This window comes from Pteronotus mesoamericanus, unplaced genomic scaffold, assembly GCF_021234165.1.
Source record: "Pteronotus mesoamericanus isolate MK-2021 breed Mesoamerican mustached bat unplaced genomic scaffold, CSHL_Meso_final contig_116, whole genome shotgun sequence".
NCBI lineage: Eukaryota > Metazoa > Chordata > Mammalia > Chiroptera > Mormoopidae > Pteronotus > Pteronotus mesoamericanus.
In genome coordinates, this window is record NW_026555027.1 from 4,185,279 (window position 1) to 4,466,337 (window position 281,059).

The following is a 281,059-nucleotide window of genomic DNA, read 5'->3' on the forward strand; positions in this document are numbered from 1 at the left end:
AGGCGAGAGAGCCGGCCGCAGTTCCCTTCAGGACTGGCGCCGGAGGGAGCCCTGTAGCGGGAAATGAGGACACAGAGGCAGCCCGGCCAGGGGCCTGGGGCCCGGGTTCTCCACAGCCTCCCCCCCAGGCTCCCCCCGCCCACCACCTCTCCAGGCTGTGCTGTGCACACCTCTGCACAGCGATCAGAGTTCCCACGCCGTGGCTGACGTCGGGGAACACGCACGCCGTCTCCTGCTCCCACCCCCAGTCGAACATGTCACTGTCTGAGGCAAGATGAGAGGCAGAGACAACGAACGCACGCACGCACGAATGACCCCTGAGAGGTGGCAGCCTGTGGAATAGCCGGGTCGCACGCCTCCCTTAAGGGGTGTTCTAGGGGAGGGGGCTGTGGGTCGGAGGAGCGGGCCAGGGCGATGAGGCTGCAGAGAGGTTCGGGGGCTGGAGCTGGGACCAGCGATTCCAGCTCAAAGCACTGGGACGTGCCGCGGAAGGAAGGGGCAGGAAGGAATCGGGGCTTCCTTCAGTGCCAGGGCCATCCGAGGGCTGACCCTGGGCACCGTCAGCCTCCGGGGGAGGCCACAGTGAACTTGGAACCCGTCCCCTTGGAGGCAGGACCGCAGGCTCCTTGCTCTGTGGCAGGAAGAGCGAAACCACGATTTTCATTTGCATTTTCTCGCAAAGTGAAATCAAGTCCTCTTGCGTCCTGATGTCGTCCTGACGCCGTCGCTGCCTGGACGGGCCGGTGTCTGCACCGTCCAAATTGCGCATCCAGTGTGCCTGGCATCCGTCGGTGCCCGACCTGCCACGCACTCAGAGGAAGCTGAGCAGCCTCCCGAGTGGGCCGCCCTGCTTCCTGATTGTGCCTACGCCGAGCCCAGGCCACCAAGAGCCCTGGCCTGTTAGCAATGTCCGGTCCACCCAGCAGGCCACGTCTCAACACCGGCCACAAACTTCCGCCTACAGGACTCGGTGAAAACAGCAGAACTGTTAGGCCCTCCATGTGAACTGAAAACTAAACCATGCGTCTGTTCCTTCGCCCAGGAGCTGGCTCGGCACTGGTCACGGGAGGCCCAGTGCTCCAGGCCCTGCCCTCTCCTGTGAAGGCAGGGGATCCCGAACAATGTGGGCTTTGGTTTTTGTACTTTATAAAAACAGTATCATCAGCTCGACAACAACAAAAACAGATCATATTAAAAAATGGGCAGAAGACCAGAACAGACACTTTTCACAAGAAGACATGGGCGTGGCCAAGATGCTCACCGTCACCAGCTGTAAGGGAAAAGCAAATCAGAACCACAATGAGAGACACCTCACTCCTGCTACAGTGGCTATTATCAAGATGAGCAAGGACAAGTGCTGGGGAGGCGTGGAGGAGAGGGAACCCTCGTGCACTGCTGGTGACCCCAAGCTGGATCTCGCCACCCCCACCCTCCCGCACCTCACTTCCCAGCCACCAAGGGGTAAGGGGTGGGGAGCTGCCTCAGCGCGGGGCGGGGGGGGTGGTTCGCCCTTGGACACAGAGCGCTGGGTCTCCCACACTCTCCTAAATGATTAGCCTCCTGCTGTGGCCCCACAAAGAAAAGGGGAGACAGCCTGGGGTTTGGAGGTGGGGAAACGGGAAACCAGAGTTTACCCTAAACAAACAGAGACCACGTTCACATGCCAATACGAGGCTCTTAAAGGTTAAAAAAAAAATACATAACCCTTTAGATATTTTAAGAGAGCAAATAAGCGCCAGAATCTGTAATAACATGTATTTATACCCCTCCATAAAATGTTAAAATACAAGCCTGGTGAGTTGCTCTCTTTTCTGCGTCCAGAAAAATGCTAACCATTTAGTCCAGAAAGGAGAAAAGTGCCCAGACCTGTTTTAACAAAACAAACAGCTCGCTGAACTTCAGTGGAGTACCTTCTCCATCTGGTGGCGACTTACAGATTGTCCTTAACACACTGAAGGCCCTGGGTCCTTTGCGAGGAGGCTCTGAGTGAGTCCCCACATCATTTCCCAGCCGAGTCACAGGCCTGTCGGGGCTCCCAGTTCAGACCAGATTTGGGTAAAAGCATGAATTACCTATGGAATCACGAAGCCTGAGTAACTCCTAAGGGCGAACACTATTTTGACTTTGTTTAAAACTTTCCCAGAGGAGCTAACATTCTCCACATCCTTAGTTCTCAGAAATATTTTAAATGCACTATAGTGTTTCTTCTTGGGGGCAGAAAAAAGAGCGAGCGAGAAGGATGGGGAAGAGAAAAAATGGAAGCGAGGACAGGTCGTCAACATTCGGTGCCAAAGAAAAAGAAAACATGATTCTACTTAAAACATATATAGAGAGTCAAACTTAATGCTGTATAATCAGTGTCTCTCAGGAATCCTGAAAAACATCATCTAGAAAAATAAATAATGACTTTTTTAACTAAAACGATACATTTACTTATAAATAGAATTAATGCCCAATGTTGGGATACATCTAGATGACTCATGCTGACAAAAACATCTTTGTCCAATTATTTTTAATACAATGGTCTTGTGTCTTTATTCCTCAAATCTGTATTTTTTTAATTGTTTTTAAAGATTTTATTTATTTACTTTTAGAGAGGGGAAGAGAGGGAGAAGGAGGGGGAAACATCCATGTGTGGTTGCATTTCGTGCGCCCCCTGCTGGGGACCTGGCCCGCAACCCAGGCACATGCCCTACCCTGGGAGTCGAGCCGGTGACCCTTTGCTTCACAGGCTGGAGCTCAGTCCCCTGAGCCACACCCGCCAGGGCTATGCCTCAGATCTTTAAACTGGACTCTTCCCCTTCACAGTAAAGTCATGGCCAATTCTCTAACACATTTTCACCTGCTGTGTACCAGGCACAGGGGCGTGACAGCGAACAGGACATGTCCTTGCCCCCATGTGGCTCACACTCCGACGGGACAGGCAGGCTCCACATAAAGGGTGAAATAAGCACGACCTGCCCACCTTCACAGCTCTGTGTGGTGGGTCTGTTTATCCCCATTTCACGTGTAAGGAAACAGAGGCCCCGAGAGGCCGCACGCTCTGCCCAGGGACCCGTCCCAAGGACTGGAACCGCGCCCGCCTGCGAGGGCCAGGTCAGGGGGTTCCAGGCCGGGAGCACACCCGCCCACTTGCCGGCACTCGCCCCAAACCAGGAATTCTCCCAAACTCAACCCGAACATTCTGGGTGGAAAGAAATCATTCTTAAAAATTATAACCAATTCCTTTTCATGTATGTAGCCATTGACTCCCTTTCAATAAACATATAGTTATAAACCCTGAAAAAATTATAATTCTAATAAAACTGAAATTCAACAAAAAGAGGAACATCAAAATGACCATTGACAGATCCTGCGATTTCCCCACAGAGGGTAAAAAGTTAGGTCTAGGACAATGGATTTCATGGGGCCTCCCTCTCCCCCGTTTATTCAAAATTATGATGGAGGCCAATTACCGGAATTTTCAGGTGGCCAAATACAGCAATTGAAATGATTTTTCTTCTGTATCAAGAGTGTATTTTGCCAGGCCCAGTGATGCAGAACAGAGAAGGAGGAATGAAAAATTACAAAAGACACTTCACTTGAACAAGCGTAGTCAGTACTTCTACACATCATGTGGCTGTTGGACCAGTATCCTCATTCAAGACCACATCTAACACACCCGGATCTGCCGTCACGGAGGGGCCGCGCAATGCTCACTGCGCAGCGAAGGCCACCACGTGCAGCCGCTCCTGGCCGGCCCTTGTTTCCTCTGAAACACACTGTTTGCCTGGCACAAGCCAGGAGGCACAAGCACCTCCTACAGAAAATGTTGATATAAAGAAAATGGCCCAAGTGACCAGCGGTATTTATCCGAGTATCAGTTCTGCCACCTGCGCCACGTTTACCAAATAGGAGGGGAGGGTCCCTCCTTGTGTGAACTCAGCTTGAGTGGCCTGGATACCACCTCTTGTTCCCGTAAGTTGAAGGGTGCCTCTCGCCCCTTAACCAGAACGATGCTGAGTCAGATCATCTCTGAACCACAAGAACAAACGCTGTGCACTTGAACTCTGAGCAGCTCGCCAATGCTGCTCTCTGCCACCAGCGACAGAGAGCTCTACAGCCAAGATGTTCTGGGATCCCCTGGAACACGGCCCGACAGCCAGGAGCCCCTCCCCGGGGCAGGCGTCTGTTTGGGGTTATCACGTCTAATGGCTGGCGACACGAGTTGCCGATGGCTGAGGTCTGATTCCCTTTCTGCAGCCAAATCGTTGCTGCGTGTTCAAAACACCCTCTGGAACTGCCATCTGTGGGCACAGTCATGAGGCCCATTCATTCTGGGACAGACTTGGCTTCTATGGGCCTCAAAGAAAGAGGGCGATTAAAAAAATAAGCTCATAGGAGGACACAGTTGCAAAGGTAATAGTAGGAGTAAACTTGAAAGCTGCAGCTACTGTGGAGCCTGGAAAACCTTAAAATACAGTCACTGAACCATATTTTTAGCATGGGGATTTCTAAGATATCTTTTCACGAAGTCAACTTTTTCTCTCATGGGGACATTGCCATGTCACAGCGCTTATCACCATTATGATTAGTGAACGATCGACACAATTTTTTACGTAACATCAGTCTCCCTGGTTGCTCTATAACCCCCTCAGGGGAGGACCCAAGGCTAGTGAACCCCAGGGTATCAACTGGCACATAGTAGGGGCTCAAGAACGCGTCAGTGCTCTCTCTGCCATCGTCCTGAGGCTTGGGGAGCTCGTGAGCCACCTGCCTCAGAGGCGCTCTACTGCGTGTCCTAGTTTTGTTATTACACCAGTTATGCAAGATGTTTCAGGGCTGAAGGGTACGTGGGACCTCCCTGTACACTTTTGCTGCAGCTCCCTGTGAATCTATGATTATTCAAAGTCTGGGGTTTCACCTCCACGGAGGGGGCGGGTGGTTAGGCTTCCACCTCCAACCTCTCTCCCACGATGGCACGGGGGTCTCGGCTTCCTGGGTTCCGCCAGGGTGTCCTGCGTTTCCCCAGCTCTCCTTCCAATCATCTGGCATCCCGAACAACCTCACAGTGGCTAGAAGCTCACTGCTGTTTCCCCGCGGCCCTTGACAGAGCAGGTCATGTCATGCGACCGTGACCCTTCGGAGGCAGCCAGCCAGAATGCCAAGGACAGTGACAATCTTCCGGTAATGCGTCCCTTTCTGCCTTCTCCACCCAGAGGCCACCAAAACGTTATCACATGGGAGTAATTTCCAAGCACTCCCTCGGAAACCAAGTGCAGGGAGAGATGCCAGGTCGATGAGCCAGCCGTTCCCTCCAGATCGTTGCTGGACAGTAAAATCCAGTGCATGCGTGTCCAGGTTGCCAGCCGATGAACCACACATTTCAAGTATTATTTAGCCACACCCGTGGCAGCTCCATGCAACACAAAGAATCAGGCCACTGTGGGCTGCCAAGAGCCCTGGAAAACTGTACAAATTATATTAAAATCAACAGAAAGCCTTCCCATGTCACAACATTTGGGTAACTTCTCACCCCTCCCCGCTCCCCTCCAAAGCCACCACTGGCTGAAGTTCGTCACTTCTGGCTCCGATCACACAATCATAGTCAAGCGTTTAAACGAACCCCTGACCAGATATGAAGTAACTTCCCTGTGGGCCCAGGAACATGATCCCTCCCTGCTGGACTTGCAGGGAGAGCCAGGGTCCAGGGGCACAGCAGAAGCAGGAGGTCGCGCGCTCCTCAGAGAGTTAGCGGCTTCCCACACCAGCCCCGAGAGGAGCCCACTCTCGGTGGTTCTTCATCCTCCCAGGAATGTTCTCCAAGACAAAAAAAAATTCACGTCCACATCAGTCTCTGTGGGTTCAGCTTTCTAGCACCTGCTCAGACTCAATGCATCCCCTTCACTTGACCTTGCCGTAAAACAAGAGGGCAAGAGCATACATTCAAAGACAACACCATTGAGAACCTCTCCAAACAGTAAGGCTGGGCTACCAGGAAAGAGAAAAAGAATGAAAACCAATTTTCATTACCTCCCAGACAAAAGCGGTAGAGAGGGCAAAAGGGCTAGAGGAGAGAGAAGGGATCTTCGCTATGGAAGAGCTTTAACACGGCCGCCCATTCAAGACATCTCACTGCCGGGCAGTGAGTCCAGAGAGGGACAAGTGGCCCATCCTCTTGAGGGTTTTGTAGCCAAAAAGTCACATCCACGTGTATAGCCTTTTAAAATCTGTAAGGCCCTTTTGCAGACAGACACAGTCTCACAACCTTGAGCTATTATACCCACCCTGCAGGTGAGAAAGCCGAGACGCGGAGGGGTACAGGGCCAGCAGTAACCGTGGGATCAGCCCGCGGTTCAGGGGAGAGAGGAAAGAAGCAGGTGAGAATTACCGTGCTCTTCTTTGGAAAAAATATCAACTACGGCCCTGTCCCCGGAAAGGGGGCGTGGAGCGTTCATCTCCATCTTTGCGGAGGGCCTAGGACGGTGGAGACAGTACTTCAGAGAGTGACCTTCATTCTCCCTCTGACAATTCAAAGAGAAGAGCCCCTAAGCTGATAAAGTCTCATTTCAAAGGTGAATCATGAAACATTGTCTCCAGAAAGAAATCCACCCAGAAATGTGAGATGAGAGAGGTCGACACAAAGGACCCCAGCTGTTACTTGAATCGGTCTGTTGGGCCTCACATGGGACAGCTGCTGAAGTCAAAACATCAAAGGACTCGAGAGGCAGCAGCTCACCTTGAAGTGACTGGAATACGACCCGGCCGCAGATGGAGACAGGGCCCCCAAAGGCCAGGCCCACGGTAGCAGCACGAGGTCAAGTCCACCCCTCAAGCCCCAAGGCCGCCTTCTGTCTTGGCCAGGAGGAAAGGCAATCGGGGCCTCCGCCCCCCACCCGAGGCTCACGGAGAAGTCCCTGTCCCCCACTCATTAAACACAAATATTCACATCTGATGTTCACAGTGGGAACGGATGTGGCCTTGGGGGACAGAGCAGCAGGGACAGCGGCTGAAATGGTGCAGGGAAAGGGCCTCAATCCTGGGCGCTGACGGACTCTGCCGCCTCGGTCCCTCCTTCCCGGGTCACCACCGGGAATAAGAGCTCTGGCCTTGCCGCCCCCCAGAGCTGCGGAGCAAACCTGACCCCCGCCAGCGCCCTTCGAATGCATGAAGCCTAGTCCCATGACCTGGGGAAAGGAGTTCACGGTCGAGTTCAACCTACACTGGTCTTTGGATTCTTGGACGAGGGTTGCCTTTGCCTTTTCCCTGCTGGGCAATCTGTACCGAAGCTGGTGTCCCCATGGGCCATTGAGGAGGTCAGCACTCTGCTCATGCAATGGACGGAACCCTGCGGACAGCCCCTGGAGCTGGACCCACGTGACCGCACTTCACCTCCCATTAGAGAATTGGGAGGCTCAGCACCCTGGGCGGATGCTAAGAGGAGCAAAGAGTACACTCTCCAAGCGTTGGCATCTGAAACACATCATAGGACCAGGGTGAAGGGATGGGATTGGCGGCTCTGAAGAAGGCACAGCCACCCCAGCAGCCTGGCCCAGAGAGACCCCACGGAGCCCCCCCCGCCCCGCAGCTACCCCGGCTCTAGGGGAGAGAAGCGAACACCTGGCTCTCTCCAGGCGCTCCTCATCCACACCAGCAGGACACGGGGCCAGGGGCAGCCAGGACAGACTCACTGCCAATCAGGCTTTGGACTGTATTTCTTTCATTTTAATGCACCAGAAATTTTCTCAAAGTGAAATGACTTAGCCTCCCTCTACTTTCCCAGCTTCCTCTTCATAAGCTTTGCTCCAGGTTTCCCTTTTCACTCTGAACGTAGTAACAGGGTGGGCCCACTGTGTTCTCCTTTCGTGTGTGCTTTTTATTGCGGTAAAATACACATAATATAAAATTCGCTGTCTCCACCATTTTTACGTGCGCAGCTCAGTGGCGTTCAGTGCGGTCTCTCCATGGAGCAGCCGTCTCCACCATCCATCGTTACAACGTTTCCATCGTCTCAAACAGAAGGTCTGCACCCAGTAAGTGCTCACTCCCCCATCTCCCCTCCCCCGGCCGCCGGCACCCACCATTCCACTTTCTGCCTGTGTGGACTTGACTAGGGACCTCGGGTGAGTGGAGTCACACAGTACTGGCCCTTTGGTGACCATCTCGTTTCACTCAGTATAATGAAAGGTAACCTCGCTGTCCATTCATGTGTTGCGTCAGGGTTTCCTTCCTTCCTTCATGAGGCTGAATAATGGTCCAGAATATAAATATATCGCATTTTGTTTATCTATTCATTCACTGATAGACACATGGATGCGTCTGCCTTTTGGCTGTTGTGAATGATGCTACTACTAACACGGGCCGATAGGTTTCAGTTGGCGTTTGCTGCCCTTCCCCACAGATGCCCAGAGATAAACGGAAATGAACGGACCTTCTACTACGGTGACGTCACTGCCCAGGCCCAGAGAGCCTCGGGCCCAGGGGTCTGTCTCAGTGGCTTCCAACGTCCCCCTTCCAGTTCGGTGCCCATGTGAATGGGGGCGCATGTGAGAGTTGGGGTGTTTGTTCTTCAACAGCTTCGGCCTTTGGTGGGGGTTGGGTTTTGTGTGTTGTATCTCCACACCCCCCCCCCCCGTTCTGGACCCAGCATGCTTGAACTTGAGACAAGAAGACTGGAAGCCACCCTGAAAGGAGCAGGAGGAGGACAGGTAATCCGTGAAGAACACAAGGCTGTCCGCCGCCTCGTGTTGGAAGGGTTGCCCTCAGCTTATTGAAAACTCTGGGGCAATGGCAGAAATAATGACACACAGTGGCGATACTGCTCCCCACTTCAAGCAGCTTCTTCATGACAACTGGGACCCAGAAGAGCCCATCCTTGAGGTCCATAAAGAAGAGAAAGGCCTATCGACGTTGAGGTTTTGTGGTGAGCGGGGAGGAAGTCTCTCTAGAGTCTGCTGGTTCCACCTCACCCAGCTACTTTATCCCCACATGCTGTGGTTTGGGCTTCAAACAAGTTGAAAGATAAGCAAATGTCCTTCCTCCCAGGTTACACATGACTGCCCGCAGCCTGCGGTGTGGTTGGTGGTCGCCGGTGGCACAGGAGAAAGTCACAATTCCTATGCACTCAGCCACAGAACCCACACCAAGCTCAAACCAGAACTGAGGCAGGGCGTCCCGCCCAAAGACCAAAATCGAATCGGATTAAAAGGCGCGACAGCCCGCCTCTTTCAGCCACGGACCTTTTTGAAGTGGGAAATGCGAGAGTTAGAGAAATCAGACGGGTAACTCAAACCACGCAAAACACAACCAGTCATCCCAACAATGCCCTAACGCCACCAGAAAGAAGCGTTATAGAACGCATTGATTCAGTCTGTTCTGTCCGATACAGTCATCACTAGCCTCGTGCAGCGACTGAAGTTTAATTTTTAATTCATTAAAATGAAATAAAATTTACAATTCCGCTCCTCAGTCACACTAAGCACACATTACAAGGACTAGGCAGCCACACGTGGTCAGTGGCTGCCACAGCGGCCGCCACAGATACACACTATTTCCATCATCACAGAAAGTGCTACCCCACAGCGGGGGGCTCTACCCTGAGACAGGGAGGAAGACGGGCGTGTATGAAGCAATAAGGGGGTCGGTTGGTCGGCTGGTCAGCTGGTTGGTTGGTTGAATCCAGAGACCTGATTATCTACTATATCCCTCTCCCGGATGTGCCTGAGGTGCACTCAAACAGAAGGAATGTGCAGAGGACTTGATAAGAGAATCCGGGAGGACAGAGAGCCATGTCATTCCAGAAAAAGGTATTAAAACATACTAGGTGGGCCAAAAAACCCATTACATTTTTTCTATAAAATAAAAGACATATTTTTCATCTCAACCAATAACTTTACTGATTGGGATAGTCTAGGTATGTCGGCTGTCTCCCGCTATTTGCCTCTAGTGGGGAGAGGCCAGGGAAGCTGCCCAACATCTTCCAATACATAAGACAGCCCCACAGCAAAGATCTGGCCAAAATGTCAGTGGGACCGAGAAACTTCACAAACCACTTTTGACACATTCGATCAGTCACAGCACCTTCTCCATCACTGGACAAGTGTTTTATTTGTATGTATGTGTGCATTCCAGTTGCGTTTTTACCATTCTTGAAATAACAAAGCATAATACACCGAAAATGTTGTATATTTTCTTCCATCTTCAATATTAAAATGGCTGCACAAGAATTTACCAATTTTGATTTTTTTTTTAAATGCACACCGATATGACAGCTGTCATAATAAAATCTAATAAAATTGTTTCAAACGAAGTTAAAAACAGCTAGACACTACTGGAGCCATTGTAGGGGAAAAAACAGACAAAAGAACTTCTTGGCCAACCCAGTACACGCTCCATGGGTAATTGTCCCCGCTATTGTCACAGCTTGTGAGAGCGAGCCCTGGAACAGAAGTCTGTGTGGCGTCTCCCACTCATTCCAATAACCTGTCCTCCTGATTCCCTGGTGAAGCAATTTACGATCTCTCCACGTGGAAGGGAACAGGAGACCCCGCTCTCTATCCTTAACATACATCGATTGATTGGCCCTCTTCCTTCCATAATCGTTCATCATAGACTAAATAATATTTTTTATTTTAGGAATGTTCCGCACAAGCCTTTGCCCCAGGACCACGCCACCTTTGGACACAGCTCTGGAGCGTTGGAGAGTGTTTAGTCAAAGTTCTTTGCATAACACACAATAGAAACCAGCGTGGGCCACCTCCGTGAGAAAACAGACATGTGAGACGTGTCCTAGACTGTCTCCCAGCCCCTGAGGACCAGGGGCCTCCGAAGGACTTGGGGACCGGGTAGTCCTCTGCCCTCTCTGCCTCTCATCTCTGCTTCTCTTTGTCCAATTTCTCAATTCTCTACTCTTTTATGACCTTCATTCTGGCTTCACTTCTCACCTGGTGGAAGAGGGCCATCCCTCGGCTCCAATGAATATACGGCCAGAGACGGTTCTTGGGCTTTCATGGGTCCCTTGGTGCCCACCATTTCTGAGACCCGACTCCCAGTGCTCAGGAGCGTTCACAGGCCCAGTCTGTCTCTCAGTGGTTTAAATAAACGACGACAGCGCGTGCCAGCGGCAGCCACTGAGGTACGAGAGCATGGGGAGCACAGTCCTCAGAGGGAGGGGCGCGTCCACCTCTAGGCCATGCGATCGAGGGTGTAAGGGAAAAAGTGAAAGGCTAAGAAGCTAAAGGACCCTCTAATAGACAGAGCCCGATACCCAAAATACCCACAATACAGGGTGTTCATAAAGCGTGAGAACAGCCCTGGCTCGTGTGGCTCAGTGGATTGGGCGCTGGCCTGCAAACTGAAAGGTCACCAGTTCAGTTCCCAGTCAGGGCACAAGCCTGGGCTGCGGGCCAGGCCCCCAGCTGGGGGCTTGTGAAGGGCAACTGATCAATGCATCTTACCTCTCGCACATTGATGTTTCTCTCTCTCCCTCTCTCTTTCTCTTTCCCTTCCTCTCTCTCTACAAATGAATAAATAAAATCCTTTATGAAGTAAACTAGCGGAGGGATTGAGCAAAAATGAAACAGGACCCATGGGCATGGACAGCAGTGTGGGGGTTCCTCGGGGAGGTGGATTCTCAGAAATTGCTAGGAGCGTTGGTAAACCTGTGTGAGTCTGACTGAAAAGAGAGGGGCACAAATTAAAAGGATCAGGAATAAAAATGAAATAGTAACACAGATGCACAAATTAAAAAGACAGGAAATTATAAACAGTTCTTACCAATAATTTGAGAACTTAATCAAAATAGAGAAACACCTGGAAAAAATACTGTCAAAAATGACTATAGAAGAAACAGAAGACCAAAATGGTCCTATAAACATTTATAAAACTTAGTCATTAATTTAAAATCTTCCCTTCACTGAATGGTATGTAAGTGGGATTTGGCCTCTCCGCTTTTTATTGTGGAAAATGCCAAGCATATGCAAAAGTAAAAATAATAATAACAATTTCCTGCAAACAAAGGGTTTTGCAGGTAAGTTTTATCAAACACTCAAGAAAGAAGGATCCTAATCTCCATAAAATTTTTCCAATACTAGGAAACAGTGCCACTCATTTCTCTCATGCTAACATGTCATCTTGAGGACCAAAGTAAACAAGGGTGAGAGGAGAAAGGAACGTTAGGCCAGATGACGTGTACTGGGAACTGGGGCGTGTCCCCACAGAGGCTGAACTCCACGATGACTTTGCCCCTCAAGTAAAAGAAAAGCCATATTTTACATAAGTAGCTATACTATCATCCCTCCCATATTACATGGTGATTTATCTTAGTTCAACTGCATCGCTTCCATTAATACCTGGTGACTCCATGCTCTTAGAGGGTGGTGTTGTGCCCAGAGTGAGGGGTGAGGCCTGTCTTTCACCCGCCGCCCTGGCTCCCAGTGGCCCAGGGAGCACACGGGAACCCCTGGCTCAGGGGTTCCAGGCAGAAATCCCAAACAGTGTGAGCGGTGAGGTTGTAGGTGACCCCGAGGGCTTTGCTGCTGCTCAGCCGCCATCCCCAGGAGACTGGTCAGAAACGATGGGATCTGCACGAGGCCCACAGAGCAGCCGGGCGTAGCCGGCGGCAGCGCCCGGCCTTGGATCCCCTCCCATCAGGGCAGAAGCCCGCTCTTCACGGCCCCGCCCGCCAGGGTGTTAGATGGGAAATGTCCGCAGGCCAAGCTCTGGCCCCCTTGACTCCTGCGTCCCTCCTGCTAGCAGGGTGGCCTCCTTCGTGTCCTCAGCCCACCTGTACACGACCTCGCTGAGTGAGACCCATTTTTAACTTCAGGAACTGAAATAGTATGCAGTCGGCCATTTCTCACTTTCCAAGGCTACCCCACCATGAGCGCAGCCCCTGGAAGCCGGGCCGGGCACGGAGTGTTTGAGACTGTGAGAGTAACCCCCAGAGACTTCAAGGTAAGTTGGCTAACACCAGGCCAGACTAAGGGAAGGCGGTTTTACTTGTTTGAGGAGGTCGGGGTTTTTAAGGATTCTTTTTGGAGCAGCGGGGCCATTTTGATCAATAAAAGTGAATGAAGGTCTTCAATACATATTATCGATCAAACCAGCACTGGTCTTCTTGTGGTAGGAGAACGGAGATTCAGAGGTTCGCGCTCTTGAACTTCTCGTACCCTCTGGGAAGGGCCCCCCGACCCCGGGCCCAAGCCCGCACTCTGTGGTGCTGGGCGCACAGGTGGAAATCCACTGCCGTAGCCCACGACTCCCGCCGAACACACTGTTTGGGGCCACGCAGAAAGTCAGGAGGTTTATATAAACCAAGCTGTTTGCTGGCCAGTGAGAAAACTGTGGGAAGAAGGGTCTTCGATGTGTCTGAAGCTCACAGCTCCCCAGCGGCAGCAGCCTGCTAAGCAAGCCCAAGGCGCTCGACTCAGCAAAGCCTTGGCCTTTCCTCAGGTGAAGGAATGAAGAGAGTGGATTCTCCCGCACCCTCCTCCTCGCCCGGCGGAGCAGGACCAAGGAGTGGCCCAAACCTGCTCGTAGCCCAAGACTACTAGGTCCCATGCCCACTGCCGCCCCAGCCTGAGCCCCCTGGCCTGCTCCCCACCAAAGCTCTGCGTCCTGACCCCGTGTTCCCGACTAAGAGCCCAGCGGGCCGCGCCACACGCCTCCCCCGCGCGCTGGTGACTCCACTAAGTCAATGTTATTGATTTACACTCGGGAAGAAATGCCAGGACTAGTATTTAGATGTCAAAATAACTCCAAGAAGAGTACAAGGCTGTTTTGATCATTTGAAACAAAATCCCTGCCTCCTTTGAGATGGGGCTTTCAGACTCGGAGCCTCCCGAAATACCACGGCGATGCTCTACAGCTCAGGTTTCCGCTTCAAAGGCTGCACCGTGCGAAATTAAACGCAATTTCAAAAAGAACACACCGTTGTCCTACTTTGAGTTCCCTTCTCTTAAAAGCATGTTTTGACTAAGATTAATTTATAGCCCAGGGAGATTTGGGGAAGGGAAAAAGCCTTGAAATTGCAAGTAAAAATAACTAAGAAATCTGTTCACTTCTTAAATATCGAGTGTCGTTGTTTTGGGACCAGGACCAGATTTGCGCAGAGCTGCAGGTAAAGGGACCGACTGTGGGGTTTGCAGGATGCAGCTGACACTTCAGGGGAAAACGAGCTCACTGGACGCCCCGTGGTGGCGGGGCCCGGACGGAGGGAGCACGGGGCGCGTGCTCAGCCTCTAAGTGGCTCATCGAAGGGAGGGCGGTCCAGGAGGCAAAGGGGGGCAGAGAGGCCCCTTTACCTGGCCAGGGGCTGGGAGGCTAATCAGAAAACCCTCCTGCAACAGCTGAGAGGGCTCGGCCGGACAGCCTGGGGCTCTCGCGCCCGCCACAGGTTTCCATGGACCGCCCCCGTGCCGCGGATATGCTCATCTGCCGCCCTCGTACCTAAGATCTTTCCGTACTAGTTTACCATTTGTTTCCTTTTCTTAAAAAAATGTACCACCGTATGCTTTTATTTTTTTATGTTTTCTTTTTTTATGTTTTCTTTATACACATTAAGGAATCTCTTTGTTGGTCATTTATGTAACACTTGCTTTACCAAACCAGTACAGCTGATGACTCACCGAAGGAGCCCACAAGAGCCTATGGTTTCCCCACCCACCCGAGGGAGAAAAGCGTCGCTACGCGTACCAGCTTTTGTACATAGACACGTTGGTCCTTCCACGCCCAACGTCTGATTATTCAGACTCCCAGCCCTGGAGGGAAAGCTGGTGTCAGCAGGAGGGAGGACCAAGTGCCCGCTCTGTGCCTGTGGTCTGCAGGGCATTTCCTGAGATTTTGTCCCTGGCGCTGGCTTAACGAAACATCACAGTCTGAGTGGCTCACACAACAGACATTTATTTTCTCAGTTTTGGAAGCTGGCGGTCCAAGAACACGGTATCGGCAGGTTGGGCTTCCCTGAGGCCTCTCTCCTTGGCGTGTAGGGGCCGTCTTCTCCCTGTGTCCTCACGTGGCCTTTCCTCTGCGTGCACACAGCCCTCGTGTCTTCCTCTTCTAATAAGAAAACCAGGCTTGTTGGATTTGGGCCCCACCTTTCGTGATTTCACTTATTAGAGTTCTCCAAAGAAGCGGAACCAGTAAAATACATGCTGATGTGTAAGAGGAGGCGTAAGAACTGGCTCACGTGGTCAGGGGAGCCGAGAAGCCCCGCAGTCCAGGGGTCGCCACCCCCTGGGCCTGTTGGGGACCGGGTCACCCAGCAGGCGGTGAGCTGGAATGTAATGCGCTTGAATCATCCTGAAGCCATCCCTGCACCCTCTTCTGTGGAAAAACCGTCTTCCATGAAACCAGTCCCTGGTGCCAGAAATGTCGGGGACCGCCGCCGTAGTCCACCGTCTCCAAGCTGGAGAGCCAGCAGAGCCAGGGATAAAATTCAGTCCACGCACAAAGGCCTGGGCGCCAGGGGCTAACGATACAAGTCCCGGTCGGCGTCCAGAAGCCCGAGAACCAGAGGGCGCTGCCTCAGCTCAAGCAGGGAGAGGGAATTCACCCGTCCTCGGCATTTTTGGTCTAACGGGCCCTCAGTGAACAGAGGAGTCCTGCCCACACAGGGGAGGGCCCTCTGCTGTATCCAGGTCACAACGCAAATGCCAGTCTCTTCAGAAACGCTCTCGGGCACATCCAGAAATAATTTTTTACCAACTATCTGGGCAGCCCTTCGCCCAATCCAGTTAGTCGACCTGTGAAATTCACCATCACAGCCATTTAACCTTAATGATCTCCGGAAAGGCCCTATTTCCAAATACATCGGGATTAGGGCCGCAGCATAGGGATCTGTGGAGAACATAATGCAGTCCCTAACAGAGGAACACCTGAGGCATTAACAGAACCAAGTACGAAAACTGTAGAATGGTGGATGGAGTTTAAGGTATCCCTGTATTTCAACTTGACCCATAACTCCATCCACACACGAATACCATGGAATAAATCTTACCCCTGAAACAAATAAACTATAGACAGAATAAAAGCCCTGCCTTTGTGGGAAGCAATAGGTCCTATTTATAATCTCTAATTTTTTTTAGATATTTATTTATTTATTTATTTATTTATTTATTTATTTATTTATTTATTAGAGAAGGGAAGGGAGGGAGAAAGAGAGGGAGAGAAACATCAATGTGTGGTTGTGCCTCACGCGTCTCCTGCTGGGGATCTGGCCGGCAACCCAGCCCTGTGCCCTACACTAGAAGTCGAACCGGCAACCCTTTGGTTCAGAGGCCAGTGCTCAATCCACTGAGCCACACCAGCTGGAGCAATAATCTCTATTTTTAATGTAATAAGAAGGGGCTTTCACTCAGCCAGAAACCCTTGGACATCCACGTCAGAGCCAAGTGAGACAGCATGTCAAAATAGGTGCCTTAGACGCCACCTGTATTCGGCTTCTAACAGGGAAAAGAATGTTGTGGATTCAGCATTTAATAAGGAAGACTTTAATAAGGAAGACGAAGGCTTTTCAGTCCATGTCCTTCTGATCTGAGAAACTGCTGCTGTTAAACTGAAGGGAGGTTACTATTTCAATAAACAATGAGATACAGTCCAGAAGGCACTTAATCCGAGAGGTATAAAATCTACGCCACTCATCAAATAGGACCAGCCAAGGAGGAAATTACTGCTTCTGGCAAAAATTGCCGTTGGCCCATGGAACTTATTATTTTTCTTCATCAAGATGCATGACTACACAATTCCATAGGACTCACAGCTATCTGGCGTACACTGGCGACAACATAGCCAAGGGCGGTTTATAACATGAGATGCCTTAAAGGAAAGGTAAAGCCCTGGGAACAGCCTCAGGTTGTCAGAAGCAGCACCTTAAAACAGATACAAGCAAGCTCTGCACACAGGTGTTTGTGGCCCTCAGGACACTTCTCCTCGCTGCTCACGCCCCACCTCATCCCCGTGAAAATGTGCCAGGGCCCTCTTCACCTGGGCGGTACTGCAAGCGTACATGTCTCACTCCCTTTCCGGTCTTCGCTATTTCCTCCTTGTTTCCAGCATTTCCTTCCTTTCTTGTACATCCCACACCCACGCCACTTCACGTGACTGCATCCCCACCCGGTGCGCCCGGCCTCCCGGGGAAGCTTTCCCTTTGAACTTCCCAGCACTGGAGTCAGGGAGATGAAGGCCTGCTAACAATTATTTGCAAGGTGCAATGGTAGGGAAAAAGGAAGGAACAGTCCACAGAACACACTTCTTTGTAGTAAAGATGTTTGTGCGTTGATGACGTACAAGGTCCAGCAGAAGCCGGGCCCCTGCGTGTGGCGGGTCAGGTACGTGAATGTCTCGCACGAGAGGGACAGCAATTTGCACGTTTCACCTGAAATGTCCTAGGGTGTGCTTGAGTGCGATATTGTTATGGTATAGGATTACAGGCTTATGATTTTGTAATACAAGATTTTTATGCAATAAAAAAGGGGCGTTATTTGTGCCAGACCCTGTATTTTACTTATGGTACCTGATTCAACACCGAGATGGTTGCAAATGGCATCAAACTTGGGAAACGCTCTCTGCTAACACTCCAGAATCAGAAGGACAAAGGCCAAGTGCTTTCTGTTGGTGGCACCTCAGCTCTGAAGAACTTCCAAACAGAAACTACACTGTGCAATTTTTTTCCTCTGATTGCTGTTCCTAAATTATTAACCCAAAAAGCACAATATAAGGATGTTAGCTACCTTCCCTTGTTGCTAATTCAATAGTAAATTGTTTTTGCTTCAATAAGGAATATTTACAGTGATCCCTACAGAACATTACATTCATGAAGTGACGGAGGCGGCCTTAGCGCTTCCCTCCGATTAACTGAACTTGAGACAGAGCCCAGCTCGGAGGACAGAACCAGAGAATGTTCACATGGGAGGAGGAGGGGGAGGGGGAGACAGGGAGAGTGGAAGGGGGAGAGTAGGAGAGACAGAGAGAGGGAAGGGTGTGGGAGGGGAGAGGGGAACAGGGAGAAGGGGAGCCCCTTCAGGTCTCTCCCTCTGCTGATAAAAGCACTAATCCCATTACGGGGGCTCCATTCCCATGACCTCAAGTAAACCTAACCACTTCTCTAAGGCCCCAAACGGTCACACTGTGAGTAAGGCTTCGACACATGAATGCGGGGTAGACAAACATGCAGTCTGTAACAAGGAGCCGGCAGGAGTAGTGTTTTTCACGTGAGGATGCCCAGGACCGAGAGTTCTGGCCTGCCTTGTGCGTGTCAGGCTATGAAAGGGCCGCCTTCCAGGCTCCTCAGAGGCCAGCCCAGGGCCAGACATGTCCTCAAAAACAGAGCAGCCCCGACGCGTGGTCGTTCTGAAAGATGCCTTGAAGACCGGTTGTCCTGGACCACTTCTGTTCCCACGGGGCTGGGCCCCTGGGCTGACGGCCGGCAGGGTGACTCCCCAGGGAGGGACAATTGTCACGTCCCGGGGTAGGCACTGCCTGAGCCCAGGAAACAGGCGGCCAGTTCACTGTCACAGGCGAGGGCAGACCTGTAAACACGCCCCCTCCCGCCCAAAGCCGGTTTAGGAAAAGAAACAGAGAGGCTCTTGGAGCATGTTTCTCTTCAGGCTGCTGCCTAAAGGAGCCATTTAAATTCAATTAAATTGGGTTAAATTGAATTCAAAATTAAATTGGATGAGACGATACTAAGAGCCAGATTTTACCCAATAACCCATGAGGTGGGGTCAGGGGAAGATCGGGTCACACCGCCAAAGTGAAGCCATTCCTTTGTCCCTGCAGCGTGAGTTCCACCACCATCCCTGCGCAACAGCCAGCCCGGCTGCCAGCACGGTCCAGTTCAGCTCAGCTGCAGGCCGCAGAGCCGGGGCTCCGCCTGCCCCCGCTTACAGATGAGGAAGAGAGGCACAGGACAGGTGGACACTCGCCACGGTCACAGAACCAGTGAGAGGTGCGTCGGGACGCACACCCAGCGGGGGCCCCATCCAGAAGCCATGCCTGTAATTCATACCCCACATTCCCCACCCCCCCGTCAGAATACAGTTAAGCCAAAGCCCCAGGTAATCAGGACGCCCGTTCAGGCCAAAGGCAGACGCCCCACGAAGCTTTCACAGCAAAGCACCGAGGCACCACGCTCCACGGCAGGCGAGGCTGCGTGACTTCTCAGCGTCTCCGTCCAGGGACACAATCTGCTCTCGACTCTAAAAAAAAAAGAAAAGGAAAGAACGAAAGAAAGAACATAATAGCAGCACCAATAATTAAAGATGAGATGAGAACAATTAAGAGAAAAGGAAAGTTGGGAGAGGTTATCCTGTGAGAGCTGTATTTTTAGGGGAAGAGCAGAGGGAAGAACGATTTTTCTTCTCATGACTCTGGATCAAACTCTGAGGTTTGATTAAAGAAATGACCTTGAACCATGGCAGAGAATAATAAAAGACAATTTCCAGTAAGTGTGCTAGCTCGAATTAATGATTTACTTTTTATTTTTAAACTGAATTCAGTAGAGATTTACATGCATTAGGTTACAGTGATTAACATTGAAATTTGACCTTGAAATAATCTTTACATTGTAAATTCTTAATGATCAAAACAATGTTCTCAGTGATTAAAACATATTAGTAATTAATTATTAAAGAAGAATAATTGCAAATACATATTCCTAAAATCTCAAGGCTTTTAAACCATTTGTACAAATGACTGGACATTTCTTAAATTTGAAAAAAAAAAAAAAACTCCATCTGATTTCTCATTTTCATTGTGAATCCAATAACAACAACAATTAAGGTGCTTCTCAGCCTCCTTTTCTTACGAGCTAGAAATGCATGCCACTACCTTTGATCCCATCAAAGCCAAAGAAAATCTGTCACATTTTTTAAAATCCTCAAAACTTCTTGAGTGAGGGTGACAAAAGGTCAGCAGTTTTGATCATCACATTTCTTTTAAAAATCACTTTGTAAACAGTTTGGCGACACACAGCCAGGGCAGGATCCCAGAGCTGCAGCTAAGAGCTACTTTGGTTCCCAGAGCAGGAATAGAACAGGCGGGGCTGCCTCGCAAACTGGATTCACCTGAACAAGTTTTAATGAGTAATAACTTTCCAAAAAATAATTGCATCTCTCCCTGGCCAGGTGGCTCAGTTGGTTGGCACATTGTCCTATATACCAAAAGGTCACCAGTTCAATTCCTCGTCAGGAATTGACAGCTCACTAGTCTTCAGAGCCACTCACCTCGTCAGGAACTGACCAATACCTAGGTTGTAGATTCAATCCCTGGGTCAGGGAACATATGGAAGACAACCAGTCAATGTTTCCCTCTCTCTAATCAATAAAAGCATCCCTGGGTGAGGATTAAAAATATATTTTTTAAAAAATAGTTATATCTCGTGCTATTAAAAAAAAATCAACCAGATTTGGTCCCATTTGTTTTAGGCAATCTTTGGCGATGCCATGGCTCTCCTTAAGTCGGATGCACGCACCAGGGGTAGATTCCCTGTCAACAGAAGGAGCCGCGGGATGCACGCAAGCCAGGACGGACGGTGGCTTCCACTGGCTGTGGCCGTCCCCGGGCCAGCCCAGGACTCTCAGCTGCTCTGGCCGATTCCTGGGGAAGAAACAGAAGCACCCCCTACCCTCGCCCCAGTCCAGTCCCTTCTCATGGGTCCCCTTAGAAGTGACAGTGTTTAGTGAATAAAAAAGAAAGGGCAATTTTCTGGAGCATTTAATCTATGTAATTTCCTGGGTTGTCAAAACAATACTTTTCACAATTTACTCCATGTTGATCATTAACATGTTTTTCCCCCCAATATAAAGGAGTATTTGGAATGAAGTCTAGGAATGTTTTACTGCTGCATAACAAATTGCCACAAACTCAGTGACTTAAAGCAACACAAATTTATTGTTTCACAATTTCTATAGACCAAGAGTCCTGATCCATGACGTTTTAACTGAGTTCTTCACTCAGGGCTTCTGCTGTGAACAAATTGGTTGAGTCACCCCAAAATTCACATTAGAGTCCTAATCATCCATGGGGTGGGTCGTCTGGGCAGTGGGACCTTTGGGAGGTAATTTGGTTTAGAGGTGGTCATGAGGGTGGGCCCCCCAAAGAAAAGAGACCAGCGCTTTCTCTCCCTCGCCCACCGGGGGAGGCGCCAGAAGGCGGCTGTCTGAACACCAGGAAGAGAGCCCTCCCCAGGCACAGAACCCACCGGTACACCGAGCTTCCGCTTCCGAGATCCTGGGCACGAAAGATAAACGCTTGTTTTTAAGCCACCCAGTCTATAGTATTTTTGTGATAAAAGACTGAGCACAGACAGTCTCACAAGGCTGAACTCAACTTGTTAGCCAGGTGCATCCTTATTTGTGGAGCTGCCCTTCATTGTACCCACTTCTCGTGTGAGGGGCAAACGCGGTAACCCCTTGCAGATTTCTCCATGTCTGGGACAGCCTAAAGGACTGAGAACTTGCGCATGCAAAGCCCTCTCTGCTCTGTCCCGCTCGGTGACCTCTTTCCAGAAACTGCAGCTGTTGAAACCTGCCGCGGCTGTGCTCTGGCTGGGGAAGCCCTGCGTCTCCAGAAGGGAAGTGGTCCTGCTGATGAAGATCCGCCTTCGCACTACCCCAGCCAGCCACCAGGGGCGCACTAATACTTTGTCACTGACAAAAATGTAACAGGTCTGGTATAAAACTTAATTACATTACTCTTCTAATAACTTAGATTAGATTAAATGTCATCCCTGAAATAACGTCACTTCTGATGTGCTTCCTTGATTTAAAAAACAAACAAACAAACATGTCTTCGGTTCCAATGAAGGAGAGACAGTCACCTGTCCTATCAAGTGCAATCCAAAAGCCCTTGGGACAAGCTGTTGTACTGCCTGTCAGGTGTGGTTTTATAGTTTCTGTTACTTTCTGCTGGGTTTCACTCGGGATATATTTTCAATAAGACAGACATCAAGTTCTTTGCTTTTTCCCAATGTCTGTTTTATTGAAAATGTACCCCAAGTGAAATTGTTTAAAAAGAAGGTGACTATGTGAGGTGATGGATATGTTAATTAGCTTAATTAGCATAATGTATCCAAATCATCAAGTTGCACATCTTAAAGATGTACAATCCTTAGCTGTACATCCTGTTTAGCTGCCAATTACAGCTTGACACAGCGGGGGTAGGGAGCAGTGACATTCCAACCCCCGCCACAACGCGGCTGAACCTCAGAACCATTGTGCTAGTGAGGCAGACCAGGCACGAAAAGACAGCGCTACGTGATTCCACACGCATGAAATATCTAGGATGGACAAGTTACAGAGACAAAGGAGATTAGAGGTTAGCAGGTGCTGGGGAGAGGGGACGGGGAGTTCCTGTTTTGTGGGTACAGAATTCCTTTTTGGGGCAATGGAAAAGGTTTGGAAATAGATAGTGGTGATGGTTACACATTATACTCAGTGCCACTGAATGGTTTATGTGGCAAATTTTATGTTATGCATACTTTACCATAATAAAAAATAGTTTGCATTTTATAAAACTTTATTTATAAATCTAGGGTTGGCTCTAGTTTGCTGACCCCTGACCAAGAGTATTCTACAACACTGAAGGGCTGAAGGGAACTTATTGCTTATCACCCCAGAGCAACAGGTGCGAAGTGGTAAGTGCCTCCCACCAGGCCCGCGATCCTGCTGCTGGGCTGGCCGTTTCCTTGTAGGTACAAATGATACACACGTGGAACATGGAGGAAGGTCTGCTTACACTGGGTTGTGTGACCTTAAAAAGCCTCCACACTCCATCATGGACACAGTGCTGTGGACCTAAGAAAACACAAGCAGGGCCTCCTGGGAGACGCAGCCACCAGGCCCCACATCCCTCCCAGACACTTCCTGTCCGCTCCCCAGCCACGGTCTGGTCGGGTGCGTCTGCTGAGCTGGGGCCCTGAGGTCCTGCGTGGGGAAGCAGGCAGAGCACGTCACAACATGCATGTATGGCGGCCACCATCCCCAGGCGCAGTTCCATCCAGAGGAATACACGTCCTCCCGGAAAGGGACATGAAACGCGAAGCTCAAAGTCACAATGCAGCGCGTAATGACTTGCAAGCCAGCGCCAGTTTACAAGTCGACTAATAAAAATAAATCACTGTGGTGTTTTTAAAGGGACTTCTCCTGTGCCGCGGTCACTTCTCGAGCGTATGGTAAATGAACTGTGAAATGCTACTTCCTGCCCAGGAGGGGGTTCCCCTCAAATGTAAAGGGGTTATAAGGCTAAAAACTGCAGACACGCATCATGTCTGCAGAAATCATTTAAAAAGATCAAATGTAATATTTTCTTTCAACATGGACAACCGCTTTGAGATTTTCCATTCGGGCAGACTGCACACAGCCTCCAGCGCTCACCAGTTACTCCTGACAAACACCATTTGGGCCTGAGTGATGTTGTAAGTGAAATAAAACAGTGGGAGGAAAAAACCAGAACATGATAAAAGGCATTTTTCTTGGTCTGCTGAGAACTTACAGTAAGTTATCCATTCAGGAGGTAAGGCCTCACTTCCTGCCAAGGACGGACCCCATGTGATCTCGAGTTCGAAGGTGACTTTTGTTTGACAGTAATAGGATGAGAAGACAAAACTCAGCGTTCATGTCCTTTCAAAGGGAGTCAGCTCTCTTTTCCCCTCACAAAGGAAAAAAAAGTGTATATAAACAAAGGAAAGAACGCTGGGTGCCTTCCCCGCCTTCTGCACAAACCTGAACTAATGGGCGAGAATGATGCGTGAAATCGGCCTGGCCAGAGCCCCGGGCCGCCAGCGGCCCCGCCTGGCTCCGCCGGGAGCTGGGCGCACGTCAGAACCAGCTGTGGGAGCCGCGGCCATGGGACCGAACAGGCCCGGCCAGTGCTCGGGGCGCAGCCTCCAGCCTCCCCACGCCCCGACGCCTGGAAGTCTCCCCCTCCCCTGATGCCTCCCCGTCCCAGAGCCCCAGGTGGCCCAAGACACGACAAGCCAAGCGAAGTCCGTCCCCACCTCGAGACTCCAACAAAACCCATCCGTGCGTTTGGCCTCGGTGTTGCCAGCGTTGCGACAGCCCACGGGAACGCCACGTGGCACCAAGCCAACCAGGCTGTGCTCCGCGTCCAGGACTTTGGCCAAACGATCTTTGCAGCAAACGTTCTTGCCACAGAACTAATTGGCTGTAAGGCAGTTTTACCATTAAAAAAAAAAAATCAAAATACAAAAAAAGGGACACTTAAAGAGACATAATGAAGAGTGAAAAATATGAATAACAAAATTCAAAAGATTTTACTGTGAGACACAAACTATTTGCCCACATTGGAAATGTGTGCAGATTCACGACAACGCTGCGCAATGCCAGGCTTTGCCTGGTGGGCAGTACCCCAGCGCTTGCCTGCGTCCTGTGGGCGCTGTGGGCCTGCCTCTGCATCCTCACGGAGCCCCTGACCTTGCCTTCTCCTCCCCATATTGTGTGTTTCAAAATAAGAAACCAGTTCTTGGGACAAATCACCATCATCTGGAAGACACAACTATTTCTTAAGTCCACCACCACCACCACGTTGACTCATCACTGAGGAGCGGGGCTCTCAGGCAGGTGACCCCCAGGAAAAGAAGCGACGGCACTCGCCAGCCTCCTGAGGGACCCACTCCGGTGGCAGTGGCCTCCCCGATGGACTCCTGCCACTGGTGACCGGCAAAACGAGGAAGAGGGGCCCCACCGATCACCCACTGCCAGCACCTTGCTCCTGTTGTGTCAGAGACGCAGCTTCTACGTAAAGAGATGGGGTATCTCCTCTTTCACACAATTTCTGTCGTGTCCCTGTGAGTCACAGCTCCGCTGTGGGTACCGGCCCTGAATACGGAAGCACGACAATCAGCACTAGCTCCGTATCCGAGCCTAGACCCTCGTTAGCCCAGCCTGTGTCCCAAACCAGCAGCCGCCACAGGACAGCAATGCCAGTCAGAGAAAATCATCTGGAGGTTGCTCTGCTCTTCCAGTTAAAGGGGGAACCGTCGAAGCTGCAGTAGGAGCCTCCCCCAGGCCTCGCTAGCGCTCCATAGAGGAGATGCCAAAGAGAAAACACACTTCCACTCGAGGCGAAGCCGAACGTGTGTCGATGGCAAGAGGTGGAGGGGGTGTCCGGAGGGGGAACCGTGACAGCGGTGTCCCCGGCCTGCACGGCACGTGAGCCTGACCACAGGCCCATAACGGAGGCCTAAGAAAGCCCAGCAGACAAAAGAAATCGTCTAAAAGGAGGCCACCCGCGTCGCCACCGTGTGCTGTTATGCAAGCCGCCTCACACCCCCAGCCGTTTGGGATCTGGAGTCTGCCAGCCGATGGGGTGGTAGTCCAGGGACACCCTGGTGTTGCTGCCCCCACCATGAGGCTCTGTTCCTGAGCAAGGGGCTCCCTCCCACTCGCCACCGGATGCCCTAGGTCCTGATTCTAGAAGCACCTGGAAGACGGGGAGTCCCGGGAGCACATGTCCCCCGCCCCTCCCCCATCTTTGGGCGGGTGGCCACTTTAACTCCTCACAAGTGACCCTTCCTGTGTGCCTGTGTGTCGGGACCTTGCCCTGCCTGCTCCCAGTGAGGACGTAAAGCCTGCTACCTGGTGTGAGGCATCCTCTGCTCCTCAAAAAAAAAGACTACATGTCGGCATCGATTTATGGCCTGTGCACAGGTAGAGACAGGGCAAGTCCTGCATCGAATACACCACACCCCGCCAGGCCCCTTCACCTTGAACTAACGTTTACCTGCCTGCGTTTCCCACCCAGTGAGGTCCGACGGCCCACACGACAGCAGCAACACACGCGTTGTTTTTGCTTCGTCCAGGTCCTGCTGCCGTGAAAAAAGCCAGACCGCTGCCGGCTGCGGGCAAAGCGGCTGGTGCACGACGGCCCCCGCTCAGCGGTCCTCTGCCGCCATCAAGTGCACGAAGGTGGAAGTGTCTCCGGCCCGCGGCAAAGCCCACAGGCGCAGAGCTCCGCTGCGCATTTTTCAGGCCTCAACCCAAGCCCTGGGGACCCTTACAGGTGTGGCCTGTTTGGAAAGGAGACCCGGGAAAAGAACTAAAATGCACTGAGCACCTGTTGTGGTCTGACCACTCATTTAATGGCACTGGCTGAACCCAATGTTAAAGCATCGGAGCTTTGGGTTAATCTCTGCTCAACAATTACTGGGATAGCTTAACCCTGGGTAGCAGTCTAGCAACGTGCACTCTATCCCGCCTCCCAAAACCATTGTACTTGCAGCCCGTGGAAAACTGGAATGTTCCAGCTGAGAGAAGTTACAGCAGCCCGTTCCAAGAGCCCGGAAGCTCAGAAAGGGACTGTTGGCAGACCAGAGCCCCTGGGAGCTTCAGGACCGCCGCCATGCCGGCCCACCCCACAACACCTCAGTCAGAGCCTCCGGGGTGGGACCGCGGTACCAGCTGCCTCTGCATGTGACGGAGGAGACTCAGCGAGCGGCCCCCTTGCTCATCTCCCCCGCAGAAGCAATAGGCGACCACGCCGAACTGATGGCACTAGCGCAGGGACAGCTGTGGACCACAGCCAAGAGGCAGCAGAACCCCGCTGCACTCAAAGGCCGAGGGCGCCGCAGGAAAGCGCAGGAAGTACCTGTGTCTCCGGCTCCCAAGGGAAGGGCAGCGGGGCCAGGGCCGTCCTGGGGAGGAGGGCAGGGGAGCCCCGCAGCCTCGCCGCGGGCAGGCCCACAGCCCGGGCTGCCGCGGTCCCTCGTGGCCTCCACCAGCGCTGGCCCCGCGGACAGAGCTGCCCCGGGAACCCGCCTGGGCGCTGTGGGGCCCAGTGACATTGCTGTGCGAGGCTGCAGCACTGTCGTGTGGAGCCATAGGAGACTACGTCGGCCCCCTTCTCTCCTCCTGATGTCCCTGTTCCCTTTCATTCACATGTGACAGAAGAAGGTTGTTCTCCCTGTGAACCAACATGGTGGCATTCCCAGCAAAGCTCTGTGTTCACGTCATCCAACAAATCAGTGAGGTTTTGTGAGACTTTCCTCTTGGGGGCAGCATTAGCTGCCCAACGTCCATCTACCACACGACTGGGAGCTGCTGTTCACCAGCTGAGGAGCTACAGAAAAACTCCCTGCTTCCCGCAGCTTCCATGGATGGCTCCCCTGGGGCCGCCGTGGGGGTGGGGGGCTCAGCGAAAGCCATTGTCACAGAACTGCAGCTCTCATTTCCTAAAAAGTCATTACCAGTCCCCACCTTCAGGCAGAAGTACCTCAAGTGCCCCTGTCTGAGGAGGGCCTCTTCTCTTTTTAGCTTGAAAGACTTGCAACTGGAGGAATGCCTCAACTCACCCTTAACGTCCCTGTCTGTCCCCTCGGGCCATGTCAGTGTGGGAGGCTTACCACCCACAAATGCCGTGGTAACTGGATCCGTGCACGGGGTAGGTATGCTGGGAATCTGGGCGGAGGGCACAAAGCAGGAGGAAGATGGGAAATGGTGGTAACTTAGGGAATAAGGAAGAAAACTGCGTCGCTGGTATAAGGACGGCATGGGCGGTCCCTCTGCTGCGTAGAGGTGGGTTTTGCTGGCTCTCAGGGACAGGGCAGGCTGGGGGATGGGGGTGGCCTGTACACAGTGGCCTCCCTGCGGGTGGCCAGGCTTCTCTCAAGGAGCCTGACTGCACAGATACCCCAAGCACTGCCTGCACCCCGAAGTCTTACCTACTGTTTTCCAGGTAAACGTACAGCTAGACCTGTGGCGGATGACACGATTTCTCATTTGCCAATGTCTCTGAGTGGTCACTTTTTGTCACTGTCTATATTTTTCTAATCATTGGACAGCTAAGGCATAATTACTACATGGTCTGCAAAGTTGTTCGTGTGAAGGGGCTCTTTTTTGAAAGATATAAAGCAGCTTCAAGTAGGAATGAGCATATTTAGGTCCTAAGCGTCCGCTCATGGGAGACACGAAAAACATCCGGCGTGGCACAGGGCGCAGCGAACCACGGCCCGGGACCGGCCTCTGTCCATGAAGCTTTCCCGGGACACTGCCACGCAGTTCACTCACACGTCTGTGGCTGTTGTGCGGGATGGTTGGGACAAAGACTGTACAACCCAGAAAACTTAAACTATTTACTTTGTGACCCTCTCTAGGAAAAGTTTGTGAACCCCTGGTATATAGTGTATCACAAAATATACTGCAGCATTAAAAAAATAAAATCAATGTCAACTGTATATATGTACAGGACAAAATGTTAAAGATACAATAATGAAAGGTGGTTTTTTAAAAGATTTTATTTATTTACTTTTAGAGAGCAGAAGGGAGGGAAAGAGGGAGAGAAACATCCATGTGTGGTTGCATCTCATGCGCCCCCTACTGGGGACACCTGATCTGCAACCCAGGCACGTGCCCTGACTGGGAATCAAACCAGTGACCCTTTGCTTCACAAACGACAGCGTAATCCACTGAGCCACACCAGCAGGGTAGAAATGCTTTATTTCTAACACTGCCTGCCTTCTGAGGTTAGAGGGCCTCGTTCACTGGGAAGAATGGAAACCTGGCAGGGAAACAGGCCGGCTCCAGGCAACAGCAACATCTGCTCGGGGCAACCCCCACGCAGTCTGGGGCAGGACTGGCAGGCCCAGGCCCAGCCTAACGGCCCAGAGACTCCCTCCACTGCGCGCCAGCTGCACGCCTTACCAGGAGGGCCCTCGAGGCCAAAGCCCATCGAGGATTTTAGTGGGACTGCCTCCTCTTCCCGCCCTGGTTCTGAATAGGATACAAAACAGAAGAGTAAGGATTGAGATCGGAATGGGATGGCGGCTCTCAGTCGGCGCACCTGCACGAACCTGGGCCCCGGGCAGACACCCTGAGACCCGGCTGTGCTGGCCACAGCCAGGCTCCCCAGGTGGCGAGGCCGCGCAGGGCAGAGCCCAGGAATAACCTGGAAGACCTGCAGGGCCGGCTAGGCCTTCGTCCCCGGTCAGTGGTTGGATAAGCTCTGCTTCAGGGTACAAGACAGCAAGGGAACATTTAGGGGAAACGCCCTCCTCCTGGGAACCCCAACGTGTCCCCTGAACGCTCCCCCTACACCTCCCTCCCTGTGCCCATGTGCGAAGGGCACGTGGGCCGAGAAGCAGCGTCCATAGGGCGGAGGGGTGCGGCCCTGGCTTCCCAAACCAGGGACCGTCCGCCGCCGTCAGCACACGCTCCGGCCTTGCCCAGCAGGGAGCTGCACGCGGCACAGGCCGGCCAGGCTGCGCTGGCTGGCGGGGCTCCCACCACGCTTTCCATCGCGACATTCCCAGTGCGGGGCAAGGAGAGCGATGTCACCCCTCAGATGCCCCCGCAACAAGACCGTCAGAGTGCGACTGGAAGCAGCGTCACTCCCTGCACGTGCGGCGCCAGCTGAAAACCCTGACGACGGGCAGGGGACCGTGAACTCTGTCCCTACATGAGGACGGCACGGTGAGCTCTGGACACAGACCCACGGCACTGGGAGCAGCGGTTGCGCTGAGGGCACGTGAGCGGCCTGTGCACCCCACTGCGCACCGAGTGTGGAGCCGTAGACAGTTCGCCTCCTTCCCTGTGACGCGGGGGCACGGCAGGCTTCAGTACAGCCCTGCGCGCGAAGGCCTCGCGTGTTTGGCTAGTGTCCCGGTTTTATAGCAGACACGTACTTGCTCCTGTGGTAGGAGAGGTACCAGCTCTGGCCGCGCCCAACCCCCCAGCTGTCCTGAATGCAAGTGAACATCAATCCAGGTCCAGGGTCTCAGAAGCACTGTTCAGAGCACACTTGCTATAAAATGACACTCAGAGGCAGGTCAATGGCCTAAAATGCCATCACAATTGTTTTTTAAAAGAAAAAAGGTAGCAACTCGTAATTCCTCTCCACGGCCACTGAGCATGAGAATTTTTCCTCCAGACCCTCCCCGCGCCACCCTGAGGAGGGCAGAATAAAAGAGGAGCGAGCTCCCACCACACAGAGAGTGGTGAAGGGGCATCAGGGACGGGACTTAAACATGTCCTGGGAAACTGAATGGCAGGGCGGAGGTGGCCCCACGTTTCTGGGTGTAACAGTGGCTAATTAACGTTCCGTTCACTATGTCAGCCCGCGGTCCCTCTCATCATCTGGTTCCCTGGGTCTCCCAGAGCCGTGCGGCGGGGTGGTGAGTGGCGTCCCCTGGGCCTCTGCTGACCCCACCCCTCCCAGCCCCCGGGCCCCTCTGTTGAGTGGGGCGTGCGAGGCTGGAGCGCAGGGGAACCACCCTTCCAGCCCACGCTCTCAGGTTCTGCTGAGAAGTCAAGGGGGGAAATTCGAGGTGGTTTGCTCCGCTCAGAGCAGCTGAGCGTCAAGGCTGGAACCCAGGACTGTCCAGCAGTCCCCGTGCCAAAGCCACCCACCAGCGGGGCGCCCCAGCCCTGTGGTGCCAGAACACAAGCAGCACAACTTCTCACCCTTTCGCGGCTGCTGACTCAGAGCAGCAGCAGCAGCAGCTGGAACCCCAAGGAAGGGAGACCACCCACGGAGCCCGCTGACTCCAGCTCTGAGGCTCGGCTCTCATTCAGCTCTGCACCATCCTCAGGTTCCTTCCGTCAGGACTGCTGTTGATTTTGAGATTTTTAGCCACACCGTTAGGATGGCGCCTCCTTCCTCAGGGACAGAGTCCCAGAACCTGCCGCCCTGCCGCCCGGCCAACATCCTTCTCAGTCCCAGGAGCAGCCACCTCTCAATCCCACAAAGAAAGGAGAGGCAGAGGAGTGAGTACATCATTGTTTAATAGAAACCACCCGCTGAATGCACAAGATTCTATGTAAAGCAAACTTTACTGTAAAAACGATTAAGAAGCCACACCCCCCACCAGAGGCAAGCGATTGCCCCTCGGTGAGTCACAGCAGAGCTCCGTCTGCAGGCGGGTCAGGGTCTCGGCAGATGCCTGCAGAACCCTGAGCTCTTCATTCCACAGGGTTTCAGCCAAAGAGAGCTGGGTCATCAGAGCAGTTTCTTTATCTTTCATGTGAGAAACCTGGAAGTCATTTTTAAAATTTTTAATCGTAATAAAATGTGCATAACATGTACCACTTTGAGTGTTTTTAAATGTGCAATGCAGTAGCATTACGTTCACAGTGTTACGTAATCACGACCAGAACAGTTCGATCGATCGCGGCAACTCCGCCAAGGTACACACTGCACTTGCTCCCGCTGCCCCGCCCCGCCCCGCCCCGCCCCGCCCCCTCGGCAGTCAGTCTCCCCGTAATGTAATTCCACTGTTATGAGATGCCTGTCCTAGGTATCTCATAACAGTGGAATTACACAATGTTTGTCTTTTTTGCATTCTGGTTTATTTCACTTAGCACAATGTTGTCTTCAAGGTTCATTAAAATGTTTTAAATCCTAGTAATGTTTTCATTCAAATGAGCTTTCTCATTTAATTATAACATTTACTAAATAAAAAGAAAAGGGAAAAAGTACTTAAAAATCAATTACCAAGAATTCATGCAATAATTTCACCTATTAAAAGGTTCAAGGACTCATGGACACAGACAATAATGTGGTGATTCCGGGGGGAAGAGGGTGTGGTGGAATAGGCTATAAGAGGGATAAATGGTAATGGAAAAAAAATACACTAAAAGTTCACTTTTAAAAAAAAAGAATGAAATTGCCAAGAAAAAAATAATAATAAAAGATTCAGACACAATGTTAACAATCAAAAAACAGATTACATTGACGTTCCTTGAAATAAAGCAATAAACAACGCCCTAAGGTGTACCACCGCATCTGACAAGTCCAAAACAAGAAACTTCTTCATCAAAAGCCTTCTTTAAGAAAAAGATGCAAAATTGCAAAAACATACCTTCTGCAGCATAGCATTGGCCTCCTCTATGAAATGATAGCATATTTTCTGGGCGATGTCCAGACTCGCCTTCTCATTTGTATCTGAAATTATTTCGCCAAGAAGTACTTTTTTCCAGCATGGGCTAGAACCAAAATGTTTAATAAGATCATTTCAACAGGGTCTCAAAAAATAGAGACGACTTTCACACGGCTGTCCTAGCCTCCGGGAACCGCCCCGCGCCCCGCCCCGTGCAGCCCCTGCGCGGCAGCGGAGGAGGTCTGCAAGGAGGAGGAGCGGCCAAGACTAAGAAGCAGGGGCCTGGCTCCCTTATGATCACGCCACCCTGGGTCTGGCAGGTCAGAGAGCACGGCCACGTCCACCGGCCACGGGAACAGAGCGGGAGACAGAACAGGAAGGTGAGTCCACAGCTGAAAGGACTAAGAAGCCAAAAGGCGGATTCTTCCTTCTCTTCAAGCGACAGGCTTTCCCAAAAGGGAACGCGTTTCACAAAGTGAGAAGCCCTGGGGGGGAAAGCAGGGTCTGCAGTGGCAGCCCCTCCCCGTGCAGGGCGTCCAGTGCGGCTGCACCAGACGTCTGTGGGAGCTGGGGCTGGGGGCAGGCAAGCGTGCGGTCCCTGTTGGCAAGAGGGAGCCGCAGCGGGATTCCGGGCCAGGAGGCGGCAGAGTCAGCCACGGGCGCGGGGCAGAGGCACAGGCGGAGGGAGGGTGGAGGGGCAGAGTGTGCACGTGCAGAACCGCAAGTGGAGGCGGCCTAGGAAGGGAAAGGCAAGGTGACCGAGGCAACATCCAAGTGCGAGTAAACAGAAGGTGCTCATAAATGCAGCACCCTGATAAGCCACACAGGAAGTAGTCTCGGATGATGGTTGAAACTTCAGGAATAGTGACTTCTCGGGAAGGAAAGGGAAGAATAACCACAGGCAGGCACAGTACTTCACACAAAACCATTGGCCAATTTAATCCTCAGTTACCTGCAGAGAAAGCGCCACTATCCCCATGTGAGACACAAAGAAACCGCGAATGGGAAAGGGGAAGCGCTCACCCCCGGTGGCAAGCTGACCCAAGGCAGAGCCTCAACACCCACAGCCAGACGGGGAGAAGCAGCGCCAAGGGAGGAAGGCAGCCTCAGCGCGGCCTCTGGAAACACCGTTGTGCTGAATCTGAGGCTGGCTTGCCCGGGAAGGACATGCACCTTTCTCCAAGAAGGCGTAAAAGAAGCTTACGCAGGAACACCCAAGGTAAAGCAAAAGTCAGGCGAATGCACGGGGAGAACAAGACAAAGGAAGGAGAGCAGGGAGATGAGATGCAGCCGGGAGAAGCCGCACTTCCGAGGGAGCGCCAACCTGGGAGTTTCCAGCCAATGGGGAAGCGGGACACCTGCAGACACAGGGGTCGGTGTCTGTAAGGCAGGGCCCCAGCCTCTGCTGAGGGTAAACACAGCCATTTCTGGGGCGGCAGGCCGGGGAGTGACTTTTCTCCCCAGGTCCCCACAGAAGAAGAGGGAGCGACGTCACAGCACAAGAGGCGTCCAGGATGAGCGCCCCCACCTACAGGCAGGGCGCTGAGGCCCTTTCGGCATCATCTCGGCCAGCCCTCCCCACCGCTGGGGACGCTGTGCTGTCTCCGGGGGGGCCCCCACCCGCGGTCTCCCTCCGAGCGCCCCCTCCTCCTGGGCTGCAGGGGCTCCGCCCAGCGCGCACGGCCACGGAGCGCCGCGCTGGGGAAGGACCAGGAGCCTGGCCAGGACCCGTGTCCGCACCAGGGGCGCCTCGACCTGCCCCCGCGATGAAAACATCAGGCCTCTCCTTGGCCAGGGGTCTGGAGCTGCCCCCAGGGCAGAACTGGGTCAGGAGCTCCGCTGGCTCCTGGGAAGAACCCACCACCTCCTCAGACCCCTCGGGACGGCAGCAGTGCCCACACGTCTGGCGGGTTTGCCCTGAACAAGGGGCTGCGGCTGCCAGGGGAAACTTCTGAGCAGAGACCAAAAGCTCTCCGGAACATGTGCTCTGATTAGGATGCCAAAACCAGAACTCCAGAAACGGTGAGAACTGCAAAGTGAGACCCCCACCCCACGGGCGAGCGACGCAGGGCAGGGAGGCAGCAGCCCCGACAGACAGGACAGCCGGCATCCCGGGCGGGAGCCGCGGCTCGGGCCGGCGCGCAGGACTTACAGCTCGCCAGCTCGCAGACACAACAGCTTAAGGGCTGTGAGTAACCTCCACGACGGGCCATCCCATCCGAACGTCAGATTCCTGAAGTAGAGGAACAAGGACAGGCCGTCAGCTCAGTGCTCCACGACACCGACACCACGGCAAATGGCTGAAGGCCGAACACTTTTCCCAAGCAGCCCCGAGACTGGTAACCCACGACCTGGGTCACAAAGACAAGGGAGAAAGGCAAGTCTGCCAGTGCTTCCGCACAACGCCCGAGTAACAGACAATTCTCTCGTGTTAAAAAAGTAAAAAGCTGCTTTCCAATGTATTTGGTAAGTGGCTGAGATGGGATGGGGGGGTCCTAGCAGGAAGGCTGGCACCACAGGTGACAGCAAGATACAAGAGAAGAATCTGGATGAGCCCGGGGGCCCCCTGGTGGCTGCCCCCACGCTGGAGGGCCTCACACTGTGGCCGGGCTGCCGTAGCTTAGGTCTGTCTACAGAAGCAGCCCTGAAAGGCAGCGCCTCGAGCCCTGCCCACGCTGGCTGCGTGAGGGCGCCAGCCGCCCCCGTTCCAGGAGCCTGTGCCACGCCAGCGGGGGCGCGGGGGCCAGCTCGCCTCCCCACCCACTAGAGACGCGCTCGCACGGGGCCGCCCGTCAATACATGCAGGGCTCAGTCATGGGACAAGAGTTCCATGTTCCAAGCTGGTATCTCACGTCCCTGAAAAAGTTTCTGGACAAGTATCTTCCACTCCCGTGTGCCCCACAACGTCCAGCACATGTCACTGCACGCAGGACGTGCTCAGTAAATACCTACCTGTCCGCTGGTGAGACAAAAGGTCACTTGCCCCTACAGAAACCCTAGCCCTCAATTTTTTCATCAAAATGTCCGGATGGAACAATTCTGAGAGAGAGAAAAAAACTTACTCTATAAAGTCATGGTCCTTTAAAATGGAAATCTTTTTGTTCATCTGTTTATCTGTTGCTGGAAGATATTTAACAAGCACATCTACATAAAAAAAAAAAATCAGCCTGAGATTTAGGGTGTAATTGAGACAAAAATATAACCTTTCCTTCTCAGCTTACTTTCCCTCCCACTGGCAATCAAAACATAATGTGAACTGTTTTACCTAAATCACACCAAAAGAAAAAATGTACTCAAGTCCAACTCAATGAGACCGTTGTCAGCTCTAGAAGAGCCACAAGAACTCCAAGGTGGAGGACCACACTCCACGCCGGCTCACGCGCCCACCGAGCAAGGCGACCAGCAGACCGGGCAGCAGAGGCGCCGGCAGGGCTGCCGGGAATGTGCCCGCCGCGAGGGCAGGCCCTGCACATTCGCCAGAGGACGGCCACAGGGCTGGGTCCCCAAACGCCAGAACTCACAGTGGCCAGCTGCCCGTGGTCACAGTCGTAAGCGACTGAAAGTGAATATGCAAAAACTGACAAAGCTCCTTGGGGTAATAGAATCAGGAGAGATTTTTCTACTTTTAAATGCTCTTTTAAGATTTGCTTTTAGTTTTTAAACGCAGTGACACTTAATACGTAAATGTTGTTCACAAGTCAGCACTTCAGGGCCATCGACAGTGCAGCCGTTCGATAACCCGAGTCCGGTCTCCAAGCTGGTTTCCTGAGACTCGCGCATGGCCCCGGTCTCGCTTTTCTATTTCACTTCCATAAACAGCTTAACCATCCTGCCTTTAGGATGGGGCAGTATGACCACCCAAGATTCCATTTCCACTAGAACTTGTAGTAAAACCACCTCAAATTATGCACTTGGTAACTCGGGCCATTCCTTCCTGCCTACAGAGCTGTTCTCTGCTGCTTCAAGAGAAGGGGGGACAAATCGGCCTTCTATGTGCTGCTTTTCATACCGTATTTAGCATTTTCACAGCATACATTTAATAGCTAAATTATTACCTTAAAACATAGCCATATGGCTCTGGCTAGTGTGGCTCAGGGACCGAGCATCGGCCTGTGAACTGAAAGGTCACCAGTTCAATGCCCAGCCCAGGCACATTCCTGGGTTGCGGGCCAGGTCCCCAGTTATAGGTGTGTGAGATACAGCTGATCAATGTCTCTCTCACACATTGATGTTTCTCTCTCTCTCTTTCACCCTTCCTTTCCCTCTCTCTAGAAGTAAATAAAATCTTAAGGAAAAAAATGTAAAGCTTTAAAAAAAACAGTCATACCAATGATGACAGCTTAGTTAATAGGTCACAAGCTCAGTTGGTTAGAGCATCGACCCGATACACCAAGGCTGTGGGTTTGATCCCAGGTCAGGGGACCAATAAAAGGGAAAGAGAAATCAGTATTTCATTGCGGCACTAAACCCCAAAACAAGGACTGTGTAATATATTTATCTCTGTGATTAACATAGTGATTTAGATATAATAGGTGCTTAATAAATAGCTATTATTTGTTGCTTTCTAATCCTTTTCTATCTTTAGTGACAGTGAAATGTCTCAGTACAAAAATTTCCTTTGCTTTCCATCTGCCAATATATTTATTTCCTTAGCATGTTTCCTTTTCTTCCACTCTACTCCCTGACCTAATGCAATAAAACCCTTCTTGGTTCGTCTTATCGTCAGTGTCGATATTGCACCGTCAACTCACAAAACTGCCGCAGAACCCATGTGACAGGATCAACCAGATCAACCAAAGTGCACTTTGTTGTCTGCACTTCATCACTGCAATTGCACAGGGAGTAGAGTAAGGCCAGCCCTACCTAGGAGAATATAAACAATAGGCATTTTAAAGTTTGCCCTTTTTATTAAAACTTAAAATAACCCATCCCCAGGTGGGGAAAAAGTTTCTATCATCTTAGTGATCAGAAAACCCTGACCTTGTGCGACGCGCACACAGGCGTGCGGGTTGCCAGGGGCGACGAAGCCGTACTCCAGGAACAGCCGCTGGTTGTCGTGGGGGCCGTAGCAGATGAGCACCTCCTCGTGCTGCCTCCAGCGTGAGCCTGTTCGGATCTCGTAACAGCGAGTTTCCTCATTAAATGCCGCTTTCACCTATAAAGAACCATCTGGGTCAAGAGCTTTATAAAGCAGAAAAGAAAACTAAAAAGACTGAGTCACTGCCCTGATTTAAGCCAGGTGTCCCCCCAGACACTCGCCCCTGACTCGGCCGACACTGGGAACAGCACCGGTCCCCACTGCAGCGCCCCGCCCCCCCAGCCCGCACTCGCCTCCACTCACCCCCTGGGGGGAAGCGGTCCTGCCCGGGGTGCTGGGGGTGGGCAACCACGAGCCACCTGCCAACGGCCGGCGCTGGTCGGCGGGCTCTGGGGAAGGCCGGGAGAGGCCACGCAGGCTGCTCTCAGGAGCAGCCGCCAGCAGGGGCCGCCGGAGGCAGGCCTTGGAGTAAAGGCGGGTCCCAGTTCCCTGGGTTCCCCTGAGGAGACATGACTGGCTTGTCTGAGTAATTCCGAGCGCTGGGTGGGAGGCCAGACCTCGTAGGCTGAGGGCCGGGTGGGGGCAGCTAGTCTGGCTGACAGCAACTAGCCAGGTGGGGGCGCTGCCCGGTGAGGGCAGAGGACTCGCCGTCAGGCCTCCGAGGCCCTGCGAGGCCCAGAGAATTTCAAGTCGTACAATAGGTAGCCTAGGAGCGTGGTCCTATTGGGTGGTCCTATTGGTTGATCCTGTCACACCAGGTTCTGCGGCAATTTTGTAAGTTGACAGGCCTGGAGGAAGAGAACAAGCAGCCTGACCACTCCCCCACCCCTCACCCCCAGCGAGGAGCAGGCACAGGTCCCAGCGCGGTGCGGGGGAGCCACAGGCCGAATTCCTACCTTGAGCACCTGCAACAGATCGGGGCTGTGGTGTGGTGCTCCAGGCCACAGGCCAGCTGCCACGCACTGCAGGCCGGGAGTCGGCCGTCCGAGGCCCATCCGGGGCCCTTGGACCACACGCCCACAGGCTGCATATAACAGGCCGGACCCCCACACTCAGCTCTAAAGTTACCGGTCTGGGGCAGAAATGCACTAACGGCCCCACAAAAATAAAGTCACACCCACAGCGACGGAGTCCCTGGGCCGGCCTCCCATGGTCCTACACGCCCCCGGCATCATTTCACCGACCTCCACCCCAGAAACACCCTCCTCGTCCGGCCCCCTTTGCTCACGGCTGTCAAAGACACAGCTTTCCACAGGAGTGACAGGCAGACGGGTAAGGGGACTGTCCTGGCCTTGGAAAGCACGCGGAGGGCCCCCCGCGCTCTACTCCAGCAGCCAAGGGCTAACAGGGTCACGGGTCAGCCCAGGCGGCGTGGGGCATGAAGGGAACAGCTGAAGGGTCCCGGCCAGTGTGCCGCCACGGGCACCCTGGGTGGGTGACGGGGAGCCGACGCAAGGCACCCTCTGGCCTCGCGCAGGCCCTTGCCCAGCAGGCCACGGCAGAACCCTGACCCCTGTGCCGGGGGAGGGCTGCGGTCGGGGGTCTGCGACTGTCTCCCACAGCGGGGTGCGTTCATTTCCCAGACCCCTTTTCTGCACAAACACTTATCCACTCAATAAAGGCTTGGGGAGAGCCTACGACAGGCTGGCCCGAGCTGAGCCCTGAGGCCACACAGAGGAACGGGGCGAAGTCCCCGGCCTCCATGACTGCCGAGCTCAGGGGGGTGAGAAGTGAGCTCATCAGTGATCACAGCGAAGTTCAAGGCCACAGCGACACCCAGGGTAAAAGGGAATGGGCCGGGCGAGCAGGCCAGACTGCAGCGCCAGCTCCTGGAGGGCGGAAGGGGGACTGCGCTCCACAGGAGGGGCTGGGACGGGCGCCTGGTTAGGGCCGCCCTGTGGGTACAGCGCCGGCTGCCAGCCCGGAGAGCAGGGGGACCGGGCAAAGGACCGGGAAGCCAGGAGGGAAGGCGGGCCTGGGGGCAAAGGCAGGCGCATACCTGACGGCAGGCAGGGCCGCCTAAAGCCAGCTGCACCCTTCCCTGTGGTCACCTGCATTCTAGGTCCCAGGTTCTATATGTCAGAGTCCTCCTATCGCAGCAGAACGTGTGGGCCCCAGTCAAGGTCTCACCTGGACGGTGGGGCTGTGATTCAGCAGATCCAGGTATGGGGCCAGGGCACAGGTGTCTGGCTCCGCGGAAAAGCACGGCCTCCGCCCACGCTCCAGGTACACAGCCCTGGTGTTGACGGTGCCCCAGGCCCATAGGAAGGCGCTGTAGCTGAAGATGCTCTCCACGGGCACAGGGAACAGCGGCTGCAGGGAGGAGAAGAAGGCTCTGGAGGACGCAAACAACTCCTGCACATGCGCTCTCTGCTCCCTGGCCTTCGCCTTCAGAGGTCCTGGGAGAAGATCCACCACTTCCGGCTCCAAGCAAACGGGGCAGGTGTAGGCCTTCGGTAGAATCTCCAGGTAAGGCTTCCAGGGAGACCGATCCCCAGCATGCCTTTCTGCAACTAAGAAGGTGCACAGAGCCAGCAGAGGAGATGGAGGAGGCTGCCACCTTTCAAAATCGAAAGCCAGATTGAAGCAGTTACTCTACTGGAAGACACCGACCTCCTGGGGCGTGTTTGGCGCCCATAGGGCCAGGCCACAGCCACCCCTCGCCCTGCTTCCGTCCTGCCCCCGCGGGCGGGCCTTCCTTCCTCCAAGGGTCCTCTCCGGAGAGCACCCCAACCCAAGTCCTCCGAGCAAGTCACGTCGACACAAGGGTGGACTCACTAACCCGAGTCCCAGCTTGTTTGCAAGGGATTGCTTTTTGCAAAACATCTCTTTGCCCCCAGCTTGGTTCTCTGGTTTTAAAGCTTTTGGAGAAAGTCACTTGTTTCATTTGGATAATGACATAAAACTTGATGGAAGAAAAAACTGATGGAAAGACTCTAGACTTGCCTCATCCACTGGGTACCTGCAGCTATTTCAATTTTAATCCTAAAGTTACCATCTCTATTGCAAATTATACACTGCAGTGTTTTCATCTCTTCCCAATAAAAAGATCTCATGCCGCAAGAGTGTATTTAGAAAGTTTACATTAATCCTTCAAAGTCCAGATTCCTATATTACCATAGAGTCTACTCAAAATTTCAGAATGATACAGAAAATATTAATACTAGGAGCATCCTTGCCTCTACTCAGGCCAAAGATGATGCGGCGGGCCTCCTCCAAGGCAAAGTGGGGTGGGGGTAGGAGGACAGGTCCAGAGCTTAGCCTGGGTTAAGAAACAATACAATCTTTCAACCCTCATGACTTAGAAACCCGCCTGCTGGGGATCTCACGCACGCCGTCCTCAGAGAGTCCCCCAAACAAAGGCCCACTACAGCAAGTGCCAGAAAATGGTTCTCCACGCCAGTACTGGCCTCCTCTCTTCTAGGCTAAGTAAAACTAACTCTTTCACGATGTCAACAGCGCTTCAGAGTTGAAAGAGAACTCAAGCAAATACCATAGGGTAAAAATAAGAGTGATTAATATTTGTCAAGCTCTACTGTGATGGAGAACAGGCTCCTATGAGTCGAGGCCTCAGGGAGATTTACCTCCATTGCCCCATTTAATCTTTACTTTCTGTAAGTGACAGGTCAGGATGCAAACCCACCTCCCATGCAGCCTGTTAGAAAGCGTTCAAATGCAGTTTACAGTGAGCTAAGACAAAGCCTCAGCGGACAGAGTGGACCTTCCGCATCACTGCAGGTATCCGCTGTGCAGAGGAGCTGGGTCCTGTGAGCTCTGCCTTAGGTGACAGATCTGCCAACGCCATGGACTTGAAGGGAGAAGCAAGGGCACCAGGTAAGCATGGGTGTGGTCACTTACTTAGCGACGTATGGCCCTAAGTAGCTCCTAATCACTGTGTCCGTGGTGAGCAGGCAACTCTCAGGCAACGACACAATCACCTGTCCCTCCTTACCAAAAGAGAAAGTCAAGTTTAGCACGCCCGAGCTCTGGGGTTGGCCTGTGAGTGCGCATCTTGTCAAGGCCTCTTTCTACCATCCTCGCCCACGGGCCCAGAACCACCCACCCTCAGACCACCACGGGGCCCCCCAACGGACTGACCCCCACGCCCCTGAGCCAGCGGGCAGAGGCAAGGCGGCTCCCACGCAGGCCTTGCGACCCCGACGGGAATGAAAGTTCAACAGTGGGACTGACAGCCACCACTAGCCAACCTTTCACCAGAAGGGAATGTGGAAGCACCGGGCAACTCAAACCAAATTGTTCCTTCACCTTCTCAGGACCGGAAATCACGCTACCTTCAGGAAAGACAGGAGCCACGCAAACCCCCCACCCCCCACCCCTTGCAGCTCCTGTCTCCAGTGAGTACGCCCGGCCACGGCCTCCCCTCCACGTTGCCAGTGCCCCAGCTAAGGACAGGACCTCATCTTACTGCCTGCAAAAGTATAGCATTTCAGTTCCCCCCACGGAGACAGAAACAGGAAGAAAGATTAAGATGCCTGGTAACCCACACCAGGAACAAAGCACTCAGAAGCCAGGTGTAAGATCTTGCTTTCGTTATAGCTGGCACCAAAGTTAAAAATTTCAGCCAAAAATCATCTGGGTTCCATTTCTGTAAATCGAGGTGAAGCTGGATGACCACTGCCGTCCCTGTACCAATAGCCATGACTCTCTGATTTTTTAAGATTTTATTTGTTTACTTTTAGAGAGAGGGAAAGAGAGGGAGAGAAACATCCATGTGCAAGAGAGCCATCAATCAGTTGCCTCTCGCATGCCCCCAGCTGGGGACCTGGCCCACAACCCAGGCGTGTGCCCTGACTGGGAATCGAACCAGCGACCCTTCAATCCGCCCGCTGGTGCTCCGTCCACTGAGCCACGCCAGCCAGGGCGACTTTCTGATTTTTAAGAACCACTTGCTAAAATGTTCTATATCCTGACTGGGGTAAATATCATCATCATCAAAACTCATAAAACTAGATACTAAAATTTGGTGTATTTTACTATGTGTGAAATATATCTCAATTTCCAAAAAGTCTAATGAAAAAGTCGTATTTAAAAGTACATGTAGAGAAGCTGTCAATTATCATTTCATGATCTAAACAAAAATAACTTACAGTTACTGCTGGATACATGAGAGGTATGTTTCCCCTCCCCACATTCCACTGCAGAATGAATTACACCTCCACTCAAAAAACAGAAATATTACACAACAATGTGAACATTCTTAATAAGCTGCATACTGAAAATGGTTAAGATGATAAATTTTATGTTTTGTATATTTTGTCACAATTAAAAATTGTAAAATAATTAAAAATTTAAAATAGCATAGTAGAATTACAACATTTAGTTACCATTCTTGACAATAAACACATGTACATGGCTGGGTTTTATATACATTAAGAAACTAAAGCCCTGGCTGGTGTGGCTCAGTGGACTGAGCGCCAGCCTGTGAACCAAAGGGTCGCTGGTTCAATTCCCAGTCAGGGCACAGGCCTGGGTTGCGGGCCCAGTTCTCGGTGCGGGGTGTGCGAGAGGCAGCCACACATGGGTGTTTCTCTCCCTTTCTTTCTTCCTCCCTTCTCCTCTGTCTAAAAATAAATAAATAAAATATTTTAAAAAATAAAAAAAATTAAAATTAAATAATTTAAATAAAAATAATGAAAAATAAATTAAGGAATTAACATGCAGCTTTACAGAGAAGTATGTGAGAGGAGTCCTCTATCTAGCTCAGGAAGAGCTACACAGGCCTTGGCTCTCCCCCCTACAGCCCCCTACCCCCCAGGGTCGCCCAGCTCCTCGCTGTCCAGGGGAGGAAACAGACGCCAAGGGGGTGAGGAGCGAGCGCAGCACCTGGGGACCGGCTCGGAGCCCCCTCCTCCCCCACTCGCTCGCTCTACCCCCTCTACTGTGCAGGGTCCCTCCGAGGAGCACAGCCCTGCCCCGGTTGAAAGTACGACCCGACCTGTGAACGTGCCGTGGCAGAGACTGCTGGTTGCCGACGCCAACAAGCCTCTCTCCCGCCTCACTGAGGTATTTTTCACTCACCTGGGCACTGGCAGGCGCGACAGAGCTGGGATTTCCTTGGGGGAGGACAGCTGCCTGCCCTTCCTCGCCCCCTTGCTCGGCCCTGCTGCCCGGGCGCCGGGCACCCCAGGCCGGACCAGAGGATGCGGGGCCCCGCTACGGCCGCGCGCAGAGAGCGACAGAGAGCCCGGGCGCGTGGCCGCGGGTCGCCACCCCAGCCAGGGCTGCCTGCCCAGGCCTGCTCACCTGCGCGCAGAGTAAACTTCTCTGTTTACACGCTGTTACCTTGCATTTGTCTCTTGTATGAAGCAAACTAGGTTCTAACTGACAGAATTATATTAAAACATACCTATTAGGTAAAAAAATGCCTGTATGTCTGGAATATTTTTAATGCACTTGATTTAAACCACAAGAACAAAGCAGCAAAATCTACACTGGGTTCCGAGGAGAAGAGAAAAATTCTCACCTGCAGGGGCGTTTTGCTCATCAGCCCTCTTCCCGTATCTGGGAACACAAAGACAGAGAGCGGGTGAGCCACACGGCAGCTCCCAGGGCTCACAGGGGCCCTGGGAACAAAGACGTGGATGAACTTCACGGTTACACAGCGCTGAGGCTGGGCATCTCGTGTCCTCTGACCCCCCGGCCCCAGAGGCGACCCCGGAGAGCGTCCTGCCCTCCCTTCAGGTGCGTAGCCCTCAGCGGGCGAAGCAAGCTTCAGAGCGGAGACCTAGAGACGATGACTTCCTCCAGGTTTGCTGCTGGGCCGCTGACAGGCGCCTGCGAGCGGACCCCGCTCCCCCGGGGCCCACCAGCCTGGGGGCGGGGCGCCGCTCCTCACGCCCGCCCGGCCTCAGAGGCCGCAGGCCCCTTCTCCCAGGCCCCGCTTTCCCCGTAATGACTTGAGACCCCTTTGACTGACTGACCGGTAACACCCAGTCAGGCCCCTCAAAGCCTGTGGACTGCACCCTTCCCTCCTTGACCAGGCGCCCCGTTAGACTGGGTGCGCTCCTTCCCTGGGCGAGCTGGGGGGGTGGGCCCAGCGCCAGTGGCTCCCTGCAAGCCACGGCCGTCGCCAGAGCCATGACGGCTACAGGGCCTTCCACCTCCACCACCCAGAAGGTGAGCCCTGCCTGCCGACGGCTCCCCTGCTGCAAGTCAGGGGCGGCTTCTCTGGCAGGCACACGCTTGCCATGACCAGTGACTACTGCACGGGTCCAGAGTGCTCCTCTCTTCAAATTCATAGCTCTGGATGTTTTCTCTCAGCCAGGAGGGGACATAAATCGGCAGAGGTCAGCCTGCAGAACGAATGGGAGTTCCTGGTTCATGGGGGCAACCCCTGCCTCTCGTCCTCAGTCAGGGATCTGGCAGCTCTGATTTGCTGAGTCCTGGCTCATCCCCCCACCCTGAAGCAGCCCACCTACTCAGACACATGGTTTCAGCTTTAAAAATTTCTTCTGTGTGTCCCCTGGGGGAGGTGCTCATCCCTGTGGGCCAGAGCCCTTGCTGGGATCAATAACTAAGAAAACGACCCCCGTCCCCCCGCCCCCGGGAGCATCCTTAAAAGACTTATATGACAACATAAGTGGAAATGTATCGCCAAACATATACAGAGGTGGACAAAAGTAGAGTTACGTTTGTAATACACATCGACAATACAATAATCAGTAAGTAATAAGTATGAAGTGTGTGTTTTATGTACTCACGGCTGTAAACCTGTGTTTCCCACCCTGGATATGAACAGAACCTGGCCCGTGGGATAAATCTGGAAGACACTTCACTTGTGTTTCTACAATACAGTGTTTGAGGTCAGAAAAGAGATCACAATAAAACCTGCGCTCACTAAGGCAAGGTAGGGGGCGGCCACTCGGACCTCATCAAAGTAACGCTTGTCACAGTCTCCCACCGCCTCACAGTTCGCGCTGCCGCAAACCCGCCGGGGGCCTGCCTGCCTGCCGCCACCGGCGCCTGGGTGGTGAAGGGGACGCCGGGGTCAGCCCCGCAGCATAAAGCAGGTGGGAGACTGAAGGCTGAGTCCTGCTTGCGTCTCAGGATCCTCGCCTTGCCGCACCACAAACTAAGAATTAATTCCCCCCAATTCTGCAGATTTTGACAGAGTGCCATAACTGTTTCTTTCCACCATGCGCTGACGAAGAGCTGAAGGTGCATGAAGGACCTGGAGAAGGCGTTAAGAGACTGAAAGTCTGTGTCCCCCTTCCCCTCTGAACTCACATGGTGAACCCTAAGGTCACAGGACGCAGTCCTCGTAAATGGGCTTCTAAAAAGTGCCTTATAAAAACAGCCAGAGAGCGTCACCTGTGCTCCGCCCGCGGGAAGAGACAAGGAAAGGGTGGCCATTCGCAAACCAGGAATCAGCCTCACCAGACCCTGAATCTGCCTGCGCCACGATCCTGCGCTTCCCAGCCTCCAGAACCCTGAGAACCACGCTGCTGTTTAAGCCCCCCGCCTACGGTGGTTCGCTCAAGCTAGCCCGAGCCGACCAAGACAGAAGGTTCCTTGCACACAAAAACTGTAAGCTGTGGGCTCTGCTCACAGCCAAACCATTTTGCTTTAGCCCCTCCATGACTATGCATCTGCGGTGGGGAGGCCCCGAGAAACTTTTTCCTACTTTTAGAAACAGTAACTCTTCACTGCTCCCAATTAAAAACAGATTACTTATTTTTAGGCATTCCATTTAAACTGTATGTCAATTCCTGCTTGATAATTTTAAATCTATCCTTCTTAAGGCAAACTGGGTGCCCCTTGACACACCAAAATAGGAATGTTCTGTCACAGACCGACAAATATGATTCACCATCATCAAGAGAGGCCCAACAGAAACCGGCTCAAACAAGTATTTTAGCCCAAAGTCATCGTGTATGACTGACGCACAGGAGCCACTTCCAGCGCATCACCCAATTCAGCGAGGGGCCCACGTGGCAGATCGTTTACCTTAGGTGATGTATAAGGACGTGAATTTACTCACTGAAATAACCTAGCGGGTATTGGAATAATCATTTCGGTGGCTAAGGAGAGCGTTCGGAAGCACAGGATTTGAAAGTCTTGAATGTGCTGTCGGGTCACGCACCTGCCCCGACCTGTGGCGCGGACTCCGCCACAGCGGACCCACGGCCTTCAGAAGAGCATCGCGGTCCTCCCCCTGCATGGCCACCCCAAGCCCACTTGTGGGCAGAGCTGGGCAGCCCCGCGCACAGGCGCACAGCCACGCGAGCGGCCCGACTTCTGTAAGAGAATATTCCAGAAGAGAATGCTAATCCAGAGTCCGTGACAAGCTGCTCAGTTTCCGGAAAAGAATATTAATTCCACTTCCACCACCAGCTGCTCAAATCCAGAAGAGAAGAGTAATCCCCTCTACTCAGGCAGGGGACTGCGAAGCCTCAGCCAGAGGGCCCCTCCCCCAGCACCTGGGCAGCGGCCAGCCTCCCGGGGCCCCTGTCTCAAGTCCCGCGCCGGAGAACGGCATTCAGTCGGCGTTTGGAACCTCCCCTGCTCAGAAAACAACTTTGACCCCCCCTGAGCTAGGGGACAATCCCGCCAGCCTGCACAGTTTGAAAGGTCCGCGACACACTGTAAGTGAGCCGACAAGGACGCCAGTCCCCCAGTGAGGACGTTTCCCTCGAGCCTAAGCTCCAGGAACACCTGCACTTCCGCAGGGTAAGCAACCGAGGTTCACAGACACTAAGATTCAGGCCACTGCCCCGTGATGTGTCTAGGCTGCTGGAAAGGTGCGTCAAATCTGCGGCGCACCTCTGACAGGTGCGCAAGATTTTACAGTTGTGGCCTTTATGCATTAGCTTTATCCCTGCCTGCATCTCAGTTTTCTGTTTTCGTTTCCCTTCTTTACCTTTGCATTTTATTTCACCACTTTGGAATTCTTTCCCACAAGCCACTGTATTTTTAGAACAAGGAAAAGTATGTTAATCCACCTCCACAAATATCATAGCTACAAGGCAGGAGGCTTGACACATAATACAGGACGCGCCCCCGGAGAGAACACAGCCACCTGCAAGGCTCGCCCGTGCTTTTCTGCCACCTGTGCTCACAGGTCGCATGTGACAAAGGTCATGAGAACTAAAGGTCAGACTTACCTGGAAAACAAGCAGGTACTAAGTTTGTATCTTCAAACTTCCTATCTTTCAGCCACTTCTTGAGCGCTATAAATTCAGGCTTGTAGCTCTCATTCACTAACCAATGAGAAGAAAAAATCGTGATTAAAATCATTATTTAATCAGATCGCCATGAAAAAGAAAATCTCCAATGAACTGTCTCAGCGTTATCATAAAAGGGAGTAAGTTTTAAAATGTACAAACAATGTAAACTAAAAAGAAAAACCACATGATCATCTCAAAGAGGCAGGGAAAGCAACTGGTAAAATCTAACATTGTAATACCGTAACTTCTAGTTAGCCACGCACTTTCACAAACAGTAGGTCATTCAAACTGGGCTATGCTGAGTTCAAAATGAGGAAGCTATATACAAACATTGATACCTTGCTGGTAATTAGAGGTCAGGAGAGAGGTTAGGACTAAAAACAGACACTAGGAAGTCATCTCCAGGGAAGATACAGTTGAAGGAATGATAAATATATTTGTTCCCACAAGGGTTAGAAAGAACACAATGGTGCATTTACAAAGAGTACTCGCTGAGAAATACCCTCTGTGAACAGTGCCCATGTGTCCTTGAAGAAAGCTATGTGCATCTAATACCAAGTAACGAAAAAGCCCTTTTTTCAACACTGACCCCAAAAAAATCAAAACTGTACCTCCTCTTGATCCAGAACTTCTCAAGAGTTTTCGTCTTCTGATCCGGCTTGTTCTTCCTCTTCCCTTCTTCATACTGAAATCACAGTTTCTGTTTAGGTGCTCAATCTAAAATAAAAAGCATTTCCTTTGCCTTTTCTCCCAGCGTATCATAATCATTGTTCTTGGTACCTATAAAGATATAAATAGACGTTTTCCTTGGTAAACCATTTCTCTGAAGTGTTTTTGTATACAGGACCTTTATATTGAGAGCTAAATCATGATCGCTTGTGCAGGAATGGAATGCCCATTTTATGGGACACTCTACAACATCTTGAGGTCCCACTAAAACCTGAATCCTTATAACTGATTTGCTAATCATATGCTTTGGTGACTTACACATCTCCCTTTTAACCGACATTTACTAAGCACCAACCTAACTATACTTCTGAATAAACAGAAGTCATGAAGCCCCCACCAGCCAGGAAGTCTTGGAGAGGAAGAAACAAAAACAAACAAAACATGATCCTGAAGTAAATGTAATTAAATGGGATTTGCAATAGATCAGGAAGAGAATGAGAGCCAAGAAAGCAGACAAAACAAAGACATAAACATAAAATCTAAAATGACTACTAGAGTTTCCATGTTACTTCCTTAGAAACATAAAGTCCATTAAAAACAACCGCAGGAGTATTATGGAGCCGTTAACAGGGAGAAAATACATGCTAAGAGGTAAAAATGTCCAAGATATATTAAGTGGAAAAAAAAACGAAGTTGCAGAACATTACAAATTCAATGATCCCTTCTAGGTTTGCTTTTGAGCACATTATGTATGTTTATAAAACCAGAGGATTTAAGAAAAGATATTCAAAGATGTGCAAGGGGAGAGCGCTTTTACTATTCATTTTGTTTCCTCCTATTTTGTGATTTATATGAGTACATAAGTAACATACCATGAATATAATTCCTGTTTATGTACGTGCACCTGAACCACACAACTGTTTTTTTCAAATCCACTACCATGCCAGAGAGAAATGAGTAACAAGACAAGAGCTCCGGGCACTATTAACATCTCACTTTAGCCCTGGAAGGGTCACTGTTTCATCTTCCAAAAGGTGGCGAGCGGGCTCCCAGGGTCAGCCCGGCTGGGCCTCCCTACCCCCTCCCCGTGCTCGTCCGCTCTGGTGCCCAGCGCTGTGCCCGCACGCTGACCCCCGGCCAGCTGCGCGCGGGTCCCCGGTCCGGCGATCGAGCGCTACACGTGCAGCCAAGGTGACAGCCCGACCAACGGCACCGTCCTTCCTAGTCCGACCAGCACGTGAGCTGCCAGCAGGTCGCACCCCTACCCCACCCCCAACGCCTCCACGGCGGCTTCCTGCACCAACATTCGCCAAATGAACGATTTCCAGGCCTGACGGAAGTATGCGATACAAACTTAGTTCTCCTTCTTCCACCAAAAATTTTAAATGCAAGAAAAGCTCCAGCGGGCGCCTGCTCCCGTTACCCGGGCAACAGGAAGCCCCGGCGCGGCAGTGCTTCCGGCTCACCTCCGCGACGCGCGCCGGCTTCAGCATGGCGGCGGGGACAGCGGGCCCAAGGCAGGGGACAGCGGGAACAGCACCCCAAATGATGGCGAGTTAAAGAAACGGGCCGCAACAGCAGATGGAGAGGCTGGGAGCCGTCAGGACTGCCGGAGTCTTCTCTGACCGAAACCAAGTCCTCGGTTGCTGGCAGGAGTCGTCTCTTCGGCACGGGCTGCCGCCTGGCGCATGCGCAGTGAGTTCCGGATGCGCCAAAGACGTCCAAGCCAGCCGCGAAGGAGATACCCGGCCCGCCGACGAGGGGATGCTGCACTGTCAGGGGCCGGCCTGCGGAGTCATCCTCTGCGTACTAAAGGGGAGGAACCTCGCAGGCGCGCATCCCAGGCCGGACCCTGGGGCAGGCACCCACCCTTTGGTCCGCGGACCTCCGCCTAGGCCCGGAACCCTAGAGCCCTGGCAGCCGTACTTCCTGGCCCACCCCGACTTCCCCGCCAGCCTAGGCCCGACTCTTTGCTTGCGAGCCCCGCCTCACCGGCCTAGTCGTCCCAGGGTTAGCCTTGCGAGAGAATTCCCTGTCATTCAGGCAAATAGTTCTCCGTGCGAGATGGAGCTCAATTTCTGCGCCACCCACCCCACCTTGATTATAAGATATGCATAGAACTTGCTTCCAAAGAGTACAGTGCGATATGGAAACTGGGGGAAAGTGCCCTGTCCGGGTGGCTCACTTGGTTGGAGCGTCCTCCCCTACACCAGAAGGTTGGAGGAACCGGGTCAGGGCGCCCACCTAGTTTGCGGGTTCGATTTCCGGTCGAGGCTCTATGGCAGGCAGCCGATAGGTTTCTCTCAATCATGTCTCCCTCAACCCCTTGCTTTCGCTCTAAAATCAATAAACATATCCTCGGGTGAAGATTTTTTAAAAAGGAGAGAGTGAGGAAATGTAACCTTACAGTGGAGAAACCTGGCGAGCAAGGCGGCGGCCAGGTGATGAGGGTTAACTTCCTCAGTGAAATAAGTTGATAGGATGCCCGGGATGTAGGGAGGGGCTCTATTTCTGTGGTGGTCCTTTCCAAAACCTCATAACCCCAATTCTTCCTTGAGAAAAACATCAAACAAACCCATAAACACCTGATCACTACTAAAATCTGTCAAAGGTTGTGGAACACAAGTAAACTCTGTCATAAACCAAAGGAAACTAAGGAGAAAGACGGTTAACTGTAATGTGAAATTCTGCAGGGAATTTCGAATAGAAAAAGGATATTGGGGAAAACTAGTAAAATTGAAATAAAACATGAAGCTTAGTTATTACTACTGTTCCAATGATAGTTTCTTAGTTGTGACAAATGAACCACCACAGTGAGATGGTTAATAATAGGGAAATTTGATCAGGGGTATATTGGAATTCTCTGTACTACATTTGCAACTCTTCAACAAATCTATTCTAAAATTTGAAATGTATTGAAAAGAAAGGGGGGGTGGTTAGAAATAGATTATTCCAGACGTGGACCCAAGAGTCAGTGATGTCATCCCAGATCAAAGTTCTTTCTAATTTTTCACACAGCACCCTCCGTAGGGAGCTGGCTAGTCACGGTTTACTTTGCCTCCCCATGGTCTCAAGGTAGTTGGTGCAGCTCCACTCACCACGTTCTCACACAAATACATTCAAGACAAGAAGAAACGGGGCAGATAAAATGGGTATTTTCCTTTTATGAGGAAGGAAGGTCATACATACTCCCATTTTCTAGGTGGGAATCGACAAAGATTCCCTGACCAAACCTCCGTGAGATCTCAACCTCAGCCTACGCAATCTACAGACCGGGCGTGAATGGTTTCATCCACTCCAGCCCCTGCCTCCTCCACCTCCATTCAAAAATGTAAACAAGCGCTAACATAGATTCTAACAGCCCCAGGTCTGTTTCCCAAGGATGACTCCAGCCCTTAAAGAGCTCAAAGCAGCCGGAAGAATTTACTCTTCTAGGCAACACTCTATGCTTGCTGCCACTCCTTGGAACATTGACTAAAAAGGCTTACACTGCACTGTGAGAATCCTTGCTCTCTGCATTTGAGATACTCTGTATCTCCTACAACTCTGGAGTGTCTTTCTCAAGGACCTGAAAGCCATTCCTTTGAAATGTAGTTACCAGAAGGAATAGGGCCTCTGTCTCCCATCAGGAATTCAGCCATACAGCTGGGCTAATGAGCATTGACACTCATTAGGCATTTTTCACTTTCCTGGCTCTACTCAAGCCCCCCCTGATCCCCCTCCCTCCTCCCTCACCCTCCCTTTGAAGAGCCCAGTCACCTCTGTACAAATCCAAGTTCAGTTCAGTGGACCCTCTTCCCTAGTGCAGGAGTATATTACTGATTCGGGTCTGTTCTTACCACTTTACCTTCCTTTTTTTTTTCTTTTAGAGAGTGGGGAAGAGAGGGAGAGAAACATCAATGTGTGAGAGATACATCAATCGGTTGCCTCTCACATGCCCCCAAACTGGGGACCTGGCAAGCGACACAGGCATGTGCCGTGACAGGGAATCTTTCGGTTTGCAGGCTGGCGGTCAGTCCACTGAGCCACACCAGCAAGGGCCCTGCTAAGTAAATTGTTTGGAGTTAATTATCTACTAAGCAACTCAGCCACAATTTGACTCCCAGACTCCAACTCCATGTGCTACCCAGGTAGAAAGATTTACTGAATACTCTAAACAAAGTGTAAGGAGCAAAGCCAATGCCAAGTTGAGTTCTATGAGGTTGAATAGTCATGGGCAACAGAAGACCCTGAGAGTTTAATAGTTTATCATTTAACAATACTGTTTTCCCACATTTTTTTATTTTAAAGACACCATGGAACTCTTAAGACAAATGAAATAACTGCTTCGAACCAGTGAGTAGTAAACATGTGAGTTTATTCCACAATTTACCTGATGTGATGTGATAAAATTCTTGCTCTATAAAGCAGCCAGGGTGATCTCAGACTTAACTCTCACAACTGAAGGATTATCTTCTAAGTTAGCCATTAGCAGTAATAACAGGGATCTGGGCCTCCACTTTTATCTTTTTGTTTTATTTTGAAAGTTGTTCAGAACCCAGACAAGAGACTATGTATGGGGGCGGGGGGCGAAGGGGTTCAAACACATCATCAGGATGAAGACCCAGATTTGACAGAGGAAAAGAGATACAAAATGATCCAAGTGGAGCTTAACTCACTGGCTTTAAATTTTCAGTTTCCCATAGTCAAATCCATCAGTGTTTTCCTTTGTGATTGTTCCCTTGTTTACAATATCCTTTTCCCATATGGAAAAATACACACTTTAAGCTTTCTTAGACTTGTTTTATGGTTTTTAAGTAACAATAATTTTAAAAGTGAGAAAGCACTTTTTTCTCTCTTTAGAAATTAATTGGCATATGTTGTATCTCTTTTTTTTTTTCTTTCCAACCATTCATTACTCCCTTTCGTCAGTGCCATTTTTGGAATAATTCTTCCTTTCCCCCATTAATTGTTAATGCCACTTATATGCTAAATTCTTATTACTACAAGATATGTTATATGTTGTACTTTCTGGAGCATCTTGCCCTACTGACCTGCCAATTCTTGTGTTGCTGCCAGTACCAAAATAATCAACAAATCAGGCTGAAAACCGTGATTCGTCGCCCCCTTACAATATGCCCCTTGGAACAGCAGACCCCTCCATGTCCGTGGTCCCCCCCGCACCATGTGCTGTGGCTGAGCGGCCCTCTTAGTTTAATTCACATCCTTCTTTTTTTAAATTTTTTATTGATTTGAGAGAAACAGTGATTTGTTTTTCCACGTATTTATGCGTTCATTGGCTGATTCTCGTACGTGCCCTGACCAGGGATTAAACCCACAACCGTAATGTATTGCGACGACGCTCTAACCAGCGAGCCCCCTGTCCAGGGCCGTCCCAGCCCTTCCAGCACCGGCTCGCCCCGCCCACGGAAGAAAACAGCCCGTGGTGTGGGAGGAGCCCAGCAAGTCACAGACAGAGCACAAACTTGGATAAGGAAGTCCAAAACAAAGCTCTTAAATTATCCTGATTTAAAAATATATCCCAAAAGGTCCCATACTGTGTGACTCCATCTATGTCACATTTTGAAATAATACAACTTTAGAAATGGAGAACAGATCAGCGGTTGCCAGGATGTAGGGCTCGGGGTGGAAGGCAAGAGACAGCGTGTGTGGTTATAAAAGAGCAACAGGGGCGATGCTTGCGCTCATGGAAATGTTTTCTGCCTTGACTACAGTAGGGGACGTACAAACCTACACGTGATAAAGCTGTATAGCTCCGAATACACATAAGAACACACACAAGTACAAGTAAAACTGAGGAAATTCGAATGATTGGTGCCTGGATTGTTTGGATATCAATATTCTGATTGTGATATTGTACTATAGTTTTGCAAAATCTTACCGTTGAGCAAAAATGGGTGTAATGTAAGGAATCTCATTATTATTTGTTACTACTGCATGTGAATCTACAGTTATCTCAATAAAAAGTTTGTCAAAAAACCAAAGGGTCCACACCCTAATTATTGATTTTAGGTTTTTGAGCTGGTTGAACACCTGCCATGAAACTACGGCAAGCTTTCCGGCAGAGCTTCCTACTGCGACAGAAACGTTGGACATCCGCGCTGTCCAGCGCAGCGGCCGCACACATGTGACGTGTGAGCGCTGGAAGTGTAGCTAGTGCGGCTGAAGAACTGAATTCTGTTGTATTGTTTGGCTTAAAGTGACCACTTGTGGCTACCATAAGGGACAGCACGCAAAAGAAACTTGGTTTTATAGTCCCCTATTTCCTCTGTTGTAAGTACTAAATAGGAAGGAAGAAAATTAATTTCCTATCTCAACTAATTTTTGAACGTTCTGAGAATCCACTTCTGCACTTAAAAATGGAGATAACAAGATGCATCCTAGGTATTTTGAGTGTGAAAAATGGCTGCAAAGCTACCTGGCCCCTACACACCTGAGGACGTAGATCCAGGTAATTCTATGACCTTGCAAGTGTCGAGGGCGGTGACTTTCAACCTTCCTCATCTCAGGGCACACACGAACTAATTACCAGAATTCTGTGGCACACCAAAAAGTAGGTTTTTGCCATTATGACAAAAAAAATAGGTATAATTTTGATTCATTCACACTAGACAGCTATTGTTGTGTTGGCTGTTGTCATTTTTTTATTTGATAGTCTAACGACAATTGGTCAGTGCCCCTGACTACCGTATTTTGCCATGTGTAATGGGCACTTTTTGTGCTAATTTTTGAGGGGGAAAAAAAGGATGCACGTTATACCTGGGTAGTGCCTGAAATCTGTTCTTAGGTTTTGTAATTACTTGTTACATAAAGTTTCTTGTACCATGATATGTTCAAAAATAAATGATAAAATTCCTTTATAATACAAAAAACAAGTATCTAAATATAAATGACTGAATTTAAAAATACGAAAGACTTTTTTTTTCCTTAAAGTTTGGGCCAAAAACGTGGGTGCACGTTACACACGGCAAAATACAGGTAAATAGGTTGCCCCTTTTAAAGGTTCTTGCAGCACACCGGCTGAAAACCGCTGGTCCAGGGAAGTAATCCTGTGATGATTTAGCAAACATCGCCCACTGTCGGGTGAAAACCAGCCAAGGATAAGCCGGTAGCTTTGCTTTCACATACTTAGGAGACAGATCAACACACACGAGCCCGTCATACCTCCTAGCTATTCCACAGCTCCAGTTCCAGAGACTTTAGTTTTCGAGCTATATTTTTTAAAACATCGGGGGCGAAAAAGTCTGTACCAACGTTCCACTTCTTCAAGCACAACTGTGAGGGCTTGGTTAGGAAAATACGGAAAAAAAAAAGGCTTGGAAAACCGGGGCTCGCGGCGCAGCTGAACTGTAGTCACGCGACCCATCAGAATACTTCTCTGCTGACGGACAGCGGCCGGCAGCCAACCGCCTTAGACTTCAGCCCGCCCCTCTTGTAAACCTGCCAGGTAGCCCTTGTTTACATTGCAGGACCACGGGAGTCCACGCCCTGAGGGGCGGGGCCAGCGACTGCGCCTGCGCCTGCGCGCCTGGCTGGACGGCTCTGGGCGCCCTGCGCAGAGCGAGCGCCAGACACCCAGACGCCCAGACGCACGGAGGTGTCGTGCAAGCTGTGGGCTGCCCCACGCGGTTTGGCACCCGTGGCAGGATCCGCTCTCCACGCAAGTACTTCACGCGTTCCACACCGAGCCATGTCGTCCTACAGCCGCGTGGCGGTGGTCACCGGGGCCAACAAGGGCATCGGCTTCGCCATCACGCGGGACCTGTGCCGGCAGTTCTCGGGGGACGTGGTGCTCACGGCGCGGGACGTGGCGCGGGGCCAGGCAGCTGTGCAGCAGCTGCAGGCCGAGGGTCTGAGCCCGCGCTTCCACCAGCTGGACATCAACGACCTGCAGAGCATCCGCGTCCTGCGGGACTTCCTGCGCAAGGAATACGGGGGCCTGGACGTGCTGGTCAATAACGCGGGCATCGCCTTCAAGGGTAAGGGGCTGGGTGGTCGCAGGGGAGGAGTCACCCCGAGCACCTGCAGCCAGGGTTGGGCTGGATCTGTCGGGGAATCGGTGGGGCTTTTGATACCCATGGGGTGCAGAACGGCTCTCTAGGGAAGTAAGAGGGGGAGGGGACTGTTGATCAAAGTGCGAGAGAAACTTGAGTGCTTTCCGTCCAAACGGACCTTCGAACCTTCCCTTGGAAACCCTACTGTCTATTAACTCTACTCACCTTCTCTCCTTCAAGTTAATGACCCCACACCGTTTCACATTCAAGCAGAAGTGACCATGAAAACAAACTTTTTTGGTACCCGAGACATCTCCACAGAGCTCCTGCCTCTCATGAAACCCCAAGGTGAGTCTGAGGGTGAGCCCTCCCAGTCCCGTTTCCTCCAGGTCTCTCCGCTGTCACCACCTGCAATCTTTGTCTCTCTCGCTGGCGGAGAGAACGGTCCTTGGCATTGTGTGCTGAGAGGGTGCAAGAGGCCTGTGCCAACAGCTCTCCCGCCCCTGCATCCATGGCTGCGGCTGCCTGCGTCCACTTACCCGCCTGCTCCCACGCTGATCAAAGTCCAAGCGTGGAGAAAACTGCATGCAGTTCAGCCCCCAGAACTACCAGATTTTGCCGTGTACAATGCATGCCCCATGAATACTCTGCACTCCTGTTTTTGGCCCAGACTTTCAGGAAAAAAAGTCTTTCGTTTTAATTTTTTTAATGAATTTTAAATACATTTTTTTTGTTTATTTATATTTAGATACTTGCTTTTTGTATTAGAAAGAAATTTTAGCTTTTACTTTTGAACATATTACGGTCCAAGAAACTTTATGTAACAAGTAATTATAACACCTAAGAACAGATACAAGGTATTTCAGGCACTACCCATGTATAATGCGCATCCTATTTTTTCCCTCAAAAATTTGAGCAAAACCAGTCACATTATACCCGGCAAAATACGGTAATTTGTTTTTACCTCCCTCGATAAGAAGAGCAGCCTTCCAAACTGGATGTTGTCCATTCACCTCAGAACTGCTCTTTTTGGTCTATAGACAGCTGTTCAGAGCCCTGCCCAGGTGACCGAAAGATCCTCAGGTGTTCCCCAAAACAGTCTTTGGGGAAAAGGGGCTGTCTACGCCTGAACGCAATGAGCACCTCTGTATCGTCCCCTTAACGTGTTCTGTATAAACCATTTCCATTTTCTTACGGAACTTCAGGGCATGCAACGCCCTCGTTAAAACAGCTCTCTGACACCATCTGAGACGTGATGGGTAGGACAGGTTTCTAGGTTGTCTCATGTCCTTCACTCACAGAAGCCGTCTTCATTTATGCTCATAGCATGCTAGAAATTTCTCCAGTGGAAATTCCCTGGTCGAAAACCCCAGCAGATTTGGCAGCCAGCGTTCTCGTGCGTGCCTCTCTATGTAGCGATTTCTGCTGTGTTTCAGGAAGAGTTGTGAATGTGTCTAGCTTTGTGAGTCTCAGGTCTCTGAAAAACTGCAGCCCAGAACTGCAGCAGAAGTTCCGAAGTGACACCATCAGCGAGGAGGAGCTGGTGGGGCTCATGAACAAGTTTGTGGAAGATACAAAGAACGGGGTGCACCAGAAGGAGGGCTGGCCCAACACCGCCTATGGAGTCTCGAAAATTGGCGTCACGGTCCTGTCCAGAATCCACGCCAGGCACCTGAGCGAGCGCAGGAAGGGGGACAAGATCCTCCTGAATGCCTGCTGTCCAGGGTGGGTGAGGACCGACATGGCCGGTCCCAAAGCCACCAAGAGCCCGGAGGAGGGAGCAGAGACCCCTGTGTACTTGGCCCTTCTACCCTCGACAGCGGAGGGGCCTCATGGGCAGTTCGTTTCGGAGAAGGAGGTTCAGCCGTGGTGAGCCCCTCTCCTGGCTCCCTCCATAGGCCCCATTATGTGGTCTGTCCTGAGCTGACCAAAAGAACCTGTACGCTGTCACGTAATTTCTACCCAAAAAATATATCTCCGTAAAGCATTGTTTGGGCTGGCTACTAATCCTGCGAGTCTTGTGGTTTTTTTTCTGTGCTACAGGAGGACAAAGAGTGGAGTAGATGAGAATAATGAATCAAAACCAGCAGATGATTTAACTGTTCTCCCCATAGAGCCTTCGTGCACATTCCTTACACGCTAAAGCCGCTCAGAAATCTAACAGACCTAAAAGTTGAGTCAAGGAAGGGACTGCATGACTCAGGAGCCACAAACATTCTAGAAGGAGCCAGAGAGGGAATACTTGCAGCTTTGCAGGCCACAGTCTCTCTTGGAACTACTCAGATCTGCTGTTGCAGCTTGAAAGTAGCCACGGGCCATTTATAACCAGTGAGCAGGGTAGGGTTTTGTGTATCTCTCTAATACCTGTGACCGGGACCACACCAAAATGCAGGCTCTTGAAACAAACAGGGATTATGTAACCATGGTACGCAGGCCTTCAGTGGCTTAGCACAGAGTAAGAGTGTCATACACCCTCCCTCCCACTAGGGGGCGTACTGGGCATCAGCGGGAGGAGCCTTGCCCGCACGGGAAGTAAACACAGGATGGGTTTCTGTAGTAGAAAGGAGGGGGGTCTATTGTATGTCCTTAGAAGCAATGACCTTGTCTAAATATTGCATTGCATTTTAGGAAAAGCAACCATTCCCATTCTGCAGTGGGCAGTGGGCCCAAGCCCAAAACAATGACCCTGCACAACTCTTTTTCACCTTTTGGGGTTCCCAAAGTAGTTTCTTCAGTTCAGCAGCCATCCGTCTCCAGCCCTCGATTATCGGCGCCAACCAGAGTGTTGTGGGGGAGCGCCCCTCTCCACCCCCACCTGCTGCTGGGCGCAGCTGGGATCAAAGAGGGCTGTGTGTGCTGCTTGCGACCAAAGTACATCACGGGCATGGGATTGGTGACGGGCGTGAACCTGGCACATTCAGCCCCTCCCTGGAGGGAGGCACAAAGGCGGGCCTCTGTGTCCAGCAGTCACGGCCCTGGAAACCAGAATTCAGTCGTGTGCTGCTGCTCGCCGGGGTCACCACAGAGCAAGACAACACCTGCCAGCCCCCTTGGCCCCCAGCACTGTGCTCTCTGCTCAGATTCCCCCACGCCATCACCCAGCCTTGTCATTCTGCTCTCTTGTGCTGGCCACCGGAGCCAACAGGGGCATCGGCTTCACCGTTGTGCGGGGACCTGTTCCAGCAGTTTCGAGGAACGTGGTGCTCATGTCATGGGAGGAGGCACGGGGCCAGGTGGCCATGCAGCAGCTGCAGGCTGAGGGCCTGGGCCCACGCTTCCACCAGCTGGACGTCAACAATCTACAGAGCTTCAGAGCCCTGCCCAACTCCCTGCTCAAGGGGGTTGGGAATGCTCAACGTGCTAGTCAACAATGCGGGCCTCTTCCTCCCCATTAAGTGCCTGCCAGCTCAGAGAGGAGACAGTCTTCAGGAGGGGGACTGGCCGGGGGTCGGGGCTGCTGAGGCAGTGGCTTCTGGGATCTAGAACAGACCCCCTAGGAAGGATTGGAGGCCACAGGGACAGCAGAAACCTCAGCAGCTGGAAAGCCTTTCCAACCAGAGGGTCTTTGCATTTCCAGGATCAGATTCTTAGGGACACCCTCCAGAGTTTTGCACATTTTCTCTGATTGTACTTTAGAGCAGTTTGTTGAATGTTTAACTTACTTGGAAGAAAACAAACAAGAAATTGCAAAGCATGGCACACATTTGGCATGCTTTGCCTATCTTGAGCAGTACTGCTGTACAGCTCTGCAAAACAAACAAGCCGTGACTTTGACATTGGCACAACGCTGTGAACTACAGCCAGGCATTACTTCGAATTAACCAGCTTTTACTTGCAAAAAAATGTTTTATATAATTCTATGGGATTTTACCACATGAATATGATTTATTAACGCCACTCACCTTCTCCCCTGTAAGATGATGGTCACATACCGTTTCGTATTCAAGCAGAAGTGATGATAAAAACAAATTTTTGTGGTACCCGAGGCGACTGCACGGGCCTCCTGCGGTCATGAAACCCCGAGGTGAGTCAGGAGGAGCCGTGGCTGTGGAGCTTGTGGAACGACCTGGTCCTGCCTGTCTCCGACCGGGTCCCAGGCCCTGCTCCTGCTCCCTGCTCAGCTCCACGGCCTTCTGGTGTCTCTGCTGGACCTGGGCCCTTCGGCCACAGGACTCAGGTATACACTCGGCCCACCAGTCTCTGCACAGCTGGCTCTAGTTTTTAAATTTTTTTTTAATTGATTTGAGAGGAAGGAGAGAGGGAGAGAGACAGAGGCAGAGAGGAATGCAGATGTGTTGTTTCACTTCTTTATGCTTTAATTGGTTGATTCCTTTATGTGCCCTGACTGGGGATCAAACCTCCAACCTAAGGGGAAGATGCTCTAACCAACTGAGCTATCTGGCCAGGGCTACAAGAGGCTCTTCCTTACCCTCAGGCCATTGTTCAGAAGCTGCCTCAGAGAGACCAGTCACTGCCCGTGCCCCCAAGGATCGCATGCCGGGCACCCCCTCCCTCCCTCGGAGTGACCTTACTCAGGTTAGTGGGCATTCACTACCACCAATTCACTAGGGCCCTAAAATCTGCATCTGATCACATGGGCTTTCCTTTCTACTCTACTGACAGAGAATATTAAATACATCAGTTGGTTTCTAGATGCTAAACCAACCGTACATACCTGAAATAAATACCACTTGGTTTTTACAAGTTCAGGGGGTCCCCAAGACCACCCTCAGGTTCAATAACCATTATCAGGATTCAGACCTCAGGAAAGCTGTTACACTCCAAATGGCAGTGTATTCTATAGATGCGGATTGATTCAAATCAGCAGTGGGGACTCTCACTGGACAGGGCCCAGGAAAGGCCAGGCATGGAGCTCCAGTTGTCCTACCTCAGTGCAGTCCTGCAGACAATGTGGATTTATTCTAGCAAATATGTGAGATGATGACACAGTACTGGGAACCAGGACTCAATTTCAGGTGCTTTTGTTGAGAGTGGGTCACATAAACATGGCCCCCTGTTCCCTTGGCCGACCTTCCTCTTCAGCCTCTGCAGGGGTCCAGCTGATACCAGGTAGCCTCACCACAATCATGTTGTTAACATACATTGTAGAGCCTGGCCCTAAGCCCCCAAGTAAATGAGGAGAGTCTTATCAGGCAGGGCAGTCCAAGGGGTTCAAGATCACCCTCAGCAGCCCTGGGCAAAGGGCCAGACCTTGCCACAGGCCACCTCCTGGGTCTTCGCCAAGGCTCTCTTCCAGCACCAGGATCATTGAGCCTATTTAATACAGAATTTACATAACAGACACAACAATAGTACCAGACGTATGCCTAACATTTGGAGGAGCCAGTGTGGGGTGAGGAGAGATTGAAAGGAACAGCTAAGCCATTCTGTAAAGCCACTACACACATTTTCATGGTTTTGTCCTCATTTTATTCCCCTTGACCAACGGTTATTTATAAACTATTTTTTTGCAGAACTATTTAGTATTAAGAGATAGACCGAAGCATATCACAATATTAAGAGTTTATCTTAGAAAAACTCTATTTGAGTTGGGAAACACCAAACCAAAAGTAGTAATGCTCGACCTTCCAGGTGCTGGGAGCTCTTCTGCTATGTTCCTTCCAAGAGTTCTCCACTATCCCAGCTCTGCAGCACACTTCAGCTGTCTCTGGGGAGCTGCAGACCCTCCTAAGGGACCTCTTTGGGTCTCTTTCTTCCTGAGTATTCTCTGTCATCTCTGCTCACTCACTGTCCTCCAGAAAGTCCTTCAGGAGCAAAGTGCAGCCATTAACAAGGCTCGTAGGAATTCCTTCAAGAGAGGTGCAGAAGCTTTAGGAGAAAGTTTGAAGCTGGCAGAAGTTGGTTCATGAGGTTTAAGGAAAGCAGCTGTCTCCAGAACGTCAAAGCACCAAGTGAAGCAACAAGTGCTTGTGTCGAAGCTGCAGCAAGTTATCCAGAAAATTGGCAAAGATAATTCACAAAGGTGGTTACACTAAACAACAGATTTTCAGTGGAGATGAAACTACCTCACATTGGAAGAAGATGCCATCAAGGAGCTTCTTGGCTCAAGAGGAGAAGTCAATGCCTGGCTTCAAAGCTTCAAAGGACAGGCTGACTCTCTTATCAGGGGCTAAGGCAGCTGTGACTTTAAATTGCAGCCAATGCTCATGTATCATTCCAGGAATTCCAGGGCCCTTAAGAATTATGCTAAATCTTCTCTTTCTGTTGCTCTATTAATGGAAGAACAAAGTCTGGATGACAGTGCATCTGTTCACAAAATTGTTCCCTGAAATATGCTAAGTCCAATGCTGAGACCTACTGCTCAGGGGGAAAAAAAAATTCTTTCTTTCAAAGTATTACTGCTGACAGACAATGTACCTGGTCACCCAAGAGCTCTGACAGAGATGTACAACGAGATTAATGTTGTGGCTGCTAACAGAACGTCCACTCTGCAGCCCATGGATTAAGGAGTAATTTCAGCTTCCAAGCCTTATTATTAAAGAAATACATTTCATAAGGCTAGATAGAGCTGCCAAAGAGTGATTTCTCTGATGGATCTGGGCAAAGGATACTGAAAACCTTCTGGAAAGGATTCACCACTCTTGGTGCCATTAAAAACATTTGTGACTCATGGGAAGAGAGCAAAATAGCAACATTAACAAGAGCTTGGAAGAAGTTGATCCCAGCCCTCATGGATAACTTTGGGGGAGGGGGTTCAGGCTTCATTGGAGGAAGTAACTGCGGGTGTGGTGGAAATAGCACGAGAACTAGAATTAGAAGTGGAACCTGAAGATGTGACTTATTTGCTGCTATCTCATACATAAGCAAAGAAAACAGTTTTGTTTTTTGGTTTATGCAAATTTATTGAAAAAATAAATCAATCACTAGCAGAGCTATTAGTCAATCACCCATCCATTAACTTGCATCATTTATTCAGGGCTATATTAAACAGTGTGTTGGAAGACAGCCTAACTAATAGCTCCAAGCCTCCTAACAATTTAAATGAAATGACAGCTCTGCCACGTGGCTTAGTTCGCTGGAGCATTGTCCCATACACCAAAAGGTTGCGGGTTCGATTTCTGGTCAGGGCACACACCTAAGTTGTGGGTTCAGTCCCCAGTTGGGGCATATACAAAAGGCAATCAATCAGTCTCACCTCTCTCTTTCCTCGCCCCCTTCCCCTGTCTCTAAAATCAATGAACACATCCTGAGGTAAGGGTTTTTTTTCTTAATTTCAAAATACTTGAGACCCTACTTTGGAATACAAAGGGTGTTTGATTTCCAGTTTCCATTCTCGAACAAGAATAGGTCATTGCTTTATTGACATGAATGAAATACATCACATTTTCTGTTCTGTTGATGCTGTAAGTCCAATACCATCTCTCTAGCCACCTCAGTTATAAGTATAAAGGATATGAAGTTGCCTCAAGTCTCTAACAGTGGAAGGTTTAAACAAGAATGGATGCTGCTAGAACAATGCTGCTTCCTTTGAAGTGACCTGAGCATCTACCTCCCTCCCCCTCGGGTGGCCCTTCAGCATGTTAGAGCCATGAGGAATGGCTTTCGTCTCATAACCAAGTTAGAGTGAAGACTATGGCTACATAATACACGTGCTCCATTAAAAAAAAAAAAAAAAATTCTGGCCCAGGCTGGTGTAGCTCAGTGGATTGAGTGCTGGCCTGCAGACGGAAATGTCACTGGTCCAGTTCCCAGTCAGGTCACATGCCTGGGTTGCTGGCCAGGTCCCCAGTTGGGGGCATGAAAGAGGCAATCGATCAATGTATCTGTCACACATCAATGTTTCTCTCCTTCTCTTTCTCCCTCCCTTCCTGTCGCTCTAAAATAAATACATAAAATCTTTTAAAAAATTATTTTGAATTTCAGGCACCAGTTCTCCTGTAACTACAGTTTCTAAAAGCAGTTATTATCCAAAGCTGGAACAACTTAAGTCTTCATAGATGAGCATGTGAATGGAGGGAGGGAGGTAAAGAAAAAAATAAAACTAAAAAAAAGATGAAGTCTGATTGGGAAGCAGCTGCATAAAAAAAAGCAAAAAGGAACAATATACAGTTTATTCCAGATACAATGCAGGTTATTCTGACTTGGAGGTAGCAGCACACGGCACACTTCTGAGTCCATCCCTGAGATAGTCTGTGGTGCTGATTATCTGTCTGCTTCATAGCTCCGTGCATCTCAGCACCAGGGGGTCACCTGGGTTTGGGTCACATGGCAGTGAACAAATGGACAAAAGAACTTTAGAAATCGTTAAGGCAGGAGACCACTGTAATTTTAATATTTGGATGATAAATTCTTGTCCTAAGTACAACCTTTGGTGGTTTGAAGGGGCGGTCTGTAGGAAAATAAATTATCAAAAAACATACACAGGCTTAATATGTTCTCTGACTAGAGTGAAATTAAATTATTAGAGAAGTCAATAACAACAAGATACCTAAAAAATCCCAAAACAATTGGAAAATAAAAAAATATACATCTAAACACCCATGGTCAGAGAAGATATTAAAAAGTATTTTAAACTGATTGAAATTGAAACACAACATATCCATTTTTATGGGTTGCCACTAACTTAGTATTTAAAGGAAAATTAATAGCCCCTAATGCTTGTATAAGAAGAAAGATCTCAAATCAGTTACCTCAGGTTCCATGGTAAGAAACTAGAAAAAGCAAATAAAACCCAGTGAGAGCAAAAGAAAGGAAATAAAGATTAGAACAAAAATATAACATCACCAGAGAAAAATACCAATGAAACCAAAAGCCAGTGCCTTGAGACAAAGGAAAAGAAAGAAAAGAAAAAGAAATGGTAAACCTCTAGCCAGACAGATCAGGAAAAGAAAATATGAAAGACACAAATTACCAATATCAGGAATGAGAGTGTGGCGGCATTGCCACTATGAAATGGATTAATAAGAACATATGATGAACAACTTCATATCAACAGCGTCAACAACTTAGATGAAATACGCTAATTTCTTTTTTTGAAAAGCAGGAGTTAAGCTCAGTCAAGAAGAAATAAGAAATCTGAATAGCCCCACGTCTTCAAAATAGAGTTCCAAATAATCTGTAGGGGAAAAAATGGGGGTTGAGCCACAGTTGGGGACTGCCACACAGCAGGTACCTGCCTTCCTGACCTCCCCAGATGGAGAAGGTGGAGTCCAAGTGACAGAGGCCCACCGCCTGGCTCTCTCTTCTGGGAGGTGCTGAGTCATGGTGAGATCGAAGCTTTCCACAAACCTACCAGTCACCGTGAAACGCCCTCGGATCAAACACATTCAGATTACACTCAAGAAGGCGGGTCGGAAGCCCTTAATTGCCCATCCACACCTTGCCACACCTTTGGGAGTTCCTTTTCAGCTGACCTTTGTGGGTGCACAGATTTCACTGGGAGAAATATATATATATGTATGTCACCTTGGACAAACCTAAAATGCAGACACCTGGCACCCCTAGGAGTTATGTAAGGATCAAATTAAAAACATTCCAGTAAAAGGCTTAACGCACGGTAAGAGCTTCATAAGCATCCCCTCCCGCTTGGGGGCGCACAGGGAACCACAGAGCATCACACAGAGCAACGCGCCCTGCGCAGACCTGTAAATCTACCCATAGGACTTTTTGCTCTAATTCTCTCTTGAGTTTCTCTTAAGCAAGCAATGAGACCTGTGTCCCCAGGAGCTGTTATCATGTCTAAATAATTCCACTGCATTTTAAGGAAAACGCAAACATGCCCATCTCACAGAGGGTGTTGGGCGCATACCCATGAAAAACACTCAGCACTTGTTTTGCCCTGTTTGGGGTTCTCCTAAAATAGTTGCTTCAGTCCTACTGACAGAATCTCTAGACGCTATCGACCCATCACGGTCCGGTGTTGGGAGACGACCACCGCTCCACCCCTCCACCGACAGACTCGGCACGGCTTGACTCAGAGGAGTTTCCAGGAGGACACAGCGCGGGGAGGGGGCGGACCCGGGAATCGGGCGTTACGAAAGCCTCGGGAAAAGAAGGCCCCTCCTTGGAGGGAGGGACCGAGGCCGGAGCCTGACTGCCCAAAGTCACTGCACTGAATCCCAGAACTCAGTTCCGTGCGGCTTCTCAGACGGTGACCGGGTCTCCGTAGCGGGTACTCCCCGTGGCCTCCAGCTCCATCCCCTCCCCGCGCACGTGCCCCGCGCGCCTCCCACGCAGTCATGTCGTCCTGCAGCCGCGTGGCGGTGGTCACCGGGGCCAACAAGGGCATCGGCTTCGCCATCGCGCGGGACCTGTGCCGGCAGTTCTCGGGGGACGTGGTGCTCACGGCGCGGGACGCGGCGCGGGGCCAGGCAGCCGTGCAGCAGCTGCAGGCCGAGGGTCTGAGCCCGCGCTTCCACCAGCTGGACATCGACGACCTGCAGAGCATCCGCGTCCTGCGGGACTTCCTGCGCAAGGAGTACGGGGGCCTCAACGTGCTGATCAACAACGCGGGCATCGCCTTTAAGTGTAGGTGCGGGAGTGGGAGGTCCCTGGGTGCCCAAGGGCGCGGGGCTGCGAGCCGCAGGCGCCCCCGCCCATCCACCTTGAGAGATCGGAAGGGCAGCGTGCGCCCCTCGAGAAACCTTCAGCTCTAGCCTCCTGTAGCGGGTCCTCGCTACCCGGAGTTGCGGGAGAGGTTCGCTCGGCGCCAAACGGGCCGAGGCGCTGGGCACAACACGCCCCGCCCGCCGGCCCGCGGGCTGGCCGGCCTGTGCAAGCCCAGGGCCCTCGGCGAGCTGTCAGCTGCCGCGGTTTGCAACAAGTAAACCGCCTCGTGGGTGGGGGCCACGCCCTGCTTAGCTCATCAGCTTTCCATCTAAGGCAAGAAACATTTTCTCTGCGGAGGGTCTCCAAGCTCACTTTGGGCTTTCGCTTTCTTGAAAAGGCGCATTCACAGATGCCAGGAGCCATCTGCCCGGGACAGGAAATGAATCTCTGAGACCCGATTAGCGCGCACTTGCACGTTAGTGGACTGGAGACTTTGTTTAATGGAGAGCTTTGATAGGCTCTGGCTTAAAGGAAGCGGGCCTGTTCCCTCCCCCGGGGAACTTGTATTTGTTATCAAACATACAAGGGTGGTTTTAAGTAGCATCTTCCGAGACTTGGTGGGGGAGGGCGGAAATCAAGGTGACTACTTACTCTATTACTCAGTTAAGAAAGTTATGGTGCTGCTATGTGCTGAGGGTAAAAAGAAATAACAGTCCAGCCTAGCTCACAACCTCATGGAGAAGAGAAACCCAGAGGCAGAACCGAGTAAAACGAGCTATTGTGAAGCACGACTTTTCATCCCCTTGGCCTTGCGTCATTGTCACCATTGCTCTGCGCGCGCACCTTCCACTCAGTCTGCGGGCTTTGCGGGAGCGCGGGGGGAGGTGGCTGACACCCCCTGCAGCCCGTGGCTGACGGACTGGCTGGTGGATAAACACCCGGCTGCCGGGCTGCCATGGGGAACAAGGCGGGTGGGCGCTGGAAGCCTTGCCCCTCAAGGTGTGGGCCACGGCCAGCAGCAGTACCTGCAACCCTGGCCTCTCGCTGCGAGTCGCAGAACTTAAGGTTTTACCCCACGCCTGCTAAATCGGAATCTGCATTTTAACAGGGTCCAGGTGTCCCCTCTGCCCGTTCTAATTCGAGAAGCTGTGTTCCAAGCTGTGTTCCAAGCCGTGCTCCTAAGAGCGCAGACCAGTAGCCCTAGAGTTACCCGGGAACAATGCAAACTCTGGGGGTTGGGTCCAGAAAGCTGTCCTAACAGGCCTTGCATGTGATTCAGGAGTGTGATTGAAGTTTGAGAACCACCGACCTCTTGGTTTAAAAATTGTTGTAAAGTTACAACAATTTTTTTTCCCTTTTAATGAGAGGTAAGGCCCACTTTGACATATGAATTCCAGGGGGAAATGCCTGATTTTTTTTTCTTTGTTTTCTCCTCCTTTCCAAAGTTGACGATCCAACACCCTTTGACGTTCAAGCTGAGATAACGCTGAAGACAAACTTTTTTGCTACGAGAAATGTCTGCACTGAATTACTGCCGATGATAAAACCACACGGTGAGTCCAGCGTGTGGATTGTCGAGTTGCATCTGCTTCCCAAAGGAATCACCCAAGGGTGCTCTTTCTCTGTGGGGGAAACACGGAACATGGCTTTTTTTTTTTTTTTTGGATAGTGTATCTGACTCCTCACCCAGGCCTTTTAGGTGTAGCTTTAAAAGGTATGTATGGCACATGGCCAAGCTCTTGGGTCTCCCATGTCACAAGCCCAATCCTGGAACAATAAGGTATTGCAAGTCTTAAAAGTCCTCTTGCATTCTTGTGACCTCCGTGAGCCCTCCGCCAGCTCCCCAGGGTGACAGGGCCACACCCATGTGGGGCCACGTGGGGATAGTATCTGTTCTAGCCTTGTGATGACTTGCCCTGTGTTCCTTTCTTCTTGTGCCAAACTTTGGCGGATTCAGAACACCCACAAGAAAATTTTATCTTAGCTTTGCCAAGTATCATAGCCAATGAGGTTTATCCGAGGTGTGATTATAGCTAATTGAAAAATAAAAGGGAAATTTTATTTACTAGAAAATATCTTGCCAACATTCCAAAGTGTTCAATAAATCACTTGAATTACTTTTTCCACAAATATTTGTGGAGTGCCTACCATAACCCAGTTGTTACTCTGAGTGCTGGGTACACAATGGACGGGGACAGCCGTACCCTCCGAGCGCAGACTCTAGTGGGGGAAACTGTCATTAACAAAGAATCCAAAGTTTCCATTACAACTGTGTTGGATGGGGTTATGGGGGGGGCGGGAGAGAAGGCCTGCTTCCCTGAGGATTTTCTCTTCCCAGAAGTCAACTGTGATGCTAAGGGAAAACAGCTCTGTGGTTCTTATTACAAATGTGCTTTTTAAAATTTAACGTTTTGAATACAGATGATCCGTAGTGCAAAAATCTTAACATCTAAAAAGTTGCCGGTGAAGAGTTGTACCTGAACCACCCCCCCGACTCCACAACTTGCCCAACTCCCGTCTCCAGCCCCCACGGGTAATTCTCTTCGCTGGTTGCTCCCTGGGGCGGGACCCTGGAAACCCCGCAAGCAGAGCCGCAGGTGCTGCACACAGAAGGAAGCCTTGGGCACAGGTGCACAGAGCTGGTGAGGGCCCAGGGTTTAAATTCAAATCTAAGCAAGTCTAAATGCATTTTTCTTTTTTTTTTTTTTTACTTACACAAAAGGGCACATTAAGTGTGTTTGCCACCTTGTTTTCTTCATTCACTCCATCTTGGGCTCCTTCCTGATCAGGGCAGAGAGCTTTTTTACTGCTGCACAGGGTTTCATTGTAGGGATGTCTCTTAGCCAAGTACCAGGAAGCCTTCTCCCTGTGGATTTTAGAATCGTAGAATTATCTTGAAAGCCGCAAGCCGCAAGCTACTGGAGAAATTCCGTTCCGACACCTTCACTTTCAGAGAAGGAAATTGAGGCCCATAAAAGCAAACACAGCCGGGTGGCAACAGGGCTGGAAGCATCCAGGTTCCCTGACTACACTCGGCTGACTCGGTGGAACCAGGGTAATTAACTCTAGTGAAGCAAGGGTTGCAGCACCGAGTGATTGGAGATCCAGCCACTCGGAAAAAAAAGGGATCTGAGGAGGGCGGGGTGCAGGGATCAACCCGGGACAGATGAGGTGCTGTCTTTAATTCGCTCTGTAACAGCACTTCCCAAAGCTGACTCTCTGCTTTACAATACCTTGAGAACATTTGTCACTTTTCAATACACTTCACGTTTACCTGGAAGGCAAAATGCTGAATATTATTGCCTCTTGATTTGTAGGGAGTCGTTTTCTCCCTGGTTTAAAAGTCACCTTTTATCTAGGTTATAATACCACTTTGAACAAAGTTACTCAACTTCCTTATTTGTTCGATTCTGAGTAAATACGTTGAGCAAGTGTCAAGCCACTAGGGGGAGCCGCTTGTCCACTCTCTGGAAATAGGGTGGTGTTTCTGCACCTGTGCAGCCACCTGGCTCTGGGTGAAGGGTGGAGGGCGTGGGGCCGTGTGGGTGCGCCCGCCTCAGGGCGGACTGGATCCCAGTGGCTGCTGAGACTGTCACGGCTTGGCCTCGCCCAGAGGTGCATCCTCAGAGCAGGAAAGACACTTCTTCCTCATAGAAGGTTTTTTATTTCCATCAGAGGCATAGGGTAGCTCCAGCAACTTGTTTTTCTTTTCTATCTTTCCCTTTTAAATTTAATTCCCTGCAACAGCCAAGTGACGGAGAACAAAACTTTGGAAAATAATGAAGAATACAACATCTCCGATGTAGTGCTCCGGGCCAAAATATTGAAGTGGACCTAATCATGAAAACATCAGGCCAATCCAGATTGGGGGAAATACTGCAAAATAATAGCCTAAACTAGAATCTTCAAAAAGGTCAATTTCTCTAGAGAAAAGTAGGTTAGAGAGATACGTCAACGAATTGCAATCCATAATCTCATTGGAACCTGGATGAAAACAAAACAACCCTATAAAGGAAGACTACTGAGACAGTTGGGGACATTTGAGTCGGATTATACCTTAGATCAGTGATGTTCAATCCTTTCATCTCATACACACATAAACTAATTACTAAAATTCTGCAGCACACCAAAAAGTGTATTTTTTGCCAATCTGACCAAAAAAACTGGGTATAATTTTGATTGATTTACAAAAAAATAATAATACTAATTACCTACCTTTTTTGCTCCAAAGTGACTTTTTAAAATTTTTTCCTTTTTTTTTTTTTTTTTTTTTTATTGCATCCAGAGAGAGGGGAGGGAGGGAGAAAGAGGGAGAGAAGCATTGATGTAAAGGAGGAACTTTGATCAGGGGCCTCCTGCACGCAACCTGAGGACCAAACCTGCAACCCAGGCCTGTGCCCTGACGGAGGATCAAATCTGTAGCCTTTCGGTCTGCAGAACAACAGCCAACCAACTGAGCCACCCCAGCCAGGGCACTTGAAAATGACTTTTAAAAAAATCAGGTGTCTGTACTTGCATGTAAGGATTTCTGGTACCAAGAATTAACCAACCAGACACAACCTTATTAAGCAACATGACCAAAAGATGCAACTCTACTATCTGACCTATATATTTAAGCTTCAAGACAGGGCATTCCCACTGGATGGCTAGTGCTGTGTTGGCTGCTGTCATTTTTTTATTTGACAATCTAAGGGGAAAAAAGTCAGTGCCCCTGACTGAATAATTAGGTGTTGCATGTTTTAAAAATTCTTGCAGCACACCCGTTGAAAATCCCTGCTTCAGGCAATAGCGTTGTACCATGATAAATGTCTTAAGTGTGGCAAAATGTTAACAACTGGTAAACTTAGATGAAGGGTATATTGGTGTTTATTGACCTATTCTTGCAACTCCTCTGTAGGTCTCAAGTAAAAGCTAAAATTGGGAAGGACATATATATTACCAGATAGGGAGAGAGAAGTAATGAAGGAAGGAAGGAAAGAAAATACAGAGAGTTCTAGGTACCTGGGGGACCGGGGGTGCTCTTGTCCAGGGGCAGAATGAGTGACCCCCATACGGGGTCATGTACTTGTGGTGAATGCCACTCAGAACGGGAAATAAAACCCAGCTATCCTATTGGATGCAAAGGGTATGGATTCAGAAAAACTGTAAGAAAAGAATCCCCTTCAGTTGTTGTTTTTCTATATATTGGATGAAATGTATAAATTCAAATTCACATGTACACTACACTGGATTTTGGATTTCCACCCACACTCCAAATGGTTTTATAATTTGGGCCTGCATATGTGTGTTCATGCACAGAACTGTGTCTTTACTAGCTGTGAATTATTGCTACTATGAGCATTAACTCATTAATTACATTTAATTATTTATTAACAACCAGTTAAAATGTAAGGAAAATCAAAACCAGGGTAGAGAATCAGTGTGCTCCACGCGTGAAAGTATCCATTATTAAGGGTGGACAGGGGTCGTCTCCAGGGCCTGGCTTGAGGCTAGGAGATTGTGCAAACCCGACAGCGTTAAATTTCGGGGAGAAGGAGCTGTCTCTAGGAAAGCAGGTTTAGAAGCCTCTGGAGCATGTGGGAGGAGGGTGGGAGCGTTTTATAAACTACCTGGTGATCCTCCGGCAGACCTCCTCACCTAATGGGGAATCGCTGCTCTTTAGCCCCTGTTCCTGACGGAAAGGTGTTCTTCCCTTTACGAGAAGAGAAAAAATATGGAACACCACGGGTGCCTCCTAGGGTCACGGTCTGTAATTCGCAGGTGAACCTGCGCTGTGACTCAGTCGCCGTCCATTGTTGGCATAGTCCACCGACGACCCTTCTGTGACGTGCCTTCCTATCTTCTGTTGTTCTGTTTCAGGCAGAGTGGTGAATATCAGCAGCCTGCAGGGGTCCCGAGCGCTGGAAAACTGCAGCGAAGATCTGCAGGAGAAGTTCCGCTCTGACACTCTCACCGAGGAGGACCTGGTGGACCTCATGAAGAAGTTCGTGGAGGATGCCAGGAATGAAGTGCACGAGAGGGAAGGCTGGCCCGGCTCGGCTTACGGGGTGTCCAAGCTGGGGGTCACGGTCTTATCGAGGATCCTGGCCCGACGCCTGGATGAGAAGAGAAAGGCCGACAGGATCCTGCTGAATGCGTGCTGCCCTGGGTGGGTGAAGACCGACATGGCGGGCGATTACGGCTCTAGGACTGCGGAGGAGGGGGCTGAGACCCCTGTCTACTTGGCTCTCCTGCCCCCAGATGCCAACGAGCCTCACGGCCAGCTAGTCCGCGACAAAGTCGTCCAGACCTGGTGAATGCCTTCTTCGGTGCTTAATGCTCAATAAATGGAATGAGTGAATGAATTCTAGTGTCACCATCTGATGTGTTCCTGTCCCCCAGGGGTGTCAGTTAGGGTCGCCCAGGGAGAAGGGGGGTCTGGTCCAGGACTCGAGCTGGGTGATTTCGCCGAACCCAGACTCGAGCCTGAGAGGAGGAGCCAGTCCTGTGGTTGCCGCGTGTTAGAGGGCATCAGATTCAGCTGGGGGGCGTGTTGTGCCGTGGCCCGGAGCCAGGAACCAAGAATGGGCACTCCTCCCAGGTTCCGAGGGGCTGCTGCTGCTGCTGCTGCTTCTGAGAACCACGCGGAGCACCCTGGTCCAGCGAGAGCAAGAGGTCGCAGGCCCGTGTGTGGTGCCCGGCTGTCCTCTGCTGTCTCTCCACTGGTGACTCTGTGGGGAGGATGACTTAGCCTCTGTTGCCCTGTTAGCTCTGCACGCCTGCTTCGTCTTGCATTCTGTTGTATTATATTTGAGTGCATTTTAATGAGTTCATATCCTTATGAAATCTAACAGTATGTAGTTTGCAGGGCTCAGGAGGAATGTCTTTTTTTTTGCCTTCTCGCACGTCATTTCTCCCATAACAGATTTTCCTTTTAGGCTCTGCATTCCGTGTTCTTCCCAGATTGTCTGCAAGGTGGCCCCGCCACTTCTTTGATCTTGTTCCTGCGTGGGCCTCTTTGTCCAGACCGTCTCTTTGCTCTGACAGACGCAGGGGTAGCCTCCGAACTGGTTCTGCTTCTCTCTGGCCTATAGCCTGGGGTGGTTCTTCCGAGGCCTCCCCAGGGCCCATTCTGTAGCCTCTCTGACAACGGCAACTCTGTGTTCACTGCTTTCACATCAGATGCATTTTGCAACCCTCTCGCGGGTTCTGGGGGTACCCTGTAGAGAAAAGACTTGGAGACCAAAGGATCTTGCAAAGGAGAGGAAATACACTTGCGCAGAAAGTTTGCAAAGGAGTCCAGACCTAAGTGGGGGCGGCTAGCACAAATACAGCAGGGCACAATGGGCACCATGCGCAGGAGAGAAAGCCCACATTCACCCAGTGCGGGGTGGGCTGCTCACAGTGGGGAACCACAGCCCTGTCACTCGGTTATGACCACAAAGGGCACAGCTCCTGCAACCGCGTTGCAGAAGAAAGGGGTAACACTGTTTTCCATTTGAGAATGAGTAAAGTATGCAAATACTCAAGGTTTCATTTCTTGGGGGAACCAGGGCTACACAGGTGACCCCGTTATTTCTGGTCCACCACAGGGTGCAAGGTATTTATTTTTGCGGACTCCCCAGCTCACAATGGCAGCATGGCGAAATGCCAGGCTAGCTCTCTCAACGCATACTTCACTTTCCCGTCCCCTTCGGTCAGGGGGAAGTCTGAATCTCACCCAGCTTGAGTTTCACTTCCTCCAGCCTTCGCTAAATTGCCTGACTAAACCCAGCTTATGTTCGTCTCAGACCGTAGCTCCTAAAACATTTTAATGACTTCTTGCATGGCTCTAAAAACATTTCAATGGCTTTTGACACATTTCCTGAACCCCTTTTCCATTCTGGTCTTCCTCCACAGCAGCTTCCAGAGCCCTGCGTGATGGGTGATGGTACCACAGACGCCCTGCAGCACCCTCAGGCCAGCCTTTTGCAATCACAGACCAGAAGTGCACAAGGAAGCAACAGGCCAGTCCCTTGTTCCTTCTCTCCTTTCTGTGGCTCTAGCCAAAGCTCACCTTGACATTCTTGGACCAGCATGTAGCCCACTTAGAAAACTCTTCATTGTCAACTGCTGATCAGAATGGCATTTCTCATTTTTATGAAAAAGTCATAGTCCTTATTGGATGGTCTGCCCAGCAACGTCTTCCCAAGAGTTACCTCCTGCCCCCTGCCCCCTGCCTCTTTCCAAGTTTGCAGCAGCAGCAGCCACAAGGTAACTTTGCCCTGCTCGCCTCGAGCCAGCTGAAGGGACCAGGGAAAGCTCAGAGCTGCTACTGTGAGCAGCCCACCCTGCCCACATGGTCCAAGGAGCAGAGGGAGACAGGCATTGACAGAGAAGGAGGCATCAGACTCTCAGGAGAAGCAGTTACAGAGTGGCCCGCAGAGAGACGGCCCCTCCCCAGGGCGGCATCTCTCCCCAGCCTCAGCCCATTCCTGAGCTCCCTGGTTCTAAGACACACTCCAAGGTGCTCTGTATCCTTCAAAGGAATTTCCCTTTTTTTAAGCTGGTTTGAACTGGGCTCTTGTTCTTGCAACCAAGGGAATCTGACAAAAGTGCATGAAAAAAATGTTTCACGGTATGCGGTAGTGAAAAATAAATTAGGCTTGGAAGAAGGAAAAAAGAATCAGACATTGAGAACCCACAGCACACTAAGACTTTCTCGATACTGTTCTCCATAAGGTAGGTATGAACGTCATTTTTCTAATGAGGAAGGGAAAGCTTGCGAGGGTCAGTAGCCGGCCAGGGTCACAGAGCTAAGAGCTGTGCGCTGGCATCGCCTCCAGGTCTGTCTTGGTGCAGGGTTGCCTGGCTTTTCTTGGCACCTCACACTTGTCACACCCAGCTCCACCATCGTGAGTCCAGAACCAGTGGGCAACTCAGTATAAAAATGAAGGGAGGCGATACACTGAATGTGAGTGATTTGTAAGCCGTGTGGTTATTAGATCCCCAAATTATCCTCTATGTGAACTTTTCCGGAAAGTGGAAAATCGAAATATGGTTTAAAAGTGGCACATTTTAAATGGGTTATCCCATAAGATGTGTTTTTGTGGAGCCAGTGACTCCGTCCACATCAGATTCTCTGTGATACACTTTTCTAGGTTGACACATGTGTGGCGAGCCCGCAGGCAGTATCAACCTGGGGCCTGGCCTTGGCCTTCTCCCTCACCTACTGAACTGCAACAAGGACTGTGACAGACCAAGAAGCTTAACAGCGATGTAGTGTGGCAATAAGACCGGTGATTATGACGAGCCTGGCCAAGGTTTAGTTGTTCCTGCAAGTCACAAGCGGGCACAGGATCAAATACAGAGCAACGCAGGGCTTCTACCTAGATGGGTGGATTAGAATCGAGTTTAGAGAAGACAGGCTTAAAAGGTCACCAGTATCTGCACACAGAAGCTCAGCATGTGTCTACCTGGCCAATCTTTCTAATAGGTGGCCAGTCTGAGCCAGAGCCTCTTAGTCATTTCTGAGTTTTAATGCCTTGTCCGTGGTCAAAAGAAGTAAGAATTAAAGTTCTGATTTAAATTAAATCCGAAATGCTTTGAGTAGTTTGAGTATTATTATGCAAGGAATCTGATCTATTTACATGTCTTAAACAGATGAACATAACTAAGAAGACTTTTAAGTGTGACGAGACAACTTACCCCCAGAAACAGATTTCTTGTAGGAATAAACTTTCAGAGCTTAATGCTGTACTTTACTGTCAATCCTGGTTATAAATGGAGTTACTATTTTATGGGTTTAAAATACAGTTGAGCTTGAACAACAGAGTGAGGGGCATTGACCTCCCATACAATCGAAAATCCGACTATAGCTCCTACTTGAATTTGTCAGAGTTAATTTAAATTAACTTCCTACACACATGGAGTTCTTTGGAGATAGGTGACACAAATACAAGGCATGAATATTATTTTACATAAATGTATTAGGGCAAAGTTGTACCCGGTGGTTTTGACACAGACTGGTTCTCTTATTCAGTGGAGAGTATAAGCAGTTCTTTCATCTCTTATTAGTTCAACACAGTGTGGAGTGTGGCTAGGATTCGCAAAACCTCATTGTTTGTCAACTCTGTTTTTGTAAAAACAAAGTTTATCATGTCTTCATCAGGGAAGCAATTTTCATGAAATTAATTTTTTTTCTTGCTAACTGCTCAATCCTTTGGTTTTTCTCTGCTTCTCCTTTAAGATCATTCCCAAAGTTAACCATTATACATCTGGTAGATATACAAAGTTAACCATTATACATCTGGTAGATATACATCTGGGGCACTTGGTATATGCCAAATGGAGTTGGAGACAGCTAGGCCAGAGATCCAGCATCCCAAAGTATTAAAATATTCTAGGTGATTTGGGGGAGGTGATCGATCCCCTTGGGAATAGAACTGTTCTGTACAATTTATAGCGTTCGTGGTCTTCCCACTCCCACCTCACCCCCAAACTTTCATGACTGCCTTGCCTTCAGGAGCTTCAGATTAGATCTGAAAATTCCTAACGGAATTTAAGGGGTTAAATCGGTAGAGGCCCGCACAGAAATTACGAGGACAACCAACCGGTGGCACTGCTTTGGTTGGCTGGGAGCCCCAGCTGGTGCAACCCGGGTGCTCAGTTGAACTCCACCTGATGCCCATCCTTCGAGGTGCCTCTCGGCCTGCAGCTGTCAGACGAGGTAGGGTGGGTCTGAACTGGCCAAGTCCGAAAGCTCATGAAAATGACAGGAAGGGGTTACAGAGGCCCCGACTGAGACAGAGAGCACTTAACCAAGCTCATTTCAGAATTAATTCCTTCACCTCCTCTGATGTCGGAAAGGTGCGGCCTCTAGGGACGAGGCTTCTTAACCAGAGTCCCCAAGTCTCTGCGGTCCGCCTCCTTCCCGAGAGTTTGGGTGATGGGAAGGATGAGGTGATCCAGGAGCCATGGGCCCCACCGTTCCTGAGTCCCACGGTCCTCCTGTCTGTAACTCCAAAGCCCTTCCTCCGGCAGGCTAGTCCGATAACCGAGGTTCCCTTTCTTTGCCTGTGTCCGGAGAGTTCCAGACGCGAGGCGGAGCCACCACCCCGCCCACCAGTGCGAGGTCTTCCGGGATAGTCCCGCGGCGCGGGCTCAAGCTGACTGTCCTGGCAGATGGCGACATCCCTCCCCCTCGCCCCGGCAGGTAAGCTGTGGGAGTGAGCCCCGCTGTCAGCTAGCAGGACCCGCCCACTCACCATGAGAACCCGCCCCCACAGCTCCTCCGCAGCCGAGGTGCCGCCTCCTGATCCGCCCCCGGGTCAGAGGCCCGCCTTCGGACCCCGCCCCAAGCGTCCACGAGAGGCCCGCGGTTTTGCCGCAAGACCTAACGACCCCGGGCCTCTTTCTTTTGCCCAATCCCTGCACACCGAGGGCACTCCTTGGCCCCGCCCCCGCGCCGAGGACCCGCCTACCTGCCCCGCCCCCTTAGAGCCCGCCCTTAGTCCCGCCGCACGTACAGAGGATCCGCCTCGGCTCCGCCCCCGCGCGCGGAGGCTCCACCTCCCGGTACCGCCCCTACTCCTAGAGCTAAGGGCCAAGGGCTTGGGAGCGGCGCTTCCTCCGCCGTCCGGGCTCCGGGCTGCGCCGCAGCGGCAGCTCGCTCTTCCTGCCCGACGAGGCCGGCTCCTCCGCGCCGCCCGTGGGCGTGCCCCCAAGAAAGGCCGCTGCCGCTGTGGGTAAGTCGGACTCGCGTCCTCGGCCGCCGGTGGAGCCAGGGGAGCCGGGGCGTCTCCCGCGGGCCCGCGAGCGGCAAGGCGGCGCGGGCGTCCCTCCTCACGTTGCGCAGGGTTCCAGCGGCGCAGTGGGGGCGGCCCCGGAGTGTAGGTGGTTCTCGGGGCGCGACTTGCACCCGCACTGCTGCAGTGCGGGTCGGCTCCGGCGAGGCCGCGCGTGGGCGTGGGCTCGGGCTCAGGCTCCGGTGCGAGACCTCCGAGGGGCGGCCCTCGATGCTGGGAAGGGTCCTCTCCCTGTTCCCCCGGCTCCCGGCGGTGCGGGAAGTGCGGCCACGCCCTTGCGGGCATGGTGAGGCCTCCGGTCTGGCAGGTGGAGGTCAGGTGGGTCACGCCCGCCAGTCCCTCCCTTCGGCCTGCTGACCGCGGAGAAGCTGTGCCTTTGTTTGCTGTACGGTCTTAGTTGGGGAGGAGGGCTAGGGACCGAGACCTTGGCCCCTCTAAAACGAGGACTTCCCTATTAAGGGAAGACCCCAGAGCCTTCCCAGACTGTCCCCAGGAGAAGGGATCCGAGCCGCAGTGTGCGCGCGCTCTCCGCCTGGCCCCTGCGCCTTGCAGGATTGCCGGCTGTGGTTGGCGTGGGTGGCCCTTTAGCAGGTGTTTCCCTAACCTGGGACAGCTGCCCTACATTTAGGAAAACTTTGTAGGATTTTTTTTGTTGAGATGGAGGCTACCCCCGTCCATCCGCCCCCAGCTTGCTCCCATTAGTGTCTTTAAATTTACCACCATTTAATTACCACCCTGAAAGACCAAATTCAAAATGTGCCCTGGAGTTGGCTAAACCAGTTAACCAATTGCAGATGAGTGTTTGCTGTAGGCTAAGGGTCATTATCTGTTGATAAGTATTCATGCTCGTGGGAGGGTAGCTATCATTTTTCACTGTTCTCCTTTTCATCTAACTTCTCAGAAATGTATACATCTTTATAGGGAACTTCTTTTGGATCTGGCAGTCGATTTTTCCCTTGAACATGTTTTTCTAAGAAATTAAGAGTGGATAAGATGAGAGATTTTCTACTCACATTTTAGATTTTCAGGCATATATCTGGTCAGATGGTACTTGTTTAAGTGTGGACACTTGTGTATTTAACTGTTAGTTGGCTGGAGAATTCTGTCACTTTGTCTGAGCTACTGAGTCTTGCGTAGAAAAGTATTCAGGGCCAGTTGCAAAAACATTGTCAAAAGAGCTACTTAAGGGCTGAAGCTATCCATTCTACCTGCAGCATCATGTAGCGAAGGCTCTGTGGCACTGCATAGGCCTGAGCTGGAGTCCTGAGTCTGCCGGTCGTTGCTGTGTGACCGGGGCAGTTTTCTGGGGGGCCTGATTCCCAGCATCCTCACCGGGAGACCTGCCATACCTTCTCACAGGACTCGTGTGTGTTGCATGAGATAAATGCATGCGTAAATGATGGATTTACCACGTCCACCCAGGAGGACTTCTCAACTGTGCTGTTAGTGACACTGAATAGTCCTTTCTTCGTCCAGCCAAGCGTAACACTGACTGCTCCAGTTACCTGCCCTCACCTGGCCGACACCATCCTTGCCATGGGCAGAGATGCCCCTTTGCTGCCCACCGCCGAAGCACACACGTTACCAGTGACCAGGCTCTCTTCCTGCCAAGGAGCCACCTACACCTGTGGGCTTCGAGGACCCCCTGCTGGTAGTTGGGCTTCCTCTGGCCTTGCCTCTTACCAGCATCTCTCTGTCACTTCAGCTCACCCTCTGCCACTGTATGTGCCACATTAAACTGAAATTATGTATTTCCCCTTTCAGTTACACTATGAACTGAGAGTGGACCAGTCTTTTTCATGTTTCTTTTCCCAGTCCTTAGACAATTAATATAGAGAACAGACAGACTATGCTTGGACATTGCAGTGATTGAGAGATACTGGGATTTCAGACCGGGAAGTTTCCTGGGGCGGGGGGAAAGTTATGGACTATGTATTTGGGTATTTGGATGTACTGACTTTTTTTTTTTTTAAGATTTTATTTAATTTTAGACAGGGGACGTGTGGTAGAGAGAAACATCAGTGTGTGGCTGCCTCTCGAGTGCCCCCTACTGGGGACCTGGCCTGTAACCCAGGCATATGCCCTGACTGGGGGTCAAACTGGTGACCCTTTGGGTCTCAAGCCAGCATTCAATCCACTGAGCCACACCAGCCAGGGCTGGACACCAGCCAGAAGACGTACTGACTTCTTACTTGACAAAATAAACTACCATCTCTGTTTACCATCTTTAATATTTTCAAAGTGCGAAGGCTATTTCAGAAAAAGGGACAGGCCTTCCCCAGACTGAGTATGCAACCCTGTGGCATGGGTGTGTATGTGCATTGCACAGTCGTTTTGCAGACAGGCCCTGCATGTGCAAAGGCTCTGTGGCAGGATGAGTCAGCCTTAGGATGAGCAGAGTGCCTTGGAGGGAGAGGTGGGTGGAGCCTTGTAGGCCATAGGGTGAGTGGGGGAGGGGTTTAGATTTATTGTCAGCTTAATGGGAGTTTAAACAGGGGAGTTTAAATGTGGTGATATTTTTTGTTTAATTTACTGATTTTAGAGAGAGACAGAGAAACATCAATTTGTTGTTTCACTTATTGATGTATTCACTTGGTTGATAGTTTGTATGTGCCCTGACGGGAGCTTGAACCAGCAACCTTGGCCTATCAGGATGATGCTCTAACCATCTCAGCTACCTGGCCAGGGTATGTGTTTCACTGCACGAGAAGAGGCTTCTTGGAGCGCTGTGTGTAAGTGCCCTGGGGAGGGGCAGGGAGACTGAGCTACATTAGAATTAGGAGGCTGTGCACAGTGCGGCAGTCGGGAAGGAGAGCAAGCGAGGCCGCAGGATCTTTGGGAGAAGAGCCAGCCGGACTTGGGTTGAGTGTGACTGGTGAAGAGAAGGAAGATTCCAGAATGATGTGGGCAGCGGAATCACTTTCTGCAGAAAGGAAGACTGGAGAAGGAGTGTGCTGAGCAGATGGAATCAAGAGTAAAGGGTTTTTGCGTTGTTGTTTTTTTTAAGTAGTCTTATTGAGATGTAATTTACAGACCATAACATTCATTCAAGTATACAATTCAGTGATTTTTAGTAAATTTGCAGAGTTGTGCAACTATTGCCATGGCCAATTTTAGCACATTTCCATTTCCCTAAAAAGATCCCTTGCTTCTATTTGCAGTTACTCCCTGTTCTTACTGCCCACCCTCGGCAATCACTCATCTACTTGCCATCTCTGTAGATTCAGCTCTTCTGGGCATCTAATACAGATGGAATCAGGCATGGCCCTTGTGACTGGCTCCTTCCACTAAGTGTGTATTTTCCAGATTCATCCTTCCTGCAGCTTGTACCAGTACTTTGTTCTTTTCATTGCCGATTAGGAGATACGTTCTTTTGCCGTGGCCAGTATATGAATATGGCCAGACCACATGCTGAGGTAGAGCCAGAGAGTCTAATTTGCGATGTACTAAGTTTGAGACACCTGTGCCACATCCAGGTGGAGGGGGTCAGGTAGACATTTGCAGGAATCTGGACATCAGAGGGGGAGGTTTGAGTGGGTGTTACAAATTTGTGGATCGTTAGCATGAGGGTGATATTTGTAAGTTAAAGGGACGGGGAGACCACTGAGCATAAAGAATGAAAGAACAAGGACCCGAGGCTTGGTGTCGGGGTTGCCGACACTTCCACACCTTGTCCAGTATTTTTCAGAGTTGTAATTTGTTTGAATAGAGGGATGGGCTGACCTTCAGATTTTTTTTACAGGAAATATTTTTATTTCAAAAAGTGTGTATTGGAGGTACCCTAAAACCTTACAGGATTCTGGAGATAGATGTAAGCCTACAGAACAGACAAATAAATGCACAAATCTGCACCACCCTCTGGGGTTGCACCTGGTGCTGGGGACTGGAGGGTGTCCTGGGACTTTCCAGTCTCCGAAGTCATGAATACAGACTCCCTCATAGTCAGCATCAAATATTATCACAGATTTTTATAATGAAGGAGTAAAAGCAAAACGACATAAGCGTGCATGTGTATTGTGTATATTACAACATATAAATGACGGCTGTTCTCACAAAGTCAAGTTAGTTCAGGATTCCCTGATCTTTATTTCTTTTTGTCACATTGGGGATAAAAATAAAGGGAAGTGGTTGCTTTTGGAGTTGGGATTAGACTGTCTACATCTTGGGCTTTGTAATAGCTACAGTGGTTCATGTATAATGAATGCGTCTAGCCACAGGAAAAGATAAAAGAATTTGTCAAAGACTCTACAAGGGCAAGAAGGATAAAATGGTTGCATGGGTCGCGGTGTAACCACCCTCCGTCCCGGCCTTGCACTCTGGCCTAAAGCTGTCAGGCTGCACCTGGTGCGGGGGCCTCGTGGGCAGCGGGATTGAGTAACTGAACAGGCTGCTACACTCCTACGTCCTCATGTTTTCTAACTCCCCCCCCCCCGCCCCCGCCCCGCCAGATTTTCTTCTACAATATTTCCAGTCCTCTATTCTAGGCTAGTTGTAGAGGGTTGGACTGCCAAATGAGTTGTTTCCTTAGGTTTTATTAATACCCTACAGTGGGAGGGGCCATCTGCAATTGGTGATTCCCAGTTACCAATCGGCAGAGGTATGTAGTTAGCCGCTTTGTGAGGTTCGCCCCTAGAACTAGTTTTGTCAGTGAGGTGGAACCCTAGGTTTTTGCTTCTGCCTACCCTGTCCCTTGTCTCTCAGAACCCAGGAGGCCTGGATCTGTTTATCTTTAATCTACCACAGTGCTTGGCCTGGAAGCCTTGCTAAATATTTGAACTGGTTCGCCGCCTGGAGACTTTGTTGCAGAGTGTTTGCAGAGGATGCCTGTCCCCTAGCTCTGGGCTGGGCTTGACTTACTTCCTTGAACAGCTGCCTCATTTGTTTATTTTTGATTCGCTTTTAGATACTTTTTCTGTTGAAGAATGTAAGATGGATCCAGAAGAGCAGGAGCTGTTAAATGATTACCGATACAAAAATTACTCTTCGGTGATTGAAAAGGCTTTAAGGAATTTTGAGTCCTCCAGTGAATGGGCGGATCTTATCTCTTCCCTGGGCAAGCTCAACAAGGTATGTAGGCGGAGCGCATTTGGACGGTCTGGGAGCAGGGACACAGCCATACTGCTTTTTCTTAAGGGATTGTCTTATTATTCCACCACATGCTGATTATAGTAATTAGAAAATACAGGTAAGAAAAGCCACCCACAAATCTGTCACCCAGAGTTATGCGCTATTAGCCTAACAGCCTGCATACCTCCTTCCGGCTTTCTTCCTGCGCGTAGAGTTACAGTGTGGGGAAGCCGAACAGTCTTCTCCTCAGCAATAAAGCTGTCCAATCAGTTACTCAAAGATGAATTGTTCTTTATGTACTGCTTAGGATTTATATGCCTTTCTCTTCTTTGGTCTCCTCTTTGGACCATTTTACCGCTGATTGGTAACTCCTGGAAGAATAAAGGATGCAATAAATATTGAAATCTGCCCAGAAACTGTGTGTGTGTGTTTGGAAGAGGAAAGGGGCCAGGTCTAGGAAGACCACAGCTGCTCACCTGCGGGCTTGGCCTTCCCTGTGTCCTGTAGAGGAGACTGTTGTATTTTTCCATCCTGATAGAAAGGGGACGACACAGTCATGGCCAGGCACTCAGGTGGCCACCGTGACCGTGGGTTGAAGATACCTGGGCTCGAGGAGGCTGCGCCGGCTCTGTGGCTGTCTGGCCGGGACTCCTGGCCAGGACACCTGACTTTGGAGCCTCAGTGCCAGGCAGGAGCTCGGGGGCTGCTGGGCCCTACCCTGCAGCTCTTCAGTCCCCAGGTCATAAACGCGGGGGCCTTGAGCAAACCTTGCTGAAGAGAAGGAATTTCTCCATTGGCCTCTTCACGGACTAGGGCGGGGAGGGGAGAACGCCGCAGACTGACGGGACGCCAGAGAGCGGCTCTCCAACGGCACGCGGCTGTCAGGCGCAGACAGGCAGCTGCCCCACACAGGCGGCCGCTGGGAGCTGCGTGGTGTCTCGCAGAGCCTATCTGCCGCGCGTGGAGGTCCTGGCATGGGTGCTGGCTGGGATGGACAGAGGTCAGAGAAGGGCAAATGAGAGCCCGGAGTCTGGTTGCGGAGCTGTAACGGGGAATCCCCCAGCCGAGACACTCACTGTCCTGTCTGCACACGGTGGCTGCAGATGGTGGCTGGGGCGGGGGCAGGGAGAAGCACTGGGGTGGGATTTAGGCATATTCAGGTTCTTCTAGATGTTGCGCTGTTTCAGTACTTCACTCTCCTGGAATCTAAAAATAGCATACTCATTTGGGGAGGGCATGTGCTCATTATTTTTGTGTTGAGGTAAAATTCACCTAACATAAAATTTACCATTTAACCATTTAGAGCGTATCATTAACGGGATTTTCGTACATTTACAATGTTGTGAATCACCACTGTCTACTTCCAGAACATTCCACCATCCCACAAGGAAGCCCTTCCCACCCCGCCCCTGCCCCTGCCCACCACTGATGTACTTTCTGTGTCTGTGGACATTTCATATAAATGGAAGTATGCAAGGTGGCCTTTTGTGTCCGACATCTTTCATTCAGCATGTTTCAGGGTTCATCCATGCTGTTGTGAGATATATCAATACTTTCTTCATTTTTATGGCTGAATGACATTCCATTGTGAGGATAGACCATGGTTTGTTTATCCATTCATCTCATCGGGTGACCTTTGCATTTCCACCTTTAGGCTATTTAGTATTTCTGTGAACATTCGTACACAAGTTCTTGTGTGGACATCTCCCTCCTGCGTCCTGTTTGTGCCTCCAGTCCTGGTGCCGTGACCCAGTAGCGGATGGGAGCAGCCCCCTTGAAGAATTTGTGCAACATCGGAGCGAGGAAGGTGACACTGTCCCTGCCTCAGCCTGGCCTGTGATGGGTGACATTCAGAGAGGACATACTGTGTGCGCAGGACCTGACGTGCATTGGTTGCTGTGTCCCCCTCCCAGCCTGTCTCAGACGGAGCACCTTGTGCACCCTCATAGCCAGCAAGTGGCACAGGGCGGCTCCGACCCTGGCTGCCTGGCCCCCTTGAGCTTCCTCCTGTCGGCCTGCGCGGCTCACCTAAGGGCACAGGGCACGCCTCCTTGCTGTCAGGGTGCTGTGTTCATTATCCAAGTGAGGCAGGTGCCGTTATTAGCCCCGTTTTCCTGATGAAGATTAACTTGTCCAGTGTCACATGGCTGTGATTTTTATGGGGTGAATTGTGTGCTCAAAAAAAGGTTGAAGTCCTAACCCCCTCCCCCTCAAACGGGACCTTATCTGGACGTTGGCCCTTGACAGAGGTGATCAAGTTAAAATGAGGTCATTTAGGGTGGCTCCTAAGCCAGCGTGATTGGTGTCCTTACAAAACGGGGAAATGCGGACTCAGACATGCCTATGGGGCGGGCACCACGTGAGGGTGACGGCGGAGGTCGGGGTGATGCCATTATAAATCATGGAACCAGCGGCGGCCAGCTGACCACCAGGCGTGAGAGGAGCTGCCCGGAGCACCGCCCCCCTCACAGCCCCGGGAGGAACCGGCCCTGCCCCCACCTTGGTCTCGGACTTCCGGCCTCCGGACTTGGAGGCAGTAGTCTCCGCTGTGGTGCCTGGTGGGCGGTGCCCCGTGACAGCAGGCCCGGGAAACCGGCCTGGAGGGAGCCGGGCCGAGAGGGAGTCCCCGCTCTCAGGGAGCAGAGGCTTGGTGGCAGGAGACAGACAGCGAACAGAGGTGTGAGGTCGGGTGCAGAGGGCCAAGGGGAAAAGTAAGCCAGGGAAGTGGGGTAGCGAGCAGGGGGTGCTGGTGAGACAGAGAGGCTCTCTGATAACGTGACATTTGAGTCGAGGCAGGGATGCAGCGGGCGAGCTGTCAGGGAGGCCATCTGGGGCCTGGGCCCGTGTCCAAGGTACAGCGCGGGGAGGGTGTGGCTGGGCAGAGAGGTGACAGGACAGGAAGGAGGAGAGGTAGCCAGAGCCCAACACGGGTTGCACTGGGGGGGAGGGAAGCCCTGGAGCTCCCAGAAAGGTGTAGAGCAGGTGACTGCTGCCTTGCCTGTTAGTAAGAGAGCCCTGGGGGGTGGGGGCGAGCCTCCATCAGCGTTAAGGGGGCTGCCTCTGCGTTCAACCCTCTGGTTGGGGTTGATGGAGGAAAGAATTTCCTTAAGGCTTTGGTGACAGTTCAATTTCTTGGACTCATGCATGTACACAGATGTTCCATGAGTAAATTAGTGACGAGTTAGTAAATTATCTTTATAGTGCAAAAGACTATTGTCTACAGAGGCTGGGTCGAGGTGCCTTCTTGCTGGAGGAGGTGATTGCAGGTTGTCCAACATAATCCATAGACTGAACAGAAGGTTCACCGTGGCAAATGAGAACACTGAGCCCGGAGAGGTCTCCGTTTGTCAGATTGAGTACAGGTCCTAATTGTGTCACTTTTAAAACTTGCTAAACTTTCAGTGTCACTCCTAGAATTTTTCTGTATTAGAGAAGAGTTTATCTTTAATAGTTTTAGGTGGAACCACATGAATAGGGTCATATTTGCTTAATTGTGTATCTGAGACCTCAAGCCCCGCCTTTCACTGAGTGTTCTTAGATCAAGTGCATTTTGCGCCCTTATGAACCCAGTACTGTCCCAAGCCTGGACTGTAACTTCAATTACAGAAACAAAGGATAGTACAAGTGAATCAGCCCTGCACATTTAAAAACCTTCTCACTAAAGCTTCTTTTCAAAGAATGGCATTAAGATTCCTAAGTAAAACCCCTTTTTTGCTGCTTTTATGCAATACCCTACTGTTTTCACAGGAGATCAGAATGCAGGGGACAGGCACAGCACAGGCAATGGGAGGTCTTGGGTGTCACATTTCAGCTTCTAGAGCCACCTCTGGGTTACAGGCACCTCCTCTTTACAGCAGAGCCTCCTGAGCACCTTTCAGGCTCCCTGCGTTCTGGCACCGCGAGAAAAGGCAGGAGCCCAGCACTGCGGCGCGCGGCGCGCGGCAAGAGGCGTGAGTGAGCCCAGAGACCAGACCCGGTGACTAGTCCGGCCCTTTGCAGGTCGGCTCCAACACCTTGTCTACCAGAAAACTTGATGAACCTGAACTGGCTCCTGATTTTCACCCTGGCCCTAAGCAACTACTTGATCTGTTCAATAGTATTAGTTCAGATACAGCGTCGTCAGTTTGGGGTCTGTGTGAGTTTGCACAGCTGCCATGATGAAGTACCACAGACAGGTGACTTCAAGAAAGTCACTGGGTGGCTTGCTCACTGTTCTGGAGGCTGGAAGTCCGAGGTGAAGGCGTCAGCAGACTCTGTCTGCTGAGATCCCGCTTCCTGGTTCAGAGTGTTTGTGTCCTCTCCCCGGGGTCTCTCTCGTCAGGACACTCACCCTGTTCACGGGGGCTCCACCCTCACGACCTAGTCCCCTCCCTCTCGGAGGCCCCACCTCCGCATCTGTCACACTGAGGGACACAGATATTCCAACCACAGCACCAGGACCCTCTTGTGTCCCTTCCAGCTGCACCGCACAAACTTGGCACCAGCTTCCTGCTGGGGCTGTGTTGCGGGGTGCCTTTGGGGGGCTCACCCCTCCAGGGGGGGCTTTCCCGTGTGTCTCCTGGGACGGGTCCTTCCAGTCCTCTCACTGAGACGCAGCCCGAGCCACTGCCCCTGACCCCCTCCTGCCCCTTCCGGACCACACAGACAAGCAGGGGGCCTGCAGCGGGGCGGAGCTCCTCTCCCCCGTGGTGGCTGGTTCCATCTCGTCACCTCACGTTTAGGGTCCCGTCTGTCACAGTACACTATCTCAATTTGGAGCAGTTACTTCATTCATTTCCTGGCACCATTTCACTGCTGTCCGAGGTGGTGACCTTGAGGGTGGAAGCTGTCTGACGAGCGGGGTGTTAGGGACAATCTGGAAAGGTACAGGCTTTCGGGCCTTCTGGGCAGACCCCCACGGAAAGGTTGGTGTTGGCCGTCGCGGACCCTCGCCCTTGGGAACACAGTGACCTCGGGCCTCTGCAGCAGCTGGGGTGGGGGTAGGGGTGGAGGTCGTGCAAGGCCCCTGCGTTTCCACGGTGTCCTGCTTCTCTCGGCACCAGAACTTAGAAGGTGCAGCGAATGGGGTGTCCGTGGAGCTCTTGTTCCTCGTGGGTGGCATCCCAGCTACCGCCCTGCCCTCTTTTTGAGGGGTGATGTGCTGGGGCTCAGCAGCGTTCCTGCTTCACCCGGACCCCAGGAGGAGCTGAGGATGGGCCCAGGGTGTGGAGGCGCCCCCCTGCCAGCCGCGCAGGCCCGAGGCGACCGGTCCCTGGGGAGAGGGCCCCGCTCCGCTGAAAGCCATCGGGTGTGCACAGTAATTTGCGCGGGCAGAGCCCCTTTATGGCGCATGGGCGGAGGGGCGCTTCACAGTTCTCCCTCTCAGATCTGCTGGAGGAGCTGGCATAGGTTTGGACGGATGAAGTGTTTCTTCAGTAATCTGATGGCAAAGACTTGTCCAGCAAGACGAGGTTATGGGTAAGGGAAGGGACTTGGTGGTCCACTCACATTTTATGAATTTTGTCAGGAAAGTTACAAAGCTAGAAACGTGATGTCCAGCCGTGGTCAGGCAGGGGCTGTGGACTGAACTGAGTGTCACCCCACGTTCCTGTGCTGACGCACCAACCCCCAGTGTGACCGTGTCTGGCACACAGTAGGTTAGTGAGGGTGAATGAGGTCACAGGGGACAGCCCTAATCTGAGAGGACCGTGGCCCTGGGAGAGGGAGAGACAGGTCGGTCGCCCCTCCATGCCAGGACGCAGCGGGTGGGCGCCCATCTGTCAGCCAGCACCCTGACCTTGGACTCCCAGCCTCCAGAACCGTGAGAAATGTCTGCTGTGCAAGCCCCAGTCTGTGGTGCTTAGTTACTGCAGCCCAGGCAGACTACTACTCATCAGTTAAATCTGGCTGTTTTTAAAAAGGACGACTGGACAGAGAATGCCAATATTCAAGCTTTTAGTTGAGCCAAATGTAGATGCTTCTATTTATTTATATTTTTTAAATGGTCTTATTATTTTGTAGCTCTGTTGAGTAAACCCTGCACATATTTAAAGAGTATAATTCAATGGGTTTTGACCTGTATTTCCCATGAAACCATCACTGTGGGGACAGTAGCCATGTGCCCATCACCCCCAGAAGCTCCCCGGTGCCCTTCGTAGTCCCTCTCCCCCCGCACTCTCCCCAGGCAGCCGTTGAGCTGCTTTCTGTCACAACACATGAGTTTGCATTTTCTAAAACTTTGTGTAAACAGAGCGATGCAGTATGTGCTCTTTATCTCTCTGTCTCTCATCTGGTTTCTCTCACTCAGCAAAGCTGTTCTGAGAGTCATCCACGGTGCAGGTATTGACAGTTCACGTCCCTTTATTGCTGAGCGGGATTCCAGGGAGCACTCCGTTGGCCTGCCCGCCGCCCTGTCGGTGGGCGCTCACTGAACTCCAGCAGTCCCCCAGGGCCAGCAGCGCTGGTGCAGCCGTCTCTGTTCAGCCCGCCGGGACGTCGCCATGGCTTCTTGCCCCTCTTGCTTTTCCCAAATGACTCATGACTAGAGTGAGTTTGTGATTATGGTAAAGTTATTCTGGTCCTACAGAAATACAGCCCAAAGACAACCATAACGGCTTCGTTGTACGCCACAGCCCAGGATGGGCAGCGACCCTTCTCGGCGGGGAAGTGGCGGAGCGCAGGTGGGCACGCAGCAGCGTGGCGGCACTCCCGGTGCCGTCCTCCAGGCAGAGTGGGCTTACACTGTGGTCAACGCTCACGACAAACAGAGGGGGCGAGAAGGGCAGGTCGAACCGTTCATCTGGCACTCCGTCAGTCCCGTGTGCTGCGTGGGGACAGACAAGATCTGGAAGCTCTTCATTGTTGGACTGGTTTGCTAGGTTTTGATCATGCTAAGCAAAGTGCACATGAATGTTTTCTGCACATGGAGGTTTGTGTGAAGGTATATTGCCAGAGGAGGAGCTCCTGTGTCACCGGTTGTCACGGGGACCTTTGGACCTGTGACTCTGTGTGTGGACTTCATTTTGATCCACTAGCGTGTCTGCGTTGGTGCCGGAGCCGCGCTGTTGAAGCCGCTGTGTTTCCTGACGGCCTTCCCTGGCAGGACCAGGGTCTGAGCCCAGCCTAACCCTTGTCTGTTTCAGAATCTCCCTACCATTCCCAGCTTGCCTTCTTCCACGTTAACTGTGGAATCATTTGTAAAGTTCAGAAGACCTTTGGAAGTTGAGTGGTCTTAGGTGACAAGTGTTTTGGGAAGAAGTGTTGTACAGCTGGGCCCTCCCCCATAAAAATGTGGTAGTTCTCTTCGTTGATTAAAAAGTATTTGCTTATATCCCTAAGAATTTAATTGTTTTTCTTACATAAGTCTTCCTGTTCCTAAAATATATTAGATATTTTATACATGTATTTGTGCTGTTTTGGACAGGGTTGTTCTCTACACTACGTTACGACTGGTTGACATGGAGAAAGCCATCAATTTATGGGACTTGGAAACTGGCCATCTTTGTGAGTTTTTTTCCCAGGTTTTTCAGCTAATTCTTGATTTCTTCAGATAGACAGACATACCATCAGCCAATACTGAGTCTGTGTTTTTTCCTCATTTTACTAGCATTTTCTGGAACCGCTTAAATAATGATGATACTATCAGTGTCGTTGTTACAGTAGCATTACCTGCCGTAACAAGGAAGTCCAACAAAAATTCAGAGCCACCAGTAAGATTGCAGCTTATTTCTCTCTCGTCTCTCCGTTCAGCACAGTGTCCCGGACCGGGCAGTGCTCTTCTGTGTGGTCCTTCCACAGGCCCAGACCAGGGACTCCGCCATCTGCAACGTGTGGCCTTGCAGGTGGCTCCCTTCACAGGCAGAGGGGAGCATGCGGAGACCTTGATGGCACGTGTTACTTCCACTCCCGTGTCCCCACAGGAGAAAGCCATGCCCCGGCGGGCAGCCACGCCCAGCCACTCCACTTCCCACGGCAGGGTGGCCTGCCTGGGCCGCGGGGCTCCGGTCCCGCCCCGCCCCCGCCAGTGCCTGCCGATTTTAACAGGCATGCCTCTGGCGTGCCACCACTATCTCAGCCCTGCAGGCCCCATCGGGTTGCCTGGCTCCCGGTGCATCAGCTTTTTCCTTGTTTCCCAACCCCGACAGCTCCTCACCTCCATACAGCAAGAAACGTATGCCATCCATTTCAGCGCCTGACCATTTTGGAAAACGCTGAGTTGCTTTGTTCCAGGCAAGCAACACAGCCTGCCTTACCTGTCACTCATGTGCTTCCGGTGCCGAGCGGACGCAAGCCTGGCCCTCCCGGCGCCTGGAAGGTGTGCTGATGCGGGTGTGGAGGGGAGCAAGGATCGCCGAGCTTGGAAGCAGAGCACCGGGCTTTGGGCTCAGGGTCACTGCTTCTGTGTTTGGGGCAGGCATGCTGGCTGCCCACCCACCAGCCACCCACCCTTTTCTTGTCAGAAGGACCTTTATGTTGTGGGGCGAGAGGCCATGTGCTGCCGGGTGGTGGCCCCTGCGTCCCAGCCCCAGCATTAAGTAGGATTGTTCTGGGACCGAATCCTGTATATTTGGCTTCCCTTGGCAGGGATTGAGCTAGACTTGGGCACGTGGCCTTCTCTGACCTGTGAGCTGTGGCCAGCGGCTCCTGGGAAAGTTTTCCTCTGACACGGGACAGGAGAGGAATGGACACTGGGCCTCTCCCCTGCTCCCCGTTGTGTGCGGACTAAACGCCTGAATGGGTGGCAGACCCTGAGACCATCAGGGCAAAGGCCCGGCTTTCATCAGCTCACCGCTGGGCACAGAGAGGCCTGGGAAAGCTTGGGGTCCTCACAGGGGGCCGTTGGCCCCTCTCATGGACCAACATGCTGCTCTAGAGCAGGGCCGCTTGGCTTCTGTGATGGGGGGAGCGGGCGGAGGCTGGGCGCTGCCTGTGCACGGGAGGGTCTTCATCAGCATCCAGGCCTCTGTCCACTAGATGCCGGCCACCCCACCGCCATTGTAACATCCAGCAACATGGCTAGACATGGCCAGGCGGCCCTGCTCCAGACTTCTGGTTGTGAGTGACACATTTCATTCAGACTCGTACAACAGGATGGCCTGTTGTTACAGCTGGAAGCTCTGTAACTGAGCCAGCGATCCTGGACCACTGTGAACCCACTGGAGCCCGTTCCTTCTGAGCGCGGTGTGGGCACACTCGTTTCATGACAGTAAAAGCGCCTGTGTGTCCTTCAGAGGCGCAGGACATCCTGTGCTGACCTGTGCCGGCACCGTCAGCACGGTGCGGTCCTTGCTGGCGTCAGGCTTTTCTAGAGAGACTGCAGAGGGTTTTCTGTCTCCGTCCTGAGTACGGAAGCTTCCTGGTCTTTCTCGGGAGGTCGCGTTCTTTCAGCGCCCGCTCCATGCCAGCCACGCAACCTGCCTCCTGGTTCTCGGTGTCCCAGGCCATTTTACAGCTGCTGGTGTTGCAGAGAAGAGTGGCTTTGGGCTTGAGCTGACCTGGAGCGAGCCAGGCTTTCCCGCTGCAGCCACGGTCCTGTGTGCCTTGTCAGCGGCCCTGTGCCACCCGCCCTGGAAGCTCATGTACCTGCCTCTGTGCAGACAGCTGGTCTCGGGGGCAGGGGAGCAAAAGCGCAGGTCGGATGCAGGTCAGCCTGGGCAGGTGGTGCAGCCTGGAGGGGTGTGTTCTTGCCCCCAACCTGAGGCTGAGTTACTGTCGGTTCTAACTGACACTGGTCACAGTCTGGTGCCTGAGCCCTTGCCCCTGGGAGGACATGTCCTGAGCTCTAGCAGCCACTCTGAGCCCATCTTGCTCTAGTGTTGAGCATCGGGAAGGTCCACTCAGGACTGCAGAGAAGGCTGTTCTACCCAGGAAGTGATGACATTCAGTCTCATTTAGCCAGGACTGTTCTTCTGGGTGTGAACTTGCAAGAATGGTGAGGTCTATGGAGGAGTTTTGAAGAGTGTTTGAGATTTGTAATGAGAATCTGTCCCCAAGATGTTCTTTATTCTGTTCTGTCTCTGAATTTAACAAGTTGATTTCCAAAATAATAGGCTTTGGTTGGTTTATTAAATATATCACTTATACAAGAATTACAATTTGTTTAAGCAAAAGCAGAAAAATAACATATTTCCATACACTGTATCATTTAGGATCTTCATGGTACAACTGCTTTTATTAGATCTCTGGCTCGTGATTATAAATTTGGAAGTGTTTTGGTTTTCTCTGCACCGTGTGTGTTTCAGGGTTTAGCGTGCGCCCTGAAGCGTGCGTCTGCCCCCCAAAGTCATTTTCACGTGTTTTGCTGTGGAACTCAGTTGCCTTGACCTCTTCTTGCCCCCTCTTCCATCATTTCTGAGCCGGTCGGCCTGTGGCCCCCAAAAGAGGGTGATTCCCTTTTGGGAGCCCCTGGGACGTGCTCGTCACCTGTTGTTTTTCAAACCTGTAATCCTCCCGAGTCACTGCCACTTGACTCCTTTCATGAGGACGTGACTGACACTCAGACTTGCTTGAGGCCGCCCAGTTCCCCGTCCGGAGCCAGGCCGCTGCGAGGCCCACACGGGGGTCGGGGTGAGGGCGCGGATGTCAGGGAGCGCTGAGCGACTGCACCGCCGTCGGAAATGAATAAGCGGTAAGTCTGGGGACGTGGAAAGCATCGCAGCGGCCATCCGACGTTTCTGTGTGGCAGGACCGGGGACACGGGTGTCTGTGAGGGTGAGTGGCTTTTATGATGTCCGTGTTGTGATAAATTCAGAAGGGGGCAAAACGGAATGCTGTGCTGGCACCTGGACGCTGCGGGTGGTCCCTGGGGCCACCGTCACCGAGAGGCGGGGCCCCGGCGCACCCCTCGCGTGTGACCATGGGCGCAGTGTGCACGGGTGTGTCTGCTGCCGGCCATGACGCGCTGGGGAAGTGGCGGTGGGAGGGTGCTCGGCGGCGTTCAGCTCCATCCTGAGCCTGACCCACAGGACCGCGACGAGTGGGTGACGGCACTGCCCCGGCCCGGGTCCCGGTCCCGGTCCTGGTCCTGGTCCTGGTCCGGAGCCCACGCCCCTCACAGCAGCCCCTGCCATGGCCCTTCCCGGCTCTCGTGAGCAGGACCCGCAGATGCCCCTCCAGCCAAGCCAAGCGGCGACGCTGCTGCTGTAGGTGAGCCCAGGGAGCCGCCAGGCCAGGCCCGCGGCCCGGTTGTTCCTCCCAGGGTCGGGGATCAGGGGTCGGGGGTCGGGGAGCGCCACCGCCTGCTCTGGGCCGAGCCGGGCCGCTCCTGCCCCCTAGGCAGCGCTCTGTCAGGCCTCCCGCAGGCGCAGGCGGCGTAGCCTGGTGTTTGTCCAGAAAAGGGGCAGGTTAATACTCAGTGAGACAACAGGTAAAGCTGATTCTAAAGAAATAAAATACATTTCTGAAAGAAAAAAATGTGTTCCAAGGCACCTAACTAATGGAGAGGCCAGAGCCCGCCAGAGCTCCCTGCCAGGGGCTGCAGTGCTGGCTGGGACCCTGGGACATGGCCAGCGGAACCGCACTGAGAGTTGATGGATCAGGTGCCCTGCATGCAACACGCTGATGTTTCAGTGGGTGACGTTTTTGAGAAGGAAGCTCCATGTCTACTGAGGAGTTGAACAGGTGTTGATCCCCCAGGTAAACAGGAAGGGCCCCTGGCTGCCTGTGAAGCCCCAGTGCCCACGGTGCCTGCCTCTCCGGGGGCTCCGTTCACTCCCTGCCCCCCTCCCCCAAGCTGGCAAGGTGGCCGAGTCCTGGGGTTCATGTGAGGCGTGACACTTTGCCTTCGGAGCCTGGTCTACTTTAATATGGGAGGTTCTGGCCAGTCCTGCTTGTACTCAGCTTCGGTTCTGTTCCCATTCTCTCTGGAAGGGCACTGTTGGTGGCTCTTGGCAAAGACTTAATGAGCAGCCAAGCTGCTGCCACCTGGCCAGGCTTACTCACATAGCACTTCGCTGGGGGACACGAAACGAACATCCTTATGCAGCAGACCGACTCCCAGGAGGAAGGCGTGAGGCGGTTGACCACCTGCTCAATGAGAGACTTGCTCCTCTGTCTGCCGGCTGCTACCGTTTCCCCACAGGCAGGCGAGTTCCGGGCGCCCTGAGCTCCACGCGCTGCTCTGCTCTCTTCCAGGACTTGCCAGAGGAGACGTTTGAAATGGTGTCGGGCAGGCTTCAGCAGTTGAAGCTCAGGGTTTTTCCCACCCATATTATAAAATTGCCTTAAAAAATTTTTTTTAATTGTGATAAAATACACAGACAATATATTATCTTAACCATTTTAGGTAAAATATACATAACAAAATTTATCGAATCAGCATTTGAATCATTTTAAGGGTATTAAGTTACTTTTTGAGTCCACGGTCTACCCTTCTGGACTCTTTAACCGTGTTCTATATGTAGACCCGCTCTAAACCATGTTGTGGAGTCCAGGAGAGTCCAGAGCGTGTGATGCCCCAGTGACATCCAGTGACACGTGCGTTGTCCGGGTGGAGCAAATGAGACACTTCCTGGTCTCTGGTAAAGAGGCTCAGATGTGGTTCAGACCTTTTTTTTGCAAACTTTTATTTTGTATTTTATTATTTTGTTTTAAGGTTCACCTGCTGAGCCCATGAATACTATGAGGTTAAAAATGTTGTAATTATGTCTTAATTATAGCTCAAGAAATGCTTTTAAAATAATATAGTGCCTGAGTAAAATAAATAAGGAAGTTTAATTTCCCATTTGATTATAGTTTCTTCTTTCTGTTTATTAGCCCTTTAAAAAGTGATTTTGGAAATATGGCTGTGTTTTCCTTCCCAGTTCATTTGTTCCCCTGGAACATTTATTCTGTAGTGGTAGAAGAACATCATGTCTCTTTTTTATTTTTTATTTTTTTAGTATACATCATTTTTATTCAGTGGCCAGTCACTTTGGGTTTCTGGTTTCCTGAAAAACAACCCAAACAATGGAACTTCCCTGGAAGTACTCTGCTTTTCCCTCCAGAGAAGGGTCCTCCCAAAGCAAAGCCCAGGATGGAGGCTGGAGGGAGGGGGTGGGGCGGGCCCAGGCTGCACCCCTGAGCTGGGCCAGCTCCGGCTGTGGCCGCTCTGGGAGCACCTGGCAGGGGAGGCAGGTAACCAGGGGCTCCTGGGCACCAGGGGGTGGCACTCAGTTCAGGGTGGTTATTTTGCTAATGAAGGGTTAAAACTCAGACTCAGCGGAGGCCGAACAGAGTCCCTGGGCCCCTTCAGAATTTGCTAAAAGGAGCTCCATGTCTTAAGGTCAGGGAAGAGTTTTTACAGTCCAGTGTGCGAACAGCACTCAGGAGTTCGTGGTTCTTGCAGCTTACTGATGAGCGCAGCTGCATGAAACGCAGCGTTCACTTCTTTTTTCTGTTTTGGCGGTGGTAAGCTACACATCCTGTTTTTAGGTGTGCAGTTCAGTGGCATTCACATCATTGTGCAAACATCGCCACCATCCTGCGCTAGAACTTCTTCATTCTCCCAAACTGGAACTCCTTACCCAGGGGACACGCCCCCACCCCCTCTGCCCCAGCCCTGGCCCCCACGGTTCTGCTTTCTGTGTCTAGGGGTCCCACTGCCCGGGGACCGCACGTGAGTGGACTCACACAGCATTTGTCCTTTCGTGACTGGCTCACTCAGAGTAATGTCCTCAAGATTCGTCCCTGTTGTAGCAGGTGTCAGAACGCCCTTCTTCTCTCAGGCGGAGTCAGACCCCATTGTATGGACCGCATCTTGTTTATCCATTCATCCACCCCATTCCTCCATCGAGGGGCGCTTGGGCGGCCTCCCCTTTTCTGGCTGTTGTGATTAGCGCTGCAGGGAGTGCGCTGATGGTGAGCGGGGTTGCCGGAGCCCATGTAACTTGGTAAGCAGACCAGGTGTGTCCATTCTTGAGGAGCCGCTGCAGCGTGTTACGTGCCCACCCTCAGGGCCCCACACCCAGCTTCAGGGCCTCCCTGGCCTGGGCCGCTCTGAGGAGAACGTTTTCTTTTTCAAAAGCAGCAGCAGCCATGGGTGGCAGGCTCGACCCCCACCTCTCGGAGAGGGGGCAGCAGAACGCCCCCAGTTTCCTACCGAGAGTGTCTTTGGCAGCCCAGCGGGGGGCCGGCCACAGAGCCACCAATGTGCCCCTGCCCGGCACGTGAGCTCACTGCTCACAGATCGAGCGGCTTCAGAATCAAGAGTGTCTGGCTGAAGAACCACGTGGCTGGGCCAGCACACTGAGCTCGGAATTCCTAGCAGCCGGGGGGCGGGAATGAATCATGCGATAACTCTCATGCTCTTTGAAGTTGGCCCTAAAAATAAGATGTGTGTTAGCTGTCTGTGAGGCTAAAGGAAAGGTCTCACAAAGGCAGGCATTTGGGGAGCCAGGCTGGGGACGCGTGGTGGCCTTTACCACTGACCAGACCGGCTGGTTCCTCCTCTCTGGCCCGGCCCCTGAGCTTTGTTTGGCGCAGAGCAGAGGGTGACGGGGAAGAGAGCACCTTCCCTGACGGACCACCGGGTGGGCTGGGGCCCACGCAGGCTTGTTTCTGAGATGCTACTCAGCTCTGCTCCACAGGAGGGGGGTCGCTGGGACCCCCAACCCCACTGCCTGCCTGAATGTCACTGGCGGACCAGGAGCTCCGTCTGCGGGGGCCTGTTCCGGAAGTGCTTTGAGTCCTCTACATGGGAAGCTTTTTCTCCTGGCGAGTCCAACCTCCAGTCTTACAACTTGCAAAGTTTGTTTTTCTCTATTTTCTTTCACCCTCCCTTTCTCTCTCACTTTTTTAATCCTCCCCCAAGGACATGCTCATTCATTTCAGAGAAAGGGGAAGGGAGAGAGAGGGGGAGGAAGAGCGATGTGAGAGAGAAACATTGATCAGTTGCCTCCTGTACATGCCCCAACCAGGGACTGAACCTGCAACCCAGGTGTGTGTCCTGACTGGGAATTGAACCCATGACTTTTTGCTTTGTGGGACAGTGCTCGACCAACCGAGCCACACTGGCCAGGGCACAAAGTGTTGCTTCAGAAGCTTTCCACTAAGTACCACTTCTGGAGCTGGTGCCAGGAGCGGCACGTGTCATCCTTCTCACTGGCCCGGCGGACCTCGGTGCCACGTCCAAGTGCAGAAGGACCGGAAAGGAAATGGACCGTGGGCTCGAGGGAACCAGACGCTGCGAGTCCCAGGGGGGTGCTCACCACAGCGGGGGTCTCGATGTTTGCACCTCAGATGCCTTCGGAGCACACTGAGCGCCAGTGAGACGCGGGAGGGACTTGGCAAGCGGTCGTTCTTTCCTGACAAAGGACTGTGAGTTTCACTCTCCCGCTCCTGAATGACAGAGAAAGCCCGGGACCAGGGTCCCGGCAGGCCAGCCGCGTCTCGAAGTGGCTGTCTGCGCACCGTGTGTGCTGGACTGGCCGGGAGGCGACCTTGGTGATGCCGGTGGTGGGGATGTTGCTGTTGCGCCCGCTTTCCTCTAGGTGTGAAAATGCCTCCACGTGTGCACTGTTTCCTCTCCTTTCCCGGTTCACGTGCGCTCTGCCAGAACGGTCAGCTTGTCCTTGTTCGCCACTGCAGTGTGGGTTTTGGTCACCTCCTCCCTCCGTGGCTTGGTTTTGGAGTCTTTTGTACATAGCACATTTAAATATTTTGTTGGCTTTACCTTTGTTTTAAGATACTAGACTCTTACAAAATAACGTTGTAAAGTATTTCTTGATGACCTCTAGTTTATCTACTTTTTTAAGTGTGGTTTTATTGAATTTGAGGGTTCAGGTAGACTACAGGCTTCTGATGAAAACTATCCCTTTCCCTCTCTTCCCTTTACTTCCGACACAGCCTCAGTGTTTATTTTAGAGGTGGGTCATTTTGTTTGTTTATAAAAATAAAACTGTCGTGCCCTAAGACCAGCTGGTCCAGGGGCTGGCACTTCTGACTCTCGGACAGAGTGTACCTGGTGTTGCTGTGTCGGTGACTTCCTCCGGGTGGCCTGCCGCATGGTGGGCGCAGAGGGCTGCAGGCTCCCTCTGCAGGGTGGGACACAGGCCGGCTGCCGAGGGGCCCGCCCCTAGGTCTGACCTTTGGGCAGATGACGGCCAGGACAGCGTTGTACGTCGGGGACAGGTGTGCACGGGAGCCCAGTGGAGGGGACGCTGAATGTGGAGGCAGCCATTCTGCCTCCACACGGGGCACCGAGCCAGCCTCACGGGAGGAGAGTCAGCGGGACTCCTGTCTGGGAAGGGAGGCCGCTCCGGGGAGGGGTTGAGGGGGCAGCCAGGCGCCACGTGGGTCTGCGTTGTCGCGGAGGGTGAGTGAGGCAGGCAGGAGTCATGCTGTGGAGGCCTCTGAGAGGCTCTTTTAAGAAGCGTGGACTTCACCCTGCAGGCCTTCAGTAAATATTTGCGTGAGTTATGTCCACCATCTTGACCGACACTGGGTATTATAAGACTTGAGTCACGAGGCCCCGCCCAGCCATGGTGCCCGAGGCCTTGACAATCCGGTGACCGCTCCCACTGCCAGCAAGCAGGCAGCCAGGGATGCTTTAGCACAGACAAGGCCTGGTCCTGCCTGGGACACACAGCCCTGGGGCCAGCAGGGTTCTGTGTTCGAGCCGTGGACCCGACTGGTAAAACGCCAGGAGTCACAGCCCAGAAGTGTCCCACCCGTCTTTTCTGGGGTGACCCCCCCCGTCAGAGCCACCTGGCTGTGACAGGCAGTTCAGACCCTTCCCCTCGCTGGGCAACACCCAGGGGCTGCCAGGGTGCACAGTCTCCAGGGGGCGATGGTCGCCTCCCGCGCCCCTCCCGCCCCCCGGCGTGGTCTGCGGTGCACCTGCTCTGTGTAGACTGGGCTTCCCCAGGCGGGAGCACACCGCCCTCCCCCAGGCACGGTGCCCGTGTGGCCGAGAAGGTGGCCCGACGGTGACAGAGTCACTTTGAGGGAGACAGTTTTCCCTTGCTCTCGAGTCTGGAGCCTGCCTCAGGCCCAGCAGTGCTGGGGCGTCCCTGGCACCGTGTCCTGGAGCCTGGCTTGTGCCCCCCGGGCCCTCCCGTACAGTCCCCCGTCCTCCTGAGCTGCCTCGCCCCTTCAGCCACAGGGCCTGCTGGCATCTGCCGCTGCCACCCGACACCACCACCTCCCGCTCACGGGCCCTCTTCCTGTGTTCCAGGCGCTGCAGAGCAACCTGAGGTACTCCTTGCTGCCACGGCGGCGCGTCATCAGCAAGAGGCTGGCCCAGTGCCTGCACCCCGCCCTGCCCAGTGGCGTGCACCTGAAAGCCCTGGAAACCTACGAGATCATCTTTAAAATTGTGGGGACCAAATGGCTGGCCAAGGACTTGTTCCTGTACAGGTACCGCGGCGTCCCCAGTGTCCCTCTTCATAATCCAGGGGACCTGTGTCCCAGCTCCCAAGACCAGGAGGGGTAAACAGGCAGGGTTCAGAGGGCAGGGCTCTCGCGGGAGGCGACCTCCGCCCCCTGGAGACCTCCTGGAGCACGTCCTCCCTGATGACGGTGAAGGCCTGCTCTGCGCGAGCCGTGCATCGGCCGTGTCTCCTGTTTGTTTATTTTTTTTTAAGTTTTATTTATTAAAAGCCGTGTCAGGCCTGGCAGGCATCTACACATCTCCAGTTTACTTATTTATGTTTTATCTTTTATTATTTTCGTCCTCACCCAAGGTTATTTTTTCATTGTTTTGAGAGAGGGAGGGAGGGAAAGAGTGAAACATCGATTGGTTGCCCCCCACCTGCGCCCTGACTGGGGATGGAACCCACAACCTGAGCATGTACCCTGACCAGGGCTCGAACCCGTGACCTTTCGGTCTGTGGGATGACGCTCCAACTGACTGAGCCACCTGGCCGGGGCTGCATCTCCCAGGTGGCTGGCTGGCTGGCTGATCCCCTTGGGCTTCTGAGTAGGTGTCTCGCTCACGGCCCCTTCCCTCCTCCCCACAGCTGCGGGCTGTTTCCCCTGCTGGCGCACGCGGCCATGTCGGTGAGGCCTGTGCTGCTTGGCCTGTATGAGAAGTACTTCCTCCCGCTGCAGAAGCTGCTCCTGCCCAGCCTCCAGGCCTTCATCATCGGCCTGCTGCCAGGCCTGGAGGAGGGCTCGGAGATCTATGACAGGTGCGTCTCAGCCTGCGGATGGGCGGGGCCAGACGCTGGAGCCGCCGCCCTGCCTATGTGGCGGTGTGACAGCTTGGTCTTGGTGACTGTTCGTCCAGCAGGGTGTCTGCCCAGCCAGGGTTGTGGTTTATGGTGCACGGCCCATGTCCCTCTCTCGTCTCGGCGGAGCCGAGAAGCTCGTGGCAACGGCGGCTGAATGAGCTGCGTCTGTGCGAGGCACAGAGAGCGGCAGCCAGGACACGCGAGGAAGGATGGACTCGGTGGGCTTTGGGGTTTGGTTTTGTCTTCAGTTGTCAGTTGGTTTTGAATAGGAAAGATTCGCGTTCTGGGCTCTAAGCTCTACACACACATTTTAGAATTTCACAACCGAGATGGTACAAGTAATTCCTACTCAGTAGGAGGCTACGTTGCTGCTAACCCCAGTTATTTGCTCCTTACTTTGGTCTCCATTGCTTAACTTTTTAATACCTGTTAATATTTTCAGAGTAAAATGAGACTTAAAGCTGCGTTTATTTGATAAAGAAAACAAGCCGGTGCGCTCTGAGTGTTGACGAAGGGATAGTGTGTGTGGCGTTTGTGACAGTGGAGCCCTCTGCTGTGGATCAGCTCCGGTGGCCCATGTTCCGCGGAGCGTACCGTGGGAGTGTGCCGCTGTAAGGAAAGCAACGCAGGAGTGTGTGCACTGCGATTTGGGGCTGGCGTTTATCTTTGCGCTGGTTGTCCTGTGAGAGGGGTCCTAGGGAGAGAGGAGCGCTCGGGCTTCCCGGGCCTGTGGCCATAGGAATTTGCTGTAGGAATCTCATCCTGGCTCAGGACCACCCTGTCTGCGCAGGGGACACAGTGGCCCATCTGCCTGACTTACTGTGACTGCAGCCACTTTGCCCCAGGAGGCCTTTGCTGCATCGCACAGAGCTGGGCAAAGATAAGCTTTGTTAGCTCAGCCCTGGAAGATCAGGCGATGCCTTCAGCTGCTGAGCCATCCTGTGTGCTTCTCCTAAATGCTTGGCTGCTACTCAGGCCCCTTCGTCTGTGCTTATTTTCTGAGAAGATGAAACTGCGCATCATTTCCTACAAATATTTTATGAGACAAAAAGGCTCAGACTAGTTTTAAGGAGAACAGAATTCATTTCTAATACAAAAAGGGAGCAGACGTTTTGTCTGAAATGTTTTTGTACTTGCTGAACTGATCATTGAAAGGAAGCTGGAGACGATTGGGGTCATCATAAAAGGGAGAGTCGCAGACGTTCTGCGTGCCAGCTCATCAGGGCGCCAGGGACGCCAGGGCCGAGTGTCTTACCCGAGACTCGTGCCATTTTCACGGCACCTCCGTCTCTTTCCCCGTCTCGCAGCGGCAAGCTGCGATGCTCAGAGGTTCAGCCTGTGCGGGGGACGCAGCCAGGAGGCGGCGGGCACAGCTTAGACACCAGAAACCCAGGGAGGACACTACATGGCCACAGGCTGCTCCTTCTGTGACAGTTTTCTGTCTTCTGCGCAAATAGGAAGCATGTGAGGAATGGGCCGCTAAGGATTCTGGGTCAGGTCACTCATTAAGCGAAGTTGCTGAGGGATTTGCCTCTGCTTATTGGCAGATGCTCTCACCCTGCCACCAGCTTCATCCTCACTGTTGGCAGGGAAGGTGCTCTGGTCAGCGGCAGGTGCGCCCGAGCAAAGGAGCTCCTGGGTGTGGTCGGCGTGGGGAAAAGCAGGCCCCAACCTGCTGCTGACACTGCTGATGTGGTGTGGGAGAGACCTTGTTAAAGATAAGAGACAAGTGTGTCAGCCTCAGCAAGGGAGCTTCCCGGAGTGGGGGTCGCTGTACGGAGGTGCGGGGGGCGCCATGACAGGGGACACTGTCCCGGGCTTTCGGGAAATGGCAGTGGAGTAGGAGGCCCAGGTGGATTTCGTCCCCAGTGTTTCTGAAGTCAGATGTCACTTGGCACGTTTTCGGCTGGCTGTGCTCACGTTGGGAGCACCTTTGTCGTTATTAAAGTCTTCAGTCAGTCACATCTCCCTTTTTTTTTGACACATTAATGGCTCCCTGTGCTTCAAAGAAAGTGGCCACCCTGCTTGTCCCCTTTCTGGTGGGGGCCCCACCCTCCAGGAAAGTAGCCCAGCACCCAAGGCCAGGCCAGAGGCAGGGACGGATCTCGGGGTTGCCTGTCACACTGTGCCTCTTGGCCAAGAAGCTGTAACCCTCAGGATATGTGCATTTTAGCAAAGTCCATTTCAGTGACAGTGACAGAAAGACAAGAGATGGCCGCGGCTCAGCACGGGAGGAGGAAGGCGTTTCCCTGGCCAGGCAGCATGAGCTGGGCTGTCGGCGGAGCCCTCGCGGAGCAGCGCCGCAAGGCACGCACCGCAGGGAACCGCCCTTACACTCTGTCGCCGCTTGTCCGCAGGACGGACGCCCTGCTCCTGAGACTGTCCCTGGTGGTCGGCAGGGAGGTGTTCTATGCCGCCCTGTGGGGGGGCGTCCTGGCCAGCCCGTCCGTCCGCCTCCCCGCCTCGCTCTTCGTGGTGAGCCACATCAGCAGGGACGCGTCCGGCAAGGAGCAGAAGTGCATGCTGGGCACCGACCACCAGCTCACGGTGGGTGCCGCGCCCCACTGGGGCCATCGCCGGGGCTGGAAGGGGACGTGGCGTCTGAGCGTGTGACGTGAAGCTGCCGAGCCCGGCAAGGAGGCCAGGTCCCCACACACAGGGAGGTCCGGGATGTGCTGTTTGTTTTTAACACGTGCATCGCGATATTTATGCACCCAGGGAGTGCCCCCCAGGGCCCAGCTCTTGAGTGCAGGGCGCGCTGTCAGCGATGTGGAGAGCCTCGCGCGGGCCCTGCTGCTTCAGCCCAAGGCTCGTGTTCTCCCTCTGCCCAGCGCCACGCTGACCCCCGCCCTCCCTGGTGGTCCCTGCCCCGGTCCTGCCGCAGCTGCTGTTGCCCTCAAAACTGGATTGTTGGGGTGCCTCAGCTGCTCGTCCCCTGTTGCTGCTTCAAGGACAGCTCTCTTTCCTGGCAGGGATAGTGACAGGCCTTCTAATGACCTTAGAAACCTGGAACCTCATCTCTCCTCCCTAACACCATCTCTTTCGTGTTTGATGGCCTGCTGTCTGTCGCCACCTAGTGGGGCACCACACTCTGACCTTAAAATGGTGGAGACTGAATTCCCGTAGGGAAGTCTGCAGCCTGGTGTGAATTACTTACCCTCGAGTCCATGCCTCTTTGCAAAGCTGGGACGACAGACCCGCTTCTCGGGCCGCTGGGGACCCAGTGAGGGGGCCCATGAAAAGCACCTGCACAGGCGGCCCTCGCTCTCATCTCCCCTGCTGTCCCCTCCTCACCGTTTTCACGGCCCTGCCCCAATTCTTAAGTCCTCCTTCCAGGCCATGACGTACTTCTAAGTGGTTTCTCCTCTTTCCATTTCCCACCCATCCCCTCCCTTTCGATTTGTAAGAGATTTGCACATCTTTGCTCAAGTCTACACTGTGCCTGAAAAATACCTGGCTTCCTGTTGCCTCAAGTCCCACTCAGGAGTATTCTTAACAGTGTGCTCCCAGCCGTCCGAACACCTCGCCCTCCCCGTCAGGGCCCTGCACGCCCCTGCCCGGCCTCGGACCCTGGCCTCCGCCCCCGCCCCCTGGCCCCCGCCCCCGCCCCCCACCCGCCCTGCCCACCTGTCCTCCCCAGGGCCTCAGTGGAGGGCCTCCTTCCAGCCCAGCTCTCCACAGGACAAGGATCACGCCCCCTCTTCCTTGGAATTCTCATAGCTTCTCCTTGGCATGTGTCTCAGAGCTCTGTCACCTTGTCGTGCAGCCGTATCACACTCTCTGTCCCCAGACACTTGAACCAGGTACTGAATTGGTTGGGGGTCCCTGTGACCAAATGTCTTTGGAGTTTGAGTTTACCAAACATTTCTGTTGGAACCTAAAGACGTTCCTTTCTGGAATCATGGACTTTGAGGTCTCAGAACCCGCGCACCTGGCCCACAACCCTCCAGCTCTGAGCGGGACAGGCTGATCAGCTTCCCAGAGTCACACAGCCCCGAGCGTCAGTCTGGAACCCAGGCTTCTCATGTGTGTCCCTCACTGTTCTGTTCCTCATGGATTAGCACAGTGGCGTCAGGTTCCCTGGAAAAGCTGCTTTCGTTTTTGTAACTAGAAAGTAGCCTGCAAATGATATTAAATGTCTTGGGAATGAAACGTTTGCATTGTTTGTCATTTCTAGGTAAAGGCTTTGTGCGCATCGCTGTTAGACTCCAATGTTCTGGTGCAGAGAAATAACCTGGAAATCGTTCTCTTCTTCTTCCCATTCTACACCTGTCTGGTGAGTCCGTGGCGTTCTCATCACGGGGATGCCGCAGGTGCTTCCCGAGGAGGCGGGGAGGGCGGGCAGGACCTCTGGTGCTCGTCCCGGGAGGGGAGCAGCGCTCGTGGTCGCCGCTGGCTTTCAGCGCTGAAAGGTCCTCATTTGCTGCTGTGAGGGCGGTGAGGGCGTAGCAGAAACTGAATAGCTTCCGTCCCCGGGCACTGCGGAGAGCTGCCCTTCCCAGAGGAGGCTCTGGAGGCTGGCAGGAAGGGCCGCCTGTTGGAATGCTGGGGACTCACTTCACCGCCTCCTGTCCTCACAGGACCCCGGGGAGAGAGCCATCCCCCTGCGCAGAGCGGACCTCGTGCGGATTCTCTCCGCCGCCACCCAGACGCTGCTCAGGAGAGACATGTCTCTGAACAGGAGGCTTTACGCGTGGTTGCTAGGTACCGTGAGGCGCATGTCACCAAAGGCTGACGGGCAGCCTCTCGTGCTGCTGTTTGGCACGTGTTGTGATCTGGGTGGCACATTTCTGAGTCCTGGTGTGCAGCGACATCACACACTGCGTGGGGCGCGGGTCCGCTGGATTCTGCAGAACAACCGCGGCTTTGGTTGTTTCGCAGCTCTTATTTTAAAAACAGGGAAATAATAAATGAGATTTTTGAAATGCTAGCTCAGTTCCATCTTAAAAAGCTTTAAACAGCACAAAAAACTGTAGCTAGACCTTTACTCAAGCAGCAGCCCGTTGCTGCGGAGCAGTTTCTCGGGGGAAGGGCAGGTGAGAGGAACCCACAAACAGGGACTGCGTGCCAAGGAAGGCTCCCTGCGGGTGGGTGGGTGTGGCACCGTGGCATGTGGGTAACTTTGGGAGGGCGTGAGGACCAGGGCGTGTATCCTGTGAGCGTGTGTTTTGTGTTTTACTGCCTGCGAACTTGCAGGGAAGGAGCCCTTCTCTGTTGGTTGGAAGGCTTCCCAGGGCCAGAGTCGGGGAAGTCACGGGCTGAAAGGGAAGCACTTCCATGAACTTTATAAAATTCCACATGTGTGTACCTAAGAAAAGATGGTATACAAAGCAGTGGAGAAAGGAGCCTACAGCTTTTTTTTTGTTTTAAAGACTTAATCTTCCTAGAACAGTTTTAGGCTCATAGAAAAATACAGAGAAAGGTAGAGATTTCCCATGATAACCCCCTCTTCCTGCGCAGGCACAGCCTCCCCATCACCAGCACGTCCCCCCCCCTCCCGCCCCCCCCCCCGCCAGAGCAGGCCCCCTGTTCCAGCTGATGAACCCACACAAACATGTCTTGCCGCCCTCGTCCACGGTTGCCACTCGGGCTCTCTCTGTGCTGCCCTTTCTGTGGCCTGGACAGACGCGTGAGGGCGTGTGCCCCGCAGCCCAGCGTCCTGCGGAGGGGCTGCCCTGCCCCGGGCATCCCTGTGCTCCCCAGCTTTCTGTGACCCCCAGCGTCCAGATCTCACCACACCCAAGTCAGGAAGTCGTCTCACCCTTCCTTCCCTTTCTTCTCCGATTATGAACGTCTCAGAAGCCATTGCATGGAAGCTTATAAAGAATTTCAAGATGCATAGTGACAGGCTCTTTAAGCATTTTTATCAGAGGGATGATTTTGTTCAATGCACGGCTCGCTCTTGTGGGGCTGGTCTTGCTGTGCAGAGGGAGGACCCGGGACCCGACCTCAGAGTCGGCTCCGATCCCTCAGCCGCAGCCCCAGAGCCCCCAGCTTCACTCCTTGAACCAAGGGGTGCTGGTTGTTGCCCCGAGCACCTCCCAGACTTGCCCAGGACCAAAACAAGGGCAATAAGATGAGAACTGATTCCCCGTAATGCTGTGCAAGTAAACACTTGTCTTTTAAAATGATACTCATTCCATTAGATCCTGGTCATGACACCTGTCAGAGGCGATTGGGCTGAACTCTGGGGACAGTGGAATGGGCCTGGTCCTCGGCACCCTGCTGTCAGGGGCCCCTGTGCCCGCTGGGCCTGGCTTTGTTCTCTGCTGGGGGAGCGCCCTGTTAGAGAGAGCGCAGCCTGGGGCCTCCGCGCGGTCGATGCGCTCGCTCCGTGAGCACAGCTCTGCTCACAGCTCACGCGCCTGTCCCTTCCTAGGTTCGGACATCAAAGGAAATACCGTCGTGCCGGAATCGGAACTCTCGAATTCTTACGAAGACCAGTCCTCATATTTTTTTGAAAAATATTCTAAGGATCTTTTAGTTGAGGTAAAGCAGCATTTCCGGAAAGTCGGCCCCAGTTCTTGTCATGTGCTCCTCGAGCCCTGTCATGTGCCTCAGGGTGTTTTTCTGTGGGACCTCAGAGTAGACACCGGGCGTGTTCCCTGGGACACGGGTAGGAAAACCCTGCGCACCGGCTCAGTGCTGTGCACCCGGCTTTCCTTCTGTCCTGGGAGCAACCAGTACTGTCGCACTTCACTGTGTACAATATCCTAACATGTGGCTTTAAAAAAAACCAGGGCCTGGCCGAGCTGTTGCACCAGGAGTTCTCGGACGCCGACGTAGAAGAGCGCCATGCTGCGTACCTGAGGCCCTTCCGCATCCTCATCAGTCTGCTGGACAAGCCAGAAATAGGTACCGCCTGCAGCCCGGTCCCCACCGTGCGCCAAACGTGATGCCCATCTCAGGGAGTTAGGACACGCGAGGTGCAGGCAGCGTGTTACGTCAGTGTAATTGAATCTTTGGGATTTGAGAATCAAGAGGTACTTTGGTCCTGTCATGCGGTTCAGTGGTCCTGTCTGGGTTCCACTTAAAAGTTTTACTCACGAATTTTGAATGTTTTTGTTAGGAAAACACCCTTGAGCCTCTGCTGTGCGTGGCAGGGGTGCCCACAGAGCACGTGCAGTAGTGGCTTTGTAAGAACACTTCTTCAGTCTCATGTCAGACTTCAAATGAGCTTCGATTTCATTTCCTGAAAAATGTGGGCCCTCCTCCCCCTTTTGGCCTTTTGACCCTGGACAAGCCGTTCCTGCCAGGCCCCGCCTGGGCCTCAGTCTTCGCCTCAGTCAGAGGACGGGGGTGGATGGGACTCTGGCTCTACAGGGTCCCCTCTGACACTGGCGCTGTGAGCCCCGGCCAAGGAACGCGACCTCCTCTCTCCTTTGCTTCAGAGGGAAATGCTGCCGTTCCCGTCCACTCAGGACCTTCGTGTCTATCTGCTGGAACACCCTAACGGGGAAGAAAGCCCTCATGTCCCTGGGTTTCCGCCTTGAGGGCGTCGCCTGAGTGCTTGGGCGAGCCCAGCACTGGTGGCTGTTACCTTGTCCCTCTGGCCTCAGGAAGGAGACCTCTGCGGACTCACTGAGAGACGGGCGCGGCGCGTCTGCGGTGTGGCAGGGATGGTCCAGGCTCTTGGGGCATAAAGGAAGGAAAGCTTCTAGTCAGGGTAGAAGGACTGGAGACTCAGGTCCGGGTGCATTTTCACCACTGGGCATAGTGACGGCTGAGCCATGCCTTTGTGCAAAGTGATGTGCACACTTCATGTAATATCGTACCTCTAGGCCTCCAGCAACCCTCAGACGGGGTTCCTTACTAGACCCATTTCACAGATGGAAAGAGTGAGGTTGAACAAGGGTAAGTCTGTTGCCGAGGCCACCCAGGAGCTGGGATTAAAACTCCCTGAGTTTGGCCCCGGGGCCTGAGCTCCTTTGCCAAGACACTGGTGTTACCTGATGCCACTCAGATACGCTATTCCCACGACGATATTCGTGGGACACAAGTGAACTTGCGATGCGCGGCATGGTCAGGTCAAGCTGCCCCTGGCCAAGGTCAAGGCCTGGAGCCTGTGTCCCTGCAGCTCCGCCCTTAGGTGCTACGCACAGGCCTGCGTGCAGACATTCCTCCCCCACCGCCCTCAGCCAACCAGCAGTGGCTCCAGCAGCTCGTTCTCTTGGTTGGAGTGACTGCAGCTCTGGGAAGTCATGGCCATGGTGTAATCTGAAAAATGAAATGACTTATGAAACTGCACTGGGAGCTTGCAGTGTGACTGGGGGAAGTATCCAAAGAAAAAAAATGCACGTTAGTATTTTGGAGATGGCTGGCTTATGTCGGGGCTGTGCGCCTTGAGCCATGAGGTGTTGCTGCCCGCCCGGGCTCCGGGTCGTGTTTTCTGGAAGGGACAAATGGCAGGCTTCTGTCCGGTCATGCCGGCCTTTTAATTGGCTCTACGTGGTCATTTAGTTGTCCAAGGGAAGACACACTTGAGAGGCAGCGGCGTGGGCGGTGTAGAAGTAGAGGCGCGGGGCGGTGTCCAGCCCTGCCTGCCCTCCTGCTCCGAGGCCGGGTCGCCGCCTCACTCTGTCCCCTGCCTACGGGGCAGCCAGCTGGCCTCCGCCTGTGGGAAGGGCGTGGGGCTCTGCTGCTGCTGGTAAAAGACCGCATTAGTCTGCAGGTCGCTTTTTGCACAGACGTGTGGACGGAGCTTGCTTTTCCTCTGACCCAACCCTGCGTGCCCCGTTCTGGGTGCAGGGGTGAGAGCCCTTCCCACCCCGCCTGCTGGCTGTTGTCCGGGGATGGAAACGCCCAACTGCCGCACCGCTGCCTGAGCGGCCACAGTGCCCCTCCAGCACACGGCTGGCCCAGGTCCCGAGCCGCCTCCACGAGCCCTCCGCGCCATTTCTTTCGTGGCGCTCAAACTTGTGGTTAAGAGAACCCCGCTGTGTTTACACAGAGTCACGTCTCTGGCCAAGCAGTTTATGCAGAGCTCAAACACTGTGCACGCTTAACCAGTGTCGCCCCATAAAGTCAATAAAAACTCGAAAGTAAATAAATACAAGCTCAGGACAAGGACAAAACAAGACAGCGTGCGTAGACCCTGGCTGCACCCAGCAGAACCTGGCTTCGTTGCCTGACCTCCGTGCCAGTCCCTTCGCCGGTCCCCAGACCTGCGGTGTGTGTGGTGCCTGGTCACAGGGCTGCCGTGAGGGTTAGGTAATAGGCGTAAAATACTTAGGACAGTGTCCAGCACATAGTGAGCTCTACAGCGACACTGGCCGCTTTCAGGGATGTAGACCCCCCAGTTGGAGTTGTCACCGCACGACGTAAAGGTTCTATGTGTCTTAGGCGACGTGAGTTGTCTGTATAGTTAGAGACACTGTGCATTCAGATATGTGTTGTTTGTTGACTTAAAAACAGATTGTTTGTCTTTCTCTGGCTATGTTCTCTCGGACTGCAGGACCGCAGGTGGTTGGGAGCCTGTTTCTGGAAGTCATCCGGGCCTTCTATTCCTACTGCAAAGACGCTCTGGGCGCCGACCTTCAGCCTCGCTACACGCAGAGCGGGAACGCGTTGACCAGGTCTGGGTTTGCCTCTCCTGCCGCGGTCTTTCCCTGTTGTTTACTGTAAACTGTGAAGCCCTGGGACAGCAGAGGTGCAGGGTGGGTTATTTCAGCACGAACAGGCTGTTCCCTGCTGAATACCCTGAGGAGTTTAAAAGGCGTCTGAGCTGGTCTCTGTCCTAGCCTGGGAAGTGCAGACCACACTTACTGATCAAGTGTAAAAAGTTGTTCAGCAGGGGCAGCCGGGTCTAGTTTCCCCAAAGAGTGAGTTTCAGGGAGGAGGGCGGCGGGGACGGGTAAGGGCCGTGGACTCAGGGGACAGGGGTCTCAGGAAATGGGGGGGTGTGCCAGGGTAAGGGCACGGGCTCCGGGACCCTGAGGGCAGGGGTGGGGGGCTTGGGACACAGCGGAGCATGGACTTCAGGTGTCCCGGTCCCTCTCAGCCCTGGGTTTTGTTCTCTTTAAGACAGTACAGCCTCTTTCTTACCACTTTACTCTTGATATCATTTTCTTCTGTGTGAATTAGCATTGTGTATATAGAAGATGAATCATTTGGAAGATTTTACTGGTTCATTAATTTCAAATGTATGAAGAGTTCTTGGTGTTTGCTTTTTCTCCCTGAGGAGTTTATTGTTTTTCTGAATATGAAAACAGTAATACTCATTGTACAATATACCAGTATTTGAAGGTATCAAGAAAAGAAGATATTACTCATAATCCCACTGCCCTTCAGTGAAAAACATAAAACATTTTTTATTTCTTTCCAGACTTTAAATGCATATATGTATTTTCTACTTTAAAGATAGAATTATACTGTTTAGTTGCCTTTTTTTTTTTTTTTTAAATGCAAGTTGTGAGTAGCTCTACTGTCTTCTCCTGTGGGATATAATGGTTACCTTAGATTCCTTGCTAAGGATTTATCACTTAAGAAAATCTGACTGGCCATTCTCTTATTGATCAACTTTTAGGTGGTGCCCACTTTATTCAATATTCAATATTTTGAATGATCTTGCAGTGTTTTCCTTGTGCACACAGCTTTGTGTGCAAAGCTCTATGTAGGATAAATCCCTGAAGTAAATTTCCTGAGTCATAGAAGATGTACCATTTAAAAAGAAAAAAAATACAACATCTTGATTTTCATATTTTGTTGAGGATTTGGGAAGGATACACATTTAAATGTCAGCCAGACTTCCCTCTTGAAAGGTTGACCCATGTTGTTCCCCTAATAAAGTATATAAATACCTTTAGTTGAACTAAAGCTGGTTTTCTAGGTCATTCTTTTTACAACAGCATTGAGCTTATTTCTAAGAAAGTCTAGGATGACCTTGTGCATACCCTTTCCCACATGAGAACAGGGATGTTTTGTCTTTAGTCGAGTTTGTCAGTCTGTCTCGAGATGAACTGTAGGCGGTGAGTGACGCCGTGCTGCAGGCGTGTTCTCGTCACAGACGCCTTCCTGCACACCCTCTTCCTTCGCAGCGCCATAAAGGAAAACAGGAACGCCTCCGAGACGGTGAAAACGGTGAACCTGCTGATCACGTCCCTCAGCTCAGACTTTCTCTGGGATTACCTGACCAGGTGTTTCGAGGATTGCTTCCGGTGAGCAGCCAGGCTGGGGTGACAGACACGCAGGAAGGGCTGGGGTCAGATGCCACGGGCCTGGCGAAAGGTGAGCGGTCTCTGCTGCGCTCAGGCCCAGAAAGGGTTCAGTTACGCTTACAACAGAGTAAAACACATCGCCGTTAAGAAGGTTCACGTCGTCTTTGGAACTCTGGAGCTTCTTTATTTATTGAAGTCAAACTTCAGAAAATCCTCAGTATGGTTCCTCGTTCAGGATGAAATGTGCTTTCTTCACACTGTTTCCTGGAGGCTTGATCCAGGGAAGAAGCCTCTGTGTGGCTCTGACAGGGTAGAGCGTGTTGGAGATCATCAGTGTATGGCTGTCAGGTAAAGGCATTAATGCTTGAAGCTGCTGTAATCAGCTGTATGTCACTTGGAACCTGGTGAAGTCCCCCAGCTCAGAAGTCTGGTGGCGGCGTCCTCTGGGGAGTAGCGTGCTCCCTCCCAACCCTTGGCCCATCTGTCTTCCCGTCGATGAGGAGTAACACCGCCTCCCAAACGCTGCCTTGTCCTAGGTCCCACCGTGTAACTGCATGCTTGTCGCTCCCCGTTGGGATGCTCTATGCTGCGGCACTTTGGGTCCCAGCAGCGGTGATGGAAGCTTTGCTTAGTGTTTGTCTGGGCTGTCCTCTGGCCTGAGGGCCTTAGCATTCTCGTCGGCTGCTCAGGACAGCCCAGGGCGAGCCGGAGCGGGGAGCCCGGCCCAGACAGGCAGGAAGCACCCTGGCGGCACTGCCCAGCACACGAGCGGCAAGCCGGACGGGAGCCCTGGGAACGCCTGCTTCCTCCGCGGCGTGGGCCTTCGAGGCTGCGAGGGCCACACTGCTGTTGCTGCGGCTGCAGAAAACAACAAGGCCCCTGTGATACTGAATGCGTTGGCCAGCTTAGTTCCATTTCAGAGTGAGGAGCTGTGCTTTCTTTGGAAAAAAATGAACTGAAACATTTCAAGTGTAAGAAAGAACAGGGAATAACATCAGACACACATGCACCCGTTGCTGAAGTTACAGACAACACGTGGCCATTGCTTTTCAGGGTGGTGGTGTGGTGGTGTTTTCTTTTTGGTGGAATAAAATGTCGCTACCAAGATGCCGCCGACTCCCCGCCGTTGCAACACTTCTCCTCCCTCCCTCCCACCGCGGATCCGAGATTAGTGTCTGTCCTGCCCGTGGTGGTTCCTGTGCTTGTATTACTGTGTATAGTGTGATAAGGCCCGTTCTGCCTGTTGAAGTTTTATCTCAGCGGCGTCCAGCTGTGTATAACGCCGGCCCTGTGCTCTTTCGGGGGTTAACAGTCCTTGGGAGGTATATTGTAACAGACACAGAGGAGCCATCCATGCTGTGAACAGAGTTCCAAGGTTGTCTTGATGGCGGTACTGCCGTGGGGACATCTTTCCTGTCTCACTCGGATGCAGGCTTCTTCCGAGCAGCCACCTGGAAGCCAGGTCCCCAGGGTGCAGCCCTTCAGTCACCCTCGGGCTGCCATAGGCTCTAGTGTAACGAGGCCATAACTTACAGTGGAGAAAACACCTCGGGCCGCGCTGTCTGGGGGTAGCCAGTCGAACCCAGAGCTGCTCTGTTTGGAGAGCCGGTGTCCACTTGTCACTGACCAGTGTCACCCGCGGCCTGCTCTTTCCGAGCAGCGTGGAGCGCCCGTGCGGGGCGGGCAGCCCCGACAGCAGCGGGGGCACCTGCGCCGCCCCCGGGGTGTCACTGGGCGCGGGCCCCTGCGGCGCGTCGGCGGGGCTGCGGGCTGCGCCTGCTCCAGCCCGGCTCCCCCCAGGCACAGGCCCGCGCTCTGCGTCGGGGCCTGGAACGGTTGCCAGCGGCAGCGCTCCGGGCCTGCTGGCCTGCGTCCCACGTGGGCCCGTTCCGCCCTCACCTGGACTGACGAAGGTCACGTCAGAGCAAGCCCCCCTGGGGGACAGGCAGGTTCAGGACACTGTGGACACGTCTCTGTGTGAGGAGGTCGCGGGCACCAAAGCTTGACTGGAACTATCAGAGCCTTGAAAAAGAATACGTAGTTTTACTGAAAATTAGAGAAACGTGGGAAATTATTATGGGAGAAAGACCTGCTCTGTTTTCTTTCCCTGGGGACTTCTGGAGGCCAGCGAAGCGGGGTCCCGCCGCCGGGAGCAGCGTCAGCCCACCCCCGACGGTCTCGGAGCTGTGCACCCTCCTCGCGTTCCTGCTGGACGTCATCCCCTTGGTGAGGCCCTTGGCTGTGCAGGCCGGCTCGACGCTCCCTGGGATGATTTTATTCGCGCCCTGGGCCTGTCAGACAGACCTAAGCTCGCGAAGGAATAATGCGACATAAATACACTGCATGGTTTTAATGGTCCTCTCAGCACAGGAGACGTAGCTGGACGTCATGTCCTACGTGTTTCATGTCGTGTTGAAAAGGGGTTACAGTTGTGAGCCAGCTGGAAGTGGGCTGAGCTGACATTACCCGGACCAGGTGGGGGCCGGGCGCCCTCCTGTGCAGCAGCCGTTCAGGAGTGGGGGCAAATGTCCGTCCTCCTTGAAACCCCGTAGTGGGCCAGTTCTCTCAGAGCAAACCCATCTCCTTAAAGTGGAAATACATGTGGTGGTTATTTTCTATTAGAAAGGGTAAAGCCACTTGAAAGGAGAAAACAAAAGTCCAGTGATTTGTCCAGATCAAAAAGAAATACTTTGTTCTCTGACTCAGGAGCTGCCATGAGACCTCCTCATGCTCTGAAGACGCTGGGCTGTCTGAGCGGCCGACGTGAGGGCGCTTTGCCCCGTGACTGTGCACCGCACCACGCTCATCTGTGTCTCTGTTTCACAGGAGCTCTACTCCGAGGTGCAAACCCAGCACCTCCCGCAGGTGCTCGCCTGCCTGGTGCAGCTGCTGGCTGAGGACGCGGAGGCTTTGAGCTTGGCTGAGCTCACGCTCGCCCTGAAGACGTGCTTCAAGGTGCTCAGCAAGGTCCAGATGCCGCCCTCCTACCTGGACGCAGAGCCCCCCAGCGGAAACGTGGTGCGTGCCGGGAGCTGCCGGAACGGTGCTCCAAGCTAAGAGGACTCGTGCCTTCCTGGGGCAGAAAGTAACTGGGGTCGGTTAGGATAGGAGCGAGGACTAGAAGGTACACAGGTGATACCTACAGTACGCGTCTCAGATCTTCACTTTATAAAAGCTTTCAGCAGGGAGGTTGTTAACACGCGCTCGCCTCACCCCGTCCCTGCTTGGTCCCTGCTTGGGCCAGAGCTGCAGCTCTTGGTCAGGTGTGGCCCAGCGACCAGGCCTTTCCGTGTGCTTGTTGGTGTGTGCGTCATCTTCTTTTAAAAACATAAGTGAGATACTAGTGTCTTTGGACGGCAGTAACAGCGTACAACAGACTGAGTGACTTGAATACAGAGTTACTGTCCTCAGGTTGATGTCTCCTGAGGCTGTGCGGGAAGGCTCTGCTCCCGGCTTCCAGCTCTGGTGGTCAGCTGGCTGTCGTGGGCATTCCTTGGCTGGTAGACACGTCACCCCAGTCTCAGCCTCCAGCTTCCCTCGCTTCTGCCCTGTGTGTGCGTGCCTGTGTACCTGTGTTCACATTTCCTCTTTTTGTAAGGACACCAGTCACTGGGTTAGGGCCCCCCGCCCCCCACCACCAAGACTAATTTGATCATCTGCAAGGAACCGCTTTCCAAATAAGGTCATGTTCACAGGTGCCAGAGGTTAGGACCTATTTTTTTTTTTTTTTTTTAAGGGAATGCAATTCAACCAATAACACACACTGATTTGCTTTGCTTAGGGACTTTCTTCCCATATGTGCACGCCCCCAGCTGGGGACCTGGTCTGCAACCCAGGCATGTGCCCTGACTGGTGATCAAACTGGCCTCTTTTCATTTCGCAGGCCGGTGCTTAACCCACTGAGCCATGCCAGTCAGGGCCCACCTCTTCCCTGCTGATGTTACTTACTTGGATGGTTTCTAGTTTCTCCCTCTTACAGACAGTGCGGCAGTCAGCACCCTCGCACAGCTTGTTTGCAGTCGCGAGTGTTTGAGGAGGATTGGTTTCTAGAAATGGATCACAGTCAAACCCATTTCTTTTTAAACTGGGAGAAAGGCCACCAAGTTGTCCTCCAAAAAGACTGACACTGTTCCACAAGCAGTTGGAGGTGCACGGTCTCTGAATTATTTTTATTTTCTACTTGTCTAGGGTTTGGGAAATTCTGCCCTCGGAAGCCGCCAGGCACAGTGGCAGCAGGTGTGTGAACAGACCGAGCAGCCAGGCCTGTGCAAGCCTGTGCCGTGGGCGGGGCTGGGAGGCAGAGGGGCTGCCCGGCAGGAGGGGAGCCTCCGCGCACAGACCAGCAGCAGGTGGCTGCCTCCGTCGCAGTCGCTGCTTGCTCTCCAACAGCTGCCTAGCTATTGAGAAAATTACCCCAAGAATGATTTCAGATATGTGTAGTCCACAAAGTAAAAAGACTAAGTTGCAAACATTACATAATGCTCTTCCATTCTTCCCTAGAAAGCCCCATGGGTTAAATGCTGAGGAATTTAAAACTTAATGTAATACTATCTAAGTAACAGTTTAAGGAGCAGTTGAGTCATTGAAGGTCTATGTGCCATCCCTTTGGAAAAGCCACAGAAATACATACAGCAGGTCTTCGAATAACGTTGTTTTGTTGTAACATTGACAAGACGCCATAGGAACTTAACTCTCATTCATACCAATGAGCCTGTGGTGAAATTGCTTTCTTTGTATGTCATTTCGCTTAAAGTCGCATCACCTATTGATGATGTTTGGTGAGGGCTTACTGTACACATACACTTGTGTGTGTTTTATATAGTGTATATGTGTGTTTAAAAACTTTGTACTAGCTTTCTCCTCTTATTTCTTCATGCCTTGATTTTACCCTTGGCCCCATTTACTTATTTATATTTCAAAATCTCTCAAACTTTTTTTAAACTAACTTTGAGGTTGAAGTTCGTTAGGCGGAGGAGTCTTAAGTCAGCCCAGACCAGCCTACCCGAAGAGTCGCGCATGGTGGCCTGTCCGCCTCCCACTCAGGCTGCCGCCTGTGACCGACTGGGACTACGCACAGGGGTTCTCCTGGCGTAGAGAGAATTACGGTTTAAAAACCAGGAAGTGCGCGTTTACAGTTTGCCACAGTTGGCTGATACGTGAATCTTCTGGTCTTACAAGATGCCCCTTACAAACGTCCATTTTTTTGCAGAGTCCAGGAAAGGGCGACAACAGTGAAGTAATTTTAGACACAACGGCAGTGATCCCGGGTGACGAGGATGCGCCGTTTCCTGCACTGAAATCTGAAGACAGTGGCATCGGGCTCAGCGCATCGTCGCCAGAACTCGCTGAGCACTTGCGGGTCCCCGGGGTCTCTCCCGAAAAAGACGACGTTTGGAAAATGGGCGGGAGTATGCAGAGAACGTTTTTCTGCATCCAGGAACTCATTGCCAACTTTGTGCACAAGAACATCATCGGGGCACAGCCAACGGCATCCGGAGCGGCCAGCAAGGCTGGAGAGCCTGTGGGCCAGCGGGATGAGGGTGGGCCGCATGGCCCAGAGCCCAGCCACCGCGGCCGGAAGAACTCGTGGGAGGCCAGGTCCATCAACATGCCCCAGTTTAAGCAGATGCTCTCAGACTGGTTCACAGTTCGAGGGTCTCCATTTAAGACCAAAAGTGCGGAACTTCTCCAACCTTTGCCCGGCAGCCCTGGCCAAGCGAAGGAGGGAGACTGGGCCATAGACCAGGTGGTCACGAACCTGGGGACCTCCAGGGAGGGCTGCAGAGAGGCTTTTGCCGCTGCCTGCCACCTGCTGCTGGACTGTGCCACCTTCCCCGTCTACTTGTCCGCAGAGGAGACCGAGCGGCTCTGCGACACACTCTTCCAGCTCCCTGGTGAGTGGGCGGCCTGTGAGCGCCGCTGTGGGGACTCACGGTACTTAGGCCGTTGACATCTCCAGAGGTGCTGGGATTGTGGGCCAGGGAGGAGCCCTGCCACGTTTGTGTCCTTGCGTTGTTTCTAATAGTGTTTGCAGGTGGCACGGTGGCGAGGCTGGGTCTCTATTTTTAAATGTTGGGTGTTGGCCCACTGACAGGTCAGGAGTATGAAAGGTGCTTAGTAGTGGTTGGTAAACAGACTCTTTCACGAGACCTGTTGTTCAAGATTTGTGCGTCCGGCGGCCAGGACTGCCGTAAAAAGCAGCGCAAACCGAGCGGTTCCGCGTGTCCCACCCTCTGTGGCCGGCTTCCTTGCAGGAGCCGGCGGCGCCGCCTTCCCGTCCTGGCTGAAGTCCCTCATGGCCGTCGGCTGCTGCGGGGCTGACCTTGAGCTCCAGCATGTGGCCATCTCCACCCTGCTGGAGGTGGTCAGCCACTCCCAGTCCCTGGCGCTGGTCATCGAGGACAAGATGAAACGCTATAAAAGCTCTGGGTACAGCCCATTCTTTGGCAAGCTCCAGATGGTGACGGTGCCGCCCATTGCGCCAGGAGTCCTGAAGGTCATTGCTGAGAAAACAGACTTCTATCAGGTATTGCACCCTGGAGGGGGGTGGGGACCTGGGGTCCTCTCCCCAGACACTTTACTGAGCGCTGTCCCGGAGGCCGTCGTCGACGGGGAGGTGGAGGCTCCGGCGACGTGCAGAGAGGGCCGCTCAGACAAACCTGCCCGGGGCTCTCGCAGGGCTTCCGGCCCTCGAGTGAGTTTTCAGCACCAGCAGTTTAGTTGTAACTTGGGGATGGGAAATCACTTTGCCTTTGGTAAAAATAAATAATGGTCAGGGGCGGCGGCCAGTCAGTGGTTCTCTCGCTCTGTGCATGGAAGTCAGTTCTGTCCCATAGAAACAAATGGGCAGAAAGAAGTAGGGCTTTGCTCTGAGATGTTCCTAAAATGTTGTAGCCCAGGACCCAGATCTCTCTCTCGGCCTTGGAAGGAGGCCTTCAGAAGTCCCCCTCCCGGAAAGGGGGGCCTGCCCTGCTTGGGCGCCTCACGCTGTTGGGTCAGGCGCCCCGCGGGCTCCCCGGGACCCGGGGAGGGTGCAGCTGGCGGCAGGCCCCGTGTGTGAAGGGCTGAGGCGGGCGGGGAAGGTGGGGGCTTGGTCTGGGACACGCCTGTGTCCTGCCAGTGAGCCAGACGGTGGCCACGGCGTTGCCACGGGACTGAGGACAAACAGTTCGCAGAATTGAAGGTGGAAGCCAGTCTAAGCCTCCCCGAGGGGCGAGGTGCTGCAGGACCCACCTCATGACGGGCGACCGCCGCAAACCCGCTTCCCGGGGGCGCGACCCTGGGACCCCAGTGCCAGCGCGTGGTCCAGCTTGGCTTGCGCTTGGCTGGAGGGTGTCGGCCAGTAGGTTCTTGCTTCCGGTCGACTCCTCACGGAAAGCGGAGGTTCCCTGCTGATCCCAAACTCCACGTGGAGCCACATCGGGGCCTGTGCCCATGTGGCTCCTGTTGGCTTCAGGGTTTGGCTTGGGTTTGCTTTGTCCTGTTTGTGGGCAGTGTTTCTCTGTACGTTGAGGATTCTCACAGAGCATAGGTAGGTAGAAGCCAGCACTTGGGACCAGGCCCGGCCTGGGCCGGGGAAGTGGGCGGTGCTGCCCGTGCTGACGCCACGTCCCCTTCGTCCCAGAGGGTGGCTCGGGTGCTGTGGAGCCAGCTGAACGAGGAGACCCGGGAGCATCATGTCACCTGTGTGGAGCTCTTCTACCGGCTGCACTGCCTGGCCCCGACGGCCAGCATCTGCGAGGACATCATCTGCCACGCCCTGCTGGACCCCGACAAGGTGAGTCACTGCAGCCCTGACCGCCCTCCTGAGAGGGTGTCCAGCACTGGGCCAGCCTGTCCCCCTGCCGGCCCGGGGCAGACGTGCCTCCGTCAGGCTGAGGGCGCTCGGGGGCGGTGGACGGCTTGGTTCATGAGCAGCAGTGTCAGAGGCATCAGGACCAGAGGAGCCGGCAGAGCTTCTGGGGCCCCGGGGCAGGGCAGTAGGAGAGGCTGTGTCGGCCCCGTAAGCCCTGGCCGTCCCTTGAAGTCCGGTGCTGTCCTTGTGCTCTGATCTGTGTGACCTTCAGTCCCCAGGGGAGGGCACGAGAGCCCCACCTGTCCTGTGTTTTCCTTCACCCACGGGCCCCCCCTGTGACCACGGGCGGGGCGAGAGCCTCGTCCGGGCTGGGCACTTCACTGACGGTGCGAGGTGTTGAGTGTGGGGAGTCAGGGGGCCTTCCTCCTGCGGGTCAGACCCCGGTGCGGGGACAGGCCCGTCTCTGCGGCACTGCTGTCCTGCTCGGAGCCCTCGCCGGCTTCCAGGTGGGGCGTGATGTGACTGAAGCAGCGCCCCGTCAGGAAACCAAGTCCCTCATGCCCGCCTGTTTCCTAATCAAGGGAACCAGACTGGAGGCTCTGTTTAGGTTTTCCGTTCTCTGGCACCTGACGCGGGAGATCCAAGGCAGTCGAGTGGCATCGCACAACCGCTCCTTCGACAGGTGAGGTCGTCCTCTTTGTTGTCAACCCATAATGCAGGGACACGTCACAGAGCTTCCCAGTCAGCGTGTTGGGCTCAGAGGGAGAGATGTGGGACCTGGACCACGTGGCCTCATATTCTTGATGCGCAGCCAGCGGCCTCCCGATCCCCCAGGTGGACCTGGGCTGGATGCGTGTGGATAAACACGTGGTGGGGCTCATACTGTGGTTAGGGGGCAGGGAACTCCAAATGCCTTCTGTCACCAGGACAGCCCTTAGAGTGTGCCCTACGGGGGTGGGGGATTGTAGGCCCCGGGGACAGCCTAGACCTGGACTGGGGGGTGGCCACCGGGTGTATATGCTTATGAAGTCATCAACCACTCGCTTAAGGTGTGAGTTTATTGCAGGTACCTATAATCCACCTTGTTTTCTAAAAATCTCCTCCTTTGTTTCCAGAGCTCTAGGTGGGGGCCAGAGACACAGCCGAGGTGCCAGCTCCTTGGGACGCCTGGGCCCACCCCAGAGTCCCATTGAACCAGTTGGGGCCGAGGCCTGGGGATCAGGACTTTAAAAGCTCCCCCTCTGGCGTCCCGGCCCACGGGGGCGCTGCTCGCTCACGCCTCTTGCACTTCCCGCCCACAGGTCCCTGTTCGTGGTGCTGGACAGCCTGACCTGCACAGACGGCGCCATCGGCGCAGCAGCGCAGGGCTGGCTGGTGCGGGCGCTGTCCCTGGGCGACGTGGCGCGCATCCTCGAGCCGGTGCTCCTGCTCCTCCTGCAGCCCAAGACCCAGAGGACCTCCATCCACTGCCTCAAGCAGGGGAGCGTGGCGGGTGAGTGCGTGCTGACTGCGGGCCCACTCTGTGTCCCCGGGGTCCCCGGGCCCGGAGGGAGGAACAGGCGGCGAGGACCCAGCCTTCTGTCATGACAGTTAAGGCGCTTTGGTGATTTTGCTGGATTCCTGCGGTGTGAAGGTGCTTTGTGAACTTGCAGGGACTTGTAAAATTTAAGGATCAGGTGAACCAACACTTAGAAATGCTAAGTAGTGGGTTTGATTTCACACACACAAAAAAATATATATTAGAATTTAAAAAATAAGATGCAAAAACTTTAGTCATTCGTCTTCCAGTAGAAAGTAGCTGCCTCCTGATTCTTCTCCTAGAGAAAGCAGTTCAGAGCACGTCTGGTGGGAGGCGAGAAGAGCAGGCTGCCCCCAAGGCCTCCGAAGCCAGCGCCTTCACCGGAGCGGGGCCTTCCCAGCTGAGGGCCGGCGAGGCGTTAAGTCTGGTCGGCCAGGCCAGCATGTCTCCCCAGGTCTCCGCCCAGACCTGGGGACAGGGTTCACATAGAAACGATCAAGTGTCCAAATATGTATGGCTTCTTCTCTCTCTGCTGATTAAGGTTCTTTCCAGCTAGAAAATTCTGTTAACATATGGTCAGAAATGCAGAAGACATAGGCCTTTGGGTTCAGAGACTTTCCAGAGGCACTTCAACACAGATGAAAGGATATAGGGAGTAAGAAAAGAGACTAAAAGCAACCTGGTGCATCCAGAGCGCGGCTTGGTGTCCCCCACCGCTTGCGGACACTGTTGCCCCCTCAGAGGGGCCGGTCGTTTTTCTGAGCCGTGGCTCCACGGGCTCTGAGTTCGTTTGCCCAGCTCGCCGGGCTGTAAATGTTCTGTTTGTCTCAGTCTCATCCTGAGAGACAAGCAGCCTGGCACCCTCACTAAATAAGCGAGGGCTTCCAAGAGGGCGCCCTCTGTCTACGCCGTCCTCGCCTGACGCCGTAGCTCCCGGTCGTCCGTGGGGAGGGCTAGCGGCCGCCCTCTCCAAGAGGCGGCCTCACACTGTCCCATCACAGCACCGTGCAACTCAGACTCGGGAGCAAACTGAGCACCTTCAGGAGAGTTTGTCCGGAGGATGACAGATACCACACGAGCTCCCTGATAGGTGGACTTTAATGAACAAAATAAACTAACGAACAAACCAGAGCAGAGGCCTGGATACGTGGAACAGACTGACAGCTGTCAGAGGGGAGGGGTGGGGGGACTGGATGAAGGGATTAAGCAAAGGTCACACGGGCAGGGCTGACTGCTTGGATGTGTTTTAAAACCGTGTTTGCTTTGCTTATCTACATTTTCTCCACCGTGTCTAGTCTAGACTCTGGTGGCGTAGTTCCATGGGGGAATTTTATTCCCACTGATCTTTCTGTCTGGCTTGAAAAGGAAGATCACTCAGGAACTAACGTACCATAGCTCACCCTTCTGCTCTGACGTCGTTTCTTATTTTGTAATTTTCAGAGGACTTGCACCGTTGGTTTAACAGGAAGAACTCTTTCAAAGAGGCGTGCGGGGCAGCTGAGCCCCAGGAAGGCAGCCCCGAGGACAGCGTGCCCCTGAGCCAGTTTACCACCGTGGACCGCGAGGCCATCTGGGCCGAGGTGGAGAGGGAGCCCGAGGCGCGCCCGCCAGGAACCCTGCTGGGGGAGGATGGCCTTCCCGACGATGCGGACCTGCTGGACGGGCCAGCCCGTGACGCCCCCGACAGCAGCGAGCACACCGAGTCTGCAGACACGAGCTCTGGCCACACGGACAGCGAGAACACGTCCTCTTTGTCCTCCCCTTCCCATGACCCGCAGGAGCTGAGCAACGGCGAGGGCTGCTGCGCGCCCATCCCCGCGGGCAGCCGGGCACCCCCCGGGCGCTCGGCCTTGCTGGCGGCCTTCCAGGCGGACAGCTTCAAGTCCAGCGCCAAGTTAAGCCTGGTGCGCGTGGACTCGGACAAGACGCAGGCGTCGGAGTCGCTCTCCAGCGACGACGAGGCCGACGTAGAGCTCCAGGCCCTCACCACATCCAGGCTTCTGAAGCAGCAGCAGGAGCGGCGGGAGACACTCGGGGCCTTGTTCAAGCACATCCTGCTCTACCTGCAGCCTTACGACTCCCGGCGCGTCCTCTACGCCTTCTCGGTGCTGGAGGCCGTGCTCAAGGCCAACCCCAAGGAGTTCGTTGAGGCCGTGTCCAGGACCAGCATGGACACCAGCTCCACCGCGCACCTCAACCTCATCTCCAACCTCCTGGCGCGGCACCAGGAGGCCCTCGTGGGCCAGAGCTTCTACGGAAAACTCCAGACCCCGTCCCCCAACGTGTGCCCCCACTCCCTGCTGATCGAGCTCCTCACCTACCTGTGCCTGAGCTTCCTGCGCAGCTACTACCCTTGCTACCTAAAGGTCTCCCACCGAGACCTGCTGGGCAACCGGGACGTCCAGGTCAAAAGCGTGGAGGTCCTGATAAGAATCATGACGCAGCTGGTCTCGGTGGCCAAGTCTGCCGAAGGGAAGAACATGGAGTCCATCCGCAGCCTGCTGCAGAGGTGCAGGGTGCAGGAGTTCGTCCTGCTCTCCCTGTCGGCATCCATGCACACAAGCCAGAAGCGCTATGGCCTGGCCACCACGGAGCACGGCCGGGCCCCACAGGAAGACAGCCTCTTTGAGGAGAGTCTCATCAACTTGGGCCAGGACCCAACCTGGAGCGAGCACCCCCTGCAGATCGAGCTGTTGAAGCTCCTGCAGGTGCTTGTCGTCTTGGAGCATCACCTGGGCCAGGTCCCCGAGGAGGCCGAGAACCAGCCAGACCTGTCCCGGGAGTGGCGGCGGGCCGTGAGCTTCCAGCAGGCCATCAGTGCCCTGCAGTATGTGCAGCCCCACCCCCTGACCTCGCAGGGCCTGCTGGTGGCTGCCGTGGTGCGAGGGCTGCAGCCGGCCTACGGCTACGGCATGCACCCGGCCTGGGTGAGCCTGGTCACGCACTCCTTGCCATACTTCGGCAAGTCCCTGGGCTGGACGGTGACACCCTTCGTTGTCCAGATTTGCAAGAACTTGGATGAGCTGGTCAAACAGTATGAGAGTGAAACTGTGAAGCCCTCTGTCAGGTACGGCGGTCCCTTCACATGTTATTACTACTATTGTTTTAATGGTGGTGTTTGTGAGGAACAGCGGATTGGCTGTAGAACCCAGATGGAGGAGATTTTAACTGATTCGGAAGCCTCTTTAGCATTGTCGGGGGGTGACAAAGAACGGGATGTCCAGCTCCTTGGTTTCTAACCTTACACAGCTCCCCAGGCCGGCTCAGAGTTGCAGGACGAGTCCGTCCCTCTGTTATTTTTGTAAATCAGAAATAAAAACACGACTCACCTGCACAGAAATTCTAAAACATCTAAAAACGTTTTTCCAAAGTGACTGCGTGACAACAAAATACCACAAAAGTTATTAAAAATGCCTACCAATATTGGAACAACATTTCATTGTGAGAGCCCCAGTTTCCTTAAGACAGTGCCATCTCTCTGGTTCCTGTGTGTGTCTGTAGGATTTAAAGTCTTTATAGCCTTACTCTTTAAAGTTCTTAAAGTCACTTTCTCATTTCTTCGCCAAAGCATAACCTCCAAGAGGGAAAACATTTCTCCGGATTATCCGCTCACTCTTTTGGAAGGGCTGACAACCATTAGTCATTTTTGTCTTTTGGAACAAACCAACCAAAATAAAAAGGTAAATTTTTTTTCTGAGTTGGGGTAATTTTTATAATACTGTTTTGTCTTTATTGAGTTAGGACTGTTTGAAATAAGACGCGTTTGCATGTGAGTGATACAAATGTGCATGCAAATCTATGCATGGAAATAATCAAGCCTTATGCAAACACATGCAAATATAAGTCATGCAGGTGTAGTTTTGTCCTTCCGTCCTAGCCCGTTATTTCATCAGTAAAGCCATTTGGGATAAAATGTAAAGCCACTTGTTTGATTTTTGGCTTATATGTGTTTTTTCCCCACGTGTTTTTCCCTGTTCTCGTGGCGTTCATGAAATCCGCGCTGGGAGACGTTGGTGCTGTTAGCTGCCCTACCTGATCCAGCGTTAATTTTGTGGGTGCAGCTCAGGCTTCGGCAGAATGGCTGGGAAGAGTCTGTAGTGTGGCCTCTCGGCTCTCAGATGCCCGCTGTGAAGGAAGGCCCCAGTTCCAAGGCACAGGGTTAAGGTTAGGGTTGGGGTCCCACTTGTAAGCCAGCACATGCAGGGCTTGCTGAGAAGAGGCCGCAGCTCCGGCGTCCCCAGCCAGCGCAGCCGCAGTTGCTGCAGGGAGGGAAGTGCCGCCTCAGGTGTGGCCGAGTCTCACGTGTCCACGTTCCTTTCAGACCACAGCTGGGAGCGATCCCGCCGATCTGAAGAACGCCAGGAACGCCATCCTGGAGGAGCTGCCTCGAGTCGTTAACACCATGGCCCTTCTCTGGAATGTTCTCAGAAAGGAGACGCAGAAGAGACCCCTGGATCTCTTTGGAGCCATGAAGGGGTCCTCTTCTGTTTACTTTAAAACCACCAAGGTGAGCGGTCTTCCTCTGGGGCTTTATTATTTTCTTCATCTTGTATTGTCCCACCAAAAATAAACACGTACGGGAATGCATACAGGAACCATCAAACGTGTGCTCAGCAGAACCCAAGTCAGAAACAAGTCAGAAGTAGACACCTCCAGTTTGTTCGTTATGAGTAATTTTTCTGTTCATGGAACAGAGGCTTTGTCAGTGGTTTTCAGCCTATTTTATTTCTCCTTTGCCTTTTTATCTTTTTAAACTAAAGATAAAGTCTCTGGTTTTGGAGTGGGGTTCCTAACGTGCTCACCTGTTTCTCACAAACTCATCTACAACGACAGCTCACCTACCTTGGACACGTGGGCACATCAGGGCGAAATGTTGGCGTGTCTTGGAGGTTTTTTGTTTTATTCAGTTGTTGTTATTGTTAAACCAGAAACAGACACAGAGAACATGGCTGGTTCTCGCCCCTTTGGTTGCAAGTCTCTGCCTCGGAAGTACCCAGGCAGGTGGCCCCTGCCCACCGAGCACCTGGTGCCAGGCCGGTTCAGAGCACAGGGAGCCCGTCTGCCCGGCTCAGAGCACCCTGGGGCCTCGGGCGGGTCCCCTAAACCCCCTGCGTTGCCTCAGGTAGGAGCACGATGCCAGGCGGTGTCCAAAGACACCCTCGGTTTATTAGCACGCTCAGCTCTCCCCCGTGAGCTGAGTGCTGTCGTCATTCCCCGGCACGGGTGAGGGCGCTGGGGTGCAGAGAGTGAGCACATCTGCTAAGCAGCGGCAGTGGGGTTAGACCCAGGCAGCCTGACGCCCAAGTCAGATGCTGCGATACATTGGCCTCCAGAACGTTCTGTCAGTTCCAGGGGTGCCCTCCATGGGAAATCTGTATTTCAGGCTGTTGCAGGAACATGCTTAAAGCCCAGGTCTTCTCTAAAAAGAGAAAAGTTTAAGAAAACCTTTAGGCATTTTCTCTCTCTGAGCCTTAGTTTTCTCATCTGTAAAATGGGTATGTTATTAGCACCTTACCTCAAGGTCTGATGGAAAGATTCAGTCTGATGGTGGCTAATGTTTGTCGAGCACTTAACTCAGAGCCCTCCCTGAAGGGCCAGGGCCTTGGACAAGGACCCCGGTAGTCTCACTAGAGCAGAAGCTATGTCCGAATGGAGGGGACATCTCTGTCCCACGCTCAGTGGTACCTAATGTGACATTAACCCCAGGCACTGGGGACACAGTGTTCAGCACACCCACGCACTTAATGAACACCTGTGCACCTGCTGCTGTACCGGGCCTCGATTATCTGCCGGGACAGAAGAAGTCCCTGTCCCTATGGTGGTCACGGACGTTAACCGGCAAGTAAAAAATAACGATGATCGTGGCACAGAGAAGTGCAGGCTGCTCGACAGTGTGCAGCCACGGAGCTGGGCCGGGCCCGTGCCCATGAAGCCGGTCTGAGGCCGGGCAGAGCTGAGCAGACCCAGGCTGGGAGGACGTGGCTGGGGAGGGGCGCTGGTGGCTGGAGGCCCGCCGGGTTTGCGGGAGAAGGGGGCGGCAGTTCGGGCTCTGGGGAAGACCCAGGCGTCGCGACTAGGAGAGTGGGCAGCGACACCCCCGGCGTGTCGTGGGTCCAGTTTAAGTCAACTAAATAACAGTTTGTTAAAGGGTCCTTGTTTGCAGAAATTGAAAAGCATCTTTCCTAATGAGTTTAAGGCCTTCCTGGGCTGATGGAGACAAACGGACCGGGGAGGTCAGACAGGGACCGTGCCCACCCTGCTGCCTGGTCTCCTCGTCTCGCAGAGCAAGATGTGGGGTGGCCTTCTTCGGGCCCTGGCCCAGCCCACTGCCGCTCTGGGGCAGCGTCCTCACCCCCTAGCCGCCCGCCTGTCTGCCCAGTCCACCCACCGAGCATCTCAAGTGCCCCACATCCAGGGCCTCCAGGAGGAGCCCCTCCCCCAGCCAGCGCGGCCCTGCTCCAGGGTTTGCCAGCTGTGAGGGGCGAGTGTCAGGGACGCCAGGCACCGCTCTGCCACAACTGTCTTTTTCTTTCCCCATTTTTCAGACCATACGACAAAAAATTTTAGACTTCCTGAACCCCCTGGCGGCCCATCTTGGAGTTCAGCTAATAGCCGCTGTCGCGGCAGTGTGGAGCAGGAAGAAGGCTAAACGTCACAGCAAGACCAAGGTGAACATAAACAACTAATAGCAGCTCACCTCACCCTGACAGAAATATCAAAGGGCCGTGAGCAATCACAGGTGACGTCAGAGGCCATGGGCAAGTGGGGAGGCCATGTCACCGTTTTAAATGCACGCGTTGATGCCGCCGAGTCTCAGGACACCTAGATCTGTGTGTGGGGTGGGTAGGGAGGAGCCCGCCCCTCTCGTTTCCGCCCTCTCTGAAACGAGTGCCTAGTGCTTCTGTTAGCGTTTGAGTCTAATGTCCTGCGGCACGCGCGCAGCAACAGGTGCGACGTGTACGTTCGGGGACTAACACACCACCACACACCCACCACCTCGCTCAAGGAGTGGCTCATCGTCCTGCCTGGGAAGGCCCCTGCGGTACCTGGTTGTGGTACCGTCCTACAGCTTCTTTTAAAATGACTTTATATTGTTAGTGCAGTTTCAGGTTCACAGCAAAACGAGAGGAAGGAACAGAGAGTCCGTAGATCCCTCACCACACGCACGGCCTCCCGCACTGTCAGTACCCTCCGCTGATACGTCGTCATCGCTCTGAGTCCACAGTTCGTGTTAGGCTCTTTCAACTCGTAAAAAGAGTAGTTGTCCGGGATGGTAGGGACGATTTAGATGGTCACATTCCTGGGCCTGAGCTGGAGTTGGCATTTTGTCCTTTCTCCGTCCGCGGACTGGTCCATCACCAGAGCCTCCAGGGGCTCAGTTGTGCGCCTGTTTCTGCAGAACCAACGTCCCATCCCCTTGCTCCCTCTCCCGACCACCCGAGTTTCTCCTCATGCCTCCCTCGGAGGGTCTTTCCCGCCCCCCGGGCGCTGTCTCAGCGCCCAACACGGGCTCCTGTCCCTGGGGAGGCGTGAGGGCTGGTGGCCCGGGCCACACTGCTCTGCCCCTGTGCCGTCCCTCCCGGCGGAGGGGCCTGATGCTCCACGTGCTCGTGACCGCGTCAGGCAGACTTCCGTCAGGCAGACTTCCATCCTCAAAATGTACCTCCCACACCAGGGCTCCCTGCCAGGCCGGCTCCTGTGAACCGGATCTGTCAGTCTGTCTTCCTGTCCTCGGCTCTTGGGGCCGCGTCTCGATGCCAGCCTGGTTCCTCCAAACTCAGCGCATCTGTTTTCTAAAACACTTTCCGAGCTTCAGCATGCCAGTTCTAGTGCTCTGCCATCAGATGCCCCTTTGGCCCTGATTTGTATCAGATACAGATGCTTAATGTGGTTAAATACTGAACTCTTTGTTCCCGGTAGAGTCTTTACCCAGCTTTTATTTGCATATTTAAAAGACTAAAACAGACCTCTTTCTTCGGGGGTAGGTAGCCCTTACAGAATTCTTTAGGCGCACCGTCCTCACTTCAGTTTCTCTCTTTGGTTTGTTTCTCGGCAGATAGTCCCGGTGGCGAGCGCATCCCAGCTGACCCTCATTGACCTGGTTTGTGCGCTCAGCGCCCTGCAGACAGACACGGTGCTGCACCTGGTGAAGGAGGTGGTGAAGAGGCCGCCGCAGATCCGGGGGGACCAGGTCAGCAGCCTGGGGAGCCCCTGACGAACGTGGGCCATTCCCGTAACTCCATGTCCTATGACTCATGTTCGGGAGGGAAACAGGTTGCAAGGACAACTAGGGCTTTAGGGTGGAAAACGGAGGTGCCCTGAGGGGGCTTTGGAGAGAGGGCGTGAAATGTGCCCGCAGGCTGCGGTGAGCCTGCGTGAGGCAGGGCCTCCTTGCCGTCGGACCGTCTTTTGTCCTCGGCTCCGGGCTTCAGAGTGCACGCCCAGGACTGGGTTCCCATCCAAGCTCCTTTGGGGGTGGGGAGGGCAGGCAGAACGGTACCTTTACAAGGAGGAAGTGGCTCTTGCTTCAGGGGACTTGCAGCCTAAAATGCATCGGAGACAAAGCCAGACACTAGGCGAAGGGGGGTAAAGACCGATTTTATTCAGTAACCGCTGTGGGGGGGGGGGGAGGGAGCTGGGCTCCATTCTGATTTGTGCAGACAGAGGGGGTGGAGGGTGGGGGACCGGGCAGGGGCTCCAGCAAACTGGGAGGGGGGGCCGGACGGTGTGGCGAGGCCTCCGGGTTTGCGGGGGCACCTGCGGAAGAGAGGCTGCTGCGCTCCCACAAGGCGGGGGCGAGCGTGTCCTGTGTTTCTTGATGAGAATTCTAAGGTCGCTGAGAAAGGCATCCCTGGGTTGTAGGGATGCACACACATCCCAGAGAGACAGAGGGAGGATTTATAACTTTTCTTAACAAAGTCTCTAAGAAAGGGAGGTGGGAGGCCTCCGGGGTTGGCGGAAGGAGCTGCCAGTTGGTTGTCTGGCGCCTCAGGCTTTCTCAGGCAGGCCTGCGGAGGGGCTGCTGGGGCGTCCTCCTGGGGACAGGCCCTGGGCGGCTGGAGGGCATCGTGGCGGTGGCGCTCATGGCTCTCCGGGCCGGGGGAGGACAGAGTCGTCTGTGCTGAAGGGTCCCGTCCCTCCCGGCCAGGGCTGAGGCCCACTCGGGCCTGGGGGAGTCTGAGGAGAGTTTGGTCTGTTTTGTTCTTAATTAATTAATTTGATAAAAAGTAGGGATTTATTTGGACCTTGAAATAATTGCCTTCTGTCAAGTTATTTAAAATTACACAGTTAGGAAAAAATTTAAGAAAAATTCCCCAAATGAAAATGAGGGGATAGAAAAAGTGATTATTAAAGTATGTTGCTCAGATAGATACTTGTACACCAGTGTTCATAACAACACTTCACAAGAGCAGAAGGTAGAAAGAACCCAAGTGTCCATCAATAGGCGAATCAACAAAATGTACATTAGTACAGTGGGCTGTTACTCAGCCTGAGAAGGGAGGGCGGTTCTGACTCACTGCCACCTGGAGGAACCTGGAAAACACCGTGGTGAGTGAAGTAAGGTGGCCCCAGGACACATACTGTACGAATCCACTTCCAAGGTCCCTAGGACAGGCAGTTCCTGGAGACAGGAGAGCGGTGAGCACCCGCGGCTGGGGGAGGGGCGTTTGTGTCTGATGGGGTCACAGTTTCAGCTGAGGAAGAAGAAGCCGTTCTAGAGCTGGATGCTGGCAGTGGTGGCCCCCAATGTGAACATGCTCAGTGCCACCGAACTGTGCGCTTGAAGATGGTTAAGATGGTCAATCTTGTCTATTTACCATCATAAACATTTTTATAAGAAAAAAGGGAATACTGTCTTTAGATGTTAAGGCCACGCACTCAGTGGTCAGCAGAAGTGGAACCAGGAAGGAGGAATGTGAGAGCTGACGCAGCGTCATGCTCTCCGGCAGGGTCAGCGGGTACGGCTCTGCCCGCCTCGGAGCAGGGCTCTGCCTTTGAGGCCTCCCCTCTGAAAGGGCCTCTCGCCCACGGCCCAGGGGAGCCTCCGTGGAAACGTCCACGCTGGTGTCTGGGCTTGTCACCTGTCAGTGACACACGGGCCCAGGGACCCTCATTCGCCTTGTCTATGAGTCAGCCCAGGGCGTCAGTGAACCGCGCCGGCGTCCACCAGCCTGTGTTCTGGCCGGGGGAGGAGGAGGAGCCTGCCTAGGAGCTGACGCTGTGAGGCCAGGGTAGGCAACCAGCGAAGTGCTTACAGAATCCAGGGGGAGTGAGCATAGCAACCTCCACCGTGTCCCAGAGATTGGCCCCAGCTCTCCCACGAGGGTCTGCTGGTCTTGTTGCCCCTCAGAAACGTGAAAGTAACTTGACTCTGGGGGAGCAGAGCAGGGTGGGACGGGCCGTCAGATCCCGCGTGGACTCCCTGGTGACTCGGAACGAGGGTCAGGCCAGGAGGAGGCTGACCTTGCACCCTGGTGGGCTGCCCCTGGGAAGCACCTCACGGGACGAGTGGCCTCCAGCAGGTTCCCCGGCAGCCTCTGTACAGGCGGAGCAAGCACCTGTGGGTTTTGTCCCCTCCCGTGACTTGAATTTCTGCAAACACCTGCATCTTAACACTTCCAGGCTAAAAATGACTAGATCTTATCTAGGTTTTTGGCTATTCAAATAAAATTACATTTCATGGTTAGTTCAGCCAATTAGCTCCACTTCTGTAATTTCTACAAATAGCTGTTTACAAGCAAGGAGGAAACCAATGTTTAAGTAGTTCCAGCCACTAGAGATTTGGGAAAGTTGCCGGGGCTGAGTTGGAGGGAGTTGATTGAGCTGAGTCAGTCGTTGAACCGCCTGCTGTCTCCAGCTAGTGGTGGGTGTTCCGCAGGGTCAGCGCCGGCCCCCTGCTGTTTGGGCAGTTCCATTACAATGCCAGGCTCTCCCTGAGTACCACCTGGGAAGGCCTGACTGGAAGGCAGGTGAACACAAAGGGAGTCTCTGGAAGTCTGATATGAGGGGCACTAAGGATTAGGGACCTCCCGGATGTGTTGATTTTTGTTCCACGTGGGGAATACTTTCAAGTTTGTTGTTGTATTCGAAAGGCTCTCTGGCTGAAAACCTTTGCTTTGTCAAGCTGTGGAATCTGCTTCCCTTTGTATTTGAATTCTTGTTTAGCCTCATTTCCTACCAGCTTGGCATAACGGGTTCTGCTTAAATCTCCAGAAGCTGCCGCTCGTGGATATCCCTGTGCTGCAGTTCTGCTCTGTTTTCATCCAGAGGTAAGGCAACCCCCAACCCGTTTCTCAATTGTAGACGCTATTGCCGTGATAACAAATAGTAACCCCAGTTCTCTTCTTGATGGCTGGCGAGCCCGAGTTCAGAAAAATGTCTCAGTGGCGTCCTGATCGCACCCCGAGGTGTGGGAGTGCCCTCGTGGTCTCCTCTGTCCTTCTCCAGAGATCTAACCTGACGTTTTAAAATCCACGTGCTGTCTGCTGGACACTCTGTGTCAGCAAAGCTTTATGTGAGGCCCGTGAATGTTCAAAGGAACAGCTTGCAATACATTGATACCAAAAAAAGTGTCCAAGGCCCAAGACCCCTTTTGGGAAAAGGAGAAATGGTTGTGTTTGGGACTTTCCCGTGTGCCCTGGCGGCTGGCTTCCAAGGCCCAAGACCCCTTTTGGGAAAAGGAGAAATGGTTGTGTTCGGGGCTTTCCCGTGTTCCCTGGCGGCTGGCTTCCAAGGCCCAAGACCCCTTTTGGGAAAAGGAGAAATTGTTGTGTTCGGGGCTTTCCCGTGTTCCCTGGCGGCTGGCTTCCAAGGCCCAAGACCCCTTTTGGGAAAAGGAGAAATGGTTGTGTTCGGGGCTTTCCCGTGTTCCCTGGCGGCTGGCTTCCGCCCATGTGCACGGAGCTTCCTCTCCTCGCTCAGTGGGTTCCCCAGGCCTCTGTCCAGGGCGGAAGGGCATCCTCACGGTGCCTCGTTCCCATCTTACCATGGCCCCTCCCCTGGGCAGGCGTCCTGGGCCGCAGCGGTGAGGGCGATGTGGGTACAGGCCCCTTCCCAAGGACGCCGGCACTCTCTCGTATCTGTCAGGCGGTTCGCCCCTGTTAAATGCGACAGTTTAAGTGAACCCTCAGCACAGTTCCTGTTCCACGGTCCCCCCACTCATGACATTCACGGGGCAGGGGTAGGTAAGTCAAGGCCCACGGTCCTTGGAGTCCCTACTCTGGGGCTGAGCTCAGACCAGCTCCGGGCCATCCGCCCACAGCCTCTTCGTGGTTCTTTCCTCCTGGAGTTAGTGAGCTGGTCACGGCCCGTAATGGCTCACATGGTGACAACAGCAACATCTGTTGTGGTGGCCTCGGTGACGGCAGCGGCACGTTCCCAGCAGCTCCAGGTTAGGTTTCGTCACCCTCCTGCAGAGGGGGAACTGCCGAGGTTGCCCGGCAGGAAGTCGGGACCAGGACTTGGGCCTGGGGCCCCGGGCTGTGGCTGTACGATGTGGCCTTGCTTCGCGGCAGTGGCCCCGAGGCTTCCTCCCGCCCCACAGGGAGGCCTGCCCTGAGGGCTACTGGACACCAGCTGCCGGCAGGTGACCCTGACCAGTCGCTGCGCCACCTTCCAGTGGGCGACAGGGTCCCCAGCGTTGTTGGAGAAGCCATGTGTAGGCCTGGACAGGCCCAGACGGTCAAAGACGGGCCACTGGGGTAAGACCGTTATTTTTATGGAGGAGCAGACCAGGAGCATCTGGCCGTCGGCCACGGGATTTCAGGTCACCAAACGCCAAGTGCTTGCCAGGAAAACAAAATTCAGCTTGTGTCAATTATCATTGGAAAAAACAAACAAACATCAGTCAGATTTGCCATGTCCCCCGGTTTTTCAGCCGTCTCAGCCTGACGTCTGCTCACCAGCAAACGCCTTGATCTGACCTCATGGTTGGGTATTTTTCCTGTTTTTGGAACTAGGCTCCCAGTAACAGCCCTGCAAGAGAACTTCCCCTCGCTGCTGGGCGTGCTGAAGGAGTCCGTGCAGCTGAACCTGGCTCCCCCCGGATACTTCCTGCTCCTCAGGTAGCTTGTCCCGGCCTCCCGCCGCCGCGTCCTCTGCTGGGGTCCTTCCTTTCTGCAACGTTCCTGCTCTGAGGCTGATTGTCTCTCAACAGCATGCTGAACGACTTTGTGGCGCGAACTCCCAACCTGGAAAGCAAAAAGGATCAGAAGGACCTGCAGGTCTGTGTGTGGAGAGAGCAGCAGGTTTTTCCCACCCATGCTGTCCCTCGGCGCGTCCCTCCGCAGTGGGCGGAGTCAGCCTTTGGGCTGCGTTCGTCCTCAGGTCTCACTGCCTCCGTTTCTGTCTCCAGGGGGCTTTTGTTCCGCCAGTGAAGGCGCATTCAGCCTGAGCCCCTGCGGAGGCTCTCTGTCTCCGCCCTTGTGGCTGTAGGAGGAACTGACTGTAAGCTGAGGGTGGGGAGAAACATTTCCCTACGTGGATTCTTTCCTTCCCCCACCGCCCGCCCCTTGATAAAAGCAATACATTCTCATAGGAAATTTCAAAACTACTGAGCACGAAAGTAAAACAACCTAGAGGAGAAGGAAAGTCTCATCTTTAGAGTGGCAAGCAACTCTAAACAGATGTAATGACAGAGTTAGAAACCCGTTTTACAGCCGTTGTGATCACGGACCGAAGGATTTTTTGGGTCGGAGGCTGTGCTGTGAGCTGGGGTGTGAGTTTCAGGGCTTTGGCAATACTACGCCGGTCGCTGGGGTCTGTGGCTTCTGTGAGGGTCTGTCCCAGTCCCAGTGTGGAGGCACTGCCGCGGAAGGCACCGTGAAGCAGCGTCAGGAAGCGCAGGCGACTCCTGTGGCCTCGGCCTGGAGAGAAGCAGCATCACCAGCGTGAGGTGCACACCCGCTGCAGGCAGCAGCTGCCTAGACGCACCTCTGCCTCGCAGGCTCTTTGCCTGTAGCAGCCCTGCCTCCTCCAGAGCTTCGGCCCGGGCGCACCCTCCTTGCTACCGGCAGGCAGACAGGCGTGCTCTCCCTTCACGCCCAGACACAGCTGCCTGGCTCACCGTGGAGTCGGGTCGTTCAGTTCTCAGGTATCAGGGACCTCCAGCCACTCTTAGCTGGCGATGCTTGGGGACACGGGCCTGAGAAGCCTGCCAGTGTTCCCGTCTCTTTGTCCCCGCTCGGTGAGCAAGTCCGTCACTGCCTGTACTCCTGACCTGGGTGACCCCTCCCTTCACCTCCATCTAGTCCAGGGAGTTTTGTTTTTTTTTTTTAATTGCTGGAAGGTTCGTTTCTAGCAAGAACTCAGGATTCTAAAGAAACCAGAGAAGTAGTCTGCTAGATGCGCTGTGCAGCTCTGACATCCAGTGTTTACTCTTATCTCCGTCGGCCAAAGCCATAATCACTCGCCACATGTGGCTCCCGAGCCCCCGAAATGTGGCTCTTCGGAGTTGATTGTGCCGAAGGGTAAAATGCACATCAAAGACAGTACCAAAAACACAATGCAAAATGTCATTAGTAATTTCTGTACTGATCACAGGTTGGTGCTATTTTGGATATATTGGGTTCAACATTACCGACTTGTTTCTTTCTGCCACTTTTTACCGTGGTCCTGGGAAATTGGATGCTGTCCCCATGGCTCACAGCTGCGGCTTGCATTGCGTTTTTGTCGGCTGGTCCTCTCCCAGGGACTTAAAATTCTTTTTCTTAATGAACTTCTTTTCCTCTTCCTCCCAACTCCTCTCAGGAAGTCACTCAAAAAATCCTGGAAGCCGTGGCGAACATCGCTGGCTCATCCTTGGAGCAGACCAGCTGGCTGAGCAGGAACCTGGAGGTGAAGGCGCAGCCTCAGGTCTCTCTGGACGAATCGGATGCCGAGGACGATTTGTGCGGTAGGTGTCAAACGGCCAGGAAGTACGCCTGCCACCGGCCGGTGGGGCTGGTTTCTCCTGGAATGTGAACTCCGTTTTCACTCGTCACAGCGTGAGTCGTGTGAGTGATAAACAGCAGGAGGCCACTAACAGTGTCATGAGTGGTGCGCTGCCATGTGCTGCCATGTTAATCCCTCACGGCGCCCAGATGGGGGTCTGTGGGAGGAACACCCCAGGACGGTTTGCATGGACTTGGTGATAGACATGCACATGGGATAAAAATACACACGTACAGGAGAAGGTATGTTTTCCGCTATGGTACTGTGAAAAGAAACAGTGAACCAGCAAACAGTTGTCAGGCTGATTACACTGTGCCTTTCGTTTCTGGCTTGTGTTTCATCGTTGCCCGGAAAGTGAAGATGCTACAAGGGCGGCCACCTACACAGGCACAGCCCGGCCCTGCTACTAGGTAAAGCTGCCTTGGAGCACGGTCGGGAGACCCACAGGGGCCGCTGACCAGCGGGCACTGTGCCCCTGAAGAGCCTGAATTGAGCGCAGGGGTGTGGATTGTCAGTTGCCAGCGCCCCAAAGACCACCAGAGAAGCCTGTCCATAGGCCGGTCCCAGGCTGTTGGGCCTGCAGCGAGGGAGCAGCTTGGCCGTCACAGGGGGTCTCAGCAGCGGGATCTGGGGGGAGGGTGGCAGTGAAACCGGGGGGCGACTGAGTCCGGTGCTCGTGCGGCCACCACCACTCAGCCCCAAAGCAGAGGCAGGGACTGGGTTGCAACTGCTCCTCTACAACTGTCGGGGGCCCGTGGGCGGGGGCGCGGGTGTTTAAAGCCCCTGACGTCACCTTCCCTTGGGCTTCAGAAGCAGGTGTATACAGAGTAAGGTGGGATTCGGGGGGCGGGATTCCAGGGGGAGCGCAGACGCGCAGGCGGCCTGCTCCTCTCAGGAGGGGGAGCTGACGGCGTCACCAGCTTCTTCCCGAGCTGGCGCCCTTTGTCCTGTGTTACCTGTCCCTTGGCCGCTGGCGTTGGCCTTCCTCTCTTCCCCGACACCTGTGGTTTGTGGCCAGGGAGGTTGTGTGTTCTCTGGTCAGAGAGGAGAGGGAGAAGTTTTTCCCTCTCAAGTGTCCTTGGTTGGGGGAGATACAGTCACCAGCCGGCTGTAAATTGCTCCAGCTGTTTGGCCTTGTTTAATGTTCTTGTCTCAGTTTGTTTCTAGTCTCCGTTTCCCCATTCCACTTGCCCAAGAGCTTTCCTTGCTTCTTCCTCTCCTGCCTCAGGAGGGCCTTGGCTGAGTTGGTGGCAGACTTCAGTGTGAGGACTGGTTGGGGTTGGGCAAAGTGACTGGTAAGGTGCCTTTGGATTGGCGGGCACGGCGCATGGCGAGAGGTCGCAGTGGATCTTGGTGAACACGTCACTCATCTTGATATGTAAACTGTTTTAGTTGGTTTACAGTTTTTCTTTCAGGATTAAGTATATCTTAGAGCATGTAATTATCTTTACGAGTTCTCAGTATTTAACACAGGGACTGGAAAGTATGTCCAGTCCTGATATTGCTTAACACCAAACGAGAAAAATCAGTTTGGTCTCAGTTTTATTTACATAGAGCAAAAAAGGAAATACACTCAAGTTCTCAGCAGCACAGTATGTGCTGCGAAGTAGATGTTGAAAACTGTTCTATTTATTGTCTCTGTCGTTAGCATCAGCAGTAATTACATGAGCGGAAATGAAGCTGAATTTGTGATTTGTATTATACGGGGGAAGAAGCGCCAAGAAGTCGGGGCCTTTTTTGAGTGTCAGACCCCACTTCAGACCGGCAAACACAAAAACAACACAGATGGGTCGCCTGGCAGGAGGAGCGCGGGTGTGGGTGCCCGGTTTTAGGCGGGGAGGCACTGGTGCTCAGGCGGCCTCAGTCAGGTCCCCCTCAGAGATTCCGGTCAGCTCCTCAGGCCGCGCAGCCCACCCGAGCAGGGGAGGAAGGCCGGACGCACGGTGCTGCGGGCACTGGGCGCCACCCGAGAGGGACTCTGTTCCCAGAGGAGGAAGGTGCTGGACAGACCCACCGTGGCACCACCCCCTGCCCGGCACTCCTGCCGTGTCTGTGTGGTAGTTCGGGGGTTTGCCTAAGAGAAGTCCTTGCGCCCCACGGGGAAGGCTGCCCGGGGAAGGCTGCCCGGGGAAGGGTCCCCGGGGAAGGCTTCGTGGCTGATGCGCTGTCCTTGGCGGATGTGAAGCAGTAGCTGTGCTTCTCAGGTTGTGGTCATGGTTTTAGTTGTGGTTCTACAAAATAGCTCCTGTGTCTCCTGGGCTGATGAGCCCTCAGGCATTTCTGCCACCTGTGCTGATAGGGCCAGTCCAGGGAGGGGTCTGGCTTGTGTGCAGTAACTAACTTTACCGTTGTAATTGCCTGATCTTTTTTTTTTTTTTTTAAAGAAATCATAGCCAGATATTTTATTTCTTCTTTTAGAGAGAGGGGAAGGGAGGGAGAAAGGGAAAGAAACATCATTTCACGCCCTCAGCCAGTTGCCCCAACTGGGAATAGAACCAGTGACCTTTCCATTCACAGGCTGGCACTCAACCCACTGAGCCACACCAGGCAGGGCAGAAATCATAGCATTGTAAGGCCTGAGGCAACTCGAGCTTCTCAGTAAGACTTAATTCACAAATTACACGGAACCAGAAACCAGAGTGTTTGGACCGCAGTTACATGTCGTTCAGTCGTGGTGTACACATCAGCCATATAACTTACGGTACAGAACTTACGGTACAAAACGTTCCCCTCTGAACTTCTGTGTGTGCAGCGGGCGTGCAGGTCCTCAACGTGTAAGCATGTGTCTGGTGTGTGCCGCGTGCTGAGCTCTGGATGCTGGTGCCGCAGCAGCCAAGGAAATGCGTGGGGTCTGTGCCTTCGCAGGGGCGTCATGGACGGTGACAGTCAAAACCAAATGAGCAAATGTATCTTTCATCTCTTCTGAAAACCTAAAATGATCTCAAGCAAAAACTTTTTTGAGTGCTGAAATAACCCAAGTATATTACCAAGAGAATTTCAGGTGGCTCTTACTATTCCAAAGAAGTCAAAGTAATGTTATAAATAGGGACTAGGAGGGAGGCCACTCGAGATACTACAGAATGTGTCCCCAAGAAAAATGAGAGGCAGGCAGGCAGCGAGCTGGGAAGGCTCCACCTGGAGTGGGTGCGAGTCCTGGAGGTGGGAGGGGCTTGCTTAGCCCAGAAAACCTGAGGCCGGGCGGGCGGGAGCCTCGACCTCCCGCCAGGCGGGTGGTCGAAGAGGTCAGGGGAGAGAGGGGCTGAAGGCTGCCGGGCTTGAGACAGCGCGTGGCCACCAGCTTGAGTGGCACCCCACTTGCCAGGAAGCCAGGAAGTGTGTGGAGCAATGACGGGACCTCGTTCGGTCTTTAGACACATCACTTGGGCTGCCGCGAGCGATCCAGGCTGTGGAATGAGAGCGGAGCTGGAAATCCATTAAAGGTCTTGGCAGAGGCTTGGCCGGGAGGGGATGGCCTGGCGGCGGGGGCGATCGGGGGAGGTGGGCGGAGTCGAATGCGGAGTCCACGGGATTCGCGGGTGGATTGCAGCTGGTGGTTGAAAAAGTGGTCAGTCAATGACTTAGGTTTTATGGCTCAAGCAATTTATTGAGGTGGAGCAGATTGAAGCAAGACCATTTTAGATAGTGAATTTGAGCTCGGTTTGGCACGGATTACATTGGAGATGTCTGGAAATGAAAAGGTGCCGGAAAAGCCAGTTAAGCATCTGCCGAGAACACAGAGCCCTGGGAGCTGTAGAAGAGCGTCTCAGGAAGGAGCCGGAGGACTGCGGCGGAAGGCTGCTGAGAAGTAGAGTAAGATGAGGGCAGAGGCCCGCTGTCCTTACCTGACTGTGGCAGTCCCTGGGGACGAACACTGGCTTGGCGTGGGTGCGGAAGGGGAGGGGAGGCGGGAACGGGAGACGGTGTCTGTCCGCAGCTCTCCGGAGCGTGTCGGCACGCAGTAACCAGGGACAGCTGAGGACTGAAGAATGTCTTTTGTCATTTTGTGTTTATTTTTAAATTGGAATATGCAAAGGAAATGTGTGTGGTGATGGAACAGTACATCAGAGAGGAAGAAATTAACACCAGGGAGAAGGGATACTGAGAAAGCAAAGCCCTGTCTGGTGGATCAGTTGGTTAAAGAGCCAGCCTGATGCGCCAAGGTTGCAGGTCTGATGCCAGGTCCGGGCACATACGAGAGTCCACCACTGAATGCATCAATAAGTGGAACAAGAACTCGATGATACTCTCTTTCTCTCCTCTCCTTCCTCTCTCTCCCCATCCTGTCTTCCCTTCTCTCTCTAAAAAAAAAAAAAAAAAAAAAAAATCAATTAAAAATTATTTTTAAAAAAAGAAAGCAAAGCTTGGTGGCCACAGGGCTGGGATTAATAACAGCAATGGAATTACTGTTCTTTGACTGGAGCCAGAGACACATGCACTCAAACGGGAGACGAGGCAGAGAACGCAGATGTAAATATTCTAGGCCAGCAGTGCAGTGGTCCAGCCATGAGCGTCCCCGTTTCATCGCAGCAGCGCGCTCAGCGCGGTATGAGGGAGCGTGTCCCTCGAAAGGCGGCAGTGGCGGTCATCGAGGCAGGATGGGAAGGAACTGCTGTCCCATGGGAAGCAGCTACCGCTGAGCTGGGGTTGTCTGGCAGCGTCGGGTCTCCTTCGAGATTCATGCTCACGAAATAGAGCAGGATCGGTTTCAGGGCATTTAGCTCCACAAAACCGCATAGGCAGACCCGAGGGGCTGGCCAGCAGGATTGCAGTTCTCCAGGTGAGAGCTTCAGAGGGAGAGAGAAGCAAGAGTCGAGGATGTTGGCGAGGTCGACGATAGGCCGTGGGGTGTAGGTGGGGAGGCAGAGCAGTGAAGGTTGCGGCGGGGGTTTGACGGGTGGAGAAGGCGGCAGACTCGGGCGCTAGAGGCCTGTGCCCAGGCTCAGAAACCGCCAGGGCCGGCTCCGGGAGGAGGGGGCCAGGAAAGAGAGAGAGACGTGGTCCGACTAGGATGCTCGAAATAGAGGTTTGGAAATTGATGAGGCCAAGGGTAGGACAGTGACAGCGAGTGGCGGAGCTGGAGCAGAGCAGAAGGTTTTTGGAAGTGAAAAGGTCAAGGGGCGCAGAGGTCAGGGTGCCAGATGGGTCATCCAAGAGCAGGATGAGGTTCCAAGGGTGATGACGAGAGAGGAAGACAGTGAGCTGGCGTTAATTTATGAGATCAAAACATGCAGATCATCAGTTGCTGAAACCACGCACGTTAACAGAGAAAAATGCGTGAGCCGCGTTTATACACGTGATCAGTATGAAAGGCGGAGCTCGTAGCTCCATCCGTGAGGGTGTCCATGGCCACCCACCCAGCACGGTCACAGCACAGACGCCTCTTTGGTTGGCAGATGCAGCCGCTGCAGCTTCGACCATGGTGTCCGCATCCGCCCCTTCGGTGTACAGCGTGCAGGCCCTCTCCCTCCTGGCAGAGGTAAGTGCACACCGGCCTGCCGTCCCTTATGGAAGTGACTGCACCCATGTCTTTGGGACGGTGTGTCTTCCCGGGCCAGGGAGTGGGGTGGCACTGTCCCGGGGGGCTCCGTCCGTCTCGGCCTCAGCTTGCTGCCGCATTTTCTGTTAGGCTGCACGTACCTGGAGGATGGACTGCCTTGCCATTGCTGGGTTCAGGAGATCTCTGTTTTCTTGCGATCCTCTTCTAGGTTCTGGCCTCTCTCCTGGACATGGTCTACCGAAGCGACGAGAAGGAGAAAGCTGTGCCTTTGATCTCCCGTCTGCTTTACTATGTGTTTCCTTACTTACGCAACCACAGGTAACGGCTCTCCGCTGCCGCCCGCCCATGGCTGGACAGCAGGTCATGGGAAATGCGCCCAGTGGCTTTCCTTGGCAGTATCTGACCGCGACGTCTCTCCTCCCACCGCCATTTAGCGCCTACAACGCTCCCAGCTTCCGGGCCAGCGCCCAGCTGCTGAGCTCGCTGAGCGGCTACGCCTACACGAAACGAGCCTGGAAGAAAGAAGTGCTGGACTTGTTTCTGGACCCTGCGTTCTTTCAGATGGACACGTCTTGCGTGCAGTAAGAAATGCCCTCCTGACCCCGTGTCACCCCGCCTCTCCACTGGAAAGAGGGTTCCGCCCACATACGGCATTCGCCCGCCTGCACGGGCCGCGGGACTGGCGGCCACCCAAATCGCGGGGCAGCCCGGGCACGGACTCCAGAGCTGGCTGTGTGCTCGAGGGAGAGGCATTAAGTCTTTTCAAAGCACGAGGGTGCTTTTTCTTTTTAATCAACAGAATTTCAATTAAGAGCATCTTATTCCTGAAGAGCTTACCGCAGAGTCCCAGCAGTTCTTGTCTGGCGCCGCTTAACGTCGTCGTCACGGAATACTTGGCACCCCTGTGTCCTTGCCCCACGTCTCGGCTCACCCTCTGTGGGCAGGCCCGCGCTGGCCGCCGAGGTCCGTGGAGGCGCAGCCACAGAGGGACCATCCTGCACCTTTTCCTCTGGGGCAACAGAGCCCCCCGTGGCTGTCCTCCTGGCGTGGCCGAGCATGGCGTTATCAGGGGCAGGGGATGGAGGGTGCAGATGGGTCAGCCTTCCCGTGTGGCCTGGGAGTTTGCCCTGCAACCGCTGTTCCCGTAGCTCCCGCCCTGGAACCCTGTCGTCGTTCGGGAGCCCCTTTGAGGATTCGAATTTGTCTTCGTTGTCCCCCGTTCTTCCCATTGACACAAGAGCGTGAACTTCACGCCATGTGGGCAGATCTAAGGGCAGCCTCTGGAAAAAGCCACAGAGCGTTGGCAGTTTGTTTCCTCGTGTGCTCAAGTCAGGATTACTGGTCATTCTCTGCGTGTCCCATCCTGTTGTTCATTCCCCATGTTAAGGTGACGACTGAAAAGCTCGGGCTTAGCTTTTCCTTGTGTAATTAAAGTGACTCATTTCACGAGCCTTTCAGAGAATAGCCTTTAGCAGACCTGAAAGGGGCATGGTCTTTTCATGATGCTTTTTAATCAAACCATCATCTTTTGCATACTTAACTAACTATGCTTTTTTTTATATCTAGTTGGAAGTCCATTATTGACCATCTTCTGACTCATGAGAAAACAATGTTTAAAGATTTAATGAGTAAGTTCTGGGTTCCTTGTACATGAGTCACACCTTAAGGGACCAGCGCCACCGAGATCAGCTATGCCCCGCATTTGAGAACCCGCTCGAACCTCGGTGGGGCCGTCTGAGCTGCACGCCGTAGTGTGACGGGCACAACGTGTCAGGGCTCCGTGAGGAGCCCTCCCGGGTCCCGTCTGTGGACAAGATGCCTTAACAAGCTTCTCTGCAGCTTTATTGTGGAGGAAAACTTTGGAAAGTGATGTTAAGTTTACTGTAATGTATTAGGAGTACTTTTCTATACCTTGTATTTTCTTCTATCCCTTATCGTTAAGTAACGTTAAAGAAACACATTTTTACAAATAAATATATAAATAATAATGACATGCCCTTACTAGTAGTTTTCTCAGTAAATGGAACTTATTTCTGTGTTTCTTCTAGACATGCAGAGCAGTTCCTTAAAGCTGTTCTCAAGTTTTGAGCAGAAAGCCATGCTGCTGAAGCGCCAGGCTTTCGCCGTCTTCAGCGGCGAGCCCGATCAGTACCACCCTTGCCTCCCTCTGATACAAGGTAAGAAGGTCGGCGCCCCCCAGGCAAGGCCCGCGAGGGGCTGCGGCGGGCTGGCTGCCGGAGGGTCCCCTCGTCCTGGCAGGACGTCCTGCCGAGCACCCAGCCGGGGCTGTTGTGGAAGAGCTGCAGAAACAGAGCAGTAAACCTGAAGCTTTATTTTTAAAATCAACTGTGATCCTGCTGTTCGTTTTTATGAGGTAGTTTCGGGGAGTCTGACAGGACTCTCTCAGCGCTGCCTTTTGCTGGATCCCTCCTGCGATCAGGATACTTCGCGTTCACAGTAAACACTGAGGCCTGTGAACCAGCAGGATGTTGGGGAAATACCTAATTTGCCCATAACAGGTTTTTCTCTTCTTCATACTCACTCTACTGTTTAGCCTGCCTCAGAAATGAGCTGTTGTGGCTGTCGTACCTGATTTTTAAAGGGTTTTTTCCTCCTCATAAAATACTGATGTGGCAAAGTGGATATCCTGCTTCCGACCTGAAAGAACTCTCAAATAGCAGTGGGGTTTCCCTGAGACGCATAGCCTGTGTGGACTCAGATAAAACTCAGGCAATTCTTGAAGGATTTTTTGTTTCCTATTATGAAGACTATTGTAAGAAACAAATGCATAGACATTAGAATTACGATGTAAATCCCTTGGGGCTCCGGTTATTAAGGTGTAACGTGCGTGCAGCGGTTATACGGGCCCATGAATGTTCACAGACAGTCACATGGCCCCTGCCACAGTCAGGGCAGGACACCCGCATCCCCCCGAGAGTTCCCCCTTGCCCCTCAGGTGTCGTCCCCGCCCCCGCTGGACTGCTTTCTGTGCACATGGTTACGTCCTTTCCAGAATGTCCCGTAAATGTAATCAGTGTGATTAGGCATAGCCTTGCGCCTGGCTTCTTGCACCTGGCACAGTGTGTGTGGCCGTCATCCATTCTCCCGTCTTTATCCATCGCTGTTCCCTTTTATGCTGAATGACATCCAGCTCTGGGATTCGCGGGCCAGGTCGCCCGTGGAGGGCGTTCGGGTTGTTCGCAGGCAGAGTTTCGATGTGACTTGCTGTAGCTCCGGCAGCTCTTGGGCTGCGTGCCCTTCCCAGAGCCCTCCCGGTGGCCCCGCAGCCGCGCCAGTTGTCTGCTCCCCGCCCCGCTTGCCTGGCTGTTTGCCAGCCCCGCTCTAGTTCAGGCATCAGCAGCTTTCCCAGCTAGTGATATGACAGTTTATATTTGCAGTAATAAAATAGCTTCAGACATGATTTCAGCACATAAAGCACAGAAGGGGACTTTCACCTCATCACATCCTGTGAAAGCGAACCTTCAGATCCTGCCCCACCTTTCCTGAGTTGCCATAGGAGGCCGACACAGTCGGGGGTGACCAGGGAGGCCAGTGAAGGTGACAGCGGCCCTCTAAAGGCTTTGGCCGCGAGCAGAGTCTGTGCGGGACTTGGTTGCCCTCCTGCACAGTATGGAGGGCGAGAGGACAGGGGAGCCCGGCGTCCAGGAGCTCCGGTGCCGTGTGCTCGGCTGCCGGCGCGGGGTCCCCATGCAGCGGGGAGCCGGCTCCATGAGCAGAGCAGGGAAGCGGGCGGAGGAGCTGACCCTCGCAGGTTTAAACATCCAGCGGTTCCGAGAAATCATGCCTCGGAGAGGGGGAGAGAAGTACGGACGGTGTACTATTGTTTACGTTGGATAGTCTATTTATACATATAACATGTGTAATGTATATTTATACATGTGTGCACATGACAAAATCAGCGTCCTGCTGACCTAAATGGGCGGTGGGTGGGGGCGCCTGGTGGGGGAGGTTTTCCCTCCGAGCGAGGCCGAGGTGCCGGGGTGGGGCCCTGAGCAGCTCCGCACGCCAGGGCTCAGGGCGACCTCTGTTACCTTGGTCACAAAAGGAGCTGTGAAGAAGCCCAAAGCAAGTATTTTTGTACAAAAAAGGAAAAGGGCAAGGTGTCATTTGTCTAAAATGAGGAGAGAGGATACACATCCCCCCACTGAGGCCCCCAACCAGGGACCGGAAAGATCTGGCGGGAGCTTTAAAAATCCTCTTCTGATGGTTCCAGCCTTCATACTGTCTCCACATCAGTGTCTTTCAGTTCTCTCTTCATGTCCCAGTGGAGGCTTCTGGCGTCCCAGGTCACAGTCCCTCAGCTGCCCAGGCCAGACTGACATTTAAAAATTTTAAAAAAAAAAAAAAAAAAAGGGCATTCACCTCCAGGTTCCCAGCTTGTCCTGCCGCCTGTGCTTCGCCTTCCTGCTTTCCGTAGTTGGCTAAATTAGTTTGTTCAAGGCTTGCCTTTTTTTTTTTTTTTTTTTAATTTCCATTAAAGAATGGAACCAGAGGCAGAAGCCAGCTCTTTAAAAGTGCCAGTGTGTTGTCAGGCGTCTGAGCGGTGCAGGTGTTCCTTCATTCATCAGGGCACTTGTCAAAGCAAGAAGTGACATCGCCCGTAAGCCAGCGCAGCTGGCACAGCCGTCTGCTGGAGCAAGTTAGGTTCCTGAGAAACCTTAAGTTATAGGGAAAAAACCACTTTGTGCAAACAATTATTTCCATAGACAAGTGCAAAGATTGTTAGGGGCCACAAGAGTTAAATTTACAGTGTTTTCCCTCCCTGCAAGAGTTAAAGTTTCTGTCGTGGTTATCCAATATAAACATCATTAAACAAATCTGTTTTGTTCACTCACTATATGTCCCGCTTCTCACCACCAAAATATGGTGTCACCTGGCAGCCAGCATCTGTGGTCTTAGGATCCCTCCACTCACCAAAGACTGCCTTTGGTTTCTGGGTCCCATAGTGCATATTCTTAGAAGAAAATTTAAGCGGTCACTGATCACAGGTTGAATGTCTGGCTTCAGCCACGGTGTGTGCCCTTCTCATCGGCGGTGGTGGTGGGTGAGAGCCGCGTGCACCCGTTCCGTAGCAAAGGCCGTGGGCAAAGAGGAGGGCGGGGTAGACCGGGCACGGGAACCCCCCGGCACTCATTCCTCGTGCTGGGTGGCAGTGAGGTGTCAGAGCAATGGCAGTCTCATTTTTGTTTTTGTCTGCTGAGAAACCCAAAACTGCATATTTGTGTGACGTCTTTAAAATCTTCTTTCCTTAGAACGCCTGACAGACAATCTCAGAGTTGGACAGACATCCCTAGTTGCTGCTCAGATGTTTCTTTTTTTCAGAGTTTTGCTGCTAAGAATATCTCCCCAGCATTTGACTTCATTGTGGCCAATAATGGTCTCTGAATTAGTAAGTACACATATTCTACCTTTGGAAGCAAAGTTGGAGCTTTTGAAAAAGATTTCTCAGGAATATATGCTGCTCTACATACAATCACACACCACTTGACAGCAGGGCTATGTCCTGAGAAGGGAGTCGTTAGGCACGTTCGCTGTCCAGCAGACATGGAGGCTCTTACACAGACCTGGACGGCGTAGCCCACTGCACCCCTGGGCTCTGCGGGGTGGCCTGTTGCCCCTGGGCCACGAGCCCGTGCGGCATGTGACTGTACAAAACAACACGGGCGTGAATCAGGCACAAGAGAACACGGCGGCGCCCAGAGACGCAGTGAGCGCGAGGCTGCCGCGCGCGAAGCCCGGCGGACTGTTCACAGCCACCTGGCTGTGCGAGTCAGGAGAGTGCGCTCTGCGGTGACAGGGAAGCCAGAGCGAGTGCGCACGCCGGGAGCAGCGACGTTGAGTCTCATCACCGAGTGTCCACTGTCCCCAGTCACGTGTGCTGCACTTCGACAGCTGACGGTGCAGCACGTGTGTTGACAGCAGCATCGCCGCAGACACATGGGACCCCGCGACGGCTCTGGGGCCGCCGGGTGACGGGGCTTCCTCAGCTCCGGGGTGACCTTGCGGGCCCACTGGTGTCTGCGAAGTCCGCCGCTGACCAGGACGCCGTTACGTGCCATGCCCGTCGATGTTACCCGCGAGATTCCCAGCCACACTGGTAGCACTGGGTAGCTCTTGGTTAGACGCAGGGTGCCTTATCTCACCCTGTAATCACATTTGATCTCTCACATGCCAGTTCAATTAATTTGCACCGTTTTTATCGACTTTTTTAATATATGTTTTTGTTAAATTTATTGGGGTGACATTGGTTAATAAGACCATATAAGTTTCAAGTGTACATTTCTGTCATTTTTTTGCCATTTTAAAGTGTTTCTGTCCAGTTTTAGTGAGAAATAATTGGCATACAGAAGTACGTAAGTTTAAGGTGCACAGCATAGTAGTTTGACTTTGTGTTGTGAAACAATTACCACAGTAAGTTCACTTAGCCTCCACTGTCTCACATAGGTGCAAAAAGAAGTAGTTTTTCCTCATGATGAGAACTTAGGATTTCTTCTCTTAGCAATGTTCATATATGAGGGGGGACTCGAAAAAACGCCAGAATTTGTTTATAAAAAATTGTTTATTTATTCTTATATCTTTAAACTTCAGTCACCTTCCAAGTCCTCTCTTTTGATGCAGTACACCTATCGAGACCTTTTTTCCACGCTTGAAACAGTTTTTGAACACATCACTTTTGATGCCTTTTAGTGCTTCTGCCATTTTTTGTTTCACCTCTTCCATACTGGCAAAATGTTTCCCTTTGAGGACTTTATTCATTTGGGGAAACCAAAAACAAAAAAGTCACTCTGGGCAAGTGAATTCAGGTGAATTGAGAGGGTGGGGCACAGGGGTCACGCTGTTTTTGGTCAAAAACTGCTGAACACTCAGCGGTGTGGGCAGGTGCGCTTGTCAATCACCCATCATGAAAATGGGCAAAGGCTCTGAAAGAGTCTTCAAAAAAAAAAAAAAATTTCACTGAAGCTGAACCCAGCCTCTCACAACGACACCAGCTGGTGCACTGACACAGATGGGCTCCTAGAACATTCCCCTAGCGGGGGAGCCTGGACTACAAGGGCCTGCCCTCCAGAAGATAATTCTAGTTTTTTGGGGGGGATGGGTCCCCTTGTATACCATACAGAGACTTTAATTGGAGTTATAACATGGTTGTAGGGGAACAGAACTTGTTATCCCCCAAAATGTGTCTATTTGGCATCGGTATTTTAGTTAATTTTGTTTTCTTTTTTTAAGATTTTCTTTAGAGAGGGGGGAAGGGAGGGAGAAAGAGAAACATCGATGTGTGAGAGATACGTCGTTCGGTTGCATCTTGCACACCCCCAGCTGAGGACCTGGCCCACAACCCAGGCACGCGCCCTAGACTGGATATCAAACAGGCGACCCTTTGGTTTGCAGGCTGGCTCTCGGTCTACTGAGCCTCACCAGCCAGGGCAGGCTAGTTAGTTTTAAGAAACAACAGGCATGGATGAAGCTCTAAAAACCAAGTAAAATGTAAAAGACATTCACATTTGTACGGGAAATCTGATTTGTAAGTGTGTCTCCCTCCCTGCACCGGGAAGAGGTGAACAACCGTGTCCCTAGAAACCCTCACCATTCAGAAGACAATCAAGTGGATAGCACATAGCTCTGGAGGGACCACACAGCGTGGAAAGCAGGACACAGGATGGGGCAAGGGATCTGTTCTCCAAAGAAGGGCTTCCGGGACCCAGAAGGGGACAGGTTTTATCAAACAGATTGCCTCTCCTTTTGGGAAATGTAGAGAGCCCTGTGACAGGTCACCTTCCTGGTGCTGACCAGAAAATTCCAGGCTCAGCTGATTAAGAGTATGTTTTTGGAGGAAGTTGAAACTGCAGCTACTTCTGGTAGTAAATCTGCGTTTGGTGTCTTGGACTTCAGCACAAGAGGCGTCATTCAGAGCTGCGGTTTGCTCTTTTAATAGTAGATTGTCTATTTTGTCAGTTGTTTCTTTTGCTTTAGTTGCTGTTTTTATGGACATACAAATTTTAAACATTAAGCTAGGTTTCATCTCTTTCAAATAGTGACTTGCATTCACGTTTTATCTTTAAGATTCAGACACTCATACAGCTGGAGGAAGACCTGAAAGAGGACGATGAGTCGCTGAGGTGAGGGGTCGGGGCTCTGCCTACATGCATGATGGTCAAGGGGCGTCGCTTTACAGCGCAGGGTCATCTAACAATGCTGAGGACCATTTTCTTGTGGCGGGAACCCCTGTTTTGATAATTTCTTAAAAGTAAAAAACCTGTTTGCGGACATTATGCTACCAGTCCAAAATTGGTTGTGCTTCGTGAAGGTCAAAACTCAAAACGTCAGTTTGGAGTGAGGAAAGGTTTGGTGATCAAGCCTAGAAAGTGGGAGACTTAGCGGTGCCTCAAGTCCATCGTAAGAAAGTACAGAGTTCAGGCTCCTGTTATGCCAAGGGGAGGGGCAGCGGGAGGGGCAAGAGGTGATCCATGAACACAGACCTCCGGGCGCCATCAGGGGTCTGAGGAGGATTGTGCTTCGTCTGTTGACCGTAGTTTGACCGTAGTTAAAGTGAGCCCAGTCAGGCGGTCCCTGCACATCTCTGATAAACACTACATGCTTCCCGTAACTCCTGGGAGAGGCAATTTCTGGTAAGTGGCTATTTTGTTTTTGTAAAACTCAAGCCACAAGCAGAATTCCTCTCATGATTAGCATGACTATATGCAAGAAGCCATCCGCCCGAAGGCCGTGCGAACAAAACCATTGCTTAAAAAATGGAATCAGAGAGATGTAGCGCTTGACTGTGTTACAGTTGCATAAGGAAATAGACTGCAGCAGATGTGAATGAGTTTGTAACAAGAGTTTCTTTGCAAATCCCTAGAAACAGCAACAAAATCAACCGAATGAAAGTTTTAGTCCCTGATGCAAATGGGCCAGGGGAGATGCCCCAGAGTGAACTCGTCTTATATTTATCCGCTTGCAAATTCTTGGACACAGCGCTTTCTTTTCCACCAGACAAGATGCCATTATTTCAAATGTAAGTCCACTAAAACTACGTGTCCTCTTTGGAGCAGGCGACTTTTCTCGTAAGCACTTTGACTGTTCTTCGCTGCACAGTATATGAGAAACGGTGGTGTGGCTACTAGAGGCCCGTGGGTGCACTCAGCACACCGCAGCTCTGGTCGCTGGCGTGTGCGGTTTTGTGAAATTGGCTCGCAGTAGTGTATTATGGGGGTGCGGGGGGGTGTGCGCGCACGCGCACGTGTGGGCTTTTTGCTACGGAGTGCTTATAAAACAGGAGTCGTGCCCTGGTCATCCTCACTGCCTTTGTGGAGACTTTTTTGTCTCCGTTTCTCATTCCGTAACTGGAACACACCATCTCCAAGTGGCTTTGCCCCGTCCGCACGCATTCCCTGCAGGCCTAATGCAGCTGCTCGTATGTCTCATTTCACTCCTGGCCCCAGATGCCCCTTCCCTCGGTCCCATTCCACTAAAGAGAGTAATCGTGTAGCTCCTTAAGTGCATGTTGTTACATGAAAGAAACCAATCTAAAAAGGTCACATACTGTATGATTCCAACTTTTATGACGTTCTTTAAAAGGCCCCCCAAAACTGCAAAGACAGTGAAAGATCCGACGTTTCCAAGGGTCTGGGAGAGGGAGGCGGAGCACAGGATTTTTAGGGCAGTGGGACTGCTTGGCGTGGTGCCACCACAATGGTGCCTGTCACTACGTCAGTCCCAACCCACAGGATGCTTAACAGCCAGCAGGCGTGAACCCAAGCGCGAACCGTGGACCCTGGGTGATAGCGGCGTGTCGCTGCAGGTTCATCGACTGTAGCGAGCGTGCCGCGCTGCGGGGGTGCTGATCGTGGGGAGGGCTGTGCATTCGGGGACAGGGGTATATGGCAGCTCTGTCCTTTCTGTTCAACTTTGCTGTGACTCTAAAACTGTTCTTAAAAAGAAAGCCTTCTTTTAAAAATGGGTTATGATGTACATGACTGTGCAAAGCAGCATTATTCATAATAGGCAAAAAGTGGAGACAACCCAGATGTCTGTTGGTTGATGAATGGGAAGTAACACGTGACCTGGCCACGCCACAACGTGGAGGGCCATGGCAACATTAAGTGAAAGAAGCCGGACACAGATATTAGTCGTTGCCTGGATTGCGGGGGTAGAGGGGATAGAGGGGGAATGTGAGCAGGGATGCTTTTGTGGGTAATAAAAATATTCTAAAATTAATTATGGTGATAGATGTACAATTCTGTGATAGAGTAAAAGCCACTGAATTGTACGCTTTAAACAGGTGAATTGTATGGTATGTGAATTATATCTCAATAAAACCATTTAAAAACTTATAGGCGGGGCCTGAGCCTGCATGGCTGACCTTGGGTTCTTCCCCGCAGTTACCGGTGGGCGTTTGTCCCGGAAGTGGACACGCAGGGCGCTGCGGCCCTGCCTGACCTGGAGGACGGCCACGGAGAATGCAGGCCCCACACGGTCCGGATTCTAGAACTTCTGAAATTGAAATACGGGGTGAGTGCTTTCCTTTTTAAAATGTATGGTTGTGGAAGAAGGGAGAAGGGCTGAGTGGACCGTTGCGGTATGCCGCCTGATTTTAGGAACGTGGAGTAATTTTCAAAGTTTCTCTTATCCGAGTGTCAAAACTTGGAGATGGTTACGAACTCCATCTGGTTTTGTATTCTTACGTCACGTTCCATCCCAGCTGCTGAGAAGCAGGCCTTCCTGGATAACGCCGTCATGGGGAAGCGCTTGGTTCCTTGGCGGAGGCAGGCCTGTTGGGGGACCGGCGGGGCCTCCGCGGGGCGGGGCGGGGCGGGGGAGTGCTTTGGACTAAGTCCTGGTGGACGTGGTCCCTTGAAGGCCGAGCATTTGCCTTCGTGCTGCTGTCCTTGGAGCTGATGATGAGTTTTCATGGTGAGCCGGTCTCTCAAGACTGGCCGCCTGCGTGGGCTTCATGTCGATCTCCACCCCCAGCAAAGTTGTGTCATTTTTATGGGTCTGTTTTTGTTTTGTTTTTGCAGGACACTGGCAGCTCTGACGAGGTCCCCGTGAGAAAGGACTTCCCGCTCCTGCGCCAGCGCTCTGTGTCCAGCGTGAGGCAGTTGATGCCATTCTTCGAGACCCTCAGCTGTGCTTTTAAAACCCAAGGCACACGGCCCACTGACGCCCGGGCACCTCCGTCCCTCGAGTTTCCTGTCACAGACAGTCCAAGGGTCTTGAAGCAACTGGAGGAATGTATTGAATATGATTTCTTGGAACACCTGGAATGTTAACCGTCTGAGACAATGTGTGTAGTTCATTTACTGATACTTCAGCGGAAACCAGAATGTATTCTAAACAAGAGGAAAGCCTGGGTAGGCTTCTAAAGACAAAGCCTATTTCAGTTTTGAAAGCAGATTTTGGATAATTTTTCGTTGGGCAACAAAGCATACCTCCCTAAATGCCTTGTAATATAGTTGAATCGAACTATATGTTTCTTCCTCAATTTATGTAAAGAAAATAAAGATAATATATCATCTAACAATAGCACAAAATTTGTAAGTTGAAGTCAAGTACGAAGAGAACGAAGAGCTGGTTCCTTTGTTGATGCTGATACTGGGTCTGTCTCAGTACATTTCTCTAAATTTTTAACTGGTTGAATATTATTTTTAACGTTTCACACATATGTCCTTTCAAGTGTTTATTTTAATACTACATTTTAGAACTGAAATATATTTTCTGAAAACAGTAATTGCCCGTGACAATGGACTGTTAAGCAGCGGTGGTCGCTTGAATAAGCTATCGGAGTGTATTTAACTCTTGCCCATTAAAATCACACGTTTGCACTGTTCAGCTGAGTAAGAAATACTACTTTTCAGAAGCCTGACAGCTGTCCCCTTAGGCATGTCCCACCGTGCGCCGTGCCAGTCCTTCCCGTCTAACGTGGTCGGCCAGCCCAGTCACGGTCACGGAGGGCCCGGACGGCTGTCGGGGAGTCTCCCCCGCGGGACTCTCTCCTTTGCCACTGTGCGTGCGTTGCGTGCACTGTGCGTGCATTGCTGCTCACGGAAGTCACCCCTCCCTAGGCACAGGCTTCTCTAGCCTGGCAGCATGTCATCCCCCTGGTTCCAAAGCCTTTCTGTCTGGTGCCGCCTCCCCCATTTAGAGTCCTGGCTGGGCACCCCTCCTTGGCTGTGGCTCGCCGTCCAGCCCTGCTTCTCTCATGCCCCCGTTTCAGCCAGCAGAGCGGGAAATCGCTTTCCTGGCCGGATGCCTCCTGCCCTCCGAACAAGGGCTCTCAAGTCATTCTTTCTGTGGATGACGTGGGATTGGAGGAGCACAAGGGGTTAAGTGTCTGCTAACATCCCACCACTGACTGGTCTGTGTGCAGTCATTTGCCCCGATACGGGATCTGGGGAGCGCAGAACCACTTGGCTCCCCAAATAAGGGCTGAAAGAGAATCAAAAGGTGCCACTGTTCCCTGGCTGGTGTGGCTCTGTGGATTGAGCTCCCGCCTACAAACCAAAGGGTCACCCGTTTGTTCTCAGGGCACATACCTGGGTTGTGGGCCAGGTTTTCAGTAGGGGGCAAATGAGAGGCAAACACATTGATGTTTCCCTCTTTCTCCCTTCCCCTCTAAAAATAAAATCTTTTTTAAAAAGAAGGCGCCACGAGATATACAGATATACATACAAATAGGTGTTAAAAATTGACATGGAAATTGTTTTGGTGTGGGATATCTTTGAAAACATTTGCAATTTTGGCTGCTAAAATTTTAACTATTGAAGTGTAGAATTACAAATTCTGTGTCACACTGCATTACCTGTTATTCAGGTCGCGAGGAGACAACCATGTGCTCATTAATAGTTAACATCAAGGATATAATTGTTCATCTATCAAAATTTACAAAACTATACCGTGGCTGCTGTGGCTTGGTGGATTGAGTGCCAGCCTACAGACCAAATAGTCACTGGATCGATTCCCAGTCAGGGCACGTGCCTGGGTTGCAGGCCAGATCCCCAGTAGGGGGCGCACAAGAGGACACCACACATTGATGTTTTCCTCCCTTCTTTCCCCTCTCTCTAAAACTAGAATTTAAAAAAATTTTTTAAAAAACTTGCTGCCAATTATTAAAAATTTACAAAACTGATAGTTTATATCGTCAGTAGCTGTTATGACATGAAAGGTAGTTCTTATATCTGTGCTTAGATCTACCAATTTTTTCATTTTTTTCTCTCCAGTATCTAAAACAACGGTCTCTGATAATACTATATGTAATTTAATACTTCAGAGAAATCTTAAAAGACAGGGATTCAACAACTCATCCTTGGTTCTCATAGAACACGACAGAAGTCTTAAAAACGCGGTGTGCATTGGCTCTCTTCTTGCGTCAGCATGGACCACCATAGTGAAGGACACAGGCTCTGACGTCAACTTGCCTGGGCAAATATGTTGTGCCTCATTTTTCTCATCTGTAAAATGGGAATATCAGTGGTAAGTGCCTCTCCGGGTTCTAGCAGCTGAGCATCTCTGCACCTCTGTGGTTGCTATGAACCGTTCTGACCCTGCACCCTTCAGTGAAAATGAAACTGGTGTCCACCCCCTCATTCCTTAGCCTAGGGTTATCTTAATTTACCTGTGTACCAACATGCATTGCATACTTTATGAAACAGGAAATGGATATTCTAATATGAATACCAGCATCTGTTGTGTATGTCATAGAAGAGGAAATGGAGATTTTTAAATAATGAGAGAAACAAATTGAGCAGTTCTGATATTTTCTTCTTACTTAGCCCCCGGGACCTTTCTGCCGCCCGCCGTGGAGATGACCACTCGGACTCGGCTCCTCCCGGAGCAAGCTCGTGCCATGTGTGCAGCCCAGCGACCAAGGGGCTCCCGCACTGAGTGTGTCAGGACAGGCGGGGGCAAGGGCAGCCGGAGCAGGCAAGACACACTGCTGCTCTAACGGTTGTGGGTGGCCGGGGCCAGGTGGCCGCACGTGGCCACGAGCGGAGGCCGGCCACTGGGGAGCTGTTGGGGCCGGCCATGGTGCTCAGTGCGTCCCGGGCACGGCTCGCTTTCTTATCTACCCCCCCACCAGCCCCACCCCGTGGAGTGGAGGACAGAGCCGGCTGATTCAGGAACCGAAACCTTGGCAGATCGTGCTCTGCGGCCCTAGGCTCGCGGCCCCAGTGCTGAGAAAGCGAAACAGGAAAACCTCGAGGTGCCTGTGGGGTGATGCAAAGGAGGCAGCTTCTCCCACCGCCCCACCCGCCTGACTTTGTGCAAAGTCATCTGTCTGAGGGCCACAGCACAGGGGCGGATCCTGTCTCCCAAGATGTGGGGTGGGGTGGTGTGAAGGAGAATAGGCCTCATCTTCCATTATTTGTATGTTAGGCCCAGTTAAATTCGGGGACAACTGGCTAGATTTGTGGAAATAGTTGAAGTTTTGAACAAGGATCTGGGAGATCAGACAGAATTCTGTATTGGAATTAAATGCTCTGATGTGAGACAATGCCTTCTACCAGGCACTATTTGCAATTCAGTGGGTATGCACAAACCAGTGAACATGCAAAACTAACACCCTCGGAAAAGGAAGTGTCGTCATTTGGACACGGACCAGTTAAGGAGTTCATGCACTCTAAAGCGAGGGGCAACCGGACATGCTTTAGAGAGGAAGGGAGAGAGAGACATCAATTGATTGCCTCCCATATGCGCCTGGACTGTGGTTTGGACTCACAACCTAGGCAAGTGCTCTGGCTGGGAATCGAACCTGCAATCTTTTGATGTTTGGGGTGACGCTCCAATCAACTGAGCCACACTGGCCGGGGCTAAGATCGTTTTTAATCATAACAATATCACCTCAAACTCAGCTTTGGCATTTTTTGAAAATAAATGTTTACAAGTAAACTTGAGTTTGGTACAAGCGCCAGAGGGGTGTGGTGAAGCATTTCCTTCTCAGGAAAAGCCCCTTAAATACCAACCAGCTGAGTGTAGCCTGAGTGTGACGGCCTCACATTGCACCCCTGTGAGTAAGCTTTGAGAATGCAGACTCCTGCGGTGTGCTCAATTGTGTTTAAACAAAAAATAAATACATACATAAATAAAGGAGGGAGAGGCAAGAATTTGTATAGGTAAGGATCTGTTTTTACACGAATGAACTATTGTCTATCCCTGTTGCTGCTCCAACAAATTACTGAAAACACAGTCACTTAAAACTACAGAAATGTGTTCTCTGCCAGCACTGGAGGCCAGACGCCTGAAACGAGTCTCACTGGGCAGAAACCAAGGTGCCGGCCGGATTTCGCTCTCTTTTTAAGTTCTAAGGGCCCTAAAACAGAGTTCTCTTGCCTTTTCCGGCTTCTAGAACTGCATTCCTTGGTTCATGGCTTCTCCATTTTTGAAGCCAGCAGCACAGCATCTTTAAGCCGCTTTCTCCGTCTGTGGTCAAATAGTCGTCTGTGACCAAATCCCTCGGCCTCTGCCTTGGAGACACTTGTGTGTGTTTATCTATTTCTTTTTAATTGATTTGAGAGAGAGGCAGACATTGCTTTGTTATTTCACTTACTTAGGAATTCATTGGTTGATTCCTTTTTTTTTTTAAAGCCTCACCTGAGGAAACGTTTATTAATTTTAGAGAGAGAAGAAGGTGCGGTGGGGCGGGGGGAGAAACGTTGATGTGAGAAACATCAGTTGTCTACCATACCCTCCCCAACCGGGGATCGAACCCACAACCTATCACTGGTTGATTCTTCTATGTCCCCTGACCTGGGATTGAACCTACAACCTTGGTTTATTGAGACAGTGCCCTAACCAAGTGAGCAACCCAGCCAGGGCAGAATTACTTGTGTTTGCATCTAGGGCCCACCTGGATAACCTATGCTAATTTCATCTCAAAGCAAAGTAAGTTGTTGAACATCACATAGCTAACAAGTGAAGAAGTTGGATTTGGGCCTGGAGAGACACTGTATTATATTATTAATTAAAATTCTATTTTGTTTCTTATGAAGTACTAGTTGAGACTCATCAAATTAATTTCACAACTTACTTAATAAACACAACGTTGACATCATGGAACTTCTATATTTTGGTTACCACTGCACCCTTCAATGCCTTACTTTGCCAGTCAGGAAGAGACAAGAGCCTCACACATAACAATATAATTGTTAGCGGCATTGTGGGCTCTCAGTTCTTGCTGTCATGCAGAGAAGATTTCATAATACTAGTCTGGGTGATTTTGGGAGTACGTTTATTAAAGCTGGGGACAGTGAAACAAGGGAAGGGACAAGGTCGTATCAACAGGAGTGAGCCCAGGCGGGGCTGCCTTGGCCTTTTAGAGAGAAGTAAGAGACAGTAGGAGAGTGCCAGCTGGGTTGCATGGACTCATGAAACAAGTTTCCAAGGCAAAAGAAGGGCCCTCGGAGAAAGCAAGCAAAGATACGTGCCTTAGGGAAGAAAGGGAGGAAACAAGGCGAGGGAGAACCCGTGCACGCACAGACCTCGCCTAAATATTCGTCAACTCTCCGGGTGTGTCCTTTCAGGGTGGTGGTCTCTACTGATTGGCTGGCACTAGGACAGGGGGTTATTATCAAACAGGAAACGCAAGCGTTCTTGCTGAGTGCCACCACCAGACCCAATAAGCAGAGACAGGGACTGAATCTTTTTAAGTCCTTTATTCAGGTGGACGATGATCTGAGAAGACAGTGAGTTACATTCCCTAACAGACCTTACATTCCATTTCAAACTGACCCTTTTTATAGGGAGAAGAAAAGAGTAGGTAAGGGGTTTGGAATTCAGGGAAAAGGTTAATCAGATAAAAGCTGCAGCATTCCGTCATCTACTGACTGGCAAGTCCTTATCTGTGACCTGAGCGGTGGACATCTCTCTCTGGAGCACAGTGGCTCAGATGCCATCTTAATGGCTTGCAGTCCTCCTGGGGCACAAAGATGGAACTGCTTATGGTCTCCTGAAGTCAAGGTGGGTTATACGTTCAGTTCCTGAAATAATAACTTTTTACATGCATGAATTACTAAGCTTATTAACTCAGAACTAAATTTTTCCAGCTCTTAAGTTCCCGCATCAATTAGTCATTGCATCCAATCCTGATGTCAGCCGTGGCGTTGCTCTGTCTGCTTTTGCTGCTTTTCTGGGCCTTCATGAAGCTGAAACACAACGGAGGCCTAGATATTTGAGGAAAACCCTGACTCTGTGGTCAACAGACCTGAGGCTTTGTCCTTATGATTATCTGATGCGGATCAGAACCTCATTGTCCTGAGGGCTTAATGCTAGAAAGGGAGAGGGAGGCAGGTGAGTCAGGGGGCCGAATGAGACCAGTGTGAATCAACCATGAGTCTTTTTCCTAATCCTGCAGGCCGAGGAATTCTCCTGGCTGCTTATCCTGCCCCACAATCTTAAAGCTGGAGAAAACCTGAGCAATGACCAAGTCCAGAGCATTTCTAATGGGATTAACTATCACTCTTAGGCGATTCACATTATGTCATTTACCCAATGATCAGTGGCCAGGGTGACAATAGAACACAAGTTGTTTTTTTTTAACTTTTCCTCATTCATTTATTCATTAATTCAAAAATGTTTGAGTACTTACAAGCCTCAAGCTGAAATAATTAGATAAAATGAAAATGCTAGTGGCAGAAGAATCTGTAAGGTCTGGTGCTATATCGTAAGTAATATTTAATATATAGTGAGCCTGATGGGGAACTCAAGAGTTAAAGATTTTGGTGTCTGTTGTAGTGGATAGACTTAAGTGACTAATGCTTGTGGAAAGCTGTTTTTCCAGGAACTGGAATGCATGATCTCCAGGAGATCACCAGCAATTCAACCTTTGTGCTCCAAGGGGTCTGCAAGCATCGGAGGTGGTATCTGAGCCCTCCTGTTCCAAGGAGGGAGAGTCTGGTAATGCAGATAAAGAATTGTTGATCAGCAGATAAATGAATACTAAGAAAATTGCTGCTGGACTGCAACTCTTATCAGATTAACCTTTTTCCAAACCCCTTACATACGCTTTCCTTCTCCTTACAGGTGGTCTTGAGATGAGATGTTAAATACGAGTTTTTTTAGGGTACAGAACCTGCCATCTTGTCAGATCACCAGCATCTGAATAATACATCCATAAAGATTCGGTCCTTGTCTCTCCTTGTTGGTTCCGGTAGTGACAGGCAGCAGGAAGGCAGACTCTTCTGGTTTCAAGTCTGGAGTAATATACACCACATTGTCTACATATTCTGGTGAAGGACTTGGAGTTACATTTTGTTTTATATTTCTGTATTATTAGAATTTTTACAAAGAAATGCCACTTTTACAGTCATTAAAACGCAATGGATATTTAAAAAAAATTTCAACCCTTTCTTTACCTGCAGTGTATGACAGCCCTTGACTTACTAATTTCTATATCCTACTCAGCCCAAAGCCCGCCTCAAAGTTGACACCAAGTGTGTCGAGCAAAAGGACTCAATAGATGTGCATGCGAGAAAGGGCTCTATCAGGTTGAAGGATGATAATTTTCAGGGTAAATCCAAAATGTTCAAGTTCATCATTCCGTTAATAAGCTTTCAGATCAAGTTGACACGGCTGCGCAAGGGATGGCTTTTCTCCGTGCAGTTCACGTCCACCCAGGTCAAGCGCGTCTATTTTTCTGGACCACCAGGGCACATCGCGATGCCCGCCTTCAAACTCGAGACCCTTAAGCCTCCAGGTCCACTAATGCAATGACTTTTCGCGGCCGCCCATCCTCGGCAGGCGCCCCACCCCGCCCGCCCGCCCGCCCGCCGGGTGTTCGGAGCCCAAGCTCCACCGCTGGACCCGCCTTTACCCACCTTCACCCACCCCGCAATTTTTGCGTTTCCCACACACCCACCCCGATACTGCCTGCAGGCGGAAGTGAGTGGGCGGGGCGCCCGCGAGGCCCGCCCCCGGAAGTGGGCGGGGCCGCGCGGTCACCACAACAGTCCCCGCGGTCTCCCTCCCGGTCGTGCTGCGACAGAGGCCGGTCCTGGCTTTGTAGCTCGCTCAAGATGGCGGCGCAGCCACCCAGCGGGATCCGCCTCAGCGCGGTGAGCATTCGCGAGGGGTGGAGCGGCCGTGTCCCTGGAGGGCGGGCAGGCGGGCAAGCGAGGGGGGGCCGGCAGTGGGCGGTGGCGACTCGTTGGCGGGTGGCTGGGGCCGCGTCGGGGTCGGGGGAGGGGGCAGCCGTCTCGGTCCCGTCGGCGGAGCGGCTCGGCGGCCAGCAGGGCTGGGCCGGGCTGCGTCCCGGGCTGCGTCCCGTTCCCTCAGCGTTAGGTTTCTGTTTTGCGCCCGAGGCTTCGGGGCGGGCCGGGGCCGCGGCCCCTCCTCCGGGCTCCGTCCAGGCTGTCTGGCCGCTCTGGCCCGCCGGCGGGGCCTCGGCGGCCGACTCGCCAGCCTCGGACCGTGCGGGCCCCCTGACCCTTCCCGGCCTGCGGGCCCGCGGGCACTCCGGAGGGGGAGGGAGCGGCTGGCTGCGGCCAGAAATGCCGGCGGCCTTGACCTCCTGGGCAGCGGCGCGGGGCGCAGCGAGCCCGGACCAGTCTGACTCGTTGAAATTCCTGCCGCTTCCCTCCAGTGAAGCCCTCGGGCGGAATCACGGCGTCCGCGAGCTCGCTGGCTCCCCGCTGGCCTCTCCGGCGCGTCAGTTTCGGGTTCCTGGAAATCCACGCTCCTCCGATCTCGGAGTCGCGGCGTAGGGAGCGGCCGCACAATACAAATTAACATTTCGCGACTGAAGATGTGGGCGTGGCTTTCCTACCTGAGTATTTGAAAAAGTTGGCGGCGCTGGTGGTTCCAAAACGGACCTCCTCCCGGGAGGAGGTGGGTCCCGGGGGTGGCGGCCGCCCGGCCCCCGCCCGGAGCCCTCGCGTGGGGGCAGCCCGGCCCTGCTTCCATTCATTCAGCCAGTTTCTCGCCCACAGCTGGTGCCGTCGGCCTCTGTCCCCGACGAGTGGGAAAGGGTGTCTGGGTTTAACTTTGCACTTCCTGGACGGCTGGGGAAATGGAAAGTGTCCCATTTCACTCTCGGGGGCTTTTGGGCGTTTCTGAAAAAGACCTGTCCTTTGCCCGCGCCCCGGCGTTCCTTCTCCTCCCGGGGTAGGGGGCATCCGTTGGGCAATAAGCGTCCTTCACCCGTTCTGAATACAGGGCCTTGGTGACGTAGCTGGCTTATTGTACGGGGTGGCATTTAGGAGTTCGGGTGCCGAGGGCCGCTCTCTCCTTCCTTGCCACTGGCTTTAAACGGTATTTGCTAGCCGCTCGCGCTACACCTGGGTGACCCTGGCGGACTGGGATGCTCTGCAGGGCGCCCGGATGCTGTCAAGCCTTAGCGAGTGGGACTCTTGTCAGCCGTCCCGCGCCGCCAGGTTCCCAGGCCGGGCCAGTTGCAGGCCCGCGGGGCCGCGGCGGCGAGGGAGGGAGCTGGCGCTGCCCGGGGCGCGGAGACTCCTTCGCCTCGCGCGTCGCCGCCTGCGGCTGTTCCGGACTCGGGGGAGAAGGAACGCGAAGAGCAGGGCCAGACAGTCCGAGAGACGCGGACTGTCAGCTGGCGGCCGGGGCGGGGGGGCGGGGGCGGTTGTCTTTCGTGGGTGAGGGGCTGTTTGGAACCCCGTCGGCAGGAATCTCCCCGCTGCGGCTGCTGGACGGTCTCCCTGCTTGAGGACGCGAACTGGCCGGCTGCAGCCCACGGCCAGGCACAGCCGCCTCCTGCTTCTCTGTGGCCCAGGAGCTGAGAGTGACTCTGAAACGGTTACCGAAAAGTCCAAGACCCTTTCCTCACCTATGAAAACTGTGTGAAATAGGTCCTCCCGTTGCCATGCGTAGGCGTCGTTGGAACACGGGCGTGCTCCTGCGCTTGTGCACGGCCGGCCTGCGTCGGCAGAGGGTCCGGGAGTGGATGAGTTCGTCGGTCTGTCAGAAGCCGCGAGGCACAGAGGTGAACCATCGTGAATGCAGGTGTAAAACAATCGTTTAGTGGGTCAGGAGGTCCCAGAGTGGAGTGTGGAGTGATAAAAACTTATTAAAATATTTGCTTTTTGCCTCCATATTCCTGAGTAAAATCCTGATACCATTTTGTTGTTGTTTTCCAAAAATCCTGCTGTGGATTTAGCGGACACATACACACACTTTTCACCTCTTCCCATCCTTCCAGAGCTTATATGTCTCTCTTTTTGGTTGAATTACTGTATGATTTATCGCTCTTACTATTATTTGCAAGTGAATAAGCCAGAAGTATGACTGTGTTTTCTTGGCTGTACAGCTTTTTGTTTTCACTGAACTTAATTGATTTGTATTTTATGTGCTTGTTTGCTTAGTTTTTCTCTGTACTGATTGATCCCTTTTTCATTCAGACTTTCAGAGCCCTGGAATGTCTTTTCTAGAAGTGTTTAAGCACACTCAGTATTTTGTTAGTTTTGTTGATTGAGTTGTGATTTGGGGACTTCCCTTTATTTTTTATTTTTTTCAATTTCCTTCCCCTTTTGGTAGTGTCTCCACGCCCCGCCCCGTAGGCCTCTTCTGAGGTTTTCTCCCTGTGGCCCTCCCATCTTTGTCCAGGTCCTGAGTGACAGCTGCAAGTGTGACCCTGGGCACGTCACTGCAGTTAACCTATTTGTGCCTGAGTTTCCAGTCGAAGTTATGGGAAAAATCATTGTGCCTCCCTCAGAAGGTGGTTTTAAACATTAAATGAGCAAATACATATAACGGGCAAGTGCATGCTGTAAGCACTGGGGAAATATTTGCTATTTTGTTACTGGTGTGTTGGAGCCCAGCCAGCCTTCCAAAAACAGGTGTAACTCCCTAGGAACAGAGTACATGGGCAGAACAATGTTACATCATTTCTTGAAACTCTTTTTGGTACCATTGCTTGCCCTTTACCTTTAATTTGTCTGGGTTTGAAAGTCTAGGTTAGAAGTAACTTGTCTCAGAATTTTAAGGACACATCTTATTGTTCAGTGGAGTCCTGTGCATTGCCTTGGGCATGTAGGCTGGAAACTTAAGAAAATTTTCTCAGATATTTAATAGATATCTTCCCTCTATTTTTCTGTTCTCTCTTGTCTCCTCATTCCTTTCTCATTGGTTTTTCTTTCCTTTCTGGGAGACTCCTTCCATTGATCCTTTCTCTTACCATGTATTTCGTTAGTATAAACACTTGTCTTATTTTCTGAATGTCTTCTTAAAAATCGGGGACAAAATATTTGTTCTTATCACTGGGCATATAAGTCATAGTATTTTTGAAGTTTTCTTTTATTCTGCATTACCTCTACTTATGTTTCTCTTGCTCTGTTTTTTTGATTTTTTAAACTTTTTGGTTATTGGTTTGAGAGAGAGACACAATGGTTTGGTGTTCCACTTATCTTTATGTTCATTTGTTGATGCTTGTGTGTGTCCTGACTGGAAATGGAACCCGAAACCTTTTGGTGTGTGGCACGACACTCCAACCAACAGAGCCACTCCAGAGATGATTGCTAGCCTTCCACTTGCATTTCCAAGTGAGACATTAAAAGCTGACTGCAAAGTGTTCAGATCCGAGTGTAGCCCTTTGGTAGGCTTCAGTGTTGAGTGTTCAGAAAGGAAGGAGCCAGTTCTTTTTTTGGGTGTACCCTATGTCAGTATCTATAGACACTAAAGAATGAAAGTGTTAGACCATAAAATAAGTATGTGTAAAATAACTAAAAAACTGTTTTACAGTATTTTTTTAAAAGTGAGAACAAAAACAAAGAGTGTTATCCAGAAAGTATAATTGTAAACGACCCAAGTAGAACTATTAGAGTTCATCCCATTTTCTAGAGAGGAAACTTACGTCTACACTTTACATCTACTAAATATACTACACGTTATCTGTCCAATCATCCACGCACAATTGGGTTGCCTCTACTTTTTGACTATTGTGAATAACTTGGCTATGAACATGGGTATATAAATATATCTTCAAGACTCTGCTTTCAGTACTTTTCAGTATTTTCTCAAAAGTGGAGTTGCTGGATTATATGGTAATTCTATATTGATTTGGTTTTTTTTAAGAAACCCCCCCCCCCCCCCCCCGCCATAGTGGCTCTACCATTTTATGTTCCCTTAAAGAGTACACAGCAGTTCCAGTTTCCACACATCCTCCCCGGAACTTCTTGTTTTCTCGTTTCGATGTTGTGTTTGTGAAGTGAATTTATTTTTTGCTTTGTGATAATAGACATTGGCTATATCATTGTGGTTTCAGTTTACATTTCCCTAATGATTAGTGTGCTCTGAGCAGCTTTTCTTGTGCTTAGTGGTCACTTGTATACCATCTTTGAAGTAGCTATTCAAGTCCTTTATCTGTTTTTTTTGAAAAATTGTATTCATTATGCTATTACAGTTGCCTTGATTTTCCCCCTTTGCCCCTCCTCCACCGAGCGTCGTGCATCGTGCAGTCCTTCAGGCAGTTCCCCCACCAGTGTTCATGCCCCTGGGTCCTGCGGGCAAGTCCTTTGGCTACTTTATTTCCTAGTCTGTACTTTACATCCCCATGGCTGTTCTGTAACTACCTGTTTGTACATCTTAATGCCCTCCCCTCTTCACCCATCCCCCGCACCCCCCCATCTGGCAGCCATCCAGAGGCTCTCCGCACACAGGGTTCTGTCTCTGTTCTTAACGAGTTTGTTTTTTAGATTCAGTTGTTGATAGCAACGTGGTTCTTTGTTTTTGTTTTTTTTGTTTTGCCATTTTATTGTTCATAGTTTTGATCTTCTTTTTAAGTCCCTTTAATATTTCATATAATAATAGTTTGGTGATGATGAATTCCTTTAGTTTTTTTCTTGTTTGGAAAGCTCTTTATCTGCCCTTCAATTCTAAAGGACAGCTTGGCTGGGTAGAGCAACCTTGGCTGTAGGTCCCTGCTTTTCATCACTTTGAATATTCCTTGCCTGTCCCTCCTAGCCTGTAAAGTTCCTTTTGAGAAATTAGCTGGCAGTCTTATGGGAACGCCCCTGTAGGTAACCAGCTACTGTTTTTTTGCTCCTTTGAAGATTCTCTCTTTTATTTTTAACCTTTGACATTTTAATTCTGCTGTGTCTTGGCGTGGGCCTCTTTGCATGTTTTATTTGGAACTCTCTGTGCTTTCTGGACTTGACATGTCTATTTCCTTTATGAAATTAGGGAAGTTTTCTTTCACCATTTTTCACATAGATTTCCAGCTTCTTGCTCTTTCTCTCCTCCTTCTGGTGCCGTTGTGATGCGGATATTGGGCTTCTTCAGGTTGCCCCGAGGCCATTTATACTATTATTATTATTATTTGGATTCTTTTTTCTTCTTGTTCTGCGTGATCGTTTTTTTTGTTCCTTACATTCCAAATCATTGATTTGATTCCTAGCTTCATCCACTCTACTGTTGTTTCCCTGTAAGTAGTTCCTTATTTCAATTAGTGTATCCTTTGTTTCTGACTGTATCTATTTTGAGGCCCTAAGTTCCTTGAGCATCCTGACAACCAGGGTTTTGAAATCTGCATCTGACAGATTGCTTATCTCCATTTCGTTTAGCTCTTTTTCTGGAGCTTTGATCTGTTCTCTCATTTGGGTCATGTTTCTTTGTCTCCTCAGTTTGGCAGCCTCCTGCGTTTGTTTCTGTGTATGAGGTAGAACTGCTATGACTCCCTGTTTTAGTAGCATGGCCTCTTGTAGTGGGAGTCCTGTGCGGTGCCTTGGCACAGCCTCCCCTGTCACCCAAGCTGGGTGCTCGAGGTGCGTCCGTCCTTTGTGTGGGCCGTGCACATCATCCTCTTGTCGTTGAGCCTTGATTGCTGTTGTCAGGTCAATGGAGGGATTTACCCAAGCCAGCCAACTGCAAGGATCGGCTGTGACCACTGACCGCCCACCTCCACCCTCCGTGGGGGATTGCAGAGAGTGGGGCAGGGGGGTGGCGCCCTGTCATGGTCTATAGCTGTCCACTGGGTGTGCAAGCTCTGGGGTGTCCTGGGTGGTGCAGGCCCAGGTCAGCCCCTACCTGTGTTCTGCCTGGGGCCACCCTACCTGAGCTATAGAGCAACTTTAGAAGGCTGCTACTTGTGCTGGGCTTGGAGATTCCCAGGGAAGCCAAGCTGTGAATCTATCTGGTTGCTCTTAGTGCCAGGCCTGGGGCCACTTAACAAGAAGTACTGAGCTGGGGGCCAGCTGTTGCTTGTTTGAGAGGATTTAGGAAGTTGTGAAGCTGGAGCCAAGACCAGCCATTCATATGGAAAAGTCCCTGATTAACAGCTTGGGTGGGCCTGTAAGGTCGGGGGTAAATTGGTTGGGATGAAGCCTCAGGGGTTCTCCAGGGCGGGGCCAATGGTGTTAGCCAGGTTGCTGCAGTCTCAGATATGTCACCCGCCTGCCACCTCTGTGGTTCGGTAGGGGGCAGTAGGGGGCGCGTTCAGAAAAGGGACAGTGGCCTCTGCCTGCCTTTTTGTCTGGGAGAAAGCTGTCCTCTGGCTCCCGCCTTGATGCCAGACTTCCATCCCTCCCTGCATATGCCACTGGTGCCTTTCATGCTGCCATCGTGGTGCCTGAGCCCAGAGGGGGTGAGTATGAGTACGTCTGTGGGTTCTTTAAGAGGAACTGTTTGGAACTCCAGAAGTGTCTTCCACTGACTTAATCTCCACTGGTTTTTTGCAGCTGGAAGTTATGGGGACTTACCTTCCTCGTGCTGGGACTCTTGGCTTGGGGTCCTGGTGTGGGTCTGGGGCTCCTTGCTCCTGAGATATCCCTCCCAAATTTTTATCCATCACATGTGGATGTGGGGCCGGCCCGATTCTTGTGTGTGCCCCTCCCACCAGCCTGGATGGATGTGGTTTCTTTAATTCCATAGTTGTCAGACTTCCATTTAACTCGGTCTGTCGGTTCTGAGTGATGATTGTTCTATAGTTTAGTTGTAATTTTGCTGTGGTTGCACGAGGAGACGAGCCCTGTTTCCCTGTGCTGCCATCTTGACCGGAGTCCTGATAAAACTTGATGAGTAAACTAGTTTATTAACATCCTTATCTTCCAGGAATCTTACCTTCTAGGTTATATTTTCCAGGTATATTCTGAAACAAACAGGTTATTTTACTCGGTCTCACTGTTGTTTAATGCAAGGACAGAAAATTATATTTATTTTGTTAAACAAACAAACAAAACCTTTTATGGCTGAAAGCTTTTCTGAAAGCATTTATTGAGCCAAATGGTAGCCAGAAATGGACCAGAACTGGGGCATGAAGTCTAAACCAGCAGCAGCAGGGCTGATGGGAAAGACCAACACGTCCACAGTCCTGCGGTGGATGGGCGCTTCCATACATTAGGTTTTGGTAAAGACAGACGTAAACTGGTTGGAAAGAATTTGCATTGGCTACAGATAAGGGGGTGGGTGAAGCGGGCGGGGGGCGTGCAGGCCCAGGCCCAGGCCCGGTGCATGGCCAGTAAGGAGTAGGGGTTTGCTGCCTTTGGGTGGCCCGGGAAACAGCCCTGAAGGTTCCTGCGTGAGCAGGGTGCTGTGGAGCCTGGGGGCCCTTCCTCACGGTGGGCCCGAGCTCCAGCGACCGGTCTCCAGCGTGCAGGCAGGGTGTGCGCAGCCTGTTGCTAGTGGGCCCGCGGCCCTGACTGGTTACTTTCTCTCACTTGTCTGTGGTATTTTAATGTAGGACCTCTCAGAATTTTTCTTTTCTCAGTTTCTATCCTTAAAAGTAAGACCTGAATTTACATGAATCGTTGGTTTGTTTCAGCTTTGCCCGAAGTTTTTACATACAAATTCTACTAGTCACACGTGGCCATTCAGTGCAGTTGCTGAATTAATAGGTATGTAAAACTGACATTTCATATGTAACCTGTTGCTTGCAGTTGAAGTCCTAAAAAAATTTTTCTTTGAAAAATATTATGTATTTGTGCTTTTTGAAAAAATGAGTGTATCTTGATTGATAACATTATGGGTAAAGGTTAAAGGTTGCCTAGCATAATAGCTATTCAAATGGATGTCAAATTAATCACTGTTCAGTGTTTCCTATACTACTTTCAAAGTATTATAATTTCTAAGTTCATAAAGCATTTATGTTGAAAATATTTTTATTCTGATTATAAAAGAAATAGACCTGCAAAAAATGAGAATTTTTTTAATAGTTGGGAAGTATGTAAAACAGAATGGATTCATTTTTCTGGTGTTAGTTAAGTAGGAGGATTAATGCTCTGTTAGATTTGTGGTAATAAATTCTTGTTTCTTCCAATAGATAGAATGATCAAACCATTGGATTGTATTTAATAATGTCTTAATAGGGGGAGGCAGAGACAAATGTATTTAAAAAGAAAGAAAGAAAGAAAGAAAGAAAGAAAGAAAGAAAGAAAGAAAGAAAGAAAGAAAGAAAGAAAGAAAGAAAAAATGTCTTAATAAACATGAGAAGAGAAGCAAGGTAGTGATCAGATTTACATTATGGGTCATAATTTTGGGGGAGGGAATTCATGTACATGAATTTTAATTTAAGCCTGTATTTGAGAAACATAATGAAATAAATTATATTCTTAGGTATTCTTAGATGTACTTTATTTTATTTTTTAAAATTTATTGACTTGACTTTTTTTAGAGAGAGAGGGGAAGGTGAGGGGAGAGGGAGGGAGAGAGAGAGAGAAACATCGATTCATTGTTTGCTGATTTGTGTGCTCGTTGGTTGCTTCTTGTATGTGCCCTGAGCAGAGATTGAACCTGCAACCTTGGTTTATCAAAAGGATTGTCTAACAGCCTGAACTCCCTGGCCAGGGCTCTTAGACATACTTTAGATTCTTTATCAAGGAAGGATCTATTTTAGAAAAGAAGCAACTTTTGAGCGCCCTTCTTTCCTTTGGTGTAGATTTTCCAGAGTCTCCCAGCTAACATGCTGTTCAGGTGTTTGTTTTGCTTTATTTTGAATCCTCACCCGAGGATATGTTTACTGATGTTTAGAGAGAAAGGAAGGGAAAGAGAAACATTGATGTGAGAGAGAAACATTGTCCGGTTGCCTCCTGTACACGCCCTGACGGGGATTGAACCCGCAGCCTTTTTGTTGTCTAGGACAAAGCTCCATCTGGCCGAGCCACCGGCCAGGGCCAGCTCTTTTTTAAAAACCCTGAGTGGATCTGCTTTAGCCTTGCAGCTATTCACTGTCATTCTTTGTTTGTGGCAACCCGGAGGATCTACCCAACGTGGGTTGTTCTTTCACACAGAGTGGTTCTCTAGCTTCTGTCGGAGGAACTGAAAATCACAGTGCTCTGTGTGGTATGTCAGATTTTGAGTTGTTAGTGGAACACCGCCTGTGGCTGATTTTTAAAGACTCATTTTTAATTGTAGGCTGTCTTATGGAAGGACAGTTTGAGAACCGTTATTTATACTGTAATAACTGGGATATTTGAATGGATTTTAGGTAGTTCACAAGTTAATTGTATTACTGTTGAAAATTTCTAATTTTTTTTTTTTATGTATTCCTTTGTACTTACTCATTCTGACAGAAACAAGGTTGCTAAAGAAGGATGTTGAATGGAAGGTGTGCTGAGATCATAGAAGTGTAAAACCACCAGAGACTTTGGTTAGATTGTTTTTAAAAACAAAATATAGCCAAGGAAATGTGGAGATCTAATTGTCATACAGCGATTCGGGCCTGGGGCAGCATCCTGTCTAGCACCTAAAAGGGCCCTTGAGGGGCTGTGCCAAATGGAAGGGTTTTATAGGAGACTGGGTGGAGCCAGGGAGCTGTTAGGGAAAGGAAAGAAAGGGTTTGGGGGACCCCCTCTGCGGGGTTTATTGTCCTGTAGGTGCCTTGGCTGTTCCTTCTGTGTAGGAAAGAAGGGGCCTGTGGGACCAGCAGCCTTCCTGGTGCTTGACCAGGAAATTCCAGGCTGGTTAAGGTTAATTAAGATCACGCTTCCGGGAGAGGCTGAAGCTGCAATTAAATCAGGTATCAAGATCTAGGTTTGGTATCTTGGGGCTTTAGCACGAGGGACACTATTTTGGGCCTGTGGCTTTCTCTTTAACAATTGAAAAGGGCCCCAGTTTGAAGAACTCTGGAGAAGGTGAACCTTCACCCACCTGTGCAGCTTGGCAGGGAATGCTGCTGCTCTCTCATTGGCTCGGCAGCCACACTGTGTCCCTCCCAGGGTTGGTTCTGCGGGCAGAAGACCTTCTTATCTTGGCTATCTCTGTAATACATGATTTTTCCCATTTTTACACTTTTACAGCTGTAGCGAGTACCAGTATTTGCTCTATGTATAACAAATGGAGGGGCTTTGGAAAGAATTAATTCTGTTATGGTCAATGAGTGACACATAATAGAGTACACTTCTTTTTTTTGTAGATTTTACTTATTTATTTTTAGAGAGGGGAAGAAACATTAATGTGTGGTTGCCTCTCGTGTACCCCACACCAGGTACCTGGCCTGCAACCCAGGCATGTGCCCTGACTGGGAATCGAACTGGTGACCCTTTGGTTCGCAGGCAGGCGCTCAATCCACTGAGCCACACCAGCTAGGGCCGGGGGTACACTTTTTTAGTTTCAGGTTTTCAGATCTTAGGAGTTCTTGACACTTCAACTTTTTAAATGTCCTTAAAATATGTTATTCCGTTGCTTGTTAAGGGATTGTTGTGAACTAATTGCTCTCTTTCAATAATACAAACTCAGAATTTCTCAAAACTTTTGTTTCTCAGATAATGCATATGATCCTGATGTAAATGCTAAACAGATATGGATTGACAAAACAGTGATAAATAACCATATATGCTTGACGTTCACTGATAATGGGAATGGTATGACTTCAGATAAATTACATAAAATGCTAAGGTATGTAAAAGTATCACACATCTGAAAATCATTGTTTTTACCTAATGCAGGGGTTTCATGTTCCACACTTACTGTCCACAGGTTTGTGTTTTAAACGTGAGCTGATACAGCCGCGGTGTGCTCTAGTCTCTTAGTCTTCCATTGTTTTCTGCTGTTAGGTTCTTAGGCCATGCCGTTCTTCTCATCACCCCCCGCCGTATCCGGCTTATCTAAAATTCTGCCATTCCTTTACAGAGTTGGAGCACATTGATATCAGTTATCTGTATTTTAGTGTAAATTAGTTTTAACCAGCATTTCCAGTAATACTCACCACTTGGGGTGGAGGGTAGTTTTAAAGGGATTCCTCAGAAGATGGGGAAGCAGCGTAAAATAGTCATAAGGCCTCAGGCTCTAGGGCCACAATATAGAATGTGTCGGTATGACTCCTAATGAGCCTAGAACAAAAACTAAGATGCTTAGCCTAGGTAGAGGGGGAATTTGGTAGCAGAGGCCTTTCTGCTGTTCCTCCAGTATTCCTCATGGTGCCAAAAAGTCAAGGCAACCCCAGCGGTACTCTTACCGTAGGCTTGCTGAGAATGAGGGGACCGTTCACGCTTACTGGAGATTGCCTGGGGCACAGTTTCAAGGCCCCAGGGACCCAAGTTACATACCCGGCCATTCAGCCCAGGTATGCCAGGCAATGAGCTCCTGTCTGGTGTGTGCGACCCTTACTCACGCCGCAGACGCAGACCTGGTTTCCTTCCCTCAGAGCGGGGAGGACGTGTCAAGGCAGGTTAGTTCATCGCCTAAGATTCATCTCGGAAGGGGGAGGCCAGCATACAGAACCAGGCTTTTTAGGTGTTACAGTTTTTGAATTAAAAACAGGAAGCTTATATGTATTTATTTTAAAAATCTCTTTTCTTTTTTAGCTTTGGCTTCAGTGACAAAGTCACCATGAATGGTCATGTCCCAGTTGGATTGTATGGGAATGGCTTCAAGTCAGGTTCTATGCGTTTGGGTAAAGATGCAATCGTTTTTACCAAAAATGGAGAAACCATGAGTGTGGGCTTCTTGTCTCAGACCTACTTGGATGCCATAAAAGCAGAACACGTTGTTGTCCCCATAGTGGCATTCAACAAACAGCATATCCTTTTGATTTGGAAATGGAAACTAGAGATTCTGAAGAAATGATGTGAACCAGTCTACCCGTTTGCCTTCCTGCAGACTCTTGTTTCTCATCACACCTTCCATTCTAGCTCCTGTGCTGCTGCTGCCTCTCTCCATGGCAGCTGCGGCTCGGCGTCTGCTCCTCTACGCCCTGGGAGTCGTGTCTGGCAGGCCGTACCATTAGGAGGTTGCATTTCATACCGAGCTTCCTGCAGCCTTCCTCTTTATTTCAATCTTGTTATGGCCTAGTAAGACTTGCGGTCTGGCTTGAAAGTTCCCCTAATTGCCTTGACAAGCAAGATATCTTTAGGAAAATGTCTTCTGTGTAAACGCACATTGTTTATGTATTGGAAACTGTTCAGTCAGTTAGGGATAATAAACTTGCGCATCCTTTTGGGTGTTCATTTGAAATCAAATTGTCATTTAAAACTTAGGAAATAATTTAGGAAGTAATTTTCCTGTTACTCAAGTTCGAGTTGGCTACCATATTTGCAATTGTGGAAAATATGTTGGTGGTCTAATTCTTTAACTGAGGATATACGACAGATGATTAATTTAGTGGAATCAGAAGCAAGCCTCGCTGCAATTCTGGAACACTCTCTGTTTTCTACGGACCAGAGTTTACTAGCAGAACTGGATGCCATCATGGGTAAGAAGGGGACGAGGATCATCATTTGGAACCTTAGAAGGTAAATATAGTCTGCGGCCAGCTGGTTCAGTGTTGGGAGAGTTCAGCACATGTGCAGGAGTGACTGCCCTGCAGGCGCCCATGGACTGTTGCACAGAGTAGAAATGCATCGGGAGGGGCTCATTTTTTGGCATAGTCAAAGGTTTGGCTTATTCAAGGGCATTTTATTGAGGCCATTTTGGCTTCAGTTGGGATAATTACATGTTAATAAAAATAAATTTCCTAACCCTGAGGTTTAGACTCCATAGTACTCTATTCTCTTTGTTATTCCACTTCTCTCCTCAAAACAAACAAACAAACAAATACATGAGAAGATAAAAACCCAGCTGAATTCTAGCTTCTGTAAGGTAAAAGAGAAACCTTGGTTCATTTGGTCTAGTACTTAAAGCCAAGCATGATTTAGCATCTGGTGAGAAAAGCAATATAGATCAGACTTCTGTATTACTGAGATTTGTAGTTCTTTATCCTTGTGGTGAGAACGAGGTCCTTTGCAAATAAAAGTTTTAAAATTTAGGATGAACATGTAATATTGAGAGATCTAAGATATACTGAACCATAGAAATAAAGCATAAGTAGTGGGGAACCAAAAATACTTTAAATCTTGTGCTTTTCTGACCTCTTTGTCCCCCCTCCTTTTTTTTTTTTTTGTTTTTTGCTTTTGCTTCCTTGTCCCTCCCCCGGTTCTTTTTTTAATTTAAACTCTTTATTTTAAGATAGTTACATATTCGTGTGCAGTTGTAAGAATGATAGAGATCTCACGGACCCTTTACCCGGTTTCCCCAGCGGTGGCATCTTGCAGAAGTGTGGAACAGTGGCACTGTTGATAGTGACATTGACACAGTCAAGATACAGGACGTTCCTCACCACAAGGGCTCTCCGAGCTGTCCTCTTACGACCACAACGCATTCCTTTTTTAATCCCTGGCAACCTTTAACGTGGTCTCCATTTCGATAACTTTGTCATTTCAAGAGTGTTACATGAAAGGAGTTGCAGCGTGAAGCCATTTGTGATTGGCTTCTCTCATTCAGCATAAATCTCTGGAGTTTCTCGCAGGTTCTTGTGTGTAGCAGTAGTTTGCTCCCTTTTTCTTGCCAAATACACTCGCGCATGTGTGGGTGGACTAGAGGGTGTCGAACCATGCATCGGTTGAAGGCATGGCTCTGGGTTACTTACAGTTTTGGGCTACTTCAAATAAAGCTCTAGATGTTTGTGTACAGGTTTTCGTGGGAATACAGTGTTCTTTTTTCTAAAGTAAATGACCAGGAGTGTTCATTGATAGGTCATAGGGGAGTTTTATGTATAGTTTTTTTAGGAAACTGCCATAACGGTTTTCAAAGTGGCTCTGTGATTTGACCTTCCCACCAACCATGTTTGTGACAGTTTTTTTTTGCATTTTTCTGGATTTCTTTTCTTTCATTTTATTTCTTGCTTTGTTTTGTTAACTAATAGTATTTTGTTGCTTATCTATCTGTAAAGTTAAATTTTTGCTCCTTTAAAAAATTATTTTTATAGCTACAAAGGTGCAACAGAATTTGATTTCGATAAGGATAAATATGACATCAGAATCCCAGAAGACTTAGATGAGACCACAGGGAGGAAAGGTTACAAGAAGCAAGAGAGGATGGACCAAATCGCCCCAGAGAGCGACTACTCCCTGAGGGTATGTATCCAGCTGTCCTGCAGAAGTGAGAAAGTCACCCAGGGCCAGAAGTTAGGCTGTTGGCTTGTGTTGCAACTGCTGCCATTGACCTCTGAATGAAAGCATCTCAGACATGAGCCAACTTCAGGAAATTTCATGAGCACGCTGTTGTGTTTTCACTTAAAAACCGTTTTTTAATTGTGAGGGCATCAGGTCTAACGGCGTTTGTAGTCCTTTCCCTGTGTGGTTTGGTTACGTACTTAGGTTGGCTGGACTGGGATCAGTATGCCCTGTAACGGCCATGTGGACGAAGCAGTCAACAGTACTGAATTGAGAGTACACACGCCTTGACATCCTAAAGCAAGAAATTATGTATAGACTAGAGATAATGTACATTAATAAAATTTTGTGATAAATATCTCTGAAATTTGACCCTAGAAATGGTTGTTTTTCAGATTGAGGAAATTAATATCTCAATATAACAATGATAAGAAAATTAAGTTTCTTATTCCCTATAAGATATATCATGCTGTTCCCTCTATTTTTGTGTTGCATGGATTCCATAACCCCAGGGTGAGGATACATTTGACATTTATAACTTTACCATGTAACTTATTGTTAGCAATTAAATGATGGATGTTGCTATTACTTGACGTGCCCCAACGTGCTATTGAAGTATATATCCTAATTGTTAGGAAAACCTTGCTCTCAAGTATGAATGAGTGTGGAGGCCGCCAGAGCAGATGGTGTGGTAGAGTGTACCACAAAGCACAGTGTTGTATCATTAACCAATTACATAAATGCCAAAGCGCCCCTTGATGCTGTTGAAATCAGGAGACAGGAAAAAAAAGAATTCAAATAATAGTTTTGCAGTGAACCGTTTATCTATCTGTGAGTTACTTAGTTCATTTCCTGTGGAGATTTCTGATACCTTGGAGGTTGGCACAGAAGAGTATATTTTAAACATGTTTAAGGATTCAAAATTTGGTCAACATTCTAAAGTGAGGGAGGCCCTGTCCCACAGAGGTCCGCCCTCCCCACCCGCAATGGATAAAGACAGAAACTGTACCAGACACTATTTTCCTGTCAGGAGAGGGGTAGTGATTCCCTCCAGTGGAGAACACCCCAGCCCTTCTCTTGAAGTGGCTTTTATTGAGAACAGTATGCGCAGGAGTATACACCATGTGTGCAGGCTTATCAATCAATGCCTAAAGGTTATATTTACAGAAAACAGAGATCATAGAAAATAATTGGAGGAACACAGAGATTTGCCTCAGGTCAAGGTCTGGTAGACAGGGTGAAGCCTATTCAGCCCTAAAATCTGGGAAAATAAACTCATCCTATGCTGGGACCCCACACACCTGTGCTCATTACCTTGTGGGCATTCTTAGCAGAGTAGGTTTCAAAGGAGTTAATGCACTCCTTTGCCGGGCCTAATTGCCCCTGGGAACCGCCTGATCCAGATCAGGGCTGTACCTGCCTCTAGTATTATTTCAAGCTGGAGTCAGGCTGGTAGAGCAGAACAGCCAAGAGATAAGGAGACATTTTAGATCGAATGAGGACTCCAGCCATGACAAAGCCGAGGGGTGGGGGTCTTCTACACCTTCTCCCTATCCCCCAAGTCCTTCCCTGATGGCTCCTATGCGACTGTGCCTGTCTTAGGTTGCCCCTGCCATTAAGGGCTCTTACCCGTCATTGACCAGCCAGCCGTCCTCCAGGGCCAAGCAGGGCGATGTGAGGGAGGCAGGGGCTCAGCCCCCACCATGGGAACAGGCTTTGTCTCCTCAGTGGCCTGTTTTCCCAGGGCTGCCTTGCTCAGCTCCGGCCTCGGGGCCCTCTTGCCTGTTGGCGAGGCTGCAGTCCCTGAAACTAGGCAGGACGGTTCCCAGTGGTAAAGTATCTAAACTTTCATGATTAAAAATTGATAACACATTTAGGTAGTTAAAGCTCACTTTTGAGAAAGTGCTATTCTTGTCTACTCTGAGTAAGTATTAGTGCATCATTTATAATTTTCCCTTTTCAAACTTGTAACTGTCCTTTTTGTTTACATTATTTCTGTCTAAATAAAATTTACTGATATTTTTAAAATCATAGCTATATATGTACTTCACAAAAGAGTCAGGAAATATAATCCTTTTTTGTACATGTATACATTTTTCAAAAAAATTGATTCTGGCCCTGGCTGGTGTGGCTCAGTGGATTGAACTCCAGCCTGCGAACCAAGGGGTCACTGGTTCGATTCCCAGCCAGGGCACAGGCCTGGGCTGCAAACCAGGTCCTGAGAAGGGGTGTGCGAGAGGCAACCACACGTTGCTCACTCGTGCTCGCTCGCTCTCCCCCCACTTCCCCCTCTAAGATAAATAAAGTCTTGAAAAAATTTTTTTTTATTATTCCGGAAAGAAGGGAAGGGAGGGCAAAAGGGAAGAGGGAATCATTGATTGGTCACCTCTTGCATGCACCCTGATTGGGGACCAAACCTGCAACCCAGGCACGTACCGCGAAGGGAATTGAACCTGTGACCTTTCAGTTTGCGGGATGATGCCCAACCAACTGAGGCACACTTGCCAGGGCCATGTATACATTTTTTAATAAATTAAAATAAGATCATACCAAACATGCTGTTTTGTAACTTTTTTCACTTAGCAACACAAGTATTTTTTTTTGGCTATAGTATATTGAGTTTATTTTTACTGAAAAGTATATATAGTGTATCGTATTTTATTGAAGAGTTAATGGGTCTTTTATGAAAGTAAGATAGTAGCTTCTTAAATACATGTGTAAGTAGTGTTGAACAAATCAATAGATAATTGTTTTATGTCTTTTCAGGCTTATTGCAGTATATTGTATCTAAAGCCAAGAATGCAGATCATATTACGTGGACAGAAAGTGAAGACACAGCTAGTTTCAAAGAGTCTTGCTTACATCGAACATGATGTTTATCGACCAAAATTTTTAGTATCCTTTATTTTCCTTTCTATGATGCCGCGTAGAGCTATGTTATGTGTATATCCCTACCCCTCTTCTCCTTTCTTCCTGATACTGATTCTAATCCTTTCTAACATTGCCCTTTTTTGTGCACTTTTGGACTCAATAAATAATGAAATGGAACAGGTGGTTTGAAGGGAGTGAGGTGGTGTGTTCAGAATTTTCCTTAACATTTAAGACTAAAACAGTGAGAATTACTTTTGGATTCAACTGCCGAAATAAAGATCATTATGGGATAATGATGTATCACAGAAATAGACTCATCAAAGCTTATGAAAAAGTTGGATATCAGTTAAAGGTAAGCTGAAGATGTCCCTATTTTTATTAAAAGAATAACTTGTTACTGAGTCAGATGTGAAATAATAGGCTTTTGCCTTATGACTTAAATGTCAGTGTTTTTAATAACATTGGTATGGCTCTTGAACTTAGAATGCTTTACTATTAATTTCTCATTTGATTCTGAATAATCTTATGAGGGGAACCGAATATTTTATCTCCGTTTTGCAGGTGAGGAAATTGGGGCTGAGGAACTCGCCCAGACCTAGTGATGAGTGTGGGTCTCTGGTCCAGATGCAGTTGCATCTTTTAGCTGCATTTGCTCGTAGATCCCTGCTTATTTCATCCTGGAATGAAATTGGTTCATTTTAATTACTGTTGACTCAATAGCCTGAAAAAATAGTATCTGGTAGGTGATGTGCTTTTCTGGAGTTAGCTCCTAAAAATGGTAGAGCCTCCCTCCTGAGGCATGTCCACCGTAGAGTTCAGTTCAGGAGGATTGTCACTGTCCCGTGTCAGCCTGTCTGTCCTTCACATGTGTTCACAGAATGGTTTTTTTTGGGGGGGGGGGGGTGCATGCTAAGAATTCAGTGATAAATTCTGAAAACCAGCTCTGTTAAAGGCGTTAAGCCTAGGCATGTTTTGTTTTCCAATTCTGTGGCTTTCATTTTTGATTCATCTTGTTTCATTCTGAAATTTCCGTAGAATAATGTGAGCTCTACACAGTAGGATAGTGTGGGTTTATCTTGAATGTTATTCAACGGGTTGTAACTCTGTATTACATATTTTTACATGGCATGAGCTCAGAATACAGCATTTTTGCAAAAGTAAATGAATGTTGTTGGGCTCTTTGTAACCATTAACTTTAGTCACCAGATAAATCCAAAACTCTGATTTATTTAAAATGCTAATTTTCATTTATAAACAGTAGGAATTTTCACCAGAAAAATTCTATAATTAAAGTTCTTGAATTTCACCAGTAATTGGGAATGCACTTTTGGTAATAGGCCTTAGTTCTCCAGTGCTGTGGGATTCAAAAGAAATACTGTATTTGCTACAGAATGTCAATTCTATTTATCTTTTACCATGTAAGAATCTGACTTAAGAGATGTAGCCCTTTTCCCCACACAGTTAAATTTTGCATAGGTATAATTTCTGGTTAAGCTCGCTCTTGTAAAAAATATGCTTTTACCACCAACTTTTAATGTTTTCCTTTCCCGGATGATGGGCTGGACCTAGTGTTTTCGTTCTGTGGATTCAGTGAACATTCATTACGTAGGCGTCAGGTACCTGCTGTGATTTCCGACGCCGGGTGCACGGCATGAAAAGATGACGAGGTGCAGAGCGTGCCCGCGGAGCCGCGGTGCTGGAGGGAGCAGCGCCCTCGCAGCGTCCGGGAGGGCTTCTCGGGGACAGTGGTGACTGGGACGGGGGCAGGGTTGGGACGTCTGCAGGGCCATCAGGCGGAGAAAAGAGTGTCTGCACAGGACGGGGAAGGAGGCTCTGAGGCGAAGGCATCGTTAAGGGAATGCTTTGCTGCGCTGGTCCAGGTGATAAGTGGGAAATCGCAGTGGGAGGGGCAGGAAGGTGAGGCTGGAACGGAGGCGGACAGGAATTGCCGGTGGGAGGGCGCTGTGGTTTGCAGGTGGTGTGAGAGGTAGAACCGCCGAAGGTTTTTAGCAGAGTAGGGTTAGGGTTAGATTTCTGTGGTTTCATCTACAGTATGGGGCAAATGTAGGTTTACAGTTTTTCATGTGGAAGGTAATATAAGTAATAATACGAGATAAACTCTGTTTGGCATACTCACAACTGTAAACTTACTTATGTCCCCCTGAATAGTTATATTTATGAAAACTTTTACTTTCTACATATTCTTTCACTTTCTATGTACACTCAGAAGTAAGCTACAATTGTGAACAAAATACACTTGATAATTACACATAGACCATCAGAATGTGACTCATGCTTTGAGTTCAGTATTTTAGCTAGCAGCATTTAAAACATCGCCATTTGTAGGTTTTTACTTCATCGCCATTAACAACTGGATGTGCAGCTTTGGAGAAATGACTAATGTGATCTGGCAAACTTTGAGAGTGTTATGTGCCAGAGCCTGTGCTAGACATGTGGGCATAGCAGTGAGGTTGTTGCGGTTTCTGCTGTCTAAGAAGTCACATCCCAATGGAGGGGTCTTTTTTCCTTGTGTGAAATTGGGGGTGACGATACTTGTCTAAACGGACCCTTGACAACAGCGCCGGCGGTTTTGGAGGGCGGCTCTAACATGCTCGGGGCTGACTCCCAGAAAAGTGAATTACCTCCCAGACACTGGTTTTCAGTCTAAATTTCAGGAGATAAAATACAGGAAAATGTTTGATACAAACTGCAAATCTTTGTGGGAGGGTGATTATTTTGAGTATCACAGCTTATGCTTAAAACACCAATTTCATTTTCTTTCAGGCAAACAACATGGGCGTTGGAGTAGTGGGAATTATAGAGTGCAATTTCCTAAAGCCAACTCATAATAAACAAGATTTCGACTATACTAATGAGTACAGGTGTGTTAACTATTTAAATTTTTTACTAAAGTGTTGTTTTTATCTTGTGGCTGTTCTTACATTGTCGAACATTAGGGAAATGGGTAGGTGGAAAGGCTCGCACAGAAAACACATTCCACTATGGCCTTGCATTCCAGGAGCGGTGTCCTACAAGTAGAAATACATTCTTCTGCCTTTACTGATGAGGTATTTCTGAGATTCATAGGAAATAAAGGAAGTTCCTATGTTCTCGGTATTAGCAGAAGTGGGACCTGGCCCCGCAGGGCTGCCTGGGGCTGGCCAGTAGCGTGTGGGCTCTTGACTTTGTGCAGGAAAGATGTCACTGCGTGAGTCCAGGAGGTTTTTAGAGGACGTTTATTACAGTGGAGAGAGTGGAACAAGCAAGGGCCTGGAAGAGGCCGCAGGAGAGGGACCTGGTGGGGAAATGGCCGGGGGCCAGGCTGCTCTGGCTCACTGGGAGGTCAGAGAAAGGGGGCTTTGGGGACAGGGTGCTGTTAGGTGGGAAGTTTTAATGCCAGACCACCCTGTGTGGTTACTTTAGGTCTCTGAGTTTGTAAGCCTCCCCTGAGCTTGTCAGGGTTAGTAGGTGGCCCCATTTTTCATCCACAATTAGAATAGAAGGTGATTGCTAAAAGGGGTAAAGAAAAGATGGCAGGTGTCCAGGACTAGCTGATACAAAAGAGCAACTGTTACCTTTAGGCTAAAAAAGAGTAGACACTGGAGAGCATTATGCTAAGTGAAATAAGCCAGGGGGTGAATGACAAATACCAAATAATCTCACCTCTAAGTGGAACCTAATCGACAAAACAAACAAGCAAGGAAAATATAACCAGCGACACTGAAAAAAAATCAGCCAATAATGATGAGAGGGAAGAAGGGAGGGGGGTAATGGGGAAAAGAAGAGTCAAACCAAGGAACATGTATAAAGGGCCCGTGGACAAAGCCAAAGTGGGGAAGGACCGAAGGTGGGAGGTGGAGGCGGGTAGGGCGGGAGAAACTGGTAGTGAGAAAATGGAGACAAATGTATTTGAACAATAATAAATAAATAAATAAATGAAATGTCATTACCAAATCAAAAAAAAGAAAGTAAACAGAAAAGGACCACAGAGAGGGCTCCCTTGCCTCTGAAGTCCGAGGTTTGGATCTCTTTGCAGAGGCAGGATAAACGCAGGAGCGAGCTGCCTGCTGGCCGGCGCCGGCTGTGCCGTGGCCTCCTGCTGGCCGGCGCGGGGGGTGGCTGGACTGGGTTGTGAAGGCCCGCCCTTTGCAAGGCTCTGGGAGAGCCAGCGCTGGTCTCTGCTGCGGGGCGGCTGAGCCGAGTCCGAGGGCACAGCTGGAGCTCCTCTGGGAGGCTCGCGGGCTCCGGCCAAGTAATGGCAGTGGAGTCCCGGAACCTGAAGGGCAAGTGTCAGCTGCTGTCGCCGGGAGGTTCACTGCCGACTAACCCCGTTTAACGTTGCGCAGGCTGGCAAAGGGTAAATGTTTACGAGATCAAACTCTAGTACCACAAAACTGAGCAAGGAAGGCTGGATATGGAGCTGAGTTAAAATAAATTAATAAGTGAGGCAATCAAAAAGCTCAGTGTTCGTTCTTTGATAAAGTTAATAATCTAAATCTGGCAAGACTAAGGGAAGTCAAGGAGAAAACAGATACTGTCAATATCAATTGAAAAGGAGGACAGCGCTGAAGGGCCACAGACACAGGCTGCACCAAGGGGACAGCATGAGCTCCGACTGGGGAGGCCCGGTGGTGGGGCACGACCCCGCGGGGGGGTGCTGGTTCTACTTCCCGTCAGCGCACGAGCCAGGGCTGCGGGCATCACACTAAGTAGGCTGCGTTGTGAGGTGGCATGGGTAGTTTTTAACATTCAAAATTTAATGGTAGCCATCACACTTGTGTTAAAAAAAGAAAACTCATGGTTATTTTCACAGGTACAGAAAAAGCACTTGATAAAACAACACTTCTTTGTGATTCAGGAAAAAAAATGAACATTTACAAAACCATTATTAGAAAGGGCATCGTAACAATACAGCTACTTACAAATACCAGTACCCAAAGCATTCACAAAAAAGTAGCAAGCATCATTTCATATGGTAAATTGCTGATAGCTGCCCCCGCCTGCAAGAGTGAGAATGAGATAAAGATATTAGCTATTTACCCTCATCCTTGACGAAATAACCAAGACAATAAGGCAAGAAAAAGAAATGAAAGTTACAGAAAGTCCAAAATTATCTGCTAACCAACTTAATAAGGGAGTAAGTAATGCACAGGGTCTGGCACAAATAATGCCCCTTTTTTATTACAGAATCTTCTGTTACAAAATCATAAGCATGTAATCTGTAACATAAATGATATCACACTCAAGCACAGCATATGACATTGCAGGTGAAATGTTCAAATTAAAACTATACATTATTACCCTGGCTGGTGTGGCTCTCAGTAGATTGAGTGCTGGCTGAACCAAAGGGTCGCCAGTTTGATTCCTGGTCAGGGCACGTGTCTGGGTTGTGGGCCGGGCCCCCCAGTTGAGGGCATGTGAGGGGCAACCACACATTGATGTTTCTCTCCCTCTCTCCTTCCCTTCCCTTTTCTCTAAAAATAAATAAAATCTTTTTTTAAAAACTAAATTATTACACTCATAGTATTACCCTACCAACCACACTCAAGCAGTTATTACTTCTGTCAGACTTTGTATATTCTAAGGTTATTGGAGAAGAAATATTCAGAAATCAGTTGTATTTCTGTATACCAGGAACACAGGAAAACAACATGAATTTTTTTTTAAAAAAATTACTTTTAGAGAGGGGAAGGGAGGGAGAAAGAGGGGAAACATCAATGCGTAGTTGCCTCTTGTGCGCCCCCTACTGGGGACCTGGCCTGCAACCGAGGCATGTGCCCTAGACTGGGAATCGAACCAGTGACTGTTCGGTTCACAGGCCGGCACTCGATCTACTGAGCCACACCAGCCAGAGCAACAACATGATATTTTTTAAAAATTATATATAATAGCATCAAAAAACCAAGTACTTTGGAGTAAATAATACATGCAAAGATGTCAACACTGTGAAAACTAACAGTGTTGTGGAGTGAAATTTAAGGAGGAATACCAGATTCAAGAATTGGAAAGTAGGATATTATAAAATGTCAGTTTTTCCAAAACAATTATATGCAATTCCAGTTTAAAAACAAACAAACAACAAAACCCAGCAGGTGTGTTTGGGTGTTGATAATAGTGATAGGCTTATTCTAAACTTCATGGAGACAGTCAGAGGGCCAAGGATAGTTAAGATAGTCATTCAAGAACAGCAGAACAAGAGGACTTACACTATTAAATAGCATTTTTAAAGCTGTAGTAACTAGGAACGTGGGTATTAATGCAAGGATAGACAGTCTAACGAGATGAGAGTAGAAAAGCCAAAAACAAACGCCCACTTTTCATACACAGGAATACCAGATTTATGACAGGTTACATTCAGGTGTAGTGAGGAAATGATCATCTTTCCCAAACTGCTGGGTCGCTTGGTTCTCTGTGCAGATAATACGAACTTGAACTTCTGCCTATCCAATGAAGCAAAAGGCCAGTTCTAAATGGATTGTAGACCTAATTGAAAAAGGCAAAAACAAAATGGAAACAACATTTTTATAATCTTTAGGCAGGTTTTTAGTTTTTGGGTTTGTTCTTTTTTTTAACTGAGACACAAAGAATTATAATGAGCAAAAATGGAGAAATTGTCTTCAGTATAAGTAAAACAGCAAATGTTGGCAAGATATAGGGCAGTTGGAGCTCTCATACATTGCTGGTGGGTGTGAACCTTGCTGATCCTTTTTGAAAACAATGGTGCTCTGTCAAGTAAATGCTACCTCATGACTCTACAGAAAGGAGTGCGGCCTCATGGACTGAGGAATAGAGGTGATGAGAAAGATTGGGAAGAATTGTGGCTTCAGTCTTACTTATCTCAGTAGGTCCCATTGATTTGCTTTTTAACATCTTATTATGGGGCTTGGGGTGGTGAACACAATACAATATGCAGATAACGTATTGTAGAATTGTACACCTTAGACCTATGTAAGTTTATTAGCCAAACCCCAGTAAATTCCATTTTTAAAAAACCATGTTATTGTGGGAGAAATGAAAGTCTTAATTGTGGGACAGAAGCTATTTAAGTGTACCTGCACGTGATCATCGCATACTTTCATAAACCGGAAGTTTGAGTTCGGATCTGCGTTGAGGCTTGTAAGGTTGGGGCTGAAATTCGGAGGGCCTGTGGTTCTCCCGGTGATTGGTTGGCAACATGCTTTCACAACAGGGGACCCGAAGTATTATTTTGTGTCTTATTTCCTGGATGATCCTGGCTCTGTGCTCTGCTCTAGGAACTCAGAAAGGTCCTCCTAGAAAACTGTCATTACTGGAGTGTTTTGTGTTGACTGTGCTTCTGGAGTCCGTCCCCCCTCCCCCATTGTCCACGTGATCATTACTGGGCTGCTTGTGCTTTCCCCTTTTTTTGGCAAAAATTTAATCTTTATCATTCTTTGCCCTTAAATTGATTTTGTAATTTATTTTTTGAGGCTTACAATACTGGCACTTGGAGAGAAACTGAATGATTATTGGAATGAAATGAAAGTGAAGAAAAATGCAGAATATCCTCTAAATTTGCCAGTTGAAGATATACAGTAAGTATACATTAAAAATGCCAACCCACTCTAATATCAAGATGTGTGGTACTGGGGGTATAGTGATTGTCCAGTGTTCACAGTTGACTCTAACCCACAGTAAGAAATAAATTCTACAGCTCGAACCAGCATACTGTAAAGTGAACTGATGAATACATACGAGGTCTGTCTGGAAAAAGTCCGACTGTTAACATAATGAGAATGGTTTGAGCCACATCAATATAACCTGGCAGCCAAGGAGAGTGGACTGGAATGCGCATGCTTGAACAATGATGCGTTCACTGTGCTAGTCAGTGAGGGCGGTAGATGCCACTGAGTGAGCACATGTACTGTGTGGCCATCACATTCAAAATGTCCAAGCGAATAGAGCAACAAATCTGCGTCAGTTTTAGCAGGAAGCTTAAACATTCCTCTGCGGAAACTGTTCTGATGGTTCAGAAGGCCGCAGCTGTGGACGCCTGTGATTGGCAGCTTCATCAGGACACTATGCCCGCGTGTGCATCATGTCTCCCTACAGCCCGGATTTGGCCCCCCCATGACGCCTGGCTTTTCCCAAACCTAAAAGCACCTTTCAAAGGGAAGAGGTTTCAGACCGTTGATGAGATTCAGGAAAATAGGACAGGGCAGCTGATGGCGATTGGGAGACTTGTGTGAGGTCCCAAGGTGCCTACTTTGAAGGGAACTTGAAGTGCTTTTGTCCTGCATACAATGTTTCTCCTATCTTATAGTATCTTCTTCAATAAATTATCTACTTTTCATAGCATATGGATGGATACTTTCTGGACAGACCTTGTGTACATTTATTTATAGGTAGTCACAAAAGATTCATGAAACAGTATATACCCATGTGTTGTGGGTTATCATTTATTTCATTTTTAAAAATGCACATCTTGACCCATTACATTGATTTTGCAATCTTCTAATAGTTTGCATATCATAGTTTGAAAAACTCGTCTTCTGTTGTTGGGTTGTGAGTGTAAAGCTAGACTTGAGTTTAGACTCTAGTTCTGCTGCTGAAGTCACTGTGAGATTGAATTTGTTACTTGGCCTTCTATAAGCTTCCATTTTCTCCTTTGTAAAATGGAAACACGAATGGAAACACATTTACCTCCTAGAATTGTAAGAATTAAAGGGTAGGGTGCCTGACAAACACTGGGGAACACACTGAGCACACGGTAACAGCCGTGTGAATGCGGAGTGACTCTGTACTGCTGGGAGGGTGCCAGGTATACAGTGAGAAACGAGGATACAACGCAGTGTATTAATTGCCCGTTGTGTTTGTGTGTGTGTGTGTGTGTCTCTATACACATGCATAATGTAACCTCCTGAAATGGGTTCGTATTTACTTTATAAACTTTTGGATTGTTTGAAGTTTTATATAATTGTGTAAGTGCATTTTTGTAAACCTAGATTTAAAAAGTTATTGGCATTAAGGTGAAGTCTTCATTGTTAAATGTGTCTAAAATCAATTCTTTACAGGATCAGTGTGATTTTTAAATGATAAAAGTAAGAAAGTTTTATAAACAAAAAATATACAAATTTTAGTTATTTAGAGATGTGTATAATAGAGAGTAAAAGTATAATAAAATTATAAAAAATTACTTAAACTGTAGTAATACAACTTGTCTATTTTCTGTATCTGAGTGATTTATTGTGCTAATAAATATATTAGATTTGGCATTGCAGGTGGGCTAATATTAGTTTCAGAACACAGCACTTGAAATATTTTGAGTTGAGTTTTTATTATCATAGAACAAATTTAATGGTATGCTATGAAATAGTACATTTAAGTCACTTTGCTTAAATTGACCTGTCATTTTTGACCCTCTGTAGATAACCAAAAGTGTTTTGGTTTAACTTGCTGTCCGCAATAATAGTTTTGTTAAAGAATTTTCAGGAACAGAATTAAATAATTGGGGCATTTTATGATGGAAATGATGTAGAAGATCTCATGGAAGTGTGTTTGGCGTCCATATTTCCACGTAATATCTTATTGTTTTGTCATAGGAAACGTCCTGATCAGACATGGGTTCAGTGTGATTCCTGTCTAAAGTGGCGAAAATTACCAGATGGGATAGATCAACTTCCAGAAAAATGGTATTGCTCCAATAACCCTGACCCACAGTTCAGGTACCATATAGTTGGTAGTGCCCTTTTTGGAAAGGAGGAAATGCTGCTTAAGATGTATGAATAGACGCTGGTGACCTGTTCTTCCCATGTGATTTTTCTGACTAGAAATTGTGATGTTCCAGAAGAACCTGAAGATGAGGATTTGGTGCATCCCACTTACGAAAAAACCTACAAAAAGAAGTGAGTGCTGTATTAATGTGCGGTGGGAAAGTAATTAATGCCCATGCCCTAAACAGTGCTGTGTCTGCAGTATTAGTTGATGCCTCTGCAGGACGAAGCTAGGCCAGCCGACTTTGAGCAGCGTGGGCATTAGGGGTGCCCACCAACGCCCCCTGCCCCCCGCTTAAGTTACAGAAATCTGCCCGTAACTTAAGTGGGCGCACTGCATATGAATCTGCAGACAGGAAACCCAGGGATGCAAAGGTCTAAATGTATGTTCCTTGAAAAAGATTCGTGTACAGGAGCCCCCGCCCAGTTCAGACCCATGCTGTTCAAGGGCTACCTGTGCAGCCGAAGGACTGTGACCCCAGAAAAGATCCTGACGCGGAGTGCGTAACAGCAGGTGCTTTTCAGAGCAGTCCATGCCGTGGGTGCCTGCTTTTTTTCACCTGCTGGTTATTGCCATCCTATATACAAGACAGTTTTCATACAGGATAGTTTGTCTTTGGGGGTCTCACTCAGATGCTTCATAAGTGAATACTGCCCTTGATGAGCTGATAGTCGCCCAGGCGAGGGGCAATGCATGTGTTACACGTAGAAGTTGGCAAGTGCCACAGAAGGCGCGGTCCAGTCCTGTTGGGAAGCCCGTGCAGAGGGAACGCTTCGGGCCTGGGGATGGCGAGGGCAAGGGGGTCGGGAACATTCATGAAGGACGTTTTGGGAGCAGACCTTGAAGGTAGGATGAGAACGCACAGGGAGCAGCGGTGTGTTCGGCTTTACTGGAGCGCGTACACGTGAGTGGGCGCAGTGGGAGGTGGGGGTGGGCTAGCGAAGGTGGGAAGTGCACGGGGGTCGGCTGGCCTTGGGGGACTGCGGCTGGTGGGCTGCACACCGAGGCTGGGTTCACTAAGAGCTTCCGGGGAGTTTTGATTTATAGTGCGCTGTTTTTTTTCAAGATTAATCCAGCAGGATTGGAGTAAGCAAGCCTGTGAGGTTTTCCCATTCAAAGGCCTGAAAGCACTGGGCATGGAAAGTTTGAGGCCAATGAGGTGAGGGTGTTACTGAGAGAAGAGGCGGAAAGTGTTCCCTTGCTTAAGGGCTCCCCTCTGATTATAGCGTACACATCTTTGCAAGACAGAATTGAAAATAATAATGAAGGAAATTTAAATGCTTTTCTTTTGTTTTTTAAGAGACAAGGACAAATTCAGGATCAAACAGCTGGAAAGGATCCCTCAGGTAATTCAACTTTCCATTTCGTAGCTGTGTCTTATATTGGGTGATGATTAATTTAACAAATATTTTTAAAGCATAGGAGTTGCATAACAAATTGAAGTAATCTTGTTCATTCAGTTCACATGTTCCTCTTTGTTAAAACACTTATTTATTGGTTTTTATAGAGGAGGGGGAGAAACATCAATTTGTTGTTCCACTTAATTTATGCATTCGTTGGTTGATTCTTGTATGTGTCCTGACCCAGGATTGAACCTTCAACCTTGGCACATTGGGATAGTGCTCTAACCACCTGTGCTACCCAACCAGGCTCCTCTTTCCTTGTACCCCTCCTTGCCCTCATTCCCAACCCTGATTTCTTAACCCAACAACGTCATTTAAACTGTTTACCTTTATTATTTAGTTGGGCATCTTCTAAGGATAGGCAGAGATTCTTTTAAGAACGCTGTTGCTAGGCAGTCAAGGAGAAGTTCGCAGGACCCACAGGGAGCCTTATTCTAGCACTAGCCTGGACCCGAGCTATGGTGATCTCTTTCTCTTTGTTGGCCACCCTCCCGGGCCCTTTTATCTCTTCCTTAGTGCTTACTGGTGTTAAGGAGCCATTTCTGAGTGTGTGACTCAGTGGTTGTACATGTGTGAAAAGTTGTGGTCTGCTGCAGATGTGTACGTTGCTTATAATTGCATGGAAATATTTTCTTGTACAAAGGCTTCGGGTTTGGGGGTGAGAACAGAACTGGGGCAAAGAATAGCAGGCTTGCTTTGGGTTTTAAAGGCAGTACCTTTATGACTAACAATTTCTTTCTTTTAGAAAAATAAGTTTACCTTGGGGTTTGGGCCTTGCACATTAAAAAATTCCTTTAAGATCAGTTTTTTCCCCTCTAACAGATTAATGCCGAAATGTTGTTGCGGACAGTCCCTTTGTCAAGTCAGAGTTTTACTCCCGTGAAGGACAGTGTTCCAAGAGGACATCTTTCAGAAGCCGCAAATACTTATGCAACAAGACTTGTGAATAATCACCGCGGCTCACCCCAGTCGGAATCCGAGAGCAACAGGTCAGCAGCGGAAGTGTGGTTTTCCATTTGGGGAATGAATAGTAAATGGAGCCTTTATTTGGCGCCTGTATGGCAGTAGTGCAGCTCTAAGAAATTGCTGTTCATGTGCAGGTACAAAGTCATAAAGACAGGTGGCTTTGCTTTTTTTGTTTGTGTGTTTTTACAGCCATTTTGTATTGCTTATGAAAGGATCAAACATCACATCAGACATTAAGAGTTTTAAGTAAGCTCACCGGTACCCTGATAGTTTAATGTACTTAGAGATACATTTTACTTCAGAGTCAAAATTTTAAGTCCCAGTTATCCCACATAAATGTCTTGCTGAAATCCCATTAAACTGGTTGTCATTTTCCAGGGATTAAAGGAATAATAAAATCAGTGGAGATTTTGATTCATTCCAAATATTTTTTGAGTATTCTAGGCCAGGTGTTGAAGATAAGGAAGTTATCTTTCTTTTTCATGGAGTTTACAATCTAGTGAAGAAATTAAGGATAATAAGTGAAAATATTTTACCCTTTCCTTTGTTTGCTGCCTCTTATATTTTTGCAAGTTGATTCTATAAACCATTCTGATGAGAAAAGTCAGCTTCCACCTGTAATTTGAAGAATCATCTACCAGGGGAGTCCAGCCCTTTCGCATCTCCAGGCTACACTCGAAGAAGAGGAGTTGTCTTGGGCCACATATTAAATACATTGTGGCGTGTAATCATAAAAAAATCTCATAATGTTTTAAGTAAATTTATAATTTTGTGTTGGGCCACATTCACAGCCATTCTGAGCTGCAGGCGGGCCACAGGTTGGACACCCCTGATTACACCTCGTAAATAAAAGAAAAATGTTGTTGGCATCTACTGTATGTCCAGGACTTATAGCACCCAAGAGTTTCAAGGCTGGGAAAGAAGTTTCTAGAAAGAAACTCATGTCGTTTTGGTCTCCTAAGATTGTATTTCTCTGATATCGATGAATCCAGCTTCTGTTGTATCTGGGAATGAATTTGAACTGTATGGTTTATCGACGACCTACCTAACCTCCTCACTTCACGGTCCCACCGTCCTGTCACCGTTCCCGCTGAGACTGTCCAAATCCCAGCTCTCTTGATTTGGGGGCCTGCAGCAGATGATGTAGAGGCTGTCACAGTGCCACTCTGGGCTGCCCGCAGGGTGCTGAAGGCCCAGGTCTGTCTTCTTCAGTGGGTCCCCCTTTAGCCAGACCACCACCAGCTGGGGAGAGACCAAGTGACTTTGCTCTTACTGTCTACACTTACCCCACCCTATTATGCCACCTAGTTAAATCAGTTAAAAAATAGTAATTGTATTTACTGTGGAATCTGATCAGGTCACCTCTTTGAGATTCTCTATAATATGGAAATTTCTACTTTTAAGATTATCAGTATCTGAGGAAAGAAAAACATGAATTACCAGTACGACATTATAATGTCGAAGATGACCCGTAAATTCCTAGCGTGACCGGTGGCACACTGTGGAGTTTGGATAAGTGGCTGGAGGAGGGGTAGAAAGAAGGGTGGGAGTGATAGCAGATGGGGCAGGTGCCCTCCTGGCCGAGCACTCAGTGCTGGGGGCTCCCCGGTGCTGCGGGCCTGAGCGTGGTCCCCGAACTCCTCGAGGTGCTGCCCTGCGCCCGTGGCCCGTTCGAGGGACTAGAAGGAACACAGGTGAGGAAGGAGCATATTGCCAGTGAACCGAGGTCAGACTGACTTCACCTGGTGTTTATTGTTGAAAGAGAACAGTAGAATGAGTTTCTCTGACATAGTGAGGCCAGTTTTTCTGAGAGTCTTTGTAGCCTTCATCAAATTTTCTAAGGGATTTTTTTTTTTTTTAATCCTCACCCAAGGATACATTTACTGATTTTAGAGAGAAAGAGACATTAATGTGAGAGAGAAGCATTGATCAGTCACTTGCCTCCCACATGCACCCCAACTGGGAATTGAACCCGCAGCCCTTTGGTGTGTGGAATAATGTTCCAGCCAACTGAGCTACCCGGCCAGGGCTCTTCAAGGGATTTCTGACCTCAGGAAAGATCAGAAATAACTGACTTTATGATATGTACATCAAGGAGGGCATGTCACAAAACAGCTTGCCATTGGTAGCCCATGTTTTGGGGACTTGTTTTGTGGCTGGACTGCACTTAACTGAGAACTCGTGTGACGTTTTGTAAACCTGTCTCCTTCATACAAATGGTTCCAGACAAAGTAAGAAAAAATAAAATCGGTAAAGATTACAGACAAAAAAGGATGGTTATTTTTAAAAGTGATTGACATTAAAATGGAAGAAGAGAACAGAAAATTTTCATTAATTTTTAAAGCATATATTTATTTTCAAATTCATAGAGCCAAAGCCTGTGGAAATGCTTACTAAATTAAGTCTTGACAATGACAAATAGTAATAAGCCTGGTAAGAAAAATTATAGGGCAACTCCCAGTTAACTTATTACCTCCAGAGAGCCCTAGAGACTGTGAGCTTGCAGCGCCGGCCGCTTCTGAAGGTGAGCGGCGGGCCGAGAGCAGCCTGAGGAGGAGCGGCTTCCCGGCCTCCCCTGTGTCGGGGTCGCCCTGCTGCTCCCCTGTGTCGGGGTCGGCGCGGGGCGACCTGCTGTAAGGCGTGGGTGGGCACAGTTGGAGAACAGGAGCGAGTGAAAGTTTGAATACTGGATGGCGAGAAATCCCCCTCCCTCCCTCCCTCCCTGCCCTCACGGGCCCCCGGGAGAAAAGCCCCACCAAGGTGGTGACAGTTGGAGTGCCCTTGAATCGCAGCCCAGTCCTTGCTCTGGAGGAGGAGGACAGAAGGAGGGCGAAGCCGGGAGTCACCATGCACGCGCTGCAACAGAGGGAGCGGAGAAACCACGTGGTAGTCACTGAGGGATGGGTGGCTGGAAAGGGGAACAGTTGGAAGGCAGAAAAAAGGAGGCAAAGCACAGGAAGGTCAACGCCCGAGGAAGGGAGTTTCAGAATGGGGGCTCGGAAAACAGGGAGGAAGTGATGGAGGAAAGGCTGACTTCCTGTAAATACGCAGCATGCTGTCTGGGGAAAGCGCCGTTCCGAGTGACGGCGTGGAATTGTGGGCCACCAGGCAGACAGCTGTTCTTAGGGGGGAAAAACCAGCCCCTGCAAAAGGCTGAGGTGGGAACAGCCGGAATCCTGAGTGGTAGACAAATAGTTTTGAGAAGGAAACTGCCAACATGAAAGTCTGTGTAAAACCAAGCCAGTACACCTGAGAGGTAAATAAATGCACTTTTATCATATGAAAGTTTATATTTTTTATGTCCTTTGTATGCTTTCTCAAGAGTTTACTGGAGGTTGTGCCCCCTTGATAGGGGAGAGTAAGCCCAAGAAAGGAAAACCTTTTTTTTTCATCTTTAGAGAGAGGAAGGGAGGGAGAAAGAGAGGGAGAGAACCATCCATGTGTGGTTGCCTCTCATGTGCACCCCCTACTGGGGACCTGGCTGGCAACCCAGGCCTGTGCCCTGACTGGGGACTGAACCGATGACTCTGGTTCATAGGCCAGCGCTCAGTCCACTGAGCCACCCGGCCAGGGCGGAAGAATCTTTCTTAGATGAAGGAAACCTGAGGTCTGACACTCAAGGCCCAGATAGCAAACCAACACCAATACCCCTTTAAGTGGGGCAAAAAGTACTCGGTGGGTGATAAATTCACAGGAAGCCAAGCAAGTGAAGAACACTGGGGCGGTTGTTAAGGCAGGGGAGATGGTTTTACATGAAGGGATGGGGCAGACCGGTTTACTTAGTGCTCCCTTTTGATCACTGGACGTTGAGACAAATCACGGGCAAGTAGGAAGGCAGGGCCACCCCCTGAGCGCTGGGCTACAAAGGGCGGGCCTGCGGTGGGTGGTGGTGTCCGGTTTGGGACATGGGTGCGTTGAGATGCCGAGAGGACAGCAGATGAAGCATGTTTGGCAGTAGAACGTCTGGTACTTTAATGACACCTCAACAGTCTGTTTCCTCATCTGCAAAAGGAGAAAATAATCTCTACTCCATTAACTCGTTGGGCAGTACCCTAATAAGTATACCAGTGTTTGAAAAAATAAGCATGGCTCTTTTTTTGAATTATACACTACTTTAAGGTCATCTATTTTGTCCATACTATATGTTATTAACTTTTATATAAATTTTTTTTCTAGCATGAAACGGAGGCTTTCTACTCGTTCCTCAATTTTGAATGCAAAGCATCGGAGATTGAATAATCAGGCATTTGAAAATTCAGCTTATAAAGATGATGATGAAGATGTCATCATCTTAGAAGAAAACAGTACCCCCAAGCCTGCAATAGACCATGATGTGGAAGTGAAATCCGAGCAGAGTCACATCGAGCCAAGCGGTGTTCAGGTTGAGCCTCTGGGTGACGTTGAACCTTGTGGCCAGACTAGTTCAATAGGCACCTTGCCACCCATGTGTGATCAGGGAACTGCTGTGGCCACCCAGACTGAAATGCCAGGTTTAGTTGTCAAAAAGGAAGAAACTACTGAAAATGACATAAGTACAAGACATGACACAGCTGTACTGCCATCCTGTGTGGAGCTCGAAGGAAAGACGCACGAAACCCCGGAAACCTTTGATAAGTCTGCGGGCGATGCAGGGTTCCAGTTAAATGAACTGAGAAGTGAGCTGTTTCTAGTTACCCAACAAAAAGAAAATTATAAAAGACAGTGTGACATGTTTACTGACGAAATCAAAGTGTTACAGCAGAGGATACTGGAAATGATCAACAAATACGTGAAGAAGGAAACTTGCCATCAGTCTACTGAAACTGACGCTGTGTATTTACTTGAAAGTATCAATGGCAAATCTGAAAGCCCAGACCACATGGCATCTCAATATCAGCAAGCTCTGGAAGAAATAGAAAGGCTGAAAAAACAGTGTAGTGCTTTGCAGCATGTAAAGGCCGAGTGCAGTCAGTGTTCCAATAGTGAGAGTAAAAGTGAGATGGACGAAATGGTTGTGCAGCTCGATGATGTATTTAGACAGCTGGACAAGTGCACTGTCGAGAGGGACCAGTATAAAAGTGAGGTGAGTTATGTCGTTCAGCGTCATGGCAGCCCTGGGAAGCCCGGGCATCTACATCTTACAGAACTGCCAGTTGCTAGATTGGGATGAATCACTTAGTATTTCCGTTGCTTGACTGTTACTCCGCCGGTTCTCACCTGGGGGTTGGTCCGCCTGGGGGCGTAGGGAAACATGTAGGGGTCATTTGGTCCTTAACTGTCTTGAGAAGATAGGTGGGCATTGCTGGAATTCATGGATGATGACCAGGCCTGGCAGGTGTCCTGTCGTGCACAGGACGTCGCTGGGTTGCTTTGCGTTCCAACGTGCGGCTGTGGTCTGAGAGGGCCCTCAGGCCCTGCCAACACGTGTCTGCATGCCAAGCAGCAGGGAAGAGGAAGATGCGGACCCTGAAAGTGACTCATGTTCCGTCTGTTGGGACTTAGTCTCCTGGCTAGTGGGTGTCTTGGTACTGCAGTCTTCATTCAGGGTTTGTTGTTTTGTTTTGTTTGTTTTTTTACTGAGGAAAAACGCTTAGATATCAGGAGACAAATAGTAGCCGCTGCACATGACCCCAATTCAAACTTCGGTAGCTCGCTCTTTTTTTTTTTTTAATCCACACCAAAGGATATGTTTATTGATTTGAAAGAGAGAGAGGAAAGGAGAGAGAGAAAAACCGTTGCTGTGAGAGAGAACCATTGACGGGTTGCCATCCATGCACACCCTCACTGGGGACTGAACCCATGACCTTTCGGTGTACGAGATGATGCTCCAACCGACTGAGCCCCTGGGGCAGGGGTGGGAGCCCCTTTTGAAGAGCATCTCTGTTAGGTATCTTGTTTCCGTGGTGTTGGAAGGGAGGGTTTCTCTGCTCAAAAGAGTTGGGAAACAGTACTGCCCTTCTTGGACGTGCTGCTGACTCAGCTGCTCAGTAGGGCAACTTCCCTTCTTTGCGTGCAGTTGGCTTTGGAACTAGATGACAAGACCTATCCAAACCAGTGCCGGCTTTGTTATAACTTAGAGCTGCTGAGATTAAGGAACAAAAGCCACTGGGACCGCAGCAGAATATAGGCGCTTTTCTCTTGGTTTTCCAGTGTTCGGGTACCATTTGTTTTCCATCGAGTGGTAATTGGCATTTTGTAGTCTTTCAATTAAAAAGATACACAGATGAAACTAAACAAATAAAGCTTAGTTTATAGAAAGCTATTGGAGGTTCTGTCTAATGTCTTTTTTATGGTAATTTTCATCAAACTGACTTTCTACTTTTCTTAGCTTAAATTTGTACTTCAATATTAGTATTTTTAAAATTTTACAGTTAATTTTTTTTTTGGCAGGTTGAATTATTGGAAATGGAGAAATCACAAATTCATTTACAGTGTGAAGAACTGAAAGCTGAAATCGAACAATTAAAATCTGCAAGCCAACAGAAAGGAACAGATGTGTCAACTTCAAGTGCTGTCGAGGAGTCTATGAAGTTTGCTGACGGGGAAAGGTAATGTGAAACGGGCCCTTTGCTGTGGCTCAGCTCGGGTTAGTGAGGTCCTGGTTTGCTGACATGCGCCTGACGGCTCTTCTGTCCGAAGCAGCTGCCGACTGCTGGGACCCCAGCACCGTGAGACAGAGAGGAGAAGTGCGCATCATCATCCTTCCCTTGAAGAAACTAACAGTTCAGGGTCCACCTAAGTGAAACAGGAATTTTGAGTGAATAAAGCACTTGATCGGTTAGAGTGGTTTGGAACACTTGATTCCCTTTACAGTGGTACTTCAGTACTTGCCATTAGTTTGTTGCGGTGAGTGATGAGCAAGTGACAATTGATAAAGCAGTTTCTCCTGCGGGGGGCGGGGGGGGGGTGCATTGTGACTCATACAAGTTCTAGCAAATGTGATGAGTGGTGAGCAAGCGCCAAGTGCTAAGACATCTTTTCTTGTCAAGATGCCATGAGTACCAGGTTTGATGAGTTCTGAAGCCGATGAGTACTGAGGTACCCCTGTACTTCGGCATTTGGCACCATTTCTTTATCGCTTGCTATCTTCATTTTAATACTACGTGCCTTCCCCAATCTTAACTTAGAGAATCCTGAAGTTACTAAAAAAAAAAAAAAAAAATTGCCGTAGTACAGGTGATTATTAGAAAGAAGTTCTGCGAAAACAAGAAAACCACAAATGAATGATTATCCTACATCAGTAAGATATAAAATAGAATTGGGGTTCTGTTTTGATTTGTTTTGTTTTTGAGAGTGGAGAAGTTGAGGTGAGAGGGGACTGCATTGATGGCTTACCATTCAGAAATAGACGTTCAGGGCTAAAATCGTGCAACTCTTCCTGCTAATGTGCTAGGACTTCAGATCTAAAAGGTAGTGTTGAGAGAGAATTTCCTACCATCCTCACTTGACATCGGTTACTACGGTGTGTTTCAGATGAAGTTTTTGAAAAATTTCATGAAATCTGTTCATGGAAATAGAAGGAATAGAGCCCTTCATAAACACAGAGGGAAAGATGTCAGAGAAGACTCCCAACTGGTGTTTCTAAAAGCGGGAACTACAAGCATCTATGGTGCTCATAGAAATGCGGGTCCTTGAGCCACAGTGCAGTTTATCGCATCGGACACTTGAAGCAATCTCCCACTCGCTTCTCTTGCTCACTAACCTTTGAGTAACTGATGTTTTTCTAGACATATGCTTCCCAAAATAGCCACATGTGACTACTGACACTTGAGATCTAGCTAGTCTGGCCTGAGACGTGCTTTCAATATAAAATACATTCTCGAGTTCGAAGCTTTAGTATGAAAAGAAAAAGAATGTAAAATACCTTAGTAAAAATATATTTTGAATGTTTGATGAAATGATACTTTAGTGACATGGGGTTAACTAAAATATGTAACTACAGTTACTCCGTTTTACTTTTTACCTGAACTATCTGAGCATGTAAAGTTGTGTATGCAGCTCACGCGGTTTCTCCCGGACATCAGCAATGAGGCCCCGCAACATAGGTGGCCGACGGGAGGGGTTAGCCAGAGACCATCAAAGACCTCAAGAGGGCGTCACGGGGCCGCCCCACTCTTTACTCTGCTGTTCGTGTGGGCGAAGGATCCGGTTATGAGAGAGGGGGTGGTCTTGGTAGGACATGGGGTGGTTGGTACCTTCTGCACAGCAAACCAGAAGAATGTGCAGGTCACAGGCCCCGAAGGGAGACGGGAGGTGAGCAGGCAAGCTTGGGCAGAGCAGGGCTGGCGAGAGGTCGACTTCCGGCCTGACCAGAGCTTCCGGCCGACAAGACAGGTTTCGGAGCATGTTTTGTGCATTGGTAACCCAAAGATGAGCGTCTCGCCCCAGTCAGAGATTTCCGTGCTCCAGAGGTGAGTGTCTAGGAACTGAACGTGGAAAGCTGCTGGAGCTGGAGGCGCCAGAGCCAGCAGCTGCCGCCTTCTCTTGATCCTTGTGTTTCACGCCGTCTCTGAAGCCCGGGCTGCTGTGTAGCTGTAGGTGTTTAAAGTCGAAAGTGTTACTATTCAGATGCGTGTACATGAACATGAAAGGAATGAGAACGGTGACCTTATCCAGGACTTCTCAGTGGCTTCAGCAAAACAGCTACCTATAAATGTATTTTTAAAAAATGGGTAGTCAGTGACTTTTAGCATGAACTCTTGTGTTTTAAAAAATATTGTTTAACATTATTTAACCCAATGTTTTATAAGCTCATTTGACCACAGAACTGTTTCTTTTTCCTCTTATGCAAAAATGGGCATCTTTTAGAACATGTTTCAGGGAACAGTTCAGTTTCTTTTCCTCAAAGGGAGCTGAAACTCAGAGATGCATTCTTATTCTCGGATCAATATTCTCACTAGTGTATCACTATTGTTTACTAGGTGATAACAATATTTTGAGTTGTAAATAACATTTTATAAGTTATATATTTTACTAGTCCATGTTTTCTCCAGTCTCAAATGAAAATTGTATTAGTTGGAACGAAAGAGAGCCTCTAGTGTTCCGAAACACTCCTGACCAACAGATGTGTCAATACTGCATTGACTTATGAATTATCAAATAAGTGGGTTAATGTTTCCCTTAAATAGTGAGCCCTACATGAATATTAAACTGTATTACAATGTTATCTAATAAATGTAATATTTGTTATTTGCAGCCTCAAGCTGCGGTCTCTCCGCGTTAACGTAGGACAGCTGCTCGCCATGATTGTTCCTGACCTCGATCTTCAGCAAGTGAATTATGATGTTGATGTTGTTGATGAGATTTTAGGGCAAGTTGTAGAACAGATGAGTGAGATCAGTAGTTCTTAAAGTATATTTTGTATGAGATAATAAAATATTTCCTCCATTCTTTTGGTTGTACAGCTTTCAAGATTGTGTTTTATAGCTACGACAGGTGACAGGCGGAAGAACCATAGCCTTTTCTGTATCCTATGCATTCAAGTGTGGCCACAGATACATGGACACATTACCACACCTTTTGAAATGCCCGCAAGTTGTTGATTTTGGGCGGCTGAAGAGCTAACTCATGTTTCTGGTTTAAAATGTAAATATTTGTAATTAAGTCTGCACATATTTTTTTATTGCCCCTTAATAAGAGGACATAAGTGTCTTTCACCAAGAGGCTTTCAGGTTGCTCCTGACCTTTGTGCAGCCTTTTCTGGCTTCCCAAAGTGTATTTGTATCTGAAGGGAGGGCTGGGCCGTAAAGCAAACGGAAAGGTGCCCTTTGGTTTGTCACAGAGAAGGATGGACGGGCATCCTGACAGATAGAGTCACGCTTTTGGTGAGATGAGCTGTGAGTGAGTTGAGCTTTAATGTTTCTTTACTATAAATTCTTATCCCTTAAACATTTTATTCATGAAAATAACGTAAGCAACAACGTCTCCGTCCATTTTGCTGGGACATTTTCTGTACTGAGGTTGCCAATCATGGTTCAAGTGTTTTTATAGGACACACAAAGGATCTTCAGTATAAAAAAAAGTATCAAGTATTTTAACAGCCTCACCATGTTTACGTGGAAGCCCATTTTTGGCTGCTTAGCATGGAGTGGGCACAGTGATTGTTAAATATTTCTTTTATGAAATTTCCTGTACAGCCTTTTATGGGACTACTACAGGTTAATGTGAGTTGAGGAAGACAGTCTTTCTCGAACAGCACTGCACACCTTTTATTATATCACACACCTGAGTGTTTTATATCCTGGAGTTAAGCAGCAGATTGCCCTAGGATTATAGTATTACCTGCCATAAAAATTAATGCTCTGTTGGTTCCTTGTTTTGTGCAATTCTTAAAGAGATGGCTTTCTATTAAATATAACTGTGTATATGTAATTAATTTTCCACAACTAAAATGCGCATTATTTTTTTCAAAGTTTTATCATTGCTATTTATTTTTACTTTTGTTTCTGAACATTCAGTACGTGTTCTTTTTTGTATGTATGCTTAATTACATATGTGTCATGTATAATATCTAATTTTTACTGTACATTTTGTTCTAGAAAAAGCAAATAAATGAAGATTGTTTTATTTGCTTGATAAAGTAATTGAAAGTGTATTTTTGGTATGAAGCTGGTTTTCTGTCACAATTGTATCTGCCCAAAATCTAAAATATCTTGTAATAAAATAAAAATATATATGATGGCTAAATCTTCAGATATTACTTTTAAAGAATTCTATATTCAAATTATATTTTGAGAACTAAAATTGTGTCCACTAAGACCCTTATCCTAAAGTTGAACTCATTTTACTATATTAATTACAAGTTATATTTAGAAGACTAAGCCCGTCTCCATTAAGATTATAAGGCTCATGTTGAAAGGGAATGTGTGTGCGTGCTTATATTTGACACTTGAAAAGAAACTTTTCTTGTGTCTAAATCATTTAAGGAAACCTTGTCTGAATCATAGCTATGTACAGCAGGTCTAAGTTTGTGAATATTTATGTAGTGGTTCTTTCTGGAATTTGCTATTTTTTCCTTTTGGTCAGCTATATTCTTGCAAAACTATTTGTATCTTAATATGGATGTTATTTGGCTTAATGGGAAAGTTAATCATAAGATTAATATGAGAACTTTGTTTGCTAAATTGGTTCTTTGGAAGTACTTACATATTTTTCACCCTTATGAAAACATTGCCAACTTCTGATTCTTTGAAAGTAAGGCTAACAAATTTCAACAGAAGCAACGTGGACTTTCTTGGCATGTATACCACTTAGGTATAGATACCTATCTTGTTCGTTACATTAAATTTGTAATAGTGTAGGAGGGCACTGTTGCTTGCTTATTTTTTTTTTTGGTATTTTTTCCATTACCATTTTTCCCCTTATTACAACCCCCTCCCCCCAATCACCACACTATCCAGGAGTCCCTTACCCGTTTTACTCAATCCCTCCACCCCCAAACCTCCCCAGAGCTGTCAGCCTGCTCTCTGTGAGTCTGTCTGTTTTCCTTGTTAGTTCAGTTCGTTCGTTAGGTTCTACATGAGTGAAATCACGTGGTATTTGTCTTTCGCTGGCTGGCTTAGTTCATTTAGCATAATGTTCTCCAGGTCCATCTGTGCTGTGGCAAAGGGTAAGATTGTCTTCTCCTTTACAGATAAGTAGCGTTCCATTGTATAAATGTCCCATAGTTGTTTTATACACTCATCTACTGACAGACTCTTGGGCTGCTTCCGTATCTTAGCAATTGTAAATAATACTGCGATGAACATTAGTGTTTCGAATTTCTTCAGATAAATTCCCAGAAGTGGAATCATTAGGCAGTTCCATTTTTCATTTTTTTTGAGGTAACTCCATACTGCTTTCCACAGCGGCTGCACCAATCTGCATTCCCACCAACAGGGCAGAAGAGTTCCCCTTTCTTCACATCCTCACCAGCACCTGTTTGTTGATTTATTGATCATGACCATTCAGACCCCTGTGAGGTGTTATCTCATGGTGGTTTTAATTTGCATTTCTCTGATGATAGTGACACTGAGCATCTTTTTGTATGTCTATTGGTCATCTGTATGTCCTCTTTGGATACTAATTATTTTTAAAACAAAAACAACATGAGGAAGTAAACCAGAATAGTCCACAATCGCAACAAACAGGCTCCACTTTAGTCAGCTAAGGTGACAAAGTCAGTAAAAGTCATGTTCTGACACAGCAGGCAGGAGTGGTGTGTCCTATGGATGTGTCTGTCACTTGCGCCCTACATTCCTGATGTGCAGGTGCTCCTGACCACTGCACACGGCCACAGACGCTTGATCCTTGCTGTCACAGCCTATCCCGTCAGCTGTCATTAAGGAGTAATTAAAGTGGCACATACTGGTGGTGCTCGCCACCAGCTGTGCATTAGAGTCACCTGGGGAGGGTTTGGGACTCCCAGCGCGAGGATGCGCCCCGTGCTAATTCAGTCACTCTTTGGGATTGGACCTGATACCGGTATTTTTTTAAGGCCCCTCAGTATGCCATCAGAGCCGAGAACCCTTCATCTGTCCCTTCCAGCCCGAGGAGCATTTGCAGACGGTGCGCTTGGGTGGTCCCTGAAACAAACCTGGGATCAGCACGGCCACTTTCTCACTGGGGCGAGTGAGGAGGCGGGAGGGAGAGGCAGTGGAGGTGGAACAGAATGGTGTACAGTGAAGAGACCTCCCCACCTTCTCCCTCAGGGTAACCACCATTGTGTTTTTGTATGTCCTAGAAAATACCAGTTGCATGCATGTATACACATTCATATGTATGCGTTTATATCTTTATATTTGATTACATATTTATCAAATTTACACAATGGTGTTACACCATATAATTGGTAACATTTCCATGACCTTAGTCACATTGTATGATATATGTTCCTAGTGCTCATTTATTTCTTGTCTTGACATTACAAAAAAGGCTACTAAGGAAAGTAATAAATGCACACCACACACACTTTCTCAAGTATATCCAGAGCGTGAGTCCTCTGCAGTGAATATTGATAGATCAAAGAGTATATGCTATGCACATTTTAATAGAGTTGGCATCCAAAAATGGTCGCAGGAACTGATACTCCTATGAAAAATGGGCGTGTTTTTTCCTTTATCTCTTTGTCAAACTTTTCCTAATCTGATATGGGAACAAATGGTCTCCGGTTGGACATGCTTTCATGTGTTTTAACATTTTAATTTCTTCAGAATACTATGTCATATTCTTTGCCTGTTTCCTTTTGGATTCTTCGTCTTCCTTAAAGAAGCTAAAAGCTTGTGTCAGTGGCCCAGGCATCACCCAGACCACACCTAGCTGTCAGAAAACCTACAGGCGGTCTTATTTTGCAGTGTCTCGTAAACAGACTTTTCCGCAAGGTTGCACAGGATAGCCCTTGTTTTGCAAGCCCTTGGCCTCCAAGGCCCGGCAGCCTGCTGCAAACACCGGGAGTGCCTGTCGGCAGGGTCAGTCACTTCCACCAAGCTCTCAGACTAATGTACGCAACCAGGATACCAGTTATACAATGGGAGTTAAAATTGCCAGTTGAAACACACACCATTTGACCTGCTCATTCCCGTCCAAAGGCTTCCGGGTCACTGTCCCGACCGTCCTTTCCCATCACAGGCCCCCCTGCACCCACTGTGTGCTCTGTTGTCAACTGTGAGTTTCTTTAGTTCCAATCCCCAATTCCCAGCGTTGCTCATCCCAAACTCGATCACCTGAAGCCCACTTTAAACGCTCCACTCTGCAAACCGGTGGAGCCTTGCAATCCTAAATAGCCTTGTCCTTGGAACCGCTGAGAGCACACTGTTCTTCCACGCTCCTTTTCACTTTATCTTTATATTACAATTCCTTGTGTACAGGCCCACAGGAGGCCGAGGACGGTCTCTGTATTTTACTGACGTTTGAAACTCTAGAGACCAAGACAGGGCCCAATGAATGTTACAGCTCTCAGATACTCACTGCCCTAGTGAAAGACCGGGGCGTCTTGGGCGGGTCTCAGGGTTCCTGGCTTGCAGGACCGCTCGCCTCCCCTCACCGAACGGTAAGTCCCCGGGGGCTAAGCCTGGGTCAGCTTCGCCGTCCGCTGTGTGTCCAGCGCCGGCGCACGGCCCTGCGTATGGCTGAAGTCCAGGCAACCCTGGCTGTAAGAAAAGATCCACGCGGGAAGAAGGGGTCGAACGAATGAATGGGCGAGCTCACCCATTCGCCCACTGGCGTCGGCCCTGCGGGGGGTGGGGCGGTGCCGGCAGAAGCGAGCTCTGATTGGACGACTCGGCGGCGGAGGCGCTCCTACTCGGCCGGGGTGGGTCCCGCGCTCTGTAGCCCCGCCTACGCGGGACGGGGCGCGCGGCGCGCGAGAATAGGCGCGCGCAAAGGTGCCGCGGACTGACCGAGCCCCTGCAGGTACGTTTTCCGCGCCCCTGGCTCTCCTGTCCCCGTGTCCCGAGGGTCTCCGGACCGGACCAGCCCGGGGCGAGAGGCTCTCTCTCATGGCAGGCGGCGGAGGCCCGGGATAGCCCCGGGGAGGCGCGCGTTCGGGCGGCCGGTTCCCGCCAAGCCCCAGTCCCGCGCGGTCTCTTTCCCGCCAGTCCAGGTCTCGGCTTCTCGGGCCGAGCGCCCTGCCCCGTACAGCCTGGGAAAGTGGGGTCCCCTTCCCCGGGAGGCTCCCTGCCCCGTCATTCCTGTTCCTGGAAAGCGGGGTCCCCTTGCGACCCCAGCCCTCTCTTTTTGCAGCCTCCGGGCAGTCGCCCCCCACCCCAACAGCCAGCTCCTCTTGGGGGACCTATACCTGGCATCCGCCTGCTCCTGAGGGGTCCCTTTCTCTGGGGCACCCCCTTCCCCGGCAGCCGTCTCCTCCTGGGAGCCCCCTCCCCCGGTCTGCCAGATTCCTGGGAAGTAGGGTTCCCTCGCGGGCTCGGTCCCTCATTCTACAGCCCCCTCCTCTTGCACCTCTTTCCTCCTGAGGGCTCCCTCCTCCTGGCGGCCCCTTCCCCGGGTGGCCCGGCCCCCCAGCCCTCCAGGTGTGTCCCCCCAGTCCCCACTAAGCGGGGGTGGGGCCAACCTCCTGATTTCCTCTGCCTGTCGGTCCATTTTGTTTTCCGGACCGACGGACGGACGTAGCAGGACAATCTCAACCGCGGAGGGCAGAGGATTCTAGTTGGAACTTGCAGGGTCTTGTGTCAAGATGTGATTGGCCTCCTGCCCCACACAGCTGCCTCTTTCCTGGGTCGGGGTCCTGGCTCCTCGCGAGCGTTCAGGTTTCCTGCCGTCATATTCAGTTCATCTCTATCGGCTTTCCGCTTCCCTCTGTCTTTGGAAAAAGAACGGGCCGAGGACCATCCCTGCCCCTCGGAGACGCGAGAGGATGAAAGTCATCACGTGCGAAATCGCCTGGCACAACAAGGAGCCGGTGTACAGCCTGGACTTGCAGCCGGGCGCCGCTGGGCGGACCCACCGGCTGGCGTCTGCGGGCGTCGACACGGCCGTGCGGGTGAAGGGGCGCGGGGGCGCGGCGGGGGCGCAGACCGAGGGGCGCGGGCGGGCACCGGAGCAGCCTCCTCCAGTCTCTGATTTGCAACTACCGTATTTTGCCGTGTATAATGCGCTCCCCTGTATTATGCACTCTCACGTTTCTGGCCCAAACTTTCAGGAAAAAAAAATCTTTCGTTTTAATTTTATTTTTTTATTAATTCATGTTTAGAAACAAAACCAATGATCCTATTCCAGGGCCTTATTTTGCATACGGATATCGTTATAGCTTTCTAGAGTTACACTTTTAACACATAAGCATAAATAAAAGAATTAAAAACATTTATATAGATATGGAATTAGTACTACCCATATATACTGCGCATCCTTATTTTTCCCTCAAAAATTTGGGCAAAAAATTGCGCATTATACTCGGCAAGATATGGTAACGCCCACCAACTCAAAACTACTTCCTCCTCTCTCATCAGAGGGCTGAGTCCCAGGGCCTTGCTGACCCGGGAAGCCAAAGAAAGCCAGCCGCTTCCTTCCTGGGGTCCTGTTCCCTAGACCGAGGGACCTGGGATGCCAGCGGGATGAGGGTCCTGAGCCAGGTTCCCGCTGGGGAACAATCTGCCCCAGGAGGAGGGAGGAGGGACAGCAAGCAAGGGGGCTGTTGGCTTACCTTTCAGATAGAGGTGCCTTCATTTTATGTTTCAGGAGAAAAACTAGATTCTCTTCCTGGAAATAAGCATAGGGTGATAGTGTTTCAGTGGGCACAGCACAGTAGGCGCTCACTCTGTGTTTCTCTGGGTGAATGTTTTGGTATTAACAGATCTGGAAGGTGGAGAAGGGACCAGATGGAAAGGCCATTGTTGAGTTTCTGTCCAGTCTCGCTCGCCACACCAAAGCGGTCAATGTCGTGCGTTTTTCTCCCAATGGGGAAATGTTAGCCTCTGGGGGCGACGGTGAGTATTGTACTTCAAAATTCCTTAGAAACTACAGACCCATGTGGCAAAGAGCGGGATTTGAGCAAGAGAGGTCGCTTGACCCCGTCAATCTATCACCTAGATAGCTTAGTAAAATAAAAACAGTGTTCTGGGGAGCGCGAGCAGATGGAAGACAGCAAACTCAGACTGAGAAGACCCACCTGAGGGCGGCCCCCCACCCCCACTGGCCGCCGCTGGGCCGGTCTGGAGATCGGCGGCCAGTGTTGATCGATGGGCTTGAGTCTTGCAGCCCTACTCTGGCCTTGCCGGATTGCTGGTTTAGAATTTGTAAGTGATCACAGTCTGTTCCACGTTTCTGTGTAATCAGTTGATTAACTGGCTTGGGGAGCATCATTCACATGGCCCTCTAAAGTATGTTTGTTTGGTGGAAGTAGATTGGTTTATATTTTCTGCTTGTGCTTAAGTGGCATAAAACTTGTCCAGCAAACTCAAGAAGAGCCTGGAGGCTTTGGCTGGTAGTAAATAGGAGCAATTTATTCAAGGGTCTTAGAGTTTACACCCTGGGAACACAGCTGGGCTCCATGAGGACAGGAAAGTTAAGGTTTCTCGTAGTCAAAAGGGCGTTCCTGAGAACTGTCGGTCCTGCTCAGCCCTGGGGTTGGTGCAGGACGGTCATCAGCAGGCGTCAGGCAGTGAGGAGGACGGTGCCAGGTGGCCTGGGATGGGCTCTGTGGCTTTGGTCATGTGCGGTGGCCTGAGTAAGGGCTGCCAGGCGGCCTGGGGCCTGGGCGTGCAGAGGGTTTCCTGGGGGCCTGGTGCGTGTCCAGATGCATGTCCAGGCATTGACGCAGGATAGGAGAGCTCGAGAAGTTTGAGTTCCCAGGTTAGTCTGAACAAGGGTAGAGCCTTTCTTCCTGCCTCAACCTTCCTAATGTGATAAGTTCAGCAGCTTGGTTAAAATGACTCCATTTTATATATTCTCCATCTCTACTCTTCAAACTGCTCAGAAAAAGTCGATCTTTTTTTTTTTTTTTTTTTTTTGCACCCCTGCCCTGTTCCCCTAAAAATCAGTCTTTTCACCGTGCTTTAACACTAGAACCGTCTAGCAGTCAGTACAAATTACAACAGGAATCTCAGACTTCGTGTGCAGGAGGAAAAGAGACCCGATTATTAAACGCAGTGCCGGAGGTCCTCAGCGTGTGCGAGGACGGAGAGCGGGGCCGGGGGACGTGCCCGGCGGGGCTGGCCTGCCGTCTTCTGTGAGGCTGCGCGGGCAGCCCGGGCAGCGGAGCCCTTTGGCCTTGGAGGCCCAGAGAGCTGCTGTCAGCGCGTGCAGAGTGTCCGTCTGCCAAGGTGCATCTCTGCTCAGCCAGGCTCCCAGGGTTCCAGTAGCAGAATGAGAATGTGTGTTCGCGCGCGTCTGTGTGTGTATGTGTGTGTGTGCAGCCTCCTCCACTGCCCTCCGGCAGGCAGTCCTCAGGGGAGCGGAGTCAGGGACGGAAGGGTGCGTGGTGAGCGTGGAGTCAGGGCTTGGGGGCGGGGGCGCAGACAGTGGGTGACATCAGGCTGCCTGTGTGGCGTGCCCACGCTATAACCAGCCAGCACATGGGTGGGCTGCCGTGTGCCAGGCATCGCGTTGTAAGTGCTCTGTGCAGACGAACTCATCTGCTCCTGAGGCGGGTGCTCTGTTATCATCCCCAGGGTACAGGTGCGGAAACGGAGGCTTCGAGTGACTTGCTGAAGGTCACACAGCCAGGAGTGATAGGTCAGCCCTTGTGTGTGTTGGTGGCTCTTTGTGGCTGTTTTCTTCTTACTCAGTCATGTCTAGGTTATGCCTTTAGGTTTGTCGGCGTCACTGGTCACTTGTGTTTGGCTGGCCTGGGGACCCTTCTGTTTAAGGTGACTTTGTGTAGCACTGATCTGGACAAGTGAGTCTGATTCAGTTCAGAAGGTAAACCTTTCCTGTTAGGATTCTTCGAGGTCAGCCATCATGGTCCTTGTATGACAACAAACATTATTCCCGCCCCCCCCAATATCTTATTTATTTTTAGACAGAAGAGAAGGATGGGAGAAAGAGGGAGAGAAACATCACTGTGTGGTTGCCTCTCTTGCGCCCCCTACTAGGGGCCTGGCCCACAACCCAGGCCTGTGCCGCAACTAGGAATCAAACTGGCGACTGTTTGGTTCACAGGCCGGTGCTCAGTCCACTGAGCCACACCGGGCAGGGCGAGAACCAATGTTATTTAGTCACCTGGCGGTCCAGACGGGGTGGAGTGCGCGGTGAAGCACGGGTTCCCCTTGACTGGCTCCCTCCACAGACGCGGTCATTCTGCTGTGGAAGGTGAACGACCACAAGGAGCCGGAACAGGCTGCTTTTCAGGACGAGGACGAGGCTGAGTTGAATAAGGAGGACTGGACCGTCGCAAAAACGCTCAGGTGGCGTGGGGCTGGGCCAGGGGCGATTCCTCTTTACCTTCCGAGGGCGTTACCCTGACAGGCCTTCTGGCTTTCTTGTCTAACGTGAAACTTTGACTTGCCCAAGACAGAAATAAGAGAATAGTTTTAAAAAATAAAAGCAAGCTTAACATGGAATTTCTTAGTTTCTGCACTTAGTAAAACTGAGTGCATTTCAAAGACACAAATGTCCTCGAATGCAGCAGGTTATAGCAATGGCAGCCCAGCGGCAGTTTGTAAAATCCCATTCTGATGCGTGGTCCCTGAATTGGCCTTCAAGTTTTTGATGATTATTCTCCCTTGTCTCCCCTGTCCCCCTCTCTGGATTCTAGGGGCCACTTGGAAGATGTGTATGACATCTGCTGGGCCACGGATGGGAATCTAATGGCTTCTGCCTCTGTGGACAACACGGCCATCGTATGGGACGTCAGCAAAGGTAGCTGGGGCTTTGTTGTTACGGGGGAAGCAGTGGGCTAAGTGTCTAAAAGGCCTGCTTTCCCTTGAAAGGCGTCGGGAGACCTTCCGTGGTGAGCTGAGCCAGGGAGGCGGCGCGGCTGGTTAGGGATGAGCCCCTGTGCCACGGTCTGGCTCAGTTTTAGGCCCGGTCAGAAGATAAGAGCCTTGCAGTGGGGTCGTGAGTCCTGCGTGCCTGGGTTGCAGCCGTGATGGGGACAGGCTGGTCCCGGCCGCCATGGAGCTTGGGTCAGGCGCGGGTCAGCCGGTCTTCGTTAAGGCGGCACAGTGCCGCAGTGGCTGGCGCCTCACCCTGCGGGCCTTTCCTCCAGCGAGACGCTTTCTCCCCCGCTCCTCCTCCGCGTCCCTCTGCGGTGCAGGCTGCTGGCTCTCCCACCGGTGCCCCCACCCAGGAGGGTCCCTGCCACTGTCACAGAGCAGCTCTCGTCCCCGCCATCGCAGTCGGTTCTTCTGGTCCCGGGCCGCCAGCCGCACGACCCCTAGGTGCCTCGCTCTGTCATCCCCTCTCTCCGCCTCGCTCCTTCTAATGGAGGACAGATGTCACGTCTTCTTGTCTGCGGATCTGGTCACTGTCCTCGACCGTCCCCCCGGCGCCCCTGCGAAGCCAGCTGTAATGCCCTTGGGCGCTGCCGTCATGCGGGGCACAGGGGCAAGTGCCGGAACAGCACACGGACGGGGCGGCCAGTCCCAGTGCGGGGTCAGGCGGGAGAGGGGCCGGGAAGCGGTCAGAGAGCGGAGGCGATCTCGGGGGGCTCTCTGAGCACGGGCGCTTTGAACAGACTTGGGAGTCGGGGAGCGAGCTGTGGGCGTGGGTGTGTCCGGTTGCGTCCGTCCGTGGGTCTTTCTTTAGCTGCGGCCTGAAGCCAGGGGCCCTGCTCCCCTCAGAACCGTCCCCTTCAGTTCTGTCGTCACCATCTCGAGCCCTCGGGCCCAGCCCAGTTTCCGCCTGTGGCCCCTCTGGCCCGGGCTGCTGTCTCCTGCTTTCTCCAGCCAGCCTGGCGCCCCCGGCGGCCTTCCGTCAGCGCTCAGTTCCCTGGGACCTTTTCCTCCCATCCTCCCCACCAAGACAAACCCCAACCCAGCATCGGGGTGACAGTCTCCTGTTAGTTCCCGGTCCCAGGCTGAGCGCAGCTGGGTCAAACCGGCCACCCTGCAGATGTGGGCTGCTCCCGAGCCACCCTCACCAACCTCAGCCGTGTCCCCCACCCGGGGTCACAGTCCTCTGCTCTTGTCCCCAGTAGCTCCCCCCAATCCCCCACAGGTTTCTGTACACCCTCCTCGTCACCCTGGCTCCCTTCACCTCGGCAGACTCCCTGAAAAGAGGCCGAGAAACGAGAGGGGCGGGACGTAGCCCACGGGCGGCTGTTGGGCCCGTCCTGCGGGCGGTGGGGAGCGGCGGATGGGGGGCGCTGCGGGGGGGAGGGTGTGTCTGGTTTCCCAAGCACGGCCGAGGCTTCCTGCCTTCCCCTCTCTCTACCCAGGGAACCCTCGTGCGTTTCTAGTGTTCCTTCTTATTACCCCCCGCAGCCCCCGCCCGTCCCTGTTAGCGCTGCTGTGGCTCAGGCCCTCGTCTCTCCCTGCTCTGCCCTCCCCTGCTAACCAGTGACACCTTCTAGTCTCTCTCCCGCACCCCGGGCTTGTCTCTGTAGCCAGGTCCCTTCCTCTGAGTGTTCCTCTGGCCACTCCGAATGCCCAGAGCCTTTTCCTCGGACCCAGCGAGTCTGTCACCCACCGCCTCTCCTCCTCGTCTTGTCATTTTGGCCGCTCCCCTCACCCACTAGCAGTTCCCAGTGACTGTCATTGCCCCGTGGCCCCGAGCAGGCCCTCACGCTGTGGTTTGCTCAGAACCCCCTTCCCCGCGCCGACCCCCTCCTCCTGCCTGGCCCAGCACGGGCCCAGCGCATGCCCTCGGCCGCCCCTCCCGGGCCTCAGGCACACCCTCTGGCAAGCTGCCGCGTGCGGCCGTCGCGGGCCGTCTCTGCCACTGAGGTCCGAGCCCCTGGGGAGTGGGGGCTGTGTGAAGTCACCTTCGTGTCCCCAGAGTCTGACACAGAGGTTGCTGCGGAGTCTCACCGCCCGCCGAAAAGCAGGACAGTATTGAGTAAAGACAGGGACACGCCCGAGTCGCGCGCCGGCCCGTGCCGGAGCCGGCCCTGGTGACACTAGGGCGTGCTCTTCTCACAGGACAGAAGATCTCCATTTTTAATGAGCATAAAAGTTACGTGCAAGGAGTGACCTGGGATCCTCTGGGACAGTATATTGCTACCCTGAGCTGTGACAGGTACGTCAGCATTGGACAGATGATATCTATTTACTTGAAGATTTCTGCCGAGATGTTTTATTACAACTTAACTGATGTGAACCATGGTCTAGCCTTGATTCTTTTGTTCTCAGTGTCATGTAAAGAGTTTTGTTTTCTGTTATTCTCACAATATAAAAAAAATTGGAAGCTGACAGGGACAAGTGCTTGACGTGAAGTCAGTACTTGGTAAATCTTCGTTGACTGAGTGAGTGCGTGCAGAGAGGGCTTTGAGCCAAATTTGAATTTCACAGGCAACTGTTACAGAAAAAGTCTTTTATAAATATGACTTTAGAAGAGGTCCTTAGTGGTAGGGTTAGATATTTTATTTTTGATTGTACTACAAAATCAATAGTATACTGAGTAGTATACAGTGTACTACGGCAGTGATTTTAATGAGACTATTTAAATGAATATAAAAGTCAAATCTTTTGTCCTTTTTGAAAGGAGGGTGACCTGCTGTGTTTATGAGTATAATTGCATTGGATTGTGTTCTTGGAACAAAGACTAAAAAATCAGAGTGCCAGGCACAGCACACTACTCACCAGTCAAAGTAGCCCTTCTAAATATTTATCGACCTCTCTTAATGACAGCACATGTAAGTTCAGGTGGCCCTGGAATGAAAGTAATACGGAAAAAGTAGTGTGTATTTTTCATGGAATTTTCCGTTACATTCCCGAGGTCGTTTATGTTCCGGTTATGTGCTTCACTCGGGCAGTCAGGAGGGAAACGCATTTTACCCCGGCGAGTGGGAATAAAACGCGTTACCTGCACCCACACGTCCCTGCCGCCGTTTTCCTTGCTCCTGCAAACCCCTGAGGACGACACCGTTCGGCATGACGCAAGCTCCCCGCGGCCACGCAAGCGGCCTCGGGCCAAGGCCCAGCTCCTGGGAAACAAGGCCAGGCCTAAGGTGCCCGACCTGAGGAGTGGAGACATGCAACAGGAAACGAAGGGATGGCATATTCTCCACTTCCTCAGTGACGGCCTTTCGGTTGTTCCTACTTGCTCCTCTCATCGCTACCCAGTTACGTGGGAAGGTCATTGGTAAACGGCTTTGCAGGCCAAAAATGACGGAAGCGACCTTTGGTTTGGGCGATAGATCGTTTTTGTGTGAAGCATAACTTCTTTGCGAGGAGAAGTCAGTCAGCCTTTCCTCTTTTGCTTAGGACCCTGAGGGTGTACAGCACACTGAAGAAGCGTGTGGCTTTCAATGTCTCAAAGATGCTGTCTGGAACAGGCGCTGAAGGAGAGGTGGGTGCAGCTTTGCCTTGCCCTGTAGCAGAGCACTAGCTGGTGCGTAGGAAGTCTCAGCTCCGCTGTATCTTGCAGCTGAGTCGCTGTCTCAGCGACACCTGGACCCCAGGAAAGTCTCCTCTGGGACAGTCAAGGTTCAGCTAGTGCGGGGGCCGCCCGGCGAAGTCACCGGGAGCATTAATAAACACGGGTGCCTGGTCTCCACCCCCAGAGGCCTGCCGTGCTTGGCCTGGGGCGGGCGGGGCCGCAGGATCCCGAGGTGTGGCTGGGGCCAAGCGCACGGACGTGGGAGGGTCCCAGCCCTGGACACCCATGTCCCAGCCCTGGACACGGAAGGCAGGCGGCCCATCCGCAGCAGGCGGCGCTGCGTCTTGGCAGGCAGGCGGGGCCGCGTTGGGGTGGCGTGGGGGCGTAGGAAGGGTTTTGCTCTTAGAGGGAACCAGCGCCTGAAGAGCGCACGCTGGTCCGGGAGGAACCGAGACTACCACGCAGGCGCTCGGCCCCAGGGAGCCAGCCGGCACTGACAGAAGTCCGGTCCCGGGGGCAGGTTAAGGCCGCGTGGGCCGTCGGCGGGCTGGCGCTGGGGGGTGGCGCACTCCGTGAAGCCAGGAGCCCTGCTCCCGGGAGTGTCGGGGATTCAAGTCTTACGGTTCACAAAGTGCTGGTGAGAGCAGCGCAGACGCTCACGTGGCATTCAAGAAACATGTGGGCAGTTAAGATGCTCAGTTTAATAATCAACTATGTTCTTTTTAAAGAGTGGTCAGTTATGTTCTTTTTAAAAAGTATTCCGTTGGTTGGAAATTCTAAATTATACGCACAGGTAACAAGCAAAGGCCCCCTGGTCTCCCTCCTGCTCTGGCTGTCTTCCAGGCTCGCCCCGCACGGAACACCAGCAGGCGACAGGGGCTTTGTTCGGCTCACCGTAGAGCCACGCACCCACATGCACATGCACACACACGCCCCGAACATGCACACCCCATACATGCACACGCCCTGTACATGCACACATGTGCATAGGCACATACAGAGCTTTCGTGAACAAAAGGGGACTCAGTCCGCAAATGATGTCTCTCGCCATCCTGCAGGAGCGTTTGATGCACGTAATACATTTTTCCAGTTTTATTTGTTACTGTCAGCAAACGATAACACACAGACCCGGCAGCCGCGGCCTTTCCTGGGGCTGTCAGGGTCTGGACTAACGCTCACACTTTGGGTCCCAGGCCAGGAGCTACCGGATGTTCCACGACGACAGCATGAAGTCCTTCTTCCGCCGGCTCAGCTTCACCCCTGACGGGTCGCTGCTCCTCACGCCAGGTGCGCTGGGCAGAACGGGGCTGGCGCCCGGCGGGGGGCACGAGCCTCTAGGAGGCCTCTGGGCACACGGCAGGGAGACGACGTGTGCCTATCGCACAAGGACAACAATGAAAATAAAAGTGTAAGAGGAAGGAGGCCGAGGAGGAGGATGGGGGAGGCGTTAGTGCTCCCCGAGTTCACTTTCATGAGTGGCGGACAGAGAAAAACAAAATAAGGAAGAGCCTAACTAATACTTCATTTTTTAAAGTGAAGAAACTAAAAACCCACCATGTATGTATGCATGTGGTTCAGTCGTAACTGGCAGTCTGATTCTGTGAGCGCGAAGGAAATGCAGAGGCGACTGTGGTGTGTCGGAATGGACACGTGGGGGGGCGGGGCGGCGGCTGCCTTCCCCGGTAGGTACGAAACAGTCCTCCGTGAGACCGTGTGTGTAGACGCATCGGGAAACAGCTACGTAAGACAGGGAGGTGTTTCCAGGAGCAGCTGCGTTTGATGGTCATTCTCTGCCAGGGTCTGACCTGGTTTAAGGGCATCCTGGGGTGAGCGTAGGAGAAATCTCGGGTGCAGGCTGCCCCCCAGAGCCAGGTCAGCCTCTGCAGGGGCTAGGCCTCCTGGCTCCGTCGGGCAGGTGGGAAAAGGCCCGTGACTCAAGCGTCTGGATGGCGCCTGAAGGCGGGTCCAGGGCACAGAGCTCGGGGTGTGGGCTCAGCCCTTCAGCAGGCCCTGGCGGGTTCTCAGGCAAAGCTCTCCTGGAGCGAGGGCTCCCGCCCTTCCACCCTCCCGCCCTTCCACCCTCCCGCCCTTCTACCCTCCCGCCTGGGGCCTCGGAGTGGGAGTGGCGCCAGGGCGGCGGAGCCCCTCAGGGGAGGCGGCTCTCCGGGGAGAGGACAGGCTGGTAGAACCGGAGTAAGGGCTGAACCCAGGCTGTGACAGTGTTTGTATTCGCCCCCAGTCACAGGAACATTGTCCAGGGAATACATCTTTCGGGAAAATTATTTTACCCACCACATCGGGCCGCTCTTGGGTTTTTGCTGGTGAGCCGTTCAATAACCCATTCCCTTTCCCTGCCTCCCCAGCCGGATGCGTGGAGTCTGGTGAAAATGTAACCAACACAACTTACGTTTTCTCCAGGAAAAATCTTAAGAGGTATGCAACTGGAGAACTGTTTGAAACGTGTCCCCTTTCTTTTTGGTGTTGGTGAGCAACGGTGCCTTTTTCTGAAACCGTCTTTAACCTTTAGGCCTATTGCTCACCTCCCGTGTCCCGGGAAAGCGACGCTTGCTGTCCGCTGCTGCCCCGTCTACTTTGAGTTGAGGCCGGAGGTGGAAACAGGTACGTGAGGACCCAGAGCTTGTGTGGGGTTTGCTGCCAGGTGGGTTGCCAGGGTGGGGTGTGGTTTGGATTTTATCTCGTGGGGGAAGGTGAGGGTGAGTTTGGCTCAATTTGGTTACTTTTAGGAGCTGGAGCAAAGACCGATGTTATCAAAATGTGTGTCGGTTGTTTGCATTGCCTGGAACATACTTTCTGTGCTGGAAGCAGCTTTAAAGGAATGTCAGTCCTTGTCTTGTTTTTCCACTGAAGCAGGTTGAAAGTCATTCATTGTCAATTTTTCTATGCAGTATAATTTTGGATTATAATTGGATTTTTCTTTGTTTTTTGACTTTTTTCCTCCAATTTGGAGGATTTTGGCCATCATTTCTTCAACTATCTTTCGTCGTCCCCTCTCCTCCTCTTCAGCGGCTCCGGCTCCGCACACGAGGCCGTGTGGAATCCTGCCGAGATGCATGCACGCCCGCCCCTTGGTTCTTTGTCCTCACGGTGTTTCATTTTGGACAGTCCTGTAGCTGTTTTGTGCTCACTGACTCTCCTGCGTGACCGGCCCGTGGTGCCGCCGGTGTGTTCTCCGCCTGGGACGCTGTTTTCCCCCCGACGTCCCGTTTAGGTCCTACCTTGCCTGTCGCTCCTGGACCCCATGGAGCAGTTTTTATAGCTCCCATTGTGTCTTTGTGTGCACAGCGTTGGTTTGGACTGTCCCACCCACAGGCACCACGGGGGTCGTGTTTTCCTTCTCCTCTGTGTGCCCTGCCATTGTTTTACTATGTGCCAGACATGAATTTTACCTTAGTGGATGCTGGGTGCATTTTACTTTTTTATTTATTTTTGGAGAGGGGAAGGGAGGAAGAAAGAGAGGGAGAGAAACATCAGTGTGTGGTTGCCCTGCCGGGGACCTGGCCTGCAGCCCAGGCATGTGCCCTACACTGAGAATCGAACCTGCGACCCTTTGGTGCACGGGCCAGCGCTCAGTCCACTGAACCACACCAGCCAGAGCTATATTTTTATTCTTACAAATATTCTTGAACTTTATTCTGGGACGCGGTGAAGTTACTAGGAAACGTTTTGCTTCCTGGGCTCCCACTGTTAAGCGGCACTGGGGGCTTTAGCAGCTCCGAGCCCACGGTCGGTTTCCCCAGTCCGGGGTGGAGGCCTCTGAGTGCGCTCCTCGCTTCTGCTGCCACGGGGAAAAGGGAGCTCGTCCCCTGGCCTGTGTGAGTGAGCCTCAGGGCCCGACCTTCCTCTCCTGTCTCCTCACCGGCGCGCGCTGACCGGTGCTCAGCCGCAGGCCACAGGGCCCCTGTCGGTCTCCGTGGCGCTCAGGTCTCTGCCGCAGCCCGACCCCCGCGCCATCTCCTCGGCTCCAGGCGCGCGCTGGGCCTGGAAGCTGTGCGCCGGGAGCTGAGGCCGCCGCAGCACTTGGCGCACTCGCTTCCGTCTCCGAGGGGCCGCCGTCCTTCGTGGCTGACGGGCGGCGTCCTAAACAATCCAGGGTGAATTGGGTCCCTGTTACTCCAAGGCTGGACGTGGGGGCTGTTTTTAACTCTCTTAGCTTTTATGTGCATGACTATCATTAACTGGAAAGACCACTCAAACATCACTTAATACAATGTTTCCAGGCCACCCTATCTTTCCTTATCAGAATGCAACAGGCCAGATTGCCTTGATTCATTCACACAAACTCTTCTCTTTTCTCTTCATTTTGGACCGCGGGTGCCCAGGATTCCTAGTTCACACTTGGTTCCTGATTATTCCTACATTCAAATATGAAATAAGAGAAACACCTGAATTCTTTTGTGAAGTGTTAGTAAAATTAGGTCACGCCGGTCCCCTGAGAGAGGGCTTTTGGGGGAGGATTTGTTTGTGTCCTGCGGGACCTTGGCTGTTGCTTGTGTAACTGTCCTTCCTTCGTCCCTGTCCCCCCACAGACGGGCCCACCCAGGGGCCGCTGGTGCGCCTGCCCTACCGCCTGGTGTTCGCCGTGGCTTCCGAAGACTCTGTGCTCTTCTACGACACCCAGCAGCTCTTCCCTTTCGGTTACGTGTCGAACATCCATTACCACACCCTGAGCGACATCTCCTGGTGAGCGGCTGGGGCTGAGGCGGGCGGGTGGGCGGGCAGAAGTGGGCGGGTTTCTGGCCCCCTGGAGTCACCAGACCCTCGGGCCTGCGGGCATTTTACTGCTGCAGAGGACTTTTTTGGCCCTTATTTACCACAAACAAGGAACATCAAAAGGAAAGTGTTTCTGATTTACAACCCTGCTTCCTCTGGTGACAGCTAGACTTGCCACTCAGACAGCCCGCAGGGGTAATTGATGCGCGTAGCCTGAGGGGGGCCCGCCCCAGCCGTGGCTGTGCTGTCCCCAGCGTCACTGTGCACGACTCCCGCCAAGGCCCCCAGCCCCTGGGCTCCCTGCTCCTGCCGCCCCCCCGCCAGGCCCACCCACACCCTTTCTGCGTCGTGTATTTTCCCCTCAAACAAAGCTCATGACTTTGCTTGACCTTCCGTTTCTAACTGGTAACGAGAGCGGGAAGAGGGGCCCATAGACTTCGGTGGAGTTTCTGACTTTTCCTCCTGTTTCGGCACAAAGGTCAAGCGATGGGGCCTTCCTGGCCATTTCTTCCACCGATGGGTACTGTTCATTCGTGACGTTTGAGAAGGATGAACTTGGGATACCTTTCAAAGAGAAGCCAGATTTGAGCATGGGAACTCCTGATACAGCGAAGAAGACCAAGAGTCAGATGCAACAGGGGTCTCCGCCAGGACCCAGGCCGGTAGAGGGGACCCCCACCAGCAGAATCCAGGACCCCAGCAGCCCCTGCTCAACGCCCGCTCAGGCGAAGCCGTCTCCAGCCCCAGCAGCCGCCAAGGACACACCTGCGGTGGCCGCCGCAGCCCAGAGCTCCGCGCCCGGGCCTTCAGAGGAGAGGAAGACCCTGCAGCCCAGCGGTCAGAGCGCGAGAGGGCCCCCGCCCCGGAGGGTCACCCTGAACACGCTGCAGGCCTGGAGCAAGATGCCCCGGTAAGGGCTTTTGGTGGAAGAAGACCCACAGAAAGGCCCCCCTTGTAGCAGGTGACCCCCTACGCAGCCGGGACTTCGTGCAGCTGCCAGAGAGAGGTTCCCAACCTCCGCCCGAGAGGGCCCCCCCTTGCTCACAGACCCCCGTGGGGCCCCGCTTTCTGCCTGTCACCGAGTGGCTGTGGCTCCGCCCTCAGGCCAGGACCGTCAGCTGCCTGTCCCCTTCACCCGTGTGCCTTCCCCTCCAGCCTCACCCTGAAGGATGAGCCCCCAGGGCCCTTGGCCCCTGGAGGCCTCCGCCGCTCCCTTCCCCTGGGAGGCCCTGGGCCTGCGCTCCCCTCGGCCACCCTAGGCTCCTCCCCAGGCTCCCCCCAGCCCCCTGCCCTGTTGCGCACGTCCCCCTCGTGGCCGGGGTTTCTTTCTGCTCGTTTCCCGTCCGATGGGAAGCCCCCAGGGCAGGAAGTGCACCCCTCTTGCCCCCGTGTCTCATCCAGAGCGGCGACGGGCACTCCACTGTAGGGAGGGCTCAAAGCAGTGTCGCGAGGCGGTGTCTGCTGTCCAGCAGACGGGCTCCGGCGAACGGGGCATCCGGTCGAATGGTACGTCGTCTCCGGTGGCGGTGCAGTTGTGTTGGTCCCCGTTCTTGTCAGGCCACTGGTAAACACGCGGAGTCCTATGCACGTCTGGGCACCCAGGACCTTGCCCTCCAGAGATGCCAGCACCGCCCTCTGCCCCCAGCGCTGCCACCGCCGGGCTCCCTCCCCTCTGTCCCCCACCCCCCACCTTGTAGACGGACGGCACAGGTGCCGGGCTGAGGGGGTGGGGGACACAAGGTGCTGCAAAGGCCGTGGCTCCCTCGCCCCGTGTTCACGTGGCTTCATTGGCAGATCACGTGGCTTCACTGGGCGCGCCAGCACCTGGTTAGGGGGCGTGTTCCGCACTTTGGACTTTTTTCTGCAGACCAGCAGTGTTGTGTTTTTCTATTTGGTTTTAGATGGGGGAGGGGAGTGGGAAGGTGTTCCTTGAAATAGTTTTGGTATAAAAGTTTTCCCCTCTTTTTTCTTTTTAAAGTTTTCTCCTTTTAATGTCTTGCAAGCTTCTTGCAGCTGTAATTTCTGAAAAAATAACAGTTGTTAAAAATTAAGGTCGTGGATTTTAAAATGAACTACCTGTGTTTCGGGGCTTTCTGTAGTAGAAAACATGTCTGATAGCCGGGTGTTCGGCACGCTGCTGGTAATTAACCACACGCAGGCTTTGCACCCTCAGATGGCTGGTTAAAGGTTAGGCTGAGTGTTGTAACCGTGATGGTTTAACTTCCTACATGAACAGTTTAGTGACCAAACCAGTGGGCGCGTCAGCCTTAGATTTGATGCCTTGCATGATAGGATCCGCTGCAAATTTCCGATGTTTCCTTTGGGTAGCTTTGCCATGTATATCACACACTAACCGTTCCTGCGACACTGATCGCCACATACCCCCTTCTTTCTTTTAATCAAGGAGAGTGAACCTGACACCCTTAAAGACAGATACCCCGCTTTCCGAACCGAGCAGTGTGGTGTCCACTCCATCCGCCGCGGATGTTCGGTCAGGTAAGCGACAGCGGTCCCGGAGCCGTAGCCTTCAAGGGCGAACAGCTCCTCTTCTGCCCTTCTGGACGTGACCGTCCACGACGTCTAAGTCCGTTCTGAGACAGCAAGGATGCATCTGACTAGACATGTCGCCAGGCTCGCTGCTGCCCGTTGGTCCCCGAAAGCCCCCCGGCGAGCTGGGTGGCGCGTCGGAGGGAGGGGATGCGTCGGAGGTCAGGCTGCTCGGCCTGGGCGCTGCTCGCACTGTGGGCCAGAGCGCTCTTTGTTGTGGGGGTCGTCCTGGGATTGTAGGCTGCTTGGTAGCACCCCTGGATGTTGGTGCTCCCCACCCCCGACTCAGAACATTCTAAAATGTCACCAGTGCCTTGGCAGGCCGAGTGGCCCCGGCTTGAGAACCACGGGTGTAGATCTTTCCACGTCGATGCCCCCAGGGCCCTGCCAGGCGATTTAATCCCTTGTCTGAGCTCAGAATTTCTTGTGTGAACAGCGGCTCTTGCCTTAGAGAAGCCGTCACTGACCTGCCGGCCTCGCACTTGTTAATGTTTCAGAGACGCCTGGAGACCTCGGGGCAGTCCCCCAGAGCTGAAGCGGCCCAGACTCGGGGAAAACAGCGGCAGCGCCCGCGGCCCGGACCTTTGAGGAGACTGCTTTGTGCTGGAAGGCTGCCAAGTCTGGGGACTCCTGCGTGCACAGGGAGGGGCGCGAGGCCGAAGACCCCAGGCCTGGGCGTCAGACGGAGCCCGGCGGACACTCATGAATCGGCGTCTGTGACAAGATACGCGTGGACTGGCTTTTCTCCGGAAACGCTTGCTCCTGTACCAGATGCCGTTTACCTCGGAGATGCAAACATGTCAACAGGCCACACCCTCCTGTCGACAGGTTCCGGACCCCGACCCAGGCCCGTGTTACCTGCTGAGAGGAGCGGGCAGTCGCCCCCAAACGACTGGAAGTGGGGGCGCCACGGGTGGGCCGTGCCTCACGCGGGCACGGGACGCAGTTTGCGAGGAGGGTTCTTTCTGTTGAATTCTGGAGCGTTCGAATGGTTGTTAGATTTAGTTTCTAAATAGTTGATTAACTTTTGGAAGTTTATTATATTTGACTTTTGCTTTCTGATTTTAAAGGTAATAATATTGATTCTAAAACGTTAGTAAACTAGGGCCACGTAGGAAAACACAGGCCGGGTGGCTCAGTCAGTTACAGTGTTGTCCCCACACGCCAAGGCTGGGGGTTTGGTCCCTGGTCGGGGCACAAACGAGCAACCAGTGAATGCGTAGAGAAGCGGAACAGCAGATCGGTGATTTTCTCTCTCTCATCAATTTTTTAAAAAGAAAGAAAAGAAACTTTAAAAAAAGAACAGGTTGGGTGTAGGACCCCCCCGTCATCACCCCCAAAATGAACCCTTGTTACTATTTGGCATATTTCCTGCTTTACATATTTATTTGTTTTGCTTTTTTCTTTTTATGGAGAGAGTTGAGATTTTACTTTAGACACCACTTGGTATCCAAATGGGCTCACTTTTTAAGTTGATTTTTCAAAGCGAGGAAAAGTAGCTCAGCACTTTGTGCCTGTGCCTCTGCGACAAGGCCCCCTGTTTCTGTTGGGAAGACGGGGCAGTGAGGCCGCCGCTGCAGGAGGCACGGGGTGGGGTGACCCGGACACGGCCTGTGTGGCCGCTGGTGGAGCCCCAGTTTAGGAGCTGGTGCGGAGAAGAGGCGCCAGCGCCGGGTGCTGTCACTCCCCACAGCGGACAGGAGCCAGGCCGCCGAGGGTGCCGCACCCCGGGCTTCCTTCCCCACCTGACCGGCGTCCACCTGAACGCGGGCCAGCGGCCGGGAGCCGCCCCCCACGCCTGACCCCGAAGGGGGCGAGGCTCTTCACCCGAGCCAGCTGCGGCCGGGAAAGGACTGGGGAGAAGCCTCACTTGGCTGCCTACCCCGCGGCCTTGTCTTAACGAGAAAAAGAATTTGTTTCGCTTTTAGACAGCCAGGTGGCAAACTGCAGACCCTGGACCGTGCGGAGAACGGGACGGTGGCTGCCTGCGGCATTGTCACCACGCAGCGGTGGGCCACACGCAGCGTGGAGACATTTTACACTGTTGAAGTGTGCTTTGACCCGAGGTTCTCAACCTTAACGGCCAGTGGAATCACTCAACGAGCTGACAAAAATACTGACACCTGGGTCCCCCTCTGGAGGCTTCGGCAGCATTGGCCTGGGCGTGGCTTGAACCTCGGGATTCTCTCAAGGTCCTTGAGGGAGTAGGATGCGCGGCCAAGGTTGACAGGAAAGCTTCCGTAGGGCGCCCGACTGGAGGGTGACACAGGGACATTCTGCCCAGCCTTCCGGGGAGGAAGGCCGGCCTCACCTTCCTGCGGCTGGGGTGACACGTGCTTGTGGCCACGTCCCTGCACAGACAGGAGTGGCTGTGGGGCCGTGTTCTCGGGGGCCACTTCCCCCCCGTGGAGGAGCGTGGTTGCTTCCACGCACCTGTCTCTGCCCCAGTGATGGGGGGACGGGGTGGCAAGGCCCCTTTGGCAGGAGGTGTATTTGCAGGCGCGACTCATCGTCTGCTCCTCAGCCGCCACCTTGGACAGAAGACGGTGTCGCAGTAAAAGCCAGAACAGCAACGGCTCGGTGTCCTGGTTGGCGCCCTGCTGGCCCCGGGCGGTTCCCCGGGAGCCTCCCGTGCTGGGCGCCTGCTCCCCAGGGCGTCGCTGGGTGAGACTCCGCACCCGGGGCAGCAGCTGCTCAGGGTCGGCGTGGTTTTGCGCTGCGCTGCCTCAGTTCTGCGGCAGCCTCTCTGGGGCGGGAGCCGGGGGCAGGGGAGGTTGGGCAGGCTGCCGGTGGCCCCAACGTGTGCTCCCGGGGTCTGGGGGTGCAACGTGCGGCCAGAGCCTGTCCCCTGTCTGTCTGTCTGAGGGAGGAAGCTGCGTGGAGCTGCCCGGGCAGCAGTGAGGAGGGGACTGCAGAGTGTGAAGCTGCCATTACACGCGGGCACACAGCGGTGGGGGGCGCCCAGTGGGTGACCAGGCCTGGGCCATCATGAAAGCCACCTCAAGCAGGGTGGCCGCCAGGACAAGGACGCTTCAATGGGAAGTTAGGAAGGGTGTGCCCCAGGGGCAGGAGTGGAAGCCACAGCCACACCTGGGTCCTTGCTGAAGGCGCATCTGCACTTGAACAGGGCTGTAGACCCTTCCTACCAAGATAGCGGCTCCCAGCCCTGGGCTCTGAGACCCTAAGAGGGGTGGGGGGATGGGGAGGGTGAGCGGCAGCCCCTCCTGAGTCTGGACTCGCCCAGGCCCCCACAGCTTCCCTTTTTGGGTTGTTTTGCTGTATTTCAGTCTCTGTTCCTCCTGGGGTCGGGGTGTGTGTGTCCGTCCGTCCGCTTCTGTCTTCAGACAGGCCTTGGACAGCTTACTTCATCTGAAGAAGTTTGTTCACAGCTCCAAACACTGGGACTTGGGCCACTTTCAGGGGGGAGGGCGCGGTAAGAGGACAGAAACGAGAGGGGGTTAAATGGCTCTAGGTAGGCCACTTCCTGCGCACACTCGCGCACATGCGCGCATCCCTGTGGCCGCTAGGTGTCACTGTCCCCGCGGCACCAGCCCGGGGCAGGGCCGCCTCAGCCTGAGGGCTCTGCACGCCCTCCCCCCGAGCGGCCCTGTCCCTGTCAGGCTCGCCCAGGGTCACGTCGGCGCTTCAGTCTCGGGGGCCCACACCGAGAGGGGAGCCTTGGTCACCAGACTGAGCGGGGCCTGTGCCTGAGTCCTGCCTTCCTCAGCTCGGAGAGAGAAACAGCCACTTACCGGGGTCCCCTGAGAGAGCCCTCCTTTCTCCCCACATTTTGGCTCTGAGAGGCCCATGAAGCAACAAGTTCCATCCCTGTAAGAGCTGGGGTAACATGCTTAGTGATGATGACGTGGCTCCCAACCCTTTTCCCCTTAGTACCCAAGACGACTCGTGTCTCTGCCCCAGGACGCTATCTGGGAGAGGCCTCCCACGTCATTGCGCCATTGCAATCGGTGTGGGTCCTGCCTCCCTTGGTCGGCACCTTTGGCAGGTCCGAGAACTGCGGGCTAGAGGCGCAGTCCGCTGGGGTCAGCCCTCCGGCCGGCCCTGCCCCCACCGCCCCCGTCCCGCCTTCTCCCAGCCTCCGCACCCCATCACCTGTGGGGCGTTCCACGCAAAACAAACCCAGCCCGACCCAAGTCCTCGCTTCGTCTGGGCCCGCAGTCAGCCGTGGCGAGGGAGACCCCGACCAGGCCCCTGCCTGTAACAAATCAGCTTCCACGGGCCGTCGGGTCTGGGGGCCACTGGCTGGTGAGAGGTCAAGCCTGGGACCTACATCAGCGAAGGGCCATCAAAATACTATGAGTTTACTGATTTCATGACAAGTATCTATGTTGTTACCCAAGAGGATGCTGAATCTTGAAGGCAACTTTGCCACTCAGCTCCAATGCTGCTTGGCGTCCACCTAAAGTGACAGAAATGAGTAGGTGCTGTACCTTTGAAGCCAGCCCCAAAGCTTGTGCCACACTGGGGACCTGTGTCATGAACTGGGGTTACAGGAAGGATGAACTTCAGTCCTAATGGGCCTTGAATAGGCCACCAGGGGGCGACATCGCTAGCCCTAACCTCCACTGTCAAATTTATTAACTGATTTTTAACGAAAGGACTTTTAATCCTGTTCTTATGAAAGTAGTACATTATCTACTTGCAATATATTTGCATGTTTATTTCTTTATGATTAAATGCTATTTTGTTGTGCCGACGAGATACAAATCCACGTCATATACAGAATCAGAGTGCGCCATGAGAACACATACATATAGCTGGGCTTAAAAGGTGTTTATGTTACGCGTAACCAGAGGTACAACGACTTTGAAGAAGCTAACCTCAAAAAAGTTTATTAATGTTTAAACCAAAAAGATCTTAATGACATTTTTTTTACACATGAGCAACAAATGTATCCGTTGGGCCCCCCACCCGTACAAAGATATATGTGCTAAGATTTGTTGCAATGTTTTGAGGTGGGAAGCAAGGCTGGACGTCCTCTCAGTGTCTGCCAGCAGGAGATGGGCTAAATCCCAGGCGGGAGGGCGGGTACTACTCAGCTGCCGGCTGGGCCCCGGGGACTAGCGGGTGAGTCGCGGGAGACGCAGGTCAGGGGCTCCCGCCGCGGCCCAGCTGGGGTGGACGGGCCGGGGCGCTGGCCGGGGGAGCGAGGGGCGGGCGCACTGGAGGACTGCCGGGGGGGCGAGGAGGAAGGGGCGTCCAGTTGCAGGTCGGGGCGCCCAACGGGCAGCACAGCGACTGCGGGTACCTCCTGAGTGTCTGTCTGCACGCTGCCGAGGGCAGGTCTCCGCGGTTCTCACCCCAGGAAGGAGGTGGATATCCATCACCGCACATGGTTTCTAAACTTACGGTGGTAATGATTTCACAATACAGACATATGCAGATCGTCACGTTGTATCGCTGAAATTAATACGATGCAGTGTGTCCATTATATCGCAACAAAACTGGGGGAAAGGTGATTCTGGGTACTTAGTGCAGCTATTTGTTGATGATGGGCGATCCCCACAGTCCATTGTTGGGAGGGCCTCCGGCGTTCGCGTTTCAGAGCCGGAAGCGCCAGCCGTGTGGGGTGGCTCTTGCCCGCCCCGGTTCTCTTAGCCCAGGAGAGGGGCACTGACGCCCACGCTCCCTGTGCCAGGGCAGGTGCCGAATGTGCTTCCAGGAGGAGCGAGTCCCAGGGTGGGGCTCTGGGAGCACCGCTGCCTGGGCCCACCCCGCCTCTGCTCCGACCCTTCCTGGGACGGGGAGCGCACCACTTCGTGGGTCAACGACTCGGTTTCGGTTTGGCCTAGGTGGCCCGCACCCATCAGTAGGATCAACCCAGCTCCGGCCACGCCCCCTGAGCCCCACCCAATTGTGCGCCCTCCTCCCAGGAGTTTAGATATGGCCACCTCCCCGGTGGGGCGGTCTCTTCCAGGCTGAACAGGCCACAGGGGGTGCAGAGAGGACCTGGGAGCGCCAGTGCGCCCCGCTGCCGGGATGGGGGCATGGGGAGGCATGGCCGGGGGGTAGGCCGGCTTCAGCCGCCAAGGAAGTGACAGCTTCACGGAGCAGCTGCCCGAGCGCAAAGCCGGCTCTGTCTGGTCTCGGCTCTGGTGAGTCACTGGTTATTTTTACTTCTAAGGCCTGAGCTTTGGCCTAATGGGGGCTCCTGTTTCCTGGCTGATGGAGCGGATGGAAGGAACACACCCTGGCGGCCGTGCAAAACGCAAGGCGCAGCCGGCGTCGAGCCCAGCGTGGCCTTTGCCTCGCCTCCCGGTTGGTTCCCTGGGCTTGTCTGCCAGCAGCAGGGGGAATGGTGCAGGGGAGTTGTGTTCTCCGTTGCACCGTGGAGTTGTCTCCGTGCCAACTCATGAGAAAACGGGACTCAGAGGCCTGGTCGGGGCGCCCCCAACACGGCGGGGAGTGGGAAGCTGGTTTCCACGGGCCAGCACCTCTCCGTCCGGCTGCGCTCAGCTCTGCGACACTGCAGCCGGGACTGGTCCTTCTTCGTGGGTCTCCTTTCTACCCCTGGACCTACCTACATCAGGCCCTAGTGCTGGTAGGATGTGCAGCGGAGTCCTGGGGTGAGCTCCACAGAGCCCAGGTGTTCCATGGAGGGACTTCAACGCAGCCTGCCGGCAGGATGACCAGGGGGAACAGAGCTCTCCCTCCACCACCGCCCCCGCCAGAAACACCCCCCCACCCCCACTCCCCTCTGTGATGGACTTGCTGAGCTTCTGCTGGAGGAGAGGGGCAGCCCTGGGCCCAAAGCGCTGGACGGGTGTCCAGCCCGCTGCTCAAAAACTGTGTCTTCGGGCAAGCGACACGGCCCCTCTGTGCCTTAGTTTCCCGTGGGAAAAACTAGGGGCCTGGCAACTATTGCGTCCCCATCAGTGCAGATGAAATGAGACAGTACAAAGCGCTCTCTGCAGAAGGCGCTCGCCGAGCATCAGTGTTTTGTTTTGTTCTTAAATTTGAAAACCACTGATAGAAAATCGAAGAATCGTCTCTGCCTCTCCTGGAGCAGGCCCTCAGGCCTCGGCCCTCGGCCCAGGGTGCGGCTCTGGCGGTGACCACCAGCAGAGTCTCCTGGAAGCCCCGCCTCTGGCCCTTATCTGCCACCCAGCCTGCCACCGAGGGGCACTTCAGGGGGGAGGAGCCCCCTCCCCGGCTCCCTATGCTCATCACCCACCCCGACCCCACACCCGCCGCTGCCCACCGTGTGTGCACTTGCAGAGAGCAGGGACTGGATCTTCCCCTTAAAAATTGGAGATATTACAGATATCATGACATTTGCCATTATAACTACAGTGAAGTGCACAGTTCATTAGCATTAATTCTGTTCACCCGCCGTGCAAGCACCCGTCCACCCACCCGCCACCCACCATCCTCCAGGCCTCTCCGCCGCCCCACCCATTGAGCAGGAACTCCCTGCCCGCCTCCTCCTGTCCCTGCAGCCTCGGTCCTGCTCCCTGCCTCGGTGAATCTGCCCGTTCCAGTCTGGATATTTCACAGAAGTGGATTCACACCACGCCTGTCCTTTTGTGACTGGCTGATTTCCCCCGAGCGTGGTTTCCGAGGTTCATCCACGTCACAGCAGGTATTAGAACTTAATTCTTTTTTTGTGGCTGAGCAGTATTTCACGTGGAATGGCGCACGTTACTGGCCCAGTCGTTGGGCGAACGCTTGGGTGGGTTCCCTCTTTGGGCTACTGTGAGTAGCGCTGCCATAGACACTGGTGCGTGCCCGGGCACCTGCGGGAGCCCCGTCTCGGTTCTTTGGGGTTTGCACACAGGCGTGAAATGCTGAGTTACATGGTCTAACGCCTTGAATTGTGTCCCCCAAAAAAGTCGTGTGAAAGTTTCAACTGCTGGTACCTACGAATGTAATTTTGCTCAGCAATAGGGTTTTTACAGAGGTAATCAAGTTAAAAGGCGGTCATTAGGGCGGGCCCTAATCCACTATGACTGTGTCCTTATAAAATGGGAAAATTTGGACCCAGCGACAGGCACGCACAGAAGGGAAATGACAGGGGGACCCAGGGAGAAGACAGCCATCTATAAATAGCTAGGGAAGGCCAGAGGCCACCAGGAGCTGGGGGAGGGGATGGGGCCGGCGCTTGCTCACAGCCTCAGGAGGTACCAACCCTGCCAACACTTTGATCTTCGACTTCTGGCCTCCAGAACCGTGAGACAGTAAATTTCCGTTGTCTAAGCCCCCTGGGGTGCGGAACTTCATCAGGGCCACCCATCAAACTGATCTGCCTGCTAATTCTATGTGTAGCTTTTGAGCACCTGCCAAACTGTTTTCCCCAGAGGCTGCCCTACTTTATGTCCTCACCAGCGATGTGCGAGGCTCCCAGTTTCTCCACATCGTCCCCAACACTTGTTTTCCTTTCTTCACTTTATTTTAGCCATCCTAGTGGGCGCATAGGGGTCCCCCGTGTGGTCTGGGCCTGCATCTCCCTCAGGGCTAATGAAGCTGAGTATCTTTGCATGTGCTCACTGCCCATCTGCCTCCTCGCTCCTCCTCATCTTCAAATCCCCAGGGCAGAACGTAGCCTGATACACTCAGTACATGTGACTTGACTCACGAACGGATGGACCGTCCTGCTCCTGACCTTCCCAGCAGCCTTTGTTACGTGTTGACGGTACTTCGGGCTGTTACGGAAGTCCCATCCGGTCGCTTCCCGGTGCGCGTGGCATGAGCGTGTCAGCTCCTACGCTCCCCTCCGATCTGCTTCTTAGGGTTTCTCTCCTGCTGCTCTTGAAACAGGTCGCCCAAACTGGGAAAACAAGTCTCACCTGGGACTGTCCCTGCACAACAGCCCCCCTGTCCTCCCGTCCGCCCTTGTCCTGCGCGGGGCCCTCGCGCGGGCGGAGGCCCTTGGCCTGCCCGTGCCCTGACGGGCTCCTCGCTGGCCTCAGGCCTGGGCTCCCGCCCCCCGGCCTCGCGTTCTCGCTGAGTCCCACTCGCCGTTCCCTCTCACGACTCCACGCTCGTTTTCTCCGTGGCTTTGATCGCCGTTGATGCTTATAAATTCATTTGCTCGTATGCCTTTCGTCTGCTTACTCTGGACTACATGTATTTCCCTTTTATTTGAAAACAAAATAGAACCAACATGTTGCGCGGTGCCTGACCAAAGCTAGACAAAAACAAATAGCTGTCGAATGGATGAATGGCCTGTCGAGGTGAGCCCGGCGCCAGGTGGGACTCGGCACGGCGCGGTCGGGGGGCGGCGGGAGCGGGGCTGGGGCTCCCCTTCTGGGCGCGCTCGCAGCTGGAGAACATCGAGCCGACAAGGGGCCCTTTCCTCTCACGCTGCTCCTGAGCCAGAGGATTTGTTGGAATCGTTGCGAATCAGTCTAACCATCCGTCATGTCTCCCTGAAAGCTGTTATGAAAATGGCTTCTTAATAGTCGCCACTCACTTGTCCACCTACCCATTCCTACCATCACCTACCACCTACTCGCCCACTCCCCAGCCGACAGCGCCCCATCCGTGCAGCGCCTACCTACCACAGAGCCCCGCCCCTCCTGTTCACCCCCGCCCCCGCCTTCCTCCCTCCCATCCACCTAACACCCACCGACCCGTTGGCCCGTCATCTGCCCACCACCCAGCCGTCACCCACCCGTCCCCCGTCACCCACCCCTGGGGCTGGGGCTTGCTCACGCGCCCCTATTGGCTCTGAGCGCTGCTGCGAGAGTGGCAGTCGGCTCAGGGCAGGGCCCACGGGCCGCCCCGGAGGGGAAGGTTACGGGCATAGGAAATGGGATTTCGGAGGTGCCCCTGCAGACCTCACTGGTGTGGGGGTGAGGAAGGCCCTGGCCCCGTGTAGCTTTGGTTCTTTCACATACCAGCCCGAGGATCTGCCTGGGACCCAGCCGTCTGTGCTTGAAAACCTCCCGCCCCCGGAGACAGGCAACGTCTTCCAGGGCCCTTGGAGCGGCTCCCCGCAGCCCCGCTTCTCGCCGTGCCTGAGGATGAAATAGAAAGTGTCTGGAGCAGCACAGGGCCCAGAGCGCTGGCCGGGGCTTCAGAGAGAGCCCTCGTTCACAGAGGCGGAAACCTGAGCCCCGCACCCTAACGTCCCCCTGAGCCGCGAGCGGCTGCTACCAGCATCCAGCTCAAGACTCAGGGGCCTGCTGGGCAATGGCACAGCCTTAGAGGGGCCACGATGCTGCTTCCCGGGGGGCTTCCCCGGCCTTCCACCACACGCAGGCTCCGTGCCTAGTGTCCGGTCGCTGCGAGCAAACAGGCTGACTTTCTTCACGTCTTCATATAAAGGTGACAACCTCTGTTGCCTAAGTCACATCAATGCCGTCTGGGGCTTTCACTTGCAGGGACTTATCTTACCCCTGGAAGGGTCCACGTCAAGTGGGGGCCAAAGCCCAGGTTCAGGACAGAGAGGCTTTCGAGATCAGCCCCATGGTTTGTGGCAGACAAGCCCCAGGGAGAGAGAGCCGTGGAGCAGCGTAAGCCCCCCGGCCCCTCGCCCGCTGCAGCCTCTCAGCATCTCGCCAGCACCTTCCGGGCTGTTCGGCTGAGACTGCGGCGGCCTCCAGCAGCCCTGGCGAGTCCTCTGGCCAGAGACACTCAGGCTGTCTCCCGGGGTCAGAGGCACAACTCAGGGAGGGAGGGCTCGCCGCACTCCCTGGCCCAGGACACTTCCTTCCCGCCCACTGGCGTGTCCCCTGGATCCGGCTGCGGAGCTGACTGCTCACAGGCTTATTTACTTAGTTCGTGTAGGGAAAAAAGTGTACTTTTGGAGGTAAAAAGTAGGGTAAAGAGAGGAAGCAACCGTGGAAATGTAAAAACCCAAGGGCAGGGACCGGCATGTGTCGGTGAAATGCCAACACGATGAGAGGACCTGCTCTTGTAGCGAGTCCAGGGGGCGGCGTGACACCCGGGCCACCAGCAGCGCTAATGCTCAGCGGGAAGAGAGTTTTCACAAGTGGAGCCCGCGGGCGGTGACACTTGGAAACTCCGAACCCTGCCGCCGACCCCCAGAGGCTCCTGGGCGTGCGCGTTGACAGGCCCTGCGGCCGGCGCGGCGCGGTGCGGGCTTCTCCTGCTCCCGCTGGGACTGGCTCCCTGTTTTCCAGCCCGGGGATCAGAGGTGATGTCTCCTCTTAGATTAATGAGTTTTCTGTTTCCGTTTTATTTTATATATTTTTTCAATGTTTATTTATTTACTTTCAAAAAGAGGGGATGGGAGAGAGAGAGACATCGATGTGCGACAGATACATCAATTGGTTGCCTCTCGCACGCCCCCAACTGGGAAACTGGCCCGCAACCCAGGCATGTGTCCTGACTGGGAAGCGAACGGGCGACCTTTCGGTTTGCAGGCTGGCACTCAATCTACTGAGCCTCACCAGCCAGGGCTCTTTTTCCATTTTAAAGTCACTCCATGGCACACCAGCCCTCAGACAGGTTAAGGAAACAGGAGGAGATCCTACAGCTTGGAGAGCTTTGAGCACATCTCTTAATCTGTTTACAGTTAATTTCCAATTTAGGGGGGCCCGAAGCCAGACCTGGGATGCAGCAAGTAACATGGGGTCCTCTAATATCCATCTTCTGAACAAATAGTAACTGATCAAGTAAACCTCAAAGTGTGGTTTAAAAAGAGGACACCTCCCTATATATAGAAGTAAATACCAGATAGATAGTTGAAGGGTTTAAACATAAGAATCAGGTACTTTATGTGTGCTGCCTCCTGTTCACAATGTGGCTGCACACCTCCAGCATGACATCTGTGTTCCAGGTATTGATTTTAAAAATCGGCTTAAATCACTTCCTTGAAGGCTTGACGACAACCACCTATATTTAACTGGCCCAAATCTAGCTGTCAGGAAGGCTGGGAAATATAAATATCTTTATCTGAACACATTCTTAGCCCCCCCAAAAACTGGAGTTCTGTTAGTAAGAAAAATATAGTAGAAGGGATAAGAAACACACAGATAGTATTGCCTACCCAGCATTTTACCGAATAACTATTGTAAGAAGAGAGAAGCAAGAATGACACCCAGGCTCTAGGACCAAGGGACTAAGAGGTCGATGGCACCGGTTCTCGAGATGGGGGCAACTCGGGTTGGGTATTGACAGTTCTCATCGAGCCATGCGGTTTCAGGTGCCAGGCAGACTTCTGAGTAGAGAAATCAAGGAGGCAGCGGAGCAGGCATGCCTGGAGCTCGGGGGAAGCACGGGTTCGAGAGAGCATCGTGTGAACGAAATTTAAAGATCGCAGACGGGATGAAATCACCGGGCAAGGAAAAGAAGAAAGTCGAGGACCGTGACCTACATCAGGGAGGGAAGAAGAGCAGAGAGGCGTGCACGGGCGAGCCACGGGCAGGAGGAGCCCGGGGGCTGCAGGGTCCTCAGGCCTAAGGGAGAGGGTTCCGGGGCAGTGGTCCCACACGTGACGAGGCTGCTGGGATGGCCAATGGGACGAGGACAGAGGCTGAGCAAGGGTCCAGGCTGCTCTGACCCTGCTAGGACCTCGCAGCAGCTCTTTTATGGCCTGGTTTGCTCCGTTTAGCCGTTCCCCTAACGACGCATACTTGAGTCGCTGTTTTTTCCTTCCCTCTTTTTCCTTTCCCTTCTTGCTAGTGGAGGCAATGCTACAGTGAATATTGTAGCATTTTGGCAAACGTGAGTTATTTCTTTTGGATAAAGCCTATAACTATTGACTCAAAAGCTATGTATGTGTTAGATTGTAATCGATATTGTCAAATGTCTGCAGAATGGTTACAACTTATGCCAACGGGCTGTTGGAGGGAGTGTAACACTAAGTTAAGACTTTGGGAAGCTGGTAGCTGGAAGATGTCTAGTTTTCATTTGACTTTCTTGAATTTCTTTTTTCTCATTGGTCATTTCTATTCATATCTTTGCCCCATGTTTCTTTTCAATTGTTGCCTGTTTAGCCCAATTCTTATATTAACTACTCTCTTAAAATAACTGGTGCACTTTCTGTGTTTCTAACTGAACCTAAATACAGTGGTTATTGTTTGTCACATGAACACTTTTAAACTATCTCTGTCCATCTGTCCATCCGTCTGTCCATCCGTCCATCCATCTGTCCACTCATACGTCTACTTACCTACCTATCCAAAATCTATTGATTCATTCTTTAACCAGCCATCTTATTGAATTAGGTTTTCTGGACATTCAAATATTATCAGGAAATCAACATAACTTGCTCTCCAATTTTCAACCACTTATTTCACTTATTGATTCTATTTCTCAGTTTTATAATCCAGCACTTTCAGTATAATGCTCAGTAACAGAGGTAGGCGTCCTTGTGTTATATCTAAGATGTGTGGGTACATGCCCACATGCAAACATAAAATAGACAATCAATTTAAAAGAAACAGTAACCTATTTTGCTAAAGCATTTGCTGTTTTAAAAACATTTTAACCTTACAGTTATTTATTAGTTTTGAATATTTAATACATTCCCATGGTTGAAAATTAAAAAGGTACAAAAGGCAGAATAGAAAATCTTCCTGCCTTTGTCCTCTGGTCCCCTTCCCCAGAGGCAACTGAAGTCAACAGTGTCTTGTGTCTTTCTAGAATATTTTATGCAAATACAAAGAGCTTTTTTCCCTGATTGCTTTGTTTTCTTCTTCTTCCAATCAGAAAAGGCATCGGAGCTTATCAAATGTCATAATGGCTCCTCTGGTGATGTCGTATCAGGTTTCCTCTTCTGACCTACGAGACCTCTGAGATCTACTCTGAACGAACTCATTGATAGTGCACCACCGTGCCTTCCCGCAGGACTCTGTTCTGCGAAAGGAGGTAAAATCCCCAGATTTCCATTCTTTTTAAGAAATTTGCAGAGGGTGGAAATAGTCTTTTGGCTTATTGAGAGTGAATTCCACTATGCAAAATAAATAAATAAGTGAAAACACAGTGTTTTACCAGAAGTCAAAAACATTGCTTTAAGTTCCGTTTGACTTTCTGAGTCATTTAAAGACATGAGAGAAGCCATTTAAAAATACAAAGAATCAGGAGCCTTCCCTTCTTTCCCCATGCCCTCCCATAGTCAAAGGGGCCTCAAAAGCCCCTCCTCTTTCAAAGTTTGAAAAGAATTGCCATCAGTTCTTCGCATGAAGCTTTTGCGGGGGGCTAGTCACTGACAGCATGCAGTGTTTCACATAACCACTGAGTTCGCCTTGCTGTCTCCTCTTCAGTCAGTGTAGGTGAGACATACTTTCCCAGGAGACCATGAACTGGCACACAGCTGCCTGAAGTATTGTTTTATAAATATTTTCTTTTCTTAATCTAAGTTTTACGTATTTGTGGTCTCCCATCCCCCCTTTTTAAAAAACGTAATCAAGTTATTTTGTGATCTTTCTACCTTGTTTTTTAAAAACAAACAAACAAACCTAAATCTTGAGTTTGTTATCAATTCTTCTCTCCCCCACCCCTTGTTTTATTTAAGTTTTACATTAGTTTTTCTATTTTTCCCTTTAGAATGCTTGGTTAGTTTTTTTAGGCAGTGTTTAAGGATATGATTATTACTTTGCCTTTAGCTTTAACTCTATTCCATTGGGTCTGATATATAATAACCTTATTATTGTAATTTCCCAGATAGACTGCTGTTCTAGTTGGATTTCCTCGTTGAAACAGGAAAAACAGGGGTTTTTTTTTTCATTTCTGACAAGCTGGGTATTAATATTTTTTGATACACTTTTATTATTTTTAGTTTTAATATAGTTTTAGAAGGTGGTTTCTATTTTGCTCCTTGGAATTTATTGAGGTTTTCCTTGTGACCTTTCTTTATAATATATTATAAAGTTGTGTAAGTCATCTTTGGTTTTGAAAAGACCATGCACTGAATTTTCTCTTTCTTTTCATGACGCAGAATGAGAGATACATAGATACGATCAATCTGGTTTTCCTATTATTCTGATTATCTATATCTAGTTTCTGTTTTTTTGTTTCCTTGTCTTACTTGATAGGGACTGAATGAAGTGAGTTAATATATCTTAGCATTAATGTGGTTCTGTCTTTTTTCCATTTCATGAGAGATATTTTTCTATTGCACATCATAAAATTCATCACGATGAAGTAACCCTGTGTGGAGCTTAGTGAGTTTTTGTTGAATTCAGGTTTCTCTAGTATCACGCTTGTACCTCTTCCCTCGCTTGCCTTTTGTTTACCATCATTTCACCCATCGTGTACTCCTCATTTTACATATCATTTACCTAGAGTTTTGCTTGTAATTTTACTTTTGGGTTTTCTAAGTCACCTACTAACAGAACGCCAACATACATAAAGTAAGAACTTATAGAACTATAAAAAGAAATAGATCCTCAATTTATAGCCAGACATTTTAATACTCCTCTTTCAATAATTAATAGAACAGATAGAAAATCAGGACGATATAGAAGAGTTAAACAGCACAGGACAGGGAGGAAGAGCCAAGGAGACAGCCGGGGAAAGCCTGGGGGCTCTGGGGTCTTCACTTGTGGGAAGGAGGTTTCTGAGGGGGCGCGAAGCCGACAGCAAGCCGGGGAAGGTGGAAACAGACCCAGGAAGGGTGGAGGGTTTCCTGCAGGGGAAGGTGAGAACCTTTTCTTTAAACAGGAATGGAAAGGCTTTGCTTTCACGAAAAGATTTTGAGCACGAAAGACCAGATGCACAAATACTCTAGAGCACCAGGTTCATCCACCAGCGCTTCTTCCCATGGGCCCCACCTTGACCGTAACCCCGGCCACGCTGGGGCCCCCGGGGGAGTTGGGTTCCCTCTGCCGTCTGTTACTGACTGTCCTGGTGAAATGGGGTTCAGCCTCCACTTGGGAGAAGGGATGGGCTCTCGGGCCCCATGCAAAACGCTTCACCCTGCGTTTCTCTCCGCTTCAGCTCCGTCAAGTCCCTTGCCCTGTTTCCGACAGTGCAGGGTTCTTGGACGCCAGGATTCCTTGTTTTCCCATGTAACCGTGGTCTTGGGAAGTTCTGTGCATGTGGATTTTTTTAAAAAAGATTCTATTCATTGGTTTATTTGTGTTAGAGAGAGGGGAAGGAAGAGAGAAAGGGAAGGAGAGAAACATTGATGTGTGAGAGAAAATCGATTGGTTCTCTCTCCTACATGCCCCAGCTGGGGACTGAACTCACAACTCAGGCGTGTCTCCTGACCAGGAATCGAACCAGCAACCTTTTGCTTTGCAAGATGATGCCCAGCCAACTGAGTCCCACCAGTCAGGGTTGTGCAGGTGGATTTAAAAAATATACTAAGTTAGATGTAGACTATTTGAGGCGTTGTATACCTAAAGGGGTTCGGCGGTGGCGTTCTTTTGTGAACCACAAGGCCATTCATTCAGTCACAGTCGCCTCCCGAGGAAGACTGAGTGTAAGGCCACGAGACTAAAAATGTGACCAAGACAGGAAGGTTCCAACCTACTGGGGAAAAGGGACAAGCTGTATAGAAAACAAAAACAAATATCCCACTTGTAAGTGCTTACCAGGATAGCTACGGAGTGAACGTAGCTGTGAAACTGGTGCTGGTAGAAATCAGACCCTCCCACGGGATCGTGAGGAGAGCATTCTAAGGACCCGCGCGCGGGCACTTGTGGTGTGGGGCAACGGTTGGCTTGTGTGGAAACAGAAGCTGCCCCAATTTCCCATCTCCCTCCGTCCCATCCTGAAAAAGCCCAACCGCGGCCTCAGCAAGACCAGAGCAAATGCCAGAGTCCAGAGTTTCTGCTTCCCCTTGAAGCTCAGTCTGTTAGAGCCCACACAGCCTGCCATGGGCCGCGGCGGCTGCCAGACCCACGTGGTCGCGTGCCCCCGAGCAGGAGAGGACCCACAAATAAATGGGGCGAGTGTGTAACAGGGTGGGTGAGAGAGAGGGGTTATTTGTTCCCCCGGGGTTAGATTTGCTTGGGTGTAGGATGGACCAGATGCTTTTTCAAAAGAACCAATCAACTTCTGAAGTCTGTGCGGGCCGTTTGTTAGGCCCACCCCCTAATTAGACTGAGGGGCGTCTTTGGTCAAGCCCTCCCCCTGCGCCTCCCAGTGATCCTGTACTGAGGAGGGGAAGGCAGGAATGTGAATCCCCTTGGCCGAGCAGGGCTGTGACCCCCCAGAGTGTGAAGCTGTAGCTTCCTGGTGAAGTCCCCCAGTTTATCAAACGCAGTGTCTAATTCCCTTTTGCTCCCCCTTTTTGTTAATAATTAACTAAACTAGCAGAACTACCACCCATGTTAAGAGAGGAAACATTACCAGCACCTTGGAGCCCCCAAGGGTCCCCTCCCAGTTACCAACATAATGGCACCAATTTACACCCTTCCTGGAAATGTAAGTTGCAGTTGCTTCACCTCCTTGTCAACACTTGATATTGTTAACGGTAGCCATCCTGGGGGGCATGTCCCGGCATCTCATTGTGGTTTCAATCAACACCAGATTTGATGTGAGGAGAACAAAACAAGTATATTCTCATGCCTGAGTGTTCCGGAGACATTCACAGGTGAATGTTGAATTTCGTAACAGGAGCATCTATGGAGGCACGGATGGGAAAGAGGCGACCCCTCCCTCTGACAGGGTCGCTTGAGAAGAGGGCTGGGAATCAGGTCCTGTGGGGGGGATCTCGGCCTCCCAGGTGTGGCACCGGGCTCCCCATCCCCCACACCTCTCCACTGTCCTGGGCCGGCTCCCTGCCGCCTGCCATCCAGGTTTGGTGTCTGTGCCCAGCAAGGCCGCAGGCAGGCTCCTCCCCAAGGCAGGCTCCAGCTTCCCCAGACACCTGCCGAAGCCACTAGACCAAAACTGTGCTGCTTTCCTGGCTGTTAAATCCTGCCGTCTTGCTCTTTATTGTGCTGGATGGGAGACAGATGCAAATGCTTTATTTTGGAAAAGTGCCTGGGATGCCTGGAAAAAGCCTCAGACCTCCCCAGAGCGGGAGGAGCGGCCGATGCTCCCGCAGGGGCTGGTGGGCGGCCCAGTGGGATGCAGGGGGCCTGCTGCCCCTCCTTCACCCGGCCTGACCGGCACGGACGGCAGGGTAGACAGCAGGGTGGCGAGCTGGTAAGGCGGAAGCCCCTCCGGAGAAAGGAATGAAAGCGTGTCCAGCCCTGGGCTCTCCGGTGGCAAAGCTGTGGAGCACGAGGTGTGAGGAGGCCAGGGATTTGCCCCCGGCGCTGGGCCCTCCCTGATTTATGGGGCGACCTCCCCTGGCCTTTCCCGGGGCAGGAAGTGGACTGTTTGCTAATGCTTGTCCTCTGCCACACACACCTGCAAAAGCCAGCTGGTCGTATTTTAAAATAATGTACTAGAATTAAATTTCTGTGTTTTTCTTTGGATAGTTGCCCAGTGATTGGCTTTGTGTTTTTTGACTCAAAAAATGGCTTCAAATATATAGAAACTCAGATTTCAATCTCTCTCTCTCTCTCTCTCTCTCTCACACAGCCCCCCCCCCCCCCCCCTTCCCCCGCTCCTCTTCAATGAGGATCGGATGAGGAGACCACAGGAGATGTGGGGCAGCTTCTTTTAGCCCTAGAAGTTACTGTCACAGCTGTTTGACTCACTTGTCATTCCCCCGGGGGCTTCCTCTGCCTGCTCCTCCCTCTCCCTACAGATACCATTAAGCTACAAAGCATTGCTAATTCTAATCACATTTGTCTAAAATTGATGTTTCCTGTAGAAGAAATGTGCGTTGGGTTTGTCCTTGCTCTTGGCCTTGGTTTAGCAGGTCCCCTCCCAGGCGCTCAACCTCTCTTCCTCCCCTCGGTCTGCGGACCTTGTAGCCACAGCCAAGTGGTGTCTGGCCTGATTCCGGTGACTGGGGTGCCTGATGCCCGCTGGTCCTCCTGGCCACCAGGAGGCGCTAGCTGCCTTTGGGGAACTTGTGATTCATTTTCCCCCGGAGACATCCAGATGGCTCTCACTGCAGGTGGGCAACTAACAAGACTTCAGGCTTATCACTGTATTCATTGGACAAACAGGGGAAGGGGTGCTCTGAGAATCCCTGCCAGACCCAGGTTCCTTCTGTCTTCAAGTGTGACACGCAGCTCCACCCCAACACACACATAGCACTCTCTGCGGTCCCCGGCTAGCCCTTAGGGTTTATTTAAGGGACCTATCACTTACGTGCAGAATGACATTTGCATTTCCAGTTGCATGAACATTTTCTCAAAAGAAGGTGTTTTTAAAATCAGCTCTATTAGGGTAACATTGGTTAAGGACATTATACAAATTTATGGTGCACAACTTTAGAACAGAATGCTGTCTACTCCATTGAAGTAAAGGGGCTTTTAGTGTGACTTCAACTCACCTGAGCAAGTTCCTGTACTTGCGGGGGGTATTTTAGACCTTGGGACTTTATCGCTATTGGAAATCACAAATATTTTCACATTAGATTATAGTTGTTGCAGATTTAAGCGGTCATTTACGCTTCTCATTGCTTTAAAACTGTAGTATTTATTAGACCCCCTGCTGGATATTGTCATTGACTGTATTAATAAAGGAGCACAAATATTACTATGTTGTACTCTTTAAATATCTTGATAACATATTTCAATATCGCTGGTATTCTTTTGAAATCTTATGTATTTATTTTTTTCTTTATATGTAAAACTATTGAACGGAGGTGGAGTCTCCAATCACAGATGGCCCTAGGGCTGCTAGAAGCCTGGTGAGAAGACTCTGTTCTGTTACCTGGGGAGGAAGCCATGCCCAGGTGTGCCCAGCCCTCATGAGGAAAGAGGGGAAACATGTACATATATTTATATTAAAAAATAAAAAAGTATATTTTTTAATCCTCACCTGAGGACATGCTTATTGATTTTAGAGAGAGGGGAAGGAAGGGAGAGAGAGGAAGAGAAATATCGATGTGAGAGAGAAGCATCAATCAGTTGCCCCTTGCACGCACCCCAACTGGAGGTTGAACCTGCAACTCAGGCGTGTGCCCTGACCAGGAATTGAACCCGCAACCTTTTGGTTTACGGCACGATGCTCCAACCCACTTAGCCACCTTGGCCAGGGTGGAGCATGCTTATTTATTTATATATTTTTAAAAGATGTTATTTATTTATTTTTAGGCAGAGGGGAAGGGAGGGAGAAAGAGAGGGAGAGGAACATCGATGTGTGGTTGCCTCCTGTGCACCACCAGCTGGGGACCCAGCCCACAACCCCGACATGTGCCCTGACAGGGACTCGAACCAGCGACCCTTTGCTTTGCAGGCTGGTGCTCAGTCCACTGAGCCACACCAGCCAGGGCTAAACATGTGTATTCTTAAATGGCTGTCATGCTCTTATGAACAGGAAACAAGAACGTTTGAATCTCAGTTTTGCGTTCTCCAGACTAGGCTCTCCCGTTTGGAAGTCCTCAGAAAGTTTCTTCACTTTTCAAGCCCCGTTTCCTCACCTGCGGAGTGAAGGCAGCCATCGTGCGCACCTCCTAGTCGCTGTGCAGCTTGCAGGGCGTAATTCAGCGCTGCGAAGGGGCCCTTCCCTGGGCTTCAGGGAACAGCTCTCCTTTCCGTTGTCCTCGCTCAGGGCGCGTTCTTCGTCTGCCTGCTTCACCACTACAACCACCCTCCCAACCCCCCGGCCCCCCTTGTGACTGGGAACCTCTGCAGGCACCAGCCCCGCCATCGGCCCCTTGCATCCCTCCTCTGTGTTCGCTTCCGGCGTGACCTTTCCTAGCTCATGGCTTCGAGGAGATTCCTGGGCTGATGGCTCCCAAGTCGACCTCCCCCTGCACTCGAGCCTACGCATTTAGAGAGCCACCTGACATCTTCCCTTGAGACAGCTGAGGCCAAACATGTAAAACAAGCAAACTACCTTAGAAGATCGGGACCTCTTCTTTCCAGAGTTTTCTTCATTTCAGAAAATGGTAACTCCATTTTTCTAGTTGGTCCAGCCCCAAACCTTGGCATCATCCTTTAAGGCTCTTTCTTTCTCCCACACGCACAAGGAAACCATCAGTCAATCCTACCAGGTCTGCCTTCGGACTAATCCCGATCCCTTCTCCCCTCCACAGCGGCCGCCTGGCCCAGACCCCCATCTCTTGCCCCAACGGACACTGCCTGGCGGTGAGAAAGCAGAGAGACTTCAAGGCCAGGAGACGCCAGGTGGCACTGTGGCCAGGCGTGGGGCTTCGGGGCCAGACATTGCGGGTACAAATCCTGGCGCCACTTCTTCAGTCTAGTGCTGTCAAGTGACGGACGGCTAGTATGCAAATTGCAAGTGTGCTGGGGAGCGGCTGACCTGAAAGCAGGGTTCTCTGGGGGGTTTCTGAGGCCTCGACTTCAGGTGGATAAGCCCCTGAAAGCAATTAGGACGGTTGTCCATGAGGGGAGATGCTCAGGTCCTTTGAGTCTAGGAGGGGCGGTGCTCCCTCTCGGGAAGTGGGACAAAGGTTATTTTGCCCAGGGTTTCACAGGGTGGAAGGTTCCAGTGCCTACTCACCCACGGGGCCAGAGAGGGGCTGGGGCTGCCATGGGCGGCCGTGGGGACGGATGGCTGTGGGGGCTCCCTGGGCTGTGACGGCACTGGCACCAGGCTGTCAGCGGGGGTCACTGGGGTGCCCCCAAGGACTAAATACAGGGCTTCACCCCTTCCCCAAGTCCAGGGACCCCGGGGCCTCCCAAATGCAGGTAGACGGAAAAAGAAATATGACAGGCTTTAGACGTCGCCACATCCGAGCCGGGTTGGATTTAAAAGAAGCAAAAAAAATAGAGCATCTTTTGTCCCACGAGGATCGTGTTGTAATTGACATCCATGACAGCGGTTTCCTGGGAAACATCAGAGCCTGACTCACGCATCCCCCCTCCGCTGAGGTTTCGGGCTGCATGTCAAACCTTCAAAAGGAGCCCACGCTTTTGTCAAGACAGCCTTGGCTCAAGCTGCCTCATCCTGAGCACTTGGGCAGCAACAGGCGACTACTCGATGGCCCGGGGGGTGACGTGGCAAGCGAGGGGCTCGGAGGACCCCAGGTGCCCGTCCCAGGCCTGGACGCGGGCCCAACAGCAAGCGGAAGCTGGGAACGTTCTTATACCCTGCGGCTTGGGGGAGGCAGTCAGGGTCTTATCTGGATCTACTTCCTGATTGGTTAACTAGCTGTAGGACAGAGCTGTCTGTGTGTCATTTCCTGCTGGCTGTCCGGATTCAAACTTGGACCCCTGGGTCTGGTATCATGCGCCATCCAATCCAACCAGAGCTGGGCTAACTGTAGCTCAATGGAGTGATGGTTCTGGGAAGAACCAAATGTGGCCATAAATAACCCACTTAATCATTTGGAAATAGTCTAGGCATAAAAGTAAAGAGACTACAGGTCATCGCTCTATTTCAGGTAACGTGTTTGCCCCCTGCTTGCCTGTCTGGGTTTGAGTCCTGGGTCTTTGACTCACGAGCTCTGTGACCCTGGCAAATAATCTCTTTGTGCTTTAAATTGTCTTCTTTGTCTAACTGGGTAAAAAATAGCATTTGTCTCTTTGGGTTCTCATGTTTCTCATTGGACCAAATGAGTAAACAAAAAGTATGTCTCGCACAGAGTAGGTACTCAGTAAATTGTAGTCATAATTGTTCGTCTTTCACCTGAGTAGGAGAAAGGGGTATTTTATTTTAGTAGTGATAGAATTCAGAGAGAGTTTGAAAAAAGCTATTTTATTTTTTCTTTAATTTGTAATAGATCTATTAACTAGAATAACTTCACTAAACATTCTAAATTGTGAGCATCAAGGTATGACTGACAGAACATCATTCAATTTTTAGAAGATTTTATTTCTTTTTTATTGATTCAGATGTGTTTTTACAATTTAAACAATAGGTTCAAATTGCTTGTTTCATCATAAATAAAGGGTGATCTTCCTAATCCAAATTCAAAGCCTAACCGGGATAGCAGATCCCCGCTCTCAAACCTTCTGTGTGTCCAGATTAAAGCTAAAACGCACAGCACCCCCTCCCCCAAACAGAGGTCAGCAGGAAATAGAACAGAAATGTGTTCAGGACTGTTCCTTAAACCCCGCTCTTTAATGTCGTTGAGGATGTGGGGGTTTCATGCACCTGCCGTTCTCTGCGTGGGTCTCAGACTCAGCCCTTCCACAGAGCAGGGTGTTTCCTTCCACAGCCAGGGCTTGGGGCTCGGGACAGAGGCATGAGCGGGGCCCCATCAGGGCACAGCACGGGTGTGTGCGCACACGTGTTGTATGTGTGTGCACACGTGATCATGCACAGCTGTCCCGGCCGGTGAGTCAGACCACAGGCAGAAAGCATCGTCAGGACTCTTAAAGCAGCCAGGCCTCACCTGGCCCTCCCGGCCGTCTTTCTGCTGATGGGACAGTCGACAGACTCGCGCCCCTGTTCTCCTGATGGCTGCCATCCAGCTTCTGTCCCCAGGAAAGGAGCCAGGGACATCCTGCGGGGGCCCGTGGGAGTGAGCAGCGCTCCTGGCTGGCTCCCTGCCGGTGCCTGGAAAGCCGGGAAGCCAGGCAGCCAGGCAGATTTCGCCTCGTCGCCCTCGCCTTCTGACTTGCTTCCTTACGGGTGGGCGCCCACTGCTACCTGCAGAAAATGGCTGTGTCTTTACTTTGTGATTTATGACAGTTACCTGCGTCCCTGGGAAGCCTGTGCTTCCTGGCCTGCCTCCAGGTGTAAGCCAGCCTAGGGCACCTGGTGAGGGTGGGGTTACCCAAGCCTCTTTTGGATGGGCGTGGCCCAGCCCTCCTCTGGCCGTCCTGTCCTGCGGGGTCCTGGCCACCCCCCGAGGGGCTCCAGAGCTCTGCCACGCGGAGCCATGGTCGCCAGCGCCTGAGCAGATAGAGTAACAGTCCGGAAGCAGAAACGAACACCATTCACTTCATGAACAACCACATCCGAAAGGTTTATTCCTGTATCGCAACAAATCCCACTGACCCAACTCCCAATTTGCTTTCAATTCAGCTGTTCTTAAATCGCCCACATAAATACATAAAATAAATACAAAAAAAGAAAGGTTTTTTTGTTTGTTTTTTAGTCTTTGGTATATAGAGCTTCTCTCCTCTTATTTTCCCTAGTTCCCTGTGTGCTAAGCCCATTTCCTCAGGTTCACCTTCTTCTTTTGGGCACAGAAGCAGCCCAGGAGTAAACTTCGGGCCAGCGTCCTGGGTCCTGGTGCCTCTCCAAGCTCGGGGAGGGACAGGCCCCGGGACTCACACGTAGTCGCTTAGCCTGTACCCGCTGTGCGTGGCCGAGACGACCGAGGGGGCCCGGTTGTCCTTGTAGGCAGCGGGTGGCCGGTAGGAGGGTGCGGTGACCGTCGCCGTGGTGGCCCTGGGCGGGGCCGGGTAGGGCCTGGAGGGCGCCTCGTCCTGGCAGGACAGGCAGAGCAGGGTTCCGCCGATGATTGACAGGGACGAGGAGATGAAGCCGAGGTACAGGGCCTGCCCGATCTCGTACTTCATGCTGCTGGGCAGCAGCGGGTTGTAGAAGTTCTGCACCACGTCGTTGGTGGTCCAGGAGACGGCCACCATGCAGAGCAGGCCGGCCAGGATGAAGAGCGCGCCGCCCAGCACGGCGAACGTGGCCTTGGCCGGCGTGCCCTTGGCGCAGCGCGTGCACTTCATGCCGACGACGGCGCAGGCGCAGGCGGCGCCCGACAGCAGGCAGGAGATGACCATGAGCGCGCGCGCCGCCTGCAGGTCGCTGGGCAGCGCCAGCAGCGAGCGGTAGATCTGGCACTGGTAGATGCCCGTGCTGTGCCACACGCACTCCATCCACAGCCCCTTCAGGTAGGACACGGCCGTCAGGATGTTGGTGCCCACGTGCGCCGTCCTGCGCCAGTGCGGCAGGATGGTGGTGATGAGCGTGCCCACCAGGCCCAGGAAGCTGAGCAGGAAGCCCAGCAGCTGCACGGCCGTGCTGGCCATGGCCCCGGGTGGCTGCCGCGCTGGCTCAGGCGCCCGCCGCAGTCCTAATGAAGGCGGGGGCGAGGGGCGGGGGGGAGAGAGAGGAAACGGGTTAAAAATTACCTCGGTGCATTTATTTCTGCCGCAGAAACCAAGTTTTCCATAGGCAGTGGGCATGGCAATCAGCATATTTAAAAGAATAGTTTCCGAGACGTCATTGGGTGCATGACTAAGCGGCTCCTCTGTGATACTTTTCCCGGCATGGGTGACAGCAGGGGTGCGGCGGGCCTGAGCCCCTCCAGGACCCCAGGGAAGGCCATGCCAGAGCCTGAGGCCTGACCTCTCAGCACTTACCAGTCACGCGTGGGAAGTCCTACCTTGCACCCACCCTCAAACACGTCTGCTGCATTGGAACCTCATTTTATTCTGTTTCATCATAAATTACTTCAGCTGTTAAACCAACAGTTGCACCAACAGTGTTCATGTCTATGTGGCTTATGACTCAGAAAATAGCCTTAGACTGACTGTCAAAACCAGAGATTTTCCGGCGGTGGGAGACCCCCCCTGTGTGCTCAGGTAGGGAGGGGTTCGGCATCCATGGGTCAGATGCTGCCTCCCAGAATCCCGGAGCTGGATGCGACCTCAGAGACTGCTGACGCCTGGGGACAGGGATTACCAAGGTCACCAGCTCCAGCCAGGACACAAGCCAGGGACCCTCCTGCCCGGCCGGTGGGGCGACTCCCCTCAGGCGCCTCTGCAGAGGGGCCTGTCCGCTGCAGACGGGGCTGCTGCCTGGCTGTCAGAGCCGTGCCGGAGGTTCAAAAACACTCACCGAGGCAAAACCCGGAACGCTTCTTGGGGGCAAGGATCTGCACCTAGGGGTATCAGGCGTATAGGCGATGCTCAGGAAGTCTCGGGAGGGAGGGAGGGAGGCCGGGCGGGAGTAAGAGCTGAAATACCCAACGGGACACCTTGAGCTCCTCTCTCCTCCCTGCCGGGGGCCCCCAGCACAGCCCAGCCACAGTCCCCGCAGTCAGTAACCCAGTGTTTCACGTGCAGGGCAACCGGCTGTGGGGGATGGGCATCCTAGGCCTGGCCCGGCTGGTCCTTTCCGTGGTTTATTTGCTCCTTCGCAAGCCGTCTCCTCAACTCAACAGGACTGAAGTCAGCGCGAAGCCCGAGTGGGGACCGTCCGTGTTCTCTCCCCACCAAAGGCATCTCTGCGCTGGGCCTGTGTGTGGCAGTGGCTCAGGGGCCAGGTGACGAGCTGTCCTGCTTGGCTGGGGACTGAGAGTTTGCGCGGGACAGGGGACTTTTAGGGTTGAAATCAGGACAGTCCCAGGCAAGTCAGGGCGGTTGGCTCCTCCGGGCAGCTGGGAGGCTGTGGACTTCTCCAAATGGCTTCTGAGACCCTTCCAGGCCCGCCTGAGCCCGCCTGCTGGCCCACGGCCCCCCAGGCTGTCCCTGGTCCAGGATGCTCTGAGGGCAAGCTCAGCCCTTGCTTGTCAAGGTCAACCTCCGTTAAGTATATAGATCCTAAAGAACGTGGTGTGAAAGCTAAGCCTGCTTGACCCCATTAGTCCAGGGAAGTGGACCAGAAGTTTATTGGAGATCTAAATATTTATGGAGGGCAATGACTGCTAATTTTAGAAACCATTAGGCTGCTATTTTTAAACATGCGCTGGGAGGATCTGCTAATTTAAGAAGTGGCTGTTAATGAGCCCCGGCCCCCAGACACCAGCCCCCACCCCCTCCCCGGGAGTCACCGCTGGCTGCTACTGGTGGCTGCTACTGGCGTTAGGTCGTAATTCAACTTCCCAGCAACCACTTTTCACTTTGGAGCCATTTGATGGAAAAACAACTTCAAATGAATTAATTGCCTTGGAAACCACATAAAACTCATCTCTGATGCTCTGGAAGGGCCTCGCCCGGCGTGGCCTCCCAGGAGGGGCAGTGTGTGGGGGGCCCATGGCCGTGCTGGGGGCTGCCTCCCCCTGGGGGATCCCCTTCTTCTGCAGCCGTGTGCGCGCTTGTGGAAGCACTGGCTGGAGAGAGGCGCGTCCAAGACAAATAGGGTTCCAGGAATCAAGTTCCACGAAGGCTTTGTCGGGCTGGGTGGGTGGGGCTGATGTGCCCGGACGATGCACTTCAGGACTCAATGCCGGGTCTTGCATTTGGGTCCACAGAGCCCCCAAGCACAGTCTGGGGTGGGCAGGGCAGGGCTCAGTGTCATGCCCCAGCAGGGTTTGGGGCAGTGTTTCCTGGCGACTGCTTCTTAGGGCGCTGTGTTGCCAGTTGTCTTGTGTGGAGGACAAGCAGGTCCGAGAAAGGCTGGTAACTGTAGGGCTTCCCATTGCTCCCAACGTGTGAAAGTGCTCCGCGGATCTCCCCGAAAAGTCTCCTGCGTGGCATTTTCTAAACTCACTTGACTGGAGACATCCTCCCCCCAGCTTTTCCGAGGGACGATGTGAAGTTGAATCACGGTGGCAAGTGGACTTCGAGTCTGTGAGTCCTTTGAAAGGTTAATGGAGCCATGATGAGGTGGCGCTGCTGAAAATAAAGACAGTTCAATTTTCCGGAGGGTGGATGAGCTCCTGTAGGAGGACCAGCAGAATGCTCTGGTTTGCCCCCGAAGAGGCTCCGGAAACCCCAGGGCTGTAAAGTGACGCGAGAAATTGCCAGGGGCAGCTGCGAAAACCCCGCGAGTAGCTGTGCCCCTTGGACGAGCTCCAGATCTGAAAGGCGAGGGGGTTTTTCCTTATAAAGGTCCATGTTGTCTCTGTCCTCTGTGGTCTGTGGGCTACATTTTCTTTTTTTAATCTTTATCTGAGGACATTTTTTTTCCCATTGCTTTTAGAGAGAGGGACCATCCAGTGTCCCTCGGCCCCTGGGACGAAGAGCTTTCCCCTGGACACATATATGACTCCTTGCCCGCTTCCCAGCCACGCGCCCCCCCCCCCCCGCCCCCCCCCACTGCTGGAGGAAGTGTCAGGCCCGGGGAGGCGGGGCACAGGCCCTGCCCCTTGGAAGTTTCTTTACCCAAAGCCCCCTGGGCCCTCCTGTCTGGGGGAAGAGTTGGGGGTTCGGCCACAGGCCTTGTTTCAGCTTTCGGCTGCCCTGTGGCAGGAGCAGATTCAGAGCCCTTCGGGACCGACAGGGCGTCACAGCATGTCTGCCCCGGGAGCCCCTGACGCGGTATGGGACAGCTCGTGGTTTTGTTTCCTAGGGTTTCGTTGGAACATGAAGCGCCATCTTCAGAGGAACCTGGACTTTGTTCCTTGCAAGAAGGCGGAGTTGCCTCAACTTTAATGGGTAGCAACTTAAGAAAATGTCTGGTTCGAAAAACTTTTGTCCTTCCTGTTCCTGCAACTAGACTGCTCTTCCTCGTTGATTAGATTTTCCACAAGTGCTAGAATTTGAGAACTGAGAACCAGCTCAAGGGAGGTTTGGATCCACCCGAATGAGATAAATTAGTAAAACCACCCATCGGGAGAGAAGAAAATGACTTTTATACCATGTCCAAATGAAGTAAATGAAGGAATTGAAGTAGCAATTCCTAAATACATGCGATTTTTCACAGCAAGATTCTGTGTTTCTTAATAACGTGCAAAGTGATGGCCGTCTTTCCTAGAAGCTGACTCTGGAGGTGCTATTTTAATCCATCTTCTTACACAAGTGCATGCGAATTATGAGAAAGCGATCAAGTAATGCCTTGGAAAAACCGTTTCATATTCATTTACGATGGGCCGTACTGTGGGGTTTTGGCTCCCAAAGTGTCTGTAACTTTCCTGGGACAGTTTTTCAGATGGGCAGGCATCTGTGTTTTGAATTTATGAGGACTTCTATGCCATCTGCACATGGCTCAAAAACACAGCCCTCTCTCCGAGGAGGCAGAGACAGAAAAATTACATGATTAACGCATTACAGCGCGGTAGTTAGGACTTGGTGGTGTTATTCAGGAAAACCAATGTGAAATATCTTGCCCAAATCTTACATAAATGACAATTTATAGATTAAAAATTTGCCCTCTGTTTTGGACGAGGAAAGAAAAATCTATTTTTCTTGACAAGAACTGGTTTGGGGAAAAGCCACGTTCATTCACATGGAAATCGCGGTGTGTGGGTAAATGCTTGCAGGGGCCATTTTCAATTCAGCGAGACTGAGCACGCTGTTGAGTTAGTGAGAGTAACAGGCAAAGTCCCCATGACCACAAAAACCTCTCAGCCAGTTCCCAGGACACTCTCTCTTACTCCAATACTCCAGATTTCTTCAGAGGCCATGAAAGAGGCTGTTGATCAGCATTTAACAATGAAATTACCGACTTTGACTTAATAACCACATCAGCGCTTGGCATAGCTGCCTTGCCTAACACGGCTGCTGTGTAGGTTTGCTGTGTTGTTTTTCATTTTTCAAGGTACAAGCAGCTGAAAACTTGCTACATGAGAACAATATTAGAAAATTTAAAAAAAACCCACCAGTTTCTAAGCATATTTTCTCAAGTGTTACAAGATAATTTGATGAGTAATCGTTGAAGTGCTCTGTGGGAAGGCCTTATAGAGAGACTGTTGTGGGATGAATTGTGTACCCCAGAGCAGACAGGGCAAAGCCCTAACTCCTAGTGCCTCCCAACGGGACCTTACTTGGAAGTAGGGTCATTGCAGATGGATTAGTGAGGGTGGAGTCACACAGGAGCAGGGTGGGCCGTAAGCCAGTAAGACCCGGTTCATGCGACGGCAGCCGTGGGAAGACGCAGAGAAGCGGGGAGGGCGCCGTGTGAGGACAGACGCGGAGTGATGCAGCCACGCAATGGTGGAAACTGGGTGAGAGGATGGACCAGAACTTCCCTCGCATCCTCGGAAAGAACAGACCCTGCTGACACCTTATTTTTGGGCCTCTGGCCTCCGGAACTCGCAGAGAATGAGTTGGTGTTGTCTTAAGCCACCTCGTTTGTGACTTGTGGCACTTTGTCTCAGCAGCCCTGGGAAACCCATACAGGGGACTCGCTGATCGGCGTCATGGGGACTTGCAGGAGAAGAAGCACCTCTACCTGACTAGGAGAAGTGGGGCTCCTTCCAGAAAGGCCCTGAGCACGGCCTGGTGGTGTCACGTCTGTCATGGCGAACATCAAGGCACTGGTTAGCTTCACGCCCCCAAGTGTGGAGGACAAAACCGAGAGCGAGGGTAGAAGACACGGAGGAGGAAGAATCTGGAAGGTCCTCTGTACTTGAGAAAACTCAAGAGCAAGAGCCAACTGCAGTGAGCAACCCACGTGGTGGGCCCAGCTGATGCCCCGAAGAGGCGGGGGCCCCGGTCTCCGGGCCGCGTGGGGCTGCGCAGCGGGCGGCTGACCTTTTCAGGCCACTGTCTGGTTTTCCTAATGCAACAGACCCTGCTTTCGGAAACCCTGAGAACCCAGATGTGGGGTGCGGGCCAGGCTTAGGTAGGCTGACTCAGGCAGCAGCCCCGCCTCTCCCTTGGACACCCGGTAGAGCTCAGCGGGGCCTCCTGCTGGGGTGCCCATCAAAACAGAAACGGCTCTGTCCCAGGCCGCTGCAAGCTGCATGAGTAAGATAACTATTCTGCAAATTTTGTAAGCCTGGGACAGTTGCTTATTTGAGTACCGTACTGGAAGTGTATTGCTGTGATGAAACGTGTAGTATCAAATGAAAACATGAAACTGAGATTCATTCATGCTAAATAAAATACAGTTCAAAATGGCGTTTAATGCTCATTCTCTATCAATTTAGCCTTTCAAGCCCAAGTGCACAGAAGCTGTTACTATTAATGGTAAGAGTGAAAACAATCACAGCTGGATTTACTGGGTGTTTACTCTATGCAAACATCTGCCAGACACCTCCGTTGGCATTAACTTACTTCATCCTTCCACAAATCTACAATGTGTGTGTTGCTGTCCTCGTGTACAGATGGGGAGACTGAGGCCGGGAGAGGCTCAGCGCCTTGTCCAAGGTCCCAGCTAGGCTGAATCAGGGAGCTCGAACAGGAGACCCCTGCGATTACCCGGGTCAGAGGTGCTGGCAGTGACAAAGGCGGTTGCTGAGGCGAGGTCGGTCTCTGGACCCATTTGCAAGGTGGGGTCAGGGGGTCTGCTGACGGGTCAGCTGTGGGGCGTGAGAGCTGGGCAGCAATGACGCTCCCAGGCTCTTGTCTCGGGCACCTGGGAGGATGGGGTCCCCAGGTACTGAGAGGGTGAAGACAGAGCGAGGGGCTGGGTTTAGAGGGCAAAGGGCAGGAAAGTTTCATTTGGGACGTGCTGAGCTTGAGATGGCTCTCCCCTGCCAAGGGGGGTCCTGTAGTTGGATAGCCATTGCGTGTGCAGAGTTCCAGGAGGGGACAGAGGTGGAGAAGCCCCGCTGGGACTCAGCGGCACAGAGGCGGGGTTGAAAGCCCGGGGCCAGGGTGAGAGCCCCCCACCACCCCCGGGACTACAGACTGGGAGGAGCAGGAGCCCAGACTGATTCCAGGTTAGGTGACGAGGGGGGGTGCGGGGGCGGGGAGCAGGAGGGGACGGGGGGGGGGGGGGGTGGAGAGTGGTGAGGGGCGGAGTTCCAGGTCCGAGAGAGCGAGCCGCTGTGTTGGTCACCGCGTAACCCGAGCACTGCAAGGTGATCATCACAGTCAGCAACAGCAACGGGAAGGAAATTGGAGACCCTGATAAGCCGAGTTTCGGTGGAGGGATCGGAATGGGTCAGGAGAGGCTCAGGATGGGGTTCAGGAGGGAAGGGCCCAGAGACTTCGCCTCAGGGCTTGGACCCTCAAGGGGAACCAGGGAATGAAGCAGCAGTTGTAGGAGCGGGGTTCTCAGCCTAGGGCCCAGGGGCCATAGAAGTCAGGGTACTTGTCTGCCAATGGGACGAGGAAAACGTTGTATGTTTCAGTGTATCGACCTGCCACTGAAAACAAGCGTTTCCTTGTATCGTGAATAGAGGCAGCCACCTCTGGCAATATGACCAGTACCTGTGACTTTATCACCAAGAGAAGTCGCTGGCAGTTCACATTACAGGTGTTCTGGACGCCTGGCAAGATCATTTACCAGTGACGCCACTTCGGAATTATGGCGGGTATCAGCCCCTCGCCCCGTAATTGATGCCTTCATAGAGAAGCACATCACTCACTGTGAACAAAGTGGTTTTAAAATAATTCAATAACTGTACTACAATATGTAGAGTTGTCTCCCTTTATAATCCTGTGTATTATTTGATATATGTACAAGCACTGCTCAGAGAAGAGATGCGTAGGCTTCTCTAGGTTGTAAAGGGATCCAAGAACAAATGGTGAACCAGCCCGGGACACAACAACAACCTTCACAACAAACCCGCAAGACAAACCAGCTAAAACCTCTGCCAGTGGGGTGTGTGGTCAAGAGGGTATTTTTGTTGGGTTTGGTTGTTGCTTGGAAGACGAGAGAAACCGAAGCCCAGGTGCACACCTCTGGGATGGTCCGGGAGGAGGGGAAACACTGGTGATGCTGAAGAGATGTCCCTGGAGAGGGGGCAGCAGGACCCTGTGCGCACCCGGGGCGGCGGGAGGCCCGCTCAGGCCGCGCCCAGAGGCTCCATCGAGGAAGAGGAGGGGCGCCGCCCCGGGGTTGGGGCGTGCGGGGCGAGGCAGTGGGCCCTGCGGGTGTGCTTCGGTTGTGGCCTTTTTTCTCAGGGGCCCAGAGGCTGTGCTGGGAAGGCGGGGAGGAAGGTGTCGGAGGTTGGACAGGAGAGAGGAGGGCTGCTTTGGTCACCTAGGATGCAGGACTGGACCGAGACAGGTCAGCAGCAGGTGCCCTTGTGAGGTAAGCGGTCACGTGAGTGCAGAGGGACCGTCAGTGCTTGGCCAGCCTTCTCCAGAACAGCAGGGGTGCCGTGAGGGCCTCGAGGGGACAGGGGCCCGACTGAGCTCAGTGGGGACTTTCCTGAGAGGAAATGGAGAAGGGAGAGCGGCAAGGGAGGGGGTGAGTGTGTGCACGGGGAAGTGAGTGTCCCCGTGGGCAGCCGACTCGAAGCTGGGAAGCAGGGAAGGACAGGAGAGGGCAGCTGGGGACCAGCACACTCGGCATGGTGATCGTTGTGTCTGTGATCACAGGGAGCCGAGGCAAGCAGCGGAGGGAGACTGTCAGCAAGGGTGGGGCCGCTGAGGAGAGGGGGGGAAGGCCAGGCAGGTGGAGGAGCTGGCGGGAAGGCGACTGGTAGGCGGGGACCCTTGGGTCTGTGAAGCCCGGGGAGGGAGGGCGGAGCCGGGCGGGCCGGGCAGCTGAGCGCTCTTCTCGCTGTGGTCGAGCACATCTGGGGCTGGGCCTTACTTCTCTCTCTGTCTCTTATTCACAGGACTGCCCTAGAAGTTCGTCTTCTATTTCATTTCTGTAAGCTGTCAGTCTTTCCTCATCACCCGACACCCTGACCTTTTCTGTAGAGCAAGAGGGCAATGAAGGACGGTGGCTTTGCGCTTGGGAGGCCGGCACAGAGCCACTGGGGGCGGGCGGGGGCCACGTCCTAGCTGAGGCGGGAGGCGCACCTGTTGCCTGCCCATCTGTGTGACCCCGGACAGCGCCACAGATGGAATGAATGACCATTTCTTTTCTCTGCTTTCCCCCTTCTCTCTCCCTTGCCCTTGCAGGCAGCAGCGAGACTCCGGGTGCGTGTGTGGCCCCCAGGAAGGGCCTGGAAGCCGTCTTGCTCCGGTTTCGCCCTCCCGCTCCCCGACTCTGTGGACTCCAGCCACATAATCTGGAGGCAGCGGCTTTCCACTCTCCCAAGGGGCCGGCGTCCTTGGGGAGCTTTACGGAGACCCCGATGTGCTGGCCGCCGCAGAGAGCACGCCCCACGCGCAGAGTGGGGCCCGCGCATGGGAACCTTTGACAGTTTCGCAAAGAGTCACAGTACAAATAGGTGTTCCCCTTGCCGGCTCTGTGTGCTGACTGAGGCCTTCGCTGGCCTCTCCCAGCGTGGGGACAGTGTGCCCACCGGGTCGTCTCACAGCCCCCGAGCGTTGTCTGGCCTGCCGGGAGGCCTCCCCCTCCCCTAGCCTCTGCCTCAGCGCCTCGTCTCCACCCACACGTCCTGGCGGCGCTCAAGCCCCACACCCTCTTTGCCCGTCCACCCCCGGACTTCCCCTCTGAGAGCCAAGCACCTAGAAAGAGGCCGCTCCCCTGTGCACTGCTCGGCTGTCTGGCTCCCAGCTTCCTGCACCGCCCCCCACCCCGCCCATCCCCCCGCCCCCGCCCAGCCTGCTGTTACCACCCAGGTCCTCTTTCTGGGGCCCCGGCGCCTCTCGGACACTCATCCCCTTCATGTGTTATCTCGGCCAAGTTACCCCCTAGGCGTTTATGCTGCCCTCCATGGCCCTCAAGCACAGAGCACTCCCAGCCCGGGGCCCAGAGAATGACCGTCGCGGTGGTTAGAGTGTGATGGGTCAGTCCTTGCGGGGAGGCTGGCGATACTTGGATGTATGTGTTTTTAAAACATTTAAGAAGTTTGGAATTAGCCCTGGCTGGTGTGGCTCAGTGTACTGAGTGCCAGCCTGTGAACCAAAGGGTTGCTGGTTCGATTCCCAGTCGGGGCACATGCCTGGGTTGTGGGCCAGGTTCCCCAGTAGAGGGCGCTCGAGAGGCAACCACACATTGATGCTTCTCTCCCTCTCTTTCTCCCTCCCTCTCTCTTAAAAAATAAATAAAATCTTAAAAAAAAAAGTGTGGAATTAGTTGTGTTAAATGGTATGCGATTTCAGATTGTAGACATCCTTGTAAAAGCCAAGGCCTTGCAGACAAAAGTGGTGCATGGAGTTTCCAGCTTGGTCTTCAGACAGGAGCCTGGAGCCAGGCTGCTCGTTTGTCTGGAGAGCACAGGGTGCTGTAAGGGGTCGTGGCCTGCTCTCAGGCCTGGCTGTGTAATTTGCAGAACTCAGAGCAAAATAAAAACGGGAGGCCCTTGTTACATAGTTACTAAGAATTTAAAGATGGCAACCTCAGTGCATCAGACCAAGCGTGGGCCCCTCCCAATGCGGGTCCTGGGGGACCGTGCCAGTCACAGGCCCACGAAGGCCGCCCTGCCTGTGACGGACGGACCCAGGGACTGGACATGGGACTTTCTTCCCTTAAACCTGTGAGTGTACCCTGTTTGCATGTTGAAGGGAAGAGGAGACACTTTCGCAGTGTTCCGCAGGATAAAAAACATGGTTTCATATGCTTATTTGTTCTTCATTTAAGGGCAGCCCAGACACCTCTGTAAATATCTGCCAGGGAGGAGCCTTTTGAAAACAGAGCCACTGCCGGTCCCTGTGCCCCAGAGTGGCCACCAGGGAAACAGACCTGGCGGTCAAGCTCAGCTCACGTTTCCCTGCTGTCGGCGGTGGGTGCGCCCACCCAAGGCCACGGGCGAGCAGCTGCCTGTGGGTGGCCGGCTCCTTTGCCCAAGAGTCTCTGCTGAAAGCCCACCGGCCCCTGCGGGGGCGCGGGGACGAGGTGAGTGAGTCCCGGCTGCTCCCTTCTTTCGTTTCACTGAGTCACACGGGGTGGGGCTCTTCGCACGAGCCCTGGGCGCCCTCCCAGCCCATGGCCCCCAGTGGAAGAGTCCCTGTGTGTCCCCGCTGTGGGTGCCCCGCAGGGAGCCTGTGGCCCTGGGCGCCTCTTGTCCTGCAGATAGTGCGAGGACCCGGGGCGGGGGCCGTGGGGGTGGCTGCAGAGAGGAGCGCTGAGTGTGAACGTGCCAAGAGTCGCTCCTCACCGGGGAAGACCGACCACCTGCATTTTAAAAAGGACACCCATAGAGCCTTGAAAACAGGCCGTCAGTTCTGTGCCGTGGGAGATGTTCTCTGATCGAAGCAGGAAAAAAAAGATTTTTCTTTTTTTTAATCCTCACCCAAGGACATGCTTATTGGTTTTAGAGAGAGGGGAAGGGAGGGAGAGAGAGAGGGAGAGAAACATCGATGAGAGAGAGAAACACCCATTAGCTACGTCTCCTATGCGCCCCGACCGGGGACCAAACCTGCAACCTAGGCATGTGCCCTGACCGGGAATCGAACCCACAACCTTTTGGTTTATGGGGTGACACTCCAACCGAGCCACACTGGCCAGGGTGGAGGAAAAGGATTTTAAAAAAACAAAACATTTAATTTTGTTGATCTTAAAAAAAAAAAACAAAACTAACTGGAAAACAGGACATATTTATAGTAACATTTTTATGGCCCCCAAAGAGAAATCTGTGTGTCTTCCTTTTTACCAATTTCTCTGCAGAGGGGCTGAAGAAGCATCGATTCCATCAGGCAGATGGCAAGTAAAACCCAGGAAGCTTTAGAGACTTGCAAAGCAGAGGGAGCCAGACAGGCATGGAGGCCGGCTTCAGGTCTCACTGAGAGGGGCAAACAGCTCAGCCTTCCAGGACCCCCCGGCTGTCTACATCTCCACAGCTGCTTCCTAGAAGATGCCAGGACGATACATGTAAAAACCTGCAAGCCCTGAAGGAAGGACACCCAGCAAAGGCAAGGCGCGTGCACTGAAGTTTTATCGTCGGTGCAGATGGACCGGTTCCCGGGGCCGCTGAGGACACCCAGGCGCCCGGGCTGGCCCAGGCCCAGAGCTGGATGCTGGGCAAACGACGGCACGACTGTCCTCGGGTTTCCAAGACCTTGAAGCTAAACTGGGCGATTAAGAGATTTTGCCCTTAAAAACTGCAGGGATTAAATTTCTTGGTGGGAAAGGGCCGCTGAAAGCCAGCGCCCCGTGTGGCTCCGAGGTTGGGGACCCTTTCAGGACACTAATCCCAGGTCCCTTTGACTTTGCCCGTGGCCCTCCCAGCAGGCCCGGGCCTTGGCGCCCATCCTGTGAAGGCGGCGGCAGCTGTCGGGGACGAGGGGCTCAAGGTGGCTGAAGGATTAGCTCCCGTATCGGATGGCACGGGATTTCCTCTCTCTAGTACCATTTTTTACCCTTATTAAGCAAGATCTATCCCATCGCAACCCCTTCTCCCCTGCCAGTGTTTGCCTGTGTGTGCGCTTTGGGGGAGGGGTGCGGGGTGACGGGGAGGGGAGGACAGGCCCCCAGGTCCGGAAGCTCTGGCCACTGACCGAGCCCAGCTGAGGCCGTGCGGCCAGCCCCCTCCGTCGCCCCCCTCCCGAACGGATGACCCGGCCTCACGGCTCTCACCATATGCGTCCCTGCTCCCAGACCAGGGCTGGCCAACACACGAGTTCTGCGCAAACACCCAGAAACCAGACCCTTGTCCCCCAGGCTCCTTAGGAGCCCAGCCGCCTCCACACTCCGCCGCTTGGGGTCCCCTGGTCCCCCAGGCCCAGCGGCCAGTGCCTGTCCGCAGAGGGACTGGAGGGCCACTTTGCCCGGAGGGTGCTCGCCTGCCCGCAGCCCTGACACAAATGACGGTCCACCCCAAGACCTCCCAACTCGCGACTCCCCCAGACTCACACGCAGAGGTCAGAGGTCGCCGAGTCCTGCCGGCCTCCTCCGCCCCCTCGCTGGCCGGCCGGGCTGCTCTGGAACCCGGCTGGGTGTGGGCCCCGCGGGGACACTGCCCTCCGTCTCCCTTCCCTCTTCCACCGACTGGAAGCTCCCGGCCCTGGGCGTCTGTGAGAAGAGTGTCTAGACAACGACCACGCACGGCACACATGTCATTTGTGGGGCGGTGAACTGCCCTGCGCCCGAAACGAGGCAGGGAGGCCCAGGCAGACATTCAGGACCGACCAGAAATGTCATTTCTGCACTTCAGAAGAACTCCCGACGCATCTGTGCATAGTCAACCCCTCCCTGAAGCACCTTTGGGGACCGTCCAGGCGGGCGTTGAAGGCCGGCCACTGTCCATCCGGCTGCCTGCCCCCGGTCCCCGCGCCAGGCCCCTGGCAGTGCCCACTTGCTCCCCTGTGTCCCGGTTCAGGGCCCCCGGGGACCAGCCCCATTTCTGCGACGACAAAAGGGCTGGGCGGGCCCTCCTGCTGCCGCGGGCCTGCCCCTGAGCTGGCCACCCGGCTGGGGTCCCCACATTGCCCCGGACGTTCACCATAGTGAGCGACTCAGTTTCTTAGCCTGCCGGCTGCCGCGCGCCGGGGACACAGGCCGGCGAATTCTGATCGCTGTGCAGCTGGGGGCGTTTCTGGGCTACCACTGCAGACACGGGCGGTTCAGGGGCGCCTGCCGCATTGCAGCAGGGCTGGGTGGGTCACGGGCACGGTGCGGAGCGAGGGACGTTTTGCAACGAGCTGGAGATGAGAGACACGCCGAAGAAGGTGGCTTTCTTGGGATGGACGAGAAGTTTGTCCTGGGAGTCTAATCGGGCTGGGGGTAGTCCTTCTGAAAGGGCGGCCAGGGGACTTCGGCCGCGCTGGGAATGCTCCCGGCCCCTGCAGGGGGCTGCCGGCCACGGGGACTCAGAATGGCTGAGAACCACCACGGAACTTGACTTGTGTGTTCATCCCAGTCTCGCTGGTTCCATGGAGACGCTCCAAGGGCAGGGACTCGGGGCCGCGACCCTTCCGTGGCCCCCAGTGGCGCTGGGCGTGGACCAGAGCCCGTCCCTGCGTTCCTGGCCGTGGACGCCGACGGTCGGGAGGGGGACGTCCTCGGCAGTGCCGGGGACTCCGAGCAGGAGCGGGAGTGCCCGTCAAACATTACCCGCTGAGGGTCAACGCGCACCCCAGGTCCACCCAGCGTCGCGTCGCCCGTCTCCGGAAGCAGCCGCCAGGAGCGCCGTCCTCTCTTCTCGTTCAGGGCGCCCGCAGGCCCACCCCGAGCTCTTCCGCTCAGCGAACATCACAGGCGGCAAAATGCACCTGCACGCTCTGTAATTATAGGCTGGGGTTTTGTTTTGGTTTTGTTTTTTTGAATAAAATATATCATCTTGCCTTTGGGGTGATTTCGTGGCAGGTAATACATTGAAGATACAACGGCCACTCATTTCTTGGCACTGAGTGTGTCTGCTCGGGAAATACTGCGGAGAGAAAATGCAAATCCCAAGCTGTTTTAAAGATATTATGATATGTTTAGGAATACATCATTTAACAGTGAATGAAGTGGACGTAATGTGATGTTTGGAAGACCTTTTGTTGAACCTGCATTCATCTGGACTTTCTCCGGAACAACTCACTCTTGTCCTGGTTGAGGTGTGAACCCTCCCAGGCCCATGGCTCCAGCCTGTGGCTCCGGATGGACAAAAGAACCCGCCCTGGGCCAGCAGGGAAATGAACTGAGCAGGCCCCTGCCTCTGCCTTTATTCCCAACGGCTGCAGGCATCTTGGTTCGGCTTGGGCTCCTTCGGCGCTGCTGGGGTTTTGACTAACACATTTTGACTAACGCTGGTCAGTTGGTATGGAACAGGAAGTGTCTGAAATTCAAACCACACACTTGTGAAATGCGACCTCACCTTGGCTTGTCTGGGGCCCGTAACTTAGCTGACAACAGTCTCAGAAATAGATGTTTTACATGATCCTGTATTTGCTAGTTGCTGTTTGGTGCTGTGGACGCAGGAAGATTTAACCTTTTGGATGAAGTAGATACCGACCACTTCCCAACCAAGGTTCCCAGGGCTCATCTAGTAAGTGACAGCCAAAAGACAAGGTCTTCAAATACAAAGAGATCAAAAGCCTCGAAAGCGGGGGCTCACACGGATACCTGTACACCCGTGTCCTTAGCAGCATCGGTTGCAAGAGCAAGGAGGTGGAAGCAGCCCCGCTGTCCCCTGATGGATGGAGACGCAAAATGTGGTCTAGCCGTACCACGGGGAAATAGTCAGCCCTAAAAAGAATGAAGTTCTGACACATGCTACACAGCATGGTGAACCCCGAAGACGTCACGCTAAGGGAAATAAGCTGATCACGAGTCAAATACCGTACGGCTCTGCATCTACAAGCTGCCTGGACGGGTCAGATTTGTAGAGATGGAGCGCAGGTCGGTGGGCGCCGGGGCTGAGGGAAGGGGGAGCCCCGGGAGCTGGTGTTTAACGGGGTCTGGTTTCAGCTTGGGAGGATGAAGAAGTTCTGGAGGCAGATGGTGGCGACGGTTGTACAACAGTGTCAATGTACTTGATGTTTTGAGCTGGACACTTACGAGTGGCTAAAATGGTAAGTCTGATGTTATGTGCGTTTTAACACAATAGAATCCCCGCACGCAAACGCATGCACATAGAGGACCTTCTGGTCCTGTGTTGGTCACTCTGAGTTGGACCCTCTCTCCCAGTGTGGTCTCGTAACACTCCACTAGTTTACATGGGAGGAGCTCCATTGGAATAAATTCCTTGGATAGCAGGCAAAGAGGCACGACGACACTTGCCTCCTCTCTCTATTTTAGCTAACTCTGAGTCGAGCCAAATGCCAAATCCAGACTCTGGCCCCCTGGGAGGCGACCTGCCTGCAGCGATCCCTTCTTTGCTTAAGGGCGCGCTGTGGTAAGGCCGGCTCGGCCTGGCGCGACCAGCCCTGCCGTCGCTGAAAGGGGCTGCCCTGGCAAGCCGGGCGCCCCGGGCGGGGCCCGCGAAGGCTGCCAGGTCCTCTGCCTGCCAACTGGACAGGGGCCCAGCCCGCCCTGGACTCCTCCTGGTCGCTGCTCCCTGGACGCACATAAGGTCTGGAGACGCCGCACGACGCACCTCGGGGGCCTCCTGCCTTGTAATTTACAAAGGACTTTGACACAGGCTGTGATTTAGCCGGACAGCGCCAATGGGGCCCTGCTATCACCGCCAGGCATCGCGTCCGGCCCTCACGGCTGACCACAGAAAGTCCCGGGCCCCGCCCTGGGACTCTGTCCTCCGCAGCTGCCGGCTTGGCGTTGCCCACCCTCCCCCAGGATGTCCAAAGAGGCCGCTGCCAGGGGTCCACAGGCTCAGGGCGCAGCTCTACGCCACCAAGGTGGCTGATGAACAGTGTGGGGCCCAAGCACAATTTTCTGGAAGCCTTTCCTCCAATCCCAGCCCCGGCTTCTGTCCATCACAGCTCGGGGACCAGGGTTCCTTTGCAGGGGCCTGTCGTGATTACCTTCAAAACACTGCCGTCGCCACAGAGCAGGCAGCACATGGATGAGGGAGTTGAGGCTCCTGAGAAACCCTCAGAACCGTCAGCCTCTTTCCCACGGGAGGGCCATGCTCTGAACGCTCGATCTGGTGAGTGGGGAGGTCGTTTGTGCCCTCCCCGCTCTGCTTCCTGTCCCCGCCCCCTTCACGCACAAGAACACTTGAGTACATGTGAACATGTGGGCACAGGCACACACAGGGCCCCACGCCCACAGGTGCATAGAGACAGGCACACACAGTCTTCTTTGAAATGATTTTGCACAGCTGCAAAGCCCAATTTTTCTAATTCTCTGTAAATAAGGCAAAAAGGAGAGCAACTTCAAGCCCGAGAAGCCCTTCCTCCCATCGTGTTAGGTTAGGAGAGTGCGGGCCCCGCCATCTCCGGGACGAAGCGCGCTAACTCGGGCGCATGGACTGCCGGGCCCGTTCTCGTCTGAGGGGCTTCCCTCACAACCTCCCTCTGAGGGTCTGCGCCCGGGAACCAGTGCTTGCACCTCTGTGCTCAGCTCCTGATAACCTGGGAATCTCTTCTTAGCTGGAGGCCGCGCCCAGAGAGAGGCGGCCGGACACCAGAGAGGACACACACACGGGCTGTGAGAGCGAAACAGGAGCGAATGTTTCCGTGAGTCAACGAAAGGCAGAGAGGGCCCGGTGTCACACCTGGCGCCGTCGTCTCTGTGCCCAAGTGCCTTCGGGTCTTTTTTCACGCTGGTTTTGCGGACCTTCATGTTTGTGGAGGAAGCAGCGTTCGCCGCAGGATCTCACTGTGTCCACTGAACGAGGTAATAAAAACCGTCTGCCTGAAATCCTTTTTGGAACAAGAAGGGGTATAAACAAAGAAGCAAAGCGTCCTGAAGGATCCAGGGACGGGGAGGGCTGTTTCAGAAAAGGGGAGCGTGGCTGAGCCTGAGCAAATGTTGCGGGTCCGTGTTTGCAGGAGCTGCCGCTGTCGGTGAGGCTGTTAGGAGAACCTGCAGTCTTCAAATGAACAGGGTGCACTCTGGGAGAATGGGTGGGGAGGCCCTGTTCTCTCCCAGAGTGCCCTCTGTGTGCTTGGGGTTTTACCAGGACAGTAAGAACAGTATTAGGGAGAACCAACCCGTGAGTTCCTGTAGCAGGTTGAATACGGCCCCCCTAAAACTCACGTCCACCTGGAGCCTCAGAGCATGACCCTTTCTGGAGGCAGGGTCTTTGCAGACGTAACCCCATTAAGATGAGGTCATGCTAGGTTAGGGGGGATCCCAAACAGATTCAATCAGGGCCCCAAGTCTATGGCTGGGTCCTGATAGGGAGAAGAGAGGGGACCCAGGAGGGAAGATCCTATGAAGATGGAGACAGAGGCTGCGGTGACACAGCTACACACCGAGGAACCCCGGGCGTGCCGGCAGTCCCCAGGGGCTAGAAGACGCCCGGAAGAGCCTGCAGAGGGCACATGGCCCTGCTGACACCTTGCCTGTGGACTGTGGGCCCCCACAGCTGTGCGAGGACGAAGTCCTGTTTCAGGCTTCCTCGCTCGTGGGGATTTATCACGGCAGCCACCAGAGACCCCCACAGCCCTGTTCTGCCTGGCAGCTGTTTGGGTTGGGCCGTATTAGCACCAAGAAGAACTTGGTCAAATTCTTGGCCTTTCAGTTAGGAGCTGCGGTCCAGGAGTAAGACAGAACTGATCTTGAAGGAATACTTTTGGAGCCAGTTTTTTTGTTTTGTTTTTGTTTTTGTTTTTTTCGGTTTGTTTTTTTGCCACCTGAGCAGAGTTTGAGACTCTCCTGGGCTCAAGGAGGAAAGAAAGTGTCCTCAGCGTGAGCAGCTGGTAAGAGGCTGAGAAGGGGCCTCATCCCATCCTCCTGGTCTTAGGGTCAGCTCCATAGAGAGGCGAGGTCACCCCAAAAGTCCTGGCTGAGTTGAGGGTCTGTGAGGAGAGAAGGCTGCTCTTCTGGCAGCCCTGGGAGGCAGAGCATGGAGGAGAAATAGCAAGAAATAGCAGGTTTTTGGCCTCTGATAATGAATATAGGTTTTCATCAAGACAGTGCTCTTGAAAGCCAGGCATTGGCAAGAGAGATTTTTCAAATTCTTTTAGCCCTATTACCATACGAAGATCCAGGCCTGGAGAGTTGCACTCTGAGATTCTTGGTGTCCAGGAAGCTCAGGACATTGCACACACGTTTCCGCTACGAGGGATGGGGACACGCCCTTCTTCCAGCTCCAGTGGGTGAGGGCGAGAGGGGGGATGGGAGGGGAAGCCACTGGTCAAACATGTTCACCCCACTCGCCCCAAATCAATCATCCTGGGGGGACCCCAAGGAAATGCGGCTTTCTTCTGCTGCCTGTATGGAATCATTAGAGGAGACGCCCCCATCCCAATATGGGGGCGCGTGGATGGTGGCAGTAAGGTGGGCTGGAAGAGGTCAGTCAGCACCCCCAGAGCCTTCATTCCTTGGCAGCATGGAGGGGCCCAGGGATTCTCACATGTCCCCAAATCAGGGTCAGCACACAGCCAAGGCTCCCACTGGGGGCCAATGTGAGGAGCCCATCTTGGCCAGAGATGGAATGGGCATCCCATTAGACCTTGTGGGGGCTCCAAAGTGACGTGGTCACATGTGAGAGCCCCCAAGAGCCTCAGTTCCAAAGGCAGATCCAATCCATGCGTCCCTGTCTCTCTTCATGGGGATCTTGAGCCTCCCTGTGCTCCAGCTGCCCTCTTGGATCAGAGAGTAAGGAGGAGACAAACTCTGATGTTTAATTGGTAACTCTACCAATGCATATTTCTCTGGTGGGGCCTATTTTGATCAAAGGTGATATTTCAATAAAAGAGTAAAGAGATACCATTAATGACAAATTAAAGTCCCCTCTGCTGACATGGGAGAGAGGCTCACAAGAAAGAAAACTGAAGAAGCCTTGCAGTCCCTGCACACTGGCGCGGTGGAACTGAGTCTGAGCTCTCCCCACCCCTGGCGTGGAAGGATGTTGGTTATGAGCTGAACTGTGCAAAGCCCCAAATCCTATGCTGAAGTCCTAACTCCCGACACCTCAAAATGACTGTGCTTGGAGGTGGGGCCTTTAAAGAGGTGACGAAGGTAAAATGAGGCCAGATGGGTGGGCCCTAACCCAATGTGACCAGTGTCCTTAGACACAGTCACAGAGGAGACACAGAGGGAAGACTGCGTGAAGGCAGAGGCAGAAGAATGACGCTGCCACAAACCAAGGGACACCAAAGGCTGGCAGCCAGGATTGGAAGCTGGGAGAGGCTTGGAGGGAGTCTCCCTAGAGTCTTAGAGAGAGCGCGGCCCTGCCAACAGTTGATTTCTGACCTTTAGCCTGCGGAACCGAGAGAGAATAAATGCCATATGGATACCCCCCAATTTGTGCCACTTGGCTAGGGCAGCCCCAGGAGGTTAAGACACACCACGTCACAGTAACAAGGTCTCTGAGGGACCATGCTCGGCCTAAGCAACTGAGAAGCCTTTCTCCTGAGGGCAAAGTCCCGCAGGCTCAGAGCCAGTTGGGAACTCAGGGCACCCCACCAAGCGCCCCGGCTCCCCCTTCTTAGAATAAACCACCTGACTGGAGCCCTAAGAGCAAAGGCCCCTACTCACTCAGGGCTCCCTCCCGCCCAGCCAGGGAGGGAGGAAAAGAGCCGCAGAGAACGCAGGTTTTCTTTGCTTTCCAACAGGAAGCGGCCCTTCGTCTGTTTTCCTTTCTCTTGCCTCTGAATTGATCTTTCATATCTCCAATAACTCTTATCCTTTGGCAAACTCAGGCAGGCCCAGTGTGAGTCTGAAAGCACCGAACTTCAAAGGCCTCGCACAAATCACCTTCAAGGCCCGCCCGGAGCCCAGGAAAGCCGGAGCAAAGCGGAGGAATCACTCCTTATTTCATCGCCGTGGGACTGAGTTGTTGTTCGCCCTCGCGGGGCACATCTGTCATCTTGGCAGCCCCCACTTCTGTCCCAACTGCCTCGAGACACCTGGGTTACCCACCCTCCAAGGGCTGAGTCAGGAGCCGGGCCCTGGACCTGCTGGCAGCAACGCAATGTGAGTCCAAGGGCACAGTCGTGGGTGGCCTCGTGGGGGCTGTGGTTTCATTTCCTTTGCCGCTTCCAGGTTCGCATCGAAAGAAATGGATGGAAGTGATGCTTCTTCGTGGTGGTCAACCTTCAGCCTCGGCCACCGGTGGTGACAGCACAGAGTGACATTGTTGACAAGGAGGGCGCGTTCGTGAGCCCGAGAGACGTGTGTGCCGAGAGAGAGGGAAAAACAAAGGGAAAGCAAATGATGCTGCTTTCTCTCTGGTCTGGGGGGTTACAAGTCTGGCTACGCCTTCCGCCTAGAACTGGGTTGTACTTCCCTTGGCTGGGTGTATCTATCAAAGACCCAGGGAAGAACCGACGGGGAAAGCACTTGTGGGGCAGCCAATCGGTTGAGTAAAGTGAGAGACTTCCAGCCTCGCACTGGATTCGGGCGTCTAAGTTGAACAGACCTGTGGTGACTTTGCTGTGACCGAGTGCGGTGTCAGGTGACAGGAATGTGAAACTGGGGAAGTGTCACAGAGTTTGCTTCCCTTCCAGCCGCGGACAGACCCACGCACGGGCAGTCGCTGCGAGGACATGCCCTGGGGAGGGCGGGAGCCCACCTCCACTGGGTCTTTCAGCTCCGGCGAGAGGCCATCAGACGGGCCCTGCTCTGGCTGGGCTCAGCCTCGCGCCTGTGCAACGCGGGCCTCGAAGGGGCTGAAACCCAACCCGGGCTCAGCGGGCCAAGCCCTGCCCCGCCCCAGAGGGATGGGGTCTTTTGATCCAAGCCCGGCAGGGGCACTTTCTGCAATTCAGCCGCCCAGATAGGGGTGTCCTTCTACAATCTGTCCACCTGGGTGAGGCACCTTCTTTAAAAAAAACCAAAAACACCTCTCCTGAGGATATGTTTTTATTGATTTGAGAGAGAGAGAAATGGGGAGAGAGAGGAGGAGGGGGAGAGACAGAGAGAGACAGTGACGTGAGAGAGCAACATCGATCGGTTGGCTCCCAATGCACCCTGACCAGGAATCGAACCTGCACCGTTTTGGTGTACGGGGTGATGCTCCAACCACCAAGCCCCAGCCCCCGGGCCGGGGCTGGAGGAGGCACCGTTTTCCTGATTTGCACCGTCTCTGGGAGCATGAGAGAGGAAAGCCTGTGTGCGGTTGCTTCTAGGAAATTTCACTGAGGGAGGGGGAGACAGAGAGGACACGGTGGTGGCAAGTGAGTGACAACACACGTGCGGGTGGCAGCCCTGGGAACCCTGGCACTCACGCAGGAAGCCAGCTTTCGCGTCTCCCTGGGAGGGGGGCCCGTCCTCAGCCCGCTCCCACTCGGAATTTACAGGGGAAGTCCATCCGGGACCACGGCCCGGCGGGGAGAACGGGGCTCGGCGCTTTCTCCTGGAAACAGCCCAACGCCTAACTGCAAAAACAAGGCCTGTTCTTAGCAATCATTGTGCGCACGTTTAATCGTCAGAGAAAAACCCTTGAATTTCCGGAGGAGATTCAGGAAGGCGCACTAAGCGCGTGGCTACTGGGATCTGTTTAGGAAGTACGAGCACCAGGGAATAAGAAGACGCGCAGGCGGTGTGAGCCGGGGAGCCGCTGAGCGCCCCAGCTTCTTCCTCAAGCCCCCTGCATGCCTTCTCTGGGGCCGCTGTACCAAATACCCACAACCCGGGTGGCTTAACACAACAGGGATTGCGTCTCTCACGGTTCAGGAGGCTCGATGTCCAAAATCAAGGCGCTCCCGGTTCGGCTCCTTCTCAGGGCTCAGAGGGAGACCCTGTTGGGGCTTCGCCCCGCCCCGCTTCCGGGGCGCGCCCGCAAACCTTGGTGTCCCCTGGGGTGCAGATGCACCGCCCCCAGATGCCTGTTGCTGTCACCATCCCTCTGTGTCTGTGTCTTCTCTCCTTATCTTATAAAGACAGCAGTCGTGTTGGATTAAGAGTCCACCCTGCTTCCCATTCACACTACCCACTCATCTTAACTCTGCTAATTACACCAGCAATGGCCTTATTTCCCAAAAAGGTCACATGGTGTGGTCCTAGGAAGGACATGAATTTGGGGTGGAGGACGCTCTTTGACCCAGCCCCCCCACCTCCCATTCTCCACTGACATCGAATCCACGGAATTCAGTCCCCAGCAGCACCCAGCCTCCTGCTCAGCTCTGCTCTGGCTGTGCCTGTCCCAGCAGCCTCCGCTTCTGCTCCTGAAACCCTTTCCTTAATATTAGGCTCCAACTAAGAAATCCAGTTAATCAAGACTTTTGCCCATTCAATCAAGACTTAACTGTCCCTGAATTTTCAACCCCCCTCTTGACCCCATAACATGCAACACCCCAGTCTTGATGAGGCTCCCGCCCCGCTCCCCGGCCGTGCCTTCTCGGCCCTGGTCCACCACGGCCGGCGGTCAGACAGCTCTTTTCCTTCTCCCCTCCCTCCCGCCAGCCCTCCCCCCTCCTCACAGGGCAGCTTCTGCCCGCTGGGCCACTGGGCCGCGCTCAGGAGCTCTCAGTGCCTGCTGGTTCTGTGGAATGGGATTCCCTGCTGTCGTTCCGGTTCCAGCCCCAGGAGCGACGCTATCTGTGGCGGAAGTCCCTCCGTCCCCGAAAGCCTCGCTGCCTCTCCACTTGGCTGGTGAGTCCTTAGCAAGCCGTTCCCCCAGTTAGATTTTAGGGTATTGATGGCCAGGAGGGTGACAGATCAGCGTTTCTGTCCCCATCATGCAATCCAGGGACGAGGAGCACGCAGTAAGTTTTTACTTAAAATGTGCACAGACACAGGCATTTTGCTCTAGAGACCCGAGTCCTTAGAGAGAATTTCGCATGAGTCCCTGAGGGGTTGAGTCCGTTTTGAATGCACCAGGTGACCGGGGTGAGACTCTAGTTTTTGATATGTTTAGGGGTTCACGCGGGCCTGAGGTCGGCCTGTTCCAGCCTCTGTAGGGGTGTGTGTTAAAGGCAGTTCCACCACGAAGACCCTAAACAGCCGCAGCGACCTTGAGAAATTACGAAGTTGGAGGAATCATGCTACGTGATATCAAACTATACTACAAGATTCTAGTAACCAGCACAACATGGTGCCGGCATAAAAACAAACATATAGGCCGATGGGACAGAACAGAGAGCCCAGAAATAAACCCATGCCTGTATGGTCAATTAATATTTGAGAAAGGAGGCAAGAACATATAAGCGGGTAAAGACAGTCTATTCAATAAATGCTGCCGGGAAAATTGGACAGATACTTGCAAAAAATAAAACTAGCCCTGGCTGGTGTGGCTCAGTGGATTGAGTGCCAGTCTGCCAACCAAAGGGTCGCCGGTTTGATTCCCAGTCCAGGCACATGCCTGGGTTTCAGGCCAGGTCCCCAGTAGGGGGTATGCGAGACACAACTACACATTGATGTTTCTCTCCCTTTCTTTCTCCCTCCCATCCTCTTTCTAAAAAAATAGGTAAATAAAATCTTTAAAAAAATAAATAAATCTAGACAAGCTTCTTATACCACAGTTAAGAATAAACTCAAAATGGATTAAAGACTTAAATATAAGACTCAAAGAAAACATAGGCAGCAAAATCTCTGACATTTCCCTTAGTGATATTTTTTTCTGATATATCTCCTCAGGCAAGGAAAAAATAAACAAATGGGACTATATCAAACTGAGAAGTTCTGTACAGCAAAGGAAAGATCAACAAAATGAAAAGACAGCCTACTGAATGGGAGATGATACCTGCCAATGATACATCCAATAAGGGGTTAATATCCAAAATTTATAAAGAACTCAACACGAGAAAAGCAAACAATTTAATTAAAAAATGGGCAGCGGAGCTGCATAGACACTTCTCCAAAGAAGACACACAGATGGCCAAGGGGCATAGGAAAAGATGCTCAGTGTGACTGATCATCAGAGAAATGCAAATTAAAACCACCATGAGATACCGCCTCACACCTGGCAGAATGGCCGTCATCAATAAATCCACAAACAACAAGTGCTGCCAAGGGCGGGGAGAAAGGGATCCCTCTTGCACTGCTGGTGGGAATGCAGACTGGGGCAGCCACTTGTGAAAACAGTATGGCCTTTCCTCAGAAAATTAAAAATGGAACTGCCTTATGACCTAGCGATTCCACTTCTGGGTAGTTTTCTGAAGAAACCCAACACGCTAACTTGAAAGAACAGAAGCACCCTTACGTTCACTGCAGCATTATTTACAATCGCCAAGCTATGGAAGCAGCCCAAGTGCCCATCGATACATGAGTGGGTAAGAAAGCTGTGCTACATATATGCAATGGAATATTACTCGGTCAAAAAAAAAGAGTGAAATCTTAAGGGTGATAAATATTAATGGAAAAAATACAATAATAAACTTTTTAAAAAGAAAGAAATCGTATTTGTGACCCTAGAAGGTATTATAAATCAGATAAAGACAAAGATCATGATTTCACTTACATGTGGAATCTAAAGAGCAAAATAAATGAACAAACAAACTAGAAACAGGTTCATAGATACAGAGAACAGACTGAGGGCTGCCAGCGGGGAGGGCTTTTGGGGGCCTGGGTGAAAAGGCGAAGGGGCGGAGAAGCCCAGACCGGCAGCTACAGAGCAGCCACGGGGGCGGGAGAGCAGCCCTGGGGCTGTGAAAGCCACGCGTGGTGCCAGGCGGGCGTGGGAAACCATGGGGGGACCACTTTGTAAAGTGTGTGATTGTTTAACTACTATGCTCCACACCTGGGACTAATACAAAATAATATGGAATGCAAACTGTAATTGAAAAATAAAGTTTGAGAGAGAGAGAGAGAGAGAGAGAGAAAGGTTCCAGGGTCTCCGCCCAGAGCAACCGCATCAGAGGTTGAGGAGGTGGGTCTGGGAATTTGTGTTTTCATGTTAGCCTGGCCCCGAACCGGGTGAATCTTAGCATGGTAAAGTTGAAAATCATGGATCTAGACACATGGACAATAAATATTGGCTCTAGATGGGCTGCTGGAGCTGAAGACAAGCCGGAAACTTATCGTAGCTCAGGAGGCAGCCGGGCCAAGCCAAACAGGAGTTACTGCTTCCTAGGTGATCGGCCTCCTCCAGGGTTGCCGGGGTCTCTGAGGCAGAGCGGCAGCCTCATGACACGGGCTTGATGGGGGGCCCTGGGGGTCTCCCGAGTGACCCGCGGGCAGTGCGAAGCCCAGGAGCCCGCCCCAGCCCCACACAGCCTCCCTGTGTCCCCACGCTGGTCCCCCGGGGAAGAATTAGAGCGCTGTTCATGCCCGGTGTTTGCTTTGCTTTTGGAAACACCTCAGGGCAACTTGGGATAGGTTTTCACAGTGGTGTTTGACTTGGCTCAGCTTCTACGGTCCCGCTTTTTAGCCTATTTATTTCAAGTTAGCATACAGCCCCACATCCAGGAGCCCAGCACCCGGTCTAACTGAAATCGGGGGTAGGCAAAGGGAAGGAAACATTGGCGGAGGCGGGTGGCATGGCACTCGCCCACACCGCCTTCTCGGCCTGGAGCTGCCCTGAGGTCGGGCTGGGCCTCAGGCTGCCCAGGACTTGGCAGCCTTCGACCCCTGCTGCTGTGCAGTGACTCCTACGGGGTGACTCACCCAGCCACTGCCTGACCCACAACAGGGTCTGAAGGATCATTTTCCAGGAAGGTGATATATTCCATTTTTTAAGCTCCTTTTTGCTTACATATTTTTTTTTATTTTCAACTACCTTTCAGTAGCTAATTACTGGCCCCTTTCAAATGTTTACTCTCAAGTTTCGAATAGAGATCATGTTACATCTTCGTAATAACCATCATCACTGTGCCAGAGACTTCATCGATGTTGCTTCCTTCAACCCCCGCAAAAACCTGCACGCTGCACGGAGGGAATTACTAGGTTTCACTCAATGACGAGAAAACAAACTCAGAGAGCTTAATGAGTTGCCCAAGGTGACCAGCTAACGGGTGGGAGGTGGAGGTGGCACGTGGGCGCCATGGCTTCTCGGGGATGTGTGTGCTCTCACCTTGGCGATGGCCTGTCGGCCTGGACTCCCTTCCCTTGCCTCGAGGAAAGAGCGAGCCATGGCCTAGCTGAGGGCTGAAGGGGTGCACCTAGGGCCACCCCTGTTTGCATGAGGTTCGGGTGCATTAGCAAAAGGAAACGTGAGGCAAGTTGCCAGTTTAGAGTGACAGGTCTGTTGGGAGTTTCTGTCCATGTCATTTTTTTTTTTCCCCACAAATGTGAGAAGCACGACAAGTCACTAGTGTGGGTGATAGAAACAGGTTTAGATCCAATCGGAACACAGTCGGGACCTTTGGCCTTGGCCCCTGTCATCCGATGCCAGGCCGGCCACGCTCAGAGGGGTGGTGTTGGGTGAAATCTGGGACGCCTGGAGCTGAGACCAGTGAAACTGAACTGGGACTTCTGGGCTTTGGGGAATGGCCCCGGACCCCCAAGTTCCCTTCCTGAAGATTTCTGTCCATTCTTCTGCCGTGTTGACATGGACGCAGCCCTCCTGCCCTACACCCATAGGTCACCATTGCAATCAATCAATGGTGATCGCAGGCTGTTCATCTCTCTTAACTGCAGCTTGGGCTCTAGTCAGAGGACCCGTGGTTCTCTCTAGAAGGGACACATGACAGGCTGCCAGCCAGCCCCTGGCCTGTGGTAAGGGTTGTTTTTGGTGGAAAGAGGTTTGAAGGGAGAATATTTTAGGATGTTGTTACTCAGCCATGAGAGCACCGGATAGAAAAAAAAAAAAAAGTCCTATGAATTTAACAAATCCTCTTGCTGATTAAATCCAAGGGACCCAAATGGGGCTAAGCTATTGTTTAAACACAGCTGCCATGCCTCGACCTTTCATCTCACAGTTGTAGAGGCTGAGGGAGGCAGGCTGGAAGGGGTTAATGGTCTATCTGCCTCGAATATGCTGGAAAACACCACCTCCAGATTTTTTGCAATGCGCTAAAAGCAATACAAAGAAATGACTGACCCACTGACCCACCGTGAGTAACTGTCATTTGCTATTGTGTTGGCTATTCATTACATGTTCCATGTTTACATATGCTGAGATCCACAGTAGCCAAAGCTGGTGTCGTAATCCCAAGTGTGCATATCAGGGAACACGAGAGTTGTCAAATAACTTGTTCCAGGTTACAAAGTTCGCAAGTGGTAGGGCCCAGAACTGAACGGGGTCCTTTCTCCTCCAAGCTGTCATCCATGAAATACTATTCTGATCCCTGTTGTTGTCTGACAAGGTATCACATTCTACTACTGCACTAGCCAGAAGGTCAAGAGCAATTATGCCATCCTTGCAGTATGCTTAGGGGTCAGTCCCTGAATTAGCAGAGTTCACTCTCAGCGGGAAAGAGGATTCCAAGGAAATGATATCTTAGGTTGTTTTTTTGTTTTTTTTAATGGACAGACATTCCTTGAGAGGGCTGTGGTATGGTAAAGGTATATTACTGTGGCATCTTGTAAATTTTATAGCCACTGTTTCACACTCCATCAGCATTCCTGATCTCATTGGGGCGCTCACTTTAAATTACATTGTGTGCATGTGTGTAAGAATCAAGTACAAGCTGTACATTACATGATGATACACTAAGAGATGAGGATTTTAGGGAAAATTATTTTCTTGTGTGCCGTGGTTTTAGTGTTGCCCATGATTGCTTTACTAAGTAGAGCTTCTTGGCATTCGTAATTATGACCAATATGAGAAACAAGTTGTTTGCTATAAAACAAGATGCCAAATATTTCTCAACTATTTTTTAAAAAATCCATATAATTTTGAAATCACCTGACTTGAATGAAGGAAAAAGTTCTCAACTGAAGCTGCCCATTAGAATTTAAAAGCTTGGGACGCTTCTAAAAATTCCTCATGTGTGGGCCCCACGCCTAGACCAATTAGACCGGAGCTGAGAAGAGTTTAGAAAACTCCGCAGGTGGTGCTAACCTGTAGCCAGCATTGAGAACCACTGGGCCTCAGCAGCAACAGATTTTTTAAATTCATGGAGTTAGGTCTGACAAATACCAATGCATTAATGTTTTATAAAGGAGAAAGATCTACCTTATGCATTATAATTTAAGAATCTTGAAAACAAAGCATTATAATATATGCAACATATATAAAATGCAATGAGTCAATAACATGCAGAAACAAAGTAGATGGTCAGTAAGTAAAGACAGAATGCTTGAATGAATATCCTACAAAATTTTGTATCAGAAATCATTTTGATGAAACTACAATGTCAACAATCATAAGACAAAGTATCATTGAGGAAGAAAAAATTAAACTATGATATTCCACATATTACAAGCCACACCAAAATTTAAAAAACGTCCAAAACAGGAAAAAATCTGAGTCTTATAATTAATGAAATTCAGTACTTAAAAATTACTATATTTTAATTTTCTGCCTTGTCCACTCCAGCTGTTGTATTACTAATGTCCACTAGATGCCGCTGTGACCTGCTACTTGAAGTTCGAAAAGGAAATTTGAGAACCAATTTTCTCAAAGTATTTAAAATTGAAATAGTCTGCTCCTTTTAGAGACAAAAGACTTAAACACTCTCCTATATTCAGGAGTTGTTGCTTGTTACTTTTCTTATATTAAGGCCTATCCAGTATCTCACAAAGCATGAAATTATTTAAAAAGTGGATTGAAACGTTTTAATGGTTGATGCTATAGGAAAAGTACTATTTCTTCCCTTTTATCCACACGACCAGATTTCACATGTCGCTTGTCTGCAGTGGGTTATAGAGAAGAGACAGTAATAGGAAGGTTGATGTTCCACTTAAACCAAATAAAAACTAAAACCTAAAGGGAAGAATATCATGTCTTTCAATTTGAAGACAGCAGGTCACGGTGCGCTGCATACGAGTTCCCATCCCGCGACGAGACAAGCTGGCTGGGAAGGGGGCCTGGGGTCAATCGGACAGGCCCTGAGCTTAAACTCAAGCTCAGTTTAACCCTGGGGATTGACCCAGGGCCTCCGGGCTGGAAACCTGACCGCTCTCCCTTTTGGATGAGAATCGCTCTCCCAGCAAAATGGCAGAGGCTTCAGAGCCTGAGGGAGCCTGCAGAAGCTTCCCATGGGCAAAGCGCAGTGCTCCTCAAACTGTCCCCGATCTCCAGTGAGGCCAGAACAGAAACTGAGAATAAGCTTCAAACCTTGCATAACAAAATAACAAATGAATTCAGCCGGTTAGATCTAATAAAAAGAAATGGGGCTTGCATTTTGTGTATCTTCATTTTTTAAATTTCATTTTCTAGCAACTCTATATTTCTAGTACTGTACAAAAGAGTGATCCATAAGAGATTGGATTTTTTTCCCCCAAAGGAATCTTTCCAAGAGCTTGGGGAGCATCGCAGAAAGCCTGCCCTGAGCTGTGGAGGACGGAACCCAGAGACAGCTGCCCGGGTATCAAGGCAGAAGCCAGAATGAATCTTTCCTAAAGGCCGCGCACCTCCTATGGCTCGGCTGCTCCGACCTACGCCGGGAGGCCTCGCGGTGCCAGGAGGGGCGGGCAGGGGGCACGCAGGCACAGCGCCGCGCGGCGGAGGGGCGCCAGAGCGCGCGGGTCGCCCAGCGCGCCTGAAAAGGAACCCCATTTCCTTTAGGCCTGTGGGCCAGCGGAAGGGCTGCGGTGTCTCTGGTTGCAAGAGACTGAGCCGTTAGTCTTTCCAGATCTCCCTCGGGGGTAGTATCCAGGGAGAGGGGAGGCGGACCTGAGCAGGGCCTGGAAGGACGGGTTCCGAGCGGGTCACCGGGGCATGGCCCCCTGAGACAGGAGGGTGCCCTTAATAGTGGGGCTTTCGTTTTGCTGAGAGGAGACTGCAAACCTGGGGCCAGAAATGATGCCCCTGGAGCTGGGGGAGAGATTGAGGCTGCGCCCCCCGACACACACGCCAGGCCTTTCTTCCTTCGGGCCTTTATTTATTCAGAATACTCTGCCCATCCTCTAGGTAAATATCGAACAGATATTTAAACAGCACCCGTTTAAAGAGTGTTATCCCTTCTCCACCCAGGCCTGGGCGTGGCTGCAGTGCACACCGTGCTACCTCCCCACTCAGAAAGCAAAGTTGGATGAGACCCTCGTGCCGCGGGGATCAACAGAGGCTGCGCGGCGGGCACTTCCGGTGTCGGCCATCTTGGGAAGAGGCAGAAGCTCCGACCGGAAACCCACAGAGAAAAGCTGCGGGGGGGGGCTTCGTTTTGGCTGAAAAGGAGCCGGGTCGAAATGTGGCCGCTGTTTTCCATGTGGAAGCAGGAGTCGGGATGGGATAGAATTCCTTAGACCCAGAGGGGGGGGGGGGGGCTGGTGGGTTGGCCGAGGTGTCTATGGAGGGTCTCCCATGGAGAAGATGAGGCGGTTGGGGGTGGGTGCAGTGCCTGGTGAGGGCTGTCCTGCCAGGGCTAGCGACCTCGGAGGAAGACGGTAGCTACTCCCTCGAGGCACTGCTTTTAGGTGGACACCCTAGAGACCGAGTGTGTGTTTGCCGCTCGCCGACACTGCCCGGCAGCCGCCAAGGAATGTCCGGGTCTGCGGCCCTGCGGCAGGCACGCGGCGTCCTCGCGCGTCTCCCAGGAGACATGCGGCCTTTGCTAAAACACCCGGAGCCCGGTTTTGAGTCGGGGCCCCGCGGCCTCTGGCCCAGCAGCCGCCGGGCTGTCCAAGACTTGCCCCCACCACCCGACTGGAAATACCAGAAAAGCCAAGGTCGCTGCCGGCTGGGGCAGCGCTGGTATTTTCTTCCCTTCTGGCCGGTTCGGTTTCAGCTTGAAACTAGAATAATAATTACCATGATGCATGTTTACGGGTTTTAACTAATGAACCCCTCGGAGTTCCCTCTTTGGGGGCGAGCGCGCTACCCACCTCATACATCAGGAAGGCGAGCGGCCATATGGCTCGGCGGGGCTGGGTGGTCGCGGCGTCAGGGGGCGGGTGGAGGCCTGGACTCGCGCAGTTGCTGGCTTCTTGGCCTGCGTCCAGACGGCTGGGCCCTGCTGCACCCCCTAGGAAAGGAGCACAGGAGAAATTGGAGCGGACCCGGCCGTAAACTACGAGCAGCAGTTGGCTCCAGCTAGGACGGCGGCCTCGTGGCCCTGCCCGGGCCTGTTTCGCCAGGAGACACAGGCTGGGAGAGCAGGAAAACCCATTTCTCCTGGACTGTTCTGACCCTCTTTGAATGACCAGTGAAAGCACAAGATTCTGTAGAGAAAGCTCCTCTTGAAAGAAAATGCCAAGTTGCTGGGAAGGTTTCATCTTTCCCTGTTGAATCCCGTGGTCTGAAGCCATAGAATCCAAAGCTGGCCTGAAAAAATATTTACCTCCAGGAGCACTCACAGGGGTGTCGGGGATACGCGAAGCAGAGCGTGGGGGTGGGGGCCGTATGGCACCCCCAGCCAAACCCTGCAAGTCCTGCCCTGGCCTCTTTATTCTAAACCCTCCTGTTTAAACAGGAGGCAATCTAGGTTTTCTCCAGATTCTGTCTTCTTTATCTTGTTAGCAATATTTTTTTCAACAAAATAGGGTGAGGAAAGAAGAAGAAAGGTCATCGAGGTCTTTCATGATCAAGGCTATTTCAAGATAAGGAAAGCGACAGAAGCACAGAGGGAGGCAGGTAGAGAAACTTCGAGTCCCAACAGGGGAAGATACATCTGAAGGCGTGCAAGAGAGCAAACAGCAAAGCCACGCAGCCTGGCTTCGCAGACAGAACGGCTTGGGTGCCTGGACCTGAGCAGGTTCGGTCAAGCACAGTCCTTTCCGACCGCAGCAAGGCAGGTGCGTCCCCGCCTGGAAGCACAGTGGATTCACCCTCTGAACCTGTCATAGGCATTTACTTAGTTTTGATTACCTACCGCCCAGTTTCTCATATGTGGGTGCCCTGTTTTCCCAATTCAGTTGTAGACTTCTTAATGGTAGGGACCAGAGTTTTCATAATCAATGTTAATTAAAATGATTGATCAAAAAGTTTCCCCTGGTGTGTTATCAGCCGAGGGACATAAACTAATTTCGGTCTCATGCCTATTGCTTGATTTCCTTTCTTCATTCCAGGTTTCCTGTTGAGGTCCAAATTTTGAGAGTCCTGCCCAATGCAAAAAGCACATCTGGGAGACAGGTGTTTCTTCTCTTTGCTCCTTCGCAATGGTAATTTTTTCGGCTACTACAGGAAGCTCGGCAGATTCAGAAGTACAAGGAGCCCACCAAGGCCTGAGATGATATTCAAGGACGCTATCAACAGGTCTGAAGGCCAGCATCTGCTTACAGACTGATTGTCCTAAACTTGGTTGGTCTGTTCTGAGGTGATGGCCCCATATTGAAGTGATTTCTCCCCACCAAAGGGTCTAAAATAGGTTCAGTTGTAATCTACTTTATATAGTTGTGTCTGCCTCAAGCAACCTGGAAAGGGTTATTAATAGCGTGTGTCTAGGCATATGGGTAGCTGTTCCAGCTCCACAGTCTGTGAACACCATTAGTAGTCCTCGAAATGGTTCTCCAGGAAGCACAGGCTGTTAATAACTCTGCTCGGATGCTCCTACGTGAGCCAAACAATGAGACAACTTTGCAGGTAGCCCAAACTCTCTGAATCAACAACCTGCTCAGGGAGACTGAGATGGTGTGCGTTCTGAACCCAGAAAACATTGCCAAAGGAACAGTGGACCATGACCAACTCTCCCTTGCTAGTAGATTGACTTGTCACTGTGTCAATAGACAAAAGAGCCGCAGACTGATAGACTCTGGTGCTATGCCCCTTCTGTTGGCTCAGAGGAGGACCCCACTTCACTCAGAAGCGCTGAGACAGGATGCATATGGGAAAGGAGATGGACACTTCCGTTCAATAACCATTGACCTTCACTTTGTAGGAAATTATTGTATTAAGTGTTTGAGGATCGAAATCTATGCCCTCAGGATGTTTCTAATCTGGCTAGGGGAATAATGCACAGGACTAAAAAACTAGTTAGAATGCAAACAATGGACTATCCACCCTGTGGGATAATATTCAGCCATTAAAGTAAATGAAGAGGATCTATACATGCTGAAAGCTAAGTGGAGAACGCCAGTAGCAGAACAAGATGCCACCTACGTGAAAATTAAAGTGCCTCCGTGTATATGAAACATACGCACATGTGCAAAGGCACAGAGGGCACAGGAAGAGGTCACGCTGAAATAGAGACAGCGTTTCCTTTTAGGGGAAGTGAGATTGGGAAGGGCAGCGAAGGACAACTTCCATAGTTTTTACTCCACGTATTCCTGTATTGAATGAATTATTTAGAACAAGAAAATATATGTTTCTTTTGTAAAAGAGAAAAGTGCAAAATAAAACAAAGCAAGTACATAAGAGATACACAGGGGTGACCCCATAGGTAAGTGTGATGACTTCACAAAGCTCAGGAGTGAGTGCCTGTGTCTCAGGTGATGTGTGGAAACAACCCCACAAAATCACGGCAGTCCCATCCTTCTGCCACGAGTCCCCGAGCTTGGTGATGATACAGTCAAGAGTCGATGAGATTGAAGGGGATGTTCAGGGGCTCAGCTGCTGGGTAAAGCTTTTTTCCTCTTAAATTGAGGAATGACGGAGATCAAGCCCCTCTTCTGCCTTCTTCTGGGTATCACAGAGTTTGGCTGTGATTACCGGAGTGTGGCAGCCAGCTGGTACCTTCGGGAGCTGCCCTGCGGACCATGCCACGCGCTGAGGATGCTGGTAGAAAGATGGAGACACCTGAGTCCCTGAAGACATTATTGAGGCACTGGATTAACCTGCCCTGGAGTGGGGCTCCCTCGGCCTGTCTGATCCAGTGAGAGGACCAGTTTCTTTGTGCTGAGGTGGGATTATCAGTTACTTGCAGCCCAGTGCATCCTAACTGACACACCAGTCAGCAGAAGCCCTGTCTGAGGCCTTAAGCCCCGCAGGCACATTTGGGAGACCTTTAAGACCTCAGCAGCCTGGGCACTAGAGCACCCTCCAGAATGGAGAAGGGGCCATGAGCCCTCTGTGGCTAGAAAAAGGAGGGAGCCTGGGGGGCAGGGAGCGAACTCATCCTGAGATGGGGGCACCTGTTCCCCTGCATCCCCGTGGGTGAGTGGTGGTGTGAGTGGGAGGCGGGAAGGTATCAGACAAGTAGCCCCCTCAGTCTGGCCTCTGGGGTGTTTGGTAAGAGTTCCCGACAGAGGCAGGAGCCACACTCGGGAGGCCAAAGGAGCCATTACCACCTAGGCCATTTGGAGGGAAGGCTTCCTCGCTTGGAGTAGAAGCCCACAGCTCTCCTGGGGGAATGGGACAGGGGAACGAACATCAGCCGTGACTGTGGGGTGGGGGGCACTGCCAGCAGCGGGGTCCCAGCAGTTTGGAGGTGGCTCAAAGTCCCCGAGCAGTGGGGAGAGGGGAAAGAGCCTGCAGACAGGTGTTCCCAGGACCCACTACGAATTTCCTCAGAAGCAGTGATGACTTTTGATTGGCTTGTAGAGGGGTCTACCTGAATTAACCTCCAGCGACCCCAGACTGCTACTGATTTACAATGTTTTAAGCTGGGGTAACCTCTTGCAGTGTTGGAACTGGGCCCCTGAAGGGAGAAGAGGGAAACGAAGGCTCCCTGATTGTGGTGGTTTTGATAGTGTGGGGGTAGGGGGTGGAGAGAAAAGGGGCTGGAATGGTTTCTCATTTTCCTGGTCCTAACGAGCGGGTGGCTGGTTCCTACCTGGGCTTTGCACGCCAGTCCTTGCATGGAGATTCTGTTTCCTCTCCTGGTCTCACCTCCAGCTCGAAATCAATCAGCCCTCTCACTTCTTGGAGCAAAGTCAAGGAAGGTTTACTCTTAAATCACAAACTCGGACGGGGGTAAAACCGCAGCCCCAGCTTCCAGACCTATCTGTGGAAACTGAAGCAATGGAAAGGTGCTTCAGTGGCTAAAACTGCTCAACTCAAACCTCATTAAAAAGGTTTCCCCATTCACACGCATTAGGAAGGCTATTATTGTATCAACGAATGAAACGGCATGGTTGCTGGTGAGGATGGGGAGAAGTTGGAATCCTTGGGCACTGCTGGTGGGGACAGCCATTGTGGAAAACAGTATGGAGAGCCCTCAAAAAACTTAAACATAGAGCTACCATAAGATCGAGCAGTTCCACTCCTGAATATATAGCCTGAAAACCTGAAAACGGCCTCAAACAGATCCTTGAACATCAATGTTCACAGCAGCACTACTCACAGTAGCCAAAACGTAGGAGTAACCCAAACATCCATCTATAGATGAATAGGTAAACAATGTGGCCTTCACATACAGTGGAATATTACTAAGGCTTAAAAAGGAATGCAGTTCTGATCTATACGGTAACATGGATGACCCTTGAAAACGTTAAATCGCTCAGTTTAACTTTAACGTAAGCCAATCACAAACAGACAAATGCTGAATGATTCCACGCATAGGAGCTACCGAGAAGAGTCAAATTCATAGAGACAGAAAGTAGGGGGTGGTGGCAGGGGCTGGAGAGGCAGGAATAGGGAGATATTTTTTAATGAATACAGAGTTTCTGTTTGGGATGAAAAAGTACAATGTGAATGTGCTTAATGTCACTGAATCCTATGCTTAAAAACGGTTAAATTGGCAAGTTTTATGTTACATTTATTTTACCACAATTTTAAAAATAATAAATTCTTATTAAAGAACTAATAAAAACATCATAAATATTCAGATGCTCAAA

At 51.7% G+C, this 281,059-nt stretch overlaps 7 protein-coding genes and 1 pseudogene across 10 annotated transcripts; 6 read left to right on the forward strand and 2 right to left on the reverse strand.

Annotated features, from left to right (window-relative positions):
* Window positions 1–30,701: 30,701 nt before the first annotated feature.
* On the reverse strand, window positions 30,702–49,361 carry SETD4 (SET domain containing 4). 3 transcript variants are annotated; one of them, XM_054576066.1, is made up of 11 exons: window positions 49,168–49,361; window positions 47,644–47,812; window positions 46,970–47,065; window positions 43,330–43,367; window positions 40,704–40,792; window positions 38,976–39,405; window positions 36,788–36,962; window positions 34,870–34,951; window positions 33,960–34,040; window positions 31,790–31,913; window positions 30,702–30,961 (listed from the first exon to the last, which is right to left on the reverse strand). In XM_054576066.1, the coding sequence occupies exons 2-11, from the start codon at window positions 47,714–47,716 to the stop codon at window positions 30,776–30,778; spliced, it is 1,374 nt and encodes a 457-aa protein (XP_054432041.1). In that variant the 5' UTR covers window positions 47,717–47,812; window positions 49,168–49,361; the 3' UTR covers window positions 30,702–30,775. The 3 variants fall into 3 exon arrangements, 2 of the variants coding, with proteins under 2 accessions (XP_054432041.1, XP_054432050.1); XM_054576075.1 differs by lacking the exon at window positions 49,168–49,361 and adding an exon at window positions 48,906–48,953; XR_008529358.1 differs by lacking the exons at window positions 30,702–30,961; window positions 34,870–34,951 and having other exon boundaries at window positions 31,887–31,913.
* Window positions 49,362–55,257: 5,896 nt separating this feature from the next.
* On the forward strand, window positions 55,258–57,696 carry LOC129074367 (carbonyl reductase [NADPH] 1). Its single transcript, XM_054578170.1, has 3 exons — window positions 55,258–55,680; window positions 55,936–56,043; window positions 57,132–57,696. The coding sequence occupies exons 1-3, from the start codon at window positions 55,392–55,394 to the stop codon at window positions 57,566–57,568; spliced, it is 834 nt and encodes a 277-aa protein (XP_054434145.1). The 5' UTR covers window positions 55,258–55,391; the 3' UTR covers window positions 57,569–57,696.
* Window positions 57,697–65,879: 8,183 nt separating this feature from the next.
* On the forward strand, window positions 65,880–72,500 carry LOC129072579 (carbonyl reductase [NADPH] 3). The gene is made up of 3 exons (XM_054576092.1): window positions 65,880–66,183; window positions 67,650–67,757; window positions 72,064–72,500. Exons 1-3 carry the CDS (start codon window positions 65,895–65,897, stop codon window positions 72,498–72,500), a joined length of 834 nt encoding a protein of 277 aa, XP_054432067.1. The 5' UTR covers window positions 65,880–65,894.
* Window positions 68,187–68,300, forward strand: LOC129077239 (uncharacterized; annotated as a pseudogene).
* Window positions 72,501–77,762: 5,262 nt separating the features above from the next.
* On the forward strand, window positions 77,763–153,836 carry DOP1B (DOP1 leucine zipper like protein B). The gene is made up of 37 exons (XM_054578183.1): window positions 77,763–77,909; window positions 82,873–83,036; window positions 100,168–100,349; window positions 100,952–101,122; window positions 103,522–103,711; window positions 105,342–105,440; window positions 105,745–105,868; window positions 107,544–107,653; window positions 107,905–108,019; window positions 110,619–110,739; window positions 112,201–112,320; window positions 114,444–114,546; window positions 115,147–115,338; window positions 117,530–118,214; window positions 118,575–118,846; window positions 119,945–120,097; window positions 120,697–120,797; window positions 121,417–121,607; window positions 123,075–124,701; window positions 125,203–125,314; window positions 125,956–126,141; window positions 128,180–128,302; window positions 129,691–129,825; window positions 132,849–132,904; window positions 134,594–134,698; window positions 134,791–134,857; window positions 136,383–136,527; window positions 141,959–142,041; window positions 142,271–142,380; window positions 142,497–142,643; window positions 143,629–143,690; window positions 144,111–144,239; window positions 147,336–147,472; window positions 150,145–150,200; window positions 150,941–151,096; window positions 152,463–152,592; window positions 153,102–153,836. Exons 2-37 carry the CDS (start codon window positions 82,899–82,901, stop codon window positions 153,351–153,353), a joined length of 6,885 nt encoding a protein of 2,294 aa, XP_054434158.1. The 5' UTR covers window positions 77,763–77,909; window positions 82,873–82,898; the 3' UTR covers window positions 153,354–153,836.
* Window positions 153,837–161,002: 7,166 nt separating this feature from the next.
* Window positions 161,003–200,771, forward strand: MORC3 (MORC family CW-type zinc finger 3). 2 transcript variants are annotated; one of them, XM_054578191.1, is made up of 18 exons: window positions 161,003–161,129; window positions 168,785–168,857; window positions 171,723–171,855; window positions 172,764–172,977; window positions 173,542–173,690; window positions 175,202–175,349; window positions 178,155–178,283; window positions 178,492–178,611; window positions 181,044–181,141; window positions 185,708–185,812; window positions 187,820–187,942; window positions 188,048–188,122; window positions 189,058–189,150; window positions 189,292–189,337; window positions 190,217–190,383; window positions 194,537–195,422; window positions 196,730–196,887; window positions 199,536–200,771. In XM_054578191.1, exons 1-18 carry the CDS (start codon window positions 161,091–161,093, stop codon window positions 199,687–199,689), a joined length of 2,910 nt encoding a protein of 969 aa, XP_054434166.1. In that variant the 5' UTR covers window positions 161,003–161,090; the 3' UTR covers window positions 199,690–200,771. The 2 variants fall into 2 exon arrangements, with proteins under 2 accessions (XP_054434166.1, XP_054434174.1); XM_054578199.1 differs by lacking the exon at window positions 189,058–189,150.
* Window positions 200,772–205,688: 4,917 nt separating this feature from the next.
* On the forward strand, window positions 205,689–221,088 carry CHAF1B (chromatin assembly factor 1 subunit B). The gene is made up of 13 exons (XM_054576105.1): window positions 205,689–205,814; window positions 206,625–206,757; window positions 209,058–209,175; window positions 209,526–209,629; window positions 211,852–211,948; window positions 213,136–213,220; window positions 214,444–214,537; window positions 215,614–215,683; window positions 215,778–215,869; window positions 217,798–217,951; window positions 218,460–218,891; window positions 220,386–220,477; window positions 221,026–221,088. The coding sequence occupies exons 1-13, from the start codon at window positions 205,689–205,691 to the stop codon at window positions 221,061–221,063; spliced, it is 1,635 nt and encodes a 544-aa protein (XP_054432080.1). The 3' UTR covers window positions 221,064–221,088.
* A 23,574-nt stretch (window positions 221,089–244,662) lies between these two features.
* On the reverse strand, window positions 244,663–245,379 carry CLDN14 (claudin 14). The gene has a single exon (XM_054576117.1). It carries the CDS (start codon window positions 245,377–245,379, stop codon window positions 244,663–244,665), a length of 717 nt encoding a protein of 238 aa, XP_054432092.1.
* Window positions 245,380–281,059: the final 35,680 nt, after the last annotated feature.

Excerpts from the sequence above, each read along its gene's own strand:
- SETD4 (XM_054576066.1), bottom strand. The coding sequence starts at position 47,716 with ATGAAGAAGGGAAGAGGAAGAACAAGCCGGATCAGAAGACGAAAACTC. Across the intron at positions 43,368-46,969 it reads AGTACCTGCTTGTTTTCCAG|ATACGGGAAGAGGGCTGATG; the intron begins GTAAGTCTGACC and ends TTGTGTTCCCAG. Across the intron at positions 40,793-43,329 it reads TGAGCAAAACGCCCCTGCAG|GAGGGACAGGTGATTGTGTC; the intron begins GTGAGAATTTTT and ends TCTTTTGGTAAG.
- LOC129074367 (XM_054578170.1), top strand. The coding sequence starts at position 55,392 with ATGTCGTCCTACAGCCGCGTGGCGGTGGTCACCGGGGCCAACAAGGGC. Across the intron at positions 55,681-55,935 it reads CGCGGGCATCGCCTTCAAGG|TTAATGACCCCACACCGTTT; the intron begins GTAAGGGGCTGG and ends CTCTCCTTCAAG. Across the intron at positions 56,044-57,131 it reads GCCTCTCATGAAACCCCAAG|GAAGAGTTGTGAATGTGTCT; the intron begins GTGAGTCTGAGG and ends GCTGTGTTTCAG.
- LOC129072579 (XM_054576092.1), top strand. The coding sequence starts at position 65,895 with ATGTCGTCCTGCAGCCGCGTGGCGGTGGTCACCGGGGCCAACAAGGGC. Across the intron at positions 66,184-67,649 it reads CGCGGGCATCGCCTTTAAGT|TTGACGATCCAACACCCTTT; the intron begins GTAGGTGCGGGA and ends TCCTTTCCAAAG. Across the intron at positions 67,758-72,063 it reads GCCGATGATAAAACCACACG|GCAGAGTGGTGAATATCAGC; the intron begins GTGAGTCCAGCG and ends GTTCTGTTTCAG.
- DOP1B (XM_054578183.1), top strand. The coding sequence starts at position 82,899 with ATGGATCCAGAAGAGCAGGAGCTGTTAAATGATTACCGATACAAAAAT. Across the intron at positions 143,691-144,110 it reads AATGTTTAAAGATTTAATGA|ACATGCAGAGCAGTTCCTTA; the intron begins GTAAGTTCTGGG and ends TGTTTCTTCTAG. Across the intron at positions 152,593-153,101 it reads TTCTGAAATTGAAATACGGG|GACACTGGCAGCTCTGACGA; the intron begins GTGAGTGCTTTC and ends TTGTTTTTGCAG.
- MORC3 (XM_054578191.1), top strand. The coding sequence starts at position 161,091 with ATGGCGGCGCAGCCACCCAGCGGGATCCGCCTCAGCGCG. Across the intron at positions 185,813-187,819 it reads TTGCCAGTTGAAGATATACA|GAAACGTCCTGATCAGACAT; the intron begins GTAAGTATACAT and ends GTTTTGTCATAG. Across the intron at positions 188,123-189,057 it reads GAAAAAACCTACAAAAAGAA|ATTAATCCAGCAGGATTGGA; the intron begins GTGAGTGCTGTA and ends TTTTTTTTCAAG.
- CHAF1B (XM_054576105.1), top strand. The coding sequence starts at position 205,689 with ATGAAAGTCATCACGTGCGAAATCGCCTGGCACAACAAGGAGCCGGTG. Across the intron at positions 206,758-209,057 it reads GTTAGCCTCTGGGGGCGACG|ACGCGGTCATTCTGCTGTGG; the intron begins GTGAGTATTGTA and ends CTCCCTCCACAG. Across the intron at positions 218,892-220,385 it reads GCCTGGAGCAAGATGCCCCG|GAGAGTGAACCTGACACCCT; the intron begins GTAAGGGCTTTT and ends CTTTTAATCAAG.
- CLDN14 (XM_054576117.1), bottom strand. The coding sequence starts at position 245,379 with ATGGCCAGCACGGCCGTGCAGCTGCTGGGCTTCCTGCTCAGCTTCCTG.